The following is a 259,269-nucleotide window of genomic DNA, read 5'->3' as shown; positions in this document are numbered from 1 at the left end:
CCCTCTGGACCTTCTGCCGCATGACCTTTCATAGGGAGACATAAATAACTCTTCAGTCACTCCAGATAGGTGCAGGCATTGGCAGACCAAAGAAAGGGATCTGCCCAAGTGTAGCTTGGTGAGCCAATGAGTTGACTGGGTTACTTACACAACGATGCTTGCAGACAGTCTAAGGCAGTTATGCCATCTGGAAATCCCTCAGGAAGCTTATGGCTAACCCTGAAGGGTCCCACAGGCAGCATGGATAACTCACAGCAAGCCTAAAGATCCCCCCACTCCCACCACGGCCAGTCTCTACCTCCTCACAAGGAGGGAAGTGCCCTATGAGGCTCTCTGAGACTTCCCGCCCCAGGAGGGTGAGTCCATAGGCTGGATATCAAGAGTCTCAGGCTGAGTCATCAGAGCTCCTCAGATTCAAGATGGTGGTGGTCACATCAGTCTAAGGAGACCGATACAACATAATACCCTCTCCTTACTCTGGGCCCATGGATTAAAGTTGAAAGAGGAAACACAGTTGTTCTCTCTGGTGCTGTGCTGTCCAGGGGCACCTATGGGACCCCAGTAATGGTGTTGCTTGAACTTTTCTTGGGGCTATGAGGACAAACACCTTCTTCCCCACAATACAGGGCACCAAACAACAGATCAAAGTACAATTGCACCATTGGTTCACCAAGTCTAATTGGCTTACTTATAGAGCATGGGTAAGGGATTACGTACCCCCACCTAACAGTTGCATCATTGACCCGTCTCCCCCCAGCATAGATGACAATTCTCTCACCCTGCTCCACTCCCGAGGTAGTCACCAATATACTCTGTCACCTTCAGAGCCACCAAGACTGCATGCAGCTGGGGTAGGTCACATACAGCTGGCTTGGAGGGATAGGAAGGACTGAGATTTCTGGTGAGGAGTGGGGAACCCTCCCACTCTCCCCTTCAGTGAAGGTCAACAGTCAACAGATCCAATCTTGATGGTCACTTGTAAGCAGTCACAGCTTCTCTGATGAAGATGGTAAGGCTGTTATGCGTGGAGGAGAGAAGTCCACCACAAGTGGGCAATGACCCCAGAAGGGCAAAGGTAGAAAGGGATGCCCATGCACAGCTCCCCTAGTCCCATGTTACCACAAAAGAACGCAAGTGTCTCTGACTTAATCCCATGCTCCATAGTGCTGTATAGACAACACTAACCAGCTGAGCCTGGATACAGTCTTGGTTTGCCTGGGATGCTCCTCAGCTTCCCTCCCAGCACCCACTGCTCCTTGCAAATTGAGTCTCCTGCCTGAACCAAATGGTTAGTTTCTTGGAGACCAAGAATGGACACTCCAGCCACAACTACAGATCTGGCTCATTCTTCCTTGGACTGGCTGGGCTTGACTGGCTGCTGTGGGATCTATTTTTATATACTTGGCCTCAGACCTGCCCACCCCCGACCCCACCCCCCTGTCACATATCCTACACTTCCTCCATGTCCTGGAATGGGGGCCTGAACAATAGAGCCCCAAACTCTCTGTCTGTTGTCCAGGTTACTCAAGTACCTTTATGGACTACTGACCACCTCTACGAGGAGGGGTTTGACTCATAGGGTGTTAGGGTGCTGAGTCCCCCATGTCTAGTACCTCAGCTGCCCCCTCTGGTACAAGCTTCCCACTTCCCAGCTCTGTGTTATATGGAACATGGCTTTGCAGGCTTCTAGGGCTGGGCATAGCTTCTCCATGGCACAGCAGGATATCTATGCTTGGAGCCATGACACCCTGTCGTCAGGGTGATGCTGGTGGCTGCTCTCAGCCAGAGCTATTTCTAGCCCGAGACGCTCTGTCCTGTCCACTGAGTTGCCCTGAATGCTGACCACTCTGCCCAGAGTTCAAGATGCATACACCTGTCTGGCTAGTCTCCTGGTCAGAAAGACACCACAGCCCCCCTCAACAGGTCTAGACTTGAAAACCCCAGGCTCCTCCCTACCCCTCACTCCTGGAAAGGTCCTTCCCCCAACACCTTACTCTCTGCGAGAGTCCCTGGCCACCCCATCATAAGGTGGGAACACTGAGCGTGTCACAGGGAGAGGGACTCTGGGGGCTAGAGCTGGCTGGGGCCAGTAGCATCCCTCAGTGACTTCACAGTCTTTCCTGCTACAGAGGACACACTTGTTCCTGCCATGACAGCCCATTTATTTCAGAGAGCAACGCTCATCAGACCTACGGCGCCATCTTTCTCTAGGAGACTATAAAGAGTCCCCAACCCTGGCGCTAGTCACCTAATTTTTTCAGAGAAATGTCCCCATCAACCAGGCCAGACAGAGATGTTTGGGAAAGGGGGGCTGCATGGCCTGAGGGAGGGTGATTCAGTCACTAGGCCTCTGTCTTCACACCTCCCCCATCTGAGTCATCACAGCCGACAATGGGTGACAAACCGCTATCCCCAGAGGGGTCTCTGTGTCTGCTGGGTGCTGAGCTGGTGTGAACCGTCACCTGTGGCTAGCAGTCATGGCTGCCCTTAACTCATTCTGGGCTTTTCCTTACCCCTTCCCCTCTTTCCTGGTCATCAGAGTGGGTGGTCTAAAGGGGAGCTGGGAATGTAACTGGACTCCAGCTATTCCAAGCTACAGGATGAGGCTAGTTTACCTCAGAACACTAACTATATGCTTCCCTGAACAAGCAGTTTGGCTCAGGGGCGCTCAGCCCCTGGGAGTAGTGCGTGCTTGGGGACTGAGTGGGAATGAGGGAGTCCCGTGTGAGTTTGGTCTTGGACCACCAGAGATTGTGGGGAGACCCCCAAAAACCATTCCTACGAGGGTAGCTCAGGGGCGCAAACCTCTCTGCCTTGAGGCTGATTGGGATACAGTGTGTGGGGGAGGGGGCATCACGGAGCATGACCGGATGCAACTCCACAGAGCTCTGTATGTCCTCAGGTAGACACTGTGACCGGGTGAGTCAGTGGCCCAGCTTGTTGGGTGCAGTGTGATGACCCCAGCCTAGGTCTCCTATACCAGCTTCCTCACCAAGCCCTGCACTGTGGAACTCATTACCCTAGACAAGAGGCAAGTTCAGCTTCCTGGAGTAGAGGGGACACCAGCCTGAAGACCTACACTGCATAAGGTGCAGAGGAACCCTAGTGAGGCTGTGAGAGCCCGAGACAGGTGCCCTAGGGCAGACTGAGTGGTGGGTAGAACAACCCTTCCAGCCTTCTTCCCAGCTCTACGGAGCCAGCCCTTAGCCTACTGGTCTTGGATGGAGCAGGGTAAGCCACAGGCGCCAGGCAGTATGAAAGGGTTCTTTGACTGAGTGCTAGGGAAAGAGCCATGCCCACAACTGACTACTATGGGATGGTAACAGGAAGTGGTAGGAAATGTGGGGAGGGACGTGTCTTCATGCCACCCTGGGCAAGGTGGTCAGGTTTCCCTCTGCCTGGCAGCGAGATGACTCTGCCTGGAATGTCTGCTGTGTGGGACCAGGTACGGGGACATCGGGGACTCAGAGCTCCAAGAGTGCTCACCTCACCGTCCACACTGTGCAGAGGCATCCCTAAGCACCAGCAACAATCCTCTCCCTGGACCGTGGCTCTCAGTGGCTCCCATTTCATACCTGATACTCTGGAGTCAGCTCTCAGTAGTGGGTGAGTCTGGCCTGTTCTTGTGGGGATGCAGTACAGAGAGTCGTGGCGCTGGGCGCGTGGCTAGTGGCTGAAAGGCCTCTCGGTACTGCTGTGGGTGGCTGATCTTTGGGATCGGCACTGTTGATGCACTCTTGAGCACTCGGGAGCTGCACAAGTCCTGCCCCTGATTGGTCTGCTTATAGTTCTTCATGGCAGGGGAAGGGGCTTGCGAGGCTCTGACCTCTCTCTGTGGATATATAGTTAACTGTTGCTGGGAGGAGGGGCTAATGAAGTCCTGCCCCTCCTCAAGATTGCAGATAGGTACTGAGTGAGGGTCAGGACTTCACAAGCCCCATACTTCCTCCTGGATTGCAGGGGCAACAGTTGTTAGCAGTGTTACCCACAGGCCTCGCCTCTCCCTGAGGCTAAATAGACAGGCGACAACTGCGGGGAGAGAGAGGCATTTTCTTGGCTGATGGAGTTGCCCATGCTTCAGTGAGTAACCTCAGTTAAACCCACTGGGTTTACCAGGCTAGACTTGAATAGGATTGTTTGTTAGTCTATGGTTGATGCCCTATCTGGGTCACAAACAGCTTTTTTAATCTCTTCCCCCCGTATAATAGGGATGTGGGGAGGCCTTATGCCATCTAGGAGAGGGCCTTTGGCTCTGCCCATAAAGATCTGTGCCAGGCCCGACTGTGCAGCCCACATCCCCTTTCAAAGCACCCACTGGGCTGGGTAGGTGGAGGGGGTCAATGGAGGCTGAACCTTGAGGCTGACTCTGGAAGGCTGAGGAGATGGAAGAAGGCAGGAGCAGTGGGGGGATCTGGCATGGGGCAGCTGTAGCCTCGCCGCATTCTTGGGGTGAGCAGCAACTGAGCACTGAGGGCTTGAGTGGGGTTCATGAAGTCTCCCACCTGGAAAGGGCTGGGTGTGGAGGAAGGTTCAGACACAGGCCCCAGAGCCTGGGATTAGACCACAGGGGGCCATCTTATTCTTAGACATGGGTAAGATTAGGGTCACCTTTCCTGGCTGTCCCCCTCTTCCTCTGTGTCCCAATCTCCACCTGCCCTCAGGTTAGAGTGACTAAGGTTGTCGACCCCCCACATCTATCCCTAAGGTCGTCGACCCCCCACACCTGTTCCTAAGGTCGTCGACCCCCCACACCTGTTCCTAAGGTCGTCGACTCTCCACACCTGTTCCTAAGGTCATTGACCCCCCACACCTGCCCCTAAGGTTGTCAACCCCCCACACCTGTCCCTAGTCAACCCCAGCTGGTTCCCACGAGCCTCCCCTGCTCCTCCTGGCTCTTCTCTCACTAGCCTCCTCTTTAGGGAAACCCTGAGAGTTTCATTTGGCAGCCCAAGGCTGGCCAAGTTGGCTAGGATCCAGCCTATATGGCTGCAGGCAGAAACACAGGAAAATGGTAGAAGATATCAATTGGTGGTCCTAGGGTTCCTCTCTCCCTGACTGTGGGGGCGGGGTTGTCCTGCCTTTCCGTTCAGATCCATCTTTGCCTCAAAGTGTCCCCCCCAGGCCCCTTGTCTGAGGAGGGGCTGTGGCAGGGAGGAAAGCCGAGCCAGTAGCCCAGGAGTGAAAACACGGCCTTGAGGAGAGAAACGTCTCTCAGGACTGACTTTTGCTCCTCCTATGACTCAATGGTGGGATGACCGGGATAGGAAGTCAGATGTTCAGCCAGGGAAAGATCACCCACAGAGACCTCAGCTGACTGCCTCAACTTCCCCACTTGGTTTCTGCTACATGTTTGCATGCCGCTGATTTGATGGTGTCATCTCTATTTTTTGCTATTTGTTATTTTCGTTGGAAGCCTCTTCTAAGGGGGACAGTCACTCTGCTCTGCTCAGGACAGTCTCTATTGGGAACTCCAGGTGGTCGCCTTAAAGCGATTTCGCAAACCAACTAAGGTTGGCTGTTTTGAGCACCCAGGTTGCTGATGGTTCGCCATCATCTATGTCTGTCTTTTGCTAGTTATTTTTTTTTAACTTGGATTGCTATGTACTTCATAAACTCACTAATTCAAAATGGAAAGTGTAACTATCATATATTAGTCTCTGAACCCTACAGAACTCAGGGATGGTCAGCTGAGGGGTCAGAGGAAGCAGGGAGCAAGGCACCAGAGGACATGACTCCATTCCATGACCCCACACAATATCCATCTCTCTTGACTGCCTCCCTAGACAGGACTTTCGCAGCCTAACTCTCGGGAATATCCCACTTTCTTACCAAGAGATGTCCACTCCAAGTGGACATGGAGTGCCCTGGCCATCTCCTGAAAACAAAGGGTACCCTGCCTCAGGATGGCCTGCAGAAACCTAAGCATAATGATCCAGAAAGGTCCCAGGCACAGTGAATGGGACAGGAGCCCAGGCCTGCTCTTGTCTCAGGGATCCAGCCCTACTCAGAAAACTGAGGTCAGTGGAGCTCAGGTTGAACTTTGACCCTCGGTTTGTGTGTCCATTTACAGTAAGAATAGCTGGACACACCCAGAATGCTGGGTAAACAGGGGGTATGTCAGGAACTGCCTTCAGGTGCTAGTAGGGACTGTAGAACAGAGAGGGTCCCGTGCAGAGACTCCCACACTGTTTCCAAACAGGAAGGGAGAGGCCCAAAGGAGACACTTCTCGGGTCTGATAGTTTCTGATGCTGAGGTCCAGCTTGGGTAGCAGAGAAGCTAAGCCTGGTCATACCTATGCAACCTTAGGTCTGCTGCCTGACCAATAAAGCACCAGGGTGAATGGCTGGGCTTCATAGAAGCCTGTTGAGCCCCAGGGCTAGACACAGTGGTTGCTCCGCCTTGTTCTGGGGTGAGAGGTCCAGACTAGATGCCTCCATTTAAAGCCTGCATTCTGTTCAGCTCACATGTCCAGTTGGGGCCTCCACAGCCAAGCCTCTTATGCAGACCCAGATAGTCCCACTGCCTCTTGACAGCCGTACAGTGTGAACACAGCTGGTGCTTCGAGACTGCTAGGGAGCCCGGGCTGGAGTCTCCCATGGGAACTCGGAAGGGCGGAGCAGTTGGCACCTGGCCATGGTGCAGACACCTGGCCTCTTGCTGTTGAGGTGAAGGGTCATGTGGGAAGAACGGCTGGGATTTGTGGGGTGGTGACTTAGGGGTCAAAGGGTGCCTGTTCTCCTAGGCTGCTGTCTTTGAAGGCTTTGGACAGGGACTTGCAGAGAACAGCACCTTCACTCAGCCCAACCTGGTCCCTCAGCTCCACAGTGCACATGATGCTATGTACAGATGGGTGCAGGAAAGTCTCCTCCACACATGCAGCCCAGAAAATACCTACCACCAGGCCGGAGAGACAGGAGAGCCACGGCCAGGCCCGCTTCCAGGTGGCCCACTCGGAGGAGCAGACTGAGTTCATAGTGTGGGAAGGACAGATCAAGGGAGACCCCAGCTCTCTGAAGGCAGCAAAGGGTATTTGGTAAACTCTAGATGTGCGGGGGACCCAAGTCCTTAGGCCAATACAAGACTAAGAGTCTTTCCACACTCTTGGGGAGGTGCCTGCACCCCATAGTCACCCCGACACAGCATCTTCCACTCCCTCCCAGCTCATTTATCTTAAGAGGACCAGAGCTGGGAGGGGATGCGATTGTCAGGATTCGATTTTCTGCACAGCGATAAAAGCGTGTGGGCCACGGCCGATCCTGACAGACTGATAAGCACACCCTGTGAAAAGGCCCAAGATGGAAAATCAATGGCACTCTGGCCACTACCCTGAGCAATTAGAGATTAGAGTTAGAGGGAATTTATGGCAGCAGCCTGAACCGCCAGCTGTGCAGAACCAGAGTTAATCAGGAACACGCTGGCTCCACTCCATGTGATAAAACTAAGAAAAATAGACAGGGACTGGAGGGACAGCTCAGCGGTTAAAGGTGCTTGTGCTCTTTCTGACTTTGGCTCTCAGAATCCAGGTTTGGTAGCTCACAACCACCTGTAACTCCAGCTCCAGGGGATCCGGCCTCTCTGGTCTCCACGGCACCTGCCCTCACATGCAGTTACCCACATGCATATACCAATACATAATAAAAAAAAATCATAAATCAATCTTCTAAAAAGAAAATGTCCGGTGTGGTGGAGTACATCTTTAAACCCAGCACTTGGAAGGCAGAGGCAGGGGGATCTCTGTGAGTTTGAGGCCAGTCAGGGCTACATAGTGAGTTCCAGAACAGGGTCCAAAGCTATAGAGAAACCCTGTCTCAAAAAAGAAAGGAAAAAAGAAGGAAGGAAGGAAGGAAGAGCCAGGCAGTGGTGGCACATGCCTTTAATCCCAGTACTTGGGAGGCAGTGACAGGCAGATTTGAGGCCAGTCTGGTCTACAGATCAAGTTCCAGGACAACCAAGGCTACACAGAGAAACCTTTTCTCAACAACAGCAACAACAACAATCCCCCAAAAGAGGAAAGATGGAAGGGAAAATATTCAGGTACACAGACATTCCAGCGATGCTCCTGCCAAGGGAGGTTTGTCTTGTATTTGATTTCCAGCTGAGTGGATTCCCATCAAAACAAAATCCTGAATCATTAGCTGAACTCACACAACATGAAACTTACTAGTTGGTGGCAAACAGTTGAATAACATTTAACATAGCTTGGGGAGCCTCCACCTCCATTCAGCTCCTCAAGGAATCTGTGTTTATGGGTGGCCACCTAGTCTCCTCCTGTGCCCTAATGATGGCTTTCTGCTCTTGTCCTCGTGACTCTGCCCCTCCTGGGCATCTTGAGCAAGTGGAATCACAGATGTACTGGGTGTGCCCCTCACAGAGCACCCTCCATCCCCACGTCCTCCCCCTTCCTTCTTTCCTTTTGAGACACGGACTCTTTCTGTATCTGAGATTGGTCTCGAAATTGTGATTCTTGAGTTTGCAGAGGTGACTTGGGTTTAAGAGGGGGCTTGCTGTTCTCACATAGGACCCGAGTTCTGTTCCCAAAGCCTGTGTCAGGGGCCGCCAATCACCTGCAGCTCTAGATGCAGTCCTGATGGCTCATTCTCCCACGTGCCGGAGTTACAGGCTGAGTCACCACGCCTGGCTTGGCTATCGTATTCCTGGGTTTCTGTCTCGTTGTCACAGGCATCAGAACTTCTTTTCTTTGTATGGCTGAGTAACATTCCACCACGTGGCAAGAACTCACCTGTTCCTATGAGGGTGTTTCTAGCTGCCGTCTATTATGGGCAATGCTATAACGAATACTGTGTAAAGGATCCATTTTTTAACTGCAAAAATGGTATTGATGAGAAGGAATAAACAGACGAGAAGGTTTGGAGTTTAACTTTCTGAACTATATATAGATGATGGATAGATAGATAGATAGATAGATAGATAGATAGATAGATAGATAGACAGAGACAAGGCCTCATGTAACCCAGACTGGCCTCGAGCACACTACTGAGGCTGGCTGGCCTTGAGCTCCTGGCTCCCGAGCCTCCTGCTGCCATCACCCAAGTGCTGGGATTATAGGTTTATGCAACCACATGTGGTTTCTACATTACCAAGCCCAAATGGTGGCACAATCCACATGTCTGCCAAGCACGAAGCATGCCCCAGATGCAATAAAGTACTACCCAGGATGTGCTGACACCTGTCAGGACAGAGAGATGAGCCTTGGGGACATCACGCTGTGTGATAAACCCATGATGGGACAAATACTACATGACTGCTTGTACACAGGGTTCTTGGCGAAATGTGGTCCACTCACACCAAGCACATGATGTCACTGGGGGCAGTGGGAGGGAGCATAGCTGGGTGGGCAGGAGGAGCACCCCGACTTGTTCCAAGAGACCTAGTGTAAACTACTCAGGACTGAGTTAAGAGTGAGGACACAGACTTCTGAGGTAATAGGCCTTGCCGTTGGCTCCTTCAGGCCTCATGGGAGGGAGGAGAAATGGGAGAGATGGATAGGTGTCCTCTCCTGTGACCAGAGCGAAGGGACAGGTATCTCCAGCTTGCCTGCCCATTCTCAACCTTCCCACTGGCCTGCATTCACTCTGGATAGCGATGGACCCATCGACAGCTTTCAGCGGTGCCTGACTATGGAGAGAGCCAGGGGGACCAGGAAGGAGGAAGGGTGGAGGCTACTGTCCCTGGCTGTTTCTGCATGGGGCCCCTCTCTTGTATTCTCTTCTGAATCTGATGATGCTGCCCCTCCATCCTCCTCGGCTTATACGAGCACCCATTGTTTGGAGGTGAAAGCACTAAGTGTCCTCCCATCAAACCTTCCTGTTGCCACTTGCATGGAGAGGCCCCGTTCCCTGTGACAGAGGACAGGATCCCAGGAAACACGGAAAGCGGGCCCTAAAGGGTGAGGAGCAGAAGAGACAGAATGAACATTCCCAGCCAAGCTCTCTCTTGCTGTCTTCAGTCTCTCCTACTTAGCAGGAAGCAATGGTGTCCCCAAGTACCTGGGCCAGTGGCAGCCTGCCATCTTTACTTATCCATCTGTCCTTCCCTAGGACACCCGAAAGTGGTGGCTGATGGGAACAATGTTCTTCACTCTCAGAATCTGCCACGGGATCCCTGACATTACTCCTGCCGCTGGGGGTGAGGGGGCCGAAAGGAGCGGCTTCACTATGGCTCTACTGAGGGGACTACCTCACTGCCCCCACCATTTCCAGGCTGCACCCCACCCTGCCAGGCAAACAGACATCTCCTGTCCCCCTCCCCATCCTCAGCCCTGCCCCACAGGCCGGATTTCCTGGACAAGGTCACTCAGTCGCTGGAACCCAGTGTTCCATAAAACCCACTGATGCAGACAGAGCCATAAAGTAGATCAGCAGACCGCCACGGTGGCCCCAGGATGTTTGCTTTGGGTTACCCCTGCAATTCTCCGGGACTGCAGTGGAGGACATCCCAGTGCTTATGATGTCCAGGGCTCATGGCTCTCCTGGACAACCATCAGGCCTTTACTAGAGGTGCATTTGGGGTGTCCAGGGCTTTTTCTCCCCCTGCCCCTCCAGGTCAGCTAAGTTTGGACCTCGCAGAATAGTCCACACCGCTCTCAATCCCAGGTCTCGCCCTCAGCGTTCCCTAATCAGGAACCCGTCTGGGGTTCCCCGGCTCTTGCCAGGGAGGTTGTGTTAGCCTCTCAGCACCTTGGGAGCCTCGTCTCAGTCCCCCATCTTGTTCAGGCCACCTCCTACCCCATTCCTGGTAGTGCAGCATCTGCACACTATCCACACCCTGGCTCTCCCCTCCTCTGGATGACATCTCATCCTTACGTGCTGGTGACCCATGATGAGACCTTTGAGGCAGAATTGGGGCTGCACCTATTCTCTTTCCTGCCCCAACTTGTCCCCGACAAGCCGCCCATTCTGACAGGAGGGTGCATTTGCCTGTGCTCCTCTGAGGCTTCACATGCGGTTCTCTCTGTCAGAACATCTTCCAGCCTAGCTTAGGGAAGCATAGGGACTGACTGGTGCCTGCTGTGGGGTCAGGACGGCAGGTCCACCAGTGAGGATTGGAAAGGGGCATTATGTACCAGTAGTTTGTATCTATGGGCAGGGACGGTATGCACTTGACCATCACGTGGCCGATGGAATGCCTAAAGGTCACAAGAGTGCATTACGGCCAGACTGCAGCCCTGTTGGGGTGTGAGCCCGGATTGGGGTTAAAGGGAATAGGCTCCCTGGTGCTGGGGCCTGGGTACTGATGCTATATGGGGCTTCAGGCTGGCAAGAAAAGAAACAGGGTGCCCAGAGGTGTAGGGGAAGTTTCTAGGACCAAGGATCGTCTAAGAAGCACCCTCCATTCATTTCTATGTCCAAGTCCATGGGGCGTGTTGTGCCTCGCTCCCTGCAAGAGGGTGCTGGCTACCTGCCATGTCTATACCTTTAAGAGCACTTTTGTCCGGTCAGGAACTCTCTTTATCAAAACTGTCGGCAGAGACTTGAGTCCTCTGCTCACGGTCCTGAGCCATTTGATATGATTGCCCTTTGCAGCCCAATCCTAGGAGAAGGCCCATTGGTGGGCAGAGGCTAAGGGGTGAAGTGGCCTCAGTTTCCTCTGGAAACATCCCTCTTTGGGCTGACATTGATGGATGGGGTGGGCTTTGCCACCAGTTAATAAGAACTGGGTCCAGAACCAGCAAATGGAATTGTCCCTGCCCTTCCTCACCGGAGGTCAGTTCTCTGGGAGCAGATGACATTACAGCTGTGGAGTTCTCTGCTTTGAACTGACTTCACTTGGCTCCATGGACAATATTTGCTTTGGGAAGGAATTAAACACTTTATTTTCTCATTTATTCGGGGCAGGCTGTAAGACACAAGTGCCCTCATTATGAGGGATGAGTTTCCAGGCTCAGCATCTGTCTAGGGAGGGATCATGTTCTCAGATGTGACCCAGCAGCCCCCACAGTCTTCCTCTGCCCAGTCCCACTGGCCTGACCTCTGCACCCTCCTAGGGAGCCAAGCATTGCCAGGCAGGGCTGCCCAGAGCAGGGAAATAATACGATTACTTCTTTCTCCAGCTTCAGAAAGGCCCAAGGGTGCCCTGGGGACCCTGGGGGTTCTCTGTGCACATTCTGGGTCTGAGTGGAGAAGCTGCTGGAGGGGGCTGAGGGGGATCACAGGCTCCCCAGGGACTTGGCCCTCTTTGGCCCTGGCATTTGCACTGTCTCACATGGTAGGGCTTTCCAGGCTGTACTGTTTGCACTGGGAACAGTTCCTGCCTGCTACCTGCTCACCCTGCTCCCTCTCCAAGAACAGAGAGAGCCCCAGCATTATGCCTTAAGGAGGAGAAGGCCTGTGAAGTCCCTGTGCATCCTCAGTCTCTGAGCAGTCTTTCCCTGGGGCCACACTTACTGGGCCACTCTGAATAGACCGGGTCCTGGTGAGTCCATTCCTCTTCCTGCTCTTGGCCATGTGTCTTTCCTGCGCAGCTACTGTGGAGGCCAAGGCCTCACTTTCCTCAGGCTGGAGAAGGACAGGGGAAAGGCCAGAGCAGGACCCTAGGGTTTTGCTTCCTCTGTCCCAGGACCAGCGCAGCTTTGTTTCAACTGTTTCTCAGAGTACATGCAGCTGAAGATCGCAGAGGCCTACAAACTCTGTGAGCAGAGGCTGGGGGCCCAGCACACAGGGGTCCCTTTCATTTGGCTTCCATGCTGGCCAGAACGTGGATGGAGCAGTGGTTGAGGGCCAGCCGGCAGGCATGGCTTCAGGGTGGGCGGTCTCTGGCACAAACCAACAGTTTGCACGAGCGCGTCTCCTGGCTTCCTCCTGGAAAGCTACTTCTTGACCTGAGAGGCCGACAATTGTGCCACACTGGAGGTGAAGGTGCCTGAATATTTCCGGGGGGCAAAATCCAGCCCTTTTTCCCTGCCAAGCCCATCTCATGACCTCCAGACTCTCTGACCCTGGCCTGGCAGAACATTTTGGTGAAAGCGAGGGTCAGTCACCACAGGACACCAGCTGTGTTGTCTACCCATGGCTTAGCCCCAGGCAGCTGTCTTCACACTGCCACCAGGAAGAGTTCAGCTTGCAGACCTGGGGACAAGAGCATCTCAGCCCCCTCACATCCCAGAAGACAACTTTAGAGAGACCTGGCCAGACCTGGGTGCTCCTGGGGCACTCAAAGCCTGCTGGTTTGCATGAGCCCATTGGCCTCACAGCTGCGTGTGGGCAATGTGGCCTGCGGCCGCCCATTCTTCTCTGGCCGCAGCTCGATGGCATCTGCATCCTCCATACCATATCCTCTACGTAGACACAGAACCTTCCGGAAGCTCTGGCGGAAGTTATCGGAGAGAAAACCGTAGAGCAGGGGGTTGGCACAGCTGTTGGCATAAGGCAGGATCACCACAAAGAAGTAGAGGCCGGCAGAGGCAGGTTCCTCGGGCAGCGTGAAGGCCAGGTTGACGATGTTGATGATGAAGAAAGGCAGCCAGCAGCCCACGAACACCAGCACCACCACCACCACCATGCGAGTCACCTTGCGCTCTGAGCGCCGTCTCCGGGAGGAGCCTACGCGCACACCCGCAGCCTTCACCTTCACCACAATGAGCAGGTAACACAAACAGATGACCAGCAGGGGCCCAAAGAAGCCTAGCACAGACGTGTAGGTGATGAAGGCTGCGCCCCACAGTTCCACAGGCTCCGGCCAGCTCAGGTTGCAGGTGTCCCAGCCCTCCTGGACGTCGGCGAAGACCAGGAGTGGCAGAGACATGAGCAGTGAGAAGGCCCAGACAGCAGCGCTGGCCAGCTTGGCTACCCGTGGGCGACGCCACCGGGCTGAGCGGAGAGGGTGGACCACAGCCAGGTAGCGATCAACACTCATGACCGTCAGGCAGAAGATACTGGTGAATTGGTTGATGCCATCCAGCGTCATGACCAGGCGGCACAGGAAGGGGCCAAAGGGCCAGTAGGAGACGGCATTCTGCGTAGCCAGGAAGGGAAGCCCCAACATAAACAAGACATCAGCTACAGCCAAGTTCAGTATGTACACATTAGTAACTGTCTTCATCTTGGCATGCCGCAGCACCACATAGATGACCAGTGTATTTCCACCCAGCCCCACCGTGCACACCAGCAAGTAGAGAACGGGCACCAGTACTGCCCGGGCTCCTATCGATGACACTGGGCTCACCAGTGACCAGTTGTGGTTACCACTGGAAGCAGCTGAGGCATTCCAGCTGGGTGTGGAAGCTTGAAAGAGGGGCTCCATGCTGCCAGCTTCAGGCTAGGTATCAGCCCACGTGTGTCTCTGCAAGAGAAGAGGGTGTCGTGAGTGGGCACATTCGGGCATTCCTTCCTCCAGCCATCCCCAGTCCGCCTGCCCGACGGTAGTGGGTAAACACCATTAATCATGCTCGACTTGGCCGGGAATCGCATTAAGCAAATTGTTTGGAAAACAAGCTGGAGAGAAAGAAGAAGCCACGAGAGGATGGGTGGCTCCGCGAGCCAAGGTGGGCGTTACCTGTCAATAGTGACTGCCCTAGGATGCGCACGCAACCCATGACTCTCCTGGCTTGGTCTGATGTCCAGCACCCTCTCTCCAGAACCTCTCAGAGCCCTGGAGGGCGGCATTTCAGGAAGATGACATAAACTCAGTGGGTATCACCTCCCAGTGGTCCCTAAACCATGGGGAGAAGTGGCCGATAGAGAAAGATGGGGAGGCTGAGATGCCATGGCTGCCATAAGCCAGTCATACCCAACACATGTGGTATCCTAGGCCTGCTCTGCCAGTAAGTCCAAGATTAGACTCTCTCTGGGGTGGGGCCCTCCCCTGACAGGAGACCTTAGGGAATGGTGTCCTCAGTAGACAGGTTTCTACCCCCAGCAGGGCCTGAGACTCTAGCAGCGGTGACTCCAGAGGTCCCTGAATTATACAGTGGCTGGCCCTCTTCTCGCCCCCGAGGACACCAGGCTGAAGGTACTGCCTGCTCAGGGCAAAGGTCTGTCTCTTGCTTAGCAATGGCAGATATCCTTAAGCCCAGGCTCCGTGCTCGCTATGGAACGGAAAGGTGCCTAATGCAGGGAGGACAAACACATGGGACAGACATAACAGCCCAGCCAACAGGCACACATCAGGCTGCGGGCATAGCATAGAAGGGGATCTACAGCCCAGCACATGGCAGAGCCAGCGAACTAAGGCCTGGGAAGCAGAGTGAGGACACCGAGGCAGTGCATGGGCTTTGTGGAGAAAGCAGAGAGGCAGGCGTGGGCTGACAGTGCCTGACAGATGAGTGGCAGGTGCATTTGTGTTTCTTTGTGTTTGAAGTCTTTCATAAAATCAAGATGCCCAAGAAGAAATAAACATCTCCGTCGCTGGGGAAGAAGGAGATGGGCAGGACTGGTGCCTATGGTTAAAGTACTAGGAGGGCACAGGCCAGGGACAGGCTATAGCAAGGCAGGAGCCCTCGGCCTGAGCCAGGCAGTCTACTAGCTATGCTGTCCTCAGAAACCTGGGTCTGCTCAGCTGATCTTTAGTGGCCTAGGCCAGAGCAGACATGGGACACTCCCCAAGAGTTGTCAGGGAAGGACCTAGTCCTGGGGTGCAGAGGCAACTGCAATCTGAAGAACAAGAAAAGGCAGGCCGGGGTGTGAGAATCCGAGAGAGAACCGCAGCAGTAGCAAGGAAGCAAAAAGGTTCCTCCCCACAGGCCAACTCACCAAAGTCCCAAGTTCTTAAGGCTCAAAGATGCTAAGGAATATGATCTGGAAGACCAAGACAGAGGGGACCAGCTGTGGATTCACCTGGAAAAGCTAAAATAAAATAAGATGATTTAATGATTTAACTAGTATGCCCGGAACATGTTTCAGTTAAGTGTAAGATCTTTGAGTACAGTATGGATAAAATATTATAAGGAGTAATGAGTAAATGGAGCAGGTCCCCTACTTTGAAGCCACAGAACTTGGACATGAAAAATAGAGTCATTTCGTGCCAGGAAAGGCGGCCCATCTGTTAAGAGCCTAGACTGTTCTTGAAGAGGACCCAGGTTTGATTCCTGCTCTTATGCTGGGCAGCTCACAACTGCTTGTAACTCCAGCTCCAGGGGGATCTGATACCTCTGGCCTCTGTGAATCTGCACTAACATGCACACAACCTCACACAGACACACATAATTTAAAATAAAACAAGTCTTTAAAATATGGAAAATACAATTATTTAAATAAACAACAACTTCAAAAAAACCAGACAACAAGAAGCCCAAAATGTCAAGACTAATTTTAATCTAGATAGTGTCGAGGAGAGAACTGGTGAAATAGAAGACACTGAAGGATACTGAGAAGATGCATACATGAAAGCAACAGGAAGGCCAATCAGGGGCCACAGGACAAGGGGGAAGGATGAGACTTCATGGTTGATCATGTCTCCAGGAGGATTAAGTCACAATACACCAGCATCACCACAGAGCTGCAGAAAATCCCAAAGAACATCAGTAGGACAGCTCATGGAAACACCACAAACAGTGACTACGATAACACTATTCCATCAGCAAAGCTAAGGCAAGAGGTACATGACAAACTTTATTTACTAACGAAGGCCCAGGGTAGGGCTGGGAATGGAGAGTGATTGCCTAGCATGCACGATTACCTGGGTTCAGTTCCTAGCAATGCACAAACAAGATGTGCTAGCACAGGCTTGTGAGTCCAGCACTTGAAAGGGGATCAAGGCAGAGGATTAGAAGCTCAAGGTCATTCCTGATTAGATACTAAGTTTGAGACCAGTCTGTGATACGTGAGACCTGGTATTAAGAAAGGAGAAAGGCTGGAGAGATGGCTTAGTGTTTGAGAGGACTGGCTGCTCTTTCAGAGGAGCCCAGGTTCAATCTATAACCCCAGTCCCAGAGATCTGAGGTCCTCTTCTGGTCTCTGCACACACAGCACGGCATGCATATGGTACATAGACATATATGAAGGCAAAATATCCATACACATATAAATAAATAGCTTTAAAAGACATTGTTAGGTATGAGATGACTGTAGCTAAGTAAATGATGGAGTTCTTCTGTTGGCATTGATCTCCTGGTCTAGAAGGGTGTCCCTGGATTAGGGACAAGAATGGTTTCAGCTGGGCCCCATATCACACATAGCTTCAGCAGGAAACCAAGACACTCAGACAGGAGCTTCCTTGGAGTCCCTAGGTGGGACTGCTGATTGACTCGCAGGGGCTGGTCTCAGGAAGTATCTATATGGTATGTCTAAAGTGATGTTCACGGGTCCCATGGACTCCTGAAGAGACCTATTCTAAAAAGGACCATAGTTCAGCCAGGAGTCATGAGATGTCATTTCACATGGCCAACATACATTAGACCTGCTGCAGAGGCCCGTGGGTCACCTCTCCCCAAAAGACTAAGCAAAGGACCTTAAAAGGGCTGAATGTTGGTGATGGATCAACCCCTGAAGATGAGCTCTCCGCTGTTGGGGAAAGGGCTGAGGGGTTCCGGGGATCTCTAACAGGCTCTGGCTTGGGGTGGCGGCTCTTGAACACATTCTGACCTTAAGTCTACCTCTCATTTTCTCTGGGCTTCTGAGGTTTCTCTCTGGCCCATCCCTCCTCACTGCTGCCCAGAGCCCCAAGAGTGGCTTAGCAGGCCACCAGTCCTTGCCATCTATGCAAACGCTGCAACTCCCAACCAGCCTCGGAGCTACAAAGAACAAAATGGGCCCTAGAGCTGTGCCAGCCTCATAGAATATGATTCTGCAAGAACCGTTTTTAAAAGAGCAATTTTCTTATTCACCAGAATTACATGTTCACGGGAAAATTGCCCCTCAGGCCATCTCGACTGTGGGAGGGAGGGGCGAAGGAGGGGGTTCACATCCAGAGTCCAGCTAAAGACCTGCTTAGACAAGCCCACCCTCCAGTGCCATCTTCCCCAGCAGTTCCCAGCCCCTACCCCAATACCTGCCTTGTGATCCTGGGGAACTTGGTGCTTCCCTGAGCCCAGGCTTCAGGTGTAAGCAAGCCCATACACATGCAGAGTTGCCCAAAGGATGAAATGACCGGACCCTGACCCATCTGGAGACGCAGGTGTCAGGCCACCCTTGCTGTATGCTTCTGCCCCCTCCTGCTTGCTGGGGGGGGCTGGAGTCCGACATCCACACCCCACCCCTACCCACAGTCATTAGCGACACCTCTTCTTCTGTCTTGCCCCAGACACACTCCACCTCTGAACACTTCTGGAGGCTGCTTGGGCCAGGGCAGGGGGAAAGTGAGGCAGGTTTAGCACCAGCCAGGAGACAAGGAGGGGACCACACAATCTGGAGAAGGAGCTCAGGTGTCTCCCTGCCCTGAAGGCGGTTACTTCCATCTACAATCCATTTCTTCAGAAACCTGGGCCTTTCCTTTACTTTATGGGGAGCCAATGCCAGCTTATGATCAGTTATTAGTGCTGCCGGAGACTCCAGTGCATCCCACCTGACCCTGAGACGCGTTCTGTTGCTGAGCAACAGTTCCCATGTCTGACTTTGGGCACCTGGGTTCTGGCCACACAGGGGTGGCATGGAGGGAAGGGCCCTACACATGAAGGAAAGTTCCAGGACATTCTAGATCCCACAGAGGGGCGGGATGGCTGGAAGACCGGTAACCAGACTCCCTCCTCCGCGCAAACAATCGCAGGGACCCCAGATCCTGTAGGGCGTCCATGCATGCCAGGCCGCAGCCCCATGGCTGGCCCCACCATGCCCGCCAACTAGCAGATCCAAATGCGCAAACCACTGCTTCTCCCGACCGTTCTCCACCCTCGGCGACCAGCTGCAGACCTCCTAGCCTAGCCTGCCCCCTCTGCGCCCTCCCACCTTCCCTCTGAGCCCGCGGCTCCTGAGACCTCAAATTTTGCACTGGGGGCGCGCGCCATGGAGTGGTCGGACCCGAGGGTGCATAAGCAGAGGGAGACATCTGGGTCCCTTGTGGTTTCTGACCTGACCCAGGCACACCGGGCGGCCGCCGGGTCTCCAAGGCCGGAGGAGAGAAAAGGCAGAGGGGATGCAGCTCCGAGGTTGGGGCGAGGACGCCAGAGGATGCCCAGGGAAGCTTGGGGATCCTGTGCGTCGCAGGCAGGGTCCAAATGGCGGGACCCCAGGTCCGGGCTGTGTGCAGACAGCGAGAGGAAGCGACAGACCTGTGCGGGACAGGGTACCCACACCTGAGACAGCGGGCAAGGCGGCGGCACTTCGCGACAAGGAAGCGCCCTCGGGCTCCAAGAGCAGTGTGCGCACTCGAGGTAGGAGGTCGGCGCCCGCCCTCAGGCTAAAGGGAGGGAGAGGTGGAGGAGATGCTGGGGGCGGGGCGGGGCGGGACTGGGCGGGGCGAGTGCCTCGGCTAGGGTGGGGAGACTGGGTAAGGAGGGGCGAGCTCCCGTGGGAAAAAGGAGATTTTCCAGAGGAGTCGGGGGTCTGGGCAGTACAGTCGGGTTGTCTGGGTGAGACTCTTGTCTATGCAACTTCATCTGCCTAGCTTCCTGTATGCCCCAAGTCACGTAGTTTATCCGTCTCCGAAACCTTTTCCCTGCCCTAGTACGGTTGTCAGTGACTTAGACCACGCCCCTCTTTCCAACAACTACTTTGGGCTGGGACTGAAAGCAGAGGGTTGAAAGGAGTCCCTCTAGTGCCTGAAGAGTCTGAGAAGAATCCTCCTGATAGAAGTCTGGTGGCCTACAGAGATGCCCCGGGTGAGGTTCGAAGAGTGAGGGGAGGCAGTGGGAATCCTCAAGGCAGAGTGCGAGCGAGCACCTGGGGTTCTCTGAACTTGCAGGACTGATGAGTGTGTGTTCTACCAGGCACTTCCTGGGTCTTGGGTCGCAGCTCACTGAGGAGTTGCTGACTCTAAGCGCTGAGGGCCTCATCTAGACACAGAGGCTGCCCCAGCAGCTCCCTGACCTTGGAGCCTGCTTGTAGCACTTTAACCTGAGCTGGTGTCCTGCAGTCCCACCAAGAACAGCTGAGATGACATACATCCAGATGACATCAGGACTGGCCAAAGGAAGTAGGGGTCAGCCACACACTGCTTGTCCCTGAGTGGAGGTGCTTCAGCAGATCTGGTAGGTGGTGCCTGGTCTTTCTCAGTTTTTCTGTACTTCTACATTTTCTTTTTTTTTAAAAAAATATTTATTTATTATGCATACAATATTCTGTCTGTGTGTCTGCCTACAGGCCAGAAGAAGGCACCAGATCTCATTACAGATGGTTGTGAGCCACCATGTGGTTGCTGGGAATTGAACTCAGGACCTTTGGAAGAGCAGGCAATGCTCTTAACCATTGAGCCATCTCTCCAGCCCCCTACTTCTACATTTTCTTCATGGAACTTGAATTAGGTTTGCAAAGGAGAGAACCCAACCGCATTGTGATTGCCCATGCTCCAGCTCCTCACAGTGCTCCTCCCCAGCCAGACTTGGATGTCATGTTTAGGATGATTTTAACCTTTCCCCTAATCCCGGGCTCCATTTCGCCAGTGACTGTCCGCTTTCCAAGAAGGCTGCACAGATTCCGCCGTAAAGACACCTCCACTGTTCTGCAGCCTGAGGGGTTTCCTCTCTGACTGGGGATGGTGGCTGCTAGTCCACTGCCTCCAGCAGCTTGGTGGATGCTTGGTGCTCTACAGGGCACATCAAGGCAGATTGAGCTATCCTAGATACCCGGGTGGGAGTGGGGGTTCTGCGAGAAATAGGCACAGCGTGAGTGGGGCACCAGATGTTCTGATGTCTGTCGTATGGGAGGCTTTCTGGTGACTGTGTGGGATGAGGAAACAGGCTGGGGTCCGGTGGAGTGTCCAGAGCCCTCTGGCTGGGGAAGGAATCTGGGAACGCGTCTGCAGGCCTTCAGAACCCTCTCTGTGTTTAGGAAGGAGACCATTTCTGAGCGTTCCCTGCGAGGCAGACACTCCCAAGGACAAAAACAGCGCCTGTCTCGCCAGTTCAGTGTGTGGCAGAGAGGTCATACGCAATGACAACAGTGACAAGAAACTTCATATAGAAAGTTCTCGGGACTGGAGAGGTGGCTCGGCAGTTAAGAGCACTGGTTACAGGACTGGGATTCAATTCCCAGCACCCACACGGTATCTCAAAATGGTCTGTAACTCCAGTTTCAGGAAATTGGATGTTCTGACCTCTGTAGGCAGCAGGCACACGTGTAGTTCACAGACACACACTCAGGCACAACACCCATACACATACGTAAAATCATAAAACGTAAGACATTTTTAGATTGTGCTAAAGACAAGCAGGAGGTCAGCGCCCGCCTCTCCACAGTGCGATGTGGACACAGTGAGGAAGAACTTTCGGCAGGACCCGGCGGGTGTGAAGGCCCCCTGGGACAGAGAGAAGCGCTGTGGCTGAGGGAACCACACGCAGGTGCTGGTCCCGGTGTCATCGCTCCTTGTCCTGTGTCACCATTCTGGCTCTCCTCCATTCCAGCCATTGTCCCCACTCTGTTGTTCCTGTCATCAGCCCAATCACTCATCCACATGTGACCATGTCGAAGATTGGAAGATGGAGGACGAGCCAGTAGGGCCTGGCTGGAGACCAGCAGAGACCTCAAGAGGCTGTTTCCAGGTAGCACATCTGCCTGCTGCTAACCTGGCCTGGGCTCCTCCAACTGGGACACCAGAGATAGACGGTGAGCCTTGCTTCAGAGCCCATCTTTCCACCAACCAGGATCTCCAACAGGATCTCCACCTGACCACACCTCATACTCCATCCTCAGTAGAGTGTGTCCAGCAGGGAAGCAGGATCCATGTTCCTAGCTTGCTGGTTTCTGAGCTCGCAAAGACTGAGGCTACCCTCATTTGAAACTCCAGCAAGCACTCCCTCATGACCTTGCTTGGCCACAATAGGTTGGTTCCTTCTAAGAGCATTTTCCTGTTATGGGGCATGGGATGAGGGGTGAAAAGAGCTGGCTTCTGGCTGCCATCTGAACCAGAGGTGCTGTTGACTGGGCACAGGGTGGCCTTTGCCTTAGAGTCACCGTTGGGCTGGCACTAGTGGAGCCCAGGCTGGGCCGGAGCTGAACTCCCTCTCAGAGTCTCATCTGAGGACTAGCTTTGTAGGTTGGCCACTGAGGGGTAGGTGGCCAGGCCTCACTCCTCATGTTATGGAATTCGGGCCAGCCCCTCTCTCAGGCCCTGTGGCAGCAGGCTGGGGGAAACCACTGTTCTTTCTCCAGGACAGGCCACTTCCCACAGGTAGTGTCATATTGGCCCACATCTGTTTGTCATATTGGCCCAGGGGCAAGCTCTGCCCTGTCTTGATGGCCTAAGGCTCACAAGAGACAAGTGGGCCCCTCTTTACCAGACACAGCCAGATTGCTGGACACATATGGCTGGCTGTCCATATGGGGACTTAATATAGGGGTACAAGCCAGAGGCAAGGGGTATCCAGAAAGATGGGTGAAAAGATGGGCTCTGGGGCCCCAGTGTGTCTCCTTAAAGGAATGTGGTATTAAGACATCGTCAGCAAAGGGATCTGGCTTGAGAGTTGAGGTTTTTTTCGGTTCTGCTGTGTCTGCCATACACAAAGAGCTTTTGTGCCTCTTGGTCCCCACTAATCCCAGGGGCTGGTTCCCAGATCTGTCTGCTGGCTCTTCTCTGAGTGATGTTTTTGTCCCTTGGCTGCCTGGCCTTGGCCGGCACTCTAGAGAGCTTCCTATGCAGGTGCTAGTGACCGCCACCTTCCATTCTGCAGGCCAGGCCAGGCATGTGAAGCAGGCAGGCAGGAGGGACCCCATGAGTAAGATCGGAGAACCAATCAGCCTTTCTCTGCAATGGTGCAGACTCCAGCACACACTGCTTGGCTCTCTGCCATCAGTACCCAGTAAAGAGAGGGGAGATTCGGGGTCTTTAGGCACCATGAGAACTCCCCGTGCCTAGAAATGCCCTTGCCCTGCCTTCTTACTATGCAGCTGGAGAAACTGAGACCTTGTGGTAGGGACAAGTCAGTCAACAGAGCACTTTGGATTGACTATTCTAAGGTTCTCAGTCACTGGGCAGCCCCAGGACTCCTGGGCCTCCAGGCTGCAGGTGCAAAACAGTTTGGATGACATCACAAGTCTCAAAGACCCCTGCCTCCCACTTCTCACGTCTTGTGGAGAAACTCTGTCCACCTTCCCAGGCTGGGTTCTGGGGACTGGAGGCTGGGCCAGAGCTCCTTCTGCGTCTACTTCCTCATCCTAGTCCCTGTCTGGAGACGCTGCTTCCTCCGCCCCCAGTCTCCCTGCCTCAGCCCCGATGCCCACCCCTGCCACTTTAAGTCAGATCACAGCACCGCCACGTCCCACTCCCCCAGCAGGGCTCTGGGATTCCACTGTCAGGAGTTGCTGAAGGATACAGCCCCTGTTCAGGAAGGATGCTGGCGCTACCTAGGCCCTCCAGGAGTCCGTGATTACAGAGAGGTGGTCTGGTTGCTGGAGGCCTGCTTCTGCCTTCTTGATGACCTCTGCTTTGGCCAGGAACACCTTGCCTCAGACCACTCTGCCAAGGAGGATCAAACAAGGTGAGGCCTGCTTGGGGACACAGTAGGGAGGTCCAGCCCAGGGGGAGGATTAGCAGCTGCCTGGAGCCATGGCAACGGGACAGTGGCTTCATGGTCTCCCCAGAGATGGTCTCAAGACCTCTACCCCATCTGAGACCCACACCTATGACACCTTGTCAGAGGTTCTCAGTGGTTGTCAAGTACAGAGCCCTTTCTCTCAGCCCCTGACCGGAAAAGGCCTGGCATCTATGAAGCTCTGTGGTTATTTAAGAGCGATGGAGGCCGACTCCAGCCAGCCACTCTGTGTTTCTTTTGCTGCCTACCTCTGATTGCCAAACCTCAACTCAGCTGTACCCCGTGCCCAATGCACCAACTTCCTCCTCAAGTGAATCCCTTGCTAGCATCAGTGGGCCTTCTTTTGGGAAGACCCCAGCAGCCCCACCCCGTCCTGGCTTCTCTGCTTATGTCTAAGGGTCTGGTACGCAGCAGTAGCCTAATAACCACTGGCCAGCCCACTTCCTGGCCTCTGCTGCTGGAGCGGGCAGTGGGGCCTGTGTAGGGGGGAGAAGATTAGCTGCCTGTGGGGCCAGCACAGTGGGTTGCCACCCACTCAGCCTCTGGGACATTGCCTGCCAGGCTCCCAGCAGGAGCTCATAATCACATGGGTGCCGTGGTGAACTGTCTCGGCAGGGCTGTGAGAACGTCTCTGTAAGAGAATGTGGATGAGTCACCAAGTGTGGAGGGCACAGTATAGTCTGCAGATTCTAGTGGGGGATTGACTGGTCATAGATGATGTCTGCAAAGGCATATGAGTGAGGTCTAGACAGACAAAGCAGAGCATGATGCCCACCCAGGGACTAGATAGACAAAGTCCCTGAACTGTTTGAAGCCCTGTACCTGGAAACCTGTAGCCAGGAAGGGACAGCTAATCCCTGTCTGGCTGTGGCCGCAGACTCCAGTGAATGCCCCTTCCCTCTGTTAAAATGAGATACCTGAAAATCCAGCTTCCCAGGCCACTGGCCTTCAAACAGGAGGTAGGGGTAAGTCGCCAGGGTGGAATGGTTCCATCCCGTCCACACCTTTTGAAGAGGTACAACTCAGACTCCTCCTGATCCTTGCCTGCCTGTTCGTCTTATCTCTCCAGGTCCCAGTTGCCCAGTCTTGGACTAAAGGACCAGAAAGGTGTCACTGGGGGTGGGGGGAGAAGTCCTCACCAAGTAACGTTGGGAGGACCCCCGTGCAGGGTATAAAGCAATAGTAGGCACCCCAGCCTCTCTGACAACTGCTGCCCAAGGCAGGACCTGGGTTGGCCCTGGTGGCCTGGCAGACATCCAGACCTGCTTCAACTCATCTGTCCACCTGCAGTCGGGAAATTGTCCATCAGGGCCTGGCTGTGGCAGCCCATTTCCGCCCCAGACCACAAACTGCATCACTGCACATCACAGAGAGATCAGCCATACAGGGGGAACTAGGGAACACCTGAGAATGTTCTGTTACAAGGGTTGTGGTGCAGACAGCATGCCATTCTGTTACCCAGGCAAGTGGGATCTACTTTCCCCAACATGGCATCAGGGCACTGGACCCCACCCCTGACAAGCATATGGCCAGGTTCCTAGCTGAGCTTTTCTCCAAGAAGTAGGTTCCCTCTCTAGTGAGGAGGAGTCAAGACCCACTGGTGTAGGTCTACGGCCAAAGGAGTTGGCAGTAGCTGTTGGTGATTTTTTTTTTAAGTGGCATGAGAGATAAAAACGCCATGCAATGGAGTTCATGTGGAGGGGTTTATTAAAGGAAAGGGAACATAAAAAGAGGGAAGGGGAGGGGGGAAACTGGGGTCTGAGGACAGGAGCAGCAGAAGAGGAGAGGAGCAGAGAGAAAGAGGGAGGGAGGGAGGGAGGGAGGGAGGGAGGGAGGGAGAGAGAGAGAGAGAGAGAGAGAGAGAGAGAGAGAGAGAGAGAGAGGAACAGGCAGACAGATGGAGAGACAGGGAAAGAGAGATGGGAGGTGGGCAGGGCCCTTTTATAAGGGAATGTAGTCAATGTGCACAGGAGATGCTCTTAGTGGCTGCAGCTGAGGACACAGCCCGTCTGAGCCCCAAGGGCAGGCCAGTGCAGATGCCTGAATACTAACAGTAGCTGCCTAAAGTGAGTAGGAGGGGATGGTCCACATCGGCAAGCCATGCTTCCTGGGACTCTGCTCTTTCTTTGGAGATCTTTGGGGATGTGGCCAGATGTTCTTATGGCTGGGCCAGGTCCTCCATGGCTCTCAGTTTCTCAGGTAGAAGGAAGAGCTGTATCCTCTAGGACAGAGATGTTCTTCGTCTCCTTTCTCTCTCTGACAGCAGAGCCCTTTGAAGCCTTGCATTTCATGTTCAAGGAGCATTTAGAGGTTGACTCATTCAAAGCTTGTTTAACTCACTAATTTATGAGTCCCAGACAGATCAAACGAGCATTTTTCCCTTGATTTGGTCACATCGATCAACTATAAAATCAATTTTTAAAGGTCTGTTTCACTTACCGGATGCAAGCAGAACGCCGTCTTTTCTAATACGTTACAATTCAGCAATCCATCAACTTATTTAATTTCATTTCAATCTGAAAGTCTAATAACATTGGGGACAGAATTCCTCATCAGAGAACAAATCATTAACCAAATCGTGGATGTGCAGAGCACAGTGCTGGTTTTTGGCTTCATGACCTACAGGGACGGCAGCCCATAGGGACTGCAGCCCATAGGGACGGCGGCCCATAGGAAAGCAAAAAAGAGGCCTTCAGTCTGGATGTCCTGCCTGATTCATGCCAGGACCAGCTGCCCCCGAGTCTACACCCATCTAACCCCTTCTCTTTGTTGTAAGTTTTTTCCATTAATTTTACTTATTTATTTTTTAACATTTATTTATTATGCATTCAGTGTTTTGCCTGTATGTGTATGCCTGCAGGCCAGAAGAGGGCACCAGATCTCATTACAGGTGGTTGTGGGAATTGAACTCAGGACCTCTGGAAGAGCAGCCAGTACTCTTAACCCCTGAGCCATCTCTCCAGCTATTTTTCTCCGCTAATTTTTTTTTTTAGTTAGAATATAAAATGGTGGGTTTAACTGTCACATTTTATTTTATGTTTTTCCTCTGCATGCAAATCTGTGCATCACTTATATGCCTGCTGAGTTCAGAGGCCGAAAGAGGTGTCAGATTCCCCAGAATTTAAATTACAAGCCGTTGTGAGCTGTTATGTGAGTGCTGGGAGTTGAACCTGGGTTCTCTGGAAAAGCAGCCAGTACTGCTAGCCACTGAGCCATCGCTCCAGGTCTAATTGCACATTTTCATTCTCATATATCACTATACTTTGCTCCTAATCGCCCCACCACTGGCCTCCCTGCCCCCTTTCCCAATGCTTATTCTCTTTCTTCCCCAAAATAGTCTCCACTCTACTTTCTTTTAAAGATTTATTTTATTTTTTAAATTATGTGTATGGAGGTGGGTGGGGCATGTGTACATGAGTGCAGGTGCTGGAGGAGGTTAGAAGAGGGCACTGGATCCCCTGGAGCTGGAGCCACAGGAGGCCAGGAGCCAGCTAACATGGGTGCTAGGAACTGAGCTCTGGCCCTCTGCAGGAGCAGTACAGCTCTTAATTGCTGGCTCATCTCTCTAGCCCCTCCCTTCTACTTTATTCTCTCTCTCTCTCTCTCTCTCTCTCTCGCTCGCTCGCTCGCTCGCTCACACACACACACACACACACACACACAGGTGCACACACACACACACACTGAATCCTTGGCTTTTTTTTATTATTTATTTCTTTATTATGTATACAATATCCTGTCTGTGTGTATGTCTGCAGACCAGAAGAGGGCACCAGACCTCGTTACAGATGGTTGTGAGCCACCATGTGGTTGCCGGGAATTGAACTCAGGACCTTTGGAAGAGCGGGCAATGCTCTTAACCACTGAGCCATCTCTCCAGCCCCCCCTTGGCTTGTTTTTATGCAACATAATAATCTTTAATTCCACCTACTTTGCTACAAATGTTGCAACTTCATTCTTTTTATGGCCAAATAGATTCCACTGTGTCTATGTTCTTCCCTTGTTCATCTGTTGATGGACATCGAGGTTGGCTCTATCTCCTGTATGTTGTGCACACACAGTTCACAGCGCAGGAGTTGACATGGCTATGTAGGGATCCCTGTGTTTTATATGTACAACATATAAATACCTAACATGGTTGTTTGAGAAACTTTGTTCCCTAACATGGCCGTGCTGGCAGGTACTAGTTGTTCAGACTTCAGCTTATCTTTGGAAGTGGGATACAATTCAATCTGCATGTAGGCCTCCAAGTCCTGGGGGGGTTCTATCTACCTCTGGTCTTGGTGGCCTTTGGTCTACTCTATTCACCAGGGGTCTTCCCTAGGCTTCTAAGTCTCATATATCTAATCCACGCCATGGCCCTAATATGAGGTGGAACCAGTTAGCTGCTTCCAGTAGAGACAGATTCTGGGGAGGTACATTGTTCACCCTACCTGTGGGATTTCTGGGCTCCTTGGTCTGGGGACACCCAGGAGGAGCACTCCCTTGAGACTTTCTCTTGTTCACTTGGTTCAAACCAAACCTTGGATTTGAACATGCCTGACGGCTGTTCCTACTTCCAGCCTACCCTGAACTGTGTCCCGTGGGCAGCTGGGCAGTGTTCTCAGCTCAAGGAGCAATTCATTTGCCTTTTAGCATAGCAAATGTCAAAGTGGTGTCTAGAAGTGTTTAGAGCTGCCATCTTGTCTAATTCTAAGTCCGCGTATCATAATAGTAGCAGTAGGCTCTTCCCTAGGGCCTAAGACTATTTATTTAACCACAGATTTTTGGCCCCAGTAATGGTACCAGGTGTGGGTTTCATCTTGTGGAGTGGGACTTAAAACCAGTCAGGAAGTGTTTGGGTATCCCTAACATCTATGCCACTATTGCACTAGCAGGTGTATTGTACATGCCAGTAGCTCACAGGGTTCATAGCTGGGTAAGACGGACGGTTACTCTTCTCCTCTGGCAGAATGCAGAACCTCCCAGTGCTGTCAAAGCTTGCTTTAGGGTGGGACTTCCGGACAGAAAACAGCATGATTTCTCCACGTTCTTTGACTCAAGTGTGTAGTATCCTCAGCAATAGAATCTCACCATTAAGTTCCAAAGAGTAACCAAGAGTAATGGCAGCGGCCTATAATGTTTGGGGGGTTCTATGGGACCCCACTAGCCAACAGCTCCAAGGGAGGTAACCAATTCGTCATACTAGGCTTTTTATTGGCTCCTGACATGTGTAGGAGGGACATTGCCCCTTTTATAGAATAACTCCGTTTAAACTCTTTCTTTGTGTGTATACGTTTTAGGAAACGTCTACAGCAGCAGGTTTCTGTGTAATGTTTTAAAAGGCTTTTAGTGTTAGGTGTTCCTCTCTGCGCTCTGTCCCCTCTCCTGCCCTCCCATCCCTTGCCCCATTTAATCCTTCCTGTTCGACGATACCCTTTCCTCCCTTTATATCACGCCTTCTACTGATGTGGGAATTCCTTCTGCACATGTGCTGCTTTTTTGGTTAGTGAATAAAGAAGCTACTTTGGCCTGTGATAGGGCAGAATAGAGCTAGGCAGGAAAACTAAATGCTGGGAGAAAGTAGGTGGAGTCAGTGAGAAGCCGTGGAGTGAGAAGCCAGTGTTTGCTGGAGGAAACAGATGCTGGCACTTTGCCTGGTAAGCCACAGCCACGTGGCAATACACAGATTAATAGGAATGGATTAATTTAAGATATAAGAACTAACTAGCAACCGGGTGGTAGTGGCACACGCCTTTAATCCCAGCACTCAGGAGGCAGAGGCAGGCAGATCTCTGTGAGTGGCCAGCCTGGTCTACAAGAGCTAGTTCCAGGACTGGCTCCAAAGCAACACAGAGAAACCCTATTTTTTTTTAAAAGAACTAACTAGCAATATGCTTAAGCTATTGGCAAAGCCGTGTTTTAAATAATATAGCTTCTACGTAATTATTTCGGGTCTGAGTGGCTAGGAATGAACGAGCGGCCTCTGACTACATTCTACCTTCTCTCTCCTGAAAGTTCCTTTCCGCCCCATGGCCCCTACTACTTCTCTGACTTCTCTGAGTATTCTAATGGATTCCACGTTTCTAAAGATTCAAAGCCAGCAGCCGCATATAAGAGAAAGCATGTGACCTTTGTGCTTCTGAGTCTCGGTTACTTTACTCACAATGATTGCTTTTAGCTCTATCCATTTACCTGTGAATTTCATAATTTCATTTTTCTTAACCACTGCAGAGCATTCCTTTGTGCAAATGCACACCACATTTCCTTATCTATTCATCAGTTGATGAGCATCTAGCTATTTCTACTTCCTGGCTCTTGTGACTAGAGAAGTAATGAACATGGATGAGCAAGTGTCTCTGCATAGGTTGCGGAGCCCTCTGGGTATGCGCCCCACATATGGTAGATCTAGCGTAGCTTTTGGAGGAGCCTCTCTGCTGACTTCCACAGTGGCTGTCCTACAACCAGCAGTGAGTAACTGTGCCTCCTCTTTCTGCACATCTATGACAGCTTTTCTTCTTGTTGTTGTGTAGCCCTGGCTGTCCTGGAGCTCCTTCTGTAGACCAGGCTGGCCTCAAACTCACGGAGATCCTCCTGCCTCTGCCTCTCCAGGGCTGGGAGGTTAGAGGAGTGTGCCACCACCACCCAGGCTTTTTTTTTTTTTTTTTTACATCTTATCTAGCTTTGTCCTACCCTTTCCCCAAGACTCAGGGATCTTAGAGGAATATGGAGCTAAAATATTGTAAGAACCAGAGGAGGTGGACAGCTGCAACAGAAACTGCTTTCTGGACACAGCAGGGCAGCAGCAATATGATGTCATAGGGGCTGGACAACATGCACAGGACCCCACAAGCGCAAGCCAGGGGAAATCTCAGTCTGGAGGGAGAGGGGCATTGGAGCCCCATTCTTTGCTGAGGAGTCATTGGCCTCTGATAGATTATTAGAGAGGGAAAGTGGGATTACTTTAGGGCTGTGGCCCTTTGTCGATCAACCTTGCTCCAAAAGATGGAGCTTGCTGATTCGGCTGGTTAGTTTAGTCAGCAAGCCCTAGCTTCAAGTGAGAGACCCTGCCTCAATTTAGAAGGTAGAAAATGGCCGAGGAAAACAGCTGGTGCCTATTTCTGACCTCCGCACACATGTTTATTCATGCCTATGTGCATATGCATCTAAAAACACGCCACATACACACACACACACACACACGAAAGAAGGGAGAAAGGAATGAAGAAAGAAAGAGAAAGAATGAAAGAAAGAAGAAAGGAAGGGAAAAAGAAAGAAAGGAGCTGGCCTTTGTGATCACTGTCGGGGTGGCAGGGGCGGGTTGTTCTGAGTCCAGATACAACATGGGCACTGTCCTGGGAGTTCAATGAACCCTGCACATGATGGGGTTCATGACAGGCTGAGGCATCCCTCTGTCCCCCCCACAAACACACACACACACACACACACACACACACACACACACACACACACTCGACATAACTTCAAACCTTTTCTGTTTCAGGCGCTCAGGTGGGGAGATCCTGGCCATCGAGGCTGGAGGTGACCATCTAGGACATCAGGCTAGAGCTGCTCCTACGCCATTGCACTGAGAGCAGGTACTAATGAGAGCCTTCATCTCCTATCCCCATGCAACATCAGTGACCTTTGCTTGTCAGAAGGCCTGGATCCCAGCCAGCCTAGCCTGGGCAATGAGCCCCGGCCATCAGCCAAAAGAGTGATCCAGGTGTGATCCTTAAAGCCAGAACTTACCTTTAAGATCTGACCTCCGTGTCTCAGGCCCGTCCGGGACTTCAGGGTCAAGTAACATCGATGAAGAAGATAACAGGATTTGTGGCAGACTGTACATTGAACCCTTGGTAAATCATCCCACTTCAGCACATGTGAGGGAGGGGTGACGTCTCAGGCTGAGAGCCTCAGGGTTGAAGTTCCATCGGGGATGCTGGATCTGTACCTGGGTGTCCACTGTCTTTTGAGTCTGGGGCGCTGATACTCTGCTGTAGGGCCTGGTTTCAGGACGCAGAGGCTAACAGGATTCGGCACCTGTTATGAGATGTGAAACCCTGTAGAAGTGCCCCCAGAACAGAACTCCACAGAAGTGACCCCAGTGAGCTCACAGAGAGTGGGGTGATGGTCAGCTAGAGCGACGAGAGCGGAAGACTCGCAGTGGAGTGAGATGATTGCAGAGATAATAGTAGGTACGGAACGCAGCGCGGTCGCACACAAAAGCCCAGCAGGTGGGAAGAACCAGCCACAAACAGCAGTGGGATCTTCATGACAAGAAGCATCGTCGCACGGTCCGAATAGCCGTCGACGTGGCCAGGAAATAAGGGTGTTGGGCAATAGGTCATTTGGCAGATGGCACAGGGTACATCTGGAGAGAGACCGAGACTGAGCTTCCCGAGTGTGTCTGCTGTTGACATTTGCTAGCCGGGGCCTGGGGCGACAATGCTGAGTAAAGAATTAGACACAGAGAGGGTTAGTGATGTCTGATGTCCTGGCTCCTGCTGCCAAAGCCTCCTGACCTGTGAAATGCAGAAAGGGGCTCCTGAGGTCCCTCATGGGGACACAGGCATGAGGGGCCCCTGAGACAATGGAAGGGTGGGGCCTATTGTCCCTTTCAGCAGAAGTTGGAGTAAGAAAGTGGGACTCTAAAGGACTTCAGGCAGGAGGGGTGAGGGGAGGGCACCCTTTCTCTTCTTAGGGCTGCACCTTGATCTCTGTCCCTTCTAAACCAAGCAGGTAAAGGGGAACGTGTGAATGGCCTGCGCTCTCTGGTGCCTGTGCACAGATTCTCACCACAAACCATGTCAGGTTGACATTGTGATAATCAGCTGAGAAGACAATTATAACATCAGACAGGGACAAATTACAGGCTTGGGAGAGGGAGGATACGGGCTCCTCATCAGCCCCTGCCTCCAGGGACACTGACTCTGTTCACCTTTCCCAGACCCCACTTCACCTCCTCTTTTTTTTTTTTTTTTTAGACAGTCTCCTGTATTCAGGCTGGCCTTGAACTCACTGTGTAGCAAGCGATGGCCTTGACTTCTGATCCTCCCGCTTCCACCTTGTGAGTGTGAACCTTTACACCCAGTATTCAAGCCCTCCCTCCCTTCAGGTCCTTTTTCTGGGACTCCCATCTGCCCTGGACCCGGGACTGAGTGAGTAATACTGTCTTTCCATCACTGAGCTCTCTTTTTAGACCTTGCCTGGGCAGCAAAGCCAGTGGTGTGGGAGGAGAGAGGGTAGAAGAGGGGCTTCAGCAAGGACTACAGGACTCGCAGCAAGAACTATAGTCTCCTCCACTTTCATTTAGAGAAATGGGCTCATGTTGGATGGCACACGTCACACACACACACACACACACACACACACACACACACACACACACACCACTTACACAGCAGAGCTTCCCACTGTCTCCCTAAGTTGTATCAGTCCTTTGAAGGTCAAAAGAGAGGAGCCTGACCAGCAATGAAGAATCAAGGTCCAGCCACCACCTGGCCCACTGGGTTCTAATCCGGAAGCCTCCACCACCAGGCCTTTGGTGCCATCTTGTGGCCATAGTGGTCACTACATGCAGCTGCATTCAGGACCATTGCTGGTAGAAGGCCCATTGCTGTAGAAGACTCAGGGTCTGGGCTGGTTGAGCCTAATTGCTTCTGTTCCGGGTCCTTTCTGAACTAGTTCAAGGGCACCGACTTCCAGGCCAGTGACCCATACCCATACACTAGGGAGTGGCTTTTCGACAGCTTGTCCTGTGAAACCTTGTCTTGTTATCCAGCCCCTCCCCCACACTCCCCCCATCTGTCCTGAGTCTTGACAGCTTCAGTAACACACCGTCACACTCCTTCAGAAGCTCCCAGAAACAGTCACCATAGGGCCTAGTCAGACCTCCTCAGTGTGCCCCGAGAAACCCCACAGCCCTCCCAGGCAAGCCTGCTCCTGAGATCTTCAGCCTTCGCTCCTCTGCGCTCATGGCAGGAGGGGTGAGGCCAGTGACTGTGAGGGTTCCTCTGCTGTCTTCTTGGGGATCCACCCTAGTGGTATCTCCTCAGATTGGCTGTGGGGGGAAAGGCTAGCCCTTGTAGCTTTTCCGGGCTTAGCTTCACAGGCTGCCTGGGTTTCTCTCCTATTCCTTGGGTATCAGCTAGTCCCAACAGCCTCTTTCCTCAGTGCCCCTCTGCTCCAACATCACTTTGCAAAGCCACAGCCCCACCTCAGCCCGAGCTCTCACTAGCCTTGCTATTTCTGACATGGTAGGACAACCTGGAAGGAGGAGAGAGGACCTGTGTGAACCAGGTGTAATGGTCAACCCTCAGAGAAAGACTGGCCAAAGCCCAGGTGTGTGACGCCACACCCTTGACCCCTGTGAGGGCACCCTTGGGCTGCTCTGCTTGTCCCTGGTGTCTCAGACCTACTCACCTTGCCTGCCTGCCTAGGCTCCCCCATAGCCTTCCCAGACCTGTTTCTGGGGGTCTTAGCTCAGGCAGCCTTCTTCTTGCCCCTACCCTGCCTAAGCACCCCTAAACCTCAAGGGGGATGTTCAGGATCACCTCTAGCACCTCTGTGCAACCCTCACCTCCTGGCTGCTGCTTCCCAATGCCTGGGGTCCCTCTGCTCGGGTGTGCTCTTCCAGAACAGGCCAGCATTGACCAGTGGGGGGCACTCACACAGTTCATAAAAGCTCATTTCATAGCAGCGTACAGCTATCCCACTGGTCCCCAAGATGATGAGGGTCAGGGCCCTCTTCACATTGCCTACTGCCTTAGATTGACAGCTTTCCATGTCGTGGTGGAAATCCCCACCTGCAGGCCTAGTCCCAGGTCCCCGAGGAGGCCTCGGCCTTGCTGACCAGCTGCCACAGTGTCCATTTGGGAGTCTGAACCACGCCAGGCAGGGGACAGGGATCTGTCTCTCTGCTCCATCCTCTCTCTTCTGGCTCTGCTGCCCCCGGCAAGCGGCCAGACCGGCAAACCCAGCCCCCCAGCAGCTGGCTGGCCACCCTCCAGGCAGCCCATGGACGCTGCTAGTCAGGCTGACCACACCTGCCACAGCAGATGGTTCAAAATCCCCCCAAATCCTGGCAAACCAGCCACTTGGTCCTTCAGTAGCCAGGCCAATGTGTCCTTGGCTCAAGAGTTGGGCCTGTCCCTTGCTGAACCGGCTGTCAGGGACCACGGCCAGGTGGGCAAGCAGATAGCACCCAAGATCCTGGGATGCAAGAGGCTGTCTGCTCCAGCCTCATGTGGGGCTGTAGATTGGGTCTGGGAGGGAGGAAGGGAGGGGACCCTGCAATGGTATCAAATGGCATTTGGAAAGGCCTGGGTCATCTACTCTCAGGTTGTTCATCCCAGGCACTTGGGGCCCTATATGAAGTGTGACTTGGAACATTCTTTTAGTGACTGGAAAGGAGGGCTGTATTAGTGGGAAGCACTTGGCTGGAACCCACCACCGGATTGCTGAGTTTACCCTTACATGCCTCTGCTGCTTCTGGCCTGGGTCTGGCCCTCCTTCTTGCTTTGCTAGATGCCAGGCTGTCAGAGCCAGGAGGCAAGGAGATGCTACCCACTCCCCTCCCAGGGCCCAAGCAGGGTGAGACTCCAGCTTCCTTTCCATCCCGCAGAATACAAGAGGCAAGACTGCACGGCAATCCCTTTGCCATGGTGATACCCTTCTACTCCTAAGGTGTACCGAGTGCCTACTGTACAGATGCTCATGCATCTGGGTTTCTGGGGTGGACCCTCCAAGGTCCATGTTATCCGTGGATAACAGCATGGTGCACACAAGGGTATCCCTGAATTTTCACCCACTGTGACGTCCCTCCCTCCTCAGTCCCTCACACACCTGCTGAGCAATAGGCATTGCCCAACTAGGACAACAGCAGCTGCCAATGCGCTCTGCCCAGGGGCTAGAGGAGGGCTGCCCAAACAGGCTGGTGTGCCATGCCCTGACAGAGGGCTTCAGGGAATAGCTGGGGTGTCACCACACAGGAAGCAGCCCCAAACCGGCTGTGACTGGGGTCTCTGGGCCACATGGGGTACAGGAGGTAAGGAACCTGGTGTGAGGAGGGTGGTCCCTCTGTTCCTTTCCTCCTCACCCCCTGCCCCCCAGCATCTGCAGCCGCTGTAACCGATCCCCTGTGGGGGCTGCCTGGGCTCTGGGCTCTCCTGGCTCCCAAGCCTCCGGCCCAGCTGTTGCAGCGGAGGCCTTGTCTATCCTCGGGGCCAACAGCTGCAGGCCCGGAAGAGCTCCCCCCATCCCACCCCAGAGCAGGTGTGGCCCCCTACCCCAGCCCAGCCAGCCAAAGATGGATCCCAGGGGTGCAGAAGTCTGAACCTCATCCACTCAGCTCTGGGGGTCCTGGGGCAGCATGGGCTTAGGGCCTCAGGCCTGAGGAGAGCATAGTGTCTGTGGAGCAGCATTGGCTGGGGTCACCAGGATGAGCAGCAGCAAACAGCCAAAGACTCTCATGGCTGCAGGGTGTGGATGGGCACAAGAGGATGCTCCTGTTAGCGGCTCCCCTCATGTCCAGATCCGGCTCTCCCCACCACGGCTCTGATATTCTGAGGTCACTGTCTTCACTGGCCCTGTGGCCATGTCCACGCCACATAGCCAGCTATGGCCAGGTGAAGGGCCATTCACACCACCTGTAAACATTTGTCACCTGAAAGCTGTTGTCCCTGCTCTCCTCCCCATGCTGTTCCTGCTCTTGGGATGGCTAGACCCTGTGTCCAGCTCGGGCTGGCCTTAGCCCACTGAGTATGGTTCCTCACTTTTCTGGTATGAAGCTCTAAACTGGGACCTGTTCTGGGTCTCCCTCCAAACTCCATGCCCAGTTCTGAGCAATGATACCCTCCCCTGGCTCCCTTTCCCTGGCTTTTCTCCTTCTGACCTCCCCTTACTCCTTAGTCTGGTCTTCCCCTCCCCTTCTCTCCAGCCTCCTGGCCTCTCCATCCTTCCCCTGACCCCCTGAGCCTCTCCTACCTGCCTGCTGAACTCAGCACCGTTGCCGTCCTGACCTCTGAGTCCCTCCCTCTCCATGTCAGACTTTACTATCATTGCCCAGCACAACCCCTCTAAAGATGGAGACTGCTCCCTTGCTGGGCCCAGGAGAGCTCCAGCGGGAGTGGGTAGACCCGAAAGGGTTATGGATGGATACCCCTGTACAGAGAAGTTGGGGATCCTGCCATGCTGCCTTCCTACTGCTGGTACCTGCAGCAGGGTAAAGTATCCCCCAAATTCAGCCCTGCTTGAAAATGGGATTTTTGCAGGTGTCTTACGGCTCCAGATGCAGTAATGAACTTCCCTGAGGACAACAGAGGCAGAAACTGGAGCTGAACATGGCCACAGGTCATACACCAAGAGGCTGGGTCACCCCTCTGCAGTGTGGCAGAGAGCAGCCTGGTGACGCCTGGGCTTGGGTGAGTGCCCTACAGACCTGGAAGGGGCATACTCTTGTCATGCTGCCCAGGCAAGGCAACCCCAGGACCCTTGCACAGGCTATGCTGCTGGTACAGGGGAAGGCAAAGAATTAGGATAGTGGTGTCCTCACTGGGCTCACAGTGTCCTGTGCCCAGGACCTGGCAAGCCTATTTCAGATGTTCTTCAACCACCTCTCCATAGTGGCTTATGACCTCAGCCCCTTCCCTATGACCTTTCCTCTGGGAGTGGCTTCTGGTGGCCATCTTAGTCACCTAGGCTCTGTCCAATGAGGAGCCTCCACTATCCTTAGCCAGGGAAGTCAGGGCCTAGAGAGGATCGGCCTTGACTGTGTCAGGCTTCTTTGCCCTGTGTGTAAAGGTCTGGCAAACTTGGCCTAAGCACTGCCAACATCCACGCCCCACGCTGAGGACCAAGGGGCTAGTCTGTGGCACCTTGGGGGACTTGGGGACAGAGCAGAGTTGGGTTAGGGTACCAGTTCCCAGAAGCAGGGGTTCCCAGACAGGGTGTGTGAGTGTGTGTGTGTGTTTGTGTGTATGCATGCATGTGTGTCTCATTTCTCAAGCCAGAGCCACGAAGGTCATGCTGTCCCTTGGGCTATGCTACAGGTTGTGAGTCTTCCCGGCTTGATGGGCAGTGTCTGCCTCGTATGTGTTCAAGAGTGTGTGACTTGGCTGACTAAAAGGGAGAAAGAACCAGGCGACCTAAGATTCTTCTTACCCAGCCCCAGCTGCAAAGGATCAGGGCCAGAGTACAGAGCCCTTGGGACACCTGGAGGTGTCCAGGTGAGTTGCTCAGTGGCTTAGTCCCCGAGACCTTGGGACTCCTTGGGAAGAGAGCCAGGTGGGTGGCCCACACTTGTCACTGTAGCACCCGGGGAACTGGGGCAGGAGGATCAAGAGTTTCAGGCCAGTCTGAATTACACAGTCTACACAGAAGAGGGGGAGGGGAAGAGAGAGGGAAACCGGAAAGGTAAGGAGGGCAAGAAGTCACTCAGCTCCCCCAACTAGTCCTGTCCTGAGCTGCATGATGGAGGCCTGGGCCAGACACAGTCCCTACCCAGGACACCATGGCTCTGCTCCCCCAAAGCAGAGTCTCCTATCTGTCACTGCCCCCTCCTCCTGGACAGCTTCAGCCCCAGATCCATCCGTCCAGGCACAGACACGCCTTGCTGAACTTCTCCTGGCTGTGAGTAGGTCAGGGCTGCAGACTGGTCCATCTGGGTTGTTTCTTCCTCAGCATCTTCCAACATCTGAGGGTGCGGTTGGGGTCTCGGCTGGCTCTGGATTTCTCATCGCAGGAGCCTCTGCTTCTGAGAGACACGCCGGGTGGATGTTTATTTTATCACTTCCCCAGGGCAGAAGTTTAATATCTCAGCAGCAGGTTCGCAGCAGCTCCTGGGGTCGTTGGTCCTTGGGGCTTCTCTTTTCCAGACCCTCGCGTGTCTGTTCTGGGCTAGCCATGGATCATGTTTTCTCCTGAAATAAATGGTTTTGCCATTAAGACCTTCGTTTCAGCTCAATCGTTCTACCATCCCTTTCCACTGACCCAGCTGCCCATGGCAGCAGCTCTATGGGGCTCCGTTGGCTCATTGGGACTCTGCTCCAAAATGCCTTCTGGGGGCTTAGCAAAGGGTCTTTCCAGGAGCCAGAGCCATCCCAGAGAAAAGCTTGTGCTTTACATGGTCCACGGGCCCCACAAATGCCCAGAAGAAGACCCCACCTCTCAGGATGCCAGCTAACACTCCCAGGAGGAATAAGCTCATATTTGGCACTAATTACATAGCACGGACAGAACACAGTCATCCCGGAACTTGACATAACCCTTATCACAAGGGACGGATGAGGCACTGGGAGGCAACTTCTAGCACTTCTCAGCCCCCAGCTGGCCTCTTCACCCACCTTAATCTGACATCCTTGCCTTACCCCGTTAGAAGGAACTGAGGCCATGAAGCCAAGACCTGGTTGCAGGCTCACAGATGGCCCTTAGGACTTGCTGGCCCTGAGTAGGGCCTGCTGTTCACTGTCCTCACCACCTCCTGCTTGCCCTCCAACCCTGGCCACCTCCACAGATGGAATCTGAGACCTCTGGTGTGAACCTCTGTTGTAGAGCACGACCCTCTGAGCAAAACCAGCACCATCGTCATCAGGTTAATTTCCCCCAGAGCAAGAGGAAGTGAGAAAGGTCACTGGACCCTCACCTGAGATCCCGGCCACTTCTCCAAGCCATCTGTGTGCAGTTCTGTCCTAACTGGACACAGGGTCTTGCTAGACTATATGGATTGGAGGAGGTCAATTGGCAGTGCTTTATCTACGCAGCCATGGAGAAGCGATCACCCACTGGGTGAAAACTTCCTACTGCAGGAGCTTTGGGGTCCTCCCACACTTTTGTAGGCAAGCCTCTGTAAGCAATCCCAGGAAACTCATTGGTTCCTCGGCGTTTTAGTGGGAAGGTGGCAAAGGATTTGTCATCAGGACCTTGTGAGAAGGGGGTTGTTTAGGTCTTCCCAGGAAAGGAATTCTCACAATCTCAGACAGCCCAACCCTCTGAGCTGGGCAGGATAGGGAACCGGCTCAGTGCAGTGGGCCCCGACACACATGGGCTGTGGTGTGAGGCTTAGGACCATAAAGGAGCCCCACCCCCAGCAGCCTGGAGTTGGTGTGATATGCCGCACAGAGTCACAGGGTCCTCAATCCACAGTACAACACTCTGGGGTAGGAGGCAGGTGCTGGTTCATTGGCTCACCCACCTTCCTGTCACCAGAGGCCATCTTAGCCTCTGCCCCACCCTCTCCCCATCCTCTCGGGATCTGTCTGATCCTGAGGCTAGCTCAGGCTTAGTCCCTTCAAGTCCACTGGACTTGCCCATTGGGCTGGGCATACAGGGCAGGCAAGGCTGGCTGTCCTGATAGTCAAGGACAGGTGAGAGCATCCCCTTCTCTTGGGCTCCCCATCTCCCAGCCGAGCTTCCACTCCAGTTGTTTATGGAAGCCTGGGCAGCTTGGTTTCCCTGCCCCACTCTCCCCATGAGGACTCCCTAAATTAATGAACACAAAATGACCCTATCGTCAAGTCTCAGTCATCCCAGACATGGTGGTGATCCATGAAGACACATGACATCTCACCCCAATCCTACCCTGTTCCCAAGAGAGCCCAGTCTCCCCACCCCCACTGGGATCCCCAGAGCTGACAGAGGCTCTGAGAGGCTGGGCAGAACAGCTGGTAGGGTGGGCATGAGCCAGATGTCCGAAGTACCACCCATCCCATCAAGGTCTTGTGGCCCTTGTGTCTATATCTCACCCTTTTCTTCAAAGGTGTGGACTTTAATGCTGGCGCAGACGGCTGCCTGGCTCCCCTAGCCGACCGACCACAGCTGCCGCAGCCTGTCTCAGACACTCTTGACAATGCCAAGCGCTCCAGCACCCTGACCAAGGGCAACTGCCCAGGAAGAAGACTGGGGCTGCTGGCTCCTGTCAGGGATGGGCTCCCACCTCTTCAGGTCCTGTGCTGCTAGTGATATCAGCTCTGACTCCTGGCACTGGGTGCGGCTTGGTTTTGTTAACTTGACACAAACCTAGCCCTACCTCAGGAGCGGGAATCATATTGAGAAAGTGAAAGCACACGTTTGGCCTGTAGGCAAATCTGTAGGGCATTTTCATGATTAATAATTGATGTGGGAAGTCCCAGCCCACTGGGGGCAGTACCACCCCTGAGGCAGGTAGTCCTGAATGGTTTGAAGGAGGTAGGTTGAACAAGCCAGTAAGCAGCCCTTCTCAGGTCACTCCTTCAGCTCCTGCCTTGAATTCATGTTCTGACTTCCCTCGGTGGTGGAGTGTGACCTAAGACTCGTAAGCTAAAAGAATCGCTTTCCCTCCAAGTTGCTTTTAGTCATGGTGCTTTCTCACAGCAACAGAACCCAGCTAAGACTCCCTGTTTTCAGGATGTGGTGCGGAGTACCCTTTCTCCTCCAGCCAGGGAGCATCTCCTTACTCTGGGGACACATGATCTTCCTGCCCCTGCCCGACCCCCATCCCTAGGGGAAGTGTCACAGCCTAGCCTGACTCCTGGTTACAGTCCGTGCCTTGAACCTACCACTGCAACCACCTAGTGTGGTTTGGCAGCTGCCGCCTGCAACCCTTACTGGTTCCCGCCACCTAGTACCTCCCCCCTCCCCCATTCACGTGAGCACAGCTGTGGCCCCAGGATCCAGAGGAAATCCTCAGCTTTGCACAAGCCCTGGGGACCCCTGAGCTTGCAGCCAGCAACAGCCGGGTTGGAGCATGTCTGTGGGGAAACGGTCTTCCCCCCAGGGCAAGACTGAGCTGAGGCAGTTTCTGAGGTGGGGGGGCGGTGTAGAGGAGGGACCCTCTGCTAGGAGTCCAGCCTTTCTGATTCAGGGATCTGCCCTGTACAACTGAGGAGATATGAGACCAGGCTCCTACCCTGGTAGGGGCTGCTGTCCTCCACAGAGCAGGTGAGGCTCTGGGTTGTGTCTCTTGCCAGGGTTCACCACAAGGCTAGCACATCCCTCTTTACTGGTTGTGAAGATCTTTACTGCAGGTCCTGGCCTTTCCCTTGCTAGGAAACAACTCAGGAGTAACTCCGGGAATTCTTGCCAGAGTAGACAGAGAGGCAGGACCCTGGAGCCCCTTTCGGTGAATTCAAAGCCCTAGTCAGGGCTGACCAGAAGATCTGTGGGTCCCAGAGTTAGCGGTCATGTGCAGCCTGAGGCTGACCGGCATAGAGCCCTGCTCAGAGGCCCCTGCAGGATGGCAGAGCAAGACTTTTCCAAAGTCTTGACAGCTTCCGGTCTGTCCCCTGACAATTTCCATAGGGCCTGTGGGCAAGGGCTGCTTGAGTGATCTCACGATGCAGTTGGGGAATCCTGCGTGGCTTCTGGGTTAGGGTGAGTGGGGATGCTCTCAAGTCCGACCCGCCCAGCTTCAGTTACTGAGCCTGGATTTCCCAAGAGAAGGAAGGTGGGAAAGTTACTAAGCTACCCCAGAACACTCCCTGACCCACGTAGGGTGGATTTCAAATCCTAAAGTCCTCCAAGGCAAATGACAGAAACAGTAGCCTCCCTCAGTGAAAGGCATGGAGTTATGAAACGAGGGAATGGCTTTAGGTGTGGCTGGCTCCAGGCTCTGAGCTGTCCTCCATCCCTCTAATCATCTCCTTCTCTAGGCCGGTTCTCCCTAGAGTTCAGCATCCTAAGTGCACTGTCTTGCTCCTCTTTTGTGCAGCTCAGAGATAACTCTGGTTGACCTGTGGAGTCATACACCTCATCCAAGCGGTGGGGAGAGAGGGTCACTGTGATAGCATTTCCTCACACACCACAGAGCCCAGTTCTTTCCCTCCTGCAACGTGTTTGGCCTAAGCATCCAAGAGTCGGATGCCAGGAGGCAGCACCTGGCTGTCGACTGCTTACCCAACGACAGGCTTGTGGCATCTACCCAGTGGGGCGACTGGGTTTTTGTTTGTTTGTTTTTGTTTCTGAGGTTTTTGCCCAGGGCCTGCATAGCCCCCTGGCATGGGATGGCTGAACCCTGCTGAGGACTAGAGACTTCCAGACCTCCTCGTGGCCGCAAATGGACACTGCTAGCCCTCCTATGTCTGATGACTTCCTCCCGGGCAGTACACCCCAACAGGATGAGTCTCCACCATTGCTTGGGATGGTTTCATTGTCTGTTGCTTGTTTCCTACCAGGGTCTGAGGAGGCAGAATTTTAGGGTCAAGGTGAAGCTAGAGCGGGCGACCCAGCCCTCGGTTCCTGGCTGTCAGCCCATGGTGTGGTCCTCTCGTCCTCAGGCAGGCAGACCACCAGGAGACAGAAGTAGCGGCTATTAGACTACTAGGGAGAGGCAGGAACACTGTGGTCCAGGCTGGGTGGGGCCAGCCCTGCTGGATCTATGCTGCCCATCCAGGGCAGCCGCCCCACACAACGGGGCTCTGAGCCTGGGGTGGGCTGGGAGGCACTGCCCGCTGCCCGCTGCCCGTTACTCACAAGGGCTTCATTGTGTGGCTGCGGCTGTGGGCAGCAGGTGGCTGCCCGGTCCCACACGGGGAGGCTCTGCTGCCAGCCGCGCGAGCGGAGGAGGGCACGATGGGCCCAGCAGGGTGGGGGCACGGGCAAGCTAAGCTAGGTCAGGGCACAGCACACATCCAGGCCTGCAGAGTAAAGATGTCTGTTTATCTGCCCCGTCTCCTACTGTGTTGAATTGGGACAGCATGTGTGAAATAGCCCAAGGCCACATCCTAGCTCTAGCTCTAGCTCTAGCTAGGATGTGGGCACCAGGGAAGTGGGTCTGAGGAACGTAAAAGGGGGGTCAGTTCTGGTGGAGGGGCTTAGGCAGCTTCTTGGTAAGCCATTACAGTCACCATACACTGGTTAGAGCAGGAGACAGGATACCCCAACCCTCACCACTGGACCACTAACATCTTCTCTGCCTTTGTAGTCTTATCTGGAACGAGGGGCCAGAACAGAATGTCTTTGTGTCTGGGAGATGCCAGGAGCCAGCCATGGGCAAATGAGGCTGCTCCCTTCGTTCTTACGAGTCAGTGCCAACTTGACTGAAAAGTCTCCCCCTGTCTACTGCCGGCCCTCACCGGCCACTCAGCCCTCTCTAAGGTGCCCTCTCCCTGATAGCTCTGCCCCCACAGCCCATCTTGCAGCAGCTGACAGCGATGAGCTTGTAGTAGGGTTGCTCTCTGTGGAGCAGGTATCCTGTGGGCCAGCCTACCGTTCCAGTGAAGGTGGAGACCCGGTCTTGCTCCTCTGGGATGCCCCGCCCTGGGCAGGAACATATGTGTAATGCCAATTCTCCTCATCCTTCAGAGGGGCAACTGAAGGTAGACTACCAGGGCTGGACTAAGTAGCTAGGCCTCTGACAACAGATGCTAGATCATTTCACAGAGGCCTTCAGGTACCGGGGCCCCTCACCCTAGCAGGAGGTGAACACCTCTTAAGCGGGTCAAAGACTGGGTAATTTGGTAGCCTTGGGGCCTAGCTTTAATGTCCCTCAGACAAGCGGTCTAGGTCACTGACCATTCACACATGGGATGCACCCAGGATCATCACAAACCTCTGGCTCCACAGCAAGACTTGAGTCCAAATGCAACTTGTCCTGACTTGATGCTCCCTGGGACTGGGCATGGGCATGGATGTTAATGCTAGCTGGCAGCCCAGAACTGTCCAAAACACAAAGTAACGGGCTAGGAGGGAGAGTCCTGGGTTCTTGGAGGCCCCACGGCAGGTGGCCAGTGTCCACAGGCAGCGTCCCCCAGCCCCAGGGGGCCCCCACACAATGGTCTTGCAAGCTGAGCAGACTGCTGGTTTAGCAGCCAACAAAACTGGAGCTCAGAACCCATTGATGCTCGGGGGCCTGTGCATGTCCAGTCCTGGACCAGGCTCTCTGCTGCCGAGACCCAGACTCTCCTTCCAGAGGTTCGTCCTTTGATGCCATTGGAGTGGGGTCTCTTCACAGTGTTCCTGCCCACAGGGCTTGAGACACTGTGAACCCAGCGGCTTTGGAAGCCAAACCCACTGGGTGCTTTCCTGCCCTGGCACTGCGGATGGGCCTTCCCACAAACTTTGCCTGACTCCGCCTGTCCTTGGAGCTGAGCCCAACCAGGGAGGCCACTCTGGGCCTGGTAGCTCTGGAAGGGGGTTCCATCTAAAATTCCAGCCTGCTGGAGTGTCAGAAAGAACATTCTGGGTGATGAAGATCCTGAGCCCAGGGCAGGACCCCAGAGGACAGGATGACCAACTGTTTTACTTAAAGTATGTGGGCTCCTATGCCATGAAGACTCCCTCCTTCATCCCCAGTTCAGGGGATACCCCACTCTGCAGGAATGGTGGTCCACGCCCGGGCACAGGCCCCAACTTCTGTAGCTCATCGTCTGCCACCTTCTTCAGCAAGTTTACCTGTTCTTTCAGCTCTCCCTGTCCTGTCATAGTAAGAGCAAAAGAAAAGACTGAAGCCTGGAGCTCCCCCATCCCCCAGCCCAGTGCTTCAGGGTGGGAGAAAGGTTCCTCATCACACCCTGGGCCTCTGATACTGTCCTGTGTGAGCATCTCTATTTGGGGGATGTTTAGGACCAGGGTGTCTGCAGTTCTGGGTCTTGGCAGTCAGCAGATAGGATAAACCCCAACCCACACACAATGAGTATCATCCAGGAGACTCCAGGGCCCTGCCTCTGACAAGTGAGTGTGGCTCAATGGGGCATCCCATCTCCCCTTCTAGGCGCCTGGCAGGCAGGCCAGGGGTACATGGGGTGGAGGAGTAAAGGGGGGTTCCGAGCCTTGGAGCCAGAGGATCCCAGGGGAGGAATGGGGCTGGGCCAGGGCTCCATACCGCAGTCGCCTGGCGTCTGTCATGAGGGACGTGCTTGTATAACATGGCACCAATCAATTCTCCCCCAATTTCTTCCTGGGCCAATCTGGAGCCGGATCAGAGGAGGAATTCCACAGCCGGCTGAGCGGAGCCAGGCTTAATGCTGAGCGAGCCACCTCCCCCACAGCGCTCCCTCTGCAGCCCCCACGGCTGTGCCCAAATCACAGCCAGAGCCCAATTACCAGCCTCCCGAAAGGCCCCCGGGGTCCTTGGAAGGGCAGCTGCTGGTCCCAAACACCTCTACCCCGCCTGGACCCAGCCAAGTGACTGGAGTTTCACCGTCCTACACCAGCTAGGTGGGATCTGCACCCAGGCACACCCCGCCATCCCTGAAGGCTGAGTTCAGTCTATCTCCCTGCCTGGCCACCAAAACTGAACCACGATTGTTTCTGTCTTGTGTCTGGCCATAAAGACTATCCTACCTGTGATCCTTCCTGTGTGGTTTGGTAGACTGAGTCTTGAGACATCTGGCTTTAAAAACTAAGAATGTCCCTGAGAACTTGTTGGTCTCACAGTGACCCACCCACAGCTCACCCCCAGGTTTATTCTGACTTTCCAGGCAGGAGGTCAGATGGGGTATGCCAGAGTGGGGGGGGGCACCACAGAAAACCATAGTCACAAGGATGAAAACTCAGTAGGGGACCTGGAGTTGGCCAGCAAGGGCTGAGATGGCTGGCTGGAGAGTGGGATGGCCAGCAAGGCTGAGATGTGGGATGGCAGCTGCAGAGGCTGCTGAGAGTCTCATGGGGAGGTAGAGGCTGCAGTAAGGCTGACCTGCCTGTAGTGGACAGAACCCTGGCCTTTGGCTCAGCCCAGTTCCTACTGGGGCTTGGATGAATGTCCACCACACTGAGGTGTATGGAAGGTTCATGTTGCCTTCAACGTTTCTGCTCTAGGACCTAACCACCTCCCCCACTTCCACGCCGCCACCACTCTCCTTGCTGCAGCTGACAATGCCCGCGGATCTTTTCACTTCCTCTATCTTGAATTTCTCCACCTTGAACCTTCGAACGCTCCAAGATGTGTCTCTGACCCAGACAAAAATGTTGTCTCTTTCAGTAGGCTATCCCTGACCAACCATGTGAGTCCACACCCTGTCATTTCTTTCATGATGTGTGTTCCTTCCTGAAATGAGCTGGCGTGTGCACGTGCCTCCGTCGGCACCTGACTTCCAGGTACAAAGAGTAAATGCCTCTCACTGCTGGCATAGCCCAGTCCGGTGCCTGACACCCAGAAAGCCTTGTATACGTATTTGCTGGGTGAGTCAGTGGACAAACGGTCACCAAAATCCTCAGCTAAGACTGAAAATAGAGAAACAACCCTCGGGTTACATGATCCCCCAACATCTGGTCCACGATTCTTTTCAGTGAATTAACCAGCTGTTTTGGAGTCATGCATAACCAGGCTGATTATGTTCCTTTCTGTAGGTTGACTGGGGTTGGTGGAAGAGAACGGAGTCTGGTAGGAGACCATGCATGCAGGAAGAGCCCGAAGAGGCGCTCACTGGTAAGCAGTGTGCAGAGGAGGGAGCAACACAGCATGGAGAGGTGGCTAGATCCCTACCTCACACTGCCGAGAGAGAGAGAGAGAGAGAGAGAGAGAGAGAGAGAGAGAGAAGAAAAAAGAAATTCCAGGTGGATGGAAGTTTTGTTATTGTTGTTGTTTTGTTTTGTTTTGTTTCCCCCCAGACCATGAAAACCTAACTGCAAAGAAAAATGAAACATGATATTTTAATAAATTTGTGCTGGGGAAAATTTTCTAAACATGATGCCCATACCAGAAATCATAAAGGGGAAGAACTACACAATTCACAAATATATTAAATTTCTCAGAGTGCTAGGCTGCAACATGGCCAAGAGTGGTGAGCCCAAGTTAGGGAAGAGGGGCCTTCCCTTGGAAGAAGTTTGAGGGTGGTAGTCCTCGGAGGTTGTCACCTGTTGAAATGACAAGGGACTAGATATCTTTTGAGGGGTGTTGGGGATGGAACCCAGCATCTTACACACGCTAACTAAATACTCTACCAATGGCCTGTTTCTGCAGGTCTTTAAAAAATGAACAAACAGCTTTTACTTTGAGACAGAGTCTTGAGAAAGGTCCAGGCTGGCCTTGAACTTTCCATCCTCCTGCCTCATCCTCCTAAGTAAGTAGGAGGACAGACCTATGCCTCCAGACCCAAATGGGATGTCTTAATTATCTCTGTCTTTTTCCCAGGGGTGTGGGGAGTCCAGCACTGTGGGTCCCACATTTTTGTTTGAGACGAGTGACCGTTACTTAGGCATCTTGGAGGCTGTCACCTCCCTCGTGACAGGGAGAGGCAGGGGTCCTGAGTATTCTCAGTGGCAGCAGTAACCGCACAAAAACCCACGAACTTTCTGCTGACAGCAGAACACAGGTTAGTGGTTTTAGAGTCCTGGGTTTTGGGCTTCTTAAATGGTTGTACACAAAGTACAGAGAATATTCAAGGATGCAAAAAGTCACATTGAAGCAGGAAGCTGATCCTGTGGTGCCTATTCAGTGATCTCTGTCCCCTTCAATATGCCTCGCTAGGTTTCTCAAGCGCTCCACCATGTGCGGCGCCTGTGCGATATGTAGATATGAGCACCTTCTTTAAGAGCTCCTGAGACCTCCCACAGCCCTTGGGAGCTTTGCAGGCCTTAGCAACTGGACCTTAGCAACGGCAACCCCTATTTCCATTGCTGCTGAAGGTGGACCGAACATGCTGGCTTCTGAAATAACTGTATCCAATGGCCTCAGGTCCCTCACGTGCTTTTGGACTTCTTGGACATGCTTATCTCTCAGAGAGATTGCCCCAAGTTTTGTCTCTTTCTATGCCCAAAGTAGAATAGATGGGCAGACTTGAGAACAGATGTCTGCATGGAGTCAGATATGCCATGGGAAGGGTGGCCTACAAAAACTAAACAGAGAAGTATGGAACTGACATGTGTTATGAATCAAATGGACCTAAAGATATTTACGGAATATTTCACCCAAGCACAAAAGAATACACCTTCTTCTTAGAACTTCTAGGAACATTCTCCAAAACTGCCTTTGAGACAATGGCCCTGGGCAGAGACGCTTTGTGGCTGGATGTGCTGGGCCATCTCTGGCTGTCATGGTAACCGTATGGGTGTCTCCAGCGGTTTCTAGCTCTTGTGAAATCTCTGGAGTGGAAGTTTTGATAGGGCACCAGCACTTGTTTTACTCAAGATCAACAAAGAATCTTGATACAGCTGTCCCAAAGTTGGAGGTTGCCAGGAGACAGGAGCCTAGAAGGATGTGCCCAGGTAGGTTTCTCTCAGTCACTCAGTTCTGATTGCTCCCCATCCTGGGCATGTGAGCCCAGGCAAGCCCCTCTTGTGACCCGCCAATGCAGTAACCCAGGTGCCGGTCCCGCCTCTGGCTGAGGCTCTTTGCAGTCACAGGCCGGTAAACTGGCAATTACCAAAGAAAACCCACAAACCACTGTACATAATTGTCCCAAATCCCCAAAGCAGAGACCGCATCAGCCACTCGAAGGGAGGAGGGCCACACTGGGTCTGGCTCCAGGCAGATCCCATCTCTCAGCCACAGGATCTTAGTGGGCCCCGCGGCCCCCCACGAGGATTCCTGGGGTGGGGAATCGCCCCTCCCACCAATGCCTATGTTTCTGTTTGTTGTTCCTGGCTCCCTCCTCATTTGGGGCAACTCTGGGATTCCATCTTCAGGAAGCCGGCTCTGGGCTCTGTTCCCCAGCCTGGGAGGTGGCGAGCACGTCTCTCGGAAGTCGCGGCTGGAGCCTGAGGTTGGCTCGAGTGAGGGAAGAGAAAGCCTTTCTAATTATAAGGCCGGGCCTAGGAAATGGGGGGATTACACGCTTGCGGAGCTGGCAAATGCGGTACACCAAGCAATCTGAAGTGAGTTAGGCCACAGGAAAGACTTCCCTTTGTACTGCTCACCGCTGTGGTCGCCGTGGTCGTTCTGGGGGTCTAACTTCCCCTGGGAGAGCTGTCAGGCTCTGAAGAAATGATGACCCCCCTGTGGGTCATAGTGTAACCCATTAGCTTCAGGGGTGGGGAGAGAGACACAGACAGAGCCTGGAGCTGTCTTTTTGACAGGTCGTTTCTCGCTACCAGGTTACCAAGGTCAGCATGACCATATCAAGATAGTGAGGGCAGAGCTTCCTGAGGGTACCTTGCGCCTTGCAAGAAGACTGACCTAAGGACAAGGGACAGGCTATGAAGGGAATGGGGTCCCCTGCAAGGGTTCTGTGACTCTGACATCCATCCCCTCAAGGCCCCACACAGAGAGAAACCACTATAGGACCATGGATGAGTAAACCCAGGGCCATGTTCCCAGGAAACTTCATCTCCTCTTCTCCCTTCAAGGGTCTGTTTGCCCCGAGGGAGGAAGGCAGGGTCCTTCAGCTCCTTCCAGTCCTGAGGTCCTGGGATGAAAAAACACAGATGTGCCCCCACAGTGAACACAACCACACTTCACTCGCCCTAGGTGTAGGCCTTGGGTAGCACCACCCAGAGAGACTCCAAGCAAGGACCTAGGTGCTAGGATCCCATTGAGAGAGTGAGGAGGGGTCTTATAGCCTGCATGGTGACAGGTTCATGCACAAGTCTATGTACCCATTCCCACAGCCCTGCAATGACAAATGCTAGTGATAGGGGCAAAGTAGAAATGGCACTGGGGGACTGGACGGTGCCCATGGGAACCCTGCACCTCTGCAAACCTGCGCAGGCTCTGCGTGCTGCCAGCAGTCCGTCACTGTGGACATCTGGGAAAATGCCTAAGGAAAGGATCGCTTACTTACTTATGTGACCCGGCGGGGGGGGGGTTAGAGGTCAGCCTTGGGTGCCGTTCCTCAGGCACCCACCTTGTTTATTGAGATGGTCTCTCGTTAGTCCGGAACTCTCTGAGTAGGCTAGGCTGGCTGACTGATGAGCCCCAGGGAATGACAGAGGAGACAGTCTTCTTCTCCTTCATGCGTGTGTGCTTGCATACATGTGAACCCGTGTACCTGCGCACACACGAACACATGTACCTATGCACACATGAACACATATATACACACACGAAAATTAAGGCCTTCATACCTCCCTGTAAGCCTCATCACTGTTTCACTGAGAAGCCAAGGCTTTCACCGCAGGCCTCTGGGATATTGCAGATTCACAGTGAATACGGTTCTTCTTACAGGACTATGGAGGTAATCCCCTATGTGACGGCTGACCCCCTATGTGAGGGCTCAGCTGAGCAGCGGTATGCAGGAGGCTCTCAGTAAATACATCTATATGTGACTCCCAGGTTCTGCAGCGTCACATAGGTGCCGACTGAGACCTAGCCTCAGCTCACAGTGCAGGGCCCTGCTTCCAGTCTCTGGGTTCCTAACCTTAAGGGGTTAATGATGAGTAGATGGGTGGGCTGGGGAAGTCCATCTTGACCTCTTAGGCTTCCCTCTGCCCCCTAGTGCACACCCAGGCAGCACCACAGAGGGTTTCTGTTGTCCTCTGAAGCCCATGCTAGGGGAAAAGAAGAAAAGGGCACGACCCAGACACACATGGCTGACGGCAGGGCAGGGAGAGTCCACGACCTGGCTCACTCACATCCAGGGCTTGGCAGCTGACAGAGGTACCTCCATGATGGGAAGGGAGGTGACCGATCCCACTGGCTTCTGCCCATGGTGGTAAAATAGCTTGACTGAGACCCACTTTCTCCCAACATGGATGTACAAGGGAACGAGAAGCCTGGAGGACAGTGTGTCTGGAGCTGACGCAGGACTGAGGTCAATCGTGTCCCAAATCTCTCTAGGACCCAGAATCACCAGAATGGCCCCTCCAGACACACTGAAAATTACTTCCATGGAAGGTGGCCTTCACCCATCTAGCCCAGCTGGCCTCAAGTTTACAGGAGCAATGTTAAAATGGGGCTAGTGTTAGCCACTGCCGTATCCCCTAGCCTGGCCTCTGTAAGACTCTGTTTGTGTGTCCCTTCCCTAGAAAACCCACCTCTCCTTTTGACTGTCCAGAGCTGTGGGGCCAGCCCCACCCTGATCCCAGCACCCCCTGGCTGGGCTCCCAGGGCTCTGGCAGCCTGGCCCTACTGGCCAGCACCTCTGCCAAGGCCAGTCCCCTCCCAGGTTCAGGCGCCTGACCCTCTCAGCTCCTGCCTGTCTGCTTGGGATGGCACTGTGCCCTCAGGCCTTCTCTAAGCCCTGACTCATGGATGCAGTGGCATAGGGAAGCCACTCCTATGCCCCCTGCCCCCACCCCAGGCATAGCCATAGCCAACTTTCCTGTCCTCTGTAGTAGGAATCGGCTTGGACCAGTGACATTTGCCTCTCTGTACACTCCCATCTAAAGGAGGGTGAGTAATTATATTGCTGTAAGCTAGAAATGCTTTTCAGCTGCAGAAACAGGAGCCAGAAGGCCCAGGATCCCACCCGGAGCTCCAGCTGCAGGCTGAGCTTCCTGCCTGGTGACTAGCAGGAAAATTAACCAGAAAGGGGGCTTGGGACCTGGCTGAATTTCCCATCTACTCACCACACTCCCAAGGTCAGATGGTCAAATGGAGAGGTGGATGGACAGATAAATGGGTGAATTATGGACTGGACTAGTGGGTATCAGATATGCAGACAGGTTAATGGCTGACTGGCTGGTTTGATGAGTGGATGGAGGGATGGATAGATGGATGAATGGGAAGAAAAACGGATAGATGGACAGATGACAGAGGATGGATGGATAGAGGCATGGGTATATGGGTAGGTGGATAGATGGATAACTGGACAGACAGATGTGTGGGTGGACACGTGGGTGGCAGATTAAGTAGAGTTAACAGTCAATAACATATCTAGAATCTAGCCAATAATATGTCTATGTATGTAAGCAAATGTACACGTAAGTACATTTTAACATGAAGAAAATGAACAAGATGAAGACCTGCATGCAGGTGATGAACACAATTATCTCTAAGAGGACAGAAAGCTAAGTTTTCCTAATTCTAAAGATTTTGTTTTGTTTGATCTGAGTTGGTGATGGATAAGTACCTAAAATATATTTGAGACTGAAAGTATAATTTTTGTTTGTTTGTTTTCTGAGACAGGGTCTCTCTGTGTAGCCCTAGCTGTCCTGGAACTCACTCTACAGACCAGTCTGGCCTTGAACTCACAAAGATTGGCCTGCCTTTGTCTCCTGAGCACTGGGATTAACGGTGTGCTCCACCACCACCTAGCTGAAAGTACCAATTTTAATGTGAAATTACACTAGAGTTTTCATTCCAAATGTCTATTCTAATCGTATAGAAATTCATTGAGTTGTATAAGCTTTGAATCTAGTTAATTTTGGTATGTGTTTTTTAATTTATTTGCCAGTTTTTATAATGAAGTTTATAAAATTTAAAGAGCTAGATAAATATATAGACAGATGGGTGAGTGGGTAAACGAACAGATTTTAAGGGACCTGGGAGATGGTCTGAGGAGCAAGTAGAATCTTCTACTCCCTTCTCTTGGATGCCAGAGGCTTTGGGGGACAGAGCCAATAGCCTGCAAGTGTCCAGTCCTCCACCCAAGAGACTCACAAAAGTTGTAACTCTCCCTGACCGTGGGCTGTGAGGTTTTGTTTTGTTTTGTTTTGTTTTTGAGAATTATTTGAGTAGATGCTGTGCGTGTCACCAGAAGCTTGCTCTGACACTTCCTTGCAAGGGTTTGGAGGTTGTGGCAGCTCTCTGTCCCATGATGCTGAGCACAGTGGGAATAGGAGTCAGCCGGGGAAATGGAGGGTAGATCCCATCCCTCATGTGCCTGTGACGGGGGGTGGTATGGGGACTGACGGGCACAGGATCAGGATATGGTGAAGTTTGGCATTTAGATCAGATCACCTTGGGTTGAAAGATTCCAAGTCCTTGTGGGTGATGATGCATAAGACACAAAGCTGGAGAAAGCACCGTCACAGAGAAGGGGTCAAGGTGATGTGTCCACGCAAGAACAATGAGAATCTTCAGCAGCTACCCAGAGAGTCACCTCCCTCAATCTGGGATCCTGGACCACATCTGGACTCACTATTGAGAAGCCCACTAGAGGCTATAGGGACTGACAGTCTTCTCCCACGTGACCCTGAGTACAGGGTGGGTGAATAGGTGTGTGGATAGATCAATCTGAGGGTGGGCACCTGCCTTGAGCCGCTCCCTAGCTTCTTGAGTTTCAGTTTTCTCATCTATATGGAAGACAGGGATTATACAGGAGATAAAGCCTGCCAGCTCCACCAGAGCCCAACAAACTGTCCTTGAGTCCCACCAGCAGGAAATCAGTGTGGCCACACCCTTCCCTGCTCTGCCTAAGGTAGTATACTCAGCTAGATCAGGTGGAGAAAGCAGGGACTCTATCTACCCTCTGGCCCAGTAACCTCTGCCATGCCAGATGATCACAACTTCAGGCCCTGTGTGGACTCAGGGGCTTTCATCCCAGCTTCCACTGGGGTCCCAGCCCTGTCCTGTTGTTCTGGTTCAAATGTGAAATGCCCTCTGCCCTCCCTCCAGGCTCCTGTGTCCAAACATTTGGCTCCCAGCTGGTGGGACTGTTCGGAGAAGTAACGGAACCATGAGGCCTGAGGCATGGTGAAGGTGGCAGACTTTCAGGCTTATAGCCCAGTCTTCCTTCTTACCCAAATGTTCTCAAGTGGAGCCACAAGCTGAGCCGCAAGTTCCTGCCACACGTGTTCCAGCGACGCTACATTGTATCTCATGAGCCGTGAGCCAAAGGAAACCCTTCCTCTCTCAGGTCGCTTCTCTGAGGGAGGAATTTTGCTGCCGTTAAGAGAACACTCACTGCTATGTCCTGGTCCTCCTGCCAAGGAATGGCTTGTTAGCTGCTAGTACCCTGAATCTCTTGCCTCTCCTGTGAGCCTGTCATGAGTGCCTAGACTTTGCCTGGTCTAAATGCCCTGGAGAGAGCTCTTTCTTGGGCCTGTAATAAAGCTTGCTACCCTGTGATCCCGATGCCACTGTCTCATCTGACCTAAGTGTCCACAACTGTCCATGCTGGGCCCTGACTGCATCTTCACGGGTGGAGGCATGATATCTGGGTCTGGGCTGTGGGAGCAGGGCCACCTACTACCTGTCTCTGCCCACCCTTGCCCTCTGTTCCCTTCACACTAGCCTGCAAGGAGCTGAGCAGCATAAGGCATTTCTAACGGGCTAAGAATGAGGGTCTTCCTCCTACTTCACAGAACCAAGGATCTAGGCACAGTGTTTGGATGCAGCTGAGGCGTGGGAACCTGGTGGCCCTAGGAGACCCTGGTCTCCCTAAGGCTTGCCCCGCTGCCCCGCCCTCTGAGGTCATTTTCCACCCAGCCCACGCCTGCTGGATAGAGCAGCCCAGAGCACCTCAAAGGGCCATGCACTTCCTGGTTGCCAAGCCCGAGGGGAGCCACGGGCAAGGGGCCACAGGAACCCTACCAGGCTGCAATTTAAAACAGGAGGCGAAGCTGACAGCTGCCAGGGAGCGGCTGTGGGGCCCTGAGGCGCAGCCCAGCCTGGGCCCATCAGGCAGGGTGGAGCCAGCTCTACATGTGGATATGCGCACAGGGGTTGAAACCTACGCTGATGTGGCCAGGGAGACGCATCACTTGTCCTGGATCAACCCTGAATCCTTACGTTCTCCAAGTGAGCCTATGAACCCCATGTGTCCCCTTATACAAATGCAAAAACTGGAGGCTTATGGAGGGCCCCAGGGTCCCGCGCTGGTCTAACTTACGTGCAAACCCTAGAAGCCCTGTTCAAGACTGGGTCTGTACACCCGGCCAACTGCAGGGACAAGATGTGGATGGTGCTACTATGACTGATCTCAAAGCATGGAGGGGCTTCAGGCACAGATCTGTTCCCTTGAGGGTATGGGGGTCAGGAACTGAGGTCTGTGGGAAAAGTCAGCGTCCCCTCCAAAGTTTTCAGCTTCCTCCCATCCCAGTCTGGTTTGACCGTGAACTATTCCCCTCATAGGTTCATGTTTTGAGCACTGGCTTCCCCAGCTGGTGTTGTTTGGGGATGTTGCAGAGCCTGCGGGAAGCAGTTCCCACTCTGTGCACTCTGGAAGAAGTATGTCACCTGCGTTGGGTCTTGAGGGTTAGAGCCACGCCTTCATTTAATCTTACCTGTTTCACAGTCTGCCAAGAAGTGAGGAGCTGCCGCCTCATGTTCCCACCTATGTGGGTGGAGCCGCCGCCTCTTACTCCCACCCCTGTAGGTGGAGCCCCTGCCGCATGCTCCCACCCCTGTGGGTAGCACTCACACTTCATGCTTCCACTATGATGAGCCTAACCCTGAGCCACAATGAACCTTTCTTCCCCACATTGTCTCTGTGGGATTTTTTTTGGTCACAGTAACAAGAGAAGTCACTAAGATGCTTTTCTGGTTTCCTCTTGCATCCAGTGTTGAACTGTCTGGACTCATGGCCTCATTCCTCCATCTTGGCCTTCTGACCCCAAGCCTCTTCCCTTTGGGTGTGTCTGGGTTGAAACTTCTAGAAAGTTCTACTGTACTGATGCAACACAGGAGCAAATGGCAGTTAGGTATCCCTATCCCCCGTGGATCTGCCTCAGGTCCTGTGACTCCCAACCCCATATCCCTGCCAGCCTCTCCACTCTGTCCACTCTGGTGAGTAGAGTCTGGGACTCCACGCAAGTGGGACAGCCCTATGGGGAGGAGAGCATCCACAAGCAGCAGGACACAGAGGTACCACCACTATAGAAATCACTGGGGCGAGAACCTGATTTAGGAACCCAGACACTCATATACTGGCCTCTCTTGAGTTGTGTTGGACTCTTTGGCTCTTAGGATGGGCCTGACCAGAGGTCCCTACCACTGGAGGCCTCCTTTTTTTTCTGTTAAAATGGAAAAACTTCCTTGTCAAGCCTGCTGTGTGACTTTGTGCAGGTGGCACAGCTTCTCTGAGCCTCCTCTGCTGCTCACAGTCGGGACAAAGAATGAAACCTGTTGCATATGGTCCTGTGAAGTTACTTACAGAGCGGAGATGCTGAGAACACTCACGGGGCGGGGGTAGGAAGGCTGGCTCCTGGCAGGGAGGGGTTAGCTGATGGGATGACTTGAGCTGAGGCCTGGGCACAGCCACCTTCGTGAAGCCGTATACCGTTTCCCAGGGCCTGAGCCAAGTGACTCAAAAAGAGCACAGTCCACTTTCTCTTAGTCCGGGAGCTGAGTGGCACCGGTCAGGGCATGCGGAGAGCTTCTCTGCCTTGGAAGGGGCACCTGGCCTCTGCAGCTGCCATCTTGACCTGTGGGCACACTCCTCAGCCCTCCCCTGAGCATCTTTTACTGCCCTTTTGTGTCTGTTCCCTTCCAGTTTCCATAGTGATGCTGTCTTCAGATCAGTGCCACTGATCCGCCGTGACTTCCATTTGAATTGGCCTCCGAGACCCTGACTGTCTGGGGCCCCAGTTTAATCTATGACAGGACATTACAGTTCCTGAGTGCACCATCAACACAATGTGTCTCCAAGCCCTTCCTGTCTGTGCTTACGCAGTAGAGGACCACAGAACCAATGAGGGTTATGTGTGCATGCCTGAGGCCCACCATTTTCAGTTTAGCAACGTCAAGTCCCTCTCTCCATGAAAGAAGAAGGCCCTGATAACCTAAAGACAGGAGCTGCCCTGGGGCCTCTCCCTTCCCGCAGTCACCATAATCACACTTGGGGTGAACAAGAGAGCGGCTGTGGAAATGGGGAGCAGCCTGGCCCAAGATGAGACTGTCCAAGGAGAGGAGACAACGACAGCAGGCCACGTGCAGCTCGGTGGACCAGCTCGCTCACTGGGGTTAACTGAAACCTGAGGGAGAGAGGTACTCACCAGAACATGATGTCCCAGATGCATCACTGAATGTCCCCGTCCAGCATAGGTGACAACCCCTCAGAGCCACATCAATGGAACCCTCCTCCTTAAGTCAGCTTCTCCCCATACCCTCCAGCACCTCCAGAGGCCATGTACAGCTGAGGTAGGATCTCGTGCATTAGGAGATCAGGAGAGGGACAGTGGTGGAACCGTGGGTCTGGTGACCCTCCTCTCACTCCTTCCCTGAGAGAGCATCAGCAGGCCTGACCTTGGGAGGGTCTCTGATTTCAAAACCACAAGGTCATGTCACCACAAGACAGCAATATCCAATATGAGTTGCCTGCACAGGTGGGATTTCCTAGAGGTTGTGTTTTAAAAAGCAAGATCAGGCCAGATGGTGGTGACACACACTTTTAATCCCAGCACTTGGGAGGCAAAGGCAGGTGGATCTCTGAGTCTGAGGCCAGCTTGGTCTACAGAGTCAGTTCCAGGACAGCCAGGGACCCTGTCTTGAAATATCAATAATAATATTTTTAAAAGATCGGAGATGTGAAATACACTGTAGTATTTAAACCATTCACCCACTTGCAGAAGGCAGATTTTCCAGACGGAATGGGTTCAAACACTCGGGAAGGTGGGGGAAAAGTTTCTGGATCCTTCCGGGGGCATAAAGCACTGACCCTGCTAGCTGCCTTTACACAGGGGCCCAAGACATAATCAGTTGTGCCAGTGGCCAGCCCACCATGTTATGCACAAATGCAGACACAGCTGCCTGATTCTGCCCTCGCCTCTTCCTCCCAGGGTGCTTTTTGACTAACAGTAGCCATCTCTACACGTGACAGAGTGACAGGCCTGTGAGCGGCTCTCGGCTGAGTGTCTGGGTGATAAGGTACTTTATACACAGGATGGCTTCACTCCACATTTGGGGGCCTGCAAGGGCTGCAGGAAGAGTATAGACAGCAGGACACACGTCCAGAACCACTGCTTCACCCCAGTCTGCTGACCATACACCACCTGGGGGCCACATAGAAAGTCTTGAGTAGAGTAAACGCTACTTCCATACAGACAGGGGAACCGAGGGGAGAGGAGCAAGCCATGCCCAGGGTGGCACTACCTGGAAAAGCAAAGCTGACGTTTCTCCATGTCTGAGCCAACGGGTGAGAACAGCAGGTGCCACTCCAGTGCCCCTGGCGAGTCCAAATCTCAGTCCAGTCCTTGGTTATCACTTGACCAAGAGGCTCGGGAAACCCAGCTTCATGTGTCCCCTGGCATGGAGGACTCAGACCTGGGGGCCAAGACCAGATCTGGGGCTGGTGGAGATCTGCTGGCCCCAGCTCTTCTTGCCAGCCACAATTAAATCACAGATGTCATCCTTTAGGGTCATCGGAGAGAAGAGACTCTGTTGGGAAGCGGAAGAGAAGGTGGCGCCTGAAGCTACTGAATTGAATATGCTTTTAGGCAAAAGACAGGTTTGTCTGGCGAGCACAGCCCAGTAAATACTAAGCAGGATGCCTGGAGCCTGGTCATCAGGGATGAGGCAGGAAAGAGACCACATAAGCCCCAAATGTGCCTAGCACCCTCTCAGCCTTTCTTGATAGACATTATAGCATTCTATTGTGACCTCTGGAGGGAAGCAAATGCCCTGTCATTTACCATCCTGCCACTTCTGCCCCCTTAACAGGCAGAGAAACTGTGGCACTGGAGCCTGACCAAAGGACCAGGTTCTCCCCAGCTTGGCAGAAGGAGGCTGGGCCTCAGATCTAGGGTCTCCTCGGTTGAGTTGATGTTTATGATGAGACCGACCCCATCTCGGCCTGGCCTGGTCACTCCCTGCCTGGGATGCTCATGCGGTGCTTAGCCTATCCTTGTCAGCATAGCAGAGGCTGCTCTATCCACTACCCAAATGTGGAAACTGAGGCTGAGGGAGGAGTCCAAAGATGGCGACTGGGAAGAGATAAGAGCAAAGGGAAGTATCAGGAAATAGAGGCATGGAGGTGCAGCTTGTTCTCTGTGGATTCCCCACAAAACTGGAGTGTGGAGTTCCTCCACCCAACCACCCACCAGCAATCCTGCCCCGCCCACCAGCCCACCAGCCCCTCCCACCAGCCGACCAGTCCCACTCACCAGCTCCACCCGCCAGCCCCTCCCACCAGTCCACCAGCACACTAGCCCCTGCCCACCAGTCCAGCCCACCAGCCCACCAGTCAATCAGACCCCTAGTCATACCTGCTGGGTGGCAGCTTAGGATCTTTAGAAGTACATCTGGACCTGTGGGTCCAGACTCTCCAACGTGGTTCCTACTTGTCCTTCAGGGCCTGACTGAGAGAGAACAGAGGGTTTCTGAGTTTAGTTGGGATTCATAGGGTGCCTCCGACTACACTGCGACCCACCCTTAGGAGGTAGGAACCAATGAGCACAGAACCCTGTCTGCCAAGAGATGTTATCTGGCTCGGGAGAACTTAGCCTTGGGTTGTCACTCACCAGCTCTGAATGTGGTCCCCAGCCCTACCTACCCCACAAAGAGAGGCCAGGGCTTCTGGAGAAGTACAGATGAATCATCCCAGGGAGTTCTGCCTTCATTGGGTGGGACAGCCACGTGTGCTTTTGTCTGAAGTGGGAAGGAGGAAGATGCCCCTGAGGAGCCTTGGCCTCTGGCCAAGTAGATTCCAAGGGAGTTTTCCAGGAAAATCAGGAAGTAGTCTACTCCTGGCCCAGTCCTCAAGACCCACTTTACAGGCACCTCAGGGAGAGAACAGTGTACTGCCACCCCTGACCTGCACTCCAGGAGCTCCTTGGGGAAGACAGGATACCCCTTAGCCAACACTGAGCTGCCAGGGTCTGACAAGCCCAGGGCCGGCAGCAGTAGGGATTGAGGCTTCCAGTGTCTACCCTATGAGGCTGGTCAAGTGCTGGCATGGCCTAGCTCCTAGGGGTAGGAGCCACCTCTCATGGGGAGGCAGAAACTGGAACATAGCACAAGGGAAATAGTCATGGTATCAGATCCATCGGGGAATACTAGATATTCCCAGCCCAAAGGAACAGGCTGGAGGAAGCCAGTTACTGATATAATCGAAGATCCACCAACATGCTTCTGAAATCTCTGAGGGTCTCCTTCCAGGGCTCATGCCAGGATGGATAGGGTAAGAGGACTCCAGAGCTCCCTGGGGTCCCAGCTGCTGGCGGGTTAACCCGTCATCTTCTGCTCTGTGCCTGGAGTTGCAGCAAGCTGCAGGTGGAGCCATGCCTATCTTTGAGACACGAGCACCCCCTGTCCCTACTGCTGGTCACTCAGGCCACTGCCTGCTGAACTCTGTATTCTGGCAGGAAAGCCCCGCTCCTCCCTGGCTGGGGAATTCGCCCAGAAGCAGAAGTTTGCTTACATACCTTGAAACCCCCGGCCAGGGTCACACTGGGGTGAGGTCCCTCAGGGGCCTCAGGCAGAGGCTGTAGGAGGAAATTTGGGAAGCCCCTCCACACCTGCAGGTCTGGGAGACTTTCCAGGTTTTCTTTTAGGGTGTGAGGGACACCAGATCACCATGAGTGAAGCCAAAAGGGCAGGAGCCAGGCCCAGCTTCCGGCCACCTCACGACCCTGGGCCTGACTGTAACCTAAGGCTGACAGGAATCTCTCTCCCACTTAGGGGACAGTATTTTCTGGGGGTAGCCTCCTCTTGTCATAATCGCTACTCCAGACCACTAACACATTAGCTTCCACATGATCCTGGTCTCCAGCCACCTGTCACTTTGCCTGAGGGTGGAGGGAGCCTGTTTTTAAATAGCAAGAGATTCAGAGAGCCATCATGGATCAGGGAGCCAGAATAGACATCCGCTCAGCCAGGTCCCTGGAGGACCCGTCACCAGGTCCTGTCCACACTGGCACTGTGTAGCTACTTAGCTAGGCATAGGCAAGAGGGGAGCCCAGATCATCACAGACTCTTCAGCGCTATGGTGGGGCAAGTCTCTCACCAGCTCCCAGGTCGTTGATTGGATGGAAAGCACAGAGGAAGACGAGGAGCCCAGAGTGCTCCCAAAGGGGGCTATTCCTCCATGGAGGACCCTTCTCTCGCTCTCCTGCACCCATCCTTTTCAGAAAGCCTTGCCCCGAGAGCTGTGTCCTCAGCCCTATGGAGTAAGGGACCCCTTGGTGTGTCCCCACATGTAATTCACATGTTGCACAGACCACAGTCGCTCCTACACTCGCGTTTGCTCACAACCTGCTGTCCTGGTCATTGCAATTTGTCACTCCGGGACTCAAGGATACTCAGAAGTGGCATGTAATCCGAGGGTACAGACACAGTGGCATTTCCCTGGAAGCCGGTTCTGGGCACTCATGTTCTTGCCCCTGAGCAAAGGCAGGCTTCTAACTGCTTGGGGTCCATGAATCTGAAGACCAGTGGGTGTGAATGGGAAGAGCCTAGGCTGTGGAACAGAAGCCAGGGGGTTAGGAGGAGTCCCCTGAAGCTGTCCCAAGACGTGCTACCACTGCCCTGAGGGTGACCAGCGGGTGTGTTCTGAGGCCAGGCACTGAGTGCCCTTGCTCATGTCTACACGTTAGACTCTGAGGAAGCTGTGAGGGGTAACGTGCAGAGGCGTGTGTCAGCTCACTGTGCTCTGGTGGTCCTCGCATACCTCAGCTCTGGGGAACCCTGGGGATGTCTTGGTGTGTGAGTCACCTCTGCCTCCCGGGTCGCCACGTATCCCCTGCTGCTTCTTGGCTGAATTTGATTCCTTCAAATGCCGGAAAACGGCCACGTGCATCTCAGCAGCCGCACAGAGGACAGGGCCCACAAATACCCCAAAAGTAATCTTGGGATAAAGGGCATCTGTAAGTCACGGCAGTGCCACACCGCTGTGAAGCGGAGACCCTGCTGAGGCTCAGTCGGCAGTGTCTGCAGACTCCTGGCTCCCACCCCTGGAGAGTCAGAGGGATTGGCCACCCCCACTCTCTCTCTTTGGGTGGTGGTGTGGTGTGTATGTTTGGGTATGTGCACGTAGTCAGACCAGATGACAGCTCTTGGTGTCCTGGTGTGGCTTATCAGACACTTAGAAAGGGTCTCTCACTGTTTCAGGCGTTGCCTAGAAAGCTAGGCTGACTGGCCAGCAAGCCTCAGGATCCCCTTGCCTTTCTCTCCCCAGAGCTAAGATTCCAAGTGTGCACTACTAGTCTGAAGTCTTTAACACTTGGTCTGGGGATCGGCTCAGTCCTTGTGTCAAGCAGGCACTTCACAGAGTCTGAATTTGCCTTTTCTTGACATGTGGACAGGGAAGAGTTCCTGGGTGGGGGCAGCGGGAGCAAGGGGGCTAGAAAGAGCCTCGGAGTTGCTCTCCCACACCCGCCGCCATCTTTGCTCCAGGCTCTCCTCCATCCTTGCTCTCCAGTTTATGGCCAACTCGATCCTTTGTGTTGAGATTTCTGTTGGTAAAGTCCCTTCATGGGTCACCGCTGGCCACCCGGCCTCTGCTTGTGTTACACAGAATTCTAATTGTTTCCAAACTCATCCTTGGGGTAGAATGAGCTCCGCACAGATAAACCAGCCACAGGGAGAGCAACGCACACCCTATCTTCCCGCCCTGAGACGGCCACAGTCTGGCTGGGGTGGTGTGGGCAGCTGCCCAGGGATGTGATGCAATCACCCAGCAATGTCCAGTGTTCTTCCCACCCGGCCACCTCTGAGTGCCCGCTCAGCCAGGCGGACGGCTCATAGGGAGTTTTCCTTCGTCTGTTCTTGGCTTGGCTTTCCACTTAATCCTATTTTCACCCATTTCTATCCAATTTAAGACAGCTTCTGTAAGTCAAAATTAGTTATCCCATGTGATTCCGGTCTAGTGGCCTCTCTGCTCACTGCTCAGGGTGGCCTCAGAAAGGAAGAGCTTAGAGATCAGGGTGTCAGGGAGGGGGAGGAGACACCCCACAACGTGAATGGGCTTCGGGATCCTAGACCCATGCCAAGAATCTCTCACACGACGGAGAGAAGGTCCCCTACCCAGCATCATAAAACAGCCGCCCCCACAGCAAGCTTTCCCTAATTGCCCCGTATATCTGTGCCCAGAAGCATTGCTCCCTCTTCACTACTTACATGTGTGCAAGCCCATGTTCATGCCAGCTCCACTCATGAAGCACTCAGCTCCCCCAACCAAAGGAACAAAGACACAGGCGAACAGACGAAACAGGCAACAGAAGAAAAAATACTCGTATTGAACATCATCCAAGCTAACAACTTTTATATGGTGGATCCAGGAAAATGAAAAGAAAAAAAAAACCTTCCAAATGGGGAAGTTTTTCAGACCATCTATCTCGCATCTCGCGTCGGTCCCCATGGAGAATCATACAGCTCAGCAACACGAAACCACCGCCTAAACTAGGAATGGCGGTCCACGCCTGTCATTCCAGCCAGTAATAGAAGACTGAGGCAGGAGATCGCTGATAGTGACAAGACAGCTTGAGTTGCATAGCAAGACCCTGTCTCCAGAAAAAGAAAATGAAAGCCAGGTGTGGTGGCGCACGCCTTTAATTCCAGCACCTGGAAGGCAGAGGCAGGCAGATCTCTGTGCTTTTGAGGCCAGCCTGCTCTTCATAGTGAGTTCCAGGACGGCTAGGGCTATCGAATGACACCTTGTCTCAGACAAAGCAAAACAACAAAAATGAAACCCTAAAAACAAAGAACGGCAAGATGTCATTCTATATTTGTAAAGCTGTTACCAGAATACACACACACACATGCACACACACACATGCATGCATGCACACCCGCATGCACACATACATGCACGCCTGACATTTTTCTAGAACTGGGATGCAGAATCACGCAAGACCTGTAATCCTTTCTAGAGTATCTGCCCAGAATGCCCACACCAGCCTGGCTGTGAATGTTTGCTTTGCTATTTTAGCAGTCATCTATATACAAGGTGGGAGCCCCAACATTCACCAGCAACTGAGTGTGCAGAGCAGCTGTGGACTGGCCACGCTGGCATAACACCTGTGCAGAGAAGCGCAGGCTCACATGAGAGATCTGGAAAACGTGCTGCTCGGAAGAGGCTTAGACACGGGAGGCCACATCACATCGTTCCATTCACATGAGGTGACGGGAGTGGGTGACTCCTCCGGCGTGACTGTCTGCGGTTGTTCATGAGGGAAGGACAACTCCAGGGCTGGGGCTCCCTTTGGGAGGCGATAATATGTTCTAAAGTTGACTGTGACAATGGTTGCACAATTCTAGGAAAACCGTGCCAAAGACCACTGAGCTACATTTTAAAATAGCAAATTGCAGGGACTAGGGATTGCATCCAACAAAAGAAATTATGAAAAAGATTAAGGAAGATGGGAGTTGTAACTCAGCTGGTAGAGTGCCTGCTTAGCCGGCAGAAAGCCTTGGGTTTTACCTCCAGCAGTACATGAACTCAGGGTAGTAACCCGGGGCTTTAATCCCAATACTCAGAGGAGGAAACAGAAGGACACCAAGTTCAAAGTCATCCTCTGCTACATGGTGAGTTTGAGGCCAGCCTGGGCTTCACCGGAAAACACAAGAGTATGATTTTATGAGTTGGACGTTGTAGTTGATATCTCTAACTTCAACAATCTAAAGGCTGGGGCAGGAGAATTACCTTGAACTCAAGGCTAAGTCTGAGCACCAGGTCAGTCAGTGTAACATAGTAAGATTCGGCAAAAGCAAAAACAAAACGACCAATTGATCCAAACCTAAACAACAACAGACAAGGGAAGAATAATGGCAAAAGAAACCATGAAGGTCAGGGGGCTAGGAGAAACCCAGGAGGAGCTGGAGGGGCTGAGGCCAGCCATGGCTTTCACTCACGCGGCACACTCAAGTCAGAGACACCTGCATTTCGATGGTGCTGTTGGCTCTTATTTGCTGAGCATATGCTCTGGCTGAGCTCGCGGCAGGCTTCTTCATGGGTTGATTCAGTTAATCCTCACACGATCTGGACAGAAAAGGAGGCTTTACAGACGGAGAAACTGAGGCAAACCCAAGGTCACGAGCTGGTACGTGGAATAACCCATACTAGGACACTGATTGTCGGGGCCAGAGCGTTGTCCCTCAACTCCAGTGAAGCCTCCCTACACACAGGGAGGACCCCGTGGGAGACACATTCCAAGCACAGGCAGTCCTTGCCAAAGAGGGAGGATTGAGGTCAGTCCTTGGGGGGATATTCAAGGCCATGGCAGGCTACAGGCTAGAGAGGCGGGCTCTGAAACCACCACGACTAAAACTTAACAGTCACAAGCCATGGGCATTCTGTTATTAAAAGATCTCGGCGATGACCATGGATGCTCACTGGTGTCTGGATGGGCTAGAGCCTTGAGAACAGAGTGAAGACCGAACCTCCGGGGCCCTGAAGGAGAGCGGGGCCCCAAGGGACCCAGACCCAGAGCACCCTGGACTCTGAGCTCCCTGGACTGTGAGCATCCTGAGCTGCGAGCATGTTGGGCTGAGGTCTTGGTTGTGTTTTTGTTGCCACTGTCCCAGGCTGGGAGCTGGAGAGGCAGAGCAGAGCCTATGCAGCCACAGTTCTCTCACAGCACCAGGCTGATCTCAAATTTACAATCCTCCTGCCTCAGCTTCCTGAGTGCTGAGGTTATAGGTATATATCACTACATTCAGCTTACGGCCATGGGAATAGGTTTAGCAGGCTACCCCACAGACCACCTGGGCAACACCTTGATGAAAGACAAAAGAGTTAGAACCAGAGGGCCTAAGTCAAGGATAGTGGGAGGAGCTGGGCCAGGGCTAGACACGCCCTCTTCCATCTGTAGCTGGCAACTCACAGTGTGAGAGTCAGGTGAAGAAGGTGAACCAGTGAGACACCTAGACACCTCTGAGATGGGATCTGGGGTTTACGAAAGCTCGTGAGGACTCATAGGAGCTCATGGGGTCCCGTGAGAGCCTGAGACACTGTAAGCATCCTCCTGTCCTGTTATGGGCTCTGAAGGTCGCTGTCCTCTGCTAACATAGGTCCCAGTGGCTGGCCTGCCCACTTGCACTGTGCAGACTCAGAGGCGAGCATTTCACCACAGAGAGTGGGCCTGGCCCCAACACACACAGCCCTGAGTGGCCCCCTGAGAAATCTGCTCGTGGCCTTCATGGTGGCTTGCTGGATCTGCCCAGTCACTTGTCACCATACTCAATGTTCCCAAAACTTTCAGGGAGCTGGCCTGGACCACACTCCTTCTGCGTGATGAAACATGGTGCCCTGCAAAGTGTGGGCTCTCTGTCACAAGTTACCAACCATAGCAGGGGTTCTAGCTCTGCAGTAAACACGCGTGTATCCCTTCCCCGTGAACCTTCTTTAGAATGCTATTTGCCTTGCGCAGCAGCTTGCCCACAGAGGTCTATCTAAAGAACTTGTCATCTCAGGTCAGGCTGAGTGCCCCAGACCCTCTTCTTCCTCGAGATGAGTGGAATGAGGTCCAACATGAATGGAGACACTTGGCTTACATTGCCCAGAGTGGCTGTCAAGCACCAGCTCCTCTTTTGAACCCTGTTCACCTCTGGACTCAGAACAGTATCTGCTTTGGGAACTTGTGTTGGCCTCCTCCCATCCAATGTCCAGGCCTCTGGTGAGCGGGTCCATGCCACTTACCTACTATCCCAATGGGGAAGTGGGCATGTTCTGCTTGTCCAGCATGGTGGCCCAAAGATTGCTCGGTACTTGGATTCTGGAGCAAAGCTGACCTGGCTAGGTGGATGGACCTCAGTCAACTCTCTGTGTGGGCATGGTAGAAGTGACTCCCACAGTCCCTCAGGAAGAACTGGCCCAGGTATGTCACGGATGGGAAAATTAGGCTCAGGGCAGAAGGGGGACCTCGGAGCACCAGTCCCAATTCAATTAATAGACTAAAATCAGGAAGGAGCAAAAGGTGCCCCAGTACCTGGGATGGGGGGGGCATTAAAGGTCTGAACCGTTCCACATTTGGTCCAGGAGGGGTGTAGCTTCAGTTGTTGGGACTAAATAAATCAGGGCTCATGTTAGCTCTTTAAGGCCTGGAGAAACTCCAAGCTCCTCAGTCATCCAAGTCCAGCAGGGCTCCCTGGGTCCTTCACACTCTATACCCATCATTACACTACCCCCATTTTCCACCCACAAGGTAGCATCCCTGCCTGCCCCACAATCATGTGTCCTGTAGGTTCACGTGAGGCTTACTTTCCCAGGACATCTGCCAAGGAATGACATCACCCACAATGGGGCTAGACCCTCCCACATCAATCATTAATCAAGAGAGTGCCCACAATTGCCTGTAGGCCAATGTCACGGAAACATTTTCTCAGTTGAGGTTCCCTCTTCCAGTGTCAAGTTAACCCCAAAATAAATAAATAAATAAATAGATAGATAAATAGCCAGCACATCCACTTATTCACCCATTCTCTGTGGAATTTTCTCTCTAGCCAGACTGGGTATTACACGGGGAAAACCACGGTAGTAGAGACCTTTGTCCCACATTTCCTTCTATGGACATGAGCTCTCTGTCATTACAGGTAAGCAGAAAGAAGCTGCTGTGTTCAGAATATTGCAGAGAGAGCTGGCTGGCCCAGTGAGCTCTGTGGGAAGGTCTGCGCCTTCAGTGGAGCCTGTGTTTTGTTTTTTTTTTTTTCACATTTTTTTTCACAAATCGAAGGAGCTGGAGGACCAAGGCTCAGGATGGAAACTCAGGCCCTCAGCCTTTCTCAGTGGGTTTTTGCAAAGTTCCAATGTAGCTTATCAACTCCAACTCAGTTTGGGACTTGAAGACTATCCCTTAGAAGCATGGTCCCTCCCAGCCACCATTGTAGGAGTAGGGCCTGGCAGCAGCAGGAGGCTTAGGGAGTGAGAAGACAGGAAATAGCCCTTCCTGGTCCTGTCTGAGCAGGTCAACCCTGCAAAGATCCCGAGCCTTGTGGTAGTGAGCATAGTTATGATCACTGTTTCAATGGATGTTGAATGTTCACCCTGGTAGATGACCTGGGTAGATGACCCAACACTTGACACAAAGCATTATCTAGGATGTAAGGAGCAACCAGTACCCATATGGGACAAGCAGGTGCCTGGAGTCTTCACCTACAGGGTACCCAGCAAGCAGGACTGAAGGAATCAGGTTGCAGGGCTCTGAGGTTGCCCTGGTGCCAGGCTCCCTGGATACACCATCACGGAGTCTCAGTGCTACCATGTGAGGGTAGGTTGACTGATTGGTGATGCCGCCCCCACTCTGCCTGCTGTGCTCCCTGGCTGCATGTGTCCTGTGGGACCTTTGCTGTCCCCAGGGCAGCTCAGTTGTGAAATGGAGAACCAGTGACGGCTCCTGTGACAGTTAATCTGCATTGGATTGTTAATCACCTTTAAGACAGCCTTTGGGTGTGTCTTTGAGGTTATTTCCAGGGAGGTTTAACTGAGGGGGACACACCTTGGATGTGGGTGATGCCATCCCATGAACAGAGGTCCATGCCAAATGGAATAAAATGGAAAAAAAAAAGAGGAAGTCAGCTAAGCACTAACATTCATCTCTCTACTTTTTGACTGTGGACACAATGTTACCCAAAACTTAGCACTCTCAGGGGTTGGAGAGATGCCTCAGTGGATAAGAACACTGGCTGTTCTTCTAGAGGACCTGGGTTCAATTCCCTGCACTTTACAGTCTACACTGGGACAACTGGGAAAGTAATTAGGGGTGGGGGAGGGGTAGGACTCCACTCTTCAAAGGCTCTAATATGTGCGAGAACAAATTTGTCTGAAAGAGATTGAACATAGACTGTCTCTGGAGGAATTCCTCACCTGAAAACAACTGCCTAGAGGAATCTTTTTCCAGACTGGGCGACAAGACAAGTTACCCAGAGACTGTTACAGCTGTGGCAGAAGAGAACCAGACCATGTGTTGAGCTGGCAACAAAGTTTGGCCTTGGCCTTGTAGCACACATGACACTAGTTTAAAGGCATGAAAAATGCAGAGGTGATGGAGGGTTGCACGAAGGTTCTGGAAAGCTGCAGAGATTAGGCAATGTGTAGCAGGTTAGAGCCTCGGAAGAAAGGCCATCGTATAAAGCGGTGAAGGCTGAGAATAAATTGGAACAGACACCAGGCTGGTGGAGATGACAGGTTGCATAGAGATTACCTGTGCTACAGGTGGCAGAGCTGGAAGGACAGGGATGCCCAAGGCAGTCTTGATTAGTGCCCAAATGATGCCAGCTTCAGCCCAGATGCCAGACATGGAGCTATGTGGTTTGGTGTTTGTCCTGCTAGGCTTCAGTCTTGCTTTGGTTCACTCTTTCCTGATGATGTTCCCATCCCTCCTTTTAGAATGGGAATGTTGACTGTGCCTTTGCAGATTAGAAATAGATAATGCTTTTTAGTTTACAGATGCTTACAGTTAAGAGTTTATCTTGAGCCTCAAATGAGATCTTAGAATTTGGGCTTTTGAATGGTGCTGAGATTGTTAAAGACTGTGAGGGTTTTTGAAGGTGAATTGAATGTATTTGGCATCTCAAAATGGACATGACTCTTTTTTGTTTTTAGTTTTTTTTAAATACTGAAAAAATTAACAGTTTATTATAATTTATTTTACTTAATAATCTAGGAAATTCGCAGCCATGAGAAGTTCCAGTGCAATTTCGTGTGCAATTGGGAATTCAGGAATCTTGTTAGAGCTGTTAGTGTAGCGGACCTTGTAGGTAAAGTACATGCACACTTTCGAGAGCACATGCAAAGGGATCTCTCTAAAATTGACCTCATTGGTTTCATTTTCGGCAAATTGACCTGGTCCACTCAACATGGCCTTTATTGTTCCTGATGTTAATGCATGTTCTCTTTTTACAATAAATTCATGGCCATCAGAAGATATTAATTTGACATACATGGCATCAGGGCCTTCACAGCCACCATAGGTTTTCTCTTCTCTATCCATTATGTTCTTATAAAATTCTACTTGATCTCACAGGAACTTCAGCAGTTTCTGGCGAGTCCCACAGCCGCCGCAGCAGTGTCCCCACGTACCGCCACAGCCCCTATCTGGACATGACTCTTAAAGGCTAGGGGTAGAATGTAACAATTTTTGAAGTTATTTGTTTGGGTACATGGTGGCTATTCTTGGTTGTCAACTTGACTACATGTAGAATTAGCTAAAGTCTAGGGAGTGAAGGATTTTTCTCAATTAAATCATTTGAAGTGGGAAGATCTGCCTTTAATCTGGGCAGCCTATATAATTCTCGTGTCTGTCTATATAAAGGACACGGGAGAAGGAAGCTACTGCTCTTTGCCTGCCTGCCTTAACTCTCACTGATAACTCCATTCCTTTATTAGCCTTAGAGCCTACTTCTTTGGGATTCCAGCATATACTGACGACCAGCAGAGACATCCAGCCTTGTGGATGGAACAACTCCTGGATTCTTGGACCATTCATTGGCAAACAGCCATTGTTGGATTAGCTAGACCACCATCCGTAAGCGTTCTAATAAATCGTGTGTGTGTGTGTGTGTGTGTGTGTGTGTGTGTGTGTGTGAACACAATTGATAGAATGGTACTTATTCTATCAATTTTGTTCCTCTGTAGCAGCAAATCTCAAGCCATGGGTTGCAACTCTTTGGAGTTCCAATGACCTTTTCACAGGGGACACCTAAGACCATTGGAAAACAGATATTTATTTACATTACAATTAATAACAATGCCAAATTACAGTTATGAAGTAGCCACAAAAATAATTTTATGGTTGAGGTCACCACAACATGAGGAACTGTATTAAAGGGTTGCAGAATTAGGAAGGTTGAGAATCACTGCTCTAGAGAATTCTGACTAATACAGGGGGCCAATTAAATTGACAGGTAGTAGACTTTGGGTGGTCTTCATTGTCAAGCTGACTGGATTTGAAGTCCTCAGAGATGTGCCTCTGGACATATCTCTGATATTGCTGATATAATTACCATGGCCAAAGGCAACTTGGGGCTGAGAGCATGTGGAGAGGACAGCCTACAGTCTATCACCAAAGTAAGTCAGAACAGGAACCTAGAGTCAGGAACCCAGAGGCAGGAACTGAAGCAGAGGTCGTGAAGGAATACTGCTTACCGGCTTGCTCTGTTTACTTTCTTATACACACAAGGTACCTGCCCGGGGATGGCCTGGGCCACAATGGCCTGGGCCCTTAAAGAAAATATCTCACAGGCTTGCCTACACACCATCTGAGGGGGATACGCCACCCCATTAGGATTCTTTCTTCCCAGATAACTTTCTCTTGTGTCAAGTTGACAAAAAGCTAACCAGCATACCTCAAAACATTATGGAAACATCAGGAAAAAGGACTTTAGGGGGCTGTAGAGATGGCTCAGTGGTTAAGAGCACTGGCTGCTCTTCCAGAGGACCTGAGTTCAATTCCCAGCAATCACATGGTGGTCACAACCATCTGAAATGAGATCTGGTACCCTCTTTTGGCCTGCAGGCATACATGTAGGCAGAATACTATATACATAACAAATAAATCTTCAAAAAAGAAAAAAGGACCTTAGACAAACTGAAAGCAAATCAGTATAATTTCAGAAATCTCTATGTATTCCAAACTGGGAAAAGAAAACAGTCAACTACTGGGTACCATGAGTAGACAGGAGTCTCTCCATCAGTAGCAAGACATTGATCCAAGGCATCCTCACCATCCAAGACCTCCTCTCTACTGTCACCCCCATCCCCACACAGAACTCCATCTTTCTACCCAGAACCCTATCTCTGCCAATACATAAATGTCTGCCTTCAGCCCCATCTCTACCCACAACTCCATCCTCACATCCAGTTCCATCTTGATTCTCAGTACCGTCTCCTCCCCTCAGCCATGTCTCTACCGTAAACTCCATCTCCATCTGCAATCCATCTCCACTCTCAGCTCTTTGTGGCATCGCTTGGTCCTGAACACCCGACTGGGGCAACGCAGGAATGAGCAAATGACAGACAGTGATGAAACAACAGGCACACATACAAGAAAAGCTGGGATTGGGTGGGCTGTGCTTGCTCTATGGAAAGCACCTGCTATGCAACCTGGAAAGTCAGCCCATTTATCAAGTACAGCACAGGAAGAGGGGTGAGCTCGTCTTGGTGGGAGGTCTCATGTTGTGGTTGTCCAGGAGGAGAAAGCTTCCTTTGCTAGTTTTAGTGTAAATTGTCAACACCCACACAACGAACCAGAGGAAGTCTTTGCCATTTCTCTGAACCTGAACCAAGGAAGGCTTTGCCATTTCTCTGAACCTGAACCAAGGAAGGCTTTGCCATTCCTGTGGATCTAAGACACTGGGGTCCCTGACATAACTATGCCCATGTCAACAACACACATTCACCTAGGACTTCATCCACTCACCACAGCTGTATCCCCACCTGGGCTCCATCCCCACTCTGGGCTCCATCCCCACCCTGGGCTCCATCCCCACCCTGGGCTCCATCCCCATCCTCAGCTCCATCTCTACACTAATTTCCATCTCTAGACTTGGCTCCATCTTTACGCTAATCTCTGTCTCTATGCTTGGCTCCATCTCTACACTCAGCTCTATCATCTCTACACTTAGCTCCACCTCTACATTCAGCTCCATCCCCACCCTCAGCTCCACCTCTGCACTAATTTCCATCTCTAGATTCAGGCCCATCCCTACACTCGGCTCCATCATCTCCACACTCAGCTCTATCATCTCTATACTCGGCCCCATCATCTCCACAATCAGCTCTATCATCTCTATACTCGGCTCCATCATCTCCACACTCGGCCACATCAGCTCCACACTTGGCTCTACTATCTCCACGCTCAGGTCCACCATCTCCATGCTCGGGCCCATCATCTCCACACTCGGCTCCATCATCTCCACACTTGGCCACATGAGCTCCACACTTGGCTCCACCATCTCCACGCTCAGCTCCACCATCTCCACACTTGGCCACATGAGTTCCACACTTGGCTCCATCATCTCTACACTTGGCTCCATCTCCCTACCTATCTCCATCTTCACATTCAACTTCATCTCTCCCTTTATTCTTTTCTCCATCCTCTTCACTCTCTCCACCCAGAGAGGTGGGTGCAGATGGTTCCAGCTCCTCTGAATCAACTAGGCTGGGAACGGGTCACCAGGGTCTGGTGGTTCTGGTGGCACAATGCCCAGATCTTACTCTGGGCTGCAGTGCTGTACAGAACTGGAAATTCTCTGGATTCTCTCAATTACTTTTGGAAAAAATAGCAACTATTTTTTTTTCCATGAAATGATCATTAATGCCTGAAGGGAAGGGAAATCTCATGATCAAACCCTGCTGGGAAAATGAAGCTCACCCAGTGGCTAGGCAGAGATAGAGATGAAATTTTCTGAGCAGCACCTCCATCCTGGGGTATTCTTCTAGGCCAGCGTCCTCAGAGGTCCAGTGTCAAAGTCTGAATTGACGATTGTATGTAACTACCTTCTCTTTTAGACACAGGCAGAGGCAACATACTGAACCAAATTCCTATTACCTGAGCCTCCACAGGTGCTAACAGTGAGCAAATCCAACGGGCAGAGAAGCCCCCAGAACCTTGAGGGGCCCAGGGTTGGCTTCAAGTCAACAAACCCTTTGCCTGCAAGCACATGAGTGCTTCTATGTGGTTTTCTGTGACTGCTGTGAGTTGATCATTACTTTCACCAACTGTCATTCTCTCTGGGACTAGAGGTCTGGGATTAAATTGCAGACTGATCAGTCCCTCCTCGGGTCTTCTACCTTTCCCTACGTCCCCACAGGGATATCCCTGAACATGCCTGTGTCCCTTTCCAATGAGGACACTGGATGAGGGTCACCCCAGAGGCTTCACGATGAACTTCATCTTTTTCAAGGCCCTATCTCCAAGTATACTCACATTCAGAGTCCTGGGTGGCCAGGGCTTTACTAAGGTGTAAGGAGCATCCCGGATGTGGGAAGCCCTTCTGTATACATAGATAAAACTGTTTTTGGTCAATAGCTTAGAAGAGTAAAGTCAGGCAAAAAATCTGAACAGAGATAGAGAGAGAAAGAATAGACAGAGTCAAAAGAGAAGAAGGGGTAACATGTCACACCGGTAAGCCACAGCCTCGTGATAATACACAGATTAATAGAAATGGGTTAATTTAATAGTCAGAGTTAGGCAGAAAGAAGCCTAAGACACTGGTCAAACAATTGTAACCAATTATAAGCCTTAGAGTGGTTATTGCATAAGTGGCTTCAGGATCAGGTGGGTGGAGAAAACTGGTACAGGGGGACCAGCAGGACAGAGAATGCTTCTAACTGAATCTGTTAGCCCACCGTGGGGCTAACCCACGTGGCCCACCGCCCACTTTGGGTCCAGGTGCTTGTGTATGCCTGCTTGGGGTTAGGAGAAAAGTGGCTGAAAGTGCACCAGGGGCTCAGTATTCCCTACCTGGGCAACTGGCCGAATCAGGTCTGCTAGGCATACACAGGCAGGAGAGCATGGTGGATTCCCATCACCATACAGACATTTCCAGGCCACGCAGTGCATTGCATGGTAAGTTTAGCTTTTACTCAGACCAAAAGGGTTTATGTGTTGTACACTGCTTTACAGAGGTGAGGTGGTGAGCATAGCTTCCACCTGGCAGTCCCAGAGCTGGCGATGAACGTACCGCTGCTGTGTTAAAAGGCGGAGAGAAGCAGAGCCAGCATCCAGCGCCTACTGCGACCACACCACTTACCATTTAAAAAATGCTCCTGGTCAGAAAGGATTTCAGACACACAATAAGGACAGATTCAGACATAAAAGACCTCTAAACGGGTCACACTGATAAATGTGCATAGAATTGAGAAAGAGAAAAAAGTAAAAACAGTCATAGATTAAAATGATTTAAAATCCTTAAAAAGAAATAGAGCAATAAAATATATGTATATTAAGCCACATAGAATAGAAAGATAGAAAATATACAAAGAGTCTGGATATTTTTATATTATTGTGTTTCCTTTTAATTTTTGACTATGGAGAGACATTTGATTCTGGGTGCTGCTAAGCTAAATCAACATATATATTTTAAAGGTATCTTGATTTCAAAATTTGAGTCTAAGGTACGTGACTTTAAAAAAAAAAAAGGTTCTGCTTTTGTTTCCACAAAGTTTAAAAACCTGTGGATTACCCACAAAGATCTTCCCAAGCTGTAAAGATTTTTCACTCAACAAACAGCAAAAAACAGTTTTTAAAAAAACTGTGCCCAGAGGAGGAATCTGTGTCTCTGGGAAGTGTGTAGTCAGTAGGATATGCTGCAGCTGTTCTTACTGTCCCTAGGAGACTTGGCTTCTTGGGTTTACAGATGCGCTGAGTGGGGAGTATAGAGCTACTACATTCATTTACTCTCTGTATATATACTTGTTTTTTTTTTTTTTACCGTTTTGCTTTAGTGTGGTATATTTGCTGCAGCTGAGGAACTAGTATCACTGTATTATTAGCTAAAGCCCATAACTTACATTCCCATTTACTCTGTGCTGTGCACTCTGTTTTTGATTGTTTGTTTAGTTTTTGCATTTTCTGGGTTTTGTTTTTTTGTTTTGCTTTGTTTTTTCAAGACAGGGTTTCTCTGTGTATCAGCTCTGGCTGTCCAGAATCTTGCTCTATGGACCAGGTTGGCCTTGAACTCACAGAGATCTGCCTGCCTGTGCCTCCCGAGTGCTGGGATTAAAGCCTCTTTGAAGAGAGGAGTTACATCAGAGCCCCGGGGCTAACTTCAGACCCAGACAACCCCATCACCGAGGTGCCTAATACATGGAATCCTTTGCCACAATGTCCTGTGTGCACTATAGATTTTCCTCTAAACTCAACTACAACACCGTCACCTTTGATGGGCTCCATATCTTTCTCTACGACTTAAAGAAGCAGATTATGGGGAGAGAAAAGCTGAAAGGTGCCAGTAGGGATCTGCCGATCACCAACGCGCAGACGACAGGAGAATACACTGATGATAATGCACTAATTTCTAAAAACTCATCTGCAATTGTCAGAAGGTTTCCTATTGGAGGTGTTAAGTCCACAAGCAAGACACACGTTATAAGTCGAACTGAACCAGTGATGGAAACTACAAAAGCAGAATGTAAAAACACAATCACCCTTTCCTACACAATTGTTTTTATCTTTATAATGTTATCAGTGAAGTAAATCATTTAGAATACCCGACTGACCATAGCACACACTGTAAATCAATTGTATTTTGATGACAGTTCAGTTGAATATGGATATATGTGGCATAATTTGTAGTTACTCTGTAGAAATGGGTAATTGGTGCCCTTTTAAACTGTTCCATATTAAATATGATAGCATTCTCCCTGTATGACACTGTGGTGTACAGTAATGTATGATCTTTTTTAGATGGTGTAGGTTTAACACTGAAGAACATGACATTTTCTACATTTGTCTGTCTATTAGTTAGTATTTTGTATGTATGTACAGGCTGTTTTGTGCTTTTTGTTTCTTGCAATAAAAAATTGTTTGGAGTGTAAAAAATCTGTGCCCAAATTCCCAAAATGATTATTTATAAATGTTTATTTTTATTTAAAAAGGGTTGATTATAAATGGTTAATGGTAATAGCCAATTCCTTTTTTTAAAAAAGGGAGATATGATATAGAAATAAATACATTGGTATGGATTTTGGTTTATTGATACAAATTTAAGGTCAATTTTGCTACTATATATTTTTTCTACCCTTGTTTAAGGTATTATGCTTATGCAGCTTATTTAAAATGTGATAAATAATTAAGGAATACAGATTAATAGAGAGTCATCTATAATAATCAAACTTTTAGTCATGTTAGGTTTTCTAGATATACAGAGATATATTTCAGTTACATAATCTTCAATACTTCAAAGACCTATATAATACGGCATTTAAAAGGTTTTGAAAACTTAGGCTTTTCTTCACAGTGAGAAATGTCTGCTTCTGGTAGCACCAATTACTTCAGAGAGGTTGATGGGCATTGAAGAAACTCATTATATAATTTGTCTTCAATGTGACAAGGCTAGCCATTTGGGCAAGAAACTGCTTTTGCTTGGACTACTTCATGGTGTGCTGTATGAACTGAGCTTGCAGGACCCGCAAAAAAAAGTGAGTATTAAACTTTCTAAAAGGTGGCATGGCCCTTCAGGATTCCTGCTTCACGGAAGAAACTGCCAGACATTCTGTAGGACACAGAAGGTACAAGGCAGAGCAGATCTTCAAGTTTCCTGCTTCATGGAAAAGTCTGCTGGATACTAGGGGCCTGTAGGCTGAAGATGGATGCCCCAACATCACAGAACTTTGGGTGACTGTCCAGGCAGTGAGATGTCTCTGTCAATATGAGAGTTTTGGAAGTTACTTGCAATGACCTTTCTGTTTTCTTAGGTAATAGTATATCCTTCTGGGGTCTTTGATGGATTTGAAGACAGGTAGTTACAGTTTTTCTTAGTTATAATCAAATATAAATTAGAGACAAAACTTTAGACTCACAAAGATAAGATAGATGATAAAATATTTTCTTTAATTTTTGCCTAATACAAATAGACTATATATTGTAACTGTAATTCTCGCTTGATAACTGTCTTGTTAATATGTAATTTTACTATGTTAAAGTTAAAACTTTCTTTTTTATTTAAACAGAAAAGAGAATACTTTTAGGTACACACCCCAGTAACAAGGACCATAGTAGTCAGCTCCTCAGAGCCCAGAGCTTTGGAATTTAGCTTGTGCTGCTAGGCGATCACAACACTTTCAGTGATCGGGAGAGCCAAGGAGATGTGCACACTGTCCAGCCGTCCCTGGACCTCCTGCCCATGAAAAGACGGTGGTGTGCCGGAAGGAGGGGTAGATGCTTCTAAAATGGATTTTCTTAAAATTAATCAATTAGTTGTTTTTGTTTCTTGAGACAGAATCTCTCTATAAAGCACAAGGCCTTCAACGAGTAACTATCCTCCCACTAAAGCTATCTGAGTTCCCCAACATAGCCAGTTCTAAGCGGGCTTTTACACCCTCCCCTGCACTCTTGGGTTCTGAGCCTCAGTTTTCCCTATCTGTAAAACAGGCTTTATGGAGTCCTCATTGCCAAGTCAGGTGAGTTGGGATTCGGGTGAATCCAGAGCAAAGTATGCTTTGGACAGGGTAGCTTTCTTAACACCAGCAATGGCATGATCTGGAAGTCATGTCTGAGGAGAAATAGGCCACTGCCCTTGGGTGTAAGGTCTCTGGCCAGTGACAAGGCTCAAGCCAGGTCTAAGAGACAATCACCCCTCTATCTACTCACTCAGCTCTGTTCCCTCTCTGAGCAAAGAGCCTGTGGAGCCTGCCGGAGAAGTGGTACCCTCCCTGGGAACCACAGGTCCATGCACACTGGGCCTGTCTGGGTTCAGTGGCTTGCTGGATGGCCTTAGTCCTTGACTCTCAGTTGGAGTCCGCCTGCTTTTGGACAAAGAGCAGAGGCACAGTTCATAGCAGGCTGGCTTCCCGTTGGTGAAGTCTGATAGGCATCACCTGTGTACTGAAAGAGGCCATTCTGTGGTTGGACTTTCTGAGGGATGTCCCCTTGTACTGCATCCAGGTACTGATGGGAGAGGCTATTAGGACGAGACACTCTGGTGAGATTGTCCTAGGAAGGTGACCAACAGGCTCCTGAGTCCCTCCGAGTAGGATCTTGGCTCCTGACCCAGAAGGCCAATGGAGGCCCCTCCTGGACTCTGCATTCAGGCAGCAACTTACCCCAAAGTTTGGAAAATGTATCTGGTGTATGGTTGTGGTGGTGGAGGTGGTGGTGGTGGGTGGCAGAGACATGCTAAGTGAATAAGGATGTTCAGAACTCAAGCCAGGGCCCCACAGCATATGGGCCAGATGTAGAGCGCTGGGGCCTACGCCCACACCACCTTCTTATTCTCCACCATAGTGCCCGGTTCTCAGGCTACACCTAGTCTCTCTGGCCCACCACCCACCTGACCCTAGCTCAGCTCTGATGAGGGATTTGCTGCTTCTTCCTGGGAAGACTGAGCCCTGTCCACTGCTTGGATAAGCATCTCAAGTCTCTGATGAGACCCAACCCTGGATGAGGTGCTCATCTGCTTGCCAGCAGAATGCTGACTAATCACTTCGTCCCTGAACTCCTGGGAAAGATCAGCTGGCTCTGTGACCACCAGTGGTCAGATGAGTCACTGGCTGAGCCATCTTGGCCCTGTGGGCCTTGCACTTTATTGAGGTGAAAGGCAACACACACACACACACACACACACACACACACACACACACACACACACATTTATTTTTTGGGATTGAACTCAGGGCCTTGTGTATGCTAGACTAGTACTCTACAATTGAGCTACATCCCTAGCCCTTCTTTTTACCTTTGCTTTATTTTATTCTACATATTTTGAGTGTGTGTGTACTTTTGTGTGTGTGTGTGTGTGTGCATGTATGTGTGTTGGTACATGTGCACAAGTATGCATTTATATAGAGAGGTCACAGGTTGATGTTGGGTATTTTCATCAATTGCCCTCAATCTTACTTTTTAATTAAAAGTATTTCTTAGGTTTTATTGAGAGAGAGAGAGAGAGAGAGAGAGAGAGAGAGAGAGAGAGTCCTATTTCTTGTTGAGAATATGAAGGTCAGAGGACAACCTATGGAAGTGGGCTCTCTCCACCCACCATGTGGATTCTGTGGCTTGAACTCACATCATCAAACTTGGCGACAGGTACCTTTACCCATTGATCATCTTGTCAGATCCACCTCCTTTTTTGAGACTGGATGTTTTATTGAACTTGGAGCTCACTGATTGCCCTGACTGTCAAGTCAGGAAACCCTGGGGATCTGCCTGTCTCCCTCTCCCCAGAACTAGGATTCCAGGCATGAACCGCCATGCCTAGGGTTTGATGTCAGGGCTGGGGATCCACACTCAGGTCCTCAAACTTGTGCGGCAAGCATTTATCAACTGAGCCAGCTTGCTAGCCCCTTACCTGTATTTTGTGCAGGATCTCATTAAGTTGCCGAGGCTGCCCTTGAACCTTTGGCGCTCCTACCTTAGCTCCTACGTGTTAAGAATTAGAAACCTGTACCTTGTCGTAAACCTTAAACTGTCTTAAACTGAATAATTCCGCAGCATTTCAGGCATTCCTAATGTCATATGATCGCCACCACAGGCTACTTACAGAACTTTCTCATAACCTCAGAGAAAGCCCATGTCCCCTAGCTGTCCCTCCCCATGCCCTGGTGACCTCTGACCTGCATCTGCTTGTTTTGTTTGTTTTTACAAGTACTAGGGACTGAACCTGGGGTACAGATGCTAGGCACGAGCCCCACCACAGAGCCATAACCCCACACAGGTCCTGCCTCTTTGGAGCAGCCTGTCCTGACACGGAAGTGTTTAGCATTAGCCCTGCAATCTGGCTCCTGCATTGGCCTGTTCTTCGAAGCTGATCTATGTTGTGGTCCGTGTTGGCTCCTCTCCTTTTCACGTCTGAGGAAGATCTCATGCTTGTCCACTCAGCAGTTGATGGCTGTTGTTGTTGCCTCCACTGTGGTCTTGTCTGAAGGGCTTCTCAGCTGCTCATGTCTGCACCCCGGGTGGCTGGTCCCTCACACAGGGTTCTAGCTGAGTTGCCTCCATGATTTGGAATCCAGCTCCCCTTCTCTAAGGACACAGCCACCCATAGGGCCCCTAGGAAGGGGAATACCAATGTGACCCCCTTTGTCAACAGATTTCCAGTTGTATGTCTTTGCCACCTAGGGTATTTCTTTATATCTGGATTACCCTGAGGTGTCCCCTGGGGACAGAACCCTGGGAACAGCAGAAGATTCAGCCATACCATTCACTATGATATTGCTTCCTGAGGTAGTGACTGGGCTAAGGAGATGACAGAGGCCCAACTAGGGGTGCCAGCTAGACTGAGCCTACTTATACAGAGCGCTGGGTGCAAACTATGTGGCCAGCCAATCCCAGCTCTGGAAAGACACATGGAGACCTGAAGGGAACATTTTGAGAAAATAAGTGGATTCAGAAGTTCAGAAGTAGGAACTTTGTTAGGGTCCCTATAACTAAACAGGGTCAGCTGTCAGCCCTCAGAGGTCCCCTGGGGTCAGAGGTCACCTGAGGTCAGCCTGTTCTGCTTGTCCCTGAGACTTGACTTTACCTGCTTCCTTGTGAAGTCAGGCCCAGTGTATACAAGAGGGCCAAGGAGTGGCCCCAGCAAGTGTGTCCATGTCTGTCCCCTGCCCCTGAGTCTGCACTGTGGAAGGAGGGTGTTAGCTTTTCCTTTACTGTGGTCAGACATCTGAGGGAAATAACAAGTGGGGCAAAGGTTTATTTTTGGTTCACAGTTTCAGAGGTTAGTCCTTGGTCACAGGACTCATTGCTTCTAGGCTTGAGTTGAGAGGCATGACATCACCGTGAGGAGGGTGGAGCAAAGCTACTCTTCTCATGGCAACCAAGAAGCAGAGGGGAGCAGAGAAAGGAGTCATGGATAAGGATAAGATATAGTCCTCAAGGCCACACCCCCAGAGACTATGTTGCCAATCAGGTCCTACCGCCTACTTTTCTGGTAAAGTGATCAGAATACAAATCAGTCCATGGTCACACGTGGTCAGAGCCCTAGCAATCCAGTCACGTCCATAAGCCATCACCTGATGTTGTGTGATCACAACCTTAGGAGGTGTGTTGTGGTAGGATCCACACATGGAGTGTTCTTGAATTATCTGGGTTAGCCCTAGGTCCAATGACTATGACCTCATGATAGAAGATAAAGTGGGATTGGGGGAACAGAGACCCAGGGAAGTCTGTGAAGATGGAGACAGAGACCAAACAGATACCACCATAAGCCATAAGGACCTGGAGTTCCCAATGAGCTGGAGAACATACAAGGCCCTCCTGGTGCCTGCAGACCTGCCTTGGCTTCCGACTTCGGGGCCTCAGACAGGGATACAAAGTGTCAGTTGTTTTAAACAGCCTGCAGCCTCAGCTCTTCAAGTACAGGTGGGAACAAGAAGGGAGGACCCGCCCTCCGTGCAGAAGCCAGGGTGCTGAATGCTCACCTGCTCTGCTACATGTGGGTCCTGGGCCTCCCCCAACCCAGACTAGCTGGGTTCCAGGCCAGGTCCAGGCAGAATCCAGTGCTCTTCAGCATGTCCTACCTGCCCTGGGGAGCAGACTGCAGTGGTAGCATGAGTGGAACCTCCCAAGCAGCAAGGCCAAGGTGAGGTATCACAGTCTCAGCCCCGAGAGGGTAACAAGCCACTCTCTTTGCCTTGGACTCTCTGGTCTCAGCTCAGAAAGCCCCATTCTTGGGAAGCACTGAGCCTAACTCTTACAAGCCAGCTCTCCCAGGATTATTATTACAGGCTGGTTCTCTCTCCCTGGCAGGAGGCATTGCCTCTCAGCCACACCCTTAGCCCTCCCCATCTCCTGAAGACACCAGAGTTGAAGACTTTATACCCCAAATAGTTTGGGTTCACTGGTCTTAAGCAGTACAGTGCAGTGTGTTGGTGTCCTGGGCTTTCCCTGCCACCCCTCTACATGGAGTCTCTGCCCTGTTCACAAACAGCTCTTACCATTCAAAACGCTAAAATAAAATGCTGAATCAGGAGGATACTATAAATTTGAGGCCAGCCCGGGCTTCAGAGTGAGTTGAAGGCCATCTTAGATTATACAGCCCAACTCTGTCTCAGGTTTTTTTGTTTTTGTTTGTTTGTTTGTTTGTTTGTTTTGGTAGAGTCCTTGTTTAGCACACACAAAGTCCTGGTTCAGGTCCCAGCATCACGTAAACCAGGCATGGCTGTGTATGTCGGTAATCCCAGCACTTGGGAGATGTAGAGAGGAGAATAAAAGTTCAAGATTAAATTTTTTGTTGTTGTTGTTTTGCTTTTCAAGACAGGGTTTCTCTGAGAAGCTTTGGAGTCTGTCCTAGAATTTGCTCTGTAGACCAGGCTGGCCTTGAACTCACAGAGGTCCGCCTGCCTCTGCCTCCCAAGTGCTGGGATTAAAGGCGTGCTCCACCACCCAGTTTAAGATTTAATTTTTTTGTTTTTGTTTTTTGAAACAAGTTTTCTCTGTGTAACAGTCCTGGCTGTCCTGGAGCTCACTTTGTAGACCAGGCTGGCCTCACGCTTACTGAGATCCACCTGCCTCTGCCTCCCAAGTTCTGGAATCAAAGGCGTGTGCCACCACTGCCTGGCTAAGAGTAAAAATGTTAAAGGATGGCGTTGCACACACACACATACACACACATACACACACATGCGTACACACACTTTTCTTTTAATTAAAAAAAATAAGACCAAGATTATTCTTGGCCATATAATGAGTTCAAGGGCAGTCTGGGCTACATGTGACCCTGTCTTAAACAGACAGAATAAAGCAAAACAGAAACAAACTTGTTCCAATGACTGTCAGGTATGAAGGGGCTGTACCTTTATTGTCACCTATTCTTAGGCGCCCCATCTGTGGGGGACTGAGACCATGTGGCCCACTGACTGGAGTGGTGGAGATGGAGTCCTAGTCCCACCCACAGGCCTGCTCCAGCCTCTGAGTCCCCTCCAGCTGTCCATAACTCAGCCTCCAGCTGATTTTATCACTGGCATTTTAGGGAAAGTGAAATTCTCCCTGGAGAAACAGCATTTGTCCAAAGCAGCTTTTGGAGTCTGGGTTAAAACCCTCTGGGAAGCTCCAGGAGAGAAAATGTGGTTTTGATTTTCCAGAGCAGCCTGAAGCAGAGCTCAGTGCTTGCCCAGACTCAGCAGGTCTGCCCTTGCACTTCCCAGAGGGCTGGGGAGCGCCAGTCCTGAGGTCAGGACACTGGAGAGTGGCCTGGTCCACCAAAGGTGCTTCCCCAGCTGGTTCCAGTCTCAGACAGAACCAGAATCAGCTGCCAGAGCTCAGCTGGGCCGTAATTAAGATCACTAAGGAACCTGGATAGGGATTGGGTTTGCCCCATAGTTGGGAAACTCAGCACTGAGCCACCCCTCAATGAAAACTGGGGGCACACTTGATCCTGAGGCCCTTCTAACACTGGATAAAGAGGATGCTGAGCTGCAATCCTGGGTCCAGCACATGTCTGGTTCACTCTCTATCTACCTGCCCCTCTGCACTCATTTCTGTCTTGTTACTTACAAGAGCTCTAGGAGAAGGGCACCCCACATTCTTCCCAAGCCTTGTCCTGAACCCTGGGGCCAGGAAGGCACCAATGTTTCCCTCTGTGCTTGTGGCAGGGACCCAGGGGCTGACACCACTGCAGCTGGGAGGTAGCAGTGAACTGGGAACCCCCAGAACCCAGAGTCACAGCCTGCCCTGCTCTGTAGCTCAGGACTCTGCTCTGTTTCCTAGCGGTGCCCAGTCTCCATGACTGAGGGCTCAGCCACTTGTGCTGACCGACTTGCTTGCATCCTTGCCTGGGCCAAGATTTGTCATTTGCTGTGGACAGTCTCCCTCTGGTTGCCTCAAGCAGGGTCACTTGATGGCCACTTCCCAAACTAGTCTGAATTGCTCCGTGGTATGCGCAGTGATAGTTCACAGAGAAGAGCGCCATCCACCCACCCCTGAAGCTAGGCTCTATCTCCCACAGATCCCCAGGGATACAGCCTGCGGGATACGGCCTGAAGACTCTATTACCGACTAAGAACGAAGGAGGATTCATAGCCCGCGCTCAAGCTTCATGCAAATGAGCCCGCTCAGCCTGTTTTGTAACCAGAAGGTACAAAGACACTGAGGCAGGGAGCGGCAGCGCCCACACACAGATCTGTGCGCCCGCTGCCTCCCACGGGCCCTGCGGAATTAGCTGGAGAATGGGAGGAACAGGTGACAGGGCGGGCGCCCTCTCTGAGGGGAGTCAGCTCTTCCAAAATCTCCAGGGTGTGCGGAATGGGAGGCGGGGGCGAGGGCTGCGAGACCCCATCAAATAATTGAAGTGTAATTTGTCTCCTTTTCAGAGGAGACAGAGCTGGCTTGGTCCCTGCTTCACAAGAATATGACTTTTCTGCCAGATGGGCGCAGGACGCCCACCTCTGTCGCCGTTACAGTTTCTGCCTTCCTCTGGCGACAGTGCCGCTAACTCCCCCGACACCCCATGCATTCCTGAGGAGATGAAAAAACGCCTCACTCAGCCTGGGCCTGCAGAGGGCTGCCTGTGACATCCATTCTCGCCTGGGGCTGGGGAGCAGGGAATGGTGTTTAATGAAAGGAAATGCTCTAGCCGGCAGCTTCCTGCTCTGGCTGCTTAGCGTCCCGTCCCCATCCAGTCTCTGAAGCAAGCCCCATCCTTGCAGCGCCCGCCAGTTCTAGCAGCCTCCTGTAGCTGGCCACAGAGGAGGACAACTACCAGACGCATGTCCAGAGGCCCTTACATGCATCCGGTGGCATTAGGAGGGAGCCTCACTCCCAAGAGTGTTTCATAAGGTCTGATCCTGGCACCCCAAACTGCCACAGGCCCTCTGTCAGGACTCAGGACAGAGTTGTTCCTGCTCAGGACCTCAAGATTTCTCTTTTAGGAAGCCCTGCCTGACAGGGTCCAAGTGCAGACACTGCCCAGGCATAACTGAGGGTGAAGGAGTCCAAGGGCATCTGCAAAGAACCCTCTAGTCTTGTGGAGACAAGCACACATTTCAACTGGGGCTACGATGCTCTAACAACAGCACCAAGTAGCTTAGAAGTGATTTTGTCACCTTAAGTCCTGCCAGGAGGAGGAGGAGGCCCTGCTTGCCCTCACCCTTGCCAGCATGGCACAACTCAAGTGTTGCTCCTCAGCTTCCACCTTGAGCCAAGGTCTCCTAGGATGCTGAGAGGCACTTTACTGTACCAGACTTTGTGTAGATCCTAGAGATCTGAACTCCAAGCTTCAGGCTTCCACGGCAAACGCTTTATTTGTGGAGCATCTCCCCAGCCCCGTTTCCACCTCTATGCTTGCCTGTCCGGCAGGTGGCATGTCTTTATAAAGGAAGCAGGTTTGGCAGAACCTTTCAAATTTTCTTGGCAGCTCACGGCCATTGGCCCTGTCTTAAATTAAACATCTTGGCAAAGCACCCACTAAGCAGATCATCCCATACACGCACGAGGGGACACTGGCACTACCTGTGTCGCAGGACGGGCATCACCCCAGGTGACAGACAACAGCCACCCAGGCCTTCTTTGCTTCTTTTCCTGTCCTGGTTTGCTGTCTGTTGCTGTGATAAACATGACCAAAAGCAGTTTGGGGAGCAAGGGGTTTATTTCATCACACAGTCCCCCATGAAGGGAAGTCGGGCCGGTACCTGGAAGCAGGTACCAGGAGACTGGATCTGAAGCAGAGACCATGAAGGAACGCTGCTTACTAGATTGCTCCCCATGGCTCTCTCAGCTTGCTTTTAAAATACAACTCAGGACCACCTGTCAGGAGTGGCCCCACCCACAATGAGCTGGGTCCTTCCACATCAATCATTAATCAACGCCACAGACCTGATTACAAGCCGATCTGATGGAGGTCTTTTCTCAGGTGCAGGGCCCTCTTTCTCGGTGATTCTAGTTCGTGTTGAGTTGATGAAACACTAACCAGGACACCGCTTGTCCGTTGTTCTTTGCGTAGGCTGCCGGAGGGTTTCTGTGGGTCTCCTTTTGGCAATGAGAAGGAGCAAGGCTGCTGCTGAACTTCGTGCTGCTTCTGCCCAGCCCGTGGCTGCTTTATCACAGCGCCTGCAATGACTCCCTTTGCTAGAGAGAGCACGTTCACACTCCAGTGCTTACCAAGCATCTGGCCTGTGCTCCCAGTACATTCACAGACGCAGGAACAGACAGCCATGGTGTGACCTCCCTGAGCTCACAGGGACCCCCAGGGACACTGCTCCCCATGTGATGACCTGCTCTCCACCCCCTCTATCTATACTGCAGACCATGGGTTCCTCCAGAAAGGGACATGGCCAGCGTGGAATCTCTGGTGCATCTTCACTAGGGAAACCACTCAGCTGTCTTACCTGGGACCAAGGGGTCCTGTGGGGTAAGGGACTCTCAATGCTAGAAATCAGAAACATGAGAGTCAGGATGCGCTGGGTGCCCCACTTTTCACCAGGACCAGTGCTGTGAGAAGGTTGCATGTGGAGCTCAGCCCCTGGCTCTGCCTACCCCACATAGTCAGATCCATTGAGAGAGAGCAGGCTGATCAGTCTCCTGGGATCAGCACAAGAGTGATGAGTTTCCAGATATTGATGAGGGACAGCACTCAGTGGAAACCTCTGAGTTCCTCAGGAGTCCTCCCAACCATGTGGCATGTCAAGGCCTTGTTCCTAAGGTTCCCCGCACTTGTCCCATGGGAGTGCAGTGCAGGATCTGCCTCCCTCTTTAAGGTCCAGTGCCCAGAACTGGGTGTCTGGATGATGAGTAAACGGATGAATAGCTGCCATATGGTGGGAAGTGGGTGGCTGGGTGAATGGAAAGATTATAGATAGTAGGATGGGTGGGTGGCAGATTAATTAACAGGAGGTGAATGGTGGGGAGGGAGATGGCTAGATGGATAGGGAGGGAGGGGAATGGATGGGCGGGCGATGAATGAATGGGTAGATGGATGGATGATGGGAAAGTGCATAGATGGATGAGGGGGTAAGTGAACGATGACAGGATAGACATACGGGGTGCAGATCAGTCCTGAATAACATGGTAAATCTTTGCTGATCTCATGCTGGAGTGGATTTCTGTTTCTGTGGCTGAATGAAAACTCTGAGCAGTGTCTATGGCTGCTGCTTAATGAAACCTGTGCTAAGCATCAGAGTCACACACATCTCCTGTGCATCACTCTTGGGGAGCGAGGTTGTCCTTCCCATTTTACAGATGAAGCTCAAGAGGCCAGTAACTTCTCCAGGGCCGTGCATGTTTAGAGGCTAATGGGAAAGTCAAGCATCACGGACCTCTCACAGCCTAAGTCCCCCAGATCCTGGCATGTGTCTCGGAGAAGCTCAACCTCCTCAACTGTTAGGGAGCAGCTACAGCCAGGGGCGCCAAGCCTCAGCTTCCCTTCACCTCCCTCTGTGGAAAGTAAACACACTCCTTGCAGGGACAGAGTGGCCCCAGGAACTGGGAGAGAAGGCAGACTGGTGGTCTAACAGAGCATCCTGATATAAGCAACTTAAGGGAGAAAGATTCGATTTAGTTTGGCGGAGGATTCCAAGGGAAGGGGACCGCAGTAGGGGAGGCGGAGTGACAGGAGTGCCAGGCAGCTGGTCAAATGCAGCTGTAGTTAGGAGCCCTGACTGCTGGCATTCCACCTGATTGATCTCTCTCCTTTTCACAGTCCAGGGCCCAGGTCCAGGGCCACCCACTATTAGGATGGGTTTGCCCCCTTGATTAACCTAAGCATGATAATCCCTCGAAGGCATGCCCAGAGGCTGACATAATCTAAATAATCCCTCACAGGTATGCCTGGAGGCCTGCCTCTTAGAGGATCCAGATCTTGTCAAATTGACAATGACACTAATTACCTCAGTCACTTCATGGAGGTAATGTGGAGGCTGCCAGGACTACTTCAGTTTTGTACACATGAGAGAAAGGACCATAAACTCCCTCATCAGATAGCGCATGGCAAAAGTAATGACAATACTTTCGAGCAGTGCCCGATGCCCTGCTATGGGGCCAGATGGGAAGGTGGGTGTATGTATGCATGTATGTATTTATGGATGGATGGGTGGATGGATGGATGGATGGATGGATGGAATGTGGATGGGTGGATGGATGGGTGAATGGATGAATGGATCGATGAATAGGTAGATGGATGAGTGGATGGATGAATGGGTGGGTGGATGGATGGTTGAATGGATAGATGAATGGATGGATGGATGGATAGGTGGATGGGTGGGTGGATGGATGGGTGGATGGATGGGTGGATGGATGGATTGGTGGGTGGGTGGGTGGATGGATGGATGGATGGATGGATGGGTGGGTGGATGGATGGATTGGTGGGTGGGTGGGTGGATGGATGGATGGGTAGATGGATGGATGGGTGGGTAGATGGATGGGTGGGTATATGGATGGATGGATAGGTGAATGGATAGGTGGATGGATGGATGGGTGGGTGGATGGGTGGGTGGGTATATGGATGGATGGATGGATGGATGGGTGGATGGATGGATTGGTGGGTGGGTGGGTATATGGATGGATGGATGGGTGGGTGAATGGATGGGTGGATGGATAGATGGATGGGTGGGTAGATGTTTCCCCACCTGGAAACAGGTCTGACTGCTGTTGATTGGAACAGAGTGAAACCATCCCTTCCAGCCTGTCCCCCAGACTCCTCCAGTCCTGCCTCTACCTACACTTGGGCATGGTCCTCTAGGAAGGCAGCCCTTCTCACACAGTCTTGCTGCTCCTGGCATTCAAGATCTTGCTCCAGGGACAGATCTTGGCAGTTGCACTTTCATAGATAAAAGCCCATAATGGCTGCTGGCCTCTTCCCTGCCCCCAGCTCATTGACTGAAGAAAGAAGGCAGCACAGCCCTGGGAAAGGTGTGCTTCAAAACACAGTCTGGGTGCAGCAAAGCCCGAGGGTAGGGTAGGTATCATCTACCCCTTAACATCCAGCCCAGGAAGGATTGCTGACTGGCCAGCTGACCTACCCTGTTTGGGTTCTGACGTCACCAGGAGCAAGCACGGGAAGCCTGTCTTTTACACATCTCTCACAGCTCTGCAGGTCAGGGAGGTAAACAAGAACCCATCCAGTAATTGGAACCCCAGCGGTTCTCACTGAGTTTGAAGGGGGAGACACTGAATCAGAGACTAGGCCAGCTGAGCCTCCTGTTGGCCAGACGCTGCAGGCAGCAGGCTCCAGCTATGAGCTTCTGACTGGGCTGCATCTCTGCTCCTATCCTGGGCTGGACGCTTCCATTCTGGACACTTGCTGGTCACTGGGAAGGACACCGATCTGCAGGGAACTCAAATTTTCCTAAGTGTGACAACTAGTATGTGTTTCCTGGTGATGTTTGAATAACAAAGCCAGTAGTAGCCAAGGCTGGGTACATCCAGCTCCTCCCTCCTGTGTTGTTCCCTTCTCTCCTCTCCTACCCCCTCTACTTTTTGTAACATAGGGACCCCCCATTCCTATACTTGAACTTTATCTGACCCCCAGCCAAAGAACAAAAGTCCAAAGGACAGAATAATCTCCCCAAGGTCCCTTCTGGTTCGAAATAGAGAAATGAGTGCATGTTTCATCTCTCTCTCCCTGCTATCCAGATCATCAGGGCCCTGTGTCTGTCTAGGCCATAATGGCAGTCATAGTGCTGGCCACCGGGGCCCACTGGTCCTGCATACAAAGCACCCGGCTGGCCATTATCATTCCGGGGCGGAACTCCGCTTGGCCTGTGTCTCATCGGTCACTCAGCAGCCCTTAATGACCTGTCAGTTCCTTGGCCTGCCATTTTCTGTCTAATTAATTCTTTTATTGTGCACCGGATAAAGAAAGACAAAGGCCTTGCCGGCAATAATGATTCATTAAAATGCAGTGCCTTCCCAGCTCTTGGCCCAGCACCAGCCGCTCCACCCGCTGTGGGCATGGTTGCCTGCGCCCCTTAACCCTTTACAGGGTCCTCTGGGCTAGATAGCCCAGAATATCTAGATGTGAGCTAGTCCAAGAACCTGGTGTGGGAGGGTCTCCTGAAAGACGAACGTTTCCTCGGGATTGGTGTAAGGGACCCAGATGTACATTTGAGAAGCCAGTCCCTTTTAGGGAACAGAAAGGCTTGGAAAGGGACAGCTGATACTGGACAAGGATCCAGGGACAGGTTCCCTGGAGACTTGGCCAAGACAGGAAGGAAGGTGCTACTCATAGAGGTCAGTGAGCCATAGCACTTCAGGCTTGGCTAGTTTATCCTCAGGAAATTTCGGTGAGGCTGTCCCATGGGCATGGGGGAAACTGAGGCATGAGAGGTAAACTGGTAAATGGCAGTTTTTCTAGCCACTGTTCCATTCTGTCTCCCCAACAGGAAGCTGTCATCTGTCTGGATGCTGTGGGAGGGAGACAGGCCCTTCAGTACTGGGAGTAGACAAAGAGGAAGAAGCAAGCCTATGGCTGCCTTACGCCCCTGCCGAGGACATACACTCTGACTATTCCTCTCTCTATTTTCTTACCTCAAACCAGCCGCCTTATTTTGCACATGAGCAAAAAGATTATCAAGAAGTCTGAGGGAGTGCCCCCCCTCCAAAAAGTCATTTTTAGTTTATAGGTGAGAAAAACCAAGACTTTTTGAGGCAGCCGTGTGCTCCAACAAGAGGCCGTAGCAGATGAGGTGGCTCTGAGGGATCTCTATTCTGAATCCCTGTCATAATACAGGTAGAACAATAGCCTCTGAATACCCATCATGTACAGAGGCCTCAGAGCTGAGAAGATTTCAGCCCAAATGACTTGGGGTTACAGGATGCCCTAAGAATCAAAAAGTGGTGGCGGTGGTGGCAGTGGTGGCGATGGTGGCGGTGGGATAATATCCTCTTATTGACCACAGCTACTGGAAAACTCAGGGCCTCCAGGGGGAGGCTTCTGGCTGAGGGACTGCGGTATGTGGGAGCCAGAAGTCCCTTCAGTGGCAGTACTCAGGCTGGCAAAGCCAGTACCAGGTGACTTTACTAGGTTATGGAGGTCATCTTATGTACAAAAAATGACAGAAAACATACTGTCCTATCCAATCTCCCTCCCTCGGGACAATCCCTTGCCTGGCCAGGGGCCAGACAGGGGCAGTTTATCTCCTTGTCTTGGGGTCACACTGACCAGGGTGTAATAGAGTGGGAGACTGGAGATAGTGTTGGTTCACAGCCCACAGATGAGCATCCCTATCTGCCCAGTGCCTGGAAACTGGGACATCTCCCCCAACCCCCAGAGCGTATCTCCAGAGCCCAGAGCCATTAGCAGCAGCCCCAGCAAGCATAGCGTAGGCGCGGGGGCAGGAGTGGGGGGACGGGACAGAGAGACTCAGTCCTTGGCAGGGCTTTGGCATGAGGTCAGACACTGGGAAGAAAAGATGGGGATGTAGACCCCATCTAACTACCTGGGAGAGTCTGGAAAGACAGGGACGGCCTGGAGGGACACAAGTCCTCTATTATCAGGAACGGATAGCTGGGATGGACATGACCTTGACCAAACAGACACCAGTTCCCAAGAGCTGACACCACCTTAAGAAGATCACCGGGGGATGGAGGTTCCCCACCCCCAGTCTTTCAGATACTGGGGCAGACAGGTTCCTTGCCCCTTTCTTCTGAACAGGGCATTCCATTCCACTGAGATCAGAGCCAACATGGTTTTGGGTGAGGAAATGAAATGAGAAACTTTCTGCCAGTCTACCCCTGGGATGGGCTAATGGGATGGGTACTCTCTGAGAGAACAGGACTCCAAAGCTTGGACTCAGGGTGAAGCTGGCCAGGGAAATATTTTTAGACTGAAGCTTATGCCAGGCAATCTCTTCCTATGGACCAGTGCAACCGTACTTCTCCTTCCCCAGCCTGTCCACCCCAGACACAGCCTCAGCACAGCACTGGGAGCCGCCAAGATATTCAGCCTTGGGTTCTGCCTCTGAAGACTGAGTGGACCAATGGGAAGCCGCCAGCTGGGGTAAACCCAGGAGTTGAGATGGAAGCAGACAGGCAGATACAAAGGACAGGGCATCTATAAGGAAAGAGGTGGTGGGGGAGTGGCCAGGACACTGGTGCCCCCCTTCATGCTGCTCCGCTGCAAGGAGGCTCTCAAGGGGCAACATCAGAATCAGGGCTGGTAGGCAAGTCAAACAGGCCCGGGCCCCAGGAGTTAATACTCAGGAGGCTCGCCAAGTCCCAACAGAACTGGCAGGGCCACCTGGCCCTTGGGAACCTGGCAAGCCCCAAAGCTAATCCCAGCCCAGCAGCAGGGCCTCGCAGCTTTGTCAGTGAGCCGGGCGCCTGGGGCTCTTCTTGGTGTGGGGTGTCAATGAGAGAGCTCTGAGGGCCATATGGGTACAGACAACCCTTGGCTGGATGCGGGTCTGGCAGGGCTGGATCCACATGGGCAGCAGGCTGTGAAGGCATCAGCCATCCATTAAACCAGCTCTCAGAGCACCGCTCCCCACACCTGGAAGCTCGGCACACTCAGACCTCACAAGCTCTGATAGACAGAGCCAGGTGACTTTCCCCAAGTGCTGGGCTTGACAGGCCCTAGAGTCAGGCTTCCCAAAGTGGGGCAAGGGAAGTAGTAAAACCCCTCCACACTGGGGTTCTTGAGACTCCCTTCCAACCTCAGACTGAGGATGAAGTCTATATAGCTGGGTTGCAGCCGGCCCTGGCAGCCCCTGCTAGCTACATGCACCCAAGAGGCTTGGCAGGGGCCTCCTGCTGTCTCTCCTCACAACCCTTTTCTCCCTAAAAACTTTCCTCTAAGCAGACAGCTCTGCCAGACTCTCTTGGGATGGTTTTTCACTGCTTCCAGATTGGCTCTGAGACAGGACACCCCATCCCCCCCAAAAATGCCCATCAGCTTGAGACACACTCCACAGAACCCAGATACCAGTCTTGATTCGCCTGGGAGGAAAACATGGCTTGGAATGGCCCATCTGCACCTGTGTTTGTATCCTTAGGAGCAACCCCTAAAATGAGGACGCCAGACAAGGCTAAAGGCGTGGTGTTTAAACTCAGAGCAAGTAATTGTGAGAGGGTGTCTGACCACCTCCCTAAGATGAGTTGAAGCCCCTGCCTTGGGGAGTCTGAATGAGCTCTGCACCCCTAAAAGTGGCCTGATGACCAGACCCTTAGCAGAGTGTCACCTCCCTCCTGGGAACCTTCACGAAAAAACCCTCCAGGCTTGAGAGAAGTAACACACAAAGCATGCTCCAAGTAGATAAAAAGCATTTTTTTAAAATTTTATCAAATTGATCTGTACAAAAGTTAGCATTGCTTGGTCAGAAAGTAGCGAAACACAGCAGGCGAAGGTCAGCAAATATCTTTCTGAATTTAATGCCAAAAAAAAAATAGATTGCATAAAAATGAGTTTGCTGTGGGTCCCACCCCCACCCTCAGAAGGAGATATGCTAAAAGAAAAAAAAAGACAGTTTTTTTTCCTCTAAAAAAAAATAGGAAAAGTAGAAAAATTTAAAAGAAGCAAACTTCTCAAACGTGAGTAAATGTACAAAGTCTCCAAGGCACAAGTTTCTGTGAAGTAGCCGGTTACACACAGCACAAGGCGAAGCAGGGCAGTGAAGCAGGTGTTGTTTTCTAACTAGGAACCTGGGCAGGTTAGTGGAGGAGGCTTTCCCTTCACAGCTTGGTAAGTAGCGCCTGGTGCCAAAGAGCCAAGATTATCGTGGTTCTGCAGCTGCCAACTCGCAGGAAATTCTGTCTTCTACCGCTTGGCACCACTGAGGGCAGAACTGACATTCCTGTCTTCCAATGCCCAACCTGATGCTGGTGCTGGGCGTTTTGTTCTAACCAGACCCCAAGAGGTAATCATTTCCTCCCGTGCCTGGTAGAGGCCTCCCGGGCCATCTGAAGGCCAAGGAAAGAGATGTGATGGGGCGCTGAACCACTTCCCTCCCGTCCTTTACAAAACAAGCTTCCCTGCTTTCATTCTGTCTTAAATTCTACTCTCCGCGCAAATGACTTCATTAATTAAAGATAAAATAATACAGAACATAAATACATCTTCAACAGCTTTCAAAACAGACATGTTTAAGCCTTAAAATAAAAATTACGAAAAAAATAAAAATAAACACAAGAAGTGTTTGTCTCAGCCAAACCTTGCTGGGAAGAACTGTGGTAATGAGAAACCCCTCGATCTCAGATCGGTCCCAAGAGATGCCCGAGTGGCTGTATCCCGTGCGTCCACGGATGTGCTTTCACCATGGGAACACCATCCCTTGATTCCAGGGAGTTCTTGGTTGGGCTGGTAAGAACCCGAGGCCCCGTCTCTCCTTCGTCCTTAGCCATAGCTATCTTCTCTTTCACTGAGATGCAAAACCAAGGAGCTGGTACCCACTCATCCAAACCAGAGAGTGACAGGCTGGCTGTCTTGGAAATAACCAGTTACCTCAGAGAGAAAAGAGGAGGAAAAGAGAGCTCTGTCCCCTGGCAGAAGTTTGGATATCCAGAGGCAAAGGGACACAGGGTGACAAAGCCTGGCTTCCTGCAGATTCAGCAGGCACTTGACGGAGCGAGGCTGTGCTGGCTGCCTCCACCCTCTACCGAGTATGCTTCTGGAAGACCTCAAAGACCTGGCTATACTTCGTGGACACTGAGTCCTCCGGGATGCAGCAGCCTCAGGGTCGGGTCAGGGTGGTGTACACAGGTTGGTCCCAGTTGCTGCTGGGGCTGTGTGCGGGTGGCATGGAGAGCCCATTGAGCAGTGGTGAGGCATAGGGCCGGCGGGATGAGTGAAAGTAAGGGTATTGGTAGAGGCTGGGCGGGTAGCCAGGGTAGGGGCTGTAGTAGTTGGAAGCCTGCAGGTCAGTGTAGTCACACTGTGCACTGGCGAAGGAGCTGGCAGCCGTGGCAGAAGCAGCTGTGGTGACACTGGCCTGGGCACTGTAGGAACCGTAGTCAGCATGGCCAGGTGAGCCATGTGACTGGTCATTGTAGTGGGTGGGACTCAGCTGCTCCGTCTTGATATGTGGCCGAAGGGGTCCTGCCTCTGTGGGCGAGGCTGAAGCCGAGGGAGCTCCCTTGTGGGCCCACACAGGGGATGCTCCTATGCCAGTTGCCCCGGAGTGGGAGTAGGAAGTGCCCCCATAGGAGCCAGAGGCAGTGGCCTGGCTGGGCTCTGTGGGCAGGGTTGAGTGGCCATTGAGGGGCAAGTACTGGTCAAACTCGTGAACATCGAAGGTATCCATGTTACTGATAACCTCGCTGCTGAGCTCGGAGATGTCCACATTGCTGAAGTCGATATTCTGGCGACCGCTGTCCACTAGGCGGCGCCCTTCCAGCCTTAGCTCTTGCTTGCCACTGTTGGCCTGATGCAGGTCAGTCTTGGGGGTGGTGGGTGGGGTGGGCGGCCCATGGGTCTGGCCTGAGGAAGAGAGTATATTTCAAGGATGAATGCCCCTTCTGTGGGACCAGGGTGGAGCTGGTGGGTGACACCAGGAACCCTGGTAACTGCCACAGGTACGAATCAACAGCTTTTTGTTTCCTTACCTTCCCAGAAATTCCGGCAAACTCAGACCTAGCCCTCACTAACTGGCTGAGAAAATTCCGTTAAGCACTGTGCTGTGGGAAGACCCAAGGCCCCTCCCTGAAGACCTGGGTGGGGGATGGAAGGTGGCCAGCCAGCCCCACCAGAACTAGCATTAATGGGGCACTCTTGGAATGCCTGGCCCTGGGCACAGGACCAAGCTGAACCCACACAACCCCGTTCTTCCCCATCACAGCGGAGTAAAGGGAAGCTCAGGGCCTGCCTCCAGCTTCACCGAGGCTGCTTGGTTGCTGGGACCCCACCCACCAGCCTGATTCTGAAACTGGGGTTGTTGTCCCATGCTACTGTCATTGAAGAGTGGAGGCAGGCAGCGAGGAGTCCCATTGAAGATACACATCTTCAGAGTGCTGGATGGGCTACTCAGTCCCCTTCTTTTGAGTATCAGAATTAGCTATATCCAGAGGCTTTTTCAGGGGGCTAAAGAAAGTCTGGCCCTCTGCCCATAACAAGGGAAGGCCTTCCTACACTCCAGGTCAGTCCCACTACTACCTACCCCACGCTAAGGGTCCCAGAGCCTACCTGTGTGGTCACTGTGGTGGTGTGTGTCGCCGAGGACTGCATCGGCTTTGTACATGGGACCACCAGGGTGGTGGCCCAGTTCCGTGCCAGAGTCCGAGTCGCTCCGGCCAGCCTTCACACTCTTCCTTCGCCGTGGCTGGTACTTGTAATCTGGGTGGTCTTTCTTGTGTTGGACACGGAGCCTCTCAGCCTCCTCCACGAAAGGACGCTTCTCGCTTTCACTCAGCAAGCTGCAGAGAACACAGTAGGGCAAGGATGTCCCCAGAGCTGCAGGGCTGCCAAGGGCCCAGGCAGCACCAGCACACACACTACTGTGGGAGTTGGCCTGGAGTCAGACAGCAGGAGAACACGATAGGGTGCTAGAGAGGCCAAGGCACCCTCCAGTGGGTAGCCTGCCTTCATGCTGAGCATCCTGGCACCAGAAGGGCAGAGCCCACTATGCCTGTGTGGTGAAGACTGTGTTCTTTAGAGTCCAAGGAACAAGCAAGACCCCAGTTCTCCATCTTTCCGGAGCGCACCCCTTTCCACCCGTATTTTCTCGTCCATCCCATACCCTCTCTCAGCCACAGTGGAAACTCCACTTTGACAAAGGCAAGGCTTCCTGGGAGCCAGCTGTGGCTGGCTTTGCTGCCCTTTCAGCCTCCAGCTTCCATCAGTGAAGGCAAAATCCAGGAGACTGTCCTCTGTGCACACACACCCTAAGACTCTCGGCCTTGTGCCTCTGCCTGCGGGCAGAGCTGACTTGGGGCAAGACAACCTCGCCATCCTGCTCAGCCCAGTGTTACTAAGGAGGACCTGTTTCAAATCAAGCAGAAGCATCTGGGAGGTTTGGGATGTGCTGTGCGGAGGAACTTCTGTGCTCCCGTCTTCTTCAGTAATGCCTGCCTTTCTCATGCCAGCGTGCCCACTGAGCCTTTCTCACTTCTCACCCACTCTTCCCTTCCTTCATTCCAGGTTGATGTGGCCTGAGAGAAATAGTACCTGGGGACAGTCCCAGCCAGCAGACTTGGACTACTCATGACTATCCTGAGTCCCAGCGTTTGCCCAGGACAAAGCAGCTTGATGCCTGCCCCTATCTATCTATGCCTACGGGCCATGGTGGGCCAATCAAAGCTGGGGTTCCCAGGTCTGTAGTTCTCAGGATAGCCCAGGAAGGGATAAAGTGCTGGACGGTGACACTCCGGGTACTGGTCTCCGTGCAACTCCAAGGTCCCACACCTGGTGTCCGGTCTCTGTTGACCAAGGTATTTTTCCACCAGACCCACCCTGGAACCATCCCATGAGCACTGCCCAAGCTTGGGCACGACGCCACCTCCTTCAGTCCCTACGTTCCCTTCCTCAGCCAGAGTGTCATGAGCCCCCACACTCACCGCCACAGCTTGCCCAGGGTCTTGCTGAGCTCTGCATTGTGGAGATGCGGGTACTGGTCCGCCAGCTTGCGGCGCGCCGCCTGTGCCCACACCATGAAGGCGTTCATGGGCCGCTTCACGTGTGGCTTGGCCTTGAGCGTGCCGCTACCGCCGCCGCGCACGGGCATAGGCACTAGACTCCAGTCATAGCCCTTAAGCACCTGTGACACCGCATCACGGATGCAGGCAGGGAAGCGTTCGTCTGCAGCCTCAGCAGTGTCCCCTCGGCCGCCGCCCCCAGCACGGCCCAGGCCCTCCGATCCCTCAGGCGACGGCGGCGCGTCGGAATCTGAATCCTCCACGTGTGACATGGAGCTAGCAGTGCCGGACGGGCTGCAGGGCGGCTGGGCGCGGGCCTCACTCATGTCCAGCATCGGGGCCACGCGCGGAGGGGTACGCAGTGGGGATGGACACAGTGGTCGCGCCCTGTCACACTATGGACGGACACTCTGGAATCCAAAGTTGCCACGCAGGACTCAATCTTTGTCCCCGTCGCAGGCGCCCAGCTGCCGCTCCTCCGTCGCTGCAGCTCAGTCTCAGTTCTGGGACCCGCAACAAGTTTCTTTAAGCGGTGGCCGAAGCCCCGCCCCTCCCGGCCCGGGTTGGCAGGCAAGCCCTCCTCGAGGCGGAGCTTCGGTGCCCCGCCCCGAATCCAAGGAAGAGGACCCCGCCCCGCCCTCCGCACCACGTGGGCCAGGCGCCCCGCAGCCTGATCCCTCAACTGAGGCAGGGTCAGAGGGCTAAGGGTGACTTACTACCCAGCGTCCTGTTCTCTGCAGCGTGGCTCGACTTTCGGGCGGCTGGCGAGGATGCTAATCCACAAGGTTCCTGAGCCCAACATCCCTCCCTCCTCTCTGAATCCGCTATTTCAAACAAATCTGGGTTCTGCCCGCCGGGTGGCGCAATGACAGGAGCCACCAGGTGACCCTGGTAACTCGCGCACCTAGGTGAGCTGGAGGACCCCCGGGGCCGGACAAAGGTGGGAGGACGGGGGGGGGGGGCGCTGGGCGGGGCTGCGCAGGTCGCGGCTGCTGAGTCCCTAGGGCGGTCGGCGGATGGCCCGGCCGGACGCGGGGGCCCGGGTCCTTCCGGGAATGACCTGCGGCAGGGGCGCGGAGGTCCTGGCGGGCGGGCCTGGGTGGTCTGGCGGAGGCGGAGGCCACGCTGGGCCACTTCGCCTCAGTGCCTGGAGAGAAGGAGAGTGCTCAGGGTTGGAAAGGGGACGTTTCTCCCAAGGCCAGCGCCAAGCCGCCAGTCCGAGCCGCGCCCGAGGTCGCCCCCGCGAGTTGGCTCCTGGCCCGGAGGTCTCCAAGGGCTGCTAGAATTCTCTCGCCAAACTCAATGGAGGCCACGTACCTGCCACCCTAAGCTGTGACTCTCGAGAGCCAGGTGACCCTAAACGAGGCCGCCTGTTTTCCAAACCAGTGGATGTGGCAGCACGGAAAAACCGTGGCTCCTGCCGTATCACCTCGGGGGGCTCCTTTTTCCAGAAAAGACTATTTGAGAAGTCTGTGAACCTGGGGCTGGGGGTGTGTGTGGGGGTTCTCACCGCGCTTAGTGCAGTACTGGCCTCCCATCCTCACCTCCAACCAAGGCACCAGTGGCGCTCTAATCTCAGGGTCTGGGATCCCAGCCTCAGATTTTGCCTGGAAAGGGCCAGTGCTGTGCAGTTGTGGCCTAGGGTACCTACAGTTCCTGCCTGGAAGAAGGAAGTCCAAGTCCCTGTCACCTGCTGAGGGGACACCCAAGGAAGAGAAGCTACCTTAGTTGCGACTTTATTCTAGTTGTGCTTCGTGATGTGTGTGTGTGTGTGTGTGTGTGTGTGTGTGTGTGTGTGTGTGTAGAACTGGCTGTCATTGTCGGCTAAACTCCTCCTTTATACTGACTGCCACCTGCTGAGAGAAAGACCCTTCCCTATATACCTACGGTGCTGTCCTCTCCTTTGGGGAGCCCTCCATTTAGGGTCTTTTGGGAAAGAAGTGTCTAGAAGGCGTAAAGACCCCCGCTGTCCGGTGCACTGTTATAGCGCCATCCATACCAGCAAAAGAAGTCTACGTGGCCTAGCTGAGGATGGAGATCAGACCAACACCATGTTCCTTTCAGGGCTGACCCCTAAAGTCTCAGGTCCCAACCCTCTGTGCCTCCATGGATCCATGCTCTCAGGCTTCAACTTTGCTGAGAAAGTATAAAACTGAGTTCTCATTCGGTACCCCAGGCTCTCAGTGCAACTTCTTCCTGGTCCCCTCCCGTGGGGCCATAATATACTTATTCTCAGATCCCTAGACTGCTTGGACCCTAGGAAGCAAGGAGGTGGAGCTCATCCTGGCTCCACCCACAGTTTGAACCTTCCTCTCACTGGGGTCTCTAGTGACTCCCTGACCCCTAGAGGACTGGTAGTCAGCCCTGTGAGTTATGCAGCTATAGGCCTCTATGGGCTGCCAGGAGCTGACCCAGCCCTGCCCAGTACATTGGCACACTAGTGGTATCCTGAGCTCTTCTTGGCTATGTTCAGGATTGAGCCCAGGACAAGTCGTGGGCACACAGGTGGTGCGCCAGGCCCATGCTAGGCCGTTGCTGGGTCGTCTTGAAAGACCAGTACATCCTCCAGGTCTTTAGACTCTTCTCACACTGACTGGCTCACATCCTTGGCCACTAGACAGACCCTGAACAGACAATGAAGCTGTGACCAGGGCCTCCTTAGGACCAAACAGTAGGAAACTGCTTCCTAGTCCCTGACCTGATAATGCAGAAACCGACAGTTCTTTAAAACTTGGACAGAAACTATAGATACTGCCTCTCAATTTACCTGTGGGCCACTGGACCTTGTTCAGGTGTGGACCAGTTCCTCCTTCTCTTAACTTTTCTTCCTGCCCCCACCCTCTTTCATGGCTGGTCCAAGTTTTGCCCCAGTCTGCATGACCTTGCCCGGCCCCGAACTTCCCCATTATCATGTGGGTTTTGCAGTTCTAGAGTGAGGATCTCATTGGCTAACCTTGTTCCAAGTGCCCATTCCTGGACCAATGGATCTGGAGCCAGGGGAAGGGTTGTTGAGTAGGTCTGTAAACCTCAGGTTGGCTGTGTGTCCTCAGCCCCGGCCTGGTTCTCCTTCTGCCCGTGCACCCAGAGCTATACATCAGGCAGCTGGCAGGGCATCCCAGCACGGCCATGGAGATGTTTAATTGCCGACACTGGCCTGGAAGAAACAAAATGTGCAGGCAGTGAAGGGTGAACTCAGAGCAGGACTCCTGTGGACTGTTGCCCTGCTCACTGTGTGTCCAGCGGCAGGAGAGGGGCTCAGTGGATCCACTTGTCACTCCAGAAGGCTGGTCTCCCAGTAACATGCTCAGGGCACTGGGCCAAGCACTTGGCCTCCCACCCCCTCTTCGTTCAATGGTCTCAAAGATGCTGTCAGAGCTGGCTGCAGTGGAAATTGCAGTTGGGGTCACAGCTAGTCCCTCAATAGACCTGTCATCTATAGGGGAGCTGCTGAGGTCAGTTTGTACCCTCTCTGCTGCCCCATGGTCCATCTCTCAGACCCACAGGGGCAGTTTTCCTGCCACACCACATCTGCAGCCTGCTCCTCTGTCATGCTATGCTATGCTGTGACTGCTGCATGCCTCTGGCTCCGGGGAAGAATGAGAGCACTCCCTCCAGCCCAGCAGCATCTTTGGCATTTGATGCTCCTTGGGACACTCTGCTGGGATGTTCTCAGTTTTAAAGGATTCTGGAAAGGGTCTGTATTTTAACCCATGCAGTGGAGACCAACACATTTCTGCTGCAGTGTGACAGACAGGTGTGTGCAGAGGCCAGAGATGTGTTGGGGAAAGTCATTGTTTCCACCATTTTGCCCCATTTCCTCTGGGACTCCTGGGTCCCTGAATTTCAAGCTGGATTCCTTCCTTCACCCTATCAGGGTCCTGGGTGGAGCTGACTCCCAACAGTATCCAGAGGGTCTTGGCACTTCCTCCTTGGCACAGGGCAAAGCCAAAGCCAACCTCAGTAGGGTCCTCATGGTGCTCAAGCAGCTTTTCCTGGGTGGAAGCAAACGCCGTGAAGTCCTCCACAAAGGTGCAGGCCTCTGTGACTGGGATGGTGAAGTCTGGTGACAGAGTGTCAGCGTGGGCTAAGCTGGACTTGAAAGGCTCATTCTGACACTAGACACCTGGATCTCCAGACCGGTGCCTGGTGCTCATCCTGGGGACCCCACACCACCCTGATCCTAGCCTTTCCCCATCACCTACTCTATGCCATTAGCTCCCCAGAAATGAGGCATGAGGGCCTAGGTAGAGCAGGTGTTGGCAAGGACTCACTCAGAAACTCACGGGCTACTTGGTTTCTGTGTTGGTCCTGCCAAGCGCCAATTCTCAGATCCAACAAGGTTTCCTGCCCATCCATGATGCCCACAGTTGCAACTTTACTAAACAGAACCCTGTTTCCTGAATAAGCAGTAAAGCAAATGACTTAGAATAAAAATGTAACAAAATAACCCAACAGCCCAAACCTCTTTTGCCTTGATTGAAGGTTCCAGATACCTATCAGTGCCTGGGGGCAAATTAAATACACCACTAAATGGCTTTCTGCTGTCTGTCTTGCATCTTTTCCCTTAAATGTGGTGAGGGAGGTTTCAGTTAGATCCCACTAGGACATACACTGTGGTTTGGGCTGTTTGTTAAGCAGCATTAGTGGCTGATACAGTGACAGTTCAGCTCTGTGGTCAGAGTCCAGGCCCCCCAGGTTCTGACCTCTGGGTTGGGGCTTTCCAAGAATTCTTCCAGTTTGGAACACAGCTTCCAGCCGTGTTCTGCTGCGGGGACCTACCCCAGACAGCTTGCTGCTATTCTACCTTGAAGTCACAGCTGCTGCTGGTACTCAAGGTCTCATCCCCCTGGGGTGCAGGGGGAGCTGAGGGTGTAGCAGAGGAGGTACAGTAGCCAAGAGAACAGCCGCTGAGTCACAGCTTCAGACCAGCCAGCAAATGGCATGGCACCTGCTCACTGCCGCACCTGCTGGTCTCTGACGGGTTTTGGCCAGTGGACAGTGGCGGGTGTGTGTGTGGGAGGGACCAGTCCAACTGACCACTCTTCTGGGCGAAGGCAACAGATGTGGAACCTGCCTCCTTCCACAAGCCGACTTCAAGACATGAAAAATTGGGGTAAATGAAGGGTACACGATTATATTCAGCCAAAGCTGGGTTCTCGGGGAGCCAGAGACAGCTGCAATTGCACGTCAGGGACAATAGCCCTGAGACAGTGGGGACTGCCGGGCTGGGGTGCCTGGGGACAGCTGGACGAGGTGCTGACAGGGGCTCATTCCTCTGTGAAGCCGTTCCGCAGCTGCTGGGAGAGCTGCCAGCTAGCAGGCAGTGTGCCCTGTCCCCATACCCATCTTAGCCACTGTGCTGGAGGCTTCAGGCAGCTGGGGTGCAGAACCCAACTAGGAGTGGGTGAGCACCAAGCCTCCAGAGACACCAGCCGGGTCCTGTGCTGGCAGTCCCTCTTGGGACCCCTCCCCATTTTTCTTTTTCTCTTTTGGGAGCTCTCTGCCAGAGGCCTCAGGGCAGCCCCTCCTCATCTGAGTTCTCTCTGGCCAGCCGGCTTGACTCTTTCTGTAGTTTTTGGCTTAAAGTGATGTTTAGAAGCCCACTTCATGCTGGTGGCCTCTGAGGTGACAGGAGCAAATCTCAGGGTGCCCCGTGGCCCTCTCCTGTGCATGAGCCTCCAGCTGCTTGGCTCTGTCTAGGTTCTGCTTTCTATGTGGAGCACAGCTGAATGTGGACCTAGGAGCTCATCTGCCAGATGTTCGACACACAGACAAACGTGGTAGAAGCCACGACTTACGCTGACAAGTAGAAACAATGCCTTCTAGGTGATCGCGAGACTTCCCACTTTAGGAGCTCATTCGTGGTTTTTGTTTACTTTTTTAAAAATTTATTTCGTTGAAGCCAGGTATGGCGATACACACTTATGATTCTGCTACTTGGAAGACAGAGGCAGGAGGATGGATTTAAGTTCAAGGCCAGGCTGAGCTACATACTGAGACATATTTTTAAAAAAAAAAAAAAGAAAGAAAAGAAAAAGGGAAATTCACATAAACTAAAGGATTCAGTGGCATGTAGGGTATCAGCGTAATCATGTATCCATCTAATTTCAAAACATCCCAGAAGGAGTCCCCATATCTCCTTTTTTCTTCCCACCCCTTGAAATCACAAATCCATCTTTCATAATGGAAGTGCCTTTTCTACAGGTTTCTTACAACATGCCTGACTTGTCTCCACTCAAGGATTTAGGGCTCATCCGTATCATAGCATAATCAACTCCGTTCATCTTTATGGGTAAGTAATATACCATTGCTGTTTCAGTTTTTAAAACAGAGTCTTACTATTTAAAATCCTCCTGCCTCAGCACCACCAGCACTAGGATCACAGGTATGCACCATCATACCCAGCTTCCCAGTGTACTTTTGATGAAATATGGGCAGAAATGAGCAAGAACGCTAGCTAATGCCTCCCTGGCTCAACTCTGCCCTGTGTGACCTGCTTGAAAGCCAGTTCCAGACAGCATCCCAAGAAGGCAAGCCAGGGGCAAGAAACTTGAGCCACCGAGGACATGAGTTCCCTGCAGACCCTTCTGCTGGCCTCACCCACTGTGGGCAAACCCAGAGAGGAAGCCTAGAGCTGAGTCCCAGCCCCAGCTGGAGTGCTGGATGCTGGAACAAGAGGCCCATTTTGTGCTCTGTACAATGCCCCATTGTGCCCTTCTGCAGGGAGGACAATGTTACCACTGCAAGGGGAAGCTGAGGACAAAGGGCCCTTTGTGAGGATGGTCCCCACCTGAGCAGCAGCACCCAGGGCCGCACCTGATGGTAGAGCAGCCCTTCCTCTCCTTCCATCCCCTGCGCGGAGCTGGCTTCCAGAAATGACCTGGGGAAGCTGTGCAGGCCTGAACTGACTTCCCCAAACGACTCTGCTGGCCCATCCCATGCCAGTGAGAAGGAGAGGCAGGGGCAATGGTTCCTAGTGAAGGACCTGGATACAGGATACACAGGTTCCTTCCCTCAATCTCTAAAGTTTGAGACCTTGGGCGGATGCTGGCCCGTGGGAGGCCTGGCAAGTGCGAAGTATTTGTCTTATCCATTGCAACATCTGTATGGGACATACTTCACAGCTGGGCTCCCAAGGGAGTGTTTCTGAAGAAAAAGAAAAGGAAACTTAAAAAAACCAAACACTTTATGGGATGTATTTATATGCTAGTACTCCAGTATCGGGGAGACTGGAGGCTGCGAAGAGTCCTAGCAGCTGCAGACCCGTCCTTACCCAGGAGAAGTTCACTGCAGGTGTGGAGGTATAAACACTATTGGGTTGTTTGACGATGCAAACATGGGTAATTTATATGCCAAAACAGCAAGAGCAAAAAATGAGATGCTAAAGACAGATTGTTAAAAACAGTAGAGGTAATTCACAAGATAAGGCACAAGATCTCTAAGACATACAGAGTCTGAAGGAGGACTGAAGGAAATCCCGCAACTCCCCCAGCGGTGCCCGAGAACCTTTCGGCTGGTGGAACCATTGCACACACCCTTCCTCCTGCTGCAGAGCACCTCTCTAGTATCATTTGTGTGCAGGGCCCGAGTGGCCCCTAACATGAGGAAGCAGAGTTGCTATCAAGCCTGTGGCCTGTATTACCAGCACTGAGGAAGACAGAGTCATGAGGATTGTTTGTTGTCATCCTGGACTATACAGTTCAAGGCCACTGTGAGCTGTTAAATAAAATAAAATAAATAATAAAATATAAAAGCAGAGTTGCAGGTGTGTGTCTCCTTGGGATTCTGCTCAGGCAGAATCGGAAAGTCCTTGATGGCCCTCTGGCCACATACATAGATTGAAACCTCCTAGGAGTGTCTCCTAGGTCCACTGGGGTCTTTGGGGACCACAGAAAAGGAGATTTAGCTACAATAGGCAATTGGAGGCTCCAGGCTGATTTTCAGGTTTGTTCCTGCCAACTGTGGAAAAGTATGCTTTGCGCCTTCCTGGGCGGTGGACAGCCTGGGAGTGCAGGGTGAAGGGCCTGTTCTGCGCTGCCACAGGCCTGGTCATCGCTGCTACAGAGTGGGGATCCGCACTCAGGGCGCGGGTGTCTACTGGCTTCTTCACCTGACGCCTGTCCCTCTGCATAAACTGAATCCTGCACAAAACGCCACCGCTAGGCGAGACCTCCCAGAGAGGGCGTGGCGCGTGGGCTTTGGCTGCAAGTGGGTAGGCGTGTCGTCCAGGGGAGCCTGTGTGACTTTCCAGAAGTGTGGGCGGGACCTCCGTGCGCATGCGCCCAGATAGCCTGGTAATGGCTGCGCCCGAAGGGTCGCTGAGGAAACGGAAGGTCGGAGATGTGGATAAGAAGCCAGCGTCGCCACCCACGGCTGCTCGTGATCCCGTGGGCTCTCCAGCCCGGCTGCGCACTGGCACCTTCTGGCTGACCAGAATCGTGCTCCTGCGGGCGCTCGCTTTCATTTACTGTGAGTGTCCGGTGGGCGCGGGCTGTCGCCGGCATCCTGTGACCTGTCCCAACCCCTGCTCTCTTCCGGTTAGCCCCTCTGTACGCTTCTAGGACTCTGCACCACCCCAACCGTGCTACCCTTCTGTGAGCTTCTGGACCCGTTTTCTTTCTCCCGACTCCGTGGGTGCCTAAAGTTATGTCAGGTCCCACGGCGTGTCCCTGGGACCTCAACAACCCCACCTGCCTCGACGCAGCCCCACTTAGCACAGGATTAGAGGCGACGGCATCCCCACGCATGCTCCCTCTGCGTTCTCCCTTGGAGTGGCGAGAGACAGTGCTATGCAATTCTGTTCCGAAGGCCTAGGGGAGATGAGGGTCTTTAACCTGCAGCTTAGATGTAGCTTTGCCACTTTTGCCTTGTCAGCCGCCCCCCAATGAACCCAAAGGTGGTGCGGCAACCCCAACCTGGACAGCTTGGAAGGGCGCCTGGCAAAGAACCAAGGTTCTAGCTAGATTCATTGGCGGGAAAAGTGTTCTTGCTCCTAAGGTTCAGCCAGGTTAGCTCTGGAGGGAATCCCGGGTTCTGCCTAGGATCTGGCTCTGCAGGCCTTCACAGCCCATTGCAACATCCCGCACCCGCCTGAGCCTGAGGAAAGCTTAAGGAGCAGAACTGAGGGGACTGGTGGTCATGCTGATCATGCTGCTGTTTCTCCCCCCCCCCCCCGTTGTTGTTTTGTTTTTTTTTCGAGATAGGGTTTCTCTGTGTAACTTTGGAGCCTGTCCTGGAACTCACTCTGTAGACCAGGCTGGTCTCGAACTCACAAAGATTCGCTGGCTTTTCTCTCTCTCTCTCTCTCTCTCTCTCTCTCTCTCTCTCTCTCTCTCTCTCTCTCTCATGCTGGGCTTAAAGATGTGCACCACCACCGCCCCGCTTTGTTTGAGACAGGATTTCTCTGCATAGCCTTCGCTGCCCCAGAATCGCTCTGAAGACCAAGGTGGGCTCAAGCTCACAGGGATCCATCCGCCTGCTGTGCCCCAGAGCACTGCGATTAAAGGCGTGCCCCACCACACTGGGCACTGCTACTTCTTTACTTGTCTGCTATTCCCACCCACAGAGGAAGTGAGCCAGGAGATGTCATGTAGGGCCAGCTCTGAATGACTCGCTATAGTTGAAGCCTAAACCCCCCAACTGTCCAACTGTGGCTGAGAGCCTGTCCTACTCACACTGGTACCCCCCGGCCTTCCTGCGGCCATCACACAGAGTTCATGGTCAAAACCTGTGGACACCTGGCTGGTTTATTTCAAATCATCTGTGGATTTCAAATCCTCATCCTGATTCCTGTTAACTAGAGGGGTGGCCCTGGGACCATGTGAACACTGGTGGACATGGCCTAGCCTTTTAGTGAGGAGGGAAAGCTAAGAAGTGCTAAGTAAGCCAGGGCAGGGCCGGGCTAGAGCGACTGCGCTTGACGGGCCAGCCACCCTGCCTGGCTTGTGTGTGGTGCACACCACACATTTTTAGGAAGAGTCACCTCTGAGGCTTTAGGCTGTGACCATGTGGCTCTCTTGTGGAGCAGGAGTCAGGTTCATGTGCGTTTTTGACGTGTGTGACAGCCTGGTCACTTCCTGGTGCAGAGAACTAGAGTTCTTAAACAGACGGTCCCTCTGGGGTTGCCTGCCTGAGGGTCCCTCTGGGGTTGCCTGCCTGGGTTCCACTCATTCTCTCTAAAGTTAGCAGGAAAAAACACCCAGACTTATGTTGTTCTGTCCCATGCAATACTAAGGAATCACGGGGAAGTTGGTACTGGCACACTCAGAGCAAGATGAAGGGAGTCATCAAGGCGGATATGGGAAAAACAGTGGCCACTGGTGACAGTGTTGAGGACGCTCTACTGCAGATAGGCCCACAGGCTCTTGGGTGAGCAATATTGCCTTTGGTCACTGAGTACAGGAGCTGCAGCCTGAGGCAAGAGGCGGGTATTTCCAGCTGCTGCTCAGCGTGTGTACGTCATGTTCTGTTCTTTCTTACCTCATATATGTACTTGGGGTAGGTGTACTTTTTAGGTTTCCCATCTTCCTGGGTCATGGTTTTTATGGTTGTCCTTGTTGTTCTGGGCAGGAGGGACCTTGGTGGCAGGTGGGAGCCTAAATACACCATGCATATAGAGCTTACATGGAGAGTTTATTGAGAGAAGAGTTGAGAGAAGGGGGAAAGGAGAGAGAGAGAGAGAGCGAGAGCGAGAGCGAGCACTATTTGCCTCTTCAGAATAACAGCAAGAAGAGAGCAGGAGGAGGTAGAGCTTGTCTCCTACGGGACCTTTTTGCACCTGACATAGCAGCCATAGGACCCTGGGCTGGCCAGGGTGCTGCCTGAGTGCATCCCGCCAGGTGACAGGAGCCAGCATAATGCCTGAATCCTAACAGTGATGGCCCTGGGCAAACAGCAGTCCTAAATGTAGCTGCTTCTAAAAGGTTCTAGGTCTCACTGGACTCTGAGCTATACTCTGAAGTCCCTTCAAAGCGACAGGCTGTCCAGCTATGTCGCCTGAATGTTGAATTGGCAATACTTCTACTATGGAAAGCCAAGCGCATTCTGAGATATCCCCTCTTAGGAAGAGTGGGATCTACAGGTCTTTCCTTGTGCATATTGTGTCAAATACATCTGCTGCCTATGATCCCTGCACTGGAAAGGCAAAGGCAGAGAGTCTGGAGTCTGAGCCCAGGATGAGAACTACATTTGTGGTGATATTGTGTTTGGACCTGGAGTGCTAAGGCCTGGGGTTTGGCCACAGTCAACAAGAGCAGCAGCAGACAGCATTTCTGACTGCATTATAGCAGGTTGTCTGAAAAGGAGAGAGAAGAGAGACCTCGTTTTCAGTTTTCTTTCTTCTCTCTCTCTTGCACAGACACACACACACACACACACACACAGAGAGAGAGAGAGAGAGAGAGAGAGAGAGAGAGAGAGAATGAACATATTCTGCAAATTGAACCCAGGATCTCTCACAGAGTACAGACCATTGTCCCACAACACTCCCCCCTTTTTTTAAAAAAAAAAAACAAACCAAGAACTCTGAATCTAATGTCCTTTGTTTAGCTTTTTTCCTGTCCATTATCCATAACAACCTGTAACTAACACTCTAAACAAAGACGAACATCCATAATCCATTTTTTGAGAATGCGGGCATAGTTTTCCAGGCTACTTCCTGCTGATTGAGGGCACTGATAATCTTATGGGACCCTAAAGAAAATTTAGAATTATGGTCAAGTCCTGACTGGAGTATTCTGTGAGGCTTGACCATCTCAACCAGAAGTCTTGAAACTGTTCTGGATGTAGAACTCAGAGGAAACTCCAACAGAGGTCCTCTGAAATGTTGGATCATCAGGACCATCTGCTCCTATGGAGATTCTTCAGGGGGTCTTTCTTGATCAAACCTATTTTTTCTTAACCCAGAATGAATCCACAGCCTCTCATTTCCTGTGTAAACAAAAACAAGACCTCTTCTCCAAAGTAACATATCTTTTGACTTCAATTTTGAAGTCAAGGCATTTTCAAAATATATATCTTGAATTAATCTAGTAGGATTTATAATCAAATGTCTTTTAGTAGCTTTTGCTCTTTCCTCAGCCATCAACCAATTTAAAGACAACACAGAGGGACCCCATCCCCAGTTAAGGAGCGATACCTGCAGTTGCTCCATAGGAGTTCCTCTGGGAGGAAGATGTGGATCCTCAGTGTCTTCACTGAATGACTGCATTGCTGAGGACTCGTTCCTGTTGGGTTTATACCTGTCTAGGCTCCTGAGCCGTTGGTGCCCTTTGACTGCCTCAGCTGTGGTCACTGGTGACTGTTCCCTCTCATGTGCCCTTCTCAGTTGCTAGGGTGTCCCCTCACTTTCTAGCTTACAGGTCTGGGTCTCTTCTGGTCTCCTGCCCAGCTCTAGTGTCAATTGCTTTTCCAAGAAGCCCCATTTCTTTGGGTAGAGAATGACATGGGAACCTCCAGGCTGGCTGTTAAGTGTCTGCTACAACCTTCATAGTGGGCAGAGCTGGTTTTGCTAGAACCAGGGCATCGTGTTCATATGTGATTGCCTCTGTCTCACTGTGACCACACGAAATGCAGTGTTAGATTCTGATTGGTACACAGGCCATCCTTAGCCTCAGCTCTGGCTACCTGAGGCTGTGTGCGTCCCTTATCTCTTCCCATACCCTGTGTGTGCTCACTTAGACTCATGGGGACAGAGCTAGCCAGAGCACCATCTTGGCATGATTTCTTTGTCCTTGTCCCTGAAGACAGCTCAGCATCTCTATTAGGAAGGTCATATCAGACGTGTTAGGGAGTTGGCCGTTCTAGTCACAGTCTGTGTTCCCCCACTTGCCTCAGCTTCCTGGTTGTTTTTTGTTTGTTTCGGTTTTTTATTTTTCTATCTATCTTTCTTTCTTTCTTTCTTTCTTTTCTTTTCTTTTCTTTCTTTTTTTTGTTTTTTGGTGTTTTTTTTCTTTTTTTTCTTTTTTTTTTTTTTTCGAGACAGCTGTAGCTTTGGAGCCTGTCCTGGAACTAGCTCTTATAGACCAGGCTGGCCTCAAACTCACAGAGATCCACCTGCCTCTGCCTCCTGAGTGCTGGGATTAAAGGCATGTACCATTACTTCCTGACATTTGCTTTTTTTTTTTTTGTTTTGTTTTGTTTTGTTTTGTTTTTGAGTTTGGGTGCTAATGCTGTCTCGTGGATTTTGCCAGATGTGTGGTGCTGTCTGTCACCCTTGCACTGTACAGTGAAATTCTCCCAGTGAGATGGCCAGGACTGGTTAAGAACACTATCTGCTCTTCCAAAGGTCCTGAGTTCAATTCCCAGCAACCATATGGTGGCTCACAACCATCTGTAATGAGATCTGGTACTCTCTTGAGGGAGAAACCTGGTCAGTTGTCCTCACTAACTTAAACCATGAAACCCATTATGGACAAGTTCAACAGAACCGCCATATACGGGTTGCCCATTTCCAGGTATAAATGGTAATACGGATTCAGCATTTCCAGGGTATAAATTTCAAATTCAAATTTTAAGTAGTCAGCCCCCCCCAATACCCCAAGCCCACTGTAATCAGTGTCAATGGCTCTGTGTTTTCCAGGATGCCTTGTGAGTAGAACCTTGCAGCCTGCAGCCAGAGAGTGTAGACTCTAAATTTTTTTTTTCCTATTACTCTATGCGGATCTACGGTGGATAGTGGAAGATTGTGTGTGGGTCGTTCTGCAGGCCGGCGCTGGGTGGGGGGGGGGGCGGGGGGGGGGGAGGACCGACAGACGGTACAGAACTACTTGCGTCCAGTGGCTGGGAATCGAACTCCGGTCCTCGGGCGGAGCAGTCGGGCGCTCTACACCCTGAGCTGTCTCTCCGGCTGGAGAGTGTAGACTCTTAACTGAACGAGTTGCATTTACTGCCCATCCATGCTGTTGCTAAATCAGTAGCTCCTGCATTTTTACCCAGGAGTGCCATCCCACTGTCTGAATGGGGCAGCTTCTGGCCACCTAGAGAGGCATCTTGACTGTGTCCGGTTTTTAGTAATTACTAACAAACTACTCTGAACATGTGGAGGTTTTAGTGAGTGTAAGTCTCCAGTTCACTTGGGAGGATACCCAAGAGCATCATGGTGGGTTGTGCAGGCTCCATTGGTCTGTGTGTAACTGTACAGCACTCTGCCTGTCTTCCATAATAGTGGCTCTGTTGATTTGCACTTTCTCTGCCAAGGTGATGAGCAATCCTGTGACTTGGGAGCCTCCAGAGCACTTGCATGACCAGGTTTTTCTTTTTTTCCTTTTTTTTTTTTTCCCAGACTTTTGCCTGTTGGTTGGTTGGTTGCTTGGTTGATTGAAAAACTGTTTCATGTATCCTGGCTGGCCTTGAACTTGCTATATAGTTGAGGCTGACTTTGAACTGCCGATCTTCCTGCCTCTGTCTCCCAAGTGCCGAGATTAGACGCATGCACCACCATGCCCAGAAACCCACCAGTCTTATTGGTATTCCCCAGTGATGGTGGTACTGCACGTATTTTCCCAGCTGCTTGTCAGATGTGCTTGTGTGTGGTAGACAGTCTCAGTACCTCTTCACATCTTTTACCCTCTTTTGGGTTTTCTTGCTGAGGTTTTAGGAGTTCTTTAATGCGAATCCTTTATCAGATGTGTGGTTGCAAGCATTTCCCTCCAGTCTGTGCCTCATCTTTTCATTTTCTTTGAAGTTTCTTTTGCAAATTTAAGGTGTTTTTTTTTTTCCATGAAGTCCATGGACTAAGTATTTTATCTAAAAACTTTCTACTAAACTCAAGTCCTTAGGCTGTCCCTTCCTTCCCTTCTTTCTTTTCTGTTTTTGAACCCACAATTCAGTGCCCTGAGTGCTGGGATGACAAGTGTGAGCTGCCAGGCCCAGCCTCGATTTTCCTTTATATTTGCTTCTAATACTTTGACTTCTAATACTATACCACGTTTAGTCTGTGGACCTTTGGATTAATTTTTATGTAAGGTGTGAAGTCTGAGGCCATCTTTTTTGCACATGGATTTGGTATTAGCTTGCTTTTGGTCCTATCACATGGGCCTGGGTGTGGTTGTGCATTTGCTCAGTTTGGAGCTTAAGGCACATACACCGTGGTGGTCGCTCTGATGAGACCCTCCGCCAAGTCATCTTTTAAAGGTTGGCACCTTGATGGCTTCAGTGAACTGACTCAAGATGGTAGCGTTGGGGTAGTCTCGAGACCTCCTGCTAGGTTCCCCATCTGAAAGGCCCTCCAACACTGCCACACTGAGGAACGGGCCTGCATCTGAGGAAATCTCTGGTCAAGCCACATTCAAACATAGCAGCTAGAACTGCAGTTGTGACCAGAGCCTCTGCAGCGTTGTGATCTTCCTGGATCTACTGCTGGGCCCTCTGCTCCCCGCCACTGGCGTCCGTGGCATCGTTATCATTCTTACCATTCTCCTTACCTTCGTTAGTATAGGTTTGTACCGTGAGTCCTGGAGGTGATTAACCTGACTGCCGCCCGCTGTCCCTCTTCTGATTACCGTAGCTCTTCCCTTTGCCTTTTCACACACACTGTTGGAGTCAACTTGTCAATCTCTGCAGGAGCGCTCGCTGTTTGGTTGAGGTTGGTGACTCGGTGGGTTCAATGGAGAGTGTGGCTCTAGGGCCCATGGACATGGTTTAGATCCCCACACATCCTGACACTTCTTCCTTTCTCCCGTGTCGTGAAGTTTTCCACAGATGGAACCATCTTATAATATTCTTTTTTTTTTTTCCCAGACAGGGTTTCTCTCCTCCACTCCCATCCTCCCCTCTCCCCTTCTACCCTCTTCTATGGCCCCCATGCTCCCAATTTACTCAGGAGATCTTGTCTTTTTCTCTTTCCTATTTAGATCCATGTATGTCTCTCTTAGGGTCCTCTTTGTTGTCTAGGTTCTCTGGGGTTGTAGACTATAGGTTGCTTTTTCTTTGCTTTATGTCTAAAAGCCACTTATGAGTGAGTACATATTATATTTGTCTTTCTGGGTCTGGCTTACCTCACTCAATATGGTTTTCTCTAAATTCATCCATTTGCCTGCAAATTTCAAGATGTCATTACTTTTTACTGCTGAGTAGTACTCCATTGTGTAAATGTGTCACATCATCTTTATCCATTCTTCGGTTGAGGGACATCTAAGTTGTTTCAGGTTCTGGCTATTACAAATAATGCTGCTATGAACACAGCTGAGCACATGTCCTTGTGGTATAATTGAGTATCTTTTGGGTATATACACAAAAGTAGTATTGCTGGGTCTTAAGGTAGATTGTTTCCTAATTATTTGAGAAATTGCCATACTAATTTCCAAAATGGCTGTACCAGTTTGCTCCCCCACCAGCAATACCCCGTATTGCTTATGCTGGAGAGAATACGGGGGGAATTTACCCGTATTCTCTCCAGCATAAGCTATCATTAGTGTTTTTGATCTTGGCCATTCTGACAGGTGTAAGATGGAATCTCAGAGTTGTTTTGATTTACATTTCTCTAATGGCTAAGGATGTTGGCATTTCCCTAGGTGTCTTTCAGCCATTTGAGATTCATCTATTGAGAGTTCTCTGTTTAGGTCTGTACCCCATTTTTATTGGATTATTTGTTATTTTGATGTCAAGTTTCTTTTTTTTTTTTTTTTTTTTTTTTGATTTTTCGAGACAGGGTTTCTCTGTAGTTTTTGGTGCCTGTCCTGGAACTAGCTCTTGTAGACCAGGCTGGCCTCGAATTCACAGGGATTCGCCTGCCTCTGCCTCTCAAGTGCTGGGATTAAAGGCGTGCACCACCACCGCCCGGCTGATGTCAAGTTTCTTGAGTTCTTTGTATATTTTAGAGATCAGTTCTCTATCCAATGTGGAGTTTGTGAAGATCTTTTCCCATTCTGCAGGCTGCCATTTTGTCTTGTTGACTGTGTCCTTTGCTTTACAGAAGCTTCTCAGTTCCAGGAGGTCCCATTTATTAATAGTTTCTCTCAGTGTCTATGCTACTGTATTATATTTAGGAAGTGGTCTCCTGTGCCAATACTTTCAAGTGTACTTCCCATTTTCTCTTTTATGAGGTTCAATGTGTTTGATTTTATGTTGAGGTCTTTGATTCATTTGGACTTGAGTTTTGTGCGTGGGTATAGATATGGATCTATTTGTATTCTTCTACATGTTGATATACAGTTATGCCAGCACCATTTGTTAAATATACTTTCTTTTTTCCATTTTATATTTTTAATTTCTTTGTCAAAAATCAAGTATTCGTAGGTGCGTGGATTGATATCTGGGTTTTGGTTCAATTTCATTGGTTCTCCTGTCTGTTTTTATGTCAAAACTTGACTGTTTTCATTACTGTAGCTCTATAGTAGAGTTTGAAGTCAGGGATCGTGATGCTTCCAGAAGTTCCTTTGTTGTATAGGATTGTTTTGGCTATCCTGTTCTTTTTTTTCTCCATATGAAGTTGAATATTGTTCTTTCGAGGTCTGTGAATAATTTTGCTGAGATTTTGATGGGCATTGGATTGAATCTGTAGATTGCTTTTGGTAAGATTGCCATTTTTACTATATTTATTCTACCTACCCAAGAACATGGAATATCCTTTCATTTTCTGGTGTTTAATTCAATTTCTTTCTTCAAAGACTTAAATTTCTTGTCATATGGGTCATTCACTTGTTTGGTTAAGAGTTTCCCAAAAATATTTTATTTGTTTATTTTGTGTGTGTGTGTATGTCTGTGTGTGTGTACGACTATTGTGAAGGGTGATGTTTCTCTGATTTCTTTTTCAGCCCATTTATCATCTGTATAAAGGAGGGCTACTGATCTTTTTTTTTTTTTTGAGTTAATCTTGTGTCCATCTACATTACTCAAGGTATTTTTCAGCTGTAGGAGTTTCCTGGTAGAATTTTTGGGATCACTTATGTATACTATCATATCATCAGCAAATAGTGAGTTTGACTTCTTCTTTCCCAATTTGTTTCCCCTGGATCTCCTTTTGGTGTCTTATTACTCTAGCTAGGACCTCAAGAACTATATTGAATAGATATGGAGAGAGTGGACAACCTTGTCTTGTTCCTGATTTCAGAGGGATTGCTTTGAGTTTCTCTCCGTTTAGTTTGATGTTGGCTGTTGGCTTGCTGTATATTGCATTTATTATGTTTAGGTATGCTTCTTGTAGCCCTGCTTTCTCGGAGACTTTTATCATGAACAAGTGTTGAATTTGTCAAAGGCTTTTTCAGCATCTAATGAGATGATCATGTATTTTTTTTCCAGTTTGTTTATATGGTGGATTACACTGACAGATTTTCGTATGTTGAACCATCCATGAATCACTGGAATGAAGCCTGCTTGGTCATGGTAGATGATTTTTCTGATGTGTTCTTGGATTCAGTTTGCCAGTATTTTATTGAATATTTTTGCATCAATGTTCATGAGGGAGATTGGTCTGTAATTCTTTTTCTTAGTAATATCTTTGTCTGGTTTGGGTATCAGGGTAACTGTAGCTTTGTAAAAGGAGTTTGTCAATGTTCCTTCTGTTTCAATTGTGTGGAGCAGTTGAGGAGTATTGGTATTAGTTCTTCTTTGAAAATCTTGTAGAATTCTACACTGAAACCATCTGGTTCTGGGCTTTTTTAAGTTGGGAGACTTTTGATGACTGTTTCTATTTCCTTAGTGGTTATAGGTCTACTTAATTTGCTTATCTGGTCTTGATTTAATTTTGGTAAGTGATACTTATCCAGAAAATTATCTATTTCTTTTAAGTTTTGTGGAGTACAGGTTTTTGAAGTATGACCTGATGATTCTCTGGATTTCCTCTGTGTCTTTTGTTATGTTCCCCTTTTCATTTCTGGTTTTATTAATTTGGATATTCTCTCTCTGCCATTTGGTTAGTTTGGATAAAGGTTTGTCTGTTTTACTGATTTTCTCGAAGAACCAGCTCTTCTTTATTTGTTCATAAGAACACAGTTGACTCTTCTGTTCTGACCTTGTGTCTCATTCCGTGATCTAGATAAACTCACTTATTAGTTCTGAAAGTTGCCAGTTTTATCTTGTTTTTGTAGGGCCTTTTGGTTTTCCTGCCTAGACCATCATTTGCTAATAAAGACATTTCTTCCTTCCCTGTCTGTGGCCTTTATTTCACTCCCTCTCCTTTTGTCTCTTCATTCTGTCCCCCACCCCAACATACATATTTGGTACACACAATGAGGATACCCCAAAAAGTGAAAGTGCCCTGTAGAGAGCAGATCCTAGGAATGACTCAGAAGTCTGAGCTTGGATTGGACCGTTACAGCTGCTGGCCCTGGGGAAGCAGTACTGTTGATGGAGCCGGGTCACTAGGATATTCCACGATGATTGATTCCGATCGCTCACACGTAACCAGGCACAGGCTTACATAAGCAATGCCAATCATGTGAGAGCAGACATAGTACACATATGTGCACACAGCATACTTTCTCCAGGCTGGGTTACAGAGTCCCCAAGATCCTGAGAGAGCGTCTGAGGCTTGTGTGAAGCTTGGGTGCTGTGTTACTTTACTTCTGTGATGAAACGTGACCAAGGCAGCTTAGAGAAGGAAGAGAGATAAGAGAGATGGTGGGGAGGCATGACAGCACAGGACAGGCACAGCAGCAGGAACAAGAAGCTGAGCATTCACATTTTCAGTGACAAGCCGAAAGCTGAGAGAGTGACCAGGAAATATGGGAGGCTTTTAATCTCAGAGCCTCTCCCCAGTGGCATGCTTTCTCCAATGAGGCTGTGCCACCTAAACCTCCCTAAATAGCACCCAAACCTGGGAACTACGTGTTCCAATGCCTGAGATTGTAGAGGACATTTCTTGTTCAAACCACACAAGTGCCAAATCATGTGTGCTGCCTCCGGTGAGAAACATGCATTGCCCATGAGGACCGTTCCTGCTTGTATCTGCTTAGGTCCATGGGGCCATTTCCTGGGTGCGTCCTGCCCTGGTTTTTATTGTCATTTTGACTTAACCTAAAGTCTCCTGGAAAGAAGTAATCTCAGTTGAAGAATTGCTCCATTAGACTGACCTGTGGGCATGTCTGTGGGGCATTTTCTTTGATTAGGAGGGCCCAGCCTGCTGTAAGTGGTACCATCCCAAGGCAAGTGGTCCTGGGCTGTATAGGAAAGCTAGCTGAGCGTGAGCCAGTAAACAACGTCCCTCCATTGTTTCTGCTTGAGTTCCTGTTCTTACGATGGCCTGTGACCTGGAGGTGTCAGCTAAAGTAAGTCGTTTCCTTCCTTAAGTTACTTTGGGTCATAGTGTTTATCACGGCAAGAGATAGAAACTGAACCCGCAGCCTACAGAATGGGAGATCTTCACCCACCCCACATTGGATAGAGGACTGATCTCCAGAATACACAAAGAACTCAAGAAACTTGACATCAAAAAATGCTCCAATAAAAAAAAAATGGGGTACAGACCTAAACAGAAAACTCATGACAGACGAATCTCAAATGGCTGAAAGACACCTAGGGAAATGCTCAACATCCATAGTCATCAGAGAAATGCAAATCAAAACAACTCTGAGATTCCATCTTATACCTGTCAGAATGGCCAAGATCAAAAACACTGATGATAGCTTATGCTGGAGAGAATACGGGGTAAAGGGAACACTCTTGTATTGCTGGTGGGGGTGCAAACTGGTACAGCCACTTTGGAAATTAGTATGGCAATTTCTCAGATAATTAGGAAACAATCTACCTCAAGACCCAGCAATACCACTTTTGTGTATATACCCAAAGGATGCTCAATCATACCACAAGGATATGTGCTCAGCTGTGTTCATAGCAGCATTATTTGTAATAGCCAGAACCTGAAACAACCTAGATGTCCCTCAACCGAAGAATGGATAAAGAAAATGTGGCACATTTACACAATGGAGTACTACTCAGCAGCAAAAAGTAATGACATCTTGAAATTTGCAGGCAAATGGTTAAGTTGAGTGAGGTAAGCCAGACCCAGAAAGACAAATATAATATGTACTCACTCATAAGTGGCTTTTAGACATAAAGCAAAGAAAAAGCAACCTATAGTCTACAACCACAGAGAACCTAGACAACAAAGAGGACCCTAAGAGAGACATACATGGATCTAAATAGGAAAGAGAAAAAGACAAGATCTTCTGAGTAAATTGGGAGCATAGGGGTCACAGGAGAGGGTAGAAGGGGAGAGGGGAGGAAAGGAGTGGAGCAGAGAAAAATGTATAGCGCAATAAAAACAATTTAAAAAAACAAAAAAATAAAAACTTAAAAAAAATAAAAAGGGAAACATGCTCTCTTCTATGGCGCCGTCTCCTTGTCATACGCCGTCATGTCCATAGAACTGTAGCCTCTTTATATCCCATTAACCCAGAGGGGCTTCCTGTGCCCATGGAGGCCTGTTCTTCCCTGCGTCCCCTTTGCCCCTGGGGCCTGTTCCTACCTGTGTCACTCTTTCTCCTGAGGGCCAATGAGGCATTTCCTTTTCCCACAGGAACCCAGTTCTGCTTTCATCCCCTGAGCCCATGGAGCGGTGATTTTTTTTTTTTTTTCCTACTCACCATTGCATTTGTATATCTTCCAGTTGTGGCCTTCTTGGTGGCGTTCAATCAGAACAAGGCCCTCATCGGTGACCGGGGCCTGCTGCCCTGCAGACTGTACCTGAAGAATGTCCAGCAGTACTTCCAGGGCAGGACTGCCTGGGATGCCTGGAGCTCTACTCCAACCGTCCTGTGGCTGTTGGACTGGTCAAACATGAACTTCAACCTGGACCTTCTTGCTCTGCTGGGGCTGGGCCTCTCTTCTTTTGTCCTGGTGACTGGCTGTGCCAACATGATACTCATGGCGACCCTCTGGGCCCTCTACATGTCCCTGGTCAACGTAGGGCAGATCTGGTAAGTAGAGCCTGCCAATTAGCCCTGTGGATCTATACCTACATCCTGGCCACTGAAGTGCCAGAGTGAACTTGTTCAGGGGTACATTATTGAGCGCTTAGGCCTTGGTAGAGGTTGATGTTACCACTCAGCCAAACTCTGGCTTTTGTCTCTGGGGAATAAAATGCGTGATTGTGCTTGGAGATAAAGATCCTCTTGAGAATATGCTGCCAGTCGCTTGAGCCATGAGGTTTGAAAAGATGGAGACAGCAGTCATTGGGCAGCCAGAGGGATCATGGAGTCTGGAGAAACTTGACTTTGAAATATCACCCTTCTACCCTTATGGAAAAGAATCTTACCAGCCTATGCCAGATGCCACACTGTGGCAATGGCTCAAACCTTGCCCTGATGTTAGCCTGTAGAATGAGAGGTGTTGATGGAGCTTATAGGACTACCAAGGCCAGAGAGATTATGGACCAAAGAGCATTGGAGAAGTCTCTGGACATGGTGATCAGTGTCTGTGTGGACACATGGGAAGTGGATGAGGGGCTTAGTGCCTGAATCAATTATTTTTCTCTTTGCTGTGACAAAATTCCTCACAAAAGCAACTTAAGAAAGAGTGATGGGGGGAGGCCAGATAGAATTGTCACCCCACCATCTCAGCTAGGCTGGCTGGCCAGCAAGCCCCTGGGATCCACCTGTCTCACAGTGATGGGGTTATAGACACATAGAGCCACACCCAGCTTTGGCTTAGGTCCTCATGCTCTTACCCATGAACCATCTCTCCAGCCTCACCCATGGCCCTCTCCTGTTCTTTGTCCAGAGACATCGCTCACGTAGGGTGTTTCTTGGGTTAGCAGTGAATATAAGCGAGCAAGTGTGCTCTCCACATAAATATATCCTCTATGGACATGTGGTAGCATGCTCACGGATGTTCTCACTGCTTCCAGCATCTGGTAAAGCAAAGAAATACAACCAAGCCCCAGGCATTATTATTTTATCAGAGAACAATATGTACTCTCCCAGGCTGGGAATCATTGTTATTGTTTCAGAACCACCAGGTTACGGGCCCACTCCCCACGGCAAATCTCAGGCTCTGATTTTTCTTTCTTTTTTTTGGGTGGGGGGGCTGGTGGTTTCAAGACATGGTTTCTCTCTGTACTTTGGTGCCTGTCCTGGAACTAGCTCTTGTAGACCAGGCTGGCCTCAAACTCACAGAGATCCACCTGCCTCTGCCTCCCGAGTGCTGGGATTAAAGGTGTGTGCCGCCACCATCTGGCTTCAGGCTCTTACCTTTGATTTGCACACATTCCATCCAGTTTTTCTTCTTTATTGAGATGTAATTCATACACTGTAAACTTTAACTACTTATTGTGGACAAGTCATGCTGAGTATGGCAGTATGCGCTGTAATCCCGGCACTAGGGTCAGGCAGGAGTACTACGCAGTGAGTTCCAGGACACCCTGACCTAGAGAGCGAACCTGACTCAAAATGGAGTAAACAAACAAACAATAAATTTTACAAGTCCGTGGTTTTATGTTTTCAGGAGTCTAAAAGATCTTGCCATGAAGTTTGAACCATTCTCATCACCACAAGAGAGCCCTGTATCTTAGCCCATCAGCTCACTCCTTCAACAGCACTTGGCTTTACACTTACACCCATGGTGCTTAAATGCCCCAGGCATTTCCTGTGAACAAAGCCCCGTAGTATGTGGCTTTGTGTCTGGCTTTCCCCCCACCCTAGCATGGTGTTTTAGGGTTCATCATGTGTGGCTTGTACCGCTATGTCTTTCACAACATAGTAGCTGTCCATGTTTGGATGGGGCTGGGGACACCGGGATGCAGCTCAGTGGCAGAGTGCTTGCCTAGTGTCTCAGTCACTGTTCTGTTGATGTGAAGAGCCACCATGACCATAGCAACTCTTCTAAGAGAAGGCATCTAACTGCTTACAGTTTCTGTGGTTTAGCCAATGTCATTATGATGGGAAGCCTGGTGGCACACAGCTGAGAGCTACATCCTGATTTGTAGGCAGGGAGTGAGAGACTGACCTGGCATGAGCTTTTAAAACCTTAATGCCTACTCCAAGTAACCCTAGTGACAATTCCTTCAACAAGGCCACACCTCCTAATCCTTATAATCTTTCCCAGTATCGCTGCTCCCTACTGACTAAACATTCGAATATATAAGCCTCTGGGAGCCATTTTCATTCAGATCACCACACCTAGCATGTGTGATGGTCTGGGTTCCAGAGGTGTAGCACCAAGCGTCTGTCCAGTGTGACTTCAAAGTAACAGAAACGGACAAAGGAACCTGCTGTGTTCCTTTGACATGGCCCCTCTTCCAGTGGTTATGTCAAGGCACCCTTGAGCTTCAGCTCCTAGGGTAGAACATTTGCAGTGGCAATTAATCACAATCAGTTTTTATGCAGGAAAAACCAAATCGTGCATCTGCTCACCCTACCGTGTCTTTTGCTGGTCTACAGACCTCTCACCTATGCAGTGCCTGATGGCTGGTCCTCCTGGAGGCAGGAGGTCCTCCCAGCAGTGCTCCATGCCCACACGTTGCCCTGAGCTCACAAGTGAGTTCTGTTCTGTGGATAAACATGATAATTTAACATATATCACCAAGCCAACATTTTAATGTTTTTTTCTTTTTTGTGTGTGTTTTAGGTATTCTTTTGGTAAGTGACAATCATGCAGAAAAAAAACCCTGCGAGGGCTTGCCTTGTGTGTTGGGGTATGTATATCTGTGCATTTCGGGGGGCTTATCTCATTGTTGAAATACTTGCTGCTATCTCATTCCTGCTGGCTCTGGGCGTGGGGTGGTTGTACAGAGTTTGTTAGCAGGCAGCAAGCCTGGAGGTCTGCTCTAGCAGAAGTGAATGGCTAGGCTGGGTTGGTCCTGGGCTGCCTGTAGCACCTGCACTTCATTATAATGGAGATGCTGGGGGCTGGAGAGATGGCTCAGAGGTTAAGTGCACTTACTGTTTTTGTGAAGGAAGCTAACCACCACTTTTAACTCCACTTCCAGGGGATCTTCTAGCCTCTGCAGGCACTGCATGTATGTGGTACATAGAGAATGCATACAAGCAAAACACTCATACTTGTAAAATAAAAATAAGTAAATGTTGGGGGAAAGTGGCTGGTGTGGTAGTACACGCTTAGCATCCCAACACAAGGGAGACAGAGGCAGGCAGAGCTCCGTGAGTTCAAGACCACCCTGATCTCCATAGCAAATTCCTGTCCACCCAAGGCTATGTAGTAAGACCCTGTCTCAAAAGGATAAAAAAAAAATAATGGAGACACTGAGAAGAGTGATAACCAGAGAAGGCACTTGGAAAAAGTGCAGCAGGTCCCTCTCCATGTGTGTCTCACAGTGTCCTGTGCCCCTGCGCGTTGGTGCCTGCGCATCGGTGCCTGCACATGGGTGCAGGCACAGAAAAGGGCAGGGTAGAGAGCACTGTCCAGTGCACTGGTGCTGACTAGAGAAGCATTTCAGATCCTCCTAGCCCGTGCCGAGTGACAGTCAATGGAGTGTGGCAGCGGGCGGCCCTCAAGTGGCAGGGAAGCCTGAGAATCTGGGAACTTATGTCTGTTAGTTGCCCAAACTCTAAAGTTCTGCAAAAGAGCATGATGAACTGATCTTGGGGGGGGGGTGGGGGGGGACGGGGCAGCTGTGCTGAAAAGGGAGGTCCACCGGCAAACACGAGGGCATGTCTGCTGCCACTATAAAAGTTTCCCTTCAATGTTAGTTCCCTGAGTAGGCAGATACCTGTGTAGGGCAAAGCTGTTCCAATGTGCTGATAGGGCTTTCCCACACAGCTGCGGGCAGTGTCAGTGTGGCTGCTCAGCACACAATGGGTCCAGGACATTCGTATCTACTCCTTGTTTTTTGTATCAAGTCCTCCACAGAACACCATGTTCTCCAGTGCTTCAGGGAACAAATCCTCTTTTCTTAGTGAACTTTGCTTATCTGAAACTGCAACAAGATTACTTTCTCCGGCTATGAGTATTGAAACCTTGAGGCCCTGACTCCTCTATCTAGATGGGATCCCTGCTCCTTGGTGCAGAAGATTCTGGCAATTACTGGAAAAATCAAGTCTGAGGCACACGGGTGCTCACTGCTAGCAGCTCCTTGGAGCTGAGACTGTGTCACGGGGCAGACGTGATGAGCAGTAACAGGTGCTCCACACACGGGTTAGGGTTAGGCCTGTGCTTGGCGGTGGCTGCCCTGTCTTGGAAAGTGGGCAGTGGGGCACCCCCAGAGTTCTGGGGGAGGTGAGATATAGAGGACCTTGGAGCACTACCTTTCTTGCTGTGGAGGCTGAGCGGTGGAAGACCTCCAGGTGGTGACTTCAGGAACTTAGAAGGAAGCCGCTGCTCAGTCATGTTCACCTGTGCTCTCTCCCGCTGGCACTCAGCAGCCTCCAGTTTACATGCTGATTCAGGGACCTGGGAGCCTGTGGCATCGCTGTAGCCCTGTCTCCCCCTTGCTGTTCCAGAAAATAAAGGACCATTTGGGGAAGCAGCACAGGGCAAGCATCTGATGCACTGGGTTTAGACTTTTCTGGAGGGGCTGAAGTGATGGCTCAGTGGTTAAGAACTCTGGCTGCTCTTCCAGAGGACCTAGGTTCAAATCCCAACACTTGCTTGGAAAGTCTCAACCATCAGTAACCCAGTTCCAGAGGCTCCATTGCCCTCCTTTGGCCTCATGGGCACTGCACACACATGGTACACAGACATACATTCCGGGCAAAATACCCTTATGTATAAAAGTAAAAAGCCTCTCCTGAAGGCTTTTCTTCTCCAGCCCTGTGTTGCTGCCCACTCCAGCTGGAGATCTCGCAGTGCGCACCACTCTCCGACCTAGTGTATATTCTTAATTCTATCAGTCAGCTCCGTCTTACAAGGAGCCTCAGTGTGGAGCTGCTCGTAGGTCTCTGCGGGACTTTGTTACCTGAATGGTGGCTTGAAATGCACTTCTGGAGTCCTGTCTCTCTTTGTGCGTCAAGTCTGTATTTGTATGTTCGTTTGTCCATTTCAAGGTAGGAGTCTTACTATGTGCCCCACACTGTTTTCAAACTCTTTGTGCTCCCGCTTCACCCACCCAAATGCCAGTTACAGGCTTGCGCCCCGGTGCCTGGATTAACATGAATTTAATATATTAGTTAAAATTGAATCAGTACAAATGCCCATCCCTTAACTGCACCAGCCACCCGTGGAGTGCTTGGAAGCTCTGTGGTACTGAAAGGCATGAACTCCAGAAGGATCTTTGGCCGGGGTTTCATGGGAGGATGCCCATTCAGCTAGCAAGGGGCTTTGGGCACCCTACTCCTGGGCAAGGGTGAGCAGTGCCCCTTTGGCCTCTTCCACACACGTTGCCAGTGTCAGTGGCAGATTCTGGCTAAGGAGCCCAGACAGTGAGGTCCCATTTCTAGTGCCTTCCTTCATCTCAGACAGTGCAGTTCCTGAAAATACTTGGTTTTTATTAGCAATTTTTGGCTATCTCTTTAAGAGGCCCCCTTTAGTTGTGGAAACTCTGGGTTCTGCTCCATCACTTGCCACCACCTCAGTACCAGACTCCTATTTCTGGACAGATATGGTTGCTGAGTAGCTCAGGGTGTGTGTTGGCGCGGTTCTTTGGGTCACAGGGAGCCCACGCCATTGGTCATCTGTCCGTACTCTTCGCTGCTTTCAGCTTGCCTCGGCGACGCGCAGATCAAAGACTGAGTTAAGGAAAGGCTTTAGCCTGCGCCCTACTTCTGGCCCAGTGGGACTGTGCTTCCTCATGCCCTTTCACCTGGCCTTCTGGAACTTACCCTGCCTGTGCATTGGAAACTGCAGTAGCCTGCCAGGCCGAGCAGCAGGGCTTCAGGTCTCCTGAAGGACAGGGCTGCTCTTGGCAGGCACCATCCCAGCACGTGCAGTACCCAGTGTGACTGCAGTCCCCAGCCTGATGACTATCTCTCAGCATGACCGATATCCCCAGCTCAGCCACTGTCCCCTGGCATGGCTGCTGTCTCTAGCATGGCCACGGTCTACCCTGGGTTCCAGGCCATGCCAAGCTCTGTGTTCAGTGTGAAAGTTTATATAGAGAGGACTTCCACCTTGTCTCTGGGACTTGAGTCCCATGTCCTATCCTTAGGGTTTCCTCACGTTTATTCCCAGACTGACTCCCTCTAGGCCTGGGCTGGGGGCAGGGAGCAACAGTGTGACTGCTCTGACTCCAAGGGCATGATGGGAAAAGAGGGCCTTGTGAGTGTCCTGTTACAGGAACCGCCTGCTGGCAAGACTGGGGCGAGCCTGTGAGATGACTGCAGGATAGACTCCAGCCAAGTAGTGCAGCTTCCTCCCGCTAGCTCTCAGGCCATACTGCAAGACTGCAAGGTCTTCCAGGCCCAGATAGGTGAATGGGGGATAGGCCTTGACTTCCCAGTGATGCCCAGACAGGGTAGGCCACACTTCCTGCTCTCTCTGCCTAGGCCCCTTGGGACACTGGGTTTGGTCTCAGTGACTCCAGGCCACATTGGCTCTGGTGACTGTAAGAAAGGGGGACCAAGCTGCTATGTGAGGGTAGTATGGTGAGAGCCCTGGGCCTCAGGAGATCCCATCAGATTGGGGGCACAAGAAGCCTGGGTCCCCCACCACCACTCAGGGCAGCACACTCAGGGTGTGACGGTTTCTGCAACTCAGGGAAAGATTCTAGAAGACCCCATGCCTTCTGTGTTCAGTTGCTTCTTTGAACAAGAAGCCGCACCGATAAGTGATTAGTTTGTCCTCAGCTGATGAGGACAAGGACAGAAGTTCTGCTGTGTCGCTGCCTGGGCACAGTGTCCAGGCACAGGGACCCACAGAGGCATCTGCCTTGGAGCACACACAACCCATTAGCTGTAAGCACAGCAGGAGTGTGGGGACAGCTCTAAGGCATGTGACCCAAGGAAACTGCACATCAGTGGGTGAACTGCAGGGGAGAGAGACCAGGTGTCTGCAGGAAGCTGATGGGCATGTCAATAACCACGGCTCCCATGTAGCTCAGGAGGGCCCAGGCTGCATTGCAAGAATGGTACCCATAGATTATCTTGTGAGTTCTGTCCTTTGCTCCCTTAGCTGTAGTCTTTCCAAGTGGATGCAGCTCTTAATAATTTGGGGAGCTTTGTTCTTGCCAAGTAGAGAGTTCCCTCTTCTGTCAGATCGTCCTTGGCAGGCCCTGGGCTGCGTGGGATGTTGATATGACTGGGACACTCGAACCTGGGTGTTTCCCTTCACGGCAGCACCTCCTGCCAGCCGTTGTGAATTAAATGCTCCATGTGACCCTTCACCCTTGCCGCTCTTAAATTCATGCTTTAAAAACAGCTTAATGAGGGGTTTACTGGCCCAATTGGAAGTTTTTATTAAGACCCATTAGTGAATGAGCAGAGGCTGCCTGCAGGAAGTGATTAGCACAGTGGCCCAGCCCAGCAGGTTCCGTGAAACTGCTTCCAGACGTGTGGCCGCCGCAGTGGCCTGTACAGCCCTCGACTGCAGTTTGCAGTCCCTCACTCTCCTCCCAGTCCCAGGGCTCAAGAAAGCAGCCTCCTTAATTGAGTTACCCTTGCAGTCAGAGGCAGCCTCAACGGCCTGGCCAGCCTAAGCTCACGAGCCGTCGTCAGCAAGGCAACCCTGTGTCCCCTTCCTAGGCCCTGTCTCTATTAACTTAAACTCTTGGTGTGTTATTAGGGGAAGAATAGCCTCGTAGAGCTCTTTTCCGGAAAATGTCAACTCAGGGTAACAGCAGGCCCTCTGTCCCAGTACCATGTCCAGTCATGTCCTTTGTGGGAGCCCAGGAAAGCCTGGTTCTATCATGTGGGGGCCACTGTGTGGCATGTTAATTGTGGACTGTCTCAGTCAGCTGTTCTATAGTGGCCTAGGGTTGGTGTTTACCCGAATGGGGACGTAAGATCATAGTCTCATCTCCCTCTCTGTGTGCCTCCCTTGCTTCCCCTCACTCCCGTATCCACCCCCCCCCATTTAAATCTAGTGAAAATCAGAAACTGAATCTAAAAGAAAATGTTCCCACGAATGACGGCTCATGCCTTTAATCCTAACAGAATAGGGAGTGAGACGTGATGAATACTCAGTTGCAGAGTGAGACCCACTCTCAAAACAAAGAATAAAATAAACGAGCAAAAAGCCAGGGCTAGGGGCATCACTCAGTGTGCAGAGTGCTTGCCTAACAATCAGAAGCCCTCAGTCTGAAACAGCAAACAATCCCCACGGGCTGGAGGTGGAGGCAAGTTCAAGGCCATAGTCATTTCGAGGCCAGCAGGAGCTGGCTGCTAAGTCTGTGTTCTCTTGTTTCTCACTCTGGGTCTTGCCTGGCATTTATAGCTTCCATTTCCAAAACATGGTCCCCTTTAACAGAGTTCCGAGACATTGAAAAAAGAGCTGTTTCACTTGAGTCCTGAGGCTGCTGGGTGGTTTTATCTGGAATTCTTCTGGCTTGCCTCTTAGTTTTATTTTTGCCAGATTGTTTGGAAATGGGGTGTCTGTCTGGTCTTGACTGTCCCACTCGGGTAGGAAGTCTTCTGTCTCCATCCATCTCTCTAAAGGACAGAGAGCCCCGTGGACTTAGTCTCCTACATCGGGATCTCTCTGATTTCAAGCTTGTTCCTTCTAAACTACCTGTGGGTGCTGAGTGGCCTCACTTGCCAAGCTGTCTGTCCATCTCGCTCTCTGGCATACCATATCACTCTCTAGCGTAATGCCCATCTTTGCTTGTTTCTCTCTGTTCTCCATGGGCAAAACACTCAGAAACTGTCTCCCTTGTGGTCTTGAAAGAACTGGTTTTATTTATCAGACTTTGAAGAATTTTAAAAATTTGTTTTACCATGTTGGAAACCTGAGGGATTTGTGCAGCGCTATGCCTGTGCCCCACCCTTGGCCACACCCTAGCCCTGACAGGTGTTCTGCTGTGTTCATCAGGCTTCGGTTTTGTAGGTTGCCTTCTCCTGGAGGAAAGGGCTTTTTATCCAGTGTCTCCAGTTGACAGCTTAATTCATTTATTCTCCGTCTCCTCTCCTCTGACAATAGCAGCGCGCACACAGATGACCACTGCCCTCTAACTGTGTCCCTGTTCCACCCCGATGACAGCCACTGTGATTCTGTAACCTTCAGCGCTGATGACTGTTTGGACAAGTGCCATCAAAAGAAATAGACAACAATACTACATGTGTAGGGTGTTATTTTTTTCCTCCCTGAGTATCAGCTTCTGAATTCTTTATACCCTGGCTAGACCATGACCTAAAGATTATTCTTTTAATTGTTAAAAAGAAAACCTAGGCACAAAAAAGAAAACCTAGGCACATACTTGGATTGCATGGTTTCTTCTGAACAGAACTGAATGCTGTTTTACCTCTGCTCACCCCAGCTTCTGCTCTGCAGATAAATCCCTCTATCTCCGCTAGCACTTATGCACTTATTCTGGTTTGCTTGGTTTGGTTTTTTGTTTTATGTGTTTTTTTTTAAGTTTTTCAGTAAAAGGTTTCTTTGTGTTTCTCATTTAAAAATTATTATTTATGCCAGGTGGTGGTGGCATACCCTTTTAATCCCAGCATTTGGGAGGCAGAAGCAGGCAGATCTCTTGTGCATTCTAGGCCGGCCTGGCCTACAGAGCTTCCAGGACAGCTACGGCTACACAGAAAAACCCTGTCTCGAAAAAACCAAAAAAGCAAAAAAACTATTATTTGTGTGTGTGTGTGTGTGTCTAAGATGTGTGTGAGAGCACACATGTACTACAGCACCCATGTAGAGGTCAGAGGACAACTTTGTGGAGTCAGTTTGTTTCTTCTGTCCTTCCTTTCTTCCTCTCCTCCCTCTCTCCCTCCCTCCCTCCTTCCTTCCTATCATACACGGTATCCTGGTTTTGTTTCTGTTAGTATGATAAGCTGTCCTGATGAAAGCAGCGCAGTGGAGGAAAGTTACGATCCACCATTTCAGGGAAGCCCAGCAGGAGCTCAAGCGGTTGTTACTTCACATTCACAGTCAGGAGCACAGTGCAAGTAAAAGCATCTGTGCTGTCTACGGCTTTCATTTCGCCTTCTCCTCTCCTTCCCCTCTCCCCAGAAGTTAGGTCTACTTGTTTCTTCACTCTTGGAGGAGAAGGTTCAAGACCTAGGGAATGGTGCCACCAACAGTGGACTGGTTTTTCCTACATCAATTAACCATCAAGACAATCTCCACAGACATGCCCACAGGGTAACCTGATCTAGGCAATTCCTCAATTGTGACTCTTTCCTCAGGTAATTCTAGTTTGTGGCAAGTTGATATTTAAGACCATGTGTGTGCTGGGGATCAAATTCAGGTCACCAGGCTTGCACATCAAACACCATTAGCAACTGAGCCGTCTTGCCAGTCCTTGAATCCATATTTCTAATGAGGCGTGTACATGGATTGCTCTTGTTGGGTCACTTTTAGATACTGTTTGTGTACTGTCTTCTGTCGTGAGTGACAAGGACCCCTCACATGCTCCTAATGCTGTTTTCAACATCTTAGCACAACTATGTCACAGGTATAATTTTTACACTTGATTTTAGCCAAAAGACCAAAAAGTGATGCAGATATAATTGATTTGTCAATTTGTGCATTATTGCGTCTATGCAAATATTGACTGCTGTGCCAGATAGTGAGCTGTAACTTTTTGTCTATCCTCTTTGGTTTTTCCCAGAGTTGGCCCTTCTTTCATGGTTTAGTTTTTCATCTCTGATCTTGTCTCATCAATTTATTCTAATGCAACTGCTTAACTCCTCTTGATATTTTTATTCTATAGAAAACACATTCCACAGTCTATCATTCTTTCTCCCCACAACTGTGGAGGTTTCTCTTTACTTACAGGCTCTCTGGTACTGCTTGGAGCAGATGCATTTTAGACATCTGGGTTTGAAGATTGTGTGGCAGGTTAGCTTTCTTTGCCAGATCCTGTTCCACTCATTGACTTACCCCTCCCTGTGTCCTAGAGATCCTTGCGATCCACAGGGGTTGGTGCCATGCTAAAAACAAGTCTCCACATCAACAACTGCTTTTTCCACTGTGACCCCCGCCCCCGACACAGGATTCCTAGGAGGAACCATCTGTCAGTGTTTGCATGACCACATTCACAGGGAGACACCTGAAAGCAGCAGGTCAATGGGATCCTCATCTTGACTTACCCAGCTTGCAACTGTTCGTCCGAGGCAAGGCAAGCCGTCCCGCATGCATGTTGCCTGTTAAGCTTTCCCCCATGCATGCATTATGGTCTGTTTGCACCAGGCAGCTGAGAGACTTGAGAAGCACTCTGGTCTCTTCAGACACCATCAAGACTGCCAGCTGGCCTGGCACCTCCAGCACCTGGTGCACGTCCCCAGTGCTTCCTGGCTCCCAGACCCCTTGCTAGCTGTGGGAGAGCACTGCCAGCAAGCCTGACCTTGGCCAGTGTCAGGAACAGGAAGAGGCTCTGCTGGCTGCCCCAGCTAGTGTCTGCATGCCAGTGTCTGCTGCGAACGCTTTGATGTTCTGAAACAGAAACTCTTAAAGAGGAAGCCGTACTCTGCGCTGTCACAATGGCAGCTCTTGTGTGTGCATTTGTGGGAGGAGATGGGAGTAGCTGTTTGGCTACTGCTAATGGCTCTTAAGTGTGGGTAACGGGCCCTTCCTGACAGTTCCTGTCCTCTTGTCCAGCATACAATGCTTCTTTCAAGGTATGATCCCTATATGTGTTGCGGGTGCTGGCTGCCTCTGAAGCATGTAGCTCCATGGCAGGCAAGCTGTTTGGTCCTTGCCATGATGAACATCTCTAGGGCATTCACAGGCTAACTGTGAGGAGGGGTCAGAGGTGAGCTTTATTGTTACCGCTGCTGTGTGTGTGATGCGTGTGTATAGTGTGTGTAGGCAGCCATAGGGACACAGGTAACTATCGACTAGGAGCACCCATAGGGCCACAGGGGCCTTGCACACAAAGGTCACCATCTTTACACTGAGTAAGAGCTCTGATATTGAGCCTGTCACATGTTGGGATCTCATCGATGTCTCTGCCACAAGGGCATACAAGGGCCAGCCTGATGGCAGTGGCCTCAAGCCTGCCACTCTTGCCTCACCATGGTGGTAACTGTAGGGCCAAATAGGCAGAGGGTCTGCTAGAGAGTCGGTTTTAGCTTCTCTTTGTACATTTGTGCAAAGCTGGGTATAAAATATAACAGAGAAACTGGTTTCAAACACGGGCAGAAGGCAGATAGTGTGTCGAGACTGACCTGACACACAGGTGAAAGAGCTTGACATAAATGATTGTTCTCCCTTCTATAGCTGAAGGTGCTTGGGCCAGGGGTACATTGTATGTATGTAGGCATAGTTCCCTCTCCTGTATTGACCCTTGTAGGGGCTGCCATACTGATTTTTCTGGTCGCTTCAGCTGTAAGGTTAACTTTAAGCAATGCACAGTCGCTGTCGGAGATTTCTGTCCTCTTCCAGGCTGTCCCAGTAGCTCAGCACCTGCCACTTTTATTTATCGAGTAGCACCCACTGTGGGACCTCTCTGGCAGCCAAGGGCCAGTGGGCTTCTAGGTTGAGGCCCATCCTCTTCCCAAGTTTCTCTCAAGACTAGAGCTGCAGGCACCTGTCTTCCTTGTGCTTCATGGCGGTCATTGTGTCATAGCTAAGCAGCCAGCAAAGCCAACACCGGTGTTGTGACACAAGCTTTGCACGTGGAGAAACAGTGCCAGCCACACCTTAGAAGATGAACGTGTGGTTGCGCCACGCTTACTGAGGAACTGCAGAGAGGAGAGCTCCACCCACCTCTCAGCGCTGCTGGCCTTAGTGACTCCCAGGGAGAAGCTGGCCTCAGGTCCAGAGGGCAGCTGCAGAATGTGCCTCAGATTTGGTCTGACCCATGCTTCCTGGTGGGTAAGCAGAATAATGGTTTTGGGGAGGATCGCCCCAACAGAGAGGGCGTTTCTGTCGCACTTTCCTGATTTACTTTAAGATATGTCTGCCAAGTGTCCCTCTGTCCAGTTACAGCTTCCCATAGGAAGTAGATTCCTGAGTCAATTCCTTAGTGGTGGGGGGTCCACATGCCACTTAGAGGAGTGTCACATAGTCTATAGGACTTGAAGCCACACAGCATTGTAGAGAATTTCAGATGGTTCCTGCAGGTCACCATCTTACCTAGGCAATGTCTTACCTGCCGAGGTTGCTGCTGAGACATCCCATGGTAAGTCCTGCTTCCCTTTGTTCTGTGGAGCCCCTTTGTGAGGAAGAGTGATCCTCCTTTCCCCAGGGTTTATGCAGAACAGTGGAGGTTATTTTATTCTCTTGGGTGACCGCCGAACATCCCTGTGGTCTTTTCTGTGCCTCACATCCATGGTCTTCCCACTGGTCCCTGGGCCATAAATTGCCCATCCTGAGACCTCTCCCACTACCCAGTACTAGCACGTGCTTCAGGCACACCTTGTCCTGCTTCAGCCGTCTGTCAAGTTTTGCTCAGGACCTTGGTCCTCCTGTGGAAATACATCTAGAAAATGTTGCTCCCTGCTCTAGCCTCCTGGTGGGCAGAGCTAGGGAATAATGAGGTTACCAAATCCACACAAGGAAGAGGAATGACATAGGGGTGTGGCTCTGATGACTCTCGGAGCAGCAGCTGAGGGAATGCTTCCTGCCCTGCACCCCTTTGTGTGTTCTCAAGACAGCCATAGTGAGAGAGGACAGGCTGTGTCATCAGCCAGGAGCTGGGAGGAGACTGACTTGTGCCAGTGGTGGGGGTGATCTGAGTGCCGTCAGTCCTCGTATCTGGGTGAGACTGTAGGGGAGTTGTACACTGCACAGTCGCTACCATGAACTTGAACCTAGCCTGACACATCGGGTCTGCCAGAGAGTTGGTTTTAGCTTCTCTTTGTGCATTTGTGCAAAACTGAGTATGAAATATAACAGAGAAACTGGTTTCAAACCAACAGTATCTGATAAACACGGGCAGAATGCAGGTGGTATGTCGAGACTGACCTGACACACAGGTGAAAGAGCTTGACATAAATGATTGTTCTCCCCTGCCAGGGCATTTGAAAGCACAAACTACAAAAGCCACTGTAAAAACCCAGCAGTTTGGGCTACAGTGGGAGCTCAGTTGGTAGGATGTTTATCTTGCAAGAATGAGGACCTAACTTGATTCCCAGAGCCCACATGAAAAGCCAAGCATGGTAGCTCTCGTTTGTAGCCTAGCCAGCTTAATCAAGCTCCAGGTCTCAGAGCCCCTCTCACAAAGTAAAAGGTGGATGTTGACTGAGGAATGATACTCCAGGTTGATCTCTGGCCTCCACAGCCGTGTGTACACACAGGCATGCACAAATATGCAGAGAAACAAAACCAAACAAGCAGCAGTTTGCTGAAGAGGTTTAGGCCATCAAACTCAAGGGGACTAACCCAGCATCAAGCCACTGTCTCTCACATTGACTTCAGGGACTGCTGACTGATGGCCTGGGGTGGCAGGTATGGCCCAAAGCAACTGAAACTGTGGCTCTCCCTGAAAGCTGGCATGGTCAGTGATCGGGAATCACGATTGTATGAGCCCTGCAGCTTGTCTCTCTCGAGTGGGGTCAAAGATGTGAGAAACTATCCCTAAGTTATAGTAGGGCAAGGAGACTTCAAAGGTTCAGGACTAGGACCTTGACTACTTGTCAGCCCCTCTGGCGATCACCAAACACTGACTAAAAATCTGTGCATTGCAGCTTAGTAGCTAAAGTTCTTTAAAAAAAAAAAAAATCTTATTTTACATACCAATCCCAGTTCCCTCTCCCTCCCACCCACCCCCATCTTCTCTGCACTGCCCCCATCCACTACTCAGAGGGGGTGAGGCCTCCCATGGGGAGTCAACAAAGTCTGTCACATCACTTGAGGCAGGACCAAGGCCCTCCCCCATGTATCTAGGCTGGGCAAGGTATCCCTACATAGGGATTGGGCTCCAAAGAGCCAGTTCATGCACTGGGGATAAATACTGGTTCCACTGCTAGTGGCTCCACAAACTGCCCAAGCCACACAACTGTCACCCACATTCAGAGGGCCTAGTTCTGTCTTAAACAGGTTCCCCAGCTGTCAGTCTGGGGTCAGTGAGCTCCCACTAGCTTTTTCTATGGGTTTCCCCCATCATGGTCTTGGTCCCTTTGCTCATAATATCACTCCTCCCTCACTATGACTGAGTTCGGCCCAGTGCTTAGCTGTGGATCTCTACATCTGCCTCCATCAGTCACTGGATGAAGGTTCTATGATGACAATTAAGGTAGTCATGAATCTGGTTACAGGGGAAGGATAGTTAAGAAACCCTCTCCACTATTGCTTAAATTCTTAGCTGGGGTCATCCTTGTGGGTTCCTGGGAATTTTCCTAGTGCCTGATTTCTCACTATCTCCATAATGGCTCCCTCTTTCAAGATATCTCTTTCCTTGCTCTCCCTCTCTGTTCTTCACCCAACTCAGTCTTCCTGATCCTTTATGCTCTCCTCCCCACTCCCCTATCCCCTTCCCACTCCTCCATTCCCTCCCCACACTGTCCCCCCACACTGCCCATGTTACTAAAGAGATCTTGCCTTCCTGGGAGGATCCATATATGTCTCTCTTAGGGTTCTCCTTGTTTTCTGTCTTTTCTGGGGTTGTACATTGTAGGCTGATTATCCTTTGCTTTATGTCTAATATCCACTTATGAGTGAGTGCCTACCATGTTTGTCTTTCTGTGTCTGGGTTACCTCAATCAGGATGTTTTTTTTTTTTTTTCCGAGTTCTGTCCACTTGTCTGCAAATTTCAAGATGCCATTTTTTTCAACCGCTGAGTAGTACTCCTATGTGGAAATGTACATTTTTTTTTATCCATTCTTTGGTTGAGGGGCATCTAGGCTGTTTCCAGGTTCTGGCTGTTACGAATAACGCTGCTATGAACATAGTTGAGCAAATGTCTTTGTGGTATGAGTCTGCATCCTTTGGGTATATACCCAAAAGTGGTATTGCTAGGTCTTGAGATAGATTGTTTCCTAATTTTTTGAGAAACCATCATACTGATTTCCAAAGTGGCTGTACCAGTTTGCACTCCCACCAGCAGTGGGGGAGTGTTTCCCTTACTCTGTATCCTCTCCAGCATAAACCATCATCAGTGTTTTTGATCTTAGTCATTCTGACTGGCATAAGATGGTATCTCAGAATCGTTTTGATTTGCATTTTCCTGATGGCTAAAGATGTTGAGCAATTCCTTAAGTACCTTTCGGGCATTTGAAATTTCTTTTTTTTTTTTTTTTTTGATTTTTGAGGCAGGGTTTCTCTGTAGTTTTTAGTGCCTGTCCTGGAACTAGCTCTTGTAGACCAGGCTGGCCTCGAACTCACAGAGATCCGCCTGCCTCTGCCTCCCGAGTGCTGGGATTAAAGGCATGCGCTACCACCGCCCGGCCCCATTTGAAATTTCTTTGTTGAGAATTCTCTGTTTATCTATACCCTATTTTTTAAATTGGATTATTTGGTATTTTGATATCTAGTTTCTTGAGTTCTTTATATATTTTGGAGACCAATTTTCTGCCTGATGTGGGGTTAGTAAAGATCTTTTCCCATTCTGTAGACTGTTGTTTTGTCTTGTTGGCCACATCCTTTGCTTTACAGAAGCTTCTCAGTTTCAGGAGGTCCCATTTATTGTTGCTCTTAGTGTCTGTGCTACTGGGGTTATACTTAGGAAGTGGTCTCCTGTGCCAATGTGTTCAAGTGTACTTCCCACTTTCTCTTCTATGAGATTCAGTGTGGTTCGTTTTATGTAAAGGTCTTTGATCCATTTGAACTTGAGTTTTGTGTATGGGGACAGATATGGATCTATTTGCATTCTTCTACATGTTGATATCTAGTTATGCCAGCACTGTTTGTTAAAGATTGCTTTCTCTTTTCTATTGTATAATTTTAGCTTCTTTGTCAAAGAGCAGGTGTTCATAAGTATGTGGATTAATATCAGGGACTTTGATTCAATTCCGTTGGTCAACCTCTCTGTTTTATGCCAGTACCAAGCTGTTTTCATTACTGTAGTTGTAGTTCTGTAATAGAGTTTGGTATCAGGGATTCTTATGCCTCTGGAAGTTCCTTTATTGTACAGAATTGTTTTGGCTATCCTGGGTCTTTTTGCTTTTCTATATGAAGTCGAATATTTTCCTTTCAAGGTCTGTGAAGAATTTTGATGGGCATTGCATTGAACCTATAGATTGCTTTTGGTAGAGCTGCCATTTTTACTATGTTGATCCTCCCTATACAAGAGCATGGGAGATCTTTCCATTTTCTGATGTCTTCTTCAATTTCTTTCTTCAAAGACTTAAAGTTCTTGTCATACAGGTCTTTCACTCCTTTGGTTAGTGTTACCCCAAGATATTTTATGTTGTTTGTTGCTGTTTTGAAAGGTGATGTTTCTCTGATTTCTTTCTCAGCTTCTTTATGATTTGTATATAGGATGACTACTAATCTTTGGAGTTGATCTTGTATCCTGTTACATTACTGAAGGTATTTATCAGCTGTAGGAGTTCCCTGGTAGAATTTTTGGGGTGACTTATGTAAACTATCATATCATCTGCAAATAGTGAAAGTTTGACTTTCTCCTTTCCAATTTGCATCCTCTTGATCTCCTTTTGTTGTCTTATTGTTCTAACTAGAACTTCAAGTAATATATTAAATAAATATGAAGAGAGTGGACAGCCTTGTCTTGCTCCTGATTTTAGTGGAATTCCTTTGAGTTTTTCTCCATTTACTTTGATGTTGGCTGTTGACTTGCTGTATATTGCGTTTATTATGTTTAGATATGTTCTTTGTATCCCTGATCTCTCCAAGACGTTTATCATGAAGGGATGTTAGATTTTGTCAAAGGCTTTTTCAGCATCTAATGGGAGGATCATGTGGGTTTTTTTTCTTTATTTGTTTATATAGTGGATTACATTGACAGATTTTCTTATGTTGAACCATCCCTGCATCTTTGAGATGAAGCCAGCTTGATCATGGTGGATGATGTTTCTAATGTGTTCTTGGATTCTGTTTGCCAGTATTTTTATTATTTTTGCATCAATGTTCATGAATGAGATTGGTCTGTAATTCTCTTTCTTAGTTGTATCTTTGTGTGGTTTGGGTACCAGGGTAACTGTAGCCTCATAAAAAGAGCTTGACAGTGTCCCTTCTGTTTCTATTGTGTGGAACAATTTGAGGAGTATTGGTATTAGCTATTTGAAATTCTGGTAGAATTTTGTGCTGAAACCTTCTAGCCCTGGGCTTTTTTTGCTTGGGAGACTTGATGACTGCTTCTATTTCCTTAGGAGTTATAGGTTTATTTAAATTGTCTATCTGTTCTTGGCTTAATTTTTGGTATGTGGTACCTATTCAGAAAATTGTCCATTTCCTTTAAATTTTCCAATTTTGTGGACTACAGGTTTTTGAAGTTTGACCTGATGATTCTCTGAATTTCCTCTGTGTCTGTTGTTATATCCACCTTTTCATTTCTGATTTTGTTAATTTGCATATTCTCTCTCTGCCTTTTGGTTAGTTTGGATAAGGGTTTGTCTCTACCTTGTTGATTTCATTTCTTTATTTCTTCCTTGACCCAGGGTGATTCAATTGAGCACTGTTCAGCTTCCATGTGTTTGTGGGCTTTCTGCAATTAGTCTTGTTGAATTCTCTCTTTAAGCCATGGTGATCCAATAAGATACAAGGGGGTTATTTCAGATTTTTTTTATATCTGTTGAGTTTTGCTTTGTTAACAAATATATAGTCAATTTTTGAGAAGTTCCATGAGGTGCTGGGAAAATCTTCTTTTGTGTTTGGGTGGAATGTTCTATATGTGTCTGTTAAACCCACTTGAGTCATAACTTCTGTTAGTTCCTTTATTTCTCTGTTAAGTTTCTGTCAGGTAGTCCTATCCAGTGGTGAGAGTGGAGTGTTGAAGTCTCCCACTATTAGTGTGTGGGGCTTGATGTGTGATTTGAACTTTAGTAATGTTTCTTTTATAAATGTGGGTGCCCTTGTATTTGAGGCATAGATTTTCATAATTGAGACTTCATCTTGGTGGATTTTTCCTGTGATGAATATGAAATGTCCTTCTTCATCTCTTGATTAATTTTAGTTTGAAGTCTATTTTGTTAGATATTAGGATAGCTACACCTGCTTGTTTCTTAGGTCCATTTGATTGGAGAATCTTTTCCCAACCCTTTACTCTGAGGTAATGTCTGTCTTTGAAGTTGAGGTGTGTGTTTTGTACGCAGCCAAAGGATGGATCCTGTTTTTGTATCCATTCTCTTAGCCTATGTCTTTTTATAGGTGAATTGAGACCATTGATATTAAGAGATATTAATGGCCAGTGATTGTTAGTATCTGTTATTTTTGGTTTTGGTGGTGGTGATAATGTGTGAGTGGCTTCCTTTTGGGGGATTTGCTGCTGTGAGATCATACACTGTCTGTTTTCATGGGTGTAGATAGTTCCCTTGGGTTGGAGTTTTCCTTCTAGTACTTTGTGTAGGGCTGTATTTGTGGATAGGTATTGTTTAAATCTGGTTTTGTTATGGAATATCTTGTTCTCTCTGTCTATGGTGATTGAAAGCTTTGCTGGATAGAATAGTCTGGGCTGGCGTCCATGGTCTCTTAGTGTCTTCAGAACATCCAGGACCTTCTACCTTTCAGAGTTTTCATTGAGAAGTCAGATGTAATTCTGATAGGTCTGCCTTTATATGTTACTTGACCTTTTTCCTTTGCAGCTCTTAATATTCTTTCTTTATTCTGCACGTTTAGTGTTTTGATTATTATGTGGTAAGGGGATTTTTGGGGGAGGGTCCAGTCTATTTGGTGTTCTGTAAGACTGAAAATCTGTGTATCATAGCTCAGTAGCTAGAGTTCTTACTGGCAGGGGAGTCTACTGCCTTAGGGTAGCAGGAAGGGCCAGCTGCTCCAGGACTTGCCCATCTGACAGCCATGTCACTGGGAGGTTCTGGGCCATGTTCTGTGTTCCTATTGGCAGTATTGGGGATGGGGGAGAGGATGGGTCTTCAGGAAGTGGGTGCAGAGGATGGCAGGGGATGCTCAGACAACCCCCTCCCATCAGCTTGCTCAAAGGTTTCCCTGACTGATGTGGAGCCCATGGACAGGTGTGAGGGTGATGAGATGGATGGAAGCATAAGCGGGAAAGCATCTGTGATATGGGGGTCTCAGTTAAGCAGTGGTTTACCTGATAACCCCGGAGAAATAGAGTCTTAGTGTGAGCTTCCAGTGCCGGCAGTGGACATGCACACAAGGCAAGAGGTGCGACATCGTCTAAAGAGTGAAGGCACGTGGGTGCCTTTCGGGTCTACCTGTGACAGGGAAGGACACTCTCTGTCTGACTTAGGTAGGTGTCTGTTCTGCTGATGATGTTCTTCTGCCTTGTCCCGTCTGAAAGTCTCCCCACATCAGAGGGCTCAGTCCATGGTCACCGATGATGAGGGCTCTGATATTCCTGTGCCTGTGTGTGTGGTAATGCTAACACTGTGGCAGGGAACCTGTGCTACAGCAAGGTGACTCATCTTAGGGCAGACAGGAGGAGAGACGGGGAGTGAGCCTACACTGGCTGGCTCCCCCCTGCTTTTGTTGTCAGGGCCCTAGCCTCTATTGGATGGTGTGCCCACATTCAGGGTGCCTCCTCAGTTGCTGCCCTGCCTGCCAGTCCTCTCTGTTAATGCCAGGGGTGTGCTTTGCTAATCTCCTAATTCAATCACAGTGCTCAGCTGGAACAACTGCCTGGAAAGTGGGCAAAGAACACACACACTGCCACTGCTTACCCATGTGAGAGACTAGGGCGGCCCCGTGGGCTCTTGGAGCCCAGGATGGACTCTGCTCTTGCTTCTCTGCCTGGCCTCTGAAGTGCCTCCCACCCTCCCATGAAGGCTGAGAAGGTGGCTGGAGGGGTTGGTGTTGGAGCAGAGGTGTGAGGTAGGATTGGGCTCCAGAGAAGGAAGGAGACCCTAGGGCAGGTATTGGGAGGAGTGCTGATCATGGGCGCTGGTCACTTCCTGTCTGGGCCATTTTCTTCTGTGACAATTATATCACCTGTTTTTGTATAATTGTGAACCTTAGTTGAGAATGATGGCACACGCTTTAACCCAGCAGAGGCTAGTGGGTCTCTGAGCTAGTGGCCAGCCTGGTCTACAGAGTGATTTCCAGGACAGTCAGAGCTATATAGAGAAACCCTGTCTCAAACCAATCCTCTTTCCCCAAAAAAGGATCCTTGACTAGTCCTCCAAAAGATAGCATTTCTGGATATTTGTCCTGGTGACATTAAGAATGAGACGCCTTAGGCTGCCAAACTCTGAGTGAGGCAGCGCCATGGAGCCCTATGTATGGCTGCAGTTCATCCCCACCCCAACCCGGTTGTGGCTCCTGGGAATGGCTAGCCTGATCACGTGCTCCAATGCAGACTGCTTTCCTCATCAGACCTCCTGCCCCAGCTCCCATGCCAGTGTCACTGAGGCATGTAGGAGGGCTGGAGCCACTCTGCTTTAGCAAGGTGAGGGTCCTGCATGCAGATGTCTGGGTCGGGAGGAGCAGTGTCCACCCTGGGTTCACAGAAGAGCCCACAGGACTGCCCTGGCCTCTGACGTGGGAACATGGCAGTGGTATGTGTTTTCTGGCCCACTTTCCAGGCAAGCTGACCTCTTACTAAAAAGTCTGTGGGGACATCACACTTCTTCAGCATTGGATGATGCCATATGAGGGCGTTAATGTCCCTGAGCCACAGCAGTCTTGGAAGCTCCTGAAAGGTGTAGGGTTAGGGCACCTTGGTGGGAGGCTTTAAAGCCTGTCCTGGAACTCACTCTGTAGACCAGGCTGGCCTTGAACTTAGAGAAGATCCACCTGCCTCTGCTTCTCTAGTGCTGGGTTTAAGGACGTGCACAACTATTACCCGGCTTGGTGGGCTTCTTATGCATCCAGGACACCCAGGGTAGGGAGTAGGTACGCAGATTTGTCCAGCCTTGGTTCTGCATTGAGACCCACACCACACAAACCTAAGCAGGCACTGCCTCCGAGATGGGCTGGGAGTTGGGGTCCAGACCTGTGAACCATGGGGACCGCCATCCTACATAGCCACTTAAACCTACATTCAGCTGAGCTAAAGTTTAAAAACTTTTACATTTTTCTCTCAGTCACATGAACCACATTTTTAGATCTCAGAGGCCTCCATGGCCAGTGGCTCCTTTGCCATGCCTCACCAACCCCGAGCATTGTAGACAGAGCCAAGGGGCCATGGTGTCTGACACTTCCTCGGGATCCTGGTCTGTGGCTTTGAGGTTGAGCAGTCTGTAGTTCATTTCCACAACAGGAAATAAGAGAAAGCCCGGGAAAATGTGTGCCCTTTAGCATGCTATCTATACGTTAAATATTTGGAATATATTAATCCGAAAAAAATCTGGCTAAGTCTAATTTCCGTTGAGGGGAAGCATATATGTATTTATCCAGAGGCAATAAAGCTGTGGAGGTCACTTCTGTGGATCCCGTTTCCAGGCTAGTTGGTGACACCTGCAGAGATCTAAGCAGAGGGGGACACCCGGTGGCTAGGAAGTCTGGTTGTCCTAGCAACCGAGCCTTAACAAGCACCTGGGACCTGGGTTCTCGAAAGGGTCACCACAAGGTCATGTGGGTTATGGGGGTCACTTCCTGTTTCTCTGAGTGCCCAAGGACATCCTTAAAACGTGTATTAGCAATCTTCCAAACTTGCAGCTGGGGCATGCCTTTGCCAGTAAGTCCATTTCTTTTTTATAATTTGCTTTTTAAGAAAGGGTCCCACCCTGTGGCCCTCTGACATTGAACTTAGGGCAATCCTCTGCCTCAGCTGCCTAAGTGCTGGCATTACAGGCATGAGGCACCACACCTGGCTTTCATGAGTACTTCTTATAACCTGTAGCCTGCAGCCAGTACTTTTGAGAAATATCTGCTCACTTGAAAATGCTCTCCCTATTCAGGTCCAGTCTCTACCTTGAGTCCTGTTCTCCGAGGCTTGGTCTCCACACTCCACTCATGACTTGCTCCTCCTTTAGTGGGTTAGACTGTACCTTGTTGCTTATTGCTTATGGGATGCTTAACACTGGAAGCAGCATGGCTAGCAGGACTGACAGCCCTGTGTTTGCGCTGGCGTGTGGATGCCTGTGTAGAGCTGTGGATGCCCCGCTGGCTCCAGAGCAGGAGAAGGAGGGGGTGGTGGGGAGTGAAGAGATAGTCTTCCTCTCCTATGGGAGCAGCTCTGTATTTAATTCCTTTCAGCACCCACAAGGGCAGCTTTGAGTGTACTAAGATGGGTGGGGGATGTGTTGAGAAGCGGCATCTCGGCATCTCGACATGGCACCTGCTCTAAAGGTTGCCCCAAGGCTGCATGTGAGCCATTACTCGAGGGTTTCTGTAAGGTGGTGATGACCCACATGTGTGTGCAGGGCAACTGCTGATGGGGATTCTGGCTGACTGAGACAGAAGCCACTGTGCATGTACTCCAAACCTGCTGGCTACAGGATGGCTCCAGTGGCCTCAGATCTCCTTTCAAAGTGTGGCTGTTTCTGGCACTCCACACTTGGGGTGCCCTGGGTCTGGTGGCACAGGTCTGCAGTCCCAGCACTCAGCCGAGGCAGTGGGCTCACTATGAGTTTGAGGTCAGTCTGAATTACATAGTAAGTTCCATAGTAAGTTCTGTAGCCTGGGCTACAGAACAAGAAAGACCCTGCCTAAAAACAAAGACCAAAGAAAATCCAAGCTTTGGGTTGAATCTCCATCACAGGTACAAAAGACAAACCCAGATTCACAGAAGCGACTTTGCAGAGCAGTATCCATAATAAAACTACAGATCCAAACTTAGGGGAACACGAGTCCCTCGCTCTCTGGTAGTCTGGCTAACAACACTGCTTTCTCTCTGTGCCCTATGGCTGCCTGATTGCATAGGGAGCCGGGTTGGTGCAATCCTAGGACCCAGCAGATTCGTCGTCACAGTCACAGACCATAGAGGACACAGACCTGAGGTCAGAGACATAGAGAGTAGGGATTGCAGCTCTTTGGGGAAAAGGGGTAGCCTCCCCCGTGATGTCACTGCTTGGGCTAGTGTGGGCCCCAGACTGTGCTATGCACGGGTGGGCACCGTTTGTGGCCCATGGAGTTTCCGTTACCCACACCCCTTCCTTCCGTGTTAGCAGTAGAGCAAAGCAAAATTTTGCTATGCTAGCTCATAACTTCTCCTAAAATATAACCTATGAAAATTAAGGAAACTTTTAAAAGCTGCGGGCTCCCTCCAGGGCCATCATTAGAAGCCCCTGGGGTGGCAGAGGGCGGGCGGCTCACTGCTGGAGTGACAGCCAGTCAGGAGGGAGTGCTTTGCCCCCTTCTCCCTGTTTTTAACGAAGGAGCTAATGGATTTCCTATTCCTCACGTGGATGGTGCTGTCACTTTTGAAGGATCATCTGCGCTATATTTAATTACTCCTTCTGACTATCTGAAGTCGTTCTGACTAGCTCGTGCAGCCTGGTTGCCATCTTCTTCCTACAGTGGCCATCTCAGGGAAGCGTCCCTCGGAGATGCTTCAGGTCTTGCTCCTTATTTAGGGAGTGAGCTTGGCCTTTGACACACATAACTAGCTCCAGGTGATATTTCATCATGTCTCACATTGTATGATGCCTGCTACCCTTGTCTAGCCCCTGGTCTGGGTCACTCCTGGGCCTTTATTTCTCACATGGCTGAGTGCATCCATGTCCTGGCTCTCCCTAACCCCCTATGGTACCACACCATAGCTTGACTCCTGTGCTGCTCACCTGGAGCAAGAGCTAGCCTTTGGGGTGAGCTTTCCCACCTGATAAGCTAGCACCCTACCAATAGGACCTTCCAAAAGTTTTCTACCTGCTCCCTAAATCTCCCATCCTGTCCCACCAATCCTCTGATCCCCTCCCAGACTTGGGCCCACAGCTTGGCTTGGCTGTGCTCTGCCCTTGATTGGCTCCAGCCTTGCATCCAGCCAGATGATGCATGCCTGCCTCTCACCTACCATACGTGTTCATCGAACTGGTGGCCCTGAGATCCCACCTCCCCTTATCCCTCACCTCAAGCTGTCTTTCTTCCTGGCTGCTTTTAGCATCAAACTCTCTAGCTTTAGCTTCCGCATCCCTGAGCCACTCAGCCAGACAGCCTCCCCATCAGGGCCACTGTCCAGTGTAGAGCTGCCTGACCTCCTCGTGCTGGCTCCTTGTGTCCCTCCTTTCCAGCATTTGTCCAGCTGAGGCACAGACACGGCCTCTGGGTGGGTGTTTGGTGTCTTTCTTCTTTCTTCAATGTCAGTGAACAGAGGAGCCAGCACCGTCCTTTGCTTCTATCTGAGAACAAGTAGTGTAGAACCTAGCCAAACAGTAGGGCCCAGATCAGTCCCTCCGTTTGCAGTCTCTGGTGTCTAGAATCTTCTGCCTTATTGGCTCTGCCTTACATCTGTTTTCTCCTGGCTGTGTCCAGTCTCTGAGATGCCTAAGCCTCCTGGATAGCATAAGGGAGAGGCCCAGATGGAGCGCCTGGTTCTGGTGACCTCAGCTTGAGAACTACATGGTGTCTGCTTCCGTTTCCTCGTACCATTAGTGTTTACACTTAGAGACTTAGTTCCGGGGAGCCTCCCTGTGGGTCTACAGCAGTGTGCTCCTCCTAGCCCAGGCTGGAGGAGCTAGGAAGGCTGCACAGCTGGCTTCAGGAAGCCACAGTGATCACTGTGAACAGCATGTAGGGAAAGCGAGACTGGCACCCCCTGAGTGTCTCCTCAGACACAGCACGGAGATGTGGTCAGGTGGCCTGGCCTCTCACCACATCCTTCTTTTTCCACCATTCAACAACCAGGCCATTTTCATATGTTACTGGGAAATTCATGTTGAAATAGCTGTAGTTTTTCCCTCTCTCTCACTCAGCACTCTATCTCTCTCTCTCACTCCCTCCATCTCCCAATTCTTAAATTTGTTTTCCCATCTCAGTGTTCCTTCTCCCTCTTTTCTAACCTCCTTTTTTTTTTTTTTTTTTTTTTTTTTTTTTAGGTTTTTGGTTTTTCAAGACAAGGTTTCTTTTTGTAGCCCCTGGTTGTCCTGGAACTTGCTCTGTAGACCAGGATGATCTCGAGCTCAGAGATCCGCCTGCCTCTGCCTCATGAGTGCTTGGATTAAAGGCATGTGCCACCACCGCCCAGCTCTACCTGACTCTTATTCTTGAAATAGGATCTCACTAAATTGTCCAAACTGTCCTAAACTCGCTCTGTAGCAGAGATGACCTTGAATTCCTAATCCTCCTGCCTCCACCTCCAGAGTGCTAGAGTTACAAGTCTGCATCATGATGCTCAGTCTATAGTTGTGGTGCTGGAGATCTTACCCAAGGCTCCCTGCACGCTCCCACTAAACACTCTGCTAGCAGACCCTCTTAAACATGAGACGTTCACTCTTTCCTAGGAATAGTTTCACAGGCATGCCCTGGTGCATTTGATCTCCTCTGTGGTACCCAGTGAGGATGCTTGCTGGGGCCACCCAAGCCTTTTGCCCGTACCCCAAGAAAAAGCTCTGAACAGAGAGCTTCTCTGAGCTGTTCGGAGAGGTTGTGCGGTGCCTTTCCATATGCACAGCTCCCTGGTACAATTGCTTCCGTGCTCGACTGTGTGACTTGTCAGTGAAGGAGGCAGACACTGAAGTGGAGGTTCTAGAACCTCAGCTGAGTGTCACCATCTGAAAGCAGTCCACACAGGGCTGCCACTCAGAATCCCTTAAAGGCCTCTCCTGACAGCTGCCTGATATGATGCTGGTGAGACTGTGCCCCTATTACCTGAAGCATGAACTAGGAAGAAACAGCACTGTCCCCAGAGACCCTCCCTAGCTGCCCTATAGAGAGGCCTTGGCTCACAGGCACAGGCGGTGGGAGGGGGCTGTTCGGAATACAATTGCGCCGGGCTGTATGTATTCACAGTTGTAGCTGCCCTTATCTTTTGTCCTGTAGAAGGTGTCATTCCCTCTGTCCACTGCCTAAGAATTTGGTATACTGAGCAAGAGTGGCTAAGTACCCACCCACCCTCACTGGGTCACTTGGCCCCTGGCAATGTGCTGGGTATTTATTTTTTCTGGGGACTCGTCTCCTGCCATGCTGAAGCGGCGAACAATGGCCTGCCTTGTGTACACGGTGCAGCTGCTGAGACACCAGAGATTCAGGCAAAGAGGACAAGCAGGTGGGAGGGCAGCAGCCCTTCCCTCCCTGGGTGTCTGTCACAGGCCACTGCCACCAGGGCAGGCTCAGCTTCTGTCAGAAAGATGCTGGTGAGCCACAGCCATTCCATGACCTGGGGCAGGGCAGAGGGTCTGGTTGGAAGACTTGGCTCAGCAATGTCTATCCAAGTAGGGGTAGGAACATCCCATCCCCTCTGAAGACCATGGCGGGGGGCTCACACGCACCCTCCTTCCCGTTACAGACAGCTTGTCTTTTGTCACCCTGCCCTGCCCTGTCATGCACCCCACCCCCAGCCCTGTTACCCTGCCTGTTTTGGCACTCGGATGCATTTCTGGGTTCTGCCATTGTGTATCAATCACTTTGATCGGTGTCACTCACTGCAGTGCGTGTTAAAATTCCATTCCTATGTCTGCAGATCGAGCTGGCAATTAGGCAGGCTCTGAGCTCTGGGGAATGTGTCCCCTAAAAGCTCTGAGACTGTGTGTGGCATCTGTCACGGTGCCAGCTCTACTCTGCCCCAGGGCTAGCAAATGGGTCCCAGCAAGGGGTGGGCAGCTTGGTGGGTGTGGGGCAAACTGGTGTTCAGCTTACTCTATGTGGTATGAGGTAGACCTACTCTGTGGCCCTAGATTTGCTCTATGACCTCTGGGCTTCTGAGTTCTTTTGCTTGCCCAGTAGAGGAGGGGACTGGAGCATGTAGTCTTTAAGGTTCTTCCTGAAAATGATTGCTGCTAGTGACTCTCACAGTGATTATACCAGACACGTCCCTGGTCCACGGACACTACCCCTACCAGCCATAAAATTCCACGGAGTATCAAGCACAGCCATGTGAAATGTAAATTATCCCTCGGAAAAGCCAGAGGAATTGTTGTGCAAGGGGGAAACACCCATGTGTAAAGGGGAGACAGTTGGGGGAGGGGTATTCTTCATCCCATTTTTCAGTTCAGCGGGACAGGATTAAATCATGCAATGCCCAGAGAGACACAAGCTCCTTCCCTGGGTATGGGCAGCAGCAGAAGCAGCCAGGCCAAGGGTACCCAGAAGCCATCCCATCCCAGAGTTTGGAAATGGTAGTTTTGTCGTTAAATGGGGGCCTTGCTTCTTTTTCTGGGTTTGTAGCTGTCCCTCAGCCCTTTGGTGACAATTCACAAATGCTCAGCCTTGGACTAGTGCCAAGAGCAGGGAAGCTTGGCACCAGAGGCCTCGCTCCACCTGACACATGTGGCCCTCCAGCTCAGCAAGTTCCAGCTGCTGTGGCCACAGCCCAGCTTCGGCACTCACAGAGGCACTGATCGTGACCGCTTGCCCACCCCACTGTAGCTCCCAGAACAGGCAGTGCCTGTCGGAACCAGCCCATGCCTTGTCACTGTGCTAACTACGCCCTTCTCGTCAAGTGGATGGCTTCCAGGGAGGCAGCCGTTGAAATGAACCAATGAAGACCGTGGCACGGTCAGAGAGGGGCTAGCAGACTCGTCACGGGGAGCAGTCCTTTGAGGGTGGTGTGTGGGAAATGTGTAGGGGCGGGGCACAGCAACAGGATCCTGGTGGCCAGGAATGGATTTTCTATTTTAGAGCTATTAAGGTATACAGGAATATTGTAAAAATATAGCTGGCTCCCAGATTTCGACCCCAGATCCCTTGTGGCTAATGCCACAGTCACACACTACCGTCCCCACATCGATGCCCACATGACTCATACTTCCTCTGTTTTCCCTAAGTTTTTCTTTGCTTGTCAGGTTTTACTGACCCAGGACCCAGGTAGCATTTAGTCACCCCATTCTAGCTGCTCCAGGCTGACACTTTTTGTCCCCTTGCCTTTGAAGCTTTAGCGTGCTGCTCAGAGTCAGTGGAGACCCCTCTGTGGGGCCTGGCTCTTGTCTTCCCCGTGCTAGGCTGATGTGGATTTGGGAGGGATAGCATCTCCCTCACCTACTTTGATGCACACTGCAAACCTCACTGAGTTGACTTCGATCACTTGGGATGGCCACCATAGATGGTCCCACCCCCATGCCATGGCAAGATGGCGCTGTGCAGCCTCTTCCTGCAGAGGACCGTGACCTGTGCACTATGAGGAGCTGTTCTGGGAAATCTGCTCCTGGTCCTCTGTGTCTGTTAAGTCAGTTGTTGGTTCTGTCAGTGAGAATGCATGCATACCTCCTTCATACAGTATTATAGCTTCATGATAATTAGCTATTTTATTTTATTTTTTTAAATATTTATTTATTTATTTATTATGTATACAATATTCTGTCTGTGTGTATGCATGAAGGCCAGAAGAGGGCACCAGTTATCATTACAGATGGTTGTGAGCCACCATGTGGTTGCTGGGAATTGAACTCAGGACCTTTGGAAGAGCAGGCAGTGCTCTTAACCGCTGAGCCATCTCTCCAGCCCAATTAGCTATTTTATAATCTTAATTCTGAAATAATTTGTATAGAAGAGTGGCATGGGAACTCACTGTGCTGTGCCCTCTAGAAGATCCTCCTTCAGTCCCTCCTACCTGCCCCTCCTCTGTGAGTCCATATGTGTTCAGTTACTGCCATCACTACGGATGGCTGATTGTCAGCATGGGGAACAGCACAGCCCTGCCTGGCATCCTGAGACCTTGCAGGGTGAGGGCATCTCTGGCACCATGGAGTCACCACCACTCCTTAGATGGTGAGGGCGATGCCAGCAGTGGGGCCTTCGGTGCCACAGGACTCCCCTCTTTTGATCTTTGGGAATGTAGGGCTCACCCGTGGGCTGTTCTCATTGCATGTCCTGTGCCGAGTCCCCATTGGAAGAATAGCCGATGTCTACACAGACACAGTCTGCCCTCTCTAGGGCTCGTCAGTCGCTGTGCTTGGGTTTGCTGGTCCCTGGCTGCCAGCTTTGCCTGATTCAGCGACCTGGGCCTGCATGTGAGCCGCCTTCCCAGAGTGTGTCACGTGTCTGCGCCTGTGCTGGCAAACATTCCTTGGGAAGGATGTTCAAAGCTGTGATTTTTCACAGAAACCTGTAAACAAAAGGCTTCCCACAAATGCCCGTGGGCAGTGCCATCATCTGAACTGGGTAGCACAGGTCTCTCCTGTCCACAAAAGCAGGGAACCTGGGGTTGCAGAGTTCCCTGGTCCTAGGCTCTGGGTCACCCCACTCAGACATCTGCATCCTGTTTCCTATGAAGACACGTGGTGACATTTGCTTGTCTTTTGCCTCAGTCTCTTTTGAGGACTTCTTGGTCAGGCTGAACCTGGGGGTGATTGCTTTGTAATCATTTGACCCTGTTGACCTTCCTCTTTTTCTCCTCTTGCCCTGCCCCCAATACAGGATGGGAATCTCAGCTGCTGGAAACAGGATTCCTGGGAATCTTTCTGTGCCCTTTCTGGACGCTGTCCCGCCTCCCTAAGCACACACCCACATCTGGAGTTGTCCTGTGGGGCTTCCGCTGGCTGATCTTCAGGATCATGCTTGGAGCGGTAAGTGGAACTGTCATATAGAGTATTTGGGAACAAAGTCTCAGAACCGACCTGGTGAGTCTGCTGGCCTGAGCTGGGCTGGGCTGGCTCATCTGGAGCCTGGACCTTCTTCCTGACTTGTAACTGCTCTCCTGGTTTTGGCCTCACTCTGCCCACTGCGTCCTCCACTTCGCAGGGTGGCATGCTGTGAACAGTCTGCCCATCAGTTCCATCAGCCACATCCACAATCACTTTCTGTGGGAAGCAACCACAATTTTGAGTCCTTTTCTGGAGGAGACTTGGGATAAGAGCTGTGTCCTCTCTCAGAATGTCTTGGATGCCTCCAAGGTCGTTTCAGAATGATGAAGGTCATGCGCCATTGAAATGTGTTGGTGAAGGTGCTGCAGTGTGAGCCTCTCTTTCCGCCCTAGTGCGCAGCTTCCAGCCATCTCTGTCTGTGTCAGTCTTTTTGTTGGAACCCCAGCTTTCTTGCTTCTATGTGTCTCTCACATAAACCAGATGTGTCCAAAATTTTCTAGTCCAGCGTGTCTATCATCTGACAGCCTGTGTGGTCGATGGTCCTTGCCTGCTCCAGGGCAGCTCTCCCCACGTCTGCTCCTCCCCACCCCATTACACATTTGAAACTTTGAAGTAAGAGTGAGCCGTCTGTTTTGACCTCTGGATTGTACAGAGAATGTGGTATCTACTTCCCTACGTTCCACTTCTTACTCTTTGGTGAGCTCTTTATTCTAGCTTTTGCATGTTGTAGCCTTGTTGGACAGATCCTCTCTACATGGATCTCTTTGCTTGCTTTTACGTTTTCTGAGGGGACCAAACCAAACATGCAGAGAAGTTGAGGCACGTCACAAAGAATGGGTCCCTGAGTCATGTGATCACGGTGCTCCCATATGAGGGCAGGAGTCTTCAAGCCAAGACCTCCTTCAGTCTAGAACATTCTGAACTGTTCTCTGACTGCTCAGACCTTGATTTTCAGGCTTATCTGGTGACCGTATGACTGCTCTGGGCATTACCTATCTCCTTATGCTCATAGGAAGAGTTGTGTCTGCCCCTTCCTGACCAGCTGCCGGCCGCAGACTCAGGAGGAGCCCGCTTTCCCACTGCAGTGCAGGGTGCTGTGAGCCCTCTGGAGCCCACGCTGTCTCTCTGGGGCTGTGCGTCTTGACCAGAGCTGGTGCTCCCGTGGCACTGCAGATCCTCCGGTCTGATCTGACCCCTCCTACTGTGTGAGACACTGACCAAAGGCCATTCAGGAGAAGAACTTCATATCACTGAGGGAAGTCAGGGCAAGAATTCAAACAAGAACTGAAATCGTGGAAGAATGCTCTTTTCTGGCTTACTCTGAAATTCATGCTTTGCCAGCTTTCCTATGCAGTTCGGGAATACCTGCCTAGGAATGGTGCTGCCCACTGTGGGTTGCTCTCCTACGTAGTTTAACAATCCCCCACACACATGTCAGTAGGCAGGTCTGATCTGGGGAATCCCTCAACTGATGTTCTCTTCTTAAATGACTAGGCTATATCAAGCTGATTGACAGTTAAAGCTGACTAGGACCCCCTTTGTACTGTGGGTGAAGGCAGCCTATGCTTAGATGAGATAAGCTCCCCGAGTATGAATACCCCCATCTTCTTCACCATCTTCTACAGCGTTCACTACATAGGGCGTGGGCCTCAGTGAGGGAAATGCCATAGGAGGGTCCTTGATGCCTCAGTGGGCATGTGTGTGCATGTGGCATGATGGTCTAAGCCCCTTTCTCCACACTACAGCATTGGCCCTGTTAGGTGCTTTTGCCCCCAAGGATGTCCTGAATCTCAGGTGGTGTACACATGGCTGGTGGTGATCAGGGCACCTGACAAATTGTTTCTGGGACTAAAATAATCCAATAGCTTTTGGTTTTATGTGTGGGCATTAAAAGTCACCTGATTAGGGCTGGAGAGATGGCTTAGCAGTTAAGAGCACTGGCTGCTCTTCCAGAGGTCCTGAGTTCAATTCCCAGCAACCATATGGCAGCTCACAGCTGTCTGTAACTCCAAGATCTGACACCCTCACACAGACATACATGCAGGCAAAACATCAATGCACATTAAATAAAAATAAATAAATAAATTTTAAAAAGAAGAAAAGAAAGCCACCAGGTTTCCAGGCACTCTCCACATACTTGTTCTCTGAAGCAGGTCACCTGGCCCATAGTCCTCTGTGACTCTAACTGTGTCCTTTGTCTGCTCTTGTGACCAGGGTTCCTGGAGAGGCCTCAGCTGGGACCCACCACATCTGCCCATGTCCCAAGCTGTCTCCAGTGGCTGTGAGCTTCCTCATGTTGGGCATATGAAGGGCCACAACAGCCCAACAGGAGGATGGGCAGATGTGAGAGACCCTAGGAAGGCTGTGTGGAGTCAATATTGTCAGTAGTAACTAACACAGGTGAAATCCTGTGCCTGCCAGGCCACGGTGCAGACCTGAGTCTGTGCTGCCGTGTGCTGCCGTCTGCAAGGCCAGTGTGCATTTGGGAAGGTGCACTGAAGTGCTTTGCTGTCTTCCTTGACAAAGGGCACTTCTTCCTGGCTGGCTGACAGTGCTATAAGCTTAGTCTCCTCTCCTGGCTGGTGTTAGGGAGCCTGAAACTTTTCAGAAGTTTCAAAAAGCTCTATGTAGAAAGCAGCCATGTTGCAGGAGGCAGAATGAAGCCAAGCTTGTGTGAAGCCCAGGTCTACAGAGAAGCTGAGCTATGTGGAGAAGAAAGCTCAGCTCTGTGGACAAGCCCAACTTCATAGAAAAACCCAGCCCTGTGGGAAAGATGAACTAGATGGAGAAGCTAAGCTCTAGACTAAAGCTGAGCTGTGTGGAGAATCTGGCCTGTGTGGAGAAGCACAGCCCTTAGAGAAGCTGAGTTGTATGGATAAGCTATACGGTTGTTCCATGTACCATTCTGGTGCCAGGAATTGAATGCATCCCCATGATGCCTGACAGTGCGCAAATCATTAGCACATTCTGAAGCCCTTTTATGGCATTTTGATTGACTGCTAGCACCAGCTGGATAAAAATTGCCAGGTGCACTAAAAGGTGTAATTACTTGCTACAGTCTTAGGTTGGATATTATTAATCTTGCTTCTGTGGGAAGCATATCAGGAAAGGTGCTGTGGTAACAGAGTGGTGGTAGCCTCTAGTCCATTGTGGGCTGGATCAGACCTGAGACCACAGGCTCACATAGAGTCCTTGCTCAAAAAGCAGTCCTCAAGACTTCATCATCTGGAGGAATTTTGTATGCCCCCAGATCAGTTTGTCCCTTGGAACTGAGTCTCAGAGTCCTACAGTCATGATGTGGCGGTGCCTCACGGAAGAGGAAAAGCCGTAGCGTTTGTCGCCTGACAGTCACATCCTCCAGGGTGCATGGCTGACCCAGGCCACCATCCTCCCTGTAAGATGCAGCTGCTGTCAGCTCACACAGGGTGGTGTGGATCCATGGTCTACAGAGATCCGCAGCCAGCTTCATGGCCTTGGCTTCTGTGGGTAGCATACCTGGCCAGGGCAAGGGGAAGGTCAAGCAGAGCTGAGACCACGCCAGGCTGAAGGAAAAGAAGTTGATGGAGGATGTGGAGGGATCTGTTCTGGGTGGAGATCTGAGAGGCCTGGCCTCACTCTGCAGAGCCCTGATCTAATGATGAAGGACATCAGCAAGCCCTCTGTGGGGACAGAATTCCTGCCAGCTTCCTCTCAGATGTCATTAGACAGAAGAGAACAGCCAACTCAGGTCATCAGACTTGGTGGCAAGCCCTTTACCCACTGAGCCTTCTCAGCAGTCCCACAAGACACTGTATTCTGTACTGTAGAAACTGTAGAAAATGAGATCCTCACATCTAGCATTTGCAGTAACATCCAAGCCAGGCTGTAATCCAGGCATGTAATCCTAGCTTCTTGGGAGGCTGAGGCAGAAGGATCATAAGCACAGGCACCCTGGTCTACAGAGAAAGTGTAAGGCCAGCTGGGCCCCAATATAAAGTCAAAAGTCAGTGGTAGAGCTCCTGCTTCACGTGTGCACAGTGCTGGCTCAGCGCCCAGCACCGCTGTTTAGTCGCTGTTCTCACGCTATGAAGGGACACCATGACCAAGTCAAAAAAAGAAAGCATAAAATGGGGGACTGGCTTGCAATTTCAGATGTTAGTTCATTATCACTGTGGTGGGAAGAATGATGACATACAGGCAGACATGGTGTTGCAGAAGTAGCTGAGAGTTCTATATCCAGGGAGAAAGAGAATGGGCTTGACTTGGGCTTTTGAAACCTCAAAGGTCACCCCCCAGTAGCACACTTCCTCCAACAAGGCCAGACCTCCTGATCCTTCTAATCCTTCCAAATAGTGCCACTCCCTGGTGACTAAGCTTTTAAATATCTAAGTCCATAGGGAGCATTCTTATTCAAACCACCATAACTGCACAGAGAGAGAGTGGGGAAACAGAGAGACAAAGACACAGAAAGATGTGTGCACACACACACACACACACCACACTCATGGCTCTTTCACAAAAGGCTCCAGAACAGGTAATCCCTCGCTGGCCTCTTTGGGTGAACCAGGGGAAGAACCATAGAAAGAAGCCATAGGAAGAGGCATACAGGATCCTTCTTGGGTGATGGGGACATCTGGTGTCTCGATGGGAGGAGGTGCTGTGAGAATGTGTCTTCATGTCCTCAAGCCTTCAACTGTGTGGCAGCTCAAGAGTTTATTTCTAGACCTGATGAGGTCAACCTATGGCTGAGGAAGGAAGGATGACTGAGGGGAGTAGGAGGTCCCCTCCAACCTGCTTGTCCATGCATCCCTCAGAAACCATGTCCCTCGGGGCCCGGGGGTGACGGGACTCAGCTCAGCCAAGTGCTGCCACCTGTGCTGCTACCAACCATGGCCTTGTCACCATGTCCCTCTGTCACCCAGTTTCCTATAGCACAGCAGGGGAGGAATCTTGTTTCCTCTTCTAGTTTTTGGTGGCACTGAAGTCAAGGTGGTATTAGGGGACAGTCTACTACTAGTGGGTAGACCAGATCAAGATGACCTGATGCAGGGAGAACACGTGCCAGAGAGCCACAGCAGTGCCCAGCGCTCCGCCTGTTCCTTTCTTCTCCTCAGCCAGGAACCCAGGTCACAGCTGCTTGTCCGGAGCTGAGTGAGCCGTCCTGCTGTGGGTGTCTGTGGGTGTGGTGGCAGCACTCACTAACTCGACAGGGGCAGGCCTCAGGAAACAGAATAGGCTCCTTGTAAGAGGGTCTCTGTGAGGAGCAGAACCTAATGGGAAGGTACAGCGCTGTGTGCCCCTCTCCGCCACACACCAGGAGCCTACTGTAGAACTCTGGGTTCCCAGGTGTTCGCATGCTTCCAGCCTTCCTGGGCAGGGCTGTGGCCCACGGGGAGTGTCAGTGGTTCTGTGTGGGTAGATGTGGAGCACTGCCCTCCTTTCTAACTGCAGGAGGAGTGCAGACGGTCTCACATGGCTCCCTCATCTCAGGAAGGTTCCCCGCCTTCATCCCACCAGACTGCGATGTTTTCTTTAGTGCATCAGTCTCAGCCACATTGAGGCGGAGGCTCTCCTACTTCAGGAAGCTGCAGCGACGTGGGTGTCGAGCCAACACTGAAGGCAGTAGATTACCTTTAGTGATGCTTTTTTAAGCGTTCTTTTGTACTTCTTGATCTCATTCTGTTGGGCAGTTTGTGTGTCTAGTGAGGGTTATATGCTCCTCATTCAGCAGTACTGGCTTTGAGTGCCTATCAGTGCGGCGCTTCCTCCTCATCTAGAGCTACTGGGCAGAGCCCAGCATCAGGCAGAGATGGATTTTCCATGCAAACTCTGGAACCGGCTCTGCCCTTGATTATCCTACCCCGGTGAACTTTGCTGAATGACAAGCTAGCGGTCTCCATCGCTGAGATTCTGGGAATCAAGCCAACATCTTTGTTGCTGGGAATTCTCAGGCCTGCACATTACCCAAGGGGAAACCACTTGCTTTTCACATTGACCCCTAGAGTGTGGAAAAGCTGAGAAACCTGTCTGGTCGTACACCTCCCTCCTCCAGCCTCTGCCTCCCTTTGGAGAAGCATGTGTGGGTGGCAGTCCCTCCTCTGTAAGGTACACACTGCTCTCTTGCTGGAGAGCCTAGCCTGCTGTGAGCTTTTCCTGCAGAGGTGCTGCGGGCCCGTGAGAGTAGAGATGAGGCAGAGTGTGTGTAACGCTGGTAGACAGCAAGTGATAAGAGCTGTCAGGTCGGGGGCAGAGGGTGTCCCTTCCCCTGACCCTGCCTCTGGGCTGCATCTCTGCAGTGTGTCCTGAGTTGGCACCAGACTCCACACAGTTTCTGTCTGTGCTCTTCTTTTTTTTTTCAGATTTTTTTAAATTTATTAGATTTTTTTAAAAAATACCAATCCAAGTTCTCACTCTCTCCCCTCCTCCCATTCCATCCACACACCCTCCCACCCCACCCCCATCCAATCCTCAGAGAAGGTAAGGCACGTTGCCTTGAGGAAGGTCCAGGATCCTCCCTACTATGTCTAGGCTGAGCAAGGTTTCATCCAAAGAGAATAGGTTCCCAAAAAACCAGTACATGCAGTAGGGATAAATCCTGGTGCCACTGTCAGTGACCCCTCAGTCTGCCCCAGCCATGCACCTGTCAATCACATTCAGAGGGACTAGTTTGGTCCTATGCTTGTTCCTTCCCAGTCCGGCTGGAGTTGGTGAGCTCCCATTAGCTCAGGTAGACTGTTTCAGTGGGTGTCCCCATCATGGTCTTGACCTCTTTGCTCATATTCTCATTCCTCACACTTTTCAACTGGACCTTGGGAGCTCAGTCCAGTGCGCCGATGTGGGTCTCTGTCTCTGCCTCCATCAGTTGCTGGATGAAGGCTCTATGGTGATATAAGATAATCATCAGTCTGACTACAGGGCAAGTCAAGATCAGGTCCCCTCTCCTATATTTCCCAGGGTCCTACGTGGGGTCATCCCTGTGGATTCCTGGGAATTTCTCTAGAGCCAGGCTTCTGCTAACCCTGTAATGGCTCCCTCAATCAAGATATCTCTCTCCTTGTTCTCATCTCTGTCCTTCCTCCATCTTGACCATCCCATTCCCTCAAGTTCTCCTCTCCCCTCCTCTTCTCCTCCTACCCTCCCCCTCCCCCACCCCCATATCTGTGCTGTTCTTTAACAGCTTGTGCTGCCAGTTTTCTTGATATTTAATTTTAAAATTAGCATATATTTATTGTATAATATAATGGATCTCCTGACATTTCCATATATGAACATAATGTGCTATTTCTGATACTGTTTTCTTTATGTTTGCTTCATATTTCAGAAGTTAGGAATTTACTACTCAGCCAGGCCTGCTGGTGTATACTATTAAACCCCAGTGTTTGGGAGGCAGAAGCAAGTGGATCTCTGAGTTTGAGACCAGCCTGGTCTGTAGATGGTTCTGGAACAGCCAGAGCTACACAGTGAGACCCTGTCTCAAAACAACAACAATAGCAAAGAATTTGGGTCTCTAGATTTTTTTTAGAACAAAATATAAGCTAAACAGGCAATTCTCATTGCATTGAGAACAGCTGCTACAGCTGAATGGGGTGTTTTACATCATTTATCCTGGGAGGAGGCCGAGAGACCAAGGCTAAGTATCTGCAGTGCTGTGAGGATTGGCATTCTGTGTCTCATGTTGAGGTGTTCCCAGTCCACAGGCTGTGGAAAACAGTGATGAAAACACTACCCATTCGGCTTCAGTTTCCTCATTGGTAGTAGAGGCAGTCTTGACCACCACCATGTGTATGTGCCTTGCCCTCCAATCCTGTGTGCTTGGGCCTCACTACAGCGCCTACAGGTGGGACCCTCTGTTGCTCCTCACACACAGGAAATGGCATCATCTGAAGTAAAGACAGAATCCTGCTTAATCAATAGTTTCCGGGTCAAAACTGAGCAGCAGCCAGCACGTGACCAACACTTCCTGAGAAGGCACACACACACACAAACACACACACACACACACACACACACACACACACACACACGGGTCGGCATGTGTGTTGGAAATGCTGCTGCGGGTCACCTGGGAAGTCACAAGAGCTCTAGGCCTGCAGATTTGACAGCTCAGATGAGACAGGCAGATTCCTTGACAAATGCAGCCACCAAAACCAAGACAAAGGAAGCAGGAAACCTGGAGAGTTTTGTGTCTGTTAAAGACATTGAATTAAAAGTAAGAGAAGAAAAGCCATTGCAGAAAGAATCCTTCCCCAGCTGGCTTCCCGGGTGAACCGTCAGACATTTCAGGAGGAAATAGCAGCAGTCCTACGCTGAAGCTTTAGAAAATACTGCAGGAGTTGTAGTCCAAGTCCCTCGTGCAACCAGCACAGCAGCGACCCTAGACCTAATGAGGACCTGCAGAAACAAAGACCAGAGCCCAGAGCCCTCACAAAGGAGCCAGTCAAGATTGGTCGGTGAATAAAAAGGCACAGGGTAACTTTTAAAAATAAATTTATGTCATTTGGTACAGTAACAAAATAGAGATAAAAGGCCATTTTATCATCACAACAAATTAAAAAAATTAACACACAATTACAACTTGACTGTAATCCAAGCACCTAGGAGACTGAAGCCTAGGCGATAGATAGATAGATAGATAGATAGATAGATAGATAGATAGATAGATAGATAGATAGATAGATACCTAGTCTTAGAAAGAGAGAGAGAGAGAAAGAAAGCAAGCTGGATGTGGTGACAGGAGGATCTCTGAGCTGAGGCCAGCATGATCTACAGAGTGAGTACCAAGACAACCTAGACACACAGAGAAACACTCTCAAGCTCTCAAGAACAAACAAAAAAGCGTAAAAGCATGTATGAGGTCAGAGGTGGCAGGGTGCCTGTTCTCATGACCACTCCTTCAGAGTGTATTAGGCATCAAGTTTGGAAAAGAAGAAATTAAGTTATAATCCACAGATATGATTGTGCATTTAGAAAACACAGTGAAAACTGAGCGTGGTTTGCACCTAATCTCAGCACTCAGAAGGTGGAGGTTGTGCGTCAAGAGTTCAAGGTCATCTTCAACTTGTAGTTCAAGGCCAATGTAGGCCTTGACTGTCCCTTTACTCCCCTGCCTCTCAACCACTTGGGAAGAAGGAAGGAAGGAAATGAATTGAAGAAACAACTGTTAAAATGAATGTGAGGCTTTAGAGTGCAAGGTTGACATCATATATTTTTTAAGATTTTTTTTTATATATATGGGTGTTTTGCCTGCACGTATGTCTGTGCCGTGTATGTGCAATGCTGAAGGAGGCCAGAAGAGGGCATCAGATCCCAGAACTAGTGTTACAGATGGTTGTTAGCTATCATGTGGCTGCTGAGAATTGGACCCCTGCCCCTGGGAAAGCAGCCAGTTATCTTAGCCACTGAGCCATCCCTCCAGCCCAATATTTCATAACCTGTTAACAAGCCATTTCAAAATAAAAAATTGAGGGTGTTATCTATTGTAACAAAGCCCCTCAGAAGCCTCATAGTAAAACTTTAAGGGTGTCTAAGATGTGCGTTTTAAAATCTGTCCTGGGGCCAAAGGGAATTTCAAATATTATAAATGGAGAGACAGACCATGTTCATAGATCAGAAAGACTCAGTATTGCATCTGGCTTGCCCAGTTCTACCTACAGATTCAAGGTGATCAATATCCAACTCCCTGATTCTGAATTGCGTATGAAAATACAGAGGATCTTTTTTAAAAAAAGAACAGAATTAGAGGGTTATGCTGACTTTTAGGGCTCACCTTAAAGCTGAAGTATGCTAATGACCTACGTTGGGAAAGCGGAGTCCAAGAACAAATCTCATCCTCTGCTCTTCATGGGCACCCATTTGGAGCACTGGCAAGCTGAGGGGAAAGCAAAGTCATCACAGACAGTGTTGGAGTGATTGTGTGTGTGCACTGAAAAAATGTTGAGAAGTTATACTAAAAGGCTTCCTGGGAAAGTGAGCCGGGAAACCATAGTCTGGGAGAACATTTGGAGCACACAATTTTGACATACAACATATAGAGCACACATTGCAACCATAGAAACGTGAGCAAAAGGCATGTGTGTTTTCTTTGCAAAGGAAGGTACGAGATTCACCGATGAGTGTGTGGGAAGCTAAGAGAGACCACACCTCTTAGAAAGGATAAGAACAACATAGTAATATCAGCTGTGACAGAAGTTCCTGTTCCGGGGTATGTGTAGCTGCCCTTGGACAGCCATTCCACCTACCCCTAGGCATGTGTCCTCTGGGCCCAGGGCTGTGGGTGTCCTGTAATTTTGCTCAGAATGAGCAGATACTGGAGACGTCCATGTGCCCATCTGTTAGGAACCGAGGAATTTATGATGACAGAGAAGAGCAGCACACAAAGGAAGGTGGCTGCATGGTCACTACTAAAATCCACAGTGTCCAGCAGGCAGATGGGAGCTCCCTGGAGTCAGTATCCTTCAGGGGACGTTCCCTGGCCAGGCAGGACCATCGAGCTAGTCTATGATTTCTTTGTGGTAGATAAGGCATAAAACTGACCAGAAAGGAATCGTAGAGAAATCTTTCTGGGGATGGACATGCCCTGTCAGGCTGCCGGATTCCTGCCAGTGACCTGGACATATGTAATATGTGAATATGTTTCACGTAAACCATAGCACAGCCTTCTATCGTCAGAGCAGGTAATAAGCCTGCTCATACGCAGGTCGCTGTGAGGTGCAGCCTGGCATCACGTGCCTTGTGTTGATGAGTGAGCCTGTGTCTTAGGGTTTTTATTGCTGTCAAGAGACACCATGACCACAGCAACTCATTTTTGTTTTGTTTTTCAAGACAGGGTTTCTCTGTGACTTTGGTACCTGTTCTGGAACTCGTTCTGTAGACCAGGCTGCCCTTGAACTCACAGAAACCCTCCTGTCTCTGCCTCCTGAATGCTGGGATTAAAGGCGTGAGCCACCACCACTCAGCATCCATGGCATCTCTTATAAGGAAAACATTTAATTGAGACCTGCTTATCGTTTCAGAGGTTCAGTCCATTATCATCATGGTGGGGAGCTGGTGGCACGCAGGCAGACTTGATGCTGGAGGAATAACCGAGAGTCCCACATCCTGCAGGAAAGAGGAAGTCAACTGACTCACTGGGCAGTATCCTCAGCATAGGAAACTTCAAAGCCCACCCCCACACTTCCTCCAACAAGGCCACACCCACTCCAACAAAGCCACACCTCCTAATAGTGCACTCCCTATGATATTATAGGGCCATTTACCTTCAAACTACCATAGTCTGTTATGTTGTATGTCAAAAAAGCAGGAAAGGGGACTTAGTGGCCATCAGGTAGAGGACTTGAGCAGGACACAAAGGGCAGCTGTACCAGCTTGAAGTAGCCAGGCAGATGTTCCTTGAAAGTGGCCATAGGTCTTGCCTACTAGCAGCATCTAAGAAGCCACATGGGACTTAGGGCCAAAAGGAGACCTCTCAGAGCCAAGACAACTCGGCACGGAGCAGAGGTGGCCAGAGAAGATGTGGGCGGTGAGTGGGAGGGGATGCAGGCAAGTGACTCTGAGCATTGAGTGGGAAATACATTCTGGAAGGAAAGAGCCAGCCAATAGGACTGACCATAGAGCAGCTCCTGTTGAAGCAAGAGACGGCCCCAGGGTTGCCTGCGGTGTGTCCAAGATGTTCTAAACATTGTCCAGCCTGATCCAAAAGCTTACTCAGCAACTGCTACAGAAAGCCAACAGATCCCAAGAGTAGACAGGAGTCATAGAGACACCCAGCTGCCCCTGGTCAGCCCTGGATGAGGCCCGTCTAGACAGAGTGTGTTGTGGGGCCTAGATGTGTAGCATACAGAGAAACTCGGATATTTTCCTGTCGGTCATTTTTCATGTCTGCTTCCAAAGCAGGGCCACTCAGCCTGAAGCCCCAGGTTGTGGGAGGTGAGGACCCCAGGACTGCTACAAAACCAAGTCCCCGTTAGCCAGGAGGAGGCTGTGCTAATGTCGACAGGCCCAGTGACTGTTCTGAACGGGATGAGCCAGGATAATTTTAAAAGCAGTTTCCATGTTAGCATGTACCGCCCCCAGGATGCTTCAGGAGAGGATGCTCAGGCCACGGAAGTGTGGGCTTGTGGGCGGCTCTGAACAGCTAGCGAGCAGGGTGGAGACATCGGTAGCAGAGAAGAGCCGGTGCTAGGGAACCGAGACAAAAACAGGCTTTGAAGTTGCCGGGCTCTTTCTCAGCGTTGGAGTGCCGCTGGTAAAATCGTATTAAATATAATGAAATAAATGCTGGAATGCAGAGTGTGCCTGTGAAGGCCGAATGAAACGGATGTCCCTGCCATTTCCCTCGTCCTGGGCATCCTAACTCCGAAATGAGAGCAATCATTCTAATTGGCTTTATTGCATTAGCGTAGGCAGAGCTAGAGAAAGGGGGCTTTTCTTCCTGCCTGCCCATCAGCCCCCAGGATACTCAGAAGGGCTGACCTCTGACTCTGCTCAGAGACATCGCGGGAATCTTTGGACCCCATGTCTCCTGTGTCATGACCTTTGATCCCCAATTGCAGTCCTTTCATATAGCTGTCCCAGGCCGGCCCCTGGCATCCTCTTTGGGTTCCCATTCAACCACTGTTTGTCTCACACAGCTCATGACCCTCAGGGGCTTTAAAAAGCACCCAACCCCGGCACAGCCAAGAGCTTTGCAGACCCCTCTCACTCCTTCCTAGCAGTCCATCAAAGGTTAGCACGCATAGGTATTGTGGCTTTTCAAAGGGCGCAGGGCAAAAACTTTGCAGCTCTACTCATGTCTCCTCTCAAGTGGTTTTTGTTTGTTTGGGTATTTTTTTTATCAGGCTGTGTCCTCCACACACACATGTGCAGACCATGTGGATGCAGGAGGCAGGATGCTATTGAATCACATGTTGCTTGACAACAAGGAGACAGTGAATCGGACCCGTCCCGAGAGTTGTCAGGAAAACTAGTGAATCTGCAGGGGTTAGTAGGTAAGAGGGGCCCGGAAGCTTCCAGAAGGGAAAATGAGTTCACAGAGAGGCAGATTGCTATAGTAGAAATAGTTACTGTTTTCACACACACCTTCCAGTTAACCTCTTAGACCAGGAGTCTGTTTGAGATGTGTGGTAGTGGTATTTTGGTGAAACCACACTGTAAGTCCGTAGGTGTCCAGGGCTTGGTGTACTCTGGCTCTGGCCCGACCTAGCCATGCCAGGATGGCTCTAGTCCTATGGACTAACCCTAACCCTAACCGCCTCTGACATTTTGAACTAGGTTTTTGCTGAAGGTTCTCAGAATGTAAAACTGCACGCTTTGCCTAGCTCTGCGCTGCCCTGAACTTTGCTAAACTGAGGCTTATAGCACACCTGTCTCCTCTACCATCTAGGGACTGTGTCCTGGGCCCATCTGTCACACACACACACACACACACACACACAACCTGGTATCACGTGGCCACTGTTTGCTTGGAGGCTGCATTTTCTCAGTTCTTGCACAAACAGATGGGCCTGCCCTGATGGTTGTAGGAGCTCCTTTCCAGCCTGGAAGTGCCAGGTGTGGTCATCATGCCCCAGGTCTCTCTGATCCCAAGTCATCCCAGTGCCGAGTACACACCGAGCAGGTGATCGTGATAGCAAGGGAAAAGCTTTGCCATCACAGTGCAGAGCCCAGGGCGCCTTCATTGGAGTGCCCCATTGACCACACTCTCAGTGCCGCCAAGGGTCTCAAACACTGGGCTTGCCCTTCGGGATCTGCCACCTCTCCATAGCAGCGCTTCCTGTGCGGGACAGAGCTGAGCCAGGAGAGGCCTGCAGGTCTGCAGCCTGGAGCTCATTCAGTAACCCACTGTGTCCATGAGTGCTGCTGGCCCAGGTTGGGAATGGTAGGTACCACTCTCCAAGTAGGGGGACTGCGGGCTGTGCCCTCCATGTCTGGAGACAGTGGGTCTAGAGAAGTGTTTGGTTGGAAGTGTCACAAAAACTTTTCAAGAAGCTGTAGAGCCTGCACTTACATCGCATGTGACAGGGGACTTGAGATTGAATGGGCACAATCCCTCCAGTGCTGACATGTGATGTGTCCCCCCTAGCACAACATACAGAGCTCATGGGCGTTCCCATCAGGAATTCAGCTCTAGCAAGCAAGGAGTGGTCCCACCAGATGCCCAGTGCCCCATACCTAGCTGCCTTTGAGATGCCAACATAGCTCTCAATCCCATCAAACTCTTGAGGGAATACAAAGGGACTTTAGACCTCAGGCCTTTTACACCAAGCCAGAGGGTTAGGCATCCAAAGCAGATTCGTGCTGCGGCTCTCCTGGTGTGGTTTCCATGGCCAAGTGGGAGCTTTTATGAAGCAGAATTGCGATCGGGAGCCTCTGGACAGGGACACACTCGTCCCCACTCACTGTGAGGCCCAGGTATCTTACATCCGCCTGGAACATTCCAGCATCTTGTTCTTCTTCCCAGGCTGAAAGCGGGGGCCATAGGAGACTGAAGGTCACTCGGCTCCCTCTCGGTCTGGCATGCTAAGACCCGTCTGTGCCATTTTTTTTCTTAAATTAATTTTGGGCTGAAAAAGGCTCAAAGAAGGCTTTGTTCCTCTGACACTCTGAAAGAAAGACCCGTGGGAAGGCTGACATCTGCAGCAGGAGCGAGTGGATGGGAGGAGCTCGAACGCCCTCCGCTCCCCAAGAATGCCTCAGGTTTCTAAGTGTCTCATCTCAGCTTCGCATTTGAGTGACATTTTAATTATTTTGTTTTTTTCGTCTTTTCCTGGTGTGAGTCTCCAAAGAGTCCCTCTCGCTCAGGTTCTGAGGGATGCAGAGCGTGGCGCAGCTCATGGGTGCCGAGGTTAGCCCTCACGGTGGGTGCCGAGGTTAGCCCTCACGGTGGCACCGACTTCCCTGCGCAGTAGGTGCGCTTTGTCAGCTGCCAGGGCTTCCACTTGACGGACACACAGAGCAGAGTCGTGTGGAGCTGGGAGGGTCCAGGCACCAGACAGACAGACTACCTAGCAGCGCCACGTTCACGTGACCGTGGCTGTACAGGACAGGACTTCCACTGGATGCCAGCCACAGAGCTTACAGTCTGAGTGTTTTCGTTTCCCAAGAGGTAGCTCGGTTGTCAGAGTAACTCATCCAGAGAGGCTTTAAATAGAGTGCTCCCAAGAGGCAGTGCACAGTTCAGCTCCCTGCAGTGCGCACAGCTCCCCTGTGGCGTCAGGATTGCTGGGAGCCCTGTGGGGCCTATGACACCCTGGAGACATTGCTTCTGAACAGAGTGCTCCCTTTAAAGCCAGACTTCACCAGCAGGCACCCATTAGTAGTGTCACACATGACCCTGGTGTGAGTACTCACGTGTTCCCCTAGGTTCTGAGCTAAGCTCACCCTGTCTCCTGGGTGTCGGTGGCTACATTTGAACACTGTTCTTGGGGGAGTCTGCGGGTGGGGGACGACTCAGGCCAGCATCTCTATGTGGCCACAGCCCCTTTTGGCATTCATATCAGATCTCCCACTCACCGTGTCCTGGTCTCCCTCTGTGAGTGTGTCTAGGACTAGACATGTCTCTCTTCCCACACAACCCCACACTGCCCAGATTACCTTGCTTGGCTAGCTGCAGAGGCCACTGCTGACCCCACATCAGTCGGAGGACTGAACAGGCAACTTATGTGCCACCAGCTCCTGCTGAGACTCTCAGCTGTCCCACATCCTCCCCATGGGAGGAGGGAGAAGGTGGTCTTCTCAGCGTGTCTGGGAAGGTGCTGGTTAGCATGACTTCAGTGTGCCAGCTTTCGTTAGTCCCTCTGTTAGGAGGCCCAGACTAGCCCGTTCAGCTAGTGGACGGTAGTCCCAGCCTTGCTGAGATGTCTGGGCCCAATCTTGTGGCCTCCCCGTGGATCATGGGCTTTCTGAGCAGCCTACTATGGCATAGTAAGTGCCACCTGCTGTCTCTAGTGAACCTCACACTCCCCACCCATGTCCTGGTCTAGGTTCTCTGGGACCTCTCATTTTCCTGTCTGCTCCAGACACACAAGTCGCTAGCGAGCCTCCCACCCACCATCCCAGCATCCTCAGGCCGTTCTCCCATTCTCCCATGGCAGCCCCTGGCCTCTCCAGGAATACCACACTTAGGGGTCGGTTTCTGGGATAAAACACCGTGACTAAAAGCAGTCTGGGGAGGAAAGGGTTTATTTAATCTTACACTTGGAGATAAGAGTCCATCACTGAGGGACATCAGAAGGAACTCAAGCTGGGTGGGAACCTGGTGGTAGAAATTAATGCAGAAGCTACAGAGAGTGCTGCTTACTGACTGGCTCTTCATGGCTTGCTCAGCCTGCTTTCTTAGCGCACCCAGGACAACCAGCCCAGGAATGGCACTGCCCACAGTGATCTGCGCCTTCACACATCAATCTTTAGCCAAGAAAGTGCACTGTGGGCCATTCTGGTGAAGGGATTTTCTCAATTGAGGCTTCGGCTTTCAAAAATGATACTAGCTTGTGTCAAGCTGATATAAAACTAATCAGCACACCCTCTCCCAAGCTGTCTCTGTCACCCCATCATCCGCTTGCAAGTTCAAATCCTAATCCCTAGTGAGATGATGTGAGTAGGGGGCTCACATCTCCTGGTCTCAGTGAGGGCGCTGTTGTGAATATTATGAGTCCCCTGATCAGAGTCCCCAGAAGAGTCCTTCACCATCTCTCCACCCTGTGAGGCTAACATGGGAGGCTAGTTGTCTACAACACAGAAGTGGACCCTTGATAGACCCAGTCATGCTCCTTCACTTTGGATTTTCAATCCCCATACTGAGAAATAAAATTTTGGTTTTTTATACATCACTTCTCTGCCACTTTGTCATAAGAACTTTAATACCCTTTTGGCCCTTTGCTCTCTGCATCTCTGTTGGACCTGCCTCTTCTCCCTCCTGCACTAGGGTGTGTCTTCTGTGCCTACCTAGACCTCACTAGCACTCAGTCCAGTCTGTGAGCTTGTGGTAGATTGATGGTAGATGGACTGGTGATTGATGGGTGGGTGATTGGGTGAAGGTGTGTGGATAGACGGTGGGTGGGTCGTGGGTGAATGGATAGCTGGATGGATAGATGATAATGAGCAGGTGAATGATAGGTGATCTGATGATGGATAAGTGAATGGGTGGTGTGTGGGTAGTGGATGATGAGTCAAGTAGATGGATGGTGGATAAATGGTTGTTGGATGGATGATATATAAATGTGTGATGGGTAGTGATGGGTAGTGTTGGGTGGAACCAAAGGAACTTTCCAGGACAGTTGTAGCTACAGGAATTACCATCTCAGAAGGCTGGGTTATTTTCTCTGAGGCATTTCCTCGCCTTCTCCCTCAGCTAGTGTGGAAATGACAGAAATTGGAGTTGAATTTCTGTATCTCAAGCTAAGATTTTAGTTCTTTCATGGATAGTTGCTCCTGATTTACAAGCAAGGCACCTGACCCTGGCTTTAAGAGAAGGTGGACAGGCCCAGGTGATACACGTCGGCAGAACATGGAGATGACTGAGACAGAGCCGTGAGGACCTGTCTACTCCCCCTCTCAGCTGCTCCGCCCAAGGGCTCGTCTGACTCACAGAAGGCCCCCTGGAAACGTTTCCCTGCGGTGCCCAGTATCCTCAGCGCTGGGCACATTCCATGGGCTCATGGGGAGACTGCCAGCCTGAGCCTGGGCTTCCCATGGACATCTCTCATGGGTGTGGCCACACATTTCCATCCCCCACTGAAACTTTTAAACCTTTGGGGGTGCTGACAGGTCTTCCCTTGATGATGTCCTGGGTATCTGCAGTGTGAGATCTGAACCTTTGGATTCATTCAGTTATTTCATTAAAGGCACAACTGTGTTATTGTAATAGCGTCGTATTGTCTGCGTGTGGTGTGTGTACAGGTCTGTGTTGAGGTGAATGCTGGGGGAGAAGAGAGTACTCAGACGTGCTGGTTGGTATGGGGTACTTTCTGTCACACTACACCTTATTTTTCTAAGCTACCATCTCTTACTCATCTCACCAATTAGCTTAGCTAGTTGCGGAGCCTTCCAGGATCTCAGAGCTGGCATCACAGATGGACATCACTGCACCAGATCCTGGGTGTGAATGTTGAGGATCCAACTTCAGATCCTAATGCTGTGCTGTAGGCACTTTCCCCCTGAGCTGTCTCCTCAGCCCCTTTGCTTTTTTCTTTTCTCTCTCTCTCTCTCTCTCTCTCTCTCTCTCTCTCTCTCTCTCTCTCCATGTTGGTACATGTCTGTGTGAGGTTGCACACACATCCTGCCCCTAGGACAACCTCGAGTGGCATCCTCAGGAATGCCATCTACCTCCTTTGAGACAGGATGCCTCATTGGCTTGACGCTCACTGAGTAGGCTAGACTGGCTGGCCAGCATCTATCTGTCTCCCCCTTCCCAACATCACCATTGGCCAGCTTTTTATGTGGATTCTGAGCATTGGACTCGGATTCCTGTGCTTGTCCAACAAGCACTTTACTAAGTGAGCTATCTTCCTAACTCCCTAAGAATGGTTTTAAAGAAATTACAGAATAGTCCATGAGTGCAGTTTAGTGATTGCTGAAAATAGGTGAGGCTCTGGGCTCCATCCCCAACATACCATCCCAAAATGACCCGGGCACTGACTGTGTAGAGGATGCCATTCCTGCTGAGAGCATGCTGGCTTTTAGTCCTCAGAAGGAGCCTGCAGGTGCTTCTCAGAAAGCTGTTTGGACTTGGAATACTTCCCACAGAAATAGACCCCTCCCTTATTCTTTAAAGCACAGCGACCTTGCCCTTGGGGATGGATCACTTCTCATCCCCAGAAGTAAATCCTGTTTGGGGTCTTTGTATCTCAACCTCTAGCCCATGATTGATGCTATCCTCTGTCTTGCCTCTCTGCAGGGCCTAATCAAGATCCGTGGGGACAAGTGCTGGCTGGACCTGACCTGCATGGACTTCCACTACGAGGTGAGCACAGATCTGGCTGTGGCTGAAGCTGTGCACTGCTCTCAGAAGTGAGCATCCTTGCTGTCTCCAGGGCAGGGTTGGGTCACCAGGTGGCCTATAAAGTGTCTCCTACTGCTGGGCTGGTTTCCTCTGGTTATCTGGTTCTCTTTTTCTCTAGGCCAGGCTAAGTCCCATCCTGGGAGCTGCAGCTCTGGCTGCATCTCTCCTGCAGGTGCAGGGTGAGGCTGCTCCACACCTTCTGCTGTGCTTGTTCTCCCAAAGATGGCTATCCCAGGCACCGGGGCAACATGGACCCTTGGCCAGGTCTCTGGCCCTCAAAACAGCCTGCCCTTACAGATGCCCATGTACTTGTTTCGGAGATGAGGTCAGAAACAGCTTCAAACTGCAAATTACTCCAAGGGCACATGGCACTGTGGTGATGTCCATCTGCCCATGACCCTAGCCAGGAGAACTGGAAATCCTGTGTGTGTCTCATTCCTTTCTTCTCCCTGCCCCAGCCCACACTGCCCACTGCTGGAGACTCGCAGTTAGTTACTGCCTTCTCCCCGCTGAGAGCTGTGGGTACCAGTTTCTACCTTTGTCATATTTTAGTACTGAGTCTGGACACTAAAGTCCTCTAACCGCTGAAGACACTAACACGTGCAGCTGCTCCGCTATGTGCTCATTGCTGTCCATCAGCTGGAGGGATGCACTGTCTGCTTGCGGTTAACCAGGATGTCTAGACTTCACTTTTTAAGGTCTTGGGAGTCTGCATGCCATCATCCCCCATCTATCCCAGAAATCCTGTCTCTGCTTGACTAGGGACCCCACAATCTTCTCTTTCCTATGGTGGGATTTCCAGCTTCTGTAAGTGCCAGAGAGAAGGCACATTCGACCTTGCACTGTCAGGAGAGCGTCCATTAGAATGAGTGGCTGACTGTATGCAACAAGCTATTGCACATACAGGCCATGGCACAGAGGATAGGGCTCAGAGCCTGTCAGTGAAGCTGGGCTGCCCTTGTCCCTCAGGGAGCAGCATCTCACTAAGATGGTTCCACGCCCACACAGCATGGTGGGTGTCAGTGCTATGAACACAGGTCACCTGCAGGCTAGCATTGGCAAGCCCAGGAACCGTCTGGATGCAGAGTTCATGGGGAACTGATGCATCAGTGTCTCCTTGACACAAAGCCACGTGAGGTCTGTTCTGCAGAACCGCATACTAGAGCCTGTGTTTTCATCCATATGTCCTGCACCATGCATCTCGTAAAACCCCGGGCCCCCTCAAGAGCTGAAGCATCTCAGGTTCTCTGTCCCCTTCCTCAGGGCCTGGCCAAGCACATATGAGGCATGGACCACGTCCATAGAAGCCCCCTGGCCTTTGCTGCACTCTGATTGGTGAAGGTTCTGAGCCTACTGGCTGCTTTGGATTATGATGGGCCAGGTGGGGGAAGGCGCCCTTCATCTTATGGGTCAAGTTGACAGGCTGGTGTTCTGTCCAAGTGTGACCAATGGAAGGGGTGTGCCACTAGCCAGCCTAGAGACGCTGGAAATTGCCCCAGATCTAATTCTTCCTGCTAAAGGCTTGACCTAAGCATGGCAAAGTATGCTTGAGGAGAGGCAGAGGGCACCTGTCAAGTCCCCAGCATCAAGGAGGGGGCTACTGCCACCTAGGCCAGAGCTGAGAATGACTGGCTTTGGAATAGAGCCAGACCCAACTGCCCTGGACTGTGATATGAGAGGGTAATGGGGAGAAGACCCTCCCGACAGGATGGGGTAGTCTCTCCCCAGTGGGCCACCACACAGAGCCTTGTCTCTAAGCTGTGTTTCCTCAGGCTCCACGGTTGGCATCCAGCTGAACCGGAGGCAAACTGTATGGTTAGACCTTACATCGTTTGTGCTGACTGTCCACGTGGGCATCTGCACTTGTGTTTTGGTACTGTAGTTCACAGGTAGCCATGGAGGCTAGGGAAGGAAGGCTTAGTTGGAGTCAGGCAAAATCATATCAAGGGCAGATCTTCCATCTCAGCCTTGCAGGGACATGGGCAGGCAGAGAGGGTGCATCTGTGCCTATGGGCAGGTCCTTGCCAGTGCCAGGCCAGGCCTTGTGGAATCAACGCTTACGGATGGGTTAAACTGCAGTGATTGAGCTCTGGATTACCGTAGTCCCAACCTAACTGCATCCAGAGACACAGCCCCTGGGGTTCCCACAGTATGTTCAATCAAATGGCGTGTAGATCAGCTCACAGAATTGGGGACACTTTGTTGGGATTCTGTTTATTGTGAAGTGTACATTTGGGAAAGGCCAAAGAGAAGAGACGTGGTCTCCCTGGTTCCTGCTGAGTCATTAGTCTTGAAACTTGAGCATCCTGACTTGAGCATCCGGGCCTCTTCATGGTATGGGCATGGCTAAAGAACTCACTGCTGGATCATGGCCAACTCCAGCACTGACCCTAGGGTCTGCAGTGACTCTGGGTCTAGTGAACAGAAAACCCGTGACAGGAATCTCTGACCAACCTCACCCAGAGTGGTATCACATGGATTTATTGTGGACAGCAGATATCTTACCGCCACTGCCACCCATTGTAGGGGTTTCAGGAGCTGTGGGCCTGGAGTCTGGACAAAGACCAAGTAAAGAAACCCCTTGACCATGACAAGGCTGTGTCCTGTTGGAAGCATAGGGTTACAACCAGCCTTCTACATAGACAGCACATTGAAGAGTACCGGTGGTCCATAGGTGTCACAGCTGACCATGTGCTGTAGTTCAGCTTCACAGCATTAGGGAGGATCCTGTCATTCATGACCAGGATGATGGTTTCTCTGGAGCATCTGTCACTCACACACCATTGGAGGGTTAAAAGGACGCTAAGCTGGTGATCTTAACATTCTTTCCATATCATGATGTCCTAGCTCTAAGCCCAGCCCACCAGCAGCCACACCGACCCATGAAATTCTCCACATGATCTTCTGCTTGATATCAGACACCCCATCCCTGGGCGGTAGAGGACATGCCGTGTGGCTTCACAGATCGTGTGTTCTATAGCCTGGAAAACACTGGTGGGTCCCTGTGCCCCGCTACTTACGGCAATGCAGTACTCAATTGCGGCTCACACAAGGTGGCTGCTGTGAGCACTGGTCACCGTTGTACAGACCCTGGAGCTCAGCTCCATGCTGACAGCCTCTCTGAGCATGTCCTCTGCTGGAGCAGCATCTGGAAACCCTGCCAAAGATGCCCAGAGCCCTGCGCACAGCATGACAGTCATAGACCACTGTGTGCAGCATCCAGAAGATGCCGTGAGATGCCATGGCCTGCAGCACTTGCTGGTGGAGCTATAAATACAGATCACCCATAGCAACTGTGTCTTGCACTCAGGTGTCTGAAACACACTGTGTCCGTTAGAGCAACGGGGAACCAGCTACATTTGTGCATTCGCCTCTGACCAAACGTTTCTACAGCAGAACGGTTCCATTTCTCACATTCACATTCAGTGTTGAGCACGTCACTTGTAGAAAAGCTTCACCCTGCCGCCTCCCAGCTAAAGTTTAGCAAGGAGGGCTGCCTTTTGATCCACCGAGCTGTTGGAAGATGTCCTGGCCTGACCACAGTCCCCCACAGCAGACTGTACTTGCCTCTCTCTGTTTTTCTCTCCTCTTCCCCCTTCTCAGTCTCCTTCTTCCCCTGATCTGTCTCTCCCTCTCACTGCCTGTCCCTGCCCACCCCTCCTCATTTTCTTTCTCTCCCCTTCCTTCCCCTGCCTTGCTCAGGGCAACATGAATGAGGTAATAGAAGTTTGCACTGTGGCTTTGCTGAGCTGACCTTTAATCCAGGGAAATAAATCACTTTCAGCTCCTATTATTGGTGAAGCCCCGCAGCCTCGGCATGCACAAAGGAAGCCTTTGTGCCGTGTTACTTGGTTTTAAGTTAGAGTGTCAAGCCCATGGTAGGAGCAGCTGATGTCACCTCCACCATGGTCAGCACAACATGGGTTCCATGATTATGCCTGGGAACTGGCAGGCTGGGCAAAGTCCATAGTGTGTCAGTGCACATCCCTGCATGTCTCCTTCTGTGTTCTGTAACATGCCTGCACCTGATGCAGGTGATGGACAGCCTGTAGCATGAACCTGAGGACCTGAGCCTTGCAGCTTTCTCCCTGCTCCTCCATTTCTCTAACTAGGGATGGAGTCTGTGCCCACAGGCAGCTTTGTTCAGCATTGCTATAGTTTCTCCTCTCTCTCTTGAGAGTAGGAGGCTTCATTTCCTGTGTAGGTTTCCTATCTCTAAAGATGGGAACGATGGCCCCAGGTTGCAGCGAGGATGGCACTAATCCTTCAGGTGCCAAGTACTTAGGTGTGGGCATGTGTCTCAGATGCTTCCCCTGTACTGGGAGCTGGGGCATCTCAGCCTGAAGATGCCATCTGCCAGTCCCTCAGCAGAGATGGGAGGGATGCATCATGGAAAGGAGAGAGCTCTCACACAGAATACTTTTGCTGTTTTTATAGCTGCCCCCACAGCCCAGGAAGCCTACTGGGCAGTTGTAACTGAGGAACGGGAGGGCTCCAGTCGGATAAAGCTGGCCCATGTGATCTAGGAGCACATAGTCGGCTGGGCTGAGGCTGTTTCTTCCCCTGTGGTAATCTGTTTCCTCTTAACCTGAGCAGTGGTTGGAGGGATATTTGTGTCTCCACACTCGCCACTACCTCCCTGCAGGGCCCACTGTCATCTTATCATCTCTCTTGGTTATTGAGTGCAAGGTTGGTGCTCACAAAGACTTGGGGAAGTCAGCTGTCAATATGATTCTCGGGACCCTGGCTCCATAGAATGGCCTGTACCTGGCAAAGCCCTGTGGGCACATGAAGGCCCAAGTCGTATCTTTGATTCTTTTAAGCAGACTGCTGCTTCCAAGAGCTCAGGAAGCAACAGCATGAGGTGCTTACACCACAGAGCATTTCTGAAACCTGAGTTATAGAAGTTCCAACCCAGTGGATAAAGGTGCTTGCCAGCAAGTCTGACAACTCGAGTTCAATCCCCAGAACCCAAAATCCCTCAGCTTGTCCTCGGAACTCCATGTGCACTGTGGCGTTTGCACATGCAATAAATAAATAAATAGGAAGCATTCTGAATGGTGGCATCAGCCCTTAAGAACCACTGACTGCCTCAGCTATGGACAGGCGTTGGGGTGGGGCTGTCATCTGAAGACAGGTCACACACATGTTTAAGGGATAAGTTTGATTCTGTTGCTGGAGATTTGGGGGGTTTTCATGCCATCTCTCTATCTCATCCTTTCACCTCAAGACACGAATTGCAGCCCTCCACGAGCTCAGGCTTGGTGACACTGCACCAAGACCCACAAGCTCCAATCCCCAAGACCCACAGGAACACCCACTGGGTTCCCATCCAAAGAGCTCAGCCTCCTGGCCTCAGGCCTAGGCCCCCATGGCTTATGGATTGTGGCTGTCTGTAGAGTGTGTCCGCTGGAGAGAGGTTCCTGCTCCACCGGGAGGTCAGGACTCCGGACTCTGTTTTTCTACTTAACAGACCTTCTCGGTACCAATTCAGCGTCTGTTTTCTCTTGCTGGTCAGCACTAGACACTTTCCCTTGCCCAACTGCAAGTGGTGGCATCGCTGACTGGATGGGCACCTGAGCAAGAGAAACCACTTACCTTATAGGCTGGGCTACAGGCCACAAACACACAGAGAGCCGTCCTCTGTAATATGGAACATCCCTTTGCACTTGATCCATGCTACCTTGGTGCATCCTTGGTCCAAGGGCCCCTGTCTGCAGCTCTTGCAGGAGCAAGCCCCTGGGGTTGTTCCTGGAGCTATGATATGTGAGGATAACAGAGGATGAATGGCATCAGTCCCTGTCAGACCATCCTGGCATAGCCTCAGGCACCGAGCATGGCAGAGACATCTGCCACTCAGCCTTGCCAGCCGCCACTCCCACTTCTCTTCGTCCTCACCCAAGGCTCAGGAAGGCCCCGTACTGGGGCTGGTGATTGCAAGCCAGCACCCACTGGCCTGGCTGCCTCCCAGGCTTCTGTGAGTAGCTGCAGGGCTCCAGGCTGCTTATTGTCCTTCAGGAATAGTCCTATAGGCCAAGCTTCTGGCTCCTGCACCTCCCGGGTCATGTGCCAGGCTCCTTCCTGAGTACTGAGGTTGTTTGTGTCCCAGCACTGCAAGAACTTGTTCTTGCTTTGAGACAGGGTCTCACTGTGTAGGACTGGCTGTCCCTATGTAGACCAGGCTGGCCTTGAACTCAGATCTGCCTGCCTCTACCTCCCATGTGCTGAGATTAAAGGTGTATACCACCGTGCTGGCAAGAACTCATTAGCTCTTAAATACGTGGCTGACCTAGACAAGCAAGGTCTCATGATCCAGTACAGACCAGTATCCCTCATCCATCCCTCAGCGCTCATACAGACACACATGTGTGGGGCGGGTGCCTGGAGTTGCTCCCACTAACTCAACACCTGAGCCCAACACAACCTTTCCTCCTCCTGCATCCAGGACTCACCGAGTGTGGGGCTCCAGCCAACAGATCCTGCTTCTGGTTGCAGCTGGGAGACACGCTACCAGCTCTCTCGGGCTGTAATTGGACGAGGGTTACTGAACGCCTGAGAATCGTTTGTGCCAAGTTTAAACATTCCCCGTGGAAGCTGTCAATGCTAGCTTTACGGAAGCTGTGGCTGTTGCAGCCAGTGGCCTGGTTGCTATGGCTTATGTGTTTATCCACTGGCAGTTTTCTTGATTTGTAGGAAGAAGTTGTTGTATCTGTGTTCTGGGCCTGTATGTGTCAGCACTCCAGGCACAGCCTTACTGGGCTCCAACCTCAGAGTAGTTTCTTCAGGCTACAGAGTCAGGCCTGTGCCCCATGTCACTAGGAAGAGCAAACCACCAGACCCAGTTCCAGGAGTGGTAGCCTTGCATCTGCAGGTCACCTTCTATGGTGATTTCCTCCCTTTTCAAAAGAGATAAGCCACCAAAGACAAACAGATATAAGGTCTTAAGGCCACTGCTGTCACGGCTGAGGTGAGGATAGAAACACCCAGATTGCCCCTCTGTCTCTGATCCCGCACTTAGTTTGGTGGCACACTATCCCAGGTGGCTAGGAGAACTATGTGACATAATGCACATTGAAATGCAAGGCCAAGCTAGAAGTGTGTAATTGTGCTTCAAACCATGGGAGAATTTTCCAGATATCTTTCTCGTAATGGTTTCTCATTTAATTCCTTTACTGTCAAGAGAAAACACTTTACATGCCTTGAGTCTTTTAAAACTTGTTTTTGAAAAAATTCATTTTGTAACCCAGTACTTGGCTTATCTTTCTGGGCATTCCACTTGAGCATTAGAGTCTGCTGTGTGTAGGGCAGTGGTTGTCAAGATGACATTGGTTGGTAGTGTTTCCCAACTCATATATACACTTCCTAGTTCTTTGTCTACTAGTATCAAATATGTGTGCATGCACAGAGAGAGAGAGAGAGGCTGAAGGCTGAAACCTCCAGTTATAGCCACACATCTGCCAGCATGTGTTGATCTCTCTCTCCCTTGCTTTGCGTGTTTGGAGCTGTGATGTTCAGTGCATACATGCTTGTGCTGGCGTACTCGTGGGGCCGCAGTCTCCTCTGACCTGGTCTTTCCCTTGCTTTCTCTGCTTTGTCCCACACCGTGCTCCAGCTTGCTTGTGACAGGTGCCTCTGTGGTGGCTCTGAGCCTGCATATGTCCTCACGTTTGGAGTCACTTCTCACAGGCAGCTTGTAGCCAGGTCTGATTTATTTACCCAGTCTGATGGATTCTGCCTTTGAACCGAGTGTTTAGCCTCTTGTTCCAGCTGAACTCTTTGGGACAGATACATTTCTTTTTGCCTGCTTTTTGTTTTGTTTTGTTTTGTTTTTCGAGACAGGATTTCTCTGTAGCTTTGGCTGTCCTGGAGCTCACTTTGTAAACCAAGCTGACCTCAAACTCACGAAGATCCACCTGCCTCTGCCTCCCAAGGGCTGGGATTAAAGGCATGCACCACCACCACCCAGCCTGGAACAGACACAGTTTTTCCCTTCCTACCATCTATTCTTTATCCCTTCTTTTCATATTTTTCTGACTTTTTTGTGGGTTCATTGAATATTTTTGTGGTTCTTATTTCCTTCCTTTTTTACTAGCTATAACTCTGTGTCACTCTTTGTTCATTCGGTAACTTACTCATTGTTTGGCTTGCTAGCTCTAACTTTGTGTCAATCTTTGTTATTTTATTTCTGTGGTCATTTCAGGATTTATACTGTGTGTGTGTGTGTGTGTGTGTGTGTGTGTGTGTGTGTGTGCGTGTGTACACACACACACTCACATGCATGCATGTATGAGACATAATGGATGAGTGACCTCCTCAGTTCACATTCAAGTGAAACTAATTTAAATCTGAAGGAACTTTGTAGTATTCTGACACCAGCACTCCAATGCTTGCTGCTGTTGTCATTCTGTTGACTTTTATACATTGTAACTGTGTGTTGTTTGATGTTCACATCAAGATATTTAATTAAGGGCCAATGAGATGGCTCAGTAGGTAAAAACCTTTGCCCAGCAAGCCTGATGAACCTCTATATGCACACGCACACACACTAATAATAATAAAATAGTTACGGTTTTGTTTATTTTTTGTTTTTGATTTTTTTTGGGTTTTTCAAGACGGGGTTTCTCTGTGTAGCTCTGGCTGTCCAGAAACTCACTCTGTTGACCAGGCTGGCCTCGAACTCACAGAGATCTGCCTGCCTCTACCTCTCAAATGCTAGGATTAAAGTTGTGCGCCACCACCACCCGGCTTAATAAAATAGTTTTAAAAGATAATTAAAGTAGAAAGCTTATTCGTAGGCCTACAGACTCCCATGCTCCATTTTTCTTTCTCCGGTTTTCTTCACCCTCTCACAGTGTGACTCATAGGAGATGGAATCTCTCCACACGCTGCCGCCTGATGATGTCTTTATTTCCCCTGGAGTTCAGAACTCTAGGCTGACAGGCTAGTGCCCTAAGGGTGTCTGTGTCTCCTCACTTGCGTCATTCCCCAGGAGGAATCCGCGTCTGAGTCTCTGTAACAACTTCATTCTGTTTGCTTCAAGATTCTTCTCTTTATCACGAATCTTGAACAGTTTGATTAGGGTGGTGTCATTTTCTTCCTGTTGCTTTTGCTTGCAGCCTGCTGAGCTTTTCATATTTGTGGGTTTTTGGGTTCCATCACATTTGAAAAATGTTTCACATCTCCTCCTCTGGGGATCGGATTACCTGTGTGCTGTCCTGCCTCGGTGTCCCTCAGGCCACTGGTGCTTGTTGTCTCTTTAATCTTCTCTGTGCGGTTTCTTCTCAGCTTCCACTGCCGTCTTCGCGTACACACCCTTTTCCTCTTCAGACGCTTCTGCTGGTAAACCTGTCACGTGGCTTTTTAATGGTACAAATGTAGATTCTTTCCCTGTTACCTTTTGTGCGATTTCTGTTCCGCTCTGCAGTTTCCATGGGAATTATACAGAACATCCTGAAGTGGTTTATACCAGTTTCGCCTCACGCAGTAGCATGCATTGTGAACATCCTGCTCCCATGTGCCTGGTCCCGCTCCCCTCAGTTATTGACGCCTCAGAATTATGTCTTTGTACGTTTGAATCCAAAGCTCGAGCTAACAATACTTTAAATGTGTTTGTCTCTCGAGTGATGTGAAAACAGAGCATGGGATCATAAGCCAAAGTTCTAATAATGCTGCTCTTAGACCTATAATGGCTGTTAAAATACGCGTCTGATCGTTGCGTGGAAAACCAACAGGGGAATCACAAATCTGCTGCAGACACAACTTTTGAACTTGAAGGGATCTTTCTTTTTCCCTTCGAGGGTCCTGTGCTGTGATGTTCCAGGTTCTTGGAGGTTCTGCCTTACCCTGTGTAAGGCAGGGCCATCCACACTTCAGGTGAAGGCCAGCGCAGTGTGCCAGGGTCCCCACTACCCTCAGAACATCAGTGCGGCCCCTTGTGGTTGCACACCCAGCAGCATGACTGATAGATACACAGCAGAATGGACTTTCTCATATAGAGGTGGCCTTCCTTACAGCAGGGAGACCCTTGTCACATGTAAATGACGTTCCTGAGAGTAGGGTAACCGTCCCCACAGCAGGATGGCCTTCACAATGTCTGGTCTTCCTCACACGGAGGGAGCTTGTCTCACAGTGGGGTGTCCCTGCTAACCTAGCTTCATAAGGCCATGAGACATCTCTTGCCTGTGTCTTTTGGTAAAGACAAGTCCAGTGGCCAGCTGGGGCTTGAGAAGAGAGGACATGGACTCTCTTCTCAGTTGATCCATTGGGTACACATGGGGAACTGCTGGTAGATGCCATCTGTGGCGATCTGTACCCCAGAGGAACCCACGTGACCTTGTCTGGTTCTCAGTGCTGTGGTCATCTTTACGTGAGCACCTTTATGGCTAGCGTTCCCTTCTCTTCGCCCCCAGTCCCCCTGGGATGTGGGAAACAGCCAGCAGCCAGTGCTCAGCACTGTAAGGGTACCCACCCCAGACCTTCCACCCCTGCCCAGAGGTGCCTGCCATGTTGAGTCTCCACCTCCAAGAGCCAGTCATCAGGATCCATAGGCCACTGATCTGCTCTGCTCCTGGAACATGATGGCCTTGTTTGTGCTGAGGCCTCACCATCAGCGTGAGTCATTCCAGGGGGGAGCTTGGCACTGTCACCTCCACATTCCCCAGTGACGAGCAGTATTCAGGTACATAACAATCTGGAGTCTGAGCTTTGGACCTGCCGCGGCACCTACACTGCCTTCCAGTGAGCTCCAGGGGGGCCAGGACACAGACAGTCAGGGACTGGCCAGTAGTGAGGACTGTGGAGGGCAGAGTCTGCAGTGAGCAACTCAACATGTGACTGGCACTTGAGAGTTGTGAGAAATTTGTCTTCCAGGTGGCAATAAGACGTTCCCTTCATGTTGACCCAAAGCATGGATCTTCTATCTCTGGAGGGAGGAGGCAGACTTTTCTTTCAGCAAGGACCAGTGCAACAGCAGCACAGATCTGTGTCTCATGGCCCAAGGTCTGAATACACATGGAGACGCTTGGTCACTGCTGTCTGTCATCAAGCTGGGCCCCCAGGCCCCCCAGCAGGGCTGCGGTGTCAGCGGCTCTCAGTGCTCTCTTGTGCTTTACGGGGTGCAACATTGCCACCCCCACCACAGTCACACTTACCCACTCCCCCCAGCTTTTATGCAAACAGAAATGAGCCTTGTCCCTGGCACGGTACGCAGACAGGCTGCATCCCTCCCTTGCGACCCTATGCTGTGCCTTGAGGCTTCAGGTCACAGAACAGACCCTGCTGGATAGTCAGGCCCTGGCCCACAGAGCCAGGAAAGCTGTGTTTCCCAGGATGCCTTCGGCAGAGGTGCAGCATTCGGAGGGACCCCCCTCGTCAGGAAAGCCGGCAGCACCGCTTACTAACACTGCCTTCTGATCACTACTCTCGTAATTATCTGGTCTAGGAAAGCCCATGAGGACTGGGGTAGAACCACGTTTCTAGTTCCCAGCATCTGCGTAGACCCCAGGCTGAGCTGGGGTCAATGCCTGCATCTCGGTGTCTCACTCTTTGTGGTACACTGTCCTGCAAGCAGACAGCCACTGTGCGGATTTGCAGGCACTGTTTCCTGCTGACCTGAGGTGATATCTTCGCCAGCCCTGTACTCGCTTGCCAGTATGCACGTGGCTACGGTCACCCGCCCTTAGTCACCTGCTTTCCTACCTGTGCTGGCTGTGACGGTCCAGTACTCTCTCCTTAGACTGTTCCTCTGCAAATGGTGTCTCCAGTCGGGACACAGAGTCTCCAAGTCCAAGGGATGTGGAGGTCAACACTGATTCCCAGAATCTGCCCTACAGGGAACAGTGACAAGGGCTGCAGCACCCAGGAGGATGGGGGGAGGGGCAGCAAGCTAAGAGTGCTCTGGTTTCTGGTCCTGTTGGAGTGAAGGATCTGGGAGAAAGTAAAGGGTCCACAGCTGAAGAGAAGGTGAATCTGGCAGACAAAGATCTCACAATGGCCTCTGTCTCCTGGCACAGGGCTGCGGGATCACTTTGCTTAGACCAGTTGCTTATTCCGTTGGCAAACAGTTAGAAGAGGGGAGGTGATGCCCCACAGAGCTAGGCTGAGGGTGGCCTGAAGCATCGTTCAATGAAAGCTTGGCTTCTGTCCTGTCCTACTAAGCTGTTTATTTTTCTTGTGATCACATGGGTGGTTCAAGTAGCAAGGGCCCTGTGTAGGGTGGAGCAGGGCACATGTAGGGGCCCAGGGCTTCAGGGGAGGTGTCCTTCTGGCAGGGGCTCCATACCTATGAAGATGGGGTGAATTGACAAGTGGGCTCCTTAAGTGCCCCATGGCCAAGGTGAAATCCTGAGGGGACTGTGCCTAAGAAGCAGCGAAGTACCAAGCTCTGTCCTCTGAGCATCATGGCAGCCCCTTCTCTGCCTCCCTTTACCTCCTGCTCCTGTCTGTTTGTCCAGGGCCACTGCTACTGTGACCCTTATCCCCGACTCCAATTTCCTATGCTCAAACCCATTTCCTGTGGAACAGGCCTGCATGGATCTGTGGGAGCCCCTGTGGGGTAGAAAGAATTCTAGGGGCCATAGAGCCTGGCAGTGGGCTGTGAGTATTGGGTGGCAGGCCACTGGCAACTCAGCGAGCCATGAGCCCCAGGCAGCCACCACCCACAATTCCACTGGTGCTTAGGGGCAGCAGGCTGGTTCTTACATCTTTAGATTCTTCATCTGTTCACAAGTCTTTAAAGATTTTCCTTCAACTATAGTGTACGCTTTTGCCTATAGATAATGAGGGTTTAAAACAGAACAAAAAAAAAACTTGTTTTGCTTCAAAAATAGCCTGCCCACAGAAGTCCTCCAGCCCTGATGGGCTAGGCCAGTTACATATGCACAGGGCTAGAGAACAGACGGCTTCTTCATAGCCAGGGCAGTACCACCCTCGTCAGCCAAGGTAGGTAACTCAGAAGCCTCCTTTTGTCCCCACAGACCCAGCCAGTGCCCAACCCGATGGCCTACTACCTGCACAGGTCTCCATGGTGGTTCCATCACTTTGAGACACTCAGCAACCACTTCTTGGAACTCCTCGTGCCTTTCTTCCTGTTCCTCGGGCGCCGGATGTGCATTCTTCACGGGGTGCTGCAGATCCTGTTCCAGGTAGGCTGTGCTAGGGTGCCACCACTTGGGGTCCCCGTGTGTCTACAGAAGACAGCAGCCTGCCTCATCATTTCTGAGTTAGCACCCAGGGGAGCAGCTTCATCCACTCCATCTCACCCCCTGCAGGAGCCCCACTGCATCTGATCCAGGCTGGATTCCAGGGTCCCCTTCCCAGCTTCCATGAGCCCACGGTGGTGTCTGGTTACCCTCAGGGAGCTGCCTGCAGGGAGCGACACAGACCTTGCTGAGGCACCCCACTGTCCATACAGACACACCCTGTGTTCTTGAATCCATCCCTAGAATATTAGATGTCTTGCTCTACATAGACATCAGTCTACTAGGAATTGGGTAAGCTGCTTAAGACAGGGTCTTGCCATGTGGCCCTGACTGTCTTGGAACTTGTGGTCCATCAGCCTCTACTTCCTGAGGGCTGATGTGCCTCTGTGCCTCACCCTCCTTTTGCTGTTTGTATCCGGATCTCAGGAAGTTGTCTGTGCTGCCCTTCAGCTTGTGCTCCTTCCTCAGCCTTCCCGGCAGCTGGGAAGATAGGCCTGCACCACCAGGCCAGGCTCACCTTGTGGCTTTGGTTTTCTGTTTTCAGTCATGAATGAACGTTGACCATCAGTCGGGAGAGGGTCGCGGGGTTTTCCCCTTCAGTATGTTAATGAGGTGAATTACATTACCACTGCTCCGGTTGAACTAGTTTCATATTCTAGAATAAACTCAGTTTGGTCATGCTGCAGATATTTTAATATATTGCTGGGGCTAATTTGCCAATGTTTTGTTTTAGATTTTGCATGGTTGTCAGTGAGAGAGACCTGCCTGTAGTTTTCCAGCATAATGTGGGCCTAGTGTGGATTCCCTGTCTGGGCTCGGAAGACTATCCCCTCTCTCCGAAGGGTCCATGGAGACCCAGGCAGCCTGTTTTCAGAAGCCTGGGCAATGCTGGCTGTGCTTCTGCGCAAAGCTTTGAGAGTGTGATGGTACAGACTATGGCTGTGGGACACCCTTTCCGAGGCAGCTTTGACAGTCAGCATCTTCCTGGGAATAAATATGTCAGCTTCAGCTGTTTTCAGATTTTTTAGTGCAGAGGGGAGAGGGGACGTCTTGTTCTCCTCAGTGCAAAGTTTGGGTGCCTGAGTCTGTCTCTCTGTGCAGAGCTCTATTTAAATCGGGACTGATGGGGAGCAGGTGTTTGAGTCTCACTGGCACCTCTGCCGCAGTGACCTTGGGCTGCTAAATCATCTCTGGCTCCTACCTGTTCACGAGCTCTAGTGCTCTAATATACTGGCTCCTTTTTGTTTTGTCTTTTAATCAGGATGCTCTAGAAGCTATGCAGAAATTGTAGAAAATTCCTTTGTGCCCCACATCCCCACTATGAGCACTTCACACTGTTGGGTACAAGGTGGAGGTGCCATCATGACGCATGACTCACCGAAGGCCGCAGAGTATTCTTTGGGTTTGGACAATGGAGAATGTCATTGTCGTGCAGACCTCTTCCCACCCTGAGAGTCATGGGAGCACTGCTTCATCTTCCTCTATCTTGACCCCTGGTCTTCAGGCTTCCCCAAGCTTCTTGGAGTTGGAACCACAATGTGTTACCTCTCTAGCCAGCTTCTCTCAGTCATGTGTTTGAGACTCCTCTGTACAGTTTAACTACTCATATCTTCTCAGAGCTTGTATTTGCATGGAGTGCCTATTTCCCACACATCTTCTGGAGGCCACAGGCAGTTCCAGTCTTGAGATGACAAAAAGATGTGCCCTACTGACTCCCAGACTCCACCCTGCCTGAAGAGCAAGACCATCCAGCTAGATGGACCAGACATTGAGGAAGAGCCGTAGCCTTGGGAGTGTCTCTGCCCTCTTGTTCTGGCCCGTGTGTAAGGTTGGATAGGGTGGTGAGGATGCTCCTGGGCCAGCGTGGCCTAGTAAGGAAGTTGGTGCCTAGACTGAGCCTTCAGAATAATACACAGAGCCTCAGGGAGAATAAGGGCCAAGGCAGGCACATGCATTCCACACTAAGCACAGGGGAGTTTTTGCAGAGATCACACTCCCATGATGCTGGGGATGGCTGCCTGCAGTGCCTCGGCTGCACAGGTACCAGAGACAGGTAGCAAGAGTCCTCACCTGGGCAGAGCAGACGCCTTGGGTTCTGGGGTCTCCTGGGGTTCTGGAGTCTCCTCTTCCTGTGTACAAGGAGCTGTACAGCAAGCTTCTCTGAGCAACCCCCACGTGGGACACCCTAGAAAATGAAGAAGCCTACACCACACCCTCCAAGAGCTGCCAGCAGCCTTGAGCCTCTGTTAACTCCGTGTAGTCCTTGCAGAGGCTGCCATGAATTCCCAGCATTTGTTCTGTCATGAGGGGATCCCTGGCCAGCAGCTTCCACCTGACTCTCAACGGTGGAGAACATGTACAGGTCACACCATGTCCAGAAGAAATGGAGATAGCCAGGGCTATGGCTTTTCCCCAGGACTGGTCTGACATCCCCCAGATCCAGCTGAGACTCTTCCTGCCCACCAGGCAGTGTTGAGTATAGGATCAGGGTCAGCAGGTGTGGCCTTCACCATCCCAAGAGCCCCCGTGGAAGGTGTCGAGAACGCAGTGCCAGCCCCCAGCACCCGCCACTCTGGGGCGTCTGAGAGGAGCCTGGTGTGGAGCCGCACTGTGTCCTGACCCATTGGTTCCTGTGTTCCTTCCTGTGGGCCAGGCAGCGTTTGAGTTCACTCACTTCCTCCCACACTCGGTTTACACAGCTGCTCCGAGGATCCCTGCAAGGCCGCAGGATCCACGTGGGAAGAGCTGAAGAGCTCTGAGGGGATGACCCCGGAAGGGGCGGTACGGTCAGCCTCCGCTGCTGAGCTAGGTCAGGACATCTCCGAGGCCCACCATGGTATCAGTCCCCACCAAGGAACAAGAAGGAGGTGGGATTGGACCTGAGACTCTGCAGAGAGAAGGCAAGAGAGGGTTTGGGAGGCAGCTTTGAGGTTGATTCCTCTGCTAAGGCCACTTGGGGTTACCCAGATGCCTTGGGAGCACATACCTGCCCTCTGTAAAGGTCCCTGTAACCACATACATGTCTTCTATGGAAGGTCCCTGTAACCACATACATGTCCTCTGGAAGGTCCTCTCAAGCTCCTGTCTCCCCTGTGGGAAGCCTGCCTGCAAGCCTGTGTCCTCTGTGGTAGCTGCAAGCCCAGCAGGGACATCCAGAAATCCCCCCTCTTCCTTTCGGGGTCATGTTGCATCTGCCTGGAACATCTGCTAGAGCCTCTCTGGGGCCGAATTCCACCAACACACGTTCATCTTCCTCTGCTGTCCCGAGCCTCGCCCGGCCATGCTCCAAGCCGGTCATCTGCAGAGCACACTGAGAGTTCCTTGAGGACTCTACCGGCCAGGGGTAAACACAGATGGGCTGTGACGAGATTCATGTCCCTCAGAGGGGATGGCTGCGGTGATGCTAGAAGGAAAACAAGAGAGATAAGATCCCTTTGGAGCACTCAGACCACGTGCTGCCTGATGAATCCCAGTCTTACCCAGCAAATAGGCTGTGCAGGGAGGGGATCCTGAGCTGTGTGGGCCGCGCGGGCCTGACCCCTGAGCACAGCCACCTGGGCAAAGTGTCACAGGCTCCCCACAGTGCTTTGTTAGAAACGGGATGTCACCTGGTGACGGTTCACCCACATCAGCACCTTGGCATGTCTGTGAGGGTGTTTCAGAGAGGGTTACTGAGGAGGGAAAACCACCACTCTGAATGTGGGTCATGCCATCCCCAGACTGAATGAATTAGGAAGAGGGAGAAAAGAGAGCTGAGCGCCTGCTCTCGGCTTCCTGACTGCAGGTCTAATGTGCCCAGTCACCTCAAGTTCCCACTGCCGTCCTTTACCTCCATGATGGACTGTGTGTCCTCGAACTGTGAGACAAACCCTTCCTTCCTTAAGTTGCTGACCCCCACCCCAAGGCCATGAGTTCTAGGGTGGGTCTATGTCATTCAGAGTTCCCTGGATGTGTAACCACAGCTGCCAGGCAGCTGAGGAGGCCTCATGCCATGCAGGGTTCTAGGTGATCAGCAGTGCAGCTGAGTCTGCCCATGGGGAACACTGACCCCTGGCTCCTGACCGCAGGACATCACCCCAGCCTCACCAGACAAGTGTCTGCAACTGGCGGGCATGTCATCTCTGCAGAGTGGTCAGCCATAGCCTCACCTCGAGGTGTTGAGTTGCAGCCTCTCTGTTTGGGAGCTAGAGACACTTTGAATTGGCTGAGAAGGTGTCTGTAGGCAGAAGGAGAGCAGTGACTGGTAAGGATCCAAAGTCACCATCTGTCATGTGGTCCAGCTGTCTCTCCAAGAAGGTGCTGACTACAGCCTTCAAGACTACTGATTCCAAAACTGAAGCCCAAAGGGATGCCCTGAGCCCCCAACAGCACTTCTCCATGCCTCGCTTTTCATAAAAATAACCATGATTGGGAAAAGAAGGAATGAGGCTGCCACCTGCCCCTGAAAGCCAAGGAGAGGTTCCCGGCACAGGGGTGTAGGGACGTAAGGGCAGCGTACGTGCTCGGCACAGGAGTCAGGACAGTTTACACATTTCCACCGCGAATTTGGTCCCTGGAGGAGAAACCTACAGAGCACACAGATTAGAGGGGAGAGGCTACTCAGCCTGTACACCGTGGGAAGTCTTAGGATCTGCCACCTGCTAGTTTGGGAACCCAAGAAAGCTGGGTGGTAGTCTGGTCCCAGGCCAAACTCAAGGACCAAGAGCCTTGGATGGAAGCCAGCAGTCTTTACCCTGGCTTCATCCATGGACCAGGAACCCCCGCAGGCCAGAGCAGGTGGATGTCCAGCTCAGAGAGAGGAGTGATGCCCTTCCTAGACACTTTTGCTCTTTTCAGACCCTTGGTGTGTGTGTCGGGGGGGGGAGGGATGGGCAGGGCAGTCATAACTCTGGCTGGCAGTTCTAATGTTTTCAGATCTTCCTTCTGGACCGCACAGACACCCCTGAAACAACGCTTCATCAGCCAGTTAGCTGTGTTTCAGCGCAGTTGGGCTCCACTTGGGATGATTGTTCTGTTGTATCAGACGTCAGCTCTAAGGCAGGCATGCAGCACACAGCTGATGCAGCACACAGCTGTAACCCTGGCACTCTGGAGCTGGCACAGGAGGGTTGGGAGTTTGAGGATAACCTGGGCCCAGAGACCCTGTCTCAAAGCTAAAAAGTTCTATGTTACTGGCTAATTTTTATATTCATTTTTTGGTATTATAAGGAATTTTAATGGCTGAAATTCTTAAAGACTTTTTAACATGTATGTGAGGGTGTGCACGTGTGTGTGAAAGGGCTGCACAGTCCAGCCCAGGGCGTCCGATCCCTGGAACGGGAGTCACAGGGGTTTTAAGCCACATCATGTGGCTGCTGGAGAGAAGCCCTTTACAAGGCCAGCAAGTGCTCTTCACCGCTTAGCCGGTCCGCCAAACCCCAAAGACCTGAATATTAGTACGCATTTCACCTTTTTAGCGCTCTGCACTGGGTAGCTCCAAACTTACATAGGAATCAGGTTTATCTGGAGAGCATTTTGTTTTGTTTTTAGATTTGCTAGAGTTCTCTTGATGGGCTTCTCTCATTTTGGAGAGCAAACTGACCTCAAACTCAGAGCTCTGCCTGCCTCTGCCTCTCCATACCCCACCACCACACCAAGCTCTTGCTTTTTGTATGTATTTATTTGTTTATTTTTAAATCCCAACTACAGGTTTTCTTCCCTCTTCTCCTGTCATCCCTGCCCCCAAATCCTTTCCTTCTCCTCCATTTCTCTTCAGAAAAGAGAGGCCTCCCATGGACATCAACCAGCTATGCCATATCAAGTTGCAGTGAGACTAGGCACCTCCTCCCTGATTAAGTCTGGACAAGGTAATCTGCTAGGTGGAAAGGGTCCCAAAAACCTGCCACAGAGTCAGAGGCAGCCCCTGATCCCTCTCTTAGGAGTCCCACAAGAAGACCAGGCTACACAATTGTAATAGATATGCAGAGGGCCTAGGTCAATACCATGCAAGCTCCCTGGTTGTGGGTTCAGTCTCTGTGAGCCCCTAGGAACCCAGCTTAGTTGATTCTGTGGGTTTTCTCATGGTGTCCTTGACCCCTCTGGCTCCTCCAATCCTCCCTCCCTGTCTTCTAAAGGATTCCCCAAGCTCTGCCTAATGTTTGGCTATGGATCTCTACATCTGTTCCCATCAGTTGCTGGTGAAGTCTCTCTGATGACAGCTGGGCCAAACACCAATCTGAGTATAGCAGAATATTATCAGGAATCCTTTCGTTAACTTTTTTATTTTTTGCAGTCACGTTTGGTTCTGCCCTAGGTCTCTGGACTGTCCTTCCTGTTCCTGACCCTCAGGAGTGAGCTCCCTCTCAAGCTGGCCCAATCACTTGTTGGTCATTCCCACAATTTCTGCGCTACCTTTACTGGCACATCTTGAAGGCAGGATAAATTGTCGGACCAAGGTTTTGTAGCTGGGTTGGTGTCCCAATCCCTCTACTGGAAATCTTGCCTGGACTTCCAGGAGATGGCCAATTCAGGCTCCCTGTCCCCTGTGACTAGGAGTATTAGCTAGGCTCACCCTCATCAATTCCTGAGAGTTTCCATTGCACTAGGTTTCTCACTCTTCCCAGAGATTGCCCACCACCTCCATGATGTAGCTGAGGTTAGGCTCGACCTTGCAGCCCTCCTGCCTCCACTTCGGGGACACATACCACCACACCTAGCGGCTTGACAGCTTCTCTGTCACCTCAGAAAGGTGTCCTTCCCCTGCTCTCTATCAGACGTCACTCCAGATGGCCCTCACCTTTGTCCCTGCTCCTGTATATGATGTGTAGTTGATGGTCACTCTTGTTCCTGCTTTTGGAAACTGGATCAGGACCTGTGTGGTTTCTTCAAGTCTGTCCTGGTCGTGATTTCCTGAGCTTCTTTATCTGCATTCATTGTTGTCACCAGCTAGGGGGACTCGAGGGATTGATTTGGTCACGGTCCCTACTCTAGGACTCAGTTTCGAGTGGACTGGATGACATTTTAAGTGGAATACCTTGAACATTCGAGAGGGGGCTGGCAGACTCCCCAGCTCAGGAACAGAGCAGAGGCCGAGCAGGAGCTGGCAGAACCTTGAGAGGCAGCTACGTTGGCAACTCTGACCACATAAAGCAGAGCCAGTCCCTCAAATTCCCCTTGTTGGGGACAATAAACACACAGATCACAGAAGCACAGAAAGCCACAGGTGCAGGTTAGATCATGGAGGCTAACATGGGAAATCATGGGCTGGACTCCTGGGGTGCCGTGGAGGACACCAAGGCCTGGGAGCTCTGCGGTTGCCTGTGATGGCCCTTCTGTGTGTTCGGAAACAATGCGTTTCTCAGACTTCTGCTGGGGGGAGGGAACAGCACACATCTGGGTGCTAGATTGTGCAGAATGGTGTCCCAGATGGAGCAGGCCACATTGAGATTGAGGGGATGGTGTGGCTTGCCTATTAGGGTCTCCTTCCCAGACTTTTCCTCATGTGTGGATGTTAAGGGAGGCAGTGGGGCGGGGCGCACACACCCGTGTTGTGCAGGCATGAGTAGAAATCAGTTCAGAGTGAGTCCCAAGAAGTTGAGGCCACTCCTGCCATCAAGATAGATCATGTCGCAGTACGAAGGTTGTATGCAGGTCTCCACTGCTGCAGCCCTGCAGGAGCAGAGGATCTGTGGGGTCCACACTGAGACTGCATGGGCCTTCTTACAGTGATAAGCAATGGGAAAGGGTGAGGCCAGTCTTCAAGACCCTTCTTGCCAAGTATGCTGGACCCTGGTGCCATTGAGACACTTGGATAAGAGCCAGGCTGTTTGTTCTTCACCAGTCACACTGACTCTGGCCTCTGGCCTGCCTTGGCCTTATTCTACACCTGGCCTAAAAGAGATGCACTTCATGGTCCAGTTGATCCAGAACTAGAGAAGAGAGAAATTGGAGCCACTTGGGTTCTTTCTTTGGCCCTCAAGAAGGGACAGACCTATATGGAAGCGATGTCCAGCTGTCTGCAGACCAGGCCAGCCACAGAGGGCAATCAGGAAGGGCTGGTACAGCTTCTAGGAACAGACAGGGATGCTCAGAGGTCTCCCACAGCACCTAAGTGGCCTTCCTAGCACCCTAGGGAACCCACGCCTGCATCCCTTGTCACGAGGGAGCTTGGACTCTGGGCTGTCCCATTTTGTTGTGCCATCATCCCGATAACAATCTACAGCCCAGGGACCACTCCTGGTCCTACTGGGACAGGGGTCAGGAGCTCTCCCAAGTCTTTCTCTTGCCCCTGGGCTCCCCAAGCTTGGTTCAGCCCGCCTCTCACATCCCTTCCAGCGCTGGGAAGTCAGAGCTGCCTCCTCTGCCACCTTCCTATCTGGGGACCCCCCACCTCCCTCCATCTCTTTGCCCCCGGGTCATACTAGACCTAAATAGCTGCTACGTCATGTCCATCCACAGTGGGTATCTAAAAGGGGGGGAGGAAGCAACTGGCCCTGCGCTCATAGAAGTCTTACTGTAGAGCAGGCAGGGACCTCTCAGATGGGACAGGAAGAACCGGCTATGACCTGCGAAAACGTAAACCCCCCAACCATCCAATCAAGGGGGGCAGGGCATGAGTTGGGTGTGGCCAGCAGGAGTTGTGAGGAAAGCGCTCATGCTCAGTAGGAGGCACCCAGTGCTCAGGGAGAGAGGCGGGTAAGATGTGGAGAGCAGCACCTTGATCAATTCAGGCCCTCACCCTGAGACTCCCAGCCAGGTGGCAGCACCATACATTAACACTGAGCAGCAGCCTTCGGCCCCACTTGTGAGAGTGTGAAACCTGCGGCCGTCCTGCAGAGTAGTCGGAGAGTCACCACAGACAGGCCTGCCTCAGGACTCGGCACAGGTCATGTCCACTGCAGGAGCACAAGCAAGGACTCTGAGATAGATGTTGTCCCTATCGGGTGATCCTCCACAGTATCCTAGAAGCCACCCTGTGGCTCTCATTCTGTGAACTTGAGAGAGCCCAGTATCATCAGAGAGTGAGGGGTGCTGGCCTTCGGGGGAGGGGCGTCTGACTAAAGTACCTACACAGGTGTAAACCTTCCTCACAGCCATGACTCCTAGCCAGCTGTCACTGTCCTCCAGGTCTCAAGGGCATCCATGGTGGTCACTATCTTCAGCCCTAGGTCATAGGTCGCTCTGGTGTCTCCTGTTCCTATTTTGCCTTCTGTGATCTCCAGTTCCCCCTGGGTTCTCATGCCTTCACCTCCAGGCAAAGTCTGTACCTCAGTGCCTGCCATCAGCCGTACCTTAGCCAGAGCTGCCACCATGGTATATCCCAGGAAGCCCAGGGTTCTCAGGCCACCACAGAAATAGGTCAAGCCATCCCCCCACCCCAGCCTTTCCTGGGCTTGCCAATTCCTGTTTCATACCCACATGTAGAAGGCTCTGTACCTGGGGCCTCAGCAGGAGAGGACCTAGGATCCCACCCCCAAGCCAAGAGAACGACAAGAGGGGCTCAGAAGTCCCCTGGAGCCTGTGCCGGGCTACTGAAGTGCGGGCATCCAGCACAGATACATGAAGGACGGCAGGCCTGGCTCCCAGGCATACTACAGTGCAGTCTCCGCCCACAGGTGATCCTCATCATCAGTGGGAACCTGAGCTTCCTGAACTGGCTCACCATCGTGCCCAGCCTTGCCTGTTTTGATGATGCAGCTCTGGGATTCCTGTTTCCCTCAGGACCTCGAGGCTTAAAGAACCAAGTCCTGGAGATGCAAAAGGAAAATACACAAGGGGTCCAGTCCAAGCCAAGATATGGTAGGTGGACCAGGACCAGCTAACCCCCATGACCCTCATGCCTAATGTCTCATGATTATGTAGGCAGGTTGGGTACCCACCAGCTCAACTCAAGCAGAGTTCTTCTCACTCAAGCAGAGAAGAGTGGGTACCATCGGCCCTGGGGGAAACATCTGCTGTCTACCTTTACCAGGACAGTTGGCCCTTTAGCCACTTCCAGGGCCCCCTGCATGGACAGTCACACTTGATTCTCCTGACTGGCTTCAGGGGGTGCTCTTGGCTCAAGCACAAGCGGCTGTGGCTCAGGACACCTTTCCCAGCCCGTGGCTTACGTGACTAGCTGGGTATGTCTGTAGGCCTTCTTGAGCCTGAAGTGGCAGAATAGCAGCCAAGGTTTCCTGACAGGATAGCACAGCTTTGCCATGAGATTGGGAACCTGGCTGATGAGGACCACTCTGTCCCCCACCCCCACCTTTGGACTAGGCTGCATGGTACGGCAAGTGGTCAACTTCTCCCTGGGCATCCTGGTGGCCTGGCTCAGCGTGCCTGTAGTCATCAACCTACTAAGCTCCAGGCAGGTCATGAACACCTCCTTCAACCCACTCAGGATTGTCAACACCTACGGGGCCTTTGGAAGGTATGGGCCAGGCATCCTGGCTGGGTCACTGGGCTCTGCCCCCCTGTCCATCCTGTCTCACTTTTGGGAGGCATGGGCTCATGGCATCACCCTCTCCTGCTGGCGGAAGGTAGATACTGTGGTTTCGCTGACCTTCTTTGTCTCCCCCAGTATCACCAAGGAGCGGACTGAGGTCATCCTGCAGGGCACAGCCAGCCCTAATGCCAGTGCGCCCGATGCAGTGTGGGAGGACTATGAGTTCAAGTGTAAACCAGGAGACCTCTGGAGGCGGCCATGCCTTATCTCTCCATACCACTACCGCCTGGACTGGCTAATGTGGTTCGCAGCTTTCCAGGTAATAAGTCCCACCATGATGCTCTGACTTGGAGCAAACTCTCCTTTGCCCATGGACAAGCCCTGCATGCGTGCTCTTTGCAAAGGGTGCTCAGACTCAGGGTCACAGAGGAGGGGACCTCTCCTTAGCGGTGCATCCCACCCAAGGCACTGAACAGTCCTTGCTTTGACCCAGACCTGTGTGGAAAAGGTTCCTGCAGATAGCTCCTCTCCCTGCAAGGCCCAGGCCAGTCACTAAGGCCAGGACAAGTAGCCAGATAGAAAACACAGCTGAGAGCTAGATCATGAATGCGTGCTCCTCAGGTGAGACCCCAGGAAGAACATGAAGCAGGCAGTTCCTGGAAGATTGGTGTGTGGGCCCTCAAAGGAAACCCAACCCTGGCCCACCTGACCATGCCAGACTGTGGAGCTCAGGGAAGCGGGTGATGTTCAGAGTGTCCAGGCAGTGACTACGCCGGGGCAGGTGCCAGCTTGCTGGGGGTGGCTGTCCCCTACTCTGACCTCATGAACCCTGTCCTTTCAGACCTATGAGCAAAACGAGTGGATCATCCACCTGGCGGGGAAGCTCCTAGCTGGTGACGCCGAGGCCCTGTCCCTGCTCGCCCTCAACCCCTTTGAGGGCAGGGCTCCCCCCAGGTAAGAGTCTCCTTATTCACTTCAGCCTGTGGTCAGTGGGTAGTGTTCACTAGTGCCTGAGTTGGGCACCCTGATACATGATGTGGAATTCAGTCACAGCCAGAGACTAGGGGACTGAGCAGCCCTGGCCCCATCCCTCTCCTGTGTCCTGCCCACCATTGATGCTGACAGAAAACACGTTCCTGTCTCTCCCTGGAGAAGTCTCAGGACAGCTGCACCTGGGGCTGCTCACAGCTGTCGGGGCTGTCAGGAGGGGCGCTGAGGGGTAGTGAGCAGCTGCAAGTGTGGCATCCCAGGCAAGGGAGCCAGCCAAGTGCCTTCCCACACTGCCTACTGTAGTACTGGGGATGTAGGGACATCCCTCCCCAGGGACCACCTGCCTCACTCCCCTCTACCCAGCACCCTGCAGCCACCAGGAGATCTGAACTAGGCACACACTGAAGTGAATACACAGGAGACACATCCCCAGGTTTGCTGGTGGCCAAACGACTCTAACAGAGCTGTGTCCTTCCTGACTCTGGAGAGTTTTTCACTGACGAGCCTCCTGGTTACTGTCTTGGTTTTGTGTCCCACCCACCAGGGATGGGTAGAAGGCTGAGGCTTCGGATGAAGTCTCCTGATCCAGTGGGAGGCTCTGAGGATGTGGTCGGGTGTACCTTGTGGAGTCAAAGCCTACAGGCGGATCTGTGGATGTGAAGATGCAGACCCGGCTGCCTCTTGCATGAATCAGTAGTGAGTTGATGGTCACTATTAATATATGTGAGAGCTGAAATACAGCAAATGCCACAGAGCATGGCCCAGCAGAGGGGCCATCATCACACTCTGCTTGGTTACAGAGCTGAATGTGACCTCAGCCTCACCCCACGGCCAGCTGTGATTTTCTGAATGGGTGGGCAACTCTGGAGTCGCCATAGTGGGAGGATCAACCTTAAGATAGCACCAGCGTGTCTTGCTTCCTGTCTGTGGAAATGAAGCAGCAGCAGCAGATGCCCAGAAAGGAACTGCTGGCGAGATAGAAGATATAGCAAGACCATTCGGCCACTGAGCAGATGGTCCCACCTAGCAGGAAGAGCAGGAGAGGTCACTCACTGAGCTGCTGGACGGCCCTGTGGTGACCCAGATGCTCACCACAGCAAGCAGTGACAGCTTGGTTTTGTGTCATCAGTGGGGGCCTTCGATTGCCACCTTTGCCTGGCAATGCCAGGATGCACGGAGTTAGGAGAATCAGTAGAACAGAAGGGTCGAATGTGATCTGGAATCCCAGCACCCAAACTGTTAAGAGCACAGCGAGAACCAGGAAGACATTGAAGTGATCAGGAATAAACAGTCGGCGGATTCAACAGCTGACTCTCCCCACTGCAGTCGTGAGGTGATTATAAACACAACACTCACAAGAAGAGTCAGCAAAGAAACACGACAGAGGGAGAACAGGAGAGACTCAGGATGGAAAAGCAGTCCCTGGGGTAAAGCACCGGAAGAGGGCAGGAAGAAATGGGATATGAAGGAGGAGTCGGTGGTGACCCGGTGTGGGCAACCAGCTGAGCGCGGCGTAGAGCGTGGGCCGAGGACAGCGACAAGATCTAGGGTGGGTGGCTGCCCCCTGGGACAGAGTTCACTTGGGTCTGGGAAGGCGTTAGTGAAGATTTCCCGAAGTTGCCAAAAGACACAGACCTGGAAGGTCAGTAAACAAAGGGAACCCCAGATGGTAAATCTTGGAGAGATGCAGACCATGCACAGGAGACGTGGAGAAACCATAGACAGCAAAGGGACTGAGCAGTCAGAAGCAGAGCCACCACCTCGCCACTGAGAGTCAGAGGACACTGCGATCCAGATCTCACCTACTCAAGGAGGCTGGCTCGCCAGAGAGTCCAGAGCTTCTCCTTTTCCCACCTCCCGGCACTGAGGCTACAGGTGTTCACCACTATGCTCTGCTCTCTTTTCTAATGTGGTTTCTTGGGGTCAAACACTATACCTGCTGATCTGTGTCCCCAGCCCTCTAAAAGGATCACTAAAATAAGGAGTCTGGAGAGATGGTTCAGTGGTTCAGAGCACTGGCTTCTCTTGCAGAGAACCCAGCTCTGAGCCTCAGCACCCATAGCGTGCCTCACAACCATCTGTAACTCCAGTTCAAGGGATCCAGCACCCTTGTCTGACCTCCACTGGCATCAGGCACACGTGGTACATGTATATACTTACAGGCAAAATATTCATACAAATAAAATTAATGAGAGAAAATAGGGACTAGAGAGATTTCTCAGCAGTTTAGAGCACTGTCTGCCCCTCCAGAGGACCCAAGTTTGGTTCCCAGCACCTACATCCAGCAACTCACAACTGCCTGTAACTCAAGCTCCAGGGGATCCAGCACCCTTTTCCGGCCTCCGCAGAAACCACAAAGGGATGCTGCTCACGGGCTCGCTCTCTGTCGTTTGCCCAGCTTGCTTTCTTCCACAACCCAGGACCGCCCCACAGACCGACACACGTGTAGGTCACTAGCAGAGGCTGTTCTGAAGCTGACTCTTCCTCTTCCCAGGTGGCTCTAGTTTGTGTCACACTGATAACAACTAACCAACATAGTCATGTTCTAGAACATTCCATGGGTGGTATCAGTCCTCCTCCATACCCTCACAGACCTGTCAGGGAAAGCACGAGGCTCTGACTCTTTCCTAGCCTCCCGTGCCCAACGCTGGGCACCTGAGCCCTGTCCCAGGACTCCACCCCAACACACCACACCCCCTTTGGCTGTAAGTAGTGTCCAGGCCCTGCAACCCTAGACCTTCAACTGTATCTTGAGAGGAAAATGAAAGCAAGAAGGCCAATTCAGAGAGGATGGCATGATCGCACGACAGTGGCTTTCCCAGAGGCTCTGTATCCCCAGTCTCCCCAGCCTTGTGAAATGTAGGGTCAGGACCCCAGATTCAGGAGAAGAGGGACTTTGTGGCCATCTCCAAGACACAGCTGTAACCTCTCCATGCCCACCTGTGGAGTCCAACATGAGTCAGTGCTGCCCAGCCTCAGCCTGACCTGACATCATCAGGAACCCTTTTCAACCCAGGTTTGCACACCAGAGGAAAGATGGCTGCCCCACCCAGAACCAGTGATGCCTTGAGACCCACACCCTGGTCCCATCAGGGCTTGCAGTGTCCTGTCCACACCCTGACAGCACGAGTTGGAGAGGGTGAATCATGGAGACAGGGCATCACCTAGGGTCTCCCTCAAGTCCCGGGATACACTCTGCCATTACTGGAGCCCAGATGTATCTGTCTTACATCCAAGATTTGTAACAGGCCTGGGAACGCTTTGATTGTGAGGCTGATGGGGCTCCACCCAAGGACTGCAGGTTCCTAGGGATACAGGGGCCATGAGGAGCCTGGGGGGTGGCAAAGAGACAGCAGGCTGACACATTTTCCCCACAGGTGGATCCGAGGAGAACATTACCGTTACCGGTTCAGCCTCCCCAGTGGCCTGCACGCTGCCCAGGGCAAGTGGTGGATACGCAAGCGAATTGGTCCCTACTTCCCCCCACTTCACCTTGAGGATCTGAAAGAATACTTTAGGACTCGGGAGTGGCCGCTGCCAAAACCCCATCCAGACACATCCTGAAATAAAGACCAGAGACCAACTGCTTTCCTGCCTGTACTTCCTGCTGTGGCCATGGGTCCCACACAGAGCCCAGAGAGCCCATCCGTCCTGCCAAGAAGAGAATTGAAAGATTGTGCTTCCATAACTGCCAGCCTCCTGCCTCTGTCCCTATCACCTTGCTATCCCTTTTCTGTTACAGAGAAGCCTCATTACTCCCATGCCCTGCATATGGCCACACAGTGGGGTCACATGGGCACCCCTCCACCATTACGGGAGGCCACTGCCCATGTCTAGATGACAGTCACTTGGGGACCTTTTCTTAGTCTGAGCAACCCCATAGGTTGGTAAACTTCAGGAGTCCTCAGACTGGCTCTCTCTCTCTCTCTCTCTCTCTCTCTCTCTCTCTCTCTCTCTCTCTCCCCCCCCCCCCTTCTCTCTCCAGTGTGGCAGCACAAAACCTCCACCATCTCCCTGAGGAAAGAGGCTTGCTAACCTGAGCCTGGTCCCTCCCCCAGGGACCTTTGCATACTACCTGGGCAGACACACATAGAAACATGAGCTCATGGGTCCCTTACACACTTCAGCATAGGGATATGTGGAAAGCACGGATAGAAGCCCTGTCTTCAGCTTGTGGCCATACCCAGGTGTCACATGGATGATCTGCGGAGGGCCCAGCCGAGCTATGTCGGTAGGGACCTTGGCCAGGAATGCATAAGACTTCACTGAGTGGCAGTGGCGAGAATTGCCCAGGCCCTCCTGCTACAAGGACAGCAGAGACTCAGAATGCTTTCCCATCCCCCTTCTTGCCAAGCATGGTGTCTGGAGCCCATGTTGCCCGCCCCTGGGCCACACTGCAGAGAATCCCAGAAGGGACAACAAAAAGGTTCAGCTGAGGAGGCTGGTTGAGGGGGGCACAAGTCTGTACAGAGCCCCCTCAGCCTGTCTGGGGGGGGACAGCCAACCCAGGTGCAAACAGAGAGCCCGTGTTCCAGCTCCCAAGGAAACAGGGCACCCTGTGTGTGTCAGGGACAGACAAGCCTCAGAGCAGTGAGACTGGAGCCAGCAAGTCTGCCATGACCACCACAGGAGTGACCGGCAGCCTGCAGCCTGAGTAGGCTTCCTGGGGGCGTCCTGTCCATGTCCCAGGCGGTAGACATGGGGGTGGGGCTCTCAGCAGGGACACCAGCTGCTTGGGTAGTCTGGTGACTTGGGAAGCGGCACCTAGTTGCCTATGTTGGAACTCACCATGAGGCCTCCAAGCCCTTACCAGGTTACCAGGACCACAGTCTCGGGGCTCAGCAGGAAAAGCCTCAGGGTCCCAGATACACACACACACACACTCCTGGGTATTGGTCCAGCAATGTACCCCCTCCTTCCCAGGGATCCTGGGGGTGGGGCTGCAGGTCCAGCAGGGCTAAAAGCAGTGTTGAGGCCTGTGGGGTGGAGGAGCCAGCCCTGGTGCAATCAAAATCTACCAGGATGCCTGCTATAGGACAGACAGGGTCTGACAGCCAGAGTGTGGTCAGGACAGGTAGGAGCTGGGCCCTGCTGGCTGCAGAATGTCATCGTCACCCAGATGCCACCCTGAGTCCTGCCTGTGCTGCCCCCTGTGTCTGGGTTTGCTCACACAGTCATACTGGAGGTTCACTGACATCTTCTGAGACAGGGTCTCTCTGCGTAGCCCAGGCTGACCTTGAAGTCACAGCGCTGGGGTTAAAGGTCAACACTGCCCCAAGGTCAGACAACCCATGTGCTGTCTACCGTCGTGAGTCACTCGGAGTTGGGATGAGGACACCAGTAGTGCCGCTTGGAGCGGGGGATGGGGGAGGGACGATGTGGGGAGTGGCCACCTGAAAACACTGGTGCTCAGGCCAGCAGGAACCCAGCAACAGCGACAGTAGACGAGCTGATGGGGCTGTCAGTGGGCAGTTACTTCCCTTGTCAAGCACAGAGGTCATCACGGTAGTTGGTGGCCTAGGGGAACCACTAAAGAGACTTGGCAGCTCTGACTGTAGGTGGTCCAGCCCTACTCAGGGAGACCTCTCACCCCAGGGTAGACGGGTCCTGGCTGTGGTGACTCTGTCACCAGATGTCTAAAATAGGGACCTGAAGCCCTGACCATGATCGCACTCACAGATTTCTACCTCTGCTATATATAGGACCCCCCCATCATACATGCACCTCCAAAGCTCCCCTTCTGGAAGCTGGGGGTGTCCCTAGCTCCATTAGCGAATGATCTTTATACCTGGCTGGAATGACCTAAGGCAGTCCGGGGAGCCCCACTTCCACCCATGCCTTGACCACATCAGGGCCACAGGACCTTCGCACCGGATGTACTATGCTCCCTGGTCATACTCCAGGTGGAGAGGGGTCTCGTCCTTGTCTCTTGGTGCAGCAGGCCTGCTATATGGGTATATGTGTCTACCAGGTCAACTGTGGCATGCTAAAAGATTTGCCCACCTGCCCCTGGCCACATTCTCCCTCCATGGAAGAGGTCGAGGAAGAAACTTCTGCGTGGTACATTGGGACAGACATGGAAAGCTCTGGCCAGGGTGAGGAAGACTCAGGCTGCTGAACAGTACTGTCTCACTAGAGCGCCCTTCCTCACCTCTCTCTACCCAGATCCTCACAGCAGGGGAGTGGGCGGAGCAGCTGTGACCTGAGTGGTCCCGGCTTCATTCAGCAGGATGCACAGAAGCTAAGTTAGAATCTGAGCGTGTCCTAGTTGCTGGCGACACGCTGGTGTGTTAGAGTTGCTCTGCACAGCTTCCAGACACAGGCATCAGCCAGGAGCTGGGCAGAAGCTCTGGGCTGACAGAGGATACTCATGGAGGACCCTACCTCCACCTGCTTGCAAACTCAGGACTCCAAGTCACCAGGCGCTGTCTCCCTGAGGTGCCACATTGGGCCTACTGGTCCCCTATCTGCCAGCAGCTCGGTGGGATTCACTCCTTCCCTCTCCATCATTCACTGGACGTAGGTCTCCAGCCAGTCACCTGGGCTGATAGTAAATGTAACCAAGGAAACATTCCCTTTTACGGTATCATAGGATAGCAAGACGCCAGAAGGAAGCCAGCCAAGCAGGTAGGTGCTAGGCTCAGCAAAGGAACTAAAGGAACTGAAGGCAGCAGAGCAGGTGTCAAGGCACCTGAAAATGTCACTGCCAGGATGACAGTTCTCCCCACAGTGGCTGAGTCGCAGTCCTGACACAGCCCCAGGTGTCGTTCTATCGAATCAGGAATCCTAGCTCCAGACTCAGTGTAAATGATGAAGTCAGTCTTGTGCTGGAAGACAGCTGCCTGTAACACGCATGCTGTGTGGCGTGAGGACCTGAGTTCAATCCCCCAGAACCCCCATACATGGCAGGCTCCATGCTGGCTTGTCCTAGACAAATTGGTGAGCTCTAGTTTAGTGAAAAACTGTATCTCAGAAAATAAGATTTGATAGCAATCACTGAAGACAATGTCAACCTCTGACTTCTATGTGTACACACACACACACACACACACACACACACACACACACACACACCGTACGTGCTTACACACAGAATCTTTATAAGGAATTGAACTTAAGACCCCATGCTTGCTGATTCACAACTTCCTACAAAGCTCCAGTGATGAAAACAGTGTGGTAGCTGGTGTGGTGCCACGTACCTGTAATACCAGACAGAACCTAGAGCTGAGGCTGGAGCATCTCCACGAATCTGAGGCCAGCCTGGACTGCAGAGTGACAGCCTGTCTCAAGTAAAAAGCGAAATGCCCAGATAGTGCTGGTATATATGTTTGAATGTTTTTGATAAGGGCTCTAAAAGCATGCAAGAGGAAAGAAACACACCTGTTTTCTTTCTTTTTCTAAAGGAAATATTGTCTATGGCCGTGTCAGTCTGAGCACGACCTCTCATCTAATAGGAAATGTGACTTCCTGGATTTTTTTTCTTTTTTTTATTTGTTAAAAATTTCCACCTCCTCCCATTTCACTCTCACTCTCCCCACTCCCCCTCCCCATCCTCCTCCCTCTTCAGTCCTAAGAGAAGTCAGGGTGCCCTGCCCTGTGGGAAGTCCAAGACCCTCCCACCTCCATCCAGGTCTAGGAAGGTATGCATCCAGACTAGGCTCCCAAAAACCAGCACATGCAGTAGAATCAAAACTCAGTGCCATTATCATTGGCTTCTCAGTCAGCCCCCATTGTCAGCCACAGAGAGTCCGGTTTGATCACATGCTCATTCAGTCCCAGTCCAGCTAGCCTTGGTGAGCTCCCATTAGATCAGTCCCACCGTCTCAGTGGGTGGACGCACCCCTCGCGGTCCTGACTTCCTTGCTCATCTTCTCCCTCCTTCTGCTCTTCAACTGGACCTTGGGAGCTTAGTCCAGTGCTCCAATGTGGGTCTCTGTCTCTATCTCCATCCATCGCCGGATGAAGGTTCTATAGTGATACTCAAGATATTCATCAGTGTGGCTGTGGGAGAAGGCCAGTTCAGGCACCCTCTCCTCTGCTGCCCAAGGACCTAGCTGGGGACATCCCCTTGGACACCTGGGAACCCCTCTAGAGCCAAGTCTCTTGCCAAGCACGACCCATCTCATCTAATAGGAAATGTGACTTCCTGGAATTTTTTTATTTATGTGTGAGAAAAGTGTATGCTATGTGTATGGGTGACTGCAAAGGCCAGAAGAGAGTGATGGATCCCCTGAAGCCGGAGTTAAAGACTGTCAAGATCCACCTGATGGGGGTTCTGAGCCAGAAAGAGCAAGAAGCACTGCTCTTAACCACTGACCCGTCTCACTGCCCCAAACTCGTTCCCAGGGGGCCGTGCAGGAACAAGGCAGCTGACCACATGCAGAGGGCGGGAGCTGCGCCCTTACCTCAAGTCATAGGACTGGAGAGAGGCTGAGCAGACAGAGTTGCTGCCGGCTGCAGGACTCACAAGATGAAAAGGAAGAACCAAGTCCCACAATTGCCCTCAGACCGCCACATACATGTCATGTCATGGTATGTGCCTGCACACACATGCAAACACACACGCATGTGTGCGCACACACACACATTCTAAAATGTAACTTAAAAAGATCGGTTCCAGGGGCTGGAGAGATGACTCAGTGGTTCACAGCACTAGCTGCTCTTGCAGAAGACCCAGATTCAGTCCCAGCACCCACATGGAAGCTCACCACCATCTGTACCTCCAGTTCCAGAGGATCCAGTTCACTCTCCTGGCCTCCTCGGGTACCAGGCATGCGTATAGTGCACTTAACATGTATGTGTGCAAAACACCACACACATAAATTGGGTTTTTTTTGGGGGGTTCCTTTAAAAAGGTGAGCAGAGGTGTGACTCAGGCAGAGTACTTGCCTGAAGTGCACGAGGCCTCTGTCCACAGCACCAGTGATGACGATGATGATGATGATGATGATGATGTAGAAATGAATGATGCTCCTAAACAAAAGAACTAACACTAAAAACTCTTAAAATGATAAGCATAAACTTCATAATTGGTACCTTGTCCCTTCTTTGCTGAATACATGGGTGATGGCCACGCCGTGACACTGCCCAGAGCATCTCCACAGTGATGAATGGGAGGGCAGAGGGTGTGAAGCCAGAGCCAGCCATGACCACACAGGTCTGAAGATGGTACTGGCTGTTGAGGACACACAGGCAGTGGGTCTGTTCCAGTCCCAGTACTGGAGACCCCTATGTCTCTCTAGCCAGGCCTCTGTCATTAGCCCACGTGCCACACACTGCCTGAGCAGCCACTTCTGAGGCCACAGCAGGCGGCGGATCTCAGCATTTATAAGGTCTTAGCAGCAGAGACCCAGCATGCATGCGAGAGAAAAGTGCCCAGTGCCCACACCAGGCAAGGTACCATAGTCATACCCAAGAGGGAAGAGTCCTGTGGGCACCAGGAAGGTGCATTGTCCCTTCAGTCAGTGCCATGGGCTTGTAGCACAGGCAACCTTACCTCCCTCCAGGTATGCTTTGCCTGGGCTGACCTGCTGAGTATGCCCCAGGCTCACTCCTGTGTGTCCGCACCTGCACAGGTAGTTAGTATCCCAGCATCCAGAGGGCAAGAGCTTTTATTCCAGTCCTGCTCCCTGAGGGTCTCAGAACCGCCTCAGCATCCTCGGCTGTTGTACAAAACAAGCTGGACGCTGTCTCAGCTGGCAGCTTGTGTGGGTTGTTGCAGGATGACCTGTCCTCTCACCCTTTAATTAAAACACAGTTTTGGATGTTGGGTGGTAGTGGCACATTCCTTTAATCCTAGCAGAGGCAGGCGGATCTCTGTGAATTTGAGGACAGCCTGGCCTACAGAGCAAGTTCCAAGACTGTGAGGGATATGCAAAGAGAAACCCTGTCTTGAAAAACAAAACAAGCAAAAACAAAAACAAAACAAAACAAAAACAGGTTTGGGCCATAGCAGAGCCTGCATCTGTCTATGGTAGCACGTTTCCTGACCTAGGCACTGTCGCCGTAGGCCTGCCCCCATGTGATCTAGCACACTGCAAGCCCCTTACCACAACCACATGGAAATGCTGAGGTAAAGCCAAAGGCTCCTCCTGAACAAAAGAAAGGAGTGTGGGTACTCTACTCAAGAAAAAAAAAAGATGCTGCAACCCAGGAAGATGATACAGACTCCGGAGAGGGCACCCCGTCCTAGTGATAGCCAGGGGGTGGGGACACTGACCCTTGTGTCAGAGCCTTCTCAGGGTTCATGTCAGTGACCCCAGCTGGTTCTTGGAAACTATCATGGGACCATGATACAGTCCCATGGGTCCCATGAAACAGTAACATGGCAACCATAGCTATGATGGTCTAGGGCAAAAAGAGAACCCACCATGAGGGACAGCTGTCAGTACTGTAACCCGAGCTACCTGGGACACTAGAGGGTGGCCTACCTGGACAATTTTAGCAAGAACTTGTCCCAAATTTTAAAAAAATTAAAAGGTCAGTGGATAAAGCACTCACCTGCCATGTACAGGACCCTGAGTTCAGGACTCTGCCACCACCACCCAGAAAAGAGAAAGAGGCATTGCTTCAGGGTCCTCAGGCTGAGCCCAAGTAGGCACAGCCACCCTATGAGGCCACAGGAGGAGACAGAGGCTTCTGGGTACTCGATCACACTTCACCGCTCCTCCATGACTACTTGGAAGTTCTCTTTGTGCAGAGTGCCCACTCTTTGCCAACTGTTTTTCATGAGTTCAATTCACTGTAAGAATGCTGGTCTACTAGTCATGGTGGCTCACGCCTTTAATCCCAGCACTTGGGAGGCAGAGAAAGAGAAAGAGAGAGAGAAAGGGAGGCGTTTTTAGACATTCAGTGTTACATCTGCATTTATCATGAAATACATGACATCAGGGTGGATGTTTTTCTTCCAACGAGAACATTAAGAACTGTGAGGAAAACTGTCCTGTGACGTCCGTGGTGTCTGAGAGCCACGTGGTTTTCTTGATGTTGCTGGCTGCTGTTGCTCTTGCTGGCTGTACCTTTGTCCCTCACCTTACCCCCCCCCCCCCGTCTGCTCTTTGGAAATGTTCTTTCTGGGTTCCTTGGGAAGCTGGAGGCAGAGATGAGGTGGCTGTGGAGCAGCATCCACCGTCCACCAGCCTGGAACTGGAACTCCATCTGCCTGACCCTCCCCAGGTCATTTCCCAAAGGGTGCAGCCCTCTGGCTCTATTCCGGGCTGAAGTTTACTCAAGTCCATGCTGGGTCCTTGGTGCCAGTTCGCATCTTTGAGCAGGGGATCAGGGTGTCTACCTAGCCCATATGAAAGCCAGGAAATCTGCCACCAACACAACAGGGCCAGAGGCTCAGCAAGGTGGCTGTCCTTAGTGGAGGTCGTGAATTCCTCCTGGCTCTGCCACCAGCACCTGGGCTGCCAGGGGCATTGGTGCCAGCCCTGCAGCTGGGCCTTCTGTGGTGAGCAACATTTGCATCTCAATGATGGGGATTCATCTTTAAGGAGCCAGCTGTCCGGCTGGGGGAGGGGAAGCCTAATTCCTTCCCCAGTGGGCCAGAGGCCCTATCAAGTGGCTGCAGCTCCCCCCCCCCACACACACACACACAGCTCCCACTTCGGGCTAAGGTCAAGAAAACGCAAAACAGTGATGGACCAGCTGTATCCCTATCATGGCCCCACCCCACACGGTGGCTGCACAGCTGCAGGCTGGTGCCACCCCTGTCTCTGTACAGTTCCCTTTTGTGCCCTGGCAAGGTGGACAGCTCAAGTCAGAGAGGTCTGGGTGAGGATGGTTCCGGTCATAGCATTTTCACCCGCTCCCTCACGGAGGCTTGCTCGCCAGCTTGCTCTCCACTCTGGTCATCTAGGCATCTCTCTCTAATGTCTATCCACTACAGAGACAATGCCACTGTAGAGAGTTGAATAGTGTCCCCAAATTCATCCCAACCAAGGACCTCAGAACGTGACCTCTGAAAGTAGGGTCTTTGCAGATTTCATTAAAGATCATATGCTATAGCCACCCAGGATTAGGGTAGCCTTTTTGCTCACATGTTTGTTTGCTTGTTGTTTGTTTGTGAGAGTTGAGACAGCTTTCATTATACAGTCTGGATGGCTTCGAACTTGCAGCAATGCTCCTGCCTCTGCCTCTTGAGTGCTGGGATTACGAGCACGCATCACCAAGCCCAGCTTCAAGTGTAAGAATTTATAAACTAGAGCAGCCAGGTGGCGGTGGTGGCGCACGCCTTTAATCCCAGCGTTTGGGAGGCAGAGGCAGGTGGATCTCCGTGTGTTCAAGACCAGCCTGGCTTACAGAGTAAGTATAACTACACAGAGAAACCCTGTCTCAAAAAACAAACAAACAAACAAGAATTTATGAGAGAAAAATATGGACATGGGGGCATGCCTATACTCCCAGCTGCCCAGGACATGGGGCAGGAGGGCGGAGATTTCAAAACAACTAGAGCAACTCAGAAAGACTGTCTCAAAATTTAAAAAAAAAAAAAAGTAAAGTATAGTTTAGTGGTGAGTGTTCACCACTAGATGTGGGGCCCTTGATTCTATTCCCAAGTGTGTGTAAGTGTGTGTGTGTGTGTAAGTGTGTGTGTGTGTAAGTGTGTGTGTGTGTAAGTGTGTGTGTGAGAGTGTGTGTGTGTAAGTGTGTGTGTGTGTGTGTAAGTGTGTGTGTGTGTGTGTGAGGGGGGGGGAGTGGGGAGGGAGAAAGTGAAGAGGAGGAGAGGGGAGGGTAGAAGAGGGAGGGAGGAAGGGAGGGAGGGAAATAGAGAGAGAGAACAGGAGATGAGGGAAGGGGAGAGGAGAGATCAGGAAGGCAGCTGATCAGGAAGAATTGAGAAGGGAGCTGAGAACAGCAGCATCCCAGGAGTTAGGGGAGCTGTGGCAGATCCTTGAGTCCCTAGAGAGAGCACGGCCCACACTTTGGTTTGGACCTTTGACCTCCAAACTGTGGAAAAATAAGCCACCATTTGAAGCCCCCGTGTGTGATCCTTGGTCACAGCCCCAGGAGTGGGAATCTGGTTGTGGTCCAGAGTGACTTCAGGGGCACCCTCCCAGTCAGCCTGAGAGAAGCCAGGATGAGACTCTCCCAGACCTCACCTGCCCCAGAAGGGTGAAGTGAAACACCCACCATCCACCTTCAAGATGCAGAAGGAAGCAGAAATGATGGGTAGGAGGCATGGACCCTTCCCAGGAGGGAGACAGGACAGCAACCAGGAAGCAGTTAATAAAGGGGACAGGCAGGGAACAGGGTGGGACACCAGAACACTATGTACTAATAACACACATCCCATTGCCTTGGAGCCAGAGCACAGGCACTCTACTGGCTAGTTTTATGTCTAAAAAAAGGCATCCCTTGGTTGGTTATTCTGAGTTCTATAAAAAAAAAAGGCAGGCTAAGCAAGCTATGAGGAGCAAGCCAGTAAGCAGCATCCCTCCCTGGTCTCTGCATCATCTCCTGCCTCCAGGTCCCTGACCTTCTTGAGTGTCTGTCCTGACTTCCTTCACGATGAACAGTGATGTGGAAGCATGAGCCAAGTAAACCTGTTTCTCCCTAAGTTGCTTTGGTCCTGGTGTTTCATCTGCTTAGTAACCCTGACTAGGGCAGGTACTCACCAACACGTCTGAACTCACACAAGCATGCACTAGGCACATGTAAGCTTGCCATTGTATGTTTCCTACTGACTGGACACAGAAAAAATTCTCTACTACGTGTCTATTGGTTGCCCCACAAAGATAGCCACACAATAGCCACCACCATATCCAATGTCTATACAGAGCATTCTCTCCAGGCTGTTTCCTACCTTAAGCCTTGCTAGGCTTGCCCAGAGTCTCTTGCAAAAAAAAAAAAAGCTGTCAAATCCAAGATTCTAGATGCCAAGTGCCTTAGCAAGAGAACTTTCTTCTCAAGTAGAAACATCGGCACCCAGCAGCCATATGGCACATGGAGGGAGATGCCTTTTCTGAGGGTCATGCAATACTTTTCAAGGGTGTTTTGCCACCCCTGTGGGGTCCAGCTAGTCCCTTAGCTATGCTGCAACTACTCACAGGGATGCCCAGTGCCCACTTGGCCTCAGAAGGGCACTGCACAACTGCAGGGCCCCAACCCTGTCAGTTATACCCACTTCACACACACCACAGCAGGGAGTCTATTTGTTGCCCCCACAAGTCCTAAGTGAGACCCCAGCACTAGCTAGTCATAGCTGTGCCGGGATATGCAGGTCATGGGCTCCAGCTGGTGGGTGGGATTTGTAGTCTTTCCTGAGTTGGACTGGGAGGAAAGACTTCATAGGAAACCAAGCCCAGAGGGCCTCCAGGAAGCAGCTATGAGCATAGCCTCAGCTCCCTAGGACCGCAGAGGGGTTCTACCCTTCAGCCAGGGTCCTGTCCTGCCACTTCCTGAGGGCCAAAGAGCTAGAGCTGCAGAAGTGTCACCCACACGGATGATGGCACTGCCATCACCAAGAGAGGATGCTGGGACCCCTCCCTGCGCCCCCAGAATTTGCCTTCTTGAGACCCGAGGGCCCTGGCTGCTCCCAAGCATAACTCATGGGAGCAAGATCTAGAAGACGCTCGTCTCCAGGTGGGTGAGAGCAGCCTGGCATGGAAGAGCTGGCACAGCCATCAGGATCCAGGGACACCAGGTTGCCTCCTCTGCAGTAGGGGGCACCATCCAGGAAAGAGTTAAACTCACGGTGACAGAAACACCCCTGAGTCTGGCAGGACAGAGGGGCATCAGCAGGTCCTGTCCCCACAGCTGTGACATGACAAAGACGCTGCCTTGTCTGTGCCTGGAACTTGTTCTGTGCTTTTCTGACTGCTGGCTGGAACCAGGGACAGGCCTGCTGGTGGCCCAGGGCACACTGTCCATACAGACCTAGATGGCAGGGTGCTCACAAGGCCCCTTAAGACCCAGCTACCTTGTACATGGGGGAGGGGCCCAAAGGTCTGCAGATAGTACCCAGTGCTAACTGTGTGAGGCAGTGGCTCCATCTCTTCTCTTGATGCCACAAGGGGGACCCTACAACCAAGCTTAGCAAGGACCCTGGTGACAGATAGCAGAGTGTGGTGCTCGTGTGCCTGCAAGGTGGGACCTGACCATAGAGAAAGAGGTTATGGACCAGCCCAGGGGCCACCCCGAGTCCCACACCCCACCTCTGACAGAGAACCAACAAAGACTCCAGGGGCCAGAACCACCTCCCCCTACCTGTGACAGTCCATGGGCACAACTGGGCAGGGGAGCGAGTGCCCCTTTTCTGCTAAGGACTATAAACGGTGTGCACTTACAAACAGAGAAGAGGCCTGCGCTTCTCTCAGGCTTAAACAGCAGGATAACCCAGGGTAAGAAGAGAGGACTTCAAAAATGTCTGCATACATCCTGACCCAGGACCCAAGTATGGCCCCTCTGAGAAAAGGGCTTTTGCATCTCGGTTGAGAAGTGTAAGAGGAAAGCATCTTAGGGCAGGGTAGCCCCACATCCAGTCAGAGTGCTCTTAAGAGGGGCACAGGGACTGTGTGAGGACAGAGACAGACGTGATGCAGCCACAAGCCAAAGATACCTGAAGCCTCCTCACAACTGTGTGAAGTAGAAAGATCCTACCCCAAAGCTTCCGGGTGAATGTATAGCCCCAAATCCCATGATCCCAGACCTCTTATTTTCAGATCTGGGAAGCATAAACATCTGCTGTTTGGAGCCACCAAAGATGTGGCCATTTATGACAACTGTCCTGTCCAAATAGGCATCGCAGCATTGCAGCATCGCAGCATTGCAGCATCGCAGCACAGCTCTGTCTCCAGCCTCCTCTGGCCTTCCCCCCAGCATGGAGGGCTCACCTTCCTGCCTGAGTCCTCTGAAGCACACCAGCTCTGTTAGCGAGAGGGTCCAGGCCATCTGCACATGGAGCCCACTGCTGTGACAGCACAGAGGGACCGCTCCTGGGAAGGTGGCAGGAAGTGCCAACTTAGAGCAACAGTGCCAACTTGGAGCCGAGGGCCTCGAGTCACACACAAAGGATGGCTTGTGGCTGTGCCGGCACCTGATGCCGATGTGACCAGCATTGCCAAGCTCCGTCTCTTCCACCATCGGTTTTTTACAAGCCTGTAAAGGCTGGGCCTGTGTCTCCCACAGGGGACGGATTTATGGACAAGCACTGGAGGGAAGTTAGCTCCCGCAGTCCCAGGGTGCAGCCTCCATCATAGGAGGGGCACAGATGGGAAGTTACTCAGGACCCACTGTCCGCAGATGGGGAGTCGGTGGCCACGGGGTGGACAGAGGCTGAAGCTACCATAGGATCCAGCTCAGTGGATCCCATCTGTTCACAGCTCCAGGTGTCTCTCACGGCACCAGACACAAAACAATGAAACACCCAAGTCACCTCAACCTCAGCAGCCCCACACCCTGTGTACACCCAAAAGATGCAGAGTGGTCCCGGGCAGTGCACACAACTGTCCACAGCAGCTCAAACATGGAAATCACCTAGGTGTACGTGAATGCTCAAAATGTGATCTGACCTGGTAATGGATTATGTAGTTGAGGCTGGCCTAGAGCTCAACAGTCTCATGGTTCAGTCTTCACACTGGGATTCCAGGCACATTGTGCCACCAGCCCAGCTCCTAGACCGGAATATTATTCAGCCTAGAAGAAGAACGAAGCCCGCACAGCTCCTACAGCTCAGTGCACCTATAGGACATCACACTCGGTGACAGAAGCCAGACGCAGAAGGCCACAGACCATGAGACTCCATTCACGTAATATACCAAACAAAGGAACATCCTCAGGCAGAAAACAGACCAGGAGCCACCTGGAGAAGAAGGGACAGCACAGGGACCATTTCCTTGAGCTGAATATTCTAGACTGGATGAGTCATTTGAGTGCGCAGCTTCCTGACTTCCCAGCATCAGAGCTTCAGGCTGCCCGGCCCTCGTTAGGTAACTGGGATAGACAAACAAAGGCTTGGGGTAAACAGCTTCACAGACTGCTTCAGCCAGGACTACAGATAAGCCCTGCACTTTCCCATTACACAGAGACCGGACAACAAATAATGCAGCTAGCTCCCTGAGGACTTGACCGTTATCCCAATTTTCTCAGGGTCCCCTAAAGGCTCCATTGCCCCCAGACAACAGGAAGCAGTCTAGAGAATACAATGTTCACATTCCCAAGAGGCAGGATGGGTAGTGTTTGGTCATTTAATGGGTTATGATGTTTGTCATTGTTTAGGGCAGTTGGTTACAAGTTGTTCCTGGTCATGGTTAGGGAGAAAGCTCAAACAAAAGAAATTAGATTCAGGGATCTCTTTCTGAAAGGAAAAAGAGGGGATATAGTATTGAAATGATGGTATAAAAGGATAGATTGTTGAGTCTACTTTTGAATAACCACTACTCTTAAATGTTTTAAATTGGTATGTATTTTTGCATATTGATATAAATTTAAGGTTATTTTTATTAAACTGTATATATGGGGCTGGAGAGATGGCTCAGCGGTTAAGAGTACTGCCTGCTCTTCCAAAGGTCCTGAGTTCAATTCCCAGCAACTGCATGGTGGCTCACAACCATCTGTAGTGAGATCTGGTGCCCTCTTCTGGCCTACAGGCATACATACAGACAGAATACTGAGAATACTGTATACATAATAAATAAATAAATCTTTTTAAAAACTGTATATATGTTTCTACTCTTGTTTAAGGTATTGTACCTATGCAGCTCATTTTAAAATGTAATATAAAGTTTTAGTCCTTGAAAGCTATTTAGGATAATAAAGAAATATAGGTTAATAGTTAGTCACCTATAACAATCAAATTTATAGCCTTGTTAAGTATGTTTTCAAGGTCATATAGAGATATAGTTTAGATATATACAAACACTTCAAAGACTTACAGAATATGGCATTTAAAATGTTTTAATAACATAAGACTTTTCATGACAATGAGACATGTCTGCTCCTGACAGCACCAATTTACTTCAAAAAAGGATGATGGGCACTGAAGAACCCCCATATGGAGTTTGCTTTCTTTGGGCAAAAGCTTGTCATTTGGACAAGAAACTGCCCTTGCCTTGACTGCTGACAGTATGCTGTCCAAACTGAACAAACAGGACACAAAAGAAAACAACTACCAAATTTTGCCAAGGCAGGGTGGGACAGTCTTTCAAAACTTCCTGCTTCACAGAAAAGTCTGTCAAACATTCTAGGCCTGTAGGCCGAGGATGGATGCCCCCAACATTGCAGAGAAACTTGGGCAACTGTCCAGGCAGTCAGATGTCTCTATCATTTTTTTAAAAGATTTTATTTATTTATTATGTATACAGTGTTCTGCCTGCTTGTATGCTTGCATATCAGAAGAGGGCACCAGATTCATTACAGATGGTTGTGAGCCACCATGTGGTTGCTGGGTATTAAACTCAGGACCTCTGGAAGAGCAGGCAGTGCTCTTAACCGCTGAGCCATCTCTCCAGCCCCCCCCCATCATTTCTATAGTTTTTGGAAGTTGCTTGTTCTGCACTTCCTGTTTACTCGGGTAATATTTTATCCTTCCTGAATCTCTGAGGGAGCTGAAGACAAGATAGTTATAGTTAAAAGTTCTTTTTGTTACCAAATTAAAAAAGAAAACTCACAAAAGAGATACAAAATATATAATATTGAGAGACATAAAAACTTAAATTGCTAATCTAAAAAATGTTTTAATACAGCTATTGCAGAAAATGGTTTAGGTATAAAACTTTAAATTCACCAAGGTAAGATTGATAATAGAGTATTTTCTCCAAATATGCCAAATACAAATGAACTGGGCATTGTGAATGTAATTCTTACATTAATTGTTCTTACTGTTTATAGTTTTATTATGTTAGAGTTAAAGCATTTCCTTTTTATTTAGACAGAAAGGGGGAAATGTTACAGAATATCCCTTTATACTGTGTGAAGATGTGTCACTGTGATTGGTTTAATAAAGAGCTGAATAGTCAAAAACTAGGCAGGAAGAGATTAGATGGGACTTCTGATGACAGAGAGGTCTTGGGGAAGAAGAAAGGTGGAGTCACCAGCCAGATGCAGGGGAAACAAGACATGCAAGAGGAGAGGTAAAAACCTCAAGCCATGTGACAGCACATAGATTAATAGAAGATTAATTTAAGTTGTAAGAGCTAGTTAGAAACAAGCCTAAGCTAACGCTGAGTTTTCATCATTAATAAGAAGTCTCCATGTCATGATTTGGGAGCTGGCTGCAGGAACAGAGAAAGACTGGCTACATATAGCTATATGTAAGTAAAAGTAAGGCTTTGTACATATAAGCTGGAAGAAAGACAAGAATTTGGAGGGTGATGCTGGGAATGAGACCCAGGCCTTCACATATGTTAGGCAATGTTCTACCACTAAACTACTTTCCTGTCCCTGGTTTGTTTTCTGTGTTGGTGTTTTGAGATAGGGTCTCATGTATCCTGGACAGGCTTTGATCTCCTACCCTCTCACCTGGGTGGCTATCAGAATCCATAAAATACCCCCACCTCTCAGGTGCTAAGCTTACAGGTGTGTCACCACACCTGGCTTCCAGGCCTGTTTCTAATAACACACACACACACATACACAGAGAGAGAGAGAGAGACAGGCAGAGAGTGAAGTCTGCACAAACAGCCAAATAAAAGAGCAAGGTCCCAGTTTGAAAGACTTCTGGTTGCAAGCATTTGGAAGTAGCTCTTCTTGGCCTGCTTTCCCTAGGACCAGGAATAGGGCAGACGCCCATGGCTGCTCAGCATAAGCGGGAGGAATCAGCTCAGACAGTTATACAGAGGTCCTGGGGAGAACCGGAAAAGGCAGAGATACGGTTGGGAAGACACCAATGACAACTTTGGGCATCCATACCCATATGTATACATGTCTATATGCACCTGCACACATGTGTGCCTACACACATGCACATGCATATACACATACATATATGCCTGTATGCATGTGTCCACACTGTCAAGTGCAGGGTCCTTCTGAGTTGTGGAATACAATTCAAGATGTGAGACTGAATTTTTATATCATAACCACATACAGTGTCATGTTACACCAGACATCTCAACCCTAGACAGTCCCAGCTCAGCAAGGAAGAAGATTATAAAAGTCATCACACGAGGGGATCTGAAGAACAAGGCAAGTCAGACAATGTGCAGACCTGTGTGCTTGTGCAGGTCACGTGATCTGAAAGGATGCCCACTCCCGAAGGTGCCAGGCCATGGCCATATCTCAGACAGGTGAGCACCCTACTGGTACATCTACATTTGGTTCATGACCTAACATGGGAAATCATCCCATTTCTGTAATGTCTAAGTCTGAGATTATTTCAACAGAAAGAAGTTAACAACTCTTAGGCTGGGAAAGTCGGCATGGCGGCACATGCCTTTAATCTCAGCACTCTGGAGACAGATGCAGGGGGATCTCTGTGAGTTTGAAGCCAGCTTGATCTATGAAAGTAGTTTCAGTACAGCCAGGGCTACATAATAGAGAGATCCTGGCTAAAAAATAAATGAATAAAAATCTGGGCTAGAGAGACAACTCAGAGGGCAAAGGCACTTGCTACCAAGTTTGATGGCCTGAGTTCAAATCCCGGGGCCCACTCAGTGCAATGGGTGAAGGAGCATCCTGTGTGTCATCCTCTGACCTCACGCATATAAACATGCACGATAAATAAATGAACATGATTTAATTTTTAAGCTAAAAGTTAAAGAGGTGAACTGGAACCTGTTGACTAGACACTCTGTTCCAGGAACATGTCCCCAGAGCCCTGGCAGCTCCAGAAGCTGCTGAGGCTGCCAGGGTCCCCTCTGCAGGGCTCCAAGGGGAGTTTGACTCTGCTGAGTTTGGCCTGCAAACTAAGGCCTCTGGAACTAAGAGAGCATTCATCTGGGTTTGGTTGTTTCGCTGGTAACTGAACCCAGGGCCTCCTGCATGTTAGAAAAGCACTCTGCCATCAGGAGGTCCCTAGCCCTCGGCCTACCTTTTATTTTGAAATAGAATCCCGTTAAGTTGCCCAAGCTGGACTTGAACTCACTCTCTAGCCCAGGTATTGGGATCAGACTAAGCCCTCCTCTAAGTTTTTCCATATTGTACAAAACAGTGGTTTTGCAGGCTATTTCTTTCCTTGGAAGACTCCATTTTACAAGCAGCTTTTTACTCATTAAAACTTGTTATTGCGTATAAAACTGATTATGCTTATTTGTGTGTGAATGTGTTTGAGCACCCGTGAACGACAACGTGTATGTGGAGGGCGGAGGACTTGCAGGAGCGTGTTCTTTCCTTCCATCACGTGGGTCGTTGGGATTGAACTCCGGTCATCAGGCTGGATGGATAGTGCTTTACCCACTGAGCCATCTCACCAGCCCTTTCCTCCATTTCGAGGAAGAAAGGTAGACCCCAAAACATCAACAGCACAGACTGATAGTTTGGGAACAGAAAAGAAGCCACCCTTTAGGCTTATCAAGATGAATTGAGATGCTAGGGCATGTGGGTGTGTTAAAATCACACCCCCAGAAACCCAAGAACTTATCAGACACACCAGACCAAGAAAAGATTGTAACTCCTGCATCAGGACCCCTAAAAGTAATGGACACATAATACTGAGATGGTATGGCCCCACACCAACCTATCCTGATATCTGGTGTGTTCATCAGGGAATGGCAAGCAGGGAAGAAGGGGACTACCCTACTGTCCCTGGGGGACTCAGCTAGTCCCCTGCTGCTCCCTGCCTGCCTGCCATTCATCCGTTTGGGCTACGTACCTCGTACCTCGTTCTGAGTCAGTGGTTCACCTCACAGCTGGACCCTCTCTCAGCCCACTTCTGCAACCTCTGGAACTCTGCTGCAGTCTCTTTAACTTATATTCACTGTAAGCCACATATATGTGTATAGATACATAGATAGATTTTCTGTATGCTGTGTGATGTGAGCGTTAATGCTTGTAATTCAGATTAGAATTAAAGAACCTGCGCCGGACTGAGTTACCCAGGTCAGCGACGTTATATGACAAACTGCTGTCATTGAAACCGCTGAGCCCTGTGAAATGATTATTATTCAATAAATTCTGACATCAGAGACATAAACATGTTCATGCCAGGACACCGGGCTAGCCTGCCCCAGCCTCCCAAGCAGCTGGGATGACAGGTGGAAGCTACCAGACTGTTGTTTTAAGCTTCCGGTTCACAGTACTCTAGTAGGGGAATCCTGAAAAAATAAGGCAGAGCCTAAGTCCCAGGAGGGGGCTAATTAGCACAAACCACGCTCTGTGAGCCAAGCCTGCCCAGGTCCCAAGTCCTGCTTACTGGAGGCCAGGCACTGCCACCTCCTTCTGTCTACAGGATGTGGAGCAGATCTGTGCTCTCTCCCCCAAATCCACCCAAACTTGAAGCCACCTCTGCCTGTTAAATGCAAATGAGACTCTTTCAAATGCTAATGAGGATGCACAGGAGGCCTCTAAAAAGGAAAGAGAAGAAAGGGACTGCAGAACACAGAGGCCAGAGGATGCAGAAGAGACGGGCAGACAGGAAACTCCTCCAAAGAACCAGTCCCCAGCACATCTTGTGCAAAGTTCATCAGAGGGTGCTGAAAGTTGTTGAAGCCTCACCAACCACGGCTCTGCAGACCACCATGTTGGCAGTAGCTCAAATGACCTACGGTGCCTTAAGCAGTATCTATGTGCTGACCAGCTCCTAGGAGGACCCACCTGGTACAAACAGCATCATTGGACAGAAACACCCCGCAGAGTTGTCTAAACAGCCAGGAGGCACCGCATGCTCCCCGAGGTCCTCAGCAAGGGGCAGATGCCCTGCCTCCCAATGGCAGGTGTAGAAGCAAGTGACAAGCAGCCACGGGGCGTCACCCATTACCATAAATACCAGAGCTTTCAGTCTGCAGCATACAAGCACACAGGTATGCATGTCCATTGACATGCATGTGCATACCCAGACACACTCCAGCTTTCAGTGCCCACTACACAATAGCCATCTCTTCTGTCTTTACGGGATACAGAAAGCCTTATTCCAAGGAGGTTGAAAATTTTAATGTCCCAATTTCCAGATAAGGAAACTGGGCCACAGGCTCAGATTGTATTGGATGAAGCCAGGTTTCCAGGGTATCCATATTCCCACTGTTCACAGAGCAGAATAATGGCAATAGCACGGCCCTCCCCCTTCCTTCTCTTTTTGGGAACATTTTATTCCAGAGCCCAGTAGGTGGAGAGCAAGATACACTCACCAAAGTTGTGAACCCCTGAGCTTGAGCAGTACCCAGCACGCAACATCCAGCACCAGCATCAGCTCCCAGCATCAGCATCTGGTACCAGCATCCAGCACCAGCATCAGCTCCCAGCATCAGCATCTAGTACCAGCATCCAGCACCAGCATCAGGTCCCAGCATCAGCATCTAGTACCAGAATCCAGCCCCAGCATCAGCATCCAGCACCAGCATCAGCTCCCAGCATCAGCATCTAGTACCAGTATCCAACACCAGCATCAGCTCCCAGTATCAGCATCTGGTACCAGCATCCAGCACCAGCATCAGCTCCCAGCATCAGCATCTGGTACCAGCATCCAGCACCAGCATCACCTCCCAGCATCAGCATCTAGAACCAGCATCCAATATCAGCATCAGGTCCCAGCATCAGCATCTAGAACCAGCATCAGGTCCCAGCATCAGCATCTAGTACCAGAATCCAGCCCCAGCATCAGCATCCAGCACCAGCATCAGCTCCCAGTATCAGCATCTAGTACCAGCATCCAGCACCAGCATCAGCTCCCAGCATCAGCATCTAGTACCAGCATCCAGCACCAGCATCAGCATCTGGTACCAGCATCCAGCACCAGCATCAGCTCCCAGCATCAGCATCTAGTACCAGCATCCAGCACCAGCATCAGCTCCCAGTATCAACATCTGGTACCAGCATCCAGCACCAGCATCAGCTCCCAGCATCAGCATCTAGAACCAGCATCCAGTACCAGCATCAGCATCTAGAACCAGCATCCAGCACCAGCATCAGCTCCCAGCATCAGCATCTAGTATCAGCATCCAGCACCAGCATCAACATCTAGTACCAGCATCCAGCACCAGCATCAGCACCAGCATTCAGTATCTGACATCAGCATTAGCACCCAACATTTAACATAAAAACTTAGCCCAGATATCAGGAGAATCAAAACAAAAGTTGATTATGTTACTTTTCTTCTAAGAATTTACACACACACACACACACACACACACACACACACACACACACACACACAGCAAAACCTTACTCTCTGAAATATGTCTTCAGGAAACAGACCATGGTCAGTGCTGTTTTACTTCAAGTGTAACATTAATCTATTGTCACAAGACAAGAAACCAAGTTGAAGCCAGGAGGTGGTGTTACATGCCTCTAATCCCAACACAGGAAGGCAGATCTCTGTGAGTTTGAGGCCAGCCTGGTCTACAAAGCAAGTTCCAGGACAGAGAAACCCTGTCTTGAAAAAAGGAAGAGAGAGAGAGAGAGAAAATAAAAGAAAGAAAGAAAGAAAGAAAGAAAGAAAGAAAGAAAGAAAGAAAGAAAGAAAGAAAGAAAGAAAAAAGAAAGAAGGGAGGGAGGGAGGGAGGGAGGGAGGGGTTTGGGGAAGGGGCACCAAAGGCATTATCTGTATTGGAGTGGGCACACCAAGGCCATCAGCAGGGTCACAGCCTCAGCTGCAGCTCTTCTCCAGAGAAAATTGGTGCACCCTTCCCAGACATTCATCTGTACACGGTCCAGGAAGGAGCCCACAGACATGACTTGGCCTTCCTCCTCGAGGCAGCCTGTGTACATTAAACAAGATGGCCAGAAATACATGACACTTGTGGTCCAGACCTGATCTCTGGCCAGGACTAACTCCATCACTCACCCACCTGGGGCTTAGATCTGAGGAGATCCAGAAGGTGACTTGTCTGGGACTTAGGACACAGGCTGCAAGCCTCAACCTAGGTACCCATCACACCGCGTGGTAGAAAACAAGAGCTGCCCGTGTCTACTGTCAGAAGTGCTGGGCCTGGGCTCTCAGTGCAAAGGCCAAAGGTCTCACTCTCTGGGGCACTATGAGGTTCCTTCTCAGAGACCAGAAAGCTAGGCCACTCGCTGCTGAGCGCCATCCAAACCCAATTCCTCTCTTCTTCATGCATGTTTTTCCTGGAGCCAGATCCATGCTTTTCAGCATCCTCTTTGAGATAAAAATCAAAAAACAAATCTTAAAGGCCATCTCCAAAAACCACAGAACGGCTGGAATTGAGTAAAAATAAAGCCTGCGGTTTCCCTGGGGGGTGGGGGGAGGGCTTCCTGCTCCACTACGGAGGTGCTGAGTTGGCAGCCCCACAGCCAGGCGGAGACTCCTGGGGTCCTGGGGCACCAGGCTGCGGAAGCCTAGTAGGAGGGGCACAGTGGATGGCGCTGCTAGCTCTGTGCCCACAGGAACTAGAGTCCTGAGTCTCCTGCACTCGGCCCCCATGTTGAACAGCTCCCCAAAACTCATAACCATCCCAATGTCAGTGGGGGAATTATTTTTAATATATCTCTTGCAGATGTGATCAGGTACAGAGGAAGGATCCTGGCCTAAGGTTGGCCCTACATTCATCAGATGTCCTTAGGTATGGTGGCTCAAATTGATCTCAGTATTGGGGAGGTAGAGGCAAGAGGATCAAGAGTTCATTGCCAGCTTCGACTACCTGACTGAGACCTTGTCTAAAAACAAATAAAGCTGGGTGTCACAGCACACGACTTTACTCCCAATATTGGGGAGCCAGAGGCAGATAGATCTCTATGAGTTCAAGGCTAACCACGGCTATATAGTGAGACCCTGTCTCAAAAAAAAAAAAAAAAGGACAAAAACCAAAATAAACAGGCCAGAAATACCTAAAATATATGGAATTCAAGAGGTTGAGGCAGGAGGATTGTAATGATTTCAAGGCCCAGGTCTTACTACAGAGTGAGACCCTATCTTAAAAACAACAGAAAAAGCAACCAAAATTAAGAGTATCTTGTCCTAATAAGAGACACAGGAGAGAGAGGCAGACACCAAGGAAGATGTGTGATTGACAGAGTGCTTCAGCCACAAACAAGGGATACCTGGAGCTGCCACAGGAGGCAGGAAGCCAGAGAGAGCCACCAAGAGCTGTCAAATGAGGGTGTGTTGTGGAGTCCCAAAGGGCAGAGCATCTTGGGTTAGGCAATGCGGGATGGAGTGCTGTAGCCAGAGGGATGTGCTGGCTGTCAGATTGATAGTTTCAAGACGGATGGTGGTGGCGAACACTCAGCACTTGGTAGGCCGAGGCAGGCAGTTCAGGCTCAGCCTGGTCTACAGAGTGAGTTCCAGCACAGCCAGGAAAACAGAGAAAACTTGTCTCAGTCTCAAAAGAAAAGAAAAGCAAAAAAGAAGAAAGCTTCAATTGTGCAGTTATCTACATCAGTGGTTCTCAACCTTCCTAACGCTGCGACCCTTTAATACGATTCCTCATGTTGTGGTGACCCCAACCATAAAATTATTTTGCTACTATTTCATAACTGTAACTTTGCTACTGTTAGGAATTGTAATGTAAATATCTGATGTGCAGGATATCTGATATGTGCCCTCCGAAGGGATCATGACCCACAGGTTGAGAACTACTGATCTAGACCAGATTGGCCTGTGGGGGGATAGTCTCAATGTTGATTGAAATGGGATGAGCCACCCTGAATGGGGGTGGTACTGTTCCCTAGGCAGGGACCAAAGCAAGCAGGCAACATGGGTACGTCTGCCATCTCTCCCGACCAGCTCCAGCTCTGACTTCCATGCAATGGTGGCTGCAACCTGGAACTCTGAGCCATACACAGCCCTCCTCCTTACAGTTGCTTTGGGTCAGGATGGCTCAGCCCAGCAATGGAGATGAAACCAGAACAAAGGAGCAGCATGGTGTACAATGGCGTGGGCGGAGGTGGCATGGCAGGGAGCATCCACTGAGTGGACTAGACCCAGCCTGCACCCTGACTTGGCCTCCAGAACTCGGGAACTGAGTCTTCTGTCTGTATTCTTCTGTGACAACAGCCTATTCTGTGACTCAGGCTATTCACTCTGCATCAAACCCCAAACAGTTGTCCTGTGTCGCCAAGCCCACCGTATGTTAATTCCCACTGTAGGAGTCTTGGTGTCCACCTGGCTGTCCTGGTGGAGACGCCGAGGCAGATCCTGGAGATCTTGGGGCAGCCTGTGGACCTCTGGGACTGCTCTGTGCTGCCTGATGTTCTGAAGCCATGGAACTGAGAAAAGAATGGGACCTTCCATCCCTGTTCAGAAATGTTTTCCCAAGGGGACACTCCTGGCAGCAGATGGTCCCAGGAATGTGAATCCTGTAAGAAGGCAGGGGTGGCTGTGAGTACAGACTGTGCTCTCAGCTCACAAGCGAGCTCCCAGATGCCTACAGGGATGGGAAGAGACGGGCGCTCACGGGCTCTTGTGACAGGCACTGACCTTGAAGTCATTTTCTTGAGCTGCTTCGGTGCCAACCTCCTGACATCTTGCATAACCAGCAAGTCTTACAGAAAGACTTGTTGCTAAGAGTCTCACCATGGGCTCAGACACTGCCTATATGTCATAGGACCTTTCTTTTTCCTTTGCTGTGCTGAGTGTAGCAGTCAGGTCTTTGCACACAGTGAATGCGTGAACCGCGGAGATGGCCCAGCGGAGTGCTTGCTGTAAAAGCATGAGGACCTGGGTTGGATCCCCAGAACCCACAAAAAATTAAAATAAATAAAATAAAAATTAACCACTGTGGTGGTGAGAAATTGTAAGCCCCGTGCTGAGTAGCTGGAGACTAGAGGATCTCTAGGTCTTGCCGGTCTAGCTTGCCTGGCAAGTTCCAAACCAAGGAGAGACCCTGTCTCAAAACCAAAAACAATGTAGACAGCCCCTGAGACCGTCCTCTGGCCTTCATGCACGTGCGCGCGCGCACACACACACACACACACACACACGTACACACATGCACACACACGTACACACATGCACACATACACACATGCACACACACATGTACACATATGCACACACAACGTACACACATACACGTGCACTCACACCAATGAATACTTGAGCTTCACCTCTATAGAGCAGCAGCAGTCAGTAGCCGCTCTGCAGAGCAGGCAGGAAGCCGCCCTGGCCTTTTCTGAGAACCGGCCCTGCCCGCTGAGATCAAAGGCAGAGGATGAAGGCCTTGCTGGTGCAGCATCCTCCAACCTGCGCCTCCTGCACTTTGCTGCATTTCCTTTCATCCAATTCCACGAAGCCCTCACATCCTCTCATCTCAGACTATACTGAGCAAAGTCTTTGATTTCTCGTGTTCTGGGGCTCTCCCTCCCCACTATTTGATGGGAATCACCCTCCCGCAGGTGGTACTTTTTAAGAAGCCAAGGATACAACCCAACAGAGATGTGCCATAGGACTCTTGCCCTGAGGTCCCTCTCATCCTCATTGATCTTTGACGGCATGCCTGGGGGCTGCACAGGGAGATGCTTTGCTGGGCAGTGTGCGCTCCAGCCTGTGGAGAAACAAAGCCCTACAGACACCTTAGCTAGCCTCTTTAGTCACAAGCAGGGGAAGAACAAGAACACAACCTCAGTGTACACCTCACTCCTGTTCCCAACCCCTGCCCCAGTTGGTTCATTAACTGCTGTTTAGCATCTTGATACTGCCCCCTTGGCGAGGGACATAGGCACCCCCTGCTCTAAGTGACGTAGGTGCCCCTTGCTCTTAGACACTCAGCTTCACAGTCCAGGATGGCACGTGCTAGAATGACTGCTGGGGTTGTATTTCAATGGCAGAGCACTTGATCTGAATGCATGAAGTCCTAGCTTCAATACCAGTCACGGAGGAAAAATCGGCAATCGTTTGCTGAGCCAAAGCACCAGATGCCAGCCATGTCTTCCCTACTGTTCTCAGCTGGCCTTTTTGATCATCAAGAGGCAATATGCAGACCCACCGCCTGAAAACTGAAGGCACCTAACAACGGAGCCCACCCCGATGATTGCCACTGAGACCTGTGTGTCACTGGCCCTCAAGAACCTATTTCTCTCCTCGCCACTCCTCCCCTCTTCCTTCCCCTCTCCTCTCCCTTCCCGCACCCCAGGTATCCCAGGAAATGGTCACAGGTCAGACCCTCAGCTATGAAGTCCATCTGTCATAGTCTAGGGACAATCCACCCACCTTGGGATGCCCTTCCTCACTTAGGATACATCCCATCAGCTCCGAGGGGACAACTGTCCACTGAACACTTATTCCTGGCCAATAGAATCCAAGCCTATCCTGACCAGTGACTTCCAAAAAGGCAAAGACAGAGAGGCAGGCGGATCTCTGTGAATTTGAGGCCAGCCTGGTCTACAAAATGAGTTCCTGAACAGCCAGAGCTGTTCTACAGAGAAACTCGGTCTCGAACCCACCCCCCCCAAAAAAAAGAGGAGGAGAAGAAAGAAGAAGAAGAAAAGAAAAACTCCATCTAGTCAAAGAATGGAGTCTCTACCCTAGATAGAGGAGACCTGACATTCTAGCTGGCCTGGCTCGTTACGTGACCAAAGGACCACTCCTAAGAAGGTGGGCCCACCCTAAGCCATGATAAGAGATGGAATAATTTTTTCTTTAATGATACTGTCCCTTTCTTTTCCAGAATTCCAGTCCCTACCCCCACTCCAGTGCAGTCCCTATAAGTTGAGCACCCACGAGGTCTGGCTGAGTCTGCCCGCCTTTCTAAGTCCGAAATCAGAAAGAGGCAACTTTATTTTTTCTGTCTCTTTCAGATTCTGGCCAAGACCTAAGTCTGCTTTCTCTGATGCTTTGGGCTTTTTTATCTCTAAAGGCCTCTCCCTGCCATGTGGCTGCCCTGCCTTCTCCCTTCTCTTCTCCCATGGTTAACTGCTGAGAGCCAAAACCGTTCTTTCTGCTAAGGGGGTGAGGGCTCTTAACGCCAATCAAATTGTTTTTGTGTGTGTCTCTGTGTGTGTGTGTCTCTCTCTCGTGTGTGTGTGTGTGTGTGTGTTTACACATGCCACATCATGCTTGTGGAGGTCAGAGGACAACTTTTGGGAGCCAGTTCTTTCCTTCCATCACGTGGATCCTGGGAGCAAACTCAAGTTGTCGGACTCAACGGCAAGTGAGTGGAACCACCTTCTCAGCCTGGAAAAGCGGTTTCCTGAGGGGTGGCTTTGCAAGTCTGCAGTCCCAAGGCCAGTATCACATGGAAAACCAGACTCAGGGAAATGAGAGGCAGGAGAGCCAGATCCTCTTTAGCCAGGTTCCTTCAGCAGCTGCTATGGTGGCCTCTCACCATCCCCAGGGGCACACGGGTTCTGCAGAGATGTGCTGTCAATCTTCTGAGTCTGGAGAAGAAAGTCTTGTGCAGCGACCTGACCCTGCAACGTGTCCTTAATCAATGTACACATGAACAACACCAACCACACCTCTGTGTTCTAGTAACCAGGCCTTCACAGGATGCCTTGCCTCTGAGCCACCAGCTCTTGGGTTGCAATTGCTGTCTGCCCTGTCTCCGTGGATGTGGTTAGAAGTTGTGTGCTCTAAATCCTTATCCATCTCACAGCATTAGAAAACAAACTGGGTATGTTCAGAGCTGGCAGACTTGGGGCACGTTCTTAATTCTAGTTGTTGTTGTTGTTGTTGTTGTTGTTGTTGTTGTTGTAATGAGGGTGGTTTGAAAAATAATGCCCCCCAAGGAGAATGGCACTATTAGGAGGTGTGGCATTGTTAAAGGAGGTGTGGCCTTGTTGGAAGAAGTATGGCACTGTGGGGGTGAGCTTTGAGGTCTCTTTTGCTCAAGCTTCCCTTAGTGTGATACTCAGAATACTTCCAGCTGTCCGCAAGATGTAGGACTCTCAGCGACTTCTCCAGGGCCATGTCTGCCTGCATGCTGCCATGTCCCTCCATGGGGATAATGGACTGAACCTCTGAAACTGTAAGCTGCCACCTCAATTCAATGTTTTTCCTTATAAGAGTTGCCATGATCTGGTGGCTCATAACCATCTGTAATGAGATCTGGTGCCCTCTTCTGGCCTGCAGGCATCCATGGAGGCTGAACACCGTGTACATAATAAACAAATAAATCTTTTTTAAAAAAAAAAAAAGAGTTGCCATGATCATGGTGTCTCTTCACAGCAGTGGAATCCCTAAGTAGGACTGGGGGCACTCATGTAGGGAGAGGTACACCTGTGTATGCATGTAGGTGAGGCTGGAGGGCAACCTCAGATGTTAGTCTCACGAACAACATCCATCTCCTCTGAGACAGTATTTCTCATTAGTCTGTAGCTCATCAATTGTGTTAGACTGGCTAGCCCATGAGTCCAAGGTCTTCCTGTCTCCACTTCCCCAGCACTGGGGCTCCAAGTGTACATTACCATGTCTAGATTTTTTGTTGTTGTTGTTTTTTGAGATAGGGTTTCTCTAAGTAGACCTGGCACTCACTGTCCTGGAACTCACTTTAGACCAGGCTGGCCTCAAACTCACAGAGATCCGCCTGCCTCTGCCTCCCAAGTGCTGAGATTAAAGGCATGCGCCACTCCCACCTGGATAAAGGTGTTTTCTAATGTAGGTTCTGAGTAACTAACTCCATTTTTACCAAGCGAGCCGCCCCTATGGCCCTAGCCCTCCTCTGTTGCTATAGAGGCAAAATGTTTATTCCACAGCCAGGTTGGCCTTAAAATTCATGAGAATCTTCCTGCCTTGGCCTCTTGAGTCTGGGATTACAGATGTGGGCCACCTTGCCTGGCTTTGATTCTGTCTCTCTGGATATGGCAGCAGGTCAAACACACCAGGCAGTGGGGTGGAGCGGAGAGGAGCTGATGGGAAACCAATTAATTTCTTCCATGAAGCAAAATATTCCACAGGTCTCTGTGCTTTGCCGAACACAAACACACATGAGCCTCCTGGACTTAAGGTAGGGCAAGAGCATCTGACTGTATTTGACTTTTCGTCCAGTGATCTGGCCTCTCCAGGTGAGAATGCTTAACAAACATGTGGAAGGTACCGGAAACTGCCAGAATGGCGTGTGCTCCTCGCAAAACTCCTTCTGCCTGCTGAGGAGAAGCTGTGTGGCATGGTGGCAGGTTTTAATCCTGTTCTAGAGCCCCTTGACCATCTCAGGAAACAGTCAGAGAAAGTGAGGCCCAGATGAGCTGGGCACGGTGGTGTCTAGAGCCCAGAATCCCTGAGGAAAGGCTCACCGCTCAGCCCTCAAGGACAACATGCAGCGTGTGGCGTTTTCAACAAGTGTACACGTGTACGTGACCATGCCCAGTCTTTTGTTTGTTTATTTGTTTTTTGTTTTTTTAAGACAGACTTATTTTTGATCATGGTTTGAGTGGATACAGTCCATCATGATACGGAAGGGTGAAGGCAGGGGAGTGCAGCCACTCTGTCACATCTGGGCAGATGGGGAAGAAAGCAGAGACAAATGTGGATGCTCGACTGGCTTCTTCTTTTTTCTCTTTTTATCCAATATGGCACATAGCCCATGAGACTGTGATGCCCACATCCAGGGCATGAATTCCCGCGTCTCCTCTGGAGACATGCTCATGGACACCCTCAGGCATGTGTCTCCCAGGGGACTCCGTCCATCCGAGCGGGCAATGAAGATTACTGTCACAATCACCATTGTCATTACCGTCGCCATCATTCCTGTTGACCTCATCACCCCCGTGGCCCTCACTACAACCATCTGACACCATTATCAGCTCCACCGCCATGGTCTCTGCCATTGCTGCCGTCCCTGTCCCCACCATCATCATCGGCCACACTGCCGCCACCACCATTGCCTCCGTCCTCATTGTCACTACGTTCATTTGTGATTGACGACTGCCTTTTCCCTGTGTTGATTTATTTAATATATACTGCGAAGTAGGAGCCACTGACCCCAGTTCACAAGCAAGGACCCTGTGCCACAAGAATGGCAAGTCCCATAGCTGCAAAGCAAAGACACAGGTGTATGACCCGAGACTGCCCAGCTCTGTCAAGCTAGACCTAACTAACACCTTCCCAGTCCTGGCACATGGGAAACTTGTAGCACACAGTGGACACCTTGCTTTTCTCTTCTGCCACTCCAGGGCAGTGAGGTAGCCTGTGTCTACACGGCAGGGGAGGGGGGAGGGCGAGTGTCAACACAGGAAAGTCTGTCTGTGCATCCACAGCTGACGGGATCCAGACAGCCCGGCACAACATTTGGTTTGATTTTCAAGAGACAACCACGAAAGTTCAATTCCCGGGGAGCAGAGCCGGCTCTTTCCTGCTTTAGATGCTAGAGGAAACTTCAGCTGGGAGTCGGGGGAGGGGCGCAGACAGGCTGGGGGTCTGCAGGAAGCTGGGAGCCCACAGAAAAGAAGGGCCGAGAGGGAGACCCTTGCCAAATGAACTAGAAATGCACGGCCACATCCTGCCAGGCTATACGGGGCCTCACTAGAGGAGCATAAAACTGTCCATCAGCCTGCGTCTAAGAGACTGGGGATCAGAGATCGTTAACAATGTCTGTTAAACGCCAGCAGGCTCCATCAGCGGCACTCTAAGGACCTGTCAGTGCGGTATAAAACCAAAAGCACATTTTCTAGGAAGGATGCAGCCTTCCTCCACCACGTTGCTCTCACAGTGGATGGGGGTGGGGCCATATGGGGAAGGGGCAGGGGACTCCAGTCCTCTGGCCCTGCCTCTGGCCCCTCCTGATCCAATCCTGACTCCTGCTGCACATCTCTGTGCACCTACACACACAGCCAATAGCTGACCCACAAGTCACCCTATCCACCCGTGACTGTGACTGGCTCTGTCTTCCCAGGTGACTTTGAATTCTAACAGCGGAACCAGCCCCCCCCCCAAGCCTTACCTGGATGGAACCCTGATGGGTAAAGCAAAAGAAAGCATCCCTTGAGACTAAGAAAGACACTGGGGGACCTCCTTTCCTGGGTCAAGTCCTTCAGAAAGGCCCAGGGAAGTCTGATGGTCCCACAGATTGTGAGGCAGGTCCCACAAAGATAAGCAGACTGTTTAGGTGGAGGGTGCCTCTGGGTGGGGTAGGGGGCCACCAAGGGCTGAGGCCAGGAAGAAACTTAAACCCTTGATAGAACCTAACAATAAAGTCCAGGGGATCCCTTGCCAAAGTAGAGGATCTGTGTCCCTGAGATGAGGTCCCACCCAGCTCACTGGGTACCACCAAAACTCCCAAAGCTATGAACTGGACGCATCTTATCCTGACTTCTGATCTCTGACCTTTGACTTTTACCCAGAGACTGTGGCCAGTAATGGGTGTCTAACCCAAAGATGCAGTCGCAACTCATATCCAAAGCCAGGATAGACTTTCAGTAGCCAAAGGCAGGTAGCCCCTGCTGAGGGCACAGATAGGGGCCACAGTGACCATTGGCCCCGGCAAGCAGAATCTAAGAAGGGTGAGTACCACGAGCCTGGTTCACGCTGATCACAACACAGGGAGATAGAAGCAGACGATGCAGGGAAGACAGACAAGACGGGAGGCAGAAGGTGGAGAGTTCTAGCTTCTTCCTGAATCGTGGGGGACATCAAACCTGCAAATCATAATCTGGAAAATGATGGAGACAGACGGACATTATGGGCCCATGAGAGCGGAGGACTGGATGTTTGAGACACTAAAGATGGTGGGAAACAAGAGAATTTGGTGCTGAAAAAGTTAGGAATCATTGTGCTGGAACCCCAGGAATTGGCACAGGGGGCGTCAGACACCAGCCCCAAAACCATAGAATCCGTACACACGAAGATGCAAAACAGACACCTTCCAACCTTCCAATTTTCCAGTAAAGCCACTGCTGAGTTCAGCAACAGCCATGATTGGGGGGGGGGGGGGGGTTATCCTTTCACCTTTAGGACAGGTAGCCTCCCAAGCCTCAGGCCTCACCAGGCCTCTCCGCATTCCAAGAGAGCCTGGGAGCTTACATTTTGTTTTGTTTTCCCTTTGACCGTGGGGCTGGGATGGAGCCTGAATGGCTGACCCAGTTTTTCTGTAGCTCGAATGCTGTTGAGGAAGAAGTCTGAGCTGGAGCATCTAGTTCAGCGGTAGGGTCTGCACAGCACAAGCAAGGTCTTGAGCTCCTCACTCACAGAGAAGCAGGAGCTATTCAATATTTTTTCTTTTTCAAGACAGGACAGCTCTGGCTGTCCTGGAACTTGCTTTGTAGACCAGGCTGGCCTCAAACTCACTGGGATCCACCTGCCTCTGCCTCCCGAGTGCTGGAGGATTAAAGGTGTGTGCCACCACTGCCCAGCTTGGCTATTAACTTTTTGGTGCTAGGGATATAATGCAAACCTTGCTGCTGCCAGCTACGAATTCTTTCCCAGGTGCCAGGAGTCCCTATAATCATGCTGTCCCAGAGACCTTTCAGGAAGACCTTTCAGAGGCCCACAAAGAACCTCTGTCCCCTAGAGTGTTGATGGATTGTTCCAGAAACTGTATGCCTGGAGAGGAGAAGCAAAGAAGTTCTATATAAGTTATATAAAGGTGGGAATCCTTTAGGTAAATATCACTGTTTTTGTTAGAATGTTATGCTCCTGTCCAAGGGTTTATGGTTGCTGTTTTCAAGAGAGTAGACATTTTAGAACATTCTCCTTTCAATGTCTAATAAACTGAATACTCATCAGAATTACCCACGCATCAACCATTCACAAGCTTAGGATTGTGAAAGGGTCCTGAGACCAGACTTTGAATGAGGCCTGGGCCCACACTACCGGCCTGCCGATCCTTCTGGAACTGGGAGCATTGATCCAATGGGTCTGAGGCGCCATCTAGTGGTAACGGTGAACGCAACCGAGCACAGAGCCTGGGTAACCCATCCAATTCGGTCTACTGAGCATGTCTGGAACTGGTCTTCCTCTGTGGTTTCCCCTTCGATGCCATGGGGTGCCGAGTGGCCTCCTTGCCTCCACCGTCAGATACATAAAGCATCTGTGATGCAGGATCTTCGGCCGCACAGCGCACCTTGGGGCCAGAACCATGTAAATGTCACTATCGCTCTCCGTGGTAAAGCTGTGACTGTCTCCATTCTTGGTTTGGAGGGTTTTCTGGACCATGTGCCTCTCTGAGACTTGCTACTCGTCTTCAGCAGGCCCAGGGCTGGGGAAGGGGTTTGGCCTGTTTGGTCTCTAGTTTTCCAGATTTTTCTCTATCTCGTCACATCATGCCTTCGTGCCTCGTGCTTCCTCTTCCCTCTTCCACCGTTGCCCCTGCACCCCGCGTGGTACGTCCCTTCTATCGCCCGCCCCATCCTGTGATCAGTTCAGCCATCTACTCCGCTCTAACCCAGGATGACGTGGAGATGAAGATGGTCTCTTTGCAGGTGTGCATCTGTTCTTGCATCTTGTTCTCGCCTGCTATGCCTCCTTGGGACTTTATATAAAACGATGTTCCCAGGTTGCTTTGATGTTTCTCCAAGGCTGGAAATACCCCATGTGTGGCTCTGTGGGTTGTCCTCATGCCTCCAATGTCAGGGCATATCTGACTAGTCTTTTCTTTACCTGTTTTGTGCCAAGTGGAGAGCGATCTCAGGTAGAGTGTTTGAAGATTATCCCAGACTGACCTCAAAGTGCAATGAATCTGAGATGTTTCTATGCACTGGTACAGTTGAGATACATGGTTACTCCTCCCTCTTCCCAATCCAAAGGCTCAGCTGTTGAAGATACAGTCCCCAGTGCAATATCCAGAGGCAGAGCTTTTGGGGGAGCAACTGAGTCATGAGGGCTCTGACACTTAGCGCATTCAAGGATTCATAATTTGGCAGCATTCTGGGAGATGGTGGAAAGTAGAAAGTGGGCCTCAGGAGAGGAATTGGTCACTGGAGGTGTGACTTTGAAGGGTATATCTCCTTCCGGGCATGTAGTCTTACCTGCTCTGCTTCCTGGCCATCATGAGGTGAGCAGCTTGCTCCACCAAGTACTCCCTGCCATGGCGCTCCACCATGTGCTCCCCACCAATGTGCTCCCCACTAGGTGCTCCACCATGTGCTCCCCATTACAGTGCTCCATCATGTGCTCCCCACCATGTTCTCCCCCATCAGGTGCTCCATCATGTGCTCCCCCGACGGTGCTCCACCATGTGTTCCCTGCCATGGCACTCTGCCTCAACACAAGCCCACGACAATGGGGCACATGACCAGATTGAGACCTCTGAAAGCCTGCACCCAAACAATATGTTCTCCTTTTGAATTGCTGTTTGTATTTAGTCAGTGGCAGCACGCCCACAAAGGCTCCGATCTGGAGGCACGGAGGCTGGTGAGACAGACTGGCAGACTGTCCTAGTTAGGGTTTCTACTGCTGTGACTGAGCCATAACCAAATGTCCCTTACATTTCCATGTCATGTGTCACATTGGAAGGCAAGCAGGGCAGGAACCTGGAGGAGGCAGGAGCTGATGCAGAGGCCATGGAGGAGCGCTCCCTACTGGTTTGCTACTCGTGGTTCTCAAAAGTTTTCTTATAGACCCCAGGATCGCCAGCCCAGGGACAGCACCACTAACACTGGCCAGTCTTATGGAGGCATCTTCTCAGCTGGGGCTCCCTCCTCTCTGATGACTGTAGCTTGTATCAGGCTGACATACAACTAGCCAGCACTCGGATTTATTGCCAGTACCTGAGGCTGAACACCACATGTGGCCCTGCCACCTCCCTTCATTTTCTCTTACCTCATTCCCATGACCACAGAGACCCACCCCCATCACAGCATACACCTGAGGATGGACTCAGGCTGTGGCACCTGCAGACATTTTCAGAGACAGCTTTCTTAGCAAGCCCCAGATGCACACTCCGGAGACCATGGTGTGAACTCAGGGGACTAAGAACGGCTACCACTCATCACCACCATCTTTACAGAACTAGAAAGAGACCTGCCCCCATTCCCACAGCTCACTACGGCTTGCCTTAGGTTCTAGGAGTCCGTGTGTTCTGTTTTCATCTTTGAGATTAGCTACAGTTTCTGAACAACATAAAAAATCCCATACAGAGCTGGGCAGTGGTACACGCCTTTAATCCATTCTTGGAAGGCAGAGGCAGGTGAATGTCTGAGTTTGAGGCCAGCCTAGTGAACAGAGCTAGTTCCAAGATAGCCAGCACTACACAAAGACACTGTCTTGAAAAACAAACAAAAATCCCATTCAGAACCATGTAAACCCTAGTCCGACTGACAGTGTTATGTACACTAATATTGTGTATATGTTTATTTTGCATATATGTATGTGTAGTGTACATGCACAGATACATGTGTGTGCAGGTGTACGTGCATGTGTATGGGCATGTGTGTGGCGGCTAGAGATCAACTTGGCTGTTGTTCCTTAGTAGCCATCAGCTTTGGTTTTTGAGACAGAGTCTAGGACCCCAGGTTCCCTGACTAGGCTAGACTGACTGGCCAATAAGATCCAAAGAGTCACCTGTCTCTACCTCCCCAGCCCTAGGATTATGAATGCACATTACCGTGTCCTTTTTCTTTCTTTCTTTGGACACATACAGCTTCTCTAGAGGAACAGAACCTTGTTTTTGTTTTGTTTTGTTTTGTTTTTTCGAGACAGGGTTTCTCTGTAGCTTTGGAGCCTGTCCTGGAACTAGCTATTGTAGCTGGCCTCAAACTCATAGAGATCCGCCTGCCTCTGCCTCCCGAGTGCTGGGATTAAAGGCATGCACCACCACCGCCCAGCAATAATGATTATTATCATTATTATTATTATTAATGTTAATTCTTTTTTTTTTTTTTGTTTTCTTCGAGACAGGGTTTCTCTGTAGCTTTTGGAGCCTGTCCTGGAACTAGCTCTTGTAGACCAGGCTGGCCTCGAACTCACAGAGATCCACTTACCTCTGCCTCCCGAGTGCTGGAATTAAGGCGTGTGTCACCACCACCCATCTGAGGAACAGAACGTATAGAATGTGTGTGTGTGTGTGTGTGTGTGTGTGTGTGTGTGTGTGTGTGTTTATTAGAAGAACTTAAAGGCTGTGGTCCAGCTAGACCAATAATGGCTGTCTACCAATGGCGAGTATAAGAATTTCCTCCAGTGCTGTGATACTGTTTTGGATTCACTATTTCCCCGACAGCATCACCTCTAAAGGCTTCTATTTAGCCTTTTCAATCATAATAGCCCTCGCTCCATAGGTCAGGTGACCAATGGGACAATTCTGCCAACTTCTAAGTATATCTATCCCAATTATACATTCTGGGTCTAGGAAAATAACCACAGGGTAAATTTAGGGACCCAGTGGACCTACTGTGAGTCAGACTTCAGCAAAACTCCATTAATCACCTGACCTCCATAAGCCCCTCCTTTAACTAGAGGCCCAACAATGTTTCTTGGGGTCTCCTAGAATCACATCAACTCAGAACCAGTGTCCAACGGACCCCAGAAAGTCTGATTGTTACCTTTCCCCCAGTGTACAGTTCTCCTTGGGAGAGGCTGCAGGACCCTCTGGGGAAGGACTGGAGAAAGGCTAACAGTAAAACTCTTACGTATTTTATCAACATCCTTCCTCAGTTGACCTGGCCATCCCTTCATTCAAGGGGTTCTGGATCTGCAAACTGGCTCAAGTCTGGCAATTGGTTCACAGGCCTAGATTCCATGATCCAATATAGCCTTTCTTTCCTTTGTTTTAGAATTTTCCCGCTTATTCATATCAAACAGAAATGCAGTGGTTTCTTGTCTATTTCATGCCTGGAAATACCAAGACTGATTAGCCAAGACCAGAGCTCCATATGAGTCATGTCACCATAAAATTCACTTTGTAGCGGGACAGTGGTGACAAACACCTTTAATCCCAGCACTCGAGAGCAGAGACAGGCGGATCTCTGAGTTAAAGGCCAGCCTGGTCTGCAAAGCAGGTTGAGGACAGCCAGGGTTACACAGAGAAACCATGTTTAGAAACACTAACTAACTAAATAATACAATAAAATTGACTTTGTGCTGACCATTATGGGTCAGGCCATTGTAAATATTGTTTTGTCTGTGTTGCCCATTGTGACAACTATGACCACCTTGACTTTGGCAGTTCACTGCTGCCACCTGGCCCCTACTACCAAGGGACCCAATTAAACCCACTGTATTTAATTCATTCCACTGAGCAGCAGCATCTCCAACCTTAAGGTCTGGAACAAGGAAAAGGGTGATAAAACTCAAGACAGATTTCTCTGTGCAACAGAGATCCACCTGCCTCTGCCTCCCAAGTGCTAGGATTAAAAGGCGTGCACCACCACCACCTGGCAACAAAACTCTTCAAATGTACTGATGCCCCTTTCACCATTTTGCATCTTATGGGATTCGCGAAAGGCACTGGTAGAGGATTAGGTTTTACACAGCCTACCCGCTGTCCTAGAGTTTCCATTGTTGTGATGAAACACCATGACCAAAAAGAAAGTTGAGGAGGAAAGCGTTTATTCTTTCTTTTTTTTTCCTAAAGATATATTTATTTTATGCATGAGTGCTACCTGCATGTACACCTTTATACCAGAAGAGGGCATCAGATTCCACTAGAGATGCTTGTGAGCCCCTGGGACAGGATGTGGGCGGAGGCACCTGTGATCACCTCTTTGCACACATGTGTTGTTGTTTGTTGTTACTCTTTTTACTTTTTGGCCTTTGAGGGGCACTACCCAATCCCAAATAAAGCCACACACAAATACTTATTGCCTGTGAATGCCCAGCCTTAGCTTGGTTTGTTTCTTGCCAACTTTTCTTAAATTATCCCGTCTACCTTTTGTTTCTGGGCTTTTCCCTTTTCTCTTACTTCTGTATATCCTTTCTTTCCTTCTTATTCTATGTCTAGCCCCTTCTTTTCTTGCTCCTTCGTGCTTCTCCTATTTATTCTCTCTGCCTGCCAGCCCCGCCTATCCTTTCTCCTGCCTTGCTTTTGGCCATTCAGCTTTTTATTAGACCAATCAGGTGTTTTAGACAGGCAAAGTAACACAGCCTCACAGAGTTAGACAAATGCATCATAGAAGAAGGCAACACAACTTTGCATCATTAAACAAATGTTCTACAGCATAAACAAATGTAACCCATCTTAAAATAACACTCTACGACGTGCATGCTGCCCTGGGATCCTCTCTCCTGGGATGAATACCTGCCTGTCAGCTCTGAGTAGTTTTGGAAGTGACCAGCATGAGCCAACAGATGGTACGGCAGGTCAGGCAATCTGCAGGCACAGAGTACATTGGTGGCACTGAGAAGACCCCAAAGCTTATATAAACGGGGGATCCTGCCATGGAGCTCACACAGACCACATGTGCACCACACACAGGATGCACTTGCATCCCACATGTCTTATCTTTCAATATGAACTGTGAGCCACAAACCTTTCATTTGCAAAATTAGGAATGATTACACAACTGCCCTGGTCTCAGTCATGGCCACATGGCACGGTCGGTCAGCTCCCCTCCCCTGGCTGTGTTTCCATATTGAAGCTTTCACATAGCAGACAAGTTATGTCTGCACATGAGAGAGAAAAGGAAGATGAGTTCTCATGCTACCTAAGCCACCAATGTTTATGAGAGAGGGCAGACATGAGGCCATGGACAGGGCCAGGTTCTAGGGTTGGTGTTTGGCCGTGTCTGAGCAGTCACTGGCCAGATCTGGCTCCAGGAACAAGACAGGGCCCCTGCGGAGGAGCATCAGAAAGCTCAAGGTTAAAAAGTAAACAAACAAGGTGACAAACACAGAGGCACCGCCACTGCTGAAGATGCTCTGGTCACCCAGGGATCTGGGGCCGGGACCCTCTTCCCATGCTCACCAGCAACTGAACATGAGAGGCAGCTTTTGAGCCTCATCCCTGGGGCAGACACAGACCAGGGCTAGAGGGACACCTGAGGGTAACTGTAGAGACACCCTCCCACTAGAGTAGGTTGGACTTCCAGAAGTCACAGAAGATGGATGTGCACAGAGTATCCTGAGAACACTCCTGGTGGTAAAAGGAGAAACCTTAACATTACAGTAGGAAAGGGGCCCTATAATTCCCAGGTCGGGCTCCAGATTTCTGCATCAGGGTGTGGCCACACATCACTCCTCTCGTGACAGCAGCAGGTGAGACCCATAGACAGCTGGGTGCTATCATGCAGGCAAGTGCTGCAGCTGCCCACTCTGCCCTAGTCCTGGGACAGCTCCACAGGCATCTTTACAAACAGCCCAGGTAGAAAGAAGGGTGTCCTGGACACCGCAGGTACAGTAGGTCTCACCTGTCCACCTCACCACAGGATGTCATGTGGTCCATTCCTATTCGTATGGCTGCACACATGACCTCACCTGCATACCCTATGCTGCCCTGGCCACAACACAGCTGCTAGACACTCTCTCTTCAGGGAGAGACCTTGCCAACAGACCCCACCCAGGCTCAGTGGCTGGGTGTCAGGGGAGGTGCAAAACACAGAAGCATCCTCCCTGCTCCCCAAATTGCACGGCGTTCAGTTGAGCAACACTGCCCGTTTGGGAAGATTATCTTAGTTGATGCTCTTGTCTGCCATTTCCCTGGGTGGGAGGTTTGGGGATTAGTGCCCTGACAGAACCCGCTGCCTGGCCCCGCAAAGAACAAGCATATGGAGTGGCGGTTGCTGCTATTCTGGGGACAGTGACTCCAGTCCAGTTCCAGGCAGACACCGCAGTGTCAGAGAGATTCATTGGTGCCACCACTGGGTGTGAGTTTTATTATTGCAACCTCCAACGCCTACTCCTGCCCTCACATTAGGTAGATTCTCTCCCCCCCAACTCGATAGGGTCTCACAATGTAGCTTATGCTGGCCTTGAGCTTCAGGTGATTGTGTCTCAGTCTCCCAAGTTCCAGGGTGCACACAGGTACTGCCACACCCAACTTACAGAGTTGTTAGAATAGAGAATCCCTTGTCTTCAGCAGGCCTTTCTCTGAAGCAGGATCCTCAGTTTACCATAATTACCATGGTGTCCACGACTTCAGTCAGTCCACTTAAGAGGTATGTGTCCAGTGACAGGGCACGTGGCCCGTGTTCATAAGCTACTGTTAGCTGTCTACAGAGGTGGAATTGGGTAAGGGCTGCCCAGGTGTGTCTTCCTTCCAATAGCGTTACTCCCTTCCTCTTCTGTGTCAGCATGTGTGGTATGTATGCACACGCGTATGTGTTTGGGAGTGTGTGTACGCGCATGTGTGTGCATATTTGTATGGAGACCCAAGGTTGACATTGGGAGTTTCCTCAATGGCTCTCCAGTAATTCATTGAGGCAGGGTCTCTCGACTGAATCCAGGGTTCGCCAACACAACTAGCCTGACTAGCCAGCTTGCTCCCAGGGATGCTCTATGTTTTAGTTACTGTTCTATCACTGTGAGGAGATACCATGACCAAAACAGCTCTTATTTAAAAAAAAAAAAAAAGGTAAAAAGGCTGTTGGGCTGTTGACCACCCCTGGTTTTGCTTATATTTTCCGAGGGTTAGTCCATGATCATCATGGCAGGAAGTAGACAGGCATGGTGCTGGAGCAGTAGCTGAGAGCTTTCCATCCTGATCTACAGACAGTGTGTGTGTGTGGGGGGGGGGGCGCCTGAATGTTTCAAAAGTCCACTCCCAGTGACATACCTTCTCCAAGGCCACACTTCCTAATCCTTTCCAAACAGCTCATCAACTAGAAATTGAGCATGCAAGTCTGACTCTGTGAGGGTCATTCTTATTCAGACCACCACACTTTGACACTGCCTTATGAGTACGGGAGTGACTGAACAGCTCCTATACCCACCTGGCGTATGTGGGGACTGGGGATCCAAACGGCCACCCTCACACAAGGTGAGAGTTTGAATCACTGCCATCTCATCGATGTCACATTGCTTCTTGCAGTTGTCTAGATTACTTCTGAAACCCACGTCTACACTTTCTAGGATGCTATAGAAAGCCATCCCGTTTAACACGAAAGAGCATTTTCCCAGTCCCTGAGCTGGCACCTGGGACCTGCAGGGATAAGAACAAAGTCAACTCAAAGGCTGAAAGGCCTGGCCCTGGCTCAGCTTCTGTCACCATGGCCCCCAGAAAAGGGGCTTCAGGGATCCTCACCGCCTGCAGGGTCACAGGTCACATGATCAGTCTTATCAGGGTCACAGGTCACATGATCAGTCTTATCAGGCTCAACTACTAGTGGACAGAGAATGGCCAACTTGAGTTCTTTCTCTTTGGCTCAGAAACAGCCCTGACCTTGGTACTTTTATTTCTGAGGGAATCAAACCAGCTGGGATAAGGGTCTGTCCTCCGCATGGAGCCTCCAAAATGCTTCCCTATCCAGTTCACTCACCCCCCCCCCCCCCAAACACACACACACCACCTCTGGAAAGTTAAGGACAAAGCTATCGGCTCAGCCCTGGCTACTCCAGAATCATCGCAATAGGCTCCAGACCTGGCTGGGCCAGGACAAGGTGGCCTATTAGCTATCTCAGCTCCTATTAGGAATTCTCTAGCCTGGGGAGGCCATTTCTAGGCCAGTGGAAGGAACCCTGTGTGTGTGCTCGCCCCACGGCCCAGTTAATGCCCTAATTTCATAAGGGAGCCCAAGGGATAGCTGTTCACACTTGAGGGTGAGCAGGAGGGTACCATATTCTTTCCTGTCAGACTTTTTTTTTGGGGGGGGTGGATTTGTTTTTCTTTTGAGACAGAAATTTTCACTATAGAGCCCTGGTTGGCCTGAAATTCACTATCTAAACCACGAAGCCCTCAGACTGAGAGATCCTCCCGCCTCCTCAGTACTGGGAGTGAAGGTCTGCGCCACGACACCCAGCATCTTTCACAAAACTTTGCAGCATGTCACTATCGTGACTTAGCATCAAGACCCCGCCAGGCTGCTTCCTAGCTGAAAGAACCGGGATGGACATTTACAGCGAGAACTAAGGAGTCATAGGGTCCCTGTTGAAGCCCAGACAGGAGCCCACGGGTTCAGAACAGATGGTGTCTGATTTTTTTGTTGGTTTTAAAAGATTTAGTTGTTTATTTATTTATTATATAGACAAGTGTTCTGCCTTCAGGCCAGAAGAGGACATCACATTACAGATGATTGTGAGTCACCATGCGGTTGCTGGGAATAGATCTTAGGACCTCCGGAAGAGTAGTCAGTGCTCTTAACCTCTGAGCCATCTCTCCAGCCCCTTTGTTTTTTTATTGTGGGTTTTGATTTTTGTTTGCTTGTTTGTTTGTTTTTTTTTTTTTTGAGACAGGGTTTCTCCGTGTAGTATTGACTGTCCTGGAACTCACTCTGTAGACCACACTGGCCTTGAACTCACCTCTGCCTCCCGAGTGCTGGGATTAAAGGTGTGCACCACCATGGCCTGACTTGATTGTTGTTTTTGAGACAGAATCTCACTATGTGACTTTGGTTGACCTGGAACTCACCCTGTAAAGCAGGCTGGCCTAGAACTCAGAGATCCTCCTACCTCTGCCTCCCAAATGCTTGGATTAAAGGACCCACCACACCTGGCTAACAGATGGTATCTTGAGACCTCCCAATTTTGGCCCAAGACCTGACTACCTCTAGGACCTGTAGTTGCTCCAGGACTTCTGACCTTGATCATCCCCTAGCTAACTTCCTTGTGTCCAATAAATTGCATAAAGCCAGCGTCCAGAGCCTTAGGACCGGGTTAGGAGACACTAAAGCAGGTTGGGCACACTGCCTACTGTCCTCAGCAACAGGAAGTCCCCCAAGACCTGGGACTCACCTGAGGGTTCAGATGATCCCACTGGATCCCAGTCAGAAACATTACTTCATCCCAGTGAATATAAGCACCCTGGAGCCTTCTGGAGGTCACCTTGTCCTGCAGCCTCTGGAGTGGCTAAGTTAGTCCCCGTCTCCCCATTGCCACTGTGCTCTCTGGTGGCTCTCCCAGACTCTCTAATACCACAAGGAAACACCCACAGTAGCCTAAATGTTAGGGTGCTCACCCAGTTACGGGGCACACAAAAGGTCTGGGGAGGGAGGATACACACAGGCCCCAGGGGCGATCACTGCCCTCCACCCTACCAGGAAGAGCCACCATCTGCCCTGAAGCCTGGCACCATTAGCCTCAAGCTCCCCAGCCCCCAAATCCATGATAAGAAATCTCTGCTCCCTAGCGTGCCCCAGTTCCAGAGATGCCTCCTAATGCACATCAGGATGAGGGAAGCACAGTTACCCCCATTTCACTGATCATGCCAGGAAAGCATACTGCATGACCGATGGTCCTGGGAGTCCAAGGAACAGGGACCTTGTCTCTCCTTTGATCATACCTGCAGGGTTCCAGGCCATCTCCTAGGCAGTGGGGGCTCCTGACTGTTTCAGCTCCTTTAACCCTGACCTATCTTCTTGTCCAGGTAAGGGCAGAACAGCCATTCAACAGACCTTCAGTCCACAGAGGACCCAGAGTACTTGACAAAATCCTAGCCCTACCTCCCAGACAGGTCCGCCTTTCCAGAGCTCCAGCCTGGTCTGCCCCTCCCCCAGGGGCTGTTGTTGCTGCCTGGGGGCCCCTGTCCAGGATGCAACCTGCAGCATTCGTCATGTGAAGGGCCCCAGGGTAGAGCTCCCCCAAGAGCTTGTGAAGTTTAACTAGGGACAAGAGAGACACTGGGAAGTGAGCTGGAAAGGGAGGAGCTGCCCTGGGAAGTTGAAGGCAGGGCTAGCCCACTGCCGCCCCATTACAGTCTCTGAGGATTAGGGAGCTGGCTGATGGGCACAGAGCCCAAAGTCCTGTAGCTAAGGAAGTGTACTCTTCCCCCCAGGGGTCCCAAAGGCATCAGCTAAGAAACTGGCCGACCCACCTCCCAAAGCATCAGAGCATCAGGCTCTGCAGAACCATAGCTGGTTATGGCATGGGCGGTCTCAAGTGTGGACGGTCACTTGCGTCCAGTTCTGAGCAGATTAAAGGGTTTTGAGGTTATTGCCTGGGAATGGGAGAAGGTACCAAGAAGGTAGCCACGCTACGGAGGCCTGAGGCCCTGCCAGAAGAGGCTCACGTCCTGGGATTCTGCAGGACGGTTCCTAGACTGAGTAGACAACACTGAAGGTCACCTGCACCCAGTGGGCTGCAAAGACCACGGAGGAGAAGTGTTCTGCCCCCTCTCCACTCTTCCCAGCTAGCTGGTAGCATAGGAGGCCCCTCACTAAAGAAGCCTCGTTGGGAGGGGCATATTTTTGCTCTTTAGGGCCCTAGTCCCAGCATCACAGGATAGTCCAAGAACCCAGCCAAATGGACAGCCAGCACAGAACTATCTGACCCAGGAAAGACTGGACTAGCTCCACTGCTTTATGTCCCACCCCAGGAGAGTCCTGCAGAGGCAGTAGGAGCAGCTGAGGGAGCTCTGGGGGTCAGCCCAGCCCGATGAAGGCGGTGCCAAGGCCCCAGGTGGCAAGAGTGGGCGGGGCGCCTGCCTGGGCTCCCCTGGCTAGGACAGCCCAGCCTCACTCCACACATCCCTCGGCCCTTGACATCTCTGCATTTGCTGTCTCCTTCAAAAGTAAGTCCAATGAACAGAACCCTCACATTCGGGGGAAAACAGACCCCAGAGCTCTAGGATTTGACCAGGTGGGTTCCCCTAAGATAATACCAACTCCTGGGACTAGAGCAACTGCCTCCGGGCCTCAGGGGCTGGGCGGCCGACAGATCGAGTCCAGCGGCGCAGGAGCGATTGCTGCGCGGCGGGGGGCGCGTCTGTCCTGCGCCGTGCGCGCCGCCCGCAGTGCCCGTGTGCGCCGCCGTGCGCCTGGCCGGGGGCGTCTCGGGGTGCACCGGCGGCCGGGCTCCGGCGGCGGCAGCAGCGCAGGTAGGGCCAGTGGTGGGTCATGCCCCCAGCCCAGGTGCTCCCATTTGTGAAGGACCCGCAGCTGGTCCTCCGCCCACGTGGCTGTCGGCGTGTGTGGCGCGGGAGAACCTGGCAGGGTGGGGCACTGTAACTTGGGGTCTCTGGGAAAGGTACTCCGCAAACGGCCGCATACAGTCGGAGATACTAGCCCATCCAACCTCTCACCCATCCCTTGCGAGCCCTCCCAAGACCCCTATGGGCAACTCTAGAGGCAGCACCATCGCCGGGTGCTAGACTCTCCGAGCCAAGGCCAGATCAGCTGCAGTATCCCGGGATAGAGGCTTTGCCCGGAAATGCCCGGCACGCGGTGCCAGACCCCTCTCAAGGTCGAGAAAGCTGTGATTGTAGGGAGAACCAGGGACTTGGTCTCCAGGAGTGCACCGAGACAGGGAGGGGTAAAGGGAGGCCCATTATTGTGCCCAAACTGACGGTCCTCCCCAGTCAGGTCGGTGACTGGGTGACTGCCGACTGTGTCTGAAAACAGTGGTCTCAGGAGGCTGCCCACCTCCCAAGTCCTGGGCTTGCTCAAGGGCCTGTATCCCCGGACCTTCTGCACATACCCCACCCTACATGCAAATTGCAGCCAAATCCTCCCAGCCCCGCGATTAACTTGGCCTCTTTACCCATGCAAAACAGGCACCCAGGAGGGTCGGGCAGCACCCAGCCCTCAGCCCACTCTTACACCCCACTCAGGGTCTGAGTTAGAAGTGGGACCAGAACGAGGACGGGGGTGACAGCTGCTCTGGATACTCAGAGTCCATCTTGCAGCCTCCCTGGGCAGGGATGAGGCTGTCCTACAAATCCAGGGCTGGGCCTTGTCAGGCTCATTGCTCTGCCAAGAACGGAAAGTTTGCTCTACAGCTAATCAGTCCCACTGGGTAGAGGAGGCCCGGGGGCCTCGTTACTATGTCCCTGTGGCACTGATCATTGCTGCAGACCTCAGGAAGGGCAGTGGGTGGTACTGCCCAATGGGCAGTAGTCCCCGGGAGCAGGTGGAATCTGTGTCCTGGGGCTGCGGCTGCAGACCCAGCAGCTCCCTTGCTTCTCTCGTCCACCAGCCTCAGGCTGGCTACCTCCGACGCCCCCGACGCTATGGAGGAGTGGGATGTGCCCCAGATGAAGAAGGAGGTGGAGAGCCTCAAGTACCAACTGGCCTTCAAGAGGGAGATGTCCTCCAAGACGATCCCCGAGTGAGTGCCCCGTGCTGTGTGTCATTTGCCTGCCCTGCCACTGCCCCTTGTGTTAAGCAGAGCCTCACACCCAGTGGGCAGGTGCCATGGGAATGACCGACATTCACTGAAACTCCCCGCTCACAGGCTTCTCAAGTGGATCGAGGATGGGATCCCCAAGGACCCCTTCCTGAACCCTGACCTGATGAAGAACAACCCTTGGGTAGAGAAGGCCAAGTGTACCATCCTATGAGCCTGAACCACACTCTGTAAGGCGTGACTTTATAAATAGACTTCTCCAGGTGTCTTTGCTTTTGTACATTCCCTGTGGGAGTCAGAGTGACCTGATGTCCGGGGGCAGTAGGGGCTACAGCAGGTCCTTGATGTATAGGCTGCGCCGCACAGCATTGGAGACACCCTCGTTGAACCGGAACCACACCTCACTCCTGCCCACTGCCACACCCATGCGCCACTCGTCTGTGTCCTTCTCTGGGGCCTCAGCCTCTGCAGGGACCAAAGGGTTGCACCTCAGCAGACCCCGGCCAATGTCACCACCCCCCTTCCTCCTGTGACCCAAACACACCTCTGCTTGGGACTGTCACTCTCCTGATGACCACACGTCCAAAGAAGTCCCTCTCAGGCTAGTAGAGAAGAGAGGCCACCAGATTGGTAGGTGGGCAATTGGGCACACCCAGGCCTTTCCCATCGGAGAGGAGACTTCAATGCCTTAGAGCAAGGCTTGCAACTGTGAGTTCCTTTCCTAACCCACCGACCACTTTCTGGGAGCAACAGGTAGGTCCTTGGGACCTGGAGTAAGCCCTACCCTCCATCACTTTGGCCCAGCCCTACTCCCCACACCTGCTCCTGCATGACGGTTTTCTTCATGATGTGTTCCAGCCGCTGCTCGTGGTTACGTGGGGCAGGCTGCCTCATCCCTTTATCCCCACTGTCCGTCTGCAGACCCTGGTTTGCCTGAAGGGAAGGGTGACAGGGTGACGAGAGCCGGCTGGTCAAGGCCAAACCACTGATAGTACGCGCTGTCCCAGCACCAGGAGGCGAGCTTACCTGGGGGCCACCTCTAGCACAGGCCAAAGCCTCTGCCCTCCGCATCTTCTCCATTTCAATCTCCCGGGCAATAAGCTGCTTAGCCTGGTAGGTGAGGGGCTTGCGGGCAGGCAGCTCAGGGAAGCGGCAGACCTCCTCTACATTCCTGACCAGGTAGGTGAGACAAGATACGGAGGTACCAGTCAGCAGTGCCAGGATCCACCTATTACACCAACCCCACAAACCAAGTTCAAGAGCTCGAGTGCAGAGTCAGTAAGGCCAGGGTCTCCCTGTTGCACCAACCCCACAAACCAAGTTCAAGAGCTCAGGGTGCAGAGTCAGTAGGGCCAGGGTCTGCCTGTTGCACCAACCTCACAAACCAAGTTCAAGAGCTAAGGTACCCTACACCTTAGTTCTGACTCTACTACATCCTAACCCCTGGCAGTTGGGGACTGATTACTTTGAGCCTCAGTCCCCCCAGCTACAAGTGGGGTGACACAGAACATGCCCAGTGCTGCAGGGAGGAAGTAAGGAAGGCAGGGACACTGGGGGCTTCACTGGAACTGCAGGAGGCCCGGGTTGCTGCTGCTGTGCCTCAGTCACTCTACGCTCTGGAGCCCTGAGGGGCGGCAGACACAAAGATACAGAGGACTCTCCACCTTTGGGTGGACAGAGGTCACATGACCCCTACATCGAAATTTGGATCTCAGAACTGTGTCCATGGGAATGACTTGGGGTGGGGCACAGTGCCAGCCACATCTGTGCCAAACCTCAACTGCAACCAACAACCACTTAGACACCTCACCAAGACCACACTGGCTTTGGCGTCCACATTGCAGGTCCCCACGGGTTGTGTTCCCCCTGCCCTAGGCACCGGGGCACTCACGGTTCCAGCCTGTAGATGTACTGCCCATCAGGTGTGCGCTCCTGATGGTAGGTAAGGCTGTAGGCAAGCATGGTACCCACAAGGCTGGCCAACTGCTGCTTCTCACGGGCACTGTATAGCTGTGTGCTCACCTAGGGTCAAGCGGGCAGAGATTGGGCAACTGAGCAATGCTAGGAGCCACATCAGCCACGGACTCCGCCCTTTCCTCCAAATCTGACACTCACAGGGCGCAGCTTGGGTGCGAGGACATCCAGGAGCAGGCAGAGGGTATCTAGAACCAGGGCCTGAGGTGTGGCCCTGCTACGGGTGACCGGTGCCATCCCTGACACCAGTGTCTGGATCTGGTTCTTTGTCTGGCTCATCCGGGTCTGGGCCTAGGACAGAAGTGAGCTCGGGCCAGGTGAGCAGAAACTCCCGGGGTCAGACCCTAGTTCTGAAAGCAGGTCACACACACACACCTCCTGCTGGCTGCTGGGGAAAGTGATGCGTGGCACGTGGCTGGAGGCAAAGAGCACGTGGAAGGCCGCGGGCAGGAAGGGCAGGTAGCGCAGCAGCTGGAAGCTCTGGCCGTGGTGGGCAGCCTGCTCCAGCAGGTCATCGAAGGCCAGCCAGTCAAGGGCACAGCACACGGTGCCTAGGCTGGAGTCCCGAAGCCGAAGGCGTAGAAAGTTGTCAAACAGGCCCTAAGAGGAGTGAGAGGCCATGAACCTCTGCAGGAGCGGGCAGGCCCAGAGCCTCTGGCCCCCTCATCTCCCACAGCGACGAGCATCAGCCTCAGGATCCTCTCTCTAGCTCCTGCTCTGTGAAGTCCAAGGTGTAGGATTAGCCGTCTATCCAGGGAAGGATCTGCTTGTCTAAAGAAGACCCTGAGACAAGGGGAGAGAACAGCCCACCCACTTGGTCCAGTCCACAGCCCCTCCCTGACATGGCAGAAAGCTATATCCTCAGAATCGAGGGCACAGCAGCTCCAGCTGGGCCCGTTTGAATCCAGTTCCCACTGGCCACATCACATAACCCCTCCAAACTGCAGATTTCTAGATTGTCGGTGGATTCCCAACTACTAATCCAAAGCTGCTTAGAGTTGAAAGCAGCTTAAGCCAAGCTTCTGGGGAAGTAATGGAGACTATATCATCTGCTTAAGCCCAAACATCTCCCTACCTGCTTGCCACCCCATGTGCACCCTCCACCTAGAATTTAATGTCTCTAAGCCCCAGACCCCAATATGTACCTTGCAGAGATCTCTAAATGGTTCCCAATCACTGGTTCAAAACTCATCCTTGGATACCTAAGCTCTCTGCCTTCTGTCACCTCCAAATGTATTCCTTCAGTTCCCCTCCTGGGTCTGAGAGTACTTCCTTGTGACCCCTGTCCTTGATCCTACCAATCCCTTGGATTCCTGCCACTCATCCACCCACAACCTTTACTTTGGAACAGACCCAGGACATCTCTGTTAGTACCAGGATCGTAAGAGCTGGGGTGAGCATCGGTACCTGGACAACCTTCTCATGCTCGCCTGCAGAGGTGGTCACACGGAGGATATGGTAGAAGCGCTGGGAGGCCAGGGTCAGGGAGCCCTTGTCCCCATCACCGAGCAGGAGAGCATGGGTGGGTAGGATCAGGTCCTGGCCCATGAGTCGCCTGCAAGTAGAGGGTGCTGAGACTGGGACCAAGCCCAGCTGAGAGCAAAGATGTCACCAGCTATCCTTGCCATATCCTGTGTGTTCAGAGTGAAGTTTTGGCTGGCCTGCCATAAATCACTCTGAAGGAACAAGAATCTCTAAACAGAGCCATCTAGGAGCAAAAGACTGCTCTGACTGACTAAAGGAAGGTCAAGGAAGGTCACCCTCTGGGCCACAGATTTAGGAGGCAACTCCTCTTGGGCTCCCAACCCAAGTCAGGTCGCTACCCACAGGACACAATTGAGAGCAAACAGTTGTCCTAGAGCCCTGGCAGTACCAGGTAGCATCTTGGCTCTAGACACCAAGAGCATCCAGAACAAGGCTGGCCCACTCGTACCTCTTAGACTACCTACTTTTGAGCCCTGGGCAACTGGAAGACCTCTTGCCACACAGAGAACAGCCCTTTGCGCTGGTCCTTCAGGCCGACGTGGGTGGTCTGGACGTCCCTCACGCTCAGCTCCCGCCGGCCCCGCCCATACAGAAACTGGACAAAAGGTGGAGTAAGCAGCGGCCATCTCACGCCACCCGGCCGCACCCAAGCCACGTCCCCACCTGCAGGGTGTTGATACAGGCACGGATGTCGTTGTCAGTCTTCTCGCAGAGGGCAGCTAGGGCGCCTGGGTCAGATCGCATGCCATGTTGCAGGGAGATCTAGAGGTGGGGTGAGCATTAGAGTGTCCACCATTGCTGAGAGGACCCATGCCCAGCCTAGCACAGAGCCAACCCTGTGGCCACAGCCTGATTCCCTGGACACAGGAAAACAGTCCTGTGCTGGGGCAGCCAGGGAGTGCAGGGCAGTTCCTCCAGTAGGCCTGGATCACAACCTGACAGCCCAATGCCACAGCCGAGGTGAGAATAGGGTGCTCAGAGGGAAGGAACATGGAAAGGGAGCTCAGGAGAGAGCATGCATCTCGCACCGGAAGCTGTCTTCCTCCCTGTCCCACTGACCTCCTGGAGCCGCTGCACCAGCCTGGAGGGCAGAGTTGGCGGAACGTGGAGCAGGAAAGCCTGCTGTTTCAGCTGCCGTAGGGAAGGTACAAACCTGTATAGGACAGGACCTGCAGTTGCCACCCCAGGGATAGGCCCAGGGGCTAAGCCAGGGACCCTTGTGCCCAGGCAGGCCCAGTCCCACACTGCACTCACTGGTCATTGCAGATGCAGATGATGGGCCTCGTTAGGAGTCCCCCCTCGGCCCTGCGCCGCCGGCCCCCTGCAGGTACAGCTGGACCTCCTTGCTCTGCCTCCTGGGGACCCTTGCGATTCAAGATGCTCAAGAGAACATTGATGGCAGCCTTTGGGAAGGCACAGAAGAAGTCAGTGAGTCAAAGCCTCAGTGTACCCAGCCTGCCCTCCCACCCGCCCACCTAAGTATCAGGGAGGCCTACCGTGGGGGCCCCGTCAATTTCATCAATAACCAGACAGTTGGGCCTCCCACCCGCACCCAGCACTGACTCCATTTGCGTAGCTGCTTCAATGCGGGTACGGAAGGCCTCAGGACTACGGTCATCACTGGAACGGCAAGGCCAAGACGAGAGTTACAGGGAGCAGCCAGCATCCCAGCAGGATGTTATGAGGCTCCCACTGGATGTAACTACCACCAACTTGAATAAGCGCTGAAGGACATATCCCAACCCCAGCTTACACATCCAAGACCCTAGCTCTACCCACCAGTCAGGGTTTCCGAGCTGCACCACAGGCTCAGCCTTACAGAAGCCCCACACATGGGTCTTCTCCTCCACTCACCTCGCATTCATCTCAACCACGCAATACCCCGCATGCCGTGCGACCACATGCGCCAGTGTGGTTTTCCCTAGGCCTGGAGGGCCACACAGCAGTGCCACCTACAGTCAAATTAAAGGACAGACTTCTGATCCCTGGGCCTCCCAGGAGCCCCGGGGCCAGTAGCCAGGGACTAGAAACAAGGCTGATCACTGCTCCCACACTCCAGCCAGCCATCAAAGAGCATGCCCAAGGTGCTCAGAGTCAGAGAAAACCCTGAGGAAGCTAGTTATGCGGGGACTTGACAGGAACAGCAGACCCTCCAGGCCCCTTCCCCACTGTCCGTTGTCCTATTGGTGAGGCTGACTTTATCTAAACCCTTAGGAGAATGAATTCAATTTCAAATTCACAATATTGGCACTTGATGCCAATCCTGATGTTATCATTACCCACAGACTCTAGAAGAGTTAAAGATGCCTCATGGACCCCCCCCCCCAAAAAAAACACTACTGCAATAGCACTGGCTACCCCTCCCCACCAGAGGGCACCAAGCTCGGCTATGTTCACACAGGTCCAGGTAGGGCTCACCTTCTGCCGGGGCCTCCGGCTCGGGTCTAGCTCAGCTTCTAGCATCTCTTCCAGCACCTGCTCATGGCTTTTCCACTTGCCGGGGACTGCGGCCTCCTTCCCAGCCCGGGTTGGCTCTATACTGGGCCGGGCCTTCCGGGAAGGTCTCTCATGGCCGAACACCACAAGGTCCCATAGCTTCAGCCACTTGAGGAGGCAGCGGTTGGTGAACTGTTAGGAAGGAAGTCTAAGGGTTGGGCCCAGCCAAGTCCACATTTTCAACAGACAGGGACACTGAGGCTCAGAAGCAAGGCCCAGGCTCACTAAGGCCTCCATCTCTAAGACCTGGCCACCTCTGGGACCTCATCCTCACCACAGGACAAGCCAGCACCAATTGCTGAGGGTGAGCAAAAGGACAGGTTAGGACAGCAGTTCTCAACCTGTGGGTCATGATCCCTTTGGGGGGGGGGGTCAAACAACCCTTTCATAGGAGTCACCCAAGACCATTGGAAAACACAGATATTTACATTATGAATCATAAAGTAGCAAAGTTATAGTTATGAAGTAACAGCAAAAATAATTTTACGGTTGGGGTCACCACAACATGAGGGACTGTATTAAAGGGTCACAGCATTAGGAAGGTTGAGAGCCATGGAGCTAGGATACCTAGACCTCTAACAAAGCCCACAGCAGGTCACAGTCGACTGTGTTGTTTGTGTTGACTCGGTTTCCCCACTTACCACTCAAAGTCCCCACATCATCCTTAGCACCCAATGGCCCAGCAACACAGTATCACCTGGACGTGGCCCTTCCTTCATGCTGAGAAGGCAGGCTAGTCACACTCAGGTAAAAACAAGAGCTCACATCATCACTGAGCAGCTCCGTGTAGTGCTGGGGTGCGAACTCATCCACCCAGAGGCAGTGCTGAGTCGTGTCCTGGCCGGGGGCTGGCTCCTCCTCAGGGGTCCCCTCAAGTAGAGCCTCCTCCCTTTCAGACCCGAGGCTGCAGAAAATCAAGTCCTTATTCACTACACAGGGGTCACAGTGACCATGTCCACCATACGTGCCAGAAGGTCAGTCAAGAATAAACAGGGGTTCCTGGAGTGGGGAGCACGCGAGTCACCTATGCAGAGTGTCTGAGAGCCGTTGGGCCTCCTCCAGCAATTGCTGCCGTCGCTGTACAAACAGGACAGGCTGGGGTCAGGACAAGTCCAGCCAGCACCCGGACTCAGCACACACCCCTCCCCACACTCCGCAGAACTCACTTTGCTGTTTACTTGCTCCTTCAGGGAAGCGAAGGGGACACCCAGCAGGTCCAGCTGGCCACGGCCTCGCCACTGGACATCCAGAAGAGGGTCCTGGGCGAGACAGATCTGTCATCTCTGTCACCCTCCCAGGTCATGGTGGCACCCATAATGCCCTTCCCCACAAAGGTTGACAGAGGAAAAAAAAATGCAAAACCATGCCTCATCAGAGAGATGACGCCTCACTCAGAGGGGACAGATCCAAGAGAGGTCAGCTGTAGGGTGGGGGGAGGGGAAAAGAAGAACAGAAAGCTAACAGCTGGGGTACAAGGTGGCACTCTAAAACTACATACCCCCAAATTAGCACTGCTGTTCCCAACATTGGACTACCTAGGTGTGCCTATTTCTAACAATTCAGACAGGTGAAAACTAGCATTTCGGAACCTGCTGAAAGCCCATTGGCAACATAAAAGAATCAATGCCATGGCTAGCCCATGCTGTGGTCACACACCTGCACCCCAGTGCCTGTGAGGTCAGCCCGAAGCACCAAAAAGGCCCGCTCTCCACCTGTGGATGTCACATTGATGTAATCCTCTAAGACAGGGGGACGTCTCAGGACAGGGTTGCGGGGACTTGGCAAAGCCTGTACGGTGCATGTGTCAGCACTAGTATCTGAGGGCCTAGGAGGGACAAGCATCTCTAGTCACCCTCAATGGGGTGCGGGGACCCACACTCACCCCTCTGTCCTCCCATAGGCTTCCACTCCCACAGCCTCATCCGAGGTAGAAATTACATGCCCTCAAACAACACACCCAACATCCAACATCTCAGGGAAGACCTCAGGACTCGGTGGTGGGGTGATGTCCCCTGGAGGGGAATCGGGGTACAGTAGCTCCTCCATATCTGGCTCAAAGTTCAGCCTCTTCACCACCTCCAGCCTGGGCCGTTTGCTCATGGGGCCTGCAGAGACAGAGGCAGGAAAAGGCGGCAGAGAAGAGAAAGCGGTTCTCAGCATCCCCCGACTCCGAGTGCCCTGTACCCAACTGGACATACTGGAAGGCCCAGGCTGGTCCCTACGAACATTCTTTCTCGTATTGTGGCAGTCATTTCCTGGAGCCCTTACAGGGCAGGGACGCGGGGCAGTGTCCCCACCAGCGATGGCCTCTTCAAACGTCAATGGGCGGTGGCTCGCTGGAGTCTGGAGGTTCCCAGAGGGCGCCAGGTCCTGTGTCCCTATTGAGACAGAGGTTCAAAGGAGCCGCATACTGCAAGAAGTGAACTCCCAGCCACTGCCTATCCCATCCACGCAGCTCTCCACGATTGCAGCAGGATGCAGTCGTGACCTGGCAGAGACCCAAGACCAGCACCCACCTTCCAGCTCCGCCAGCACTTCGAGCTCAGCTGCGAACTGGTTGTGGAAGTCATCCTCCACACCGTACAGATGTTCCTCGTAGTCTTCCATGGCCTCAGCTCACACAGCTAGCTCGTCCTCAGAACTTCCCGCGCCACTGCCACTGCGCGCCACTCCCCGCGAGCCTCCAGTACCCGCCAATCAACAGCTGGCGTTCCCAGAGGCGCTCACTATTGGCCAACGGGGCAGGGCGGGTCTTCGCATGCAAAGGGCGGGGGGGAGAGGAATAAGAAGTTCAGTGGTTGAAGCGGAGGGTCAATAATGTTTTTTATTGGTCTGTTCAGCCATCCGTCCGTGTGGGAGGCGGGGAAATAGGTGGGGCTAAGAAGGTGCGTGCGCAGACCGTCCGGGAGGGGCCTCTCCATCCTTCAGTGGGCGGAGTTCCGTGCCAGGAATGCCATTGGCCAGTATGGCCATCCATCAGTAGGTGGAGTGGGCTGGGTAAGGGCGGGGCTGCGCGCCAGCCAGGCCAAGACCTGGTTCCCATTGTAGGGAAGCCGGATTGGATGCAGGGCTGAGAAGTGGCATTCTGCCCCTGGATCCTTTTTCAGGTAAGTTTTAATGGGTCTGCCTGTGGTCACAGGCTGGTGGGAGGCAAGTTAGGGATCGCCTACAGTCCTGGGTGATCCAGGGCCAATCAGGGCGCAGCAGCCCCTGTCCCCTTCCTTGCCTACTCAGGGAAAGTTCATAACCTAGTGTGTAGGGGTGAATTGGACAGCCAGGCTAAGATTTGGGTCAGGGAGAGCTCCCTCACCCTGAGTCCAGGACAAGCCAGAATCGCCTGACCTTGGCCAGACTCCGATTCCCGAGGTGACACCCCTGACTTGGCCCCTTATGGAAGGCTTAAAGGGTTCCAGTAAGTGTGCACAGTGCTTGAGGTTCAGGTCAGGCACCCTCCTACCCCAGTTTCACTCCTACCTGCGTGCAGCCCCACCATGGAGCCTGGCAGCATAGAAAATCTGTCCATCGCGTACCAGAGCAGCGACTTCCTGGTGGTGAACAAGCACTGGGATCTGCGCATTGATAGCAAGACCTGGCGGGAGACCCTGACCCTACAGAAGCAGCTACGGCACCACTTCCCAGAGCTGGCTGACCCTGACACCTGCTATGGGTTCAGGTACACAGCCAACACGGAGAACCCCACTGCAGCATCCTTCCAAAGGTTTCTGGGACACTGGACACTGCCACAAAAGTGCTAGCCAGAACACGGCAGGGTCCAGCCACTGCTGCCCCTCTGCCCCTTCCCAGGTTCTGCCACCAGCTGGACTTCTCCACCAGTGGGGCGCTTTGCGTGGCCCTAAATAAAGCAGCTGCGGGCAGCGCTTATAAATGCTTCAAGGAGCGGCGAGTCACCAAAGCCTACCTGGCACTGGTAAGTCCTAGCTAGTTCTTAGAATGCAGTATGGGGACTCAAGGCTCCTAGCCTACACCAGCAGTTCCCTCTAAGCCAAGTTCCACATCAGGCCTCTGGCCCTGTGAGCTATGTGTGATGTCCTTCCTTGGCAGGTCCGGGGCCATATCCAGGAAAGCCAGGTGACAATCAGCTATGCCATTGGCAGGAACAGTACAGAGGGGCGGACCCACACCATGTGCATCGAGGGCACACACGGTACAATGGTTGGGATGGGGGCATGGCATGTCTCCAGCCTGAACCCTGCGTGGATGGCAACAGCCGGACGAGTGTGGTTGGAGTTGACTCAAGCTTGGGGCTGGCCCAGCTGACCACCGTATTTGCCTTTGCATCCAGGTTGTGAAAACCCTAAGCCAAGTCTCACAGAGCTGTTAGTCCTGGAACATGGACTGTATGCTGGCGACCCTGTGTCCAAAGTGCTGCTGAAGCCACTCACAGGTGTGTCCAGGGTGGGGGAGGGAGGGCAGGAATCTGGTCTTACAAGAAAGGATCTTGTGGCCTGCCTGGGTCTATACCAGGTGTGTGGGCAGAGCCAATAGCAGGATACTTACTGGCGTCTGCATGTACCCTGACAGTTTAACCGAGCTCACTAGCTAGACCAAGTGTCTCCGTGACTGTGCCCCCACCAATGGCCCCCCAGCCCAATCTCTTGTCCTGAGTCCCAACATCTAATTGGTAGCAAGGGATGTGATGGATCCTGTACCGAGGGCTGTTCCACCCTGCTGTCCCACCCTGCCCTGCCCTTCTTGGTGGCACAGATCTACAGGCTACTACAGGCTATTCTTTATTTCCTTTTTTCAAAATAGGGTGTCTCTGTGTCATCCTAGCTGTCCTGGAACTTACCTCATAGACCAGGGTGGCCTTGAACTCACAAAAATCCACCAGCTTCTGCCTCCAGAGTGCTGGGATTAAAGGCATGCACCACCAGGTCTGCCTGGTAGGAGAGTCTTTCTTTAAAAAAGAAGATGGGAGCTGGGTGGTGGTGGCACACACCTTTAATCCCAGCACTGGGGAGGCGGAGGCAGGTGGATCTCTGTGAGTTCAAGGCCAGCCTGGTCTATAAGAGCTAGTTTCAGGACAGGCTCCAAAGCTACAGAGAAACCCTGTCTTGAGGGGGAAAAAAATGGGGTAAACAAGGTGTGGTATATGCACATAATTCTGGCACTCTATAGGTAGAGGCAGAAAGATCAGAAGTTCATGGCCATCCTTGGCTACATACAGAGTTCAAGACCAGCCTGGGCTACATGAGACTTGGTCTCAAGGATAAAAGGGGGCCAGTGAGATGGCTCAGCAGGTAAAGGTGCCTGTCACCAAGCCTGAAAACCTGAGTTTGGTCCCCAGGCCAACATGGTGGAAGGAGAGAAGAGGGTCTTAGAAGTGGTCTTCTTCATTTGTACGCCATAGCATGCAACCACACGCAGACACAAACACACACACAGTTAAAATGTACTTTAAAAAAAATTTAGGTGGAGAAAGAAAAGAGTTGGGGTACAGTCTAGCTGTAGAATGTTTACCTAGCATGAGCAAGGCTCTGGATTCAAACCCCAGCACTGCAGAGCAAAAATGCAAGGGGCTACCTCGCTACTCTAAAGCCACCCCAGAGAACTTGCTGGATACTGTAAGAGAGGGGTAGGGAATGTGACAAAGAACGGTTCATCCCAGCCTGACCTCCCGTCCCCTGACCCCGCAGGCCGGACACACCAGCTTCGTGTACACTGCAGTGCCCTTGGCCACCCTATCGTGGGTGACCTAACTTATGGACAGGCTGAGGACCAGGAGGACCAACCTTTCCGCATGATGCTGCACGCCTTTTACCTGCGCATCCCCACGCAGGCTGAGCGCGTGGAGGCCTGTACACCTGACCCATTCGTGCCCTCCCTTGATGCCTGCTGGAGTCCTCATACCTGCGTTCAGCCCCTTGAACAGCTCATCCAAGCTCTACAGACTGACCCTGACCCCAACCCTATGGATGGAGTTCAGAGGCCCTGCAGCCCCTCCACCCCCCTGCCCAGGCCAGGTCGGCCCCCTCCTGAGACTGAGGCACAGCGAGCATCATGCCTGCAGTGGCTGTCAGAGTGGACACTAGAGCCAGATGACTGAGGGGTCTGGGCGTTGGGGATTGAGAGCTGCTAGACTCAGCTGCTAGGAGGCCATGATTGCTAGAGGACAGGGCGCTCGGTCTGTGGGACAGATGTCCAGTAGGCAAGTCTTTCTCTCAGCATTCTTCCAGGGAATTTCCTCCTGGAACAGCTTCCTGCCTCCTAAGCTTTACCCCAGGCTTGCCCAAGCTCTTAGCCACTCGGGGCAAAGCCAGGATCCTCCTGAGCCCCACCGCTCCAGGATGGTGCCTGAGGAGGGCTATCCTGGCATTAGCCTAGCTGGAGTCGGTCACGTGCAGCCCCTAACTTGCCTCCTGTTGCCTGCCACTGTCATGTGCCTTTGCTGATCTCTGCCAGGGCCTCATCTCCTCTGCCTGCATCCAGCATTTGGCCCCAATGCATGGGAGTGTGTTGGGGCATCTACAGAGGCGTCCTCCATGCATGCCCATCTCTCCAAGCCTGGCATGGATGCTGCTTCTGCTCCATGGGCTCCTGACCGGAGCTTCTGCCCTGTCACCACCAGCCTGGCTTCTACACAGCCATAGCGTGTCAGTGTTGGCCTTTGGGTCCTTTCCCGGGAGCCCTCGGGGCCTCACCCATCCACCACAACATGGCCACAGCACCACTCGCTGCAGCTAGGGTCTAGATTAAGAATAAATGTTCGGTGATCAACCCTGAGAGTGACCACGAGTGTATCTGATATGGGGTACCCTTGGCCCCTGCTGAATCTTTCAGATCTCTATCCCCTGACTGCTTAGCAGGACCCATTGTAGACCTTAAGGGCATAGATACTGCCCTTCCTCACCCCATAGGCAATGAGAAACGTGTAGCTTGGGGGGGTTCTTAGTAAGTACCAGAAGTTGGGTCATATACCCAGTCCCCAGAAGGCCCTTGCCAGTTAAAAGCATTATTATACACGACAGTTTCAACCAGGGTCCATAGAAGAGTCACTGCCCATGTTGACCTATAGCCTAAGTGTCCAGAGTCCCAGTGCTCATGGGAGGGATGTCACAAAGCCAACGTTCTCTCTGAGATCACCTGGCTCCTGCTCAGTCCTTCCCCATTGCTATATGTCTCCTGGACTGCCCCTGCAGTCTGGATGGTCTACAGCTGCCATGATGGGCCAGACCAGAAGCCACTGAAGCCAGTTGCTTTCTGCTTCCTGTGCCTCAGTTTTCCAGTCTGCAAAAGGGGAGCTTGGAGTCGATTGGGAAACTATACCCACCCCCACTGAGCCCTCAATGGCCACTCACATGCTTCTTTGTCTTTCTGGGGAAAATACAGGTCTTTTCCTGTTTCCTCAGCCTTAGGATGTCCCTCACTCAGCAAGGCCTAGTCATAGTAGTGGACTGAAGGGATCTCTCTGCAGACTCAGGCATTGGAAGTTCACTTCCCCGGCAGCCAACTCCAAAGTCCCGGCCCTCAGTTCAACAACTGTCATGCCTGTCATCACCACACGGGGGCACTGCTGAGTCCTGTCACCAGTGTGTCTGCACTTGAACCCTAAGGCATGGATGGGTTCAGCAGCTTGTGATCTGTAGGGAGTGGGGCTGAGCCAGCCTCATACTTTTGTAGTTCTCAGGGGTCCTTCCCTGCCAGACGTCAGGCAGGGATGCGTCAAGACCTCCTAAAAGGCTTCCCTCAAGAAGTTCAGCGCTGACAGGCACACGCCAGAGATCTCAGCGCAATCTTCATACAGGAAAGAGTCCTTGCCTCTGAGAGTCCAGGCCAGCAGCTTCCATAAGCCACCAAAAACGAGTTTCCCATTTTGAAGAGGAAACAAGGCTGGGGATGCAGTTCAGCTTAGCATTCATGGACCCTGGGCTCCAATCCCAGCCGTACATTCAAGAAAGCAAACAAACCACAAAAAACCCTTAAAAAAAGGGGGGGGGGTCTGGAGAGATGGCTCAGTGGTTAAGAGCATTGCCTGCTCTTGAGTTCAATTCCCAGCAACCATATGGTGGCTCACAACCATCTGTAATGAGGTCTGGTACCCTCTCTGGCCTGCAGGCACACATGTAGGCAGATATTGTATGCATAATAAATGAATAAATTTTGAAGAAAAAAAAAACCCTTCACGTTGTGGTGCGTGGTGCACACGTGCAATCCCAGCACTCAGGAATTGGAAGCAAGAAGATCCCAAGTTCAAGGACATTCTTGCCCTATCCAAGAGACCCTGTTTTTTTGTTTTGTTTTGTTTTTTGTTTTTTGTTTTTTTTTTGGTTTTTTTTGTTTTTTTGAGAGAGAGAGAGACTGGAGAGATAGCTCAGTGGGTTACGTGTTGCAGAAATGTGAAGACCTGAGCTTTGGTCCCCAGCACTCACATAAAGCCAGACATGGTGGCTCACAGTCCAACTTCCTACAGTGACATGGGAGGTGGGGACAGGGGACTCAGTTTATGGGCCAGCTTGCCATGTACACAAGAGTGGACTGTAAAGGACCTATCTCAAGCAAGGTGGATGAGGCAAGGCAAGGACTAACCCCGACAAGGCTGTCTTCTGATCTGCACACACACGTGTGCACACACACACGCACTTACATACATATATACACAGACAAACACATGCAGTCACATACATTCACATACACACCCCTGTTGGGGACTGTAGACCCCCAGACCCTGAATTTCCTGTAAACAACTTGTTTTCTAAGCTTGCAGCTGCTCCGAGCAAAACAACTTGTTTTCCTGTGCTTGTAGCTGCTCTGAGTGCGAGACAGGGGAATGGTTTCTGGTGGGTTTGCAGCTGAGAGTTAGGGTGTGGCCATTGGTCAGGGAGACCCTATATAAGATGCCCTGGAACACAATAAAGTGGGCATTCTTGATTCAAGTTGGCATTCTTGTTTCAGGGATGACCCATCTGTGTGTGTGTGTGTGTGTGTGTGTGTGTGTGTGTGTGTGTGTGGTGTGTGTGTGTATGTATGTTGTGTATTTCAGTCTCCAGGCTTCTTGCCTGGCTAGTAGTGCAGGCTGTATGCTAAAGGCATAGTACCGTAGTACATGTAGTACAGGCGCTACAGGACCGTAGTACACATAGTAGTACACACACCAACACACATACACTCACATTCAAATACATACAAACACATGCACTCACATACGCACTTTCATACTGTCGGGGTCCGGTGCTAGCCCAGACTCTAAATTATTTCTCTTGACCAGACCCCAACATAAAATATCTCTCTCTGGACCGGCGTGGAGACACGGGAATAAAGACACAACTCACAAGGTTTTATCGGGAGGGAGATTCTCCATGATCCCTCATGAAGTCCTGAGTTCACACCCTGAAGAATTTTTCGTGTTTTTTCTCCAAACAGCCTTATATATCAAAACATAAACTGAGGGATAGAATCATTAGCATTCTGTTTCCTAGGTAACCAGGTGAATGGCTGTTAGTCATGTCCACATCTACCTGTCTGCCGTGTATGCAAGCTGTCACGTAGGCTTGAATCAGCATCTCTAACAGGCATCCTCCAAATTACAAAGAAAGGAGCAGAACAACATCCTGACCTTTTGTTAGGTTAGCAACAGCCTGTCTGGAAGGTTCCATGACCATCTCGGGTGTGGCCTATGGCTTTAGAGCCTGGCTGCCACACCATATAGAAATATGGGCCTATATCATACACACACACAAACACATGCACTTACACACATAAATACATACACACAGAGAAAGAGAGAGAGATTATAAAGAAGAAGCAACTCCCTCATGGCAGGCATGGTCCTGCTGGAGCAGGAAGCAAAGCAGTGACCGACACCATGGGAGCACCCTCCAGGACACAGGAGCTGCAGATGGGCCACCAGACAGGGACAATGCTCCACTGCAATCTCCATGACCCAGCCCACCTCCCAAAGGACAAACCAGCAGTGGGAGCAAAAGAATGTCACAGGCTCTACCAGACTT

The 259,269-nt window shown here is 51.2% G+C and overlaps 6 protein-coding genes, 4 long non-coding RNA genes and 2 pseudogenes across 15 annotated transcripts; 7 read left to right on the top strand and 5 right to left on the bottom strand.

Annotated features, from left to right (window-relative positions):
• Nucleotides 1-11,822: 11,822 nt before the first annotated feature.
• On the bottom strand, nucleotides 11,823-19,274 carry Sstr5 (somatostatin receptor 5). Of its 2 annotated transcripts, none has more exons than XM_087910751.1 (3): nucleotides 19,183-19,274; nucleotides 15,709-15,801; nucleotides 11,823-14,299 (listed from the first exon to the last, which is right to left on the bottom strand). In XM_087910751.1, the coding sequence occupies exon 3, from the start codon at nucleotides 14,258-14,260 to the stop codon at nucleotides 13,172-13,174; it is 1,089 nt and encodes a 362-aa protein (XP_087766877.1). In that variant the 5' UTR covers nucleotides 14,261-14,299; nucleotides 15,709-15,801; nucleotides 19,183-19,274; the 3' UTR covers nucleotides 11,823-13,171. The 2 variants fall into 2 exon arrangements, with proteins under 2 accessions (XP_087766877.1, XP_048292093.2); XM_048436136.3 differs by having other exon boundaries at nucleotides 18,961-19,254.
• Nucleotides 19,275-22,773: 3,499 nt separating this feature from the next.
• On the top strand, nucleotides 22,774-32,027 carry LOC146892856 (uncharacterized). The gene is made up of 2 exons (XR_015003522.2): nucleotides 22,774-23,522; nucleotides 31,060-32,027. It is a non-coding gene; the product is annotated as an uncharacterized LOC146892856 (long non-coding RNA).
• A 19,766-nt stretch (nucleotides 32,028-51,793) lies between these two features.
• LOC146892857 (uncharacterized) lies at nucleotides 51,794-54,357 on the top strand. Its single transcript, XR_015003390.2, has 2 exons — nucleotides 51,794-51,926; nucleotides 53,905-54,357. It is a non-coding gene; the product is annotated as an uncharacterized LOC146892857 (long non-coding RNA).
• A 3,244-nt stretch (nucleotides 54,358-57,601) lies between these two features.
• LOC125401584 (uncharacterized) lies at nucleotides 57,602-65,322 on the bottom strand. Of its 3 annotated transcripts, none has more exons than XR_015003393.2 (3): nucleotides 65,017-65,322; nucleotides 59,433-59,525; nucleotides 57,602-58,605 (listed from the first exon to the last, which is right to left on the bottom strand). It is a non-coding gene; the product is annotated as an uncharacterized LOC125401584 (long non-coding RNA). The 3 variants fall into 3 exon arrangements; XR_015003391.2 differs by having other exon boundaries at nucleotides 65,041-65,317; XR_015003392.2 differs by lacking the exon at nucleotides 65,017-65,322 and adding an exon at nucleotides 59,688-59,964.
• A 4,430-nt stretch (nucleotides 65,323-69,752) lies between these two features.
• On the bottom strand, nucleotides 69,753-70,189 carry LOC125401529 (elongin-C pseudogene; annotated as a pseudogene).
• Nucleotides 70,190-75,926: 5,737 nt separating this feature from the next.
• On the top strand, nucleotides 75,927-85,267 carry LOC125401528 (E3 ubiquitin-protein ligase RBBP6 pseudogene; annotated as a pseudogene).
• An 8,669-nt stretch (nucleotides 85,268-93,936) lies between these two features.
• Nucleotides 93,937-98,744, bottom strand: Sox8 (SRY-box transcription factor 8). The gene is made up of 3 exons (XM_048436134.3): nucleotides 98,172-98,744; nucleotides 96,802-97,031; nucleotides 93,937-96,099 (listed from the first exon to the last, which is right to left on the bottom strand). Exons 1-3 carry the CDS (start codon nucleotides 98,582-98,584, stop codon nucleotides 95,354-95,356), a joined length of 1,389 nt encoding a protein of 462 aa, XP_048292091.1. The 5' UTR covers nucleotides 98,585-98,744; the 3' UTR covers nucleotides 93,937-95,353.
• A 159-nt stretch (nucleotides 98,745-98,903) lies between these two features.
• Nucleotides 98,904-106,002, top strand: LOC125401768 (uncharacterized). Its single transcript, XR_007232459.3, has 3 exons — nucleotides 98,904-99,157; nucleotides 104,454-104,541; nucleotides 104,973-106,002. It is a non-coding gene; the product is annotated as an uncharacterized LOC125401768 (long non-coding RNA).
• A 506-nt stretch (nucleotides 106,003-106,508) lies between these two features.
• On the top strand, nucleotides 106,509-197,927 carry Lmf1 (lipase maturation factor 1). The gene is given in 12 exon segments (XM_087910750.1): nucleotides 106,509-106,718; nucleotides 119,794-120,103; nucleotides 122,751-122,761; nucleotides 150,601-150,749; nucleotides 169,639-169,704; nucleotides 182,718-182,885; nucleotides 192,536-192,719; nucleotides 193,182-193,335; nucleotides 193,486-193,669; nucleotides 194,192-194,304; nucleotides 197,718-197,881; nucleotides 197,884-197,927. Coding segments are annotated over 12 exon segments (1,722 nt in total). The 5' UTR covers nucleotides 106,509-106,525; the 3' UTR covers nucleotides 197,910-197,927.
• Nucleotides 197,928-241,644: 43,717 nt separating this feature from the next.
• On the top strand, nucleotides 241,645-243,614 carry Gng13 (G protein subunit gamma 13). 3 transcript variants are annotated; one of them, XM_048436130.3, is made up of 3 exons: nucleotides 241,645-241,793; nucleotides 243,197-243,328; nucleotides 243,455-243,614. In XM_048436130.3, exons 2-3 carry the CDS (start codon nucleotides 243,231-243,233, stop codon nucleotides 243,558-243,560), a joined length of 204 nt encoding a protein of 67 aa, XP_048292087.1. In that variant the 5' UTR covers nucleotides 241,645-241,793; nucleotides 243,197-243,230; the 3' UTR covers nucleotides 243,561-243,614. The 3 variants fall into 3 exon arrangements, with proteins under 3 accessions (XP_048292087.1, XP_085550916.1, XP_048292086.1); XM_085694790.2 differs by having other exon boundaries at nucleotides 241,751-241,861; XM_048436129.3 differs by lacking the exon at nucleotides 241,645-241,793 and adding an exon at nucleotides 242,037-242,099.
• Nucleotides 243,558-251,985, bottom strand: Chtf18 (chromosome transmission fidelity factor 18). Its single transcript, XM_048436128.3, has 22 exons — nucleotides 251,818-251,985; nucleotides 251,500-251,679; nucleotides 251,259-251,406; nucleotides 250,958-251,126; nucleotides 250,468-250,560; nucleotides 250,326-250,378; nucleotides 250,067-250,205; nucleotides 249,224-249,433; nucleotides 248,660-248,757; nucleotides 248,302-248,425; nucleotides 248,060-248,208; nucleotides 247,865-247,958; nucleotides 247,469-247,567; nucleotides 247,270-247,400; nucleotides 246,728-246,875; nucleotides 245,696-245,920; nucleotides 245,462-245,611; nucleotides 245,238-245,368; nucleotides 244,373-244,517; nucleotides 244,166-244,279; nucleotides 243,891-243,948; nucleotides 243,558-243,811 (listed from the first exon to the last, which is right to left on the bottom strand). Exons 1-22 carry the CDS (start codon nucleotides 251,906-251,908, stop codon nucleotides 243,675-243,677), a joined length of 2,886 nt encoding a protein of 961 aa, XP_048292085.2. The 5' UTR covers nucleotides 251,909-251,985; the 3' UTR covers nucleotides 243,558-243,674.
• Nucleotides 251,986-252,291: 306 nt separating this feature from the next.
• Rpusd1 (RNA pseudouridine synthase domain containing 1) lies at nucleotides 252,292-256,045 on the top strand. The gene is made up of 6 exons (XM_048436127.3): nucleotides 252,292-252,408; nucleotides 252,786-252,974; nucleotides 253,106-253,229; nucleotides 253,364-253,466; nucleotides 253,605-253,706; nucleotides 254,959-256,045. The coding sequence occupies exons 2-6, from the start codon at nucleotides 252,793-252,795 to the stop codon at nucleotides 255,366-255,368; spliced, it is 921 nt and encodes a 306-aa protein (XP_048292084.1). The 5' UTR covers nucleotides 252,292-252,408; nucleotides 252,786-252,792; the 3' UTR covers nucleotides 255,369-256,045.
• Nucleotides 256,046-259,269: the final 3,224 nt, after the last annotated feature.

The sequence above is a fragment of the Myodes glareolus genome, chromosome 9 (genome assembly GCF_982192425.1).
Source record: "Myodes glareolus chromosome 9, mMyoGla1.1, whole genome shotgun sequence".
Classification (NCBI taxonomy): Eukaryota; Metazoa; Chordata; class Mammalia; order Rodentia; family Cricetidae; genus Myodes; species Myodes glareolus.
Note: the sequence above shows the minus strand (reverse complement) of the source record. Positions and strands in the feature narration are given on the sequence as shown.

What these genes read in the sequence shown, in the direction of transcription:
- Sstr5 (XM_087910751.1), bottom strand. Translation starts at nt 14,260, where the DNA reads ATGGAGCCCCTCTTTCAAGCTTCCACACCCAGCTGGAATGCCTCAGCT.
- Sox8 (XM_048436134.3), bottom strand. Translation starts at nt 98,584, where the DNA reads ATGCTGGACATGAGTGAGGCCCGCGCCCAGCCGCCCTGCAGCCCGTCC. An exon ending in ACCCTGGGCAAGCTGTGGCG is followed by an intron (nt 97,032 to 98,171) that starts GTGAGTGTGGGG and finishes TGTTCTCTGCAG; the next exon opens with CTTGCTGAGTGAAAGCGAGA. An exon ending in CCACCACAGTGACCACACAG is followed by an intron (nt 96,100 to 96,801) that starts GTAGGCTCTGGG and finishes TCTCTTCCTCAG; the next exon opens with GCCAGACCCATGGGCCGCCC.
- Gng13 (XM_048436130.3), top strand. Translation starts at nt 243,231, where the DNA reads ATGGAGGAGTGGGATGTGCCCCAGATGAAGAAGGAGGTGGAGAGCCTC. An exon ending in TCCTCCAAGACGATCCCCGA is followed by an intron (nt 243,329 to 243,454) that starts GTGAGTGCCCCG and finishes CCCCGCTCACAG; the next exon opens with GCTTCTCAAGTGGATCGAGG.
- Chtf18 (XM_048436128.3), bottom strand. Translation starts at nt 251,908, where the DNA reads ATGGAAGACTACGAGGAACATCTGTACGGTGTGGAGGATGACTTCCAC. An exon ending in AAATTGACGGGGCCCCCACG is followed by an intron (nt 248,209 to 248,301) that starts GTAGGCCTCCCT and finishes GCCTTCCCAAAG; the next exon opens with GCTGCCATCAATGTTCTCTT. An exon ending in TACATCTACAGGCTGGAACC is followed by an intron (nt 244,518 to 245,237) that starts GTGAGTGCCCCG and finishes CTACCTGGTCAG; the next exon opens with GAATGTAGAGGAGGTCTGCC.
- Rpusd1 (XM_048436127.3), top strand. Translation starts at nt 252,793, where the DNA reads ATGGAGCCTGGCAGCATAGAAAATCTGTCCATCGCGTACCAGAGCAGC. An exon ending in GTGCATCGAGGGCACACACG is followed by an intron (nt 253,467 to 253,604) that starts GTACAATGGTTG and finishes CTTTGCATCCAG; the next exon opens with GTTGTGAAAACCCTAAGCCA. An exon ending in GCTGCTGAAGCCACTCACAG is followed by an intron (nt 253,707 to 254,958) that starts GTGTGTCCAGGG and finishes CTGACCCCGCAG; the next exon opens with GCCGGACACACCAGCTTCGT.